Below are 263867 nucleotides of genomic sequence, written 5' to 3' on the forward strand. Positions count from 1 at the left end.
AAGAGATGAGAGGATTCCCAGAGAGGCTGTCCCTGCAATGCCCCCACCCTTCAGCAACAGCTGTCATTACTCTATGCCTCCGCATTCTGAGTTTTCTTCCTGTCCCCCCGGTGGTTGTGGGTTCAAGGCGTGGCTGGACCACATGGGCCAGAGCCCTTTGAGCAGCTCAGCAAGATGCTCTCGTCACCAAGCTCCCATGTCAACTCGCTGGAAGGACAACACCCACCGAGCACGGGACTGGAGAGAAAAACACTTAGGCAAAGTAAGCGTGACATTGAACTTGTGCCTTTAATGTTTAAACAATTTAAATATCGTATTACAAAATGACAAGGTTATACAAATCAACATGTAAAGCATGAGAGCTGTGAAGCGAAGTCTTCCTCTGCCCAGTTCTCCTGGGGCTGATCATGGCTGCGATGTTGGCTTCCTCTCCCTGAGGCCCCAGCTCCTCATCCTTGAAGGACTCTGAGAGGGCAAGGGGCTTGTCCAAGGTCATAGAGCTCTCCTGGTCTTGTTTCTGGTGCTGCTGCCACTACACATTGTAGGGCCACTTTCAAAACAATCTTACCTGGGGGAAAAAAATCCAACTATCTCTTGATAGAGGTGCTGCATTTTTAAATTTCCTCCAGTCTAGAAGCCATGGACAGAAGCCTATGGAGATCCAAGTGCCCCAAGTGATGGTGTCATAACAGCAAGCTTGATGTAGGAAGCAACTCTCCGGAGAGCTAGGGGGTGGAGGGGAGCGAGGGCTTTGTGTGCGTGGTTAAAACATGAGAACGGTGAAGGGAAGTTCTTCCTCTGTCCAGTTCTCCCAGGGCTGTGTTGGCTTCCCCTCCCTGAGGCCCTGGCCCCTCATCCCCTCTGAGTGGAGAGAGCACTAGTCCTGAGTCTATTTCTGAGGGGTCTGAGAGGCATTTCAGAGAACGATGCCTTGGAAGAAAACTCAGACCTTCCCTTGAAATAGCTTTGTTCTCATGCTGGGTACATGGACACAGAGCCAGCAGGGGAGAGGAGGAGGCATCCAGGCTGCTCCTGAGAGTCGCAGGGTTTAGGTGGGGCTCTGTTTAAGGACCCACTCGCCATGTGGGTTGGCACGGTACAGATCTAAGAGGTAGGCATCTGGGTCCAGGCGATGCTCATCTGTGGGAAGAAGGGGTGAAGGAGGTTGAGTGGGAGGCTATGGGAGACGCTGTTCCCCTGCGCAGAGCCCTTCACCAGGCAGAGCACTGTCCCCTGGCTGTATGCATTTTAACTGCTACAGCTCACAGTTACCTCTTCTGCTGGAGGACTGAGCTCCGCTGAGGGAAGATGCCTTGCCAGAAAAGTGACATCCCCTCCCCCTGGGAAAGCCCACAGTCGAAGACCGATGGACACAGACTACCAAAGACTAGTCTCCTTGCCTCAAAATGCAACCACTCTGATGTGATTTGTGCTCTAGAGCCCCCTAGTGGATCAGGCCAAGCTCCAGGATGCAGACACTCCTGGTCCCTGCCCTTTCCCTATCCTCCTTCACTCCTTCCCTTGGAACCCTTTTCTTGAGGGGCACCCGCTCAGTGCATCATGTACTACTGATGCCATGTCTTAGCCTCTGCTTCTTGGCCAGTGGCCCTCAAAGTGTGGCCCCTCGACCAGCAGCATCCGCAACTTCTGGGAACTCATCAGAAACACACATTCTCAGGCCCCACCATCTGTGTCTTAGCCCTCCAGGGGATCCTGAGGTTCCGGTAAAGTCTGAGGATCATTGTTCTAGAGAATGCAAAGGGAAACAGCTGCCGATCCTTGGTTCCCACAGAGCCAGGGACCTCCCAGAGCCGGACATTTATTTGCAGAATTCCTTAAGGACTCCTTGGCCCCTGGGCCAGGGATGAGGTCCATCCCAGCTAGGGTGTCCCAGAGGAGTCAGTTTCACTGGTGGAACTGCCAACCTTGACACTAAACAAACCTTCTGCCTCTCTCTGCCAGCCTGAGGCCAGCTCCAGGCAAAATCCAAACTCTAGGATAGGCTCCTAAGACTTGCACTTTAACCCTACGGCAGGACTCTGCCTGATTTCATTGGAGATAGAGGCCTGAGGGGAAGGCTTATCTCCAGGCAGACTCTGGCCTCCCCCAGAAGGGCTCAGTGAAACTCTGAGGTCGAAGAACTCCCAGGGACCCGGGCTCTGTTCCCGTTTCCCACAGTGGAACTTACTGATATTCCCTCCAACTTCATAGAGGAGGATGTTGGCTGACTCCATGGGCCTGTGGCTGTAAAACAGAGAAAGAAAAAAAAAAAACTCCTGTCTTTTCCTTCTAGAAACAGCAAGACCAACAACTGTGATGGCCCCCAGGTCTGGAAAGGGCAGTCCTCACTGATTTTCGGTCCCACTGGGGAGAAGACGTATAAGGACCCTCCTGAGAGAGCTGGAGCCAGTGACAGAGTCCCGCAACCAGGGGCTGGGGAGAGGTAGCTGGAGGGCACGTGGTGAGGCTCAACCAGAGGTGCACCCCGCTGCGAGGCTCCTTCCTTCCGGGCATCAGAATGGAGACTGCGAGGGCAGGGGAATGAGTGGTGACAGATGGGGACAGGAGCCTGCGGTGAGGGGAAGATTTTGTGTCAAGATGGATTATGGACATTGTATGATTACATATGATAATTATGCTTATCATGTAAGAATCACAATTATTATATGATAATTATGGGTATCCTGAGTTCAATTCCATGGCCTCTTATCTGCCATGTGGCCTCAAGCAAGCCCCTTCTCTTTTCTGAGTCTTAGCGCTCCCATCTGTTCAAGAAGGAGCTGAACCAGACAGTTGCTGAAGATGACAGTCTGAGGATTCCTCGTGCCAATGCCAAGAAGGAAACTCTTGAGGGCTCAGGCTGTTTCCTGTACCCTGGGAATGATGGCTGCACATCAGCCCCCGACCTTCTTCCAGATCCTTGGCCAGGCTCTGCTCCTTGCTGCAGAACCTTTGCCGTGCAGTTTTCTGTGCCAGGAAGCTTCACCTCGCTCCCAGACGACACCAGCTTCCTTGTCTTCTAGATACATTATTCCCTGTATTTCTTGTGAAACCTAATACAGTTTGTAACTTGATCTTTGGTTCGTGACTATTTGCTTTATGTCCAGCTCTTCCTCAGGGCTGTGGGTTCTTAAGAGCAGGGCCTCTGTCTGTTCTTTTCATGCCTAGTCTATAATTCTCTTAATACATGGTGGGCCAGGTGCGGTGGCTCACGCCTGTAATCCCAGCACTTTGGGAGGCTGAGCTGGGCAGATCACTTGAGATCAGGAGTTTGACACCAGCCTGGCTAACACGGTAAAACCCTATCTCTACTAAAAATACAAAAAAATTAGCCAGGCATGGTGGCAGACGCCTGTAATCCCAGCTACTTGGGAGGCCGAGGCAGGAAAATCGCTTCAACCTGGGAGGAGGAAGTTGCAGTGAGCCAAGATCACGCCACTGCACTCCAGCTTAGGTGACAGAGTAAGACTCCGTCTCAAGACAAAACAAACAAACAGAAAAACATGGTGCCTGGTGGTGGGCATTCATTAAATACTATTAAAATGAATGAGTGAGTGGTAGTCATAATGATTATTACTTGGAGCCAAGAAGCTCTCTAAGGTTGGAGAACCCATCTGACCACCCCAGAAAGGGAAGGCCAGGCCAGGCCAACAGCATGTGTAACTCCCTGGTGGCCTTCAGCTCCGGGGTGCAGAGCCCTCCCTGCAGGGGAGAGGCTCCTGCCTCCAGGAGGTGCCCCTTACTGTAGAAGGAGACTGTTCATGTCCTCACTGCCTTCTTGACCCTTGGAACCAGTGCTGAGGTGCTCTGTGAACTGCCTCAGGACGTGGGCCACTTTGGTGCTGGGGGTGAGAGGCACCTTCAAGGGATCCTTGATAGGCCAGACCACCTGGATCTTTGCCACCTTGGGAGTCTGCAGAGAGAGAGAGGAAGATCCATATACACAGGAGCCAGTATGCCTGGAGTCCAAACATGGATGCATAAACATGCATACATGGCACTTACACAAATGCTCACGCTGAAAATCACAAGATGCCACACACACACACACACGCACACCAGCCACTTGGGCACAGATCACAGACATACACATTCTGGATGTGTGTACACACAGACACAGACAAACACGCCTGTGTTTCTACGCCTGTGTTTGTGTTTCTATGCCTGTGTTTCGCACTCGTACACATAGCAGGGGTACATGCAACGCACCCACAAACACAGACATGTAGGTTTGTATAAAGACCCATCACCCACACATCGTGCACGATGCAGCCTCGACGCTCATCAGTTTCTCTGATCGGGACTTTAATAAGGAACCGTGTTCAGGAACCCTGCCAGGAATACTCAGTATTTTTGGAAGGCTCTTTCCTTGTACTATCCCCCTCCCAGCCCCAATCACCTCACACCCCGTAGAGCGACCCCCATTTTCCCAACCCTCGGCCGGGGGCTGCCTAAAAATGGGGCTGAGGAGATGGCTTCTAGGGGAAGTCTCCGGGTCACTCCATTTCCCCTCCCCAACTCGCTTCTAAGCCCTCGTTTCGCAGCCACGCCTCCTCGCTCCCCGTGACGGCGCCGCAGCGCCCCCTGGTGGCCTCACTGGGCCGTTGCTGGTAGCACGGTAGCCGGGACCCGGAGGAAGGTAAGCACCACGCTCCAGGTGCCCTCCTGTCGCCTAGGGCCCTTCTCCACCTGTCTGGGGTCGGAGGCACTCACCGCCTCGAGGCTGTCCCCCGCCTTGTCCCTATCTGCGTGCATCCTCCGCAGCCAAGTCTTGAGGCCCGCGTCGCAGAGCTGAGGGCGCCTGCTGCTGCTGTCGTTCAGTTTTCGCACCTGGGCGACCAGGAAAGAGGCGACCTGGCCAGAAAGGATCGAGTCTCGGCAGGGTGATAGGACTGCTGAGGCCGAGAGGCAGAGCCCCCTCCAGGGTCATCGTGGCCTCTTCCCTGGCCCAGCGTCCCACAGGGCTTGGAAATACGCATGTGCTGGACTTGGGACGGAAGCACTGGTTTGGTGGAATGAGGAGGGGGCGTTCAGCCCCTAAAGTGGGCCTTGGAGTAGGGGACCCTGAGAGTGGAGCCCACCCTGAGGCTTAGTGGACAGTGGTTCCCCTCGACAGAGGCTGGAGGGTCCTGCACCTGCTGAGGGATAGCTGCTTACTGGCACACTCAGGCAGGGGTGTCCCCAAAACACACCTGGGGCAGGCTCTGCTCTGAGAACCTCCAGACAGCCCACACTGGGGGATTCCTATAGAGGCCTCCAGCTCAACCCATGCCTCTCTGTGGGATCCGAACCCAGTAAAGTCAGAGAACCCAGACTCCATGGACCCTGATAACAACACGTTTCTGTCTCCCAGGGTCTGATGGAACTGGGGTCGATTCTGAACTCCCCTCTCTGCTATGTGTGTGCTGACTAAAGGTGACACACACGGGGAAGGGCAATGGTGATGGGGGTTCTCCCCTTTCACTTTTTCTACATCTATGTTGTCTGAAGCTTTTCTAACAAGAAAACATTCAGGAATTTCTTGAATTTTAAAAGCTCTCTCCAATAAAAAGAAGTATAACAATCCAATGTCTTTTAGTAGCAACATTATCTCAAAGGGCTGAGTGCAGAGAAGAAAGGAACTATGGGGGTGTAAGGAGTGTATGAGGGAGGAGTAGGGGACTTTTGACAGAGGAGTTGACTCTTGAATTGAGAGGTCTTGAAGAATGAGCAGAGGACAGCAGGCTTCTGCCATTTTAAAAAAAAAGGTGGGGGGAAGAGAATTACAGGCAGAGTAAACTGCATAAGCAAAAATTCAGAAGTGTGAAGTACTAGATGAGTTTGGAGTGCCAGCTGGCACTTGCTGTGTTTAGAACATAGAAGAGTGCCCAGCAGGGTCAGAGAGAAACTGAGAACAGTCAAAGAGGGCTTCACTTGCTGGTTTCTGGAATAGGAAATCTAACCTAATGACTTCACGGAAGGAGGGAGGGATAGGAGGAAGGACTGTGGTTGGATGGATGAGTGGACAGTTGGATAGATGCATGGTTGGTAGATGAGTGGGTGGATGGATGGGTAGATAGTTGGATAGATGCATGGTTTAGTTGGATAGATGCATGGTTGGGTAGATGGGTGGATGGATGGATGGGTGAATGAGTGGATGGATGGATTGGTAGATGAGTGGATAGATGCATGATTGGTGGATGGGTGAGTGGATGATAGATTGGCGGATGGGTGGATGGGGGAGTTGGAGGAATTAATGGGTGGATGGGTGGTAGGTAGATGGGTGGGGGGATAGGTGGGTAGGTGAGTGGGTGGGTGATGGGCAGATGCATAAATGGATGGGTGGGTGAGTGAGTGGATGGATGGATGGATGGGTAGGTGGGTGAGTGGGTGGGTGGATGGGAGACTAAATGGAAGTATGAATGAACAGATGGAGGGAAGAGGATACACATTTCTGGGTGAGAAAGCAGCCTGGTCAGCAGTGGTAGATGGTGCTACCTTGTGTTCACAGAGTCTCAGGAGCTGGAGGGGTCTCAGTGCTGCGGGCACCATGCTGACCCTGCAGAGGAGCCTCTCTCCTCCTCTGGCTCCTCGCCTTGCTGTCACTTGTTACTCAGGGCAAAGCTCATAGTGGGGGCAGGGGGGCAGGGGTATCCCTGTTATCTGGTTCCGGGCTCTGTTTTAGGCAGGCCCTGTGATCCTGGGCCTCAGGGATGGGGCTTTCTCAGCAGTATAAAAGCTTTGATGTGAAGGAATTATTTGTGGGAGTTGGGGGAACTCCTGCAATCTGGGGTAGACCAGATGGCAGCAGACTGACAGAGAGGCGTGGCAGCGGAGACAGAAAGGGAAGACGCTTCTTGGTCACTAAGGCAGGGGGAAGAAGAAAACACAGCCCTGTGCAGAGGCCAACAAAGGGCCTGGAAGGGACACACTAGGAAACTGAAAGGACAATGCCCAGGCTCCTGGAGAGCAGGGGCGGCAGGGCAGCGGCACCCAGAGGAGGGATACCCAGCACCCAGCAGCACTCACCGTCCACAGCAGATCCTGGTAGTGCACCATTATCCGCACCACCTCGGCTGCCCCCTCTGCCAGCTGCTTCTCCTTGCCTTTGGGGAGTTTGGGGGGCCGCCCATGGTGCAGAAAGAGGTTAGGGGCCATCACGGTGGAAACATTCCACAGAGTCATCTTGTTGTGCTGTTCCCGGGCCACCACCTTCCTGAGGAATTCCAGCAGCACCTGGGGAAGGGGGCAGAATCTCCCTCAAACCTCAGCCCATCCCTGGCGCCTCCCCACCATCCCCAGGGCATCCTGATGCATGACAAGGGGGCGCTAGGAAGGAGCCAGGAGCTGGGAGAGCAGCAAGAGGGGCTCCTGTTCCAGCTGTGCCACGAGCCCACTTCGTGGCCTCTCTGTGTCTCCACTTCCTGCTCTGCGGTGCGTCCAAAACACTTTCCCCCCTGCTCCCTCAGAGACTAATGAGACAACTGGGTCAGACTTCGGCTTCCAGGTAGAAAAGGGCCACAGGTCTGGAACATGGGTCATTTCCTGGTGAGGCCTGGGACAGCTGCTTCTTTCTGGAGTCTGGATCTACCCAAAATGCAAAGGAAAGAATAGGGAAGCAGAGACGCTGGGAAGAGCAGGGGAAGGTGATAAGACCTACTATTTACGATGTATTCTTTGTATTCCTGGGCCTTTAGTTGGTACATCTTATTTAATCCTCACAGCAACTTTATAAGGTAGTTTTTTTGTTGTTGTTTTTTGTTTTTGTTTTTGAGTCAGAATGTCACTGTGTCACCCAGGCTGGAATGCAGTGGTGTGATCTTGGCTCAGCTCCCTGCAACCTCTGCCTCCCAGGTTCAAGTGACCCACCCACCTCAGCCTCCCAAGTCGCTGGGATTACAAGTGTGCACCACCACACCAGCTAATTTTTGTATTTTTTGTAGAGACGGCGTTCACCGTGCTGGCCAGGCTGGTCTCAAACTCCTGACCTCAAATGATCCTCCCGCCTTGGCCTCCCAAAGTGCTGGGATTACACACATGAGCCACTGCGCCTGGTCAAGGTAGCTCTTATTATTGCATGCATTTTATAGAGAAGGAAACAAGCTTGGAGAATGCACCAAGAGTCACACAGCCAGTAAGGACAAAGGGACAGAGTGAAGAAGGGAGGGACTGAAGAAGGGAGGGAGGGATTGATGGATGAATGGATGGATGGGTGGATGGATAAAGAAAAGAAGATGAATAGATGGATGAATGAGGATAAATGAGTGGAGGAAGGAAGAAAAAATGGAAAGGAGGTGGGAGGGAAGGAGGGAGGGAGGGAGGAAGAGAGGAAGGGAGGGAAGGAGGGAGAGGGGATAGGAACAGAGGACACATATTGAATACACTGCAAAGCATCATCTTCTACCCTATGATTCCTTATGAGTTAACTTTTATGATTTACAAAACAATTAGACAAGATGCTATTAATGCTATTATCATCCTCATTTTACTGAAAAGGAAGCAGAAACTCAAACAGGAAGATCTGGGGCCTCTTCACAGGCTGACCCTGGAGGCACATCTGGAGTCTGACCAAATGACAGCCAAGAGGGTATAGGGAGCTGGGCAAAGGCTGAGCATCCACTCCTATATGACAAGGGGAATTTGCTAAGGGTCTTTTCCCAAACTGATTCAGCACGGAACACCAGTGCTGTGCAATGCTTTCCACAACAAAAGAGGTCCCTGATCAACTGAGGTTTTAGAGTGCTGCATACTCTAATCCCACTTGGAGATTCCTCTCAATGCCTCAATATACCAAAGGCTTTGAGAAGTCCTTGGGAGAAAAATATTCTTAATCTTGTTTCATGAACTCTGTGTTTACTTATCCAGGCTTGGCCACAAGGTGCTAACACTTGTTAGCACCACGTGGAACTGACGCTCTGCAGTGCCCACTCTGGGACTATCCCCTTTCAGGACTCATCCACTTTCTTTAGGAAAAAGTCTCAAGAGAGGTCTGTGTGGGTCGTCACTGAACCCTAGCACCTGGCAGAAGTTGCTGAATGAATGAATAAATGAGCACATTTGGAGCCATGGCTGCGGGTGTGGGCTGACATGGCAAAGTGGTGGTGGTGCATGGTAACTCTTACCTTTAAGGCATTTCTGTTGGGTTCTGGGAGGATGAGGATGAGCAGGTGAAGAACCTGCAGGCGCTGCTTCAGGTCGGGGATGTCTGCGGGAAGGGAGGGACCTCAGTCTCCATGGGAGGCTCAGGGACTCCCTCCCTCAGTCTGGTCTCTTCTTGGGGAAATTCCAGAGCTGGAAAGCCAGGGAACAGCCAGGAATCCCTTTTTTCATAAGGTGCGGGACTATTTCCTTGTCTAGTGTTGGCTCAGACAGAGCCCTGACCAGTGCTGGTGGAGAGGTTCACTTGCTGTACTTTGTGTAGCAAAATAAACACACACATGCGTGTGCATGCACGCACATGCCGCACACACCCAGATATGCAGTCCAGGCTACAGCCCAGGGTCAGAAATGCAATGAACCAGCAAATCACCCTTAGGAAGGGAGACAGAGAGCTCAATGAGCCCAGACAGAAGGTTTCATGAAACCCTCTGTACTGTGAAGGTTGAAAAGGAAAAGCCGTCTCACACCTGGTGTCAGGATCTCCGGGGAGAGGAGGCGGGTAGGAGGAGGTAGTAGTTATAGATTCAGAGAAGGAGTTCATCAGAGCCAGACAAGACCCAGCAGCTGAGAGCTGCCTGGAACCTGGAGAAGAGCCGCATAGGAGACACAGAGGCTGAGCACCCGGGGCCCCAGGCCTACAACCCCGTATGACTGACCTACCTACCTACCTACCTTCCTTCTTTCCTTCCTTCCTTCCTTCCTTCCTTCCTTCCTTCCTTCCTTCCTTCCTTCCTTCCTTTCCTTCCTTCCTTCCTTCCTTCCTTCCTTCCTTCCTTCCTTCCTTCCTTCCTTCCTTCCCTTCCTTCCCTTCCTTCCTTCCTTCCTTCCTTCCTTCCTTCCTTCCTTCCTTCCTTCCTTCCTTCCTTCCTTCCTCTCTCCCTCCCTTCCTTCCTTCTCTCACTTATCAACAAATACCTATCAAGTACCTGTCAGGTGCTATGCTCAGTCTAGGCACCTGCGACACAATAGTGAAGGAGGAAAATAAAGTCGCAGGCTTGTGGAGCTTACATTTCAGAGGGGAGACACAATACACAAGCAAAGAATAAATCAGAGTATGATGGGCATCACTGCATCATTATAGAGGCTAGCAGGCAGCACGGAGTGTGGGGTCACGGAAGGCCCCTCACAGGCTCTGACAGCCAGCTGAAACTTAAAAGGCAGGAAGCAGCCAAATGAGGGCGGAGGGAGGTTCCATTCAGAGACAGCAGCAAGTGCAGATGCTCCAGGGAAGGAAAGAGGAGGGGAAACAGCAAAGTGGGAGGGCCTGACCAGACAGTGGGGAAGGAGGAGGCCAGGAGGAAAGGGGGCCAGAAATAGGCAGGACCTGAGCCGAAGCAGGTGGGCCCAGTAAGGAGTGGAATCTTATTACAAGGGTGCTGTGGAGGATGGTAACAGCATAGGGAAGGGATCTGATTTATGTTTTGCAATGAGGTCGAGGCCAGGCCTGATGATTCATGCCTGTAATCTCATCACTTTGGGAGGCTGAAGTGGGAGCATCACTTGAGGCCACAAGTTTGACACTAGCCTGGGCAACATAGCGAGACTCCCATCACTACAAAAACATTTTAAACAAGTATGCCAGGCATGGTCTCATGTGCCTATATTCTTAGCTACTTGGGAGGCTGAGGCAGGAGACTCACTTGAACCCGAGAGTTCAAGGTTGCAGTGAGCTAGGATCATACCACTGCACTCCAGCCTGGGTGACAGAGCAAGACCCCATCTCTTAAAAAAAAAAAAAGAAAGAAAGAAAAGAAGAAGGAAAAAGAAAACAAAACACTGAGGTGAGAATCAAAGGTCAGAGAAGACTTCTCAGGATCCCTGTCCCCTCCCCTAGCTTGGGGGTGGAAATCAGACTGCCTGAGCCTTGAAGATTTTTGGAGAATTCAGACAGACAGGGAGAACCTCATGGTCATGAATGAGATCTCAGGAGAGCTGCTCTATTTTTCTGAGAAAAATAGAAGAGACTATGTTTGTACATTGTGGATTGTGAAGAAGTCCAGACAGGAATATATATATGCAGACTATACATAGAGCAAGGTCTGTGCAATACATGCTGATCTGCAGATGCACGCACAGATGGACACAGATGGACATGATCTGCAGACGCGCACACAGATGGACGCAATCTACAGATGCGCACACAGATGGACATGATCTGCAGACGCGCACACATAGATGGACACGGATGGACGCAATCTGCAGACGCACACACACAGATGGACGGGATCTGCAGACGCCCACACAGATCGACGCAATCTGTAGATGCACACACACAGATGGACGCGATCTGCAGACGTGCACACAGGTGGATGCGATCTGCAGATGCGCACACAGGTGGACGCGATCTGTAGATGCGCACACAGATGGACGTGCACACACGTGTGTCCACAGATACACAGGTAGACGATGCTGATAAGCTCAACCCCATGGATATCAAGATGTGAAGGAAACCAGTCCACGCGTCCACGTGAGAACTAATAGGGACTGCAGTGTGCAAAACCTTAGCCTTCTCTCCTCACACACCTGCACATGCACACATGCCATACAACACACACAGGACAGGCATGCACATGCATATGCACACATATTGGGCTCACATGCTCATACTTGCTTCTTCCCCCATTGGTTGGACATTTCTGGAACAGACATTTCCAGGAACAGGCAGTCCTGCCTTTGCATGGCTTCCCTCTCCAACCAAGGCCAGTGACATCCAAATCTCCATCCTTGCACAGGCTAAGGGCTTGGGCACACTCACTGGGCACCACAGCGAAGGCCGGGAGGTACTCAGCCGTGAGCAAAGGCGTCGGCAGCTTCCGGATGAACCTTTTGAGCAAATCGGAGGCGTCATTGTGATGAACCTCGTCCCAGCTAAAAAGGCCAGCATAGAAGTCTCTCTCCAGCTTCTGTTCCAGCCCCTACAGGAAGGAGGGGCACGAAAACACAGTTGGCCCAGGGCTCCGGTAGAAGCTGCTCTACCACTTCCTTGGGGCTCGGTTGCCTCATCTGCAAAGTGCGGACAACAAGAGCACCTCCCTCGTGGGGTTGAAGTGAGGACGAAATGGCCTAAAGTGCGTGTCACTGAGCACAGGGCTCTGCTCATTAAGCGTTGGTGGTCTGACTCCAGGGCCCACGCTCTCCGCCATCATGCTCATCGTACCACCTTCAGCCTCTCAAACCCTCAACCCACACAGAGACCAAGGACAGATCACCGGCGAGCCAGGGACTGGATTCTCTCCTGGCTTAACACACATGTGAGGATGCGGGAGATGCAGCCTTAGTGAAGCGGCGGAAGCCAAACCATTACCTTGACCCTGGCCTGGGATCCGGGCACCCTGAGAATGCCTTCCGTGTCCAGTCCTCTCTTTTCCAAACAGGACAGCAGCTGTCAGAGAGAGAAACCAGCACTTAAACTAGGAAAAGCTGAAAAGCAGGATTCAAAATGGTGTGTTTGTCTCCCATGAAAATCAGAAAGAGGGGAGTACCCGGAGAAGGGTTTCCTTCAAAATAATAATAGTTTTTGTGACCACCTCCATGAGCCAGGCATTGTGAGAGCTTCATACAGATTTTTCTCATTTAATCATTAATAAGAGGAGGACACTGTTATCATCATCCCAATTTACAGACGTTGAAAGGGAGGCTAATGAAAGTTCAAAAATCCACCCTTGACTTGAAGATTCAGAAGTTAAAAAGAAAAGAAAAAAAAAATCCACCCCAAGGATCACTTGAGGCCAGGAGTTCGAGACCAGCGTGGGCAACACAGTGAGACCCTGTCTCTACAAAAAAGTTAAGACAAAAATTTATAAAATAAAAACAACAACAACAACAACAAAAATCCACCCGGGTCTCTGAGCTAGCGAGTGCCAGAGCCAGAATTTGAACCCAGGTCTGCCTGATTCTAAAGCCCATCCTTTCACCCCTTTGCTAGATGTCTCCTGACAATGGTCCCCAGAGCCAGCCTCTGAAGGATTACATAAACCCAAGCTGGGGACGACTTACAGCCTGAAGGACCAGTGGGACCTGTGTGCTGGGGAGGACTTTGTGGTCAGCTTCTAGCAGGCTGTCAAGGGGCACACCGAAGAGGCGAGTTTCTGCAGGAAATCAAAGAGCAGAAGGCACGTTTCACTTCCTGGAACGACCACTGGGCTTGGACCTGCAAGATCTCCTGGGCAACTAGAATCAGACCCCTTTCCCTGTGGAAGGACTGAGCTCTCGAGAGAATGGCCGGACCCAAACCTCTCCTCTTGAGCAGATTATTTGGCCTCAGCAGTAATGAAAACATCACTGCTGAGGAGATATGTCTCAGAGCAGAAAATCTCAGCTGAATAAAGAAGTATTGAAAGGGCCGGGTGCGGGGGCTCAAGCCTGTAATCCCAGCACTTTGGGAGGCCAAGGTGAGCGGATCACCTGAGGTCAGGAGTTCGAGACTAGCCTGGCCAACGTGGTGAAACCCCGTCTCTACTAAAAACACAAAAAAATTTTAGCCGAGCGTGGTGATGGGTGTCTGTAATCCCAGCTACTTGGGAGGCTGAGGCAGGAGAATTGCTTGAACCCGGGAGGCAGAGGTTGCAGTGAGCCAAGATCACACCACAGCACTCCAGCCTGGGCAATAAGAGCGAAACTGTCTCACAGAAAAAAAAAAAAAAAAAAAGTCTTGAAAGGGAAGTACGCTGCTGCTTCAGGGAGCACCAGGTATAAAAATGTAACAGCAGCCCTGGGTCGAGCTCTGGCTCTGCAGGATGGGCCAGGTTCTAGAGAATGTATTCCCCAGGTCCATCTTAACCACCCTGGCTTGAAGTCTTCTCAGGCAAACTCCTCCTTCCACATTTTCTCCACACCTTCCTTCTTTCTCCCTTCTCCGGCCTGCCCCAGCTCTGCTAGATTCCTCCCCCTGGTCTTTTTTATTCCCCATCCTCTTGTCTTTAAAGAAACAAACCAAAAAACCAAACCAAAACAAACCAAAAAAATCACAGTGCATAATGCTGACAATGACACAGCAAGATGAACACTTTCGCACACTGCTGAAGGGCAATATTATCTCAAGAACTGAACTCATAAATGTAATCTAAAGTAATCTAAGATGCATTCAAAAGCATATACACAGCAGTAGTGATTGTGTCTTATAGTAGGAAAGATACGGGCATCAAAAATGTCCGCTAATAGCGAAATGGTTAAATATATTAGAATACATCCACAAGGAGGAAAATAGTGCAGTGATTAAAAATCGTGTTTTCACTGAGGCAAGGTGGCTCATGCCTGTAACCCCAGTACTTTGGGAGGCTGAGGTGTGAAGGTCATTTGAGCCCAGGAGTTCGAGCCAGGTCTGGGCAACATGGAAATACTGCCTCTCTACAAAAAAATACAAAAATTAGCAGGGTGTGGTGGCACACACCTGCAGTGCCAGCTACTCAGGAGGCTGAAGTGGGAGGGTCACCTGAGCCTGGGGAATTTGAGGCTGCAGTGAGCTGTGATCATGCCACTGCACTCCAGCCTGGGCAAGAGAGAGAGACTCTGTCTCAAAAATAAATAAATAAATAAATAAATAAATAAATAAAAAATCATGTTTTCAAGGAATATTTAATAGTTGTGGTAGATGTCACTATTGTTCTAAATTCATTACCCCTCTTTGTATCCACACCGTTGGCCATGTGAATTTGCAAATCTTCCCATTAGGGAAGCACAGCCTACCTCCTCACCCCTTGCTAGGCCATGTGACTAGTTTGGACCAATGGCATGGGAACTACATGATGCAAGCAGAGGCTTAAAATGCATTGTGTGGTAGAGTTTGCCCTCTGAGCTTCTGCTGTCACCATGAAACTATCCTCCAGACGGCCAGCTGGTCCCAGGAGGACAAAAGACCTGAGAGCAGACCTACACTCAGCCAACAACTTGGAGCCAAGCCCAGCCTAGATCAGCCAAGCTACACCCAGTTTACCCATAAACACGTGAGCAAGAGTAAAGAGTTTTTAAGTCATGAGTTTGGGGGTTGTTTGTTATGTAGCATTATCATGACAACCACTAAATGATACAATAACTGGAAAATGTCCAAAATTCTATATATATAATACTCTATAATATAGATCGATAACTATGATATATTCTATTATATATAATGGAATTATGAAACAGGGTCTTAATATAGTTCTATATAGAGTTGAGACAGAGACTCTCTCTGTCACCAAGGCTGGAGTGCAGTGGCATGATCAAGGCTCACTGCAGCCTTCACCTCCCAGGCTAAAAGTGATCCTCCTACCTCAGTCTCCCGGGTAGCTGGGACTACAGGTGTGCACCACCACACCTGGCTACTTTTTTATTTTTTGTAGAGACAGGGTCTCACTATGTCACCCATGCTGGTCTCAAACTCCTGGGCTCAAGTGACCTTGCCACCTCGGCCTCCCAAAGTGTTGGCATTACAGGAGTGAGTCACTGCTCCCAGACCATAATTATATAATATGAGGTGAAAAAAGGATACACACACATACACACAAAGGAAGATAATGCACGAAAAATGCTTTTCTGAATTATATTTTTTCCTTTTTGTATTTTACTCTATTTCACAAATTTCCCACAACGAGCAGGAATTGTTTTCATATGCAGAAAAAAATGTAAACAGAAGGAATATAGAAGCTGAGCATACTGGCCGGGCGCGGTGGCTCACACCTGTAATCCCAGCACTTTGGGAGGCCGAGGCAGGCAGATCACGAGGTCAAGAGATCAAGACTATCCTGGCCAACATGGTGAAACCCCGTCTCTACTAAAAATACAAAACTTAGCTGGGCATGGTAGTGCACACCTGTAGTCTCAGCTACTCGGGTGGCGGAGGCAGGAGAATCGCTTGAACCCGGGAGGCGGAGGTTGCAGTGAGCCGAGATCGCACCACTGCACTCCAGCCTGGTGACAGAGCAAGACTCCATCTCAAAAAAAAAAAAAAAAAAAAAAAAAAAAAAAGCCGAGCATCTCTCTCTTGGTGGGAGAGTTCGTGTACAGCTCCCTGGGAGAAAGCCAGGACTGTGGCCACAGGGCTTTCCCTGGGCCGGGGCTGCTCACCTGCCGCTTTCCACTTCCCCGCCTTGCTCCTCTTCAGGTCCAAGCCAAGGACGTCACAGAGCGCGGTCAGCTCTATGAGGGCCAGAGAAGGTACCTTCCTCATATCCTGCAGGGACAAGTCTCCTATCCTCGTCACGCCAAGTCTGCCTTTGGGGATGGTAAACTTCTATTAATAGAGAGGGAAGTAAAGACAATTTGTCAGGCTATGTGTCTGATGGGTATTTGGGGGCTCCCCCTTCTCCCCTGGGCATTTAGGCGGAAGGAAGAGCAGCGTGGATAAGAGCTGGTGCTCAGGAGTCCATCCTCAAGTCAAGTCCAAGCTCTAAATCTTGCAAACAGAGTGACATTCTGAGCCTCTGTTTCCCCATCCATAATCATAAAATAGAGCCTACCTCAGAAGGTTTTTGCATGTTTGTTTGTTTGTTTCTTTGGAGACACTGTCTTGCTCTGTTGCCCAAGCTGGCGTACAGTGGCATGAACATTGCTCACTGCAGCCCCGACCTCCTGGGCTCAATTGATCCTCCTGCCTCAGCCTCCTGAGTAGCTAGGACTACAGGTATGTACCCCGACACCTGGCTAATCTTTATATTTTTTGTAGAGACAGAGTTTCTCTATGTTGCCCGGGCTGGTCTCAAACACCTGGGCTCGAGCGATTCTCCCACCTCAGCCTCCCAAAGTGTTGGAATTACAAGCATGAGCCACCGCAACGGCCTCATACAATTTTAGTGGGAGCAAATGACCTAATGGATATAAAGTGCTTGGCACAGTCCCAAGCATATAGCGAAGCCTCGAGAAACAGAAACTGTTTTCACTGCCTGCCCTCCCACAAGAGGACCTGGAGAAGAGGGATCCCCCCTTGGGCTTCTTATTCTTGCTTCTACTCTTGCCCTTTGTTCCTCTCCCTCACCAGGTCTCTCCCCAGCCTTGGCCATGCCACCCGCAGAAATAAAGAATGCTCAACCCTGCCATCTAGAGGCCACATTGGGAATCTGCAGGCAGCTCCAGGCTTTCCTGCCGCCCAAGGTCAGAGAAGGCAAGCAGGAGGGCCAGGCTTGCTCAGCACTGCCTGGAGGGCATGGCCAGACCACTTCCCAGTGCCCCTTTCGAGTGAGTGCTCAAAGGGAAAGAAATGGTAATTGATGCTTATAATACAGCCTAGTGCTTGAGGCATGAGCTATGGAGTCACACCCCCGGGGTTCAAATCCTTACTTTACCTGTGAGTGCAAGCAAATAATTTTACCTGTGTGTTCATCTGCAAAATGGAAGTGATAACAGTATCTACTTCACAAGACTGTTGGTAAGATTAAATTCAATAAAGTGTATGAAACATGGTGCCTGACACATAGTGAGTACTCAGTACTTATTACTACTTTTTAGTTTATTAACACAATTATCACCAGCTTAATAGAATGAAATTAAATCAAATATGTGAAGTAGTTGGCATAATGCTTAGTGTGTGGTAAAAGATCAATATGTGATGCTTTTAGCATTATTATTATTATTCACAGGAGAGTCTTGCTCTGTCGCCCAGGCCGCAGTGCAGGGGCGCAATCACAGCTCACTGTAACCTTGAACTCCTGGGCTCAAGTGATCCTCCTGCCCTAGCCTCCTGAGTAGCTAAGATTACAGGCACACACCACCACACCCAACTTTTTTTTTTTTTTTTTTTTTTGAGACGGAGTCTCAATCTGCCACACAGGCTGGAGCGCAGTGGCATGATCTCTGCTCACTACAATCTCTGTCTCCCAGGTTCAAGCAATTCTCCTGCCTCAGCCTCCCAAGTAGCTGGGATTATAGTTGTGCACCCCCACACCCAGTTAACTTTTGTATTTTTAGTAGGTCTGGGGTTTCACCATGTTAGCCCAGCTGGTCTCAAACTCCTGACCTCAAGTAATCCACTTGCCTCGGCCTCCCAAAGTGCTGGGATTACAGGCATGAGCCACCATGCCTGGCCCACAACCAATTATTTAAAAAAATTTTTTTAGAGATGGGGTCTTGCTATGTTGCCCAGGCTGGTCTCAAATTTCTGGCCTCAAGTGATCCTCCCACCTCGGCCTTCCAAAGTGCTGGCATTACAGGTGTGCGTCACCATGCTTGGCCCTTTAGCATGATTAATTATTATCATCATTCATAATTTAATGGAGAAACACTGTCAAAGAAAAAGACAAGATAATGTTGAATATTAATTATCTCTGATGTTTTAGAAATAGAAACCCATTATTAAAAAATTTTAGGCCAGGCACAGTGGCTCACGCCTGTAATCCCAGCACTTTGGGAGGGTGAGGTGGGTGGATCACAAGGTCAGGAGATCAGGACCATCCTGGCTAATATGGTGAAACCCTGTCTCTACTAAATATACAAAAAATTAGCCAGGCATGGTGGTGGGTGCCTGTAGTCCCAGTTACTTGGGGGCTGAGGCAGGAGAATGGCATGAACCCAGGAGGCAGAGCTTGCAGTGAGCCGAGATTGTACCACTGCACTCCAGCCTAGGCAATAGAGCGAGACTCTGTCTCAAAAAAAAAAAAAAAAAAAAAATTTAGGCCAGGTGCAGTGGCTCACGCCTGTAATCCTAACACTTTGGGAGGCTGAGGTAGGCAGATGACCTGAGGTCAGGAGTTCGAGACCAGCCTGGCCAACATGGTGAAATCCTGTCTCTACTAAAACTACAAACATTAGCTGGATGTGGTAGCACATGTCTGTAGTCACAGCTACTCGGGAGGCAGAGGCATGAGAATGACTTGAATGTCGGGGGTAGAGGTTGTAGTGAGCTGAGGTTTTGCCACTGCACTCCAGCCTGGGCAACAGAGTGAGACTCTGTTTCAAAAAAAAAAATTAAAATAAATAAATACATATAAACGTTATTTGATGTACTATCACTAATGGAAAATATTATTACTAAGAGAAACTAGGTGTAGAGTACGTGGGAGTTCTGTTTTTGCAACTTGCTGCGGACCTAAGAAAATTCCATCTGAACGAGTGGAAGTACTCTCACATTGGAATAGAGGCTACTGCAGGGGTGGGGCTGGTGTCCTAAGCAGTAGAGTGTGGTAGTCAGCTGGGAAGGCTCCGGGGTCAGGCTGCCAGGAGTTCCTGTCCTGGCCTTTGTGGGAGCCAATTCTGTCACTTCTCCTCTCTGAGCACCACGATATGGTCTGGCTATGTCCCCCACCAAATCTCATCTTGAATTCCCATGTGTTGTGGGAGGGGCCCTGTGGAGGTAACTGAATCATGGGGGCAGGTCTTTCCCGGGCTGTTCTCGTGATAGTGAGTAAGTCTCACGAGATCTGATGGTTTTAAAAAGGGGAGATTCCCTGCACAAGCTCTCTTCTCTTGTCTGCCACCATGTAAGACATGCCTTTCCACCATGATTGTGAGGCCTCCACAGCCATGTGGAACTTAAGTCCATTAAACCTCTTTCATGTCTTTATCAGCAGTGTGAAAACAGACTAACATATGCCACTTCTCTCTTTTTTTTTTTTTTTTTTTTTTTTTTTTGAGACAGGGTCTTACTCTGTGGCCTAGGCTGGAGAGCAGTGGTACAGTCATAGCTCACTGTAGCTTCAACCTCCAGGTGCAAGTGATCCTCCTGCCTCAGCCTCCCAAGTGGCTAAGACTACAGGCCTGTACCATCATGCCTGGCTATTTCAAAAATTTTTTGTAGAGATGCGGTATTGTCATGTTGCCCAAGCTGGTCTCAAACTCCTAGACTCAAGCAATCCTCTCGCCTTGGTCTCCCAAATTGCTGGGATTACAGGCGTGAGCCACTGTGCCCGACCCTATTTCTCTTTTTTTATATCATACAGTCAGGGAGCAATGAGGGCACTAGAAGCCTTGGGAACAATGTCCTGGGCCAGGGCAGCCCTCAGTAAAATGTTACCTAAGATTGCATCAACTGCATCATCACGTGGTCAAAGAAGAAATACTTCCTTTAGTAATAGCAGGACTGTGAAAGACTGTATTTACTCCATGAGAGAAGTAAGAATAGTGGTTATTCTGCAGGGAAAGGAATTACCAGGGAAGGACATGGGGGAGCTCAGGTGGGGTAGGAAGCTTCTCTCTTTCTTTTTTTTTTCCCCTGTATTATAAGTCATCAAGCAAGGGAGGAAGCTTCTGTACTGATTTGTGGTGTTTACACAGGCATACACACCAAGCTGTACATGGTAAATATCTGTGCACTTTACAGCGAGTTATAGTTCAATCTTTAAAAACCTAACCATCAATGATTACATCCTATTTGGAAGGAACTATGCTGAGATAACTGATTATTTTGGAAAAAAGAACGGCCAGGTGCAGTGGCTCACACCTGTAATCCCAGCACTTTGGGAGGCTAAGGCTGGAGGATTGCTTGAGCCCAGGAGTTTGAGACCAGCCTGGGCAATGTATAAAGAACCTAACTCTAAAAAGTGTTTAAAACTTAGCTGGGCATGGTGGCATGCAACTGTAGTCCTAGCTACTTGAGAGGCTGAGGTGTAAGGATAGCTTGAGCCTGAGAGGTTGAGGCTGCAGTGAGCTGAGATGGCACCACTGCACTCCCGCCTGGGTGACAGAGTGAGACCTTGTCTCAAAGAAAAAAAAGAAGGAAAGAAGGAAAGAAAGGAAGAAGAAAAGGAAGGAGGGAGGGAGGGAAGGAAGGAAGAAAAGGAAGGAAGGAAGGAAGGAAGGAAGGAAGGAAGGAAGGAAGGAAGGAAGGAAGGAAGGAAGGAAGGAAGGAAGGAAGGAAGGAAGGAGAAAGAAGAAAGAAAAAGAAAGAAAGAAAGAAAGAAGAAAGAGAGAGAGAAGAAAGAAAGAAAGAAAGAAAGAAAGAAAGAAAGAAAGAAAGAAAGAAAGAAAGAAAGAAAGAAAGAAAGAGAAAGAAAGAAAGAGGAGGAGGGAAGGGGGGGGAGGAAAGAACAGAACTAAAATGTTGGGTCTCTCTCTGTCACTCCAGGCACTAACATTAATTTTAAAAGTAACTAGAAAAACATGTTGATGGACAGTTATGAGCTTGCTGGAGGAGGAAGGGCTTTCTAAGGATAAAAACAAAGATAAAAACTGACAGGACTGTTAGACTGTAAGCACCCTGCTCCCCAGTCTTGACACCCAGCGGTTACTCTGTAAATATTTGTGGTATGAATTAAATGAATGAATGATTGGACAACTTTTGTGCTGGGTGCCTGTCAGTGTGCAAGGTGTGAAGAGACAGGTGCTGGTGCCTGAGCACGGGGGACCTAGCCACCAGCCCCGTGGACAGCATCCTCACCGGCAGGGAACACTTGCCCCAGGCAGAGGTGCCTCCCTGGGATGGCCTGCTCTTCTGCAGGAGCACCGCAGCTTGTTCTGAGTAGGCAGAGTCCATGTTGAAGGCTTCTTCCCTCCCAGCCTGCTCCTGCGGCCCCCCAGGCTCTGCTGCTGCAGGGGAAACAAAGCAGAAAGGCAGTGAGAAGTGGCTGCCAGGAAGCAAGTGCTTGGGTTCAGAACTTAGGCCCTTAGTCCTAAGAAGTGATCTCGCAACTCAAGTTCAAAGCCCCAGGATCAAATAATTAGGTTTAGGGCTCAGGCTCACTGCCCAGGAAGTGATTTCCTAGCTATGGCCCCTTACCCCCAGGAAATGATAGCTAAGACCCTCACTGCCCCAGGAAGTGATTTCCTAGATAAGGCCAATTGCCCAGGAAGAGATTTTTCCCATCTTGAGGCCCATGGGCCTGATGGCAACAACTCACTTAAGGGCCCAACCTGTCCCCTCAGGGTTCCCCTCCCTACTGCCCTTGAGCAGGGAAGGCAGGGAGTCAGCAGGAAGTGGGAAATGCTGGGAGAGCAGCCCTTTATGTAGCCTGGACGATTCTCAGGGCCCTGGAGAATGACGATCACTTACCTGGAGGAGACTTAGAGGCCCCGGAACTGAGCTGGGTCCCCTTCATACCGGAGTCCCCATTCTCTGATGACATTTTCTATGCAAATTACAGACAGTGCCCAATTACTCACGTGGGAAGCCGACAAGGCTTACACAACCCCGGGAGACAGGAGCCACCCACAGCCCCTTTTCACAGACGAGCCGCTGAAGCCCAGAGAGGCTGAGTTACTTGCCCAAGGTCCCACAGCTGCTAATTTGGGAATGGGCACTGGGGCCCAAGTCTGGCTGGCTCCAATGCCTGTGGTTTTAATCACTGTTATGCCACTTCAGAGGTGCTCCAAGAGAGATGATGCCCACAACCTATCAGGCTTCAAGTGTCAGCAGGATACACAGTGACAATAAAAAATATTTTGTGCCGGCCGGGTACCTTGGCTCACGCCTGTAATCCCAGCGCTTTGGGAGGCCGAGGCGGGCGGATCACGAGGTCAGGAGATAGAGACCATCCTGGCTAACATGATGAAACCCGGTCTCTACTAAAATACAAAAAATTAGCCGGGCGAGGTGGCGGGCGCCTGTAGTCCCAGCTACTCGGGAGGCTGAGGCAGGAGAATGGCGTGAACCTGGGAGGTGGAGCTTGCAGTGAGCCGAGATCGCGCCACTGCACTCCAGCCTGGGCGACAGAGCAAGACTCAGTCGCAAAAAAAAAAAAAAAAGGATTTTGTACTGCTAATGAGGTAGGAGGTGGGACTTTGGCTGAAACAGGGAATAGGCAAAAACACCTCTCCATAAGACATGCCCACAGTACCATGACAGTTTACCATTGCCATGGCAACACCTGGAAATTACTGCCCCTTTTCTAGAAATTTCTGAATAACTCACTCCTTAATTTGCATTTAATTAAAAGGCAGAACTGCTCCTGAACTGCTGCTCTGCACATACTGCCTATGAGCTGGCCCTGCCCCTGAGCTGCTGCTCTGCACACACTGCCTATAGGGTGGTCCTGCCCCTGAGCTGCTGCTCTGCACACACTGCCTATAGGTGGCCCTGCTCTGCAGCAGCAGTCACACTACTGTATCACTGCCGCCTCCATAAAATTGTTTTCTTCTACCACCAGCTCACTCTTGAATTCTTTCCTGAGTGAAACCAAAAGCTTCCACAGCTAATCCCCAGTTTTGGGGCTTGCCTGCCCTGCATCGATAACAATTATATAGGAAGAACCTAGGCTTTCAGGCTCACCCAAGGACACACAGTGGCAACAGGCATATACGCAGTGGCATGCATGGGAGGTAAAGACCTACATGCAATGTAGGGACATAGTGGAAGGCAGGGAGACATATGTGTGCAAGCCAATGCACTCTAAATACACACACACCAACACACACACCAACACACACCCCCACACACCCCAATACACACAAACACCAACACACACACACACACCAACACACACACCCCAAAACACACACACCAACACACACATCAACACACACACCCCAACACACACACCCCCAACACACACCCCAACACACACATCCCAACACACACACCCCCAACACACATACCCCAACACACATGCACACATACCCCAACATACACACCAACACTCAGACACCAACACACACCAACACACACATCAACACACATAGCAACACACACATCAACACACACACATCAATACGCACACCCCAACACACATCAACACACACCAATACACACACACTAATACACATATATTCCAACACACATACCAAAGCACATACACCAACACACATCAACACACCCCAACACACACATCAACACGCACACACTAACACACACATATTCCAACACACACACCAACACACATCAACACACACACCAACACACAACACACACACCAACACACATACCAGCACCCACACACCAACACACACACACACACACATACCAACACAGCCCTTCAGCAGGATCACTGCATCTCTCAGGCTGTGGTGGCAGCACAGAGATCCCAGTCAGACAGGGCCTGCGATGACCCATATGCCACTTACCGCTGAATTGAAGACCCCGAAGACGTCCCTGACATCCCTGGCAGGTGTCTTGTGTTGTCTTCGCACTGAGCGAGCATAGATGTCCAGCCGGCGGCACACAGCGGCCACCTGGGTCTGTGTCAGGGTGGACAGGAGCTCCTTGTGATCGCTGTCCAAGCCCAGGCCACCAAGGAGGCCCAACAGGCCTGTGTCCTGCAGCCACTGGGATTCGGCTTCCCCTTCTGCCAATGGAAGTAGAACCCAGATGAACACACACAGCTCTGCACTCAGCCACACATGGTAACCAAAGTTCTGCATAGAAGCACACACTTACCTGGACACAGGAGTTTCTGCATATCTGATCATGAGACCTATTAACACCAACCAGACTCTTTGGGGGAGAAGATCTAATGAGCCTTCTGAGAATTGGGGGCGGGGTAGGGGGTACTGATGGCATTAGTCAGTGTATGGATGTCAACCCATAACATAGCGATCCCTGGAAAACAGAGCTGGCTGAAGGGCCCTGCGTGTTCTGATTTTGGACCCACTTCTCTCCAAAGTAATGAACCCACTTCTCCAAAATCTGGCAGAGACCACTACAGGGTCACACGGTGTCCCGTTGGGAAGTTGGTGCTGGGTGTTGATGTCCCTTTGGGAAGTCCTCCATATTCAAGACCTTATTTGTGTTGGAATTGTCCCCTCAGCTATGCTTCCTAAGGAAACTGTCATAGTCCCATAGCAAAACCATCAGTTGGAATGGGACGGTGTGTTAAGACTTCAGGATCTCGGGTCCTACCTCCAGGGATTCTGCTCCAGGAGTTCAGGCCTCACGCCTGATAATCTGCACTTGGAATGTCTTCCTCAGATTATTCTAATGCAATAGGTTCTCCAGATCACACTTGAGAAACACTGGCCTTATGGGGGAAATGCTTAAGAGCTCGTACTGGAAGTTGAACACATGTGCGAGAGGATTGGTAGGGTGTACAGTTGTACCCAGTGTTGACCAAGTTAGTCAACAAAGTAATAATTGTTTTTAAAACTCAAACCAAACTGCTTTTATGGCAGCCTGGGTTTTGCAAATAATCCAAGTCTTCCCCCAACATTTTCCCTGCACTTTGGAACCAGAACAGATGCCTCCAGGGCAGCTGCAACGTTGTGGGTCCATTCCTGACTTGTGCTGGCTGGTGGAGGTACTGATTCTATCACAATACCAGACGTTTTTTTGTTTGTACAGAATCCTTTCAATGAGCCACTGTGTCTTGAAATGTAAGCATTCACCTACCACCTTTATAATTTTCATCTCTATCTAATTATCCCTGTAAAATTCCTTACCAAATATATCCCCTTAATCTTGGGCTACATTTTTTACTTAAACAAATCTATTTTAAAAGGAAACAAGATCCCTACCATAAATGGAGCATCCAACATCACCTGCCGTGAATAGACATTGATGGGAAAAATAAGTTATTAACAATCCCTCTGGTTCAAGTTGGTGTCTGAACAAAAAGAAAAGATGGCCGGGCACGGTGGCTCATGCCTGTAATCCCAGCACTTTGGAAGGCCAAGGTGGGCAGATCACCTGAGATCAGGAGTTCAAGACCAGCCTGGCCAACATGGCGAAACCCCATCTCTACTAAAAATACAAAAATTAGACGGGTGTGCTGGTAAATGCCAGTAGTCCCAATTACTTGGGAGGCTGAGGCAGGAGAATCGCTTAAACCCAGGAGGGAGGTGGAGGTTGCAGTGGGCCGAGATTGTACCACTGCACCCTAGCCTGGGTGACAGAGTGAAACTCTGTCTCAAAAATTAAATAAATAAAAAGAAAAGAAAGGAAACAAAACAAAACAAAAACAATCTTGGCTCAATGCCACTCAGGATCCCTCAGCCCTGTGAGTCTAAAACAGCTCCTGTGTTTGTTTAGTTGCTCAAAGTGGCTTCTCTCTGACCCTATCTGACTCCACTCCCTGTGCATTGTTGGAAATTAGATGCCAGAGAGGCCACATGGAGGACCTCCTATGCAGGGCATCTCCTGAAACCACTTCTAGTATAACCAGGGATTTTTTTACATTCACAGTTGGAGGCACTGCATGTGACTATTAGGCCCTTAAGAGGTCTGCATCACCGCATCGTCTGTTTTGCCAATCGGGGCAAGCCCAGCTGAATTACATGCCAAACCAGGAAGGGTTCCATGTGGAGCCCTTTCATTCCCTCATCTGCTGAACAGGTAAGGATGGAGGACGGGAATGTGCTTGGCTCTTTTCCAGGCACTGTGGACACAGCAGTGAAAAGGGCCGATGATGTCCCTGGCCTCATGGAAGTTACATTCTAGTGGGGGTCACAGGCACATACACAGTGAAGTGCACTAGGTAAAGTCAGGCAGTGATCATCGCTGTAGCAACGAATAGAGCAGGGCAGGAGCTGGAGAGTGATGGGGCAGAGGTGCTATTTTATGTAGGGAAGCTGATGAAGAACTCTCTGAGGAGGTAACGTTTGAGCCCAGTCCTGACTGGAGAGAACAAGCCGTGCAGATGCCTGGGGCAAGAGCATTTTAGGCCAAGGGAGCAGTGAGGACAAAGGATGGGAGGCAGGAAAGTGCTTTTAGGGTCAAGGACCAGCAAGGAGGCCCGAGGACAGAAGTAGAGTGACAGCAAGTCAGGGTGGGAGGAGAAGAGCCAGGGAGGAGGCCCGAAGTCAATTATGTAAAGCCTGGTAAGTTATGATCTGGTGGCTTTATTACGTGTCTCCAAATTCTTTGACTCTCACCCCACCAAGGGGTGGAGTCTAATTCCCCTCCTCTTGAACATAGCTGCATGCAGGATAACAGAATGCAGCAGAAGCAATGCTGTCTTTCTTCTAAAGCTGGGTCATAAGCAGCAAAACAGCTTCTACCCAGCTCTCTCTCTTGGTCTTGTGCTTGGAACCTAGCTGCCATGCTGTGAGGAAGCCCAGGCCACATGTGGAGCCCTCATGCAGATATTCCAGATGATAATCCCAGATGATACTCCCAGATGAGGCCCCCTGAAGGTCACATCCACCACCAGGCACATAGGTGAGAAATCTTTTGAGATGACTCCAGCCCCAGCCACCATTTGATTGTAACTGCATAAGAGGCTCTGAGCAAGAACAGCCTAGCTGAGCCCACTCAACCCCTCCAACAGTGAAGTATAATAATAGTCATAATAATTGATTATTGTTGCATTATGCTGCTGAGCTTGAGGTGGTTTGTTACATAGTAGTAGATAATAGGGACACATAATTGTCTATTACTCTGAGATAGATGGAGAGATATTTGAGGATTTTGAGCAGAGGGCTTAGAATTTCCCTAGAACATTAGCTCTGTAGATAGGAGACTGTTTTATATTCACTGTTGTATCCCCAGTGCCTAAACAATGTCTGGCACATAATACGGACTCAAAAAATATTTCCTGAAGGACTCACTCTAAGGAGGGACATAATCTAATTAACTTTACTGAAAGATCGTCTTGACTATGGCATGGAGAACAGACAGTAAGGAGCACGGGTGAAGCAGGGAGAGCAGTGAAGAGGATACTGCACCAGTCCAGGCAACAGAGAAAATGCTGTCATGTTCTGGTTCATATCTGGATCCTCTCACATTTCTCTGCCTGGAATCAAGCCCTCCCACCACCCCTACAGGCCCCCGCCGGGATCCCTCACCCTCTGGAAGCTGGCCTTCATTCCCGCCACTGTCCTCTTCCCTCAGCTCATCTCTTTGTTGGATCCGTTCCACCTCCATCCAAAAGCCATCCATGCTGGAGCTCTCCGCCGAGGACAGCCGGGAGTGGGAACAGCCGGCAGGGCGTGGTTGCAGGGGATTCTTCTGGGGAAGCTGATTCATTCGGCCTGAGGAGGGGCCAGAGCTGTAGCAAGTGGGGAAGGTGCAGGGAGGTCAGCAAGTCTCTGCTCATGATGGGGGTTGTGCTGGGGCTTGTGGCTCTCCAGAAATCAGCCTGGGGCCCCTGGGGGCTAAGCAAGCTTCCCAGGCACGTTTCTCAGGGTGATCTCAGCAAATCGACTGGTGACCCATCACCCCTGTGGGATCCTTGCAAACCAGCAGTGCTGCAGGGGACAGAGCAGGGCCAGACTGCTTTGCTTGCTTCCACCTTCTTGGTGAAGGCGAACAGTCTTGGACATACGTACGGTAAATGCAGCATTCCTGAGAGGGGATTAAACACCAAGACAGGCGAGGAAATGACAGGGCAGTGTCTCACGGATCTCACCGAATTTTTACCCAGAGAGTCTCCTATCTCCTTCCCTCACACCTCCTCCTTTGTGAGTCTGGCTGCCAAGCCCTGGTTTTCCTGTTTGTATCACAGGGCACCTCATCTCCTCCCCTCTCCCAGCCAGCTTTGAACAGAGCAAGTACCCGATCACAGAGGCACTATACATCACGGAGTTAGTCTCATTCTCTCAAGGTGTTCAACCAAGGGCAGAGGGGTCAGTATCAGGCATGTGAACTGGAAGCCGTGTGGGGCTGGAGGGACTGGAGTGGCCAGTCTTCCAAGAGAAGCTGAGAGGAGACCCTCTGCAGCCATGGAGGGATGTGGGGTAACCTAAGCTTGATTTTCCAGGTCCCACTTGCAGCTTCTCATGATCCAGGCTGTGTGGTTTACCCTAGAGCCCCCATTCCCACATCCTTCCCTTTAATGCCCCTCTTCTTCCCAAGCTACGATCAATGAATTTCTGCTTCATGCAATCAACGAATCTCAGAGTAAGACAGTGCAAGTCTCCTGGTCCATATAAATGAAGTCCAGGACTTCAGATGAGCTTAGGGACAAAATGCCTCTGTTGCTGGCCCAAATCCTTGAGAAACGGTGGGGCTGGTCATAATGGCAAAAATACTACACTGGAGTCATCTAGACCCTGACACGGGCCAGCAAATAGACCATAAACTACCCCTGCCAGAAGAGAGGGAAGAAATCCATTTCCCCAGTTTCCTTAAGTAGGAAAAGTGTATATTCTGCAAGTTCTATAGATATTTAAGCTCCCATGTGGAAACAAACAAAAGGCAAAGAAAACCAATAAACATAGGTGGTTTGAACAGTCCTTTTAAAAAAACAAGACTCATTTGGATTAAAAAGGAAAAGTCATCCACATGCTGCTTTTTTAAAAAATACATACATATATGCTTTTCTGTGTTTTTTTTGTTTGTTTGTTTGTTTGTTTTTGTTTTTTGAGACAAGGTCTGGTTCTATGGCCCAGGCTGGAGTGCAGTGGCGCGATATGACTCATGGCAACCTCCGCCTCCCAGGCTCAAGCCATCCTCCTACCTCAAGACTCTTGAGTAGCTGGGACTACAGACACACACAACCATGCCTGGCTAATTTTTGCATTTTTTGTAGAGACAGGGTTTTTGCCATGTTACCCAGGCTGTTCTCGAACTCCTGGGCTCAAGCAATCCGCCTCCCTTGGCCTCCTAAAGTACTGGGATTACAGGAATGAGCCAGTGAGCCCGGCCTTAAAACAGATTTTTGTTAGCTATATTTTCTGTTATAAAATCAATATGCAGTTATTGTAAAAATTCCCAGCAATGCAGAAATGAGCAAAGTAGAAAATCAATCATTCTCCTGCGACTGCGACCACATTTTCCGTGCTAACACCTTGGTGTGCAGACATCTCATATCTCTCCCCTGGCGTATTTAACCTAAAGGCAGGCACTCTCTTCTTCACTCAGGAGATACTGTTTTGGGCTCATGTCAGCCAAGACCCAGAACTCAAGTCCTCCACCAGCCCCACAAGAGTCCCATGCGCACTAAGCATTTGATAGCTCTTTACTGAGGAGCTGGATGCTCACAGGCGGGTCCCCCACACAGTGCGTTTACTTGAAATACCCCGATCTCCTTTTGATGGAGGTTTGGGTTTTATCTATTCATCAATATCACAAACAATACCATCTGTTACCTTTGCTCCTTTGTACAGAGAATCCTAGAAGCAGAATTGCTGAATCAGAGGGTTTGTGAACTCTTGCCGCATGACCTCTAAAAAAGGACTATTTTATTGGATGTTTGTTTGTTTTGACTTTACCTCTGCTGCCTGCTTAGCCCCCCTCTTGTGGGATCCCATCCCCTGGAGTCCCTGAAGGCGTATTTTGCCCTCAGCCTATAACTTCACTCACTGTTGTCCCGTCCGTTTCTGGAGGTGTAATCTAGGACCTAGGGCTGGCTCCATGGATGTGCGACCTGTGCAGTCACACAGGGCCCAGGTTCGGAAGCAGCCCACACTTGGTTCAGAGCTCTGCTGTCACCATCTCAAAATTCTTAACAATGTTTGAATGAGGGACCCATGTTCTTTCTGCCCATGGCCTGTCCTGCCAGGATTTTACCATAGACCCCGGCTTGTGGCTTCCTCCCAGGCAGCCTGCCCACACAGAGCTCAACTCCGAGTCCTAAACAGTTCCAACCTGAAACAGACTCAAAATGTGGTAAAGCAAAGAAACCTCCAGTCGGCCACAGCCTGAAGGAAGGGACATGGCGCAACCTCCTGGCAACAGCTCCGGCATTTGCACAGAGCAGAAGCTTCACTGGAGACCAAGTCCCAGTTAATTATAAAATTGGCTGTTCCGCTCTATTTATGCTTTTTGAGAAAACTACTAGTCAGTGCCTCCTGCGAATCTGTTTGGCACCCCATGCTGGGGGCACAGCTCCGTTTCCTTGGTTGCTTTGCGATTCACTTTGAAATTACCGACATCTGTGTGTTTTCGTGACAATTTGAAAACTGCAGCGACTAAACCCAAGCAAAATTGTCAACACTGTCACCATTTGATAGCTAAGCAGTGAGGGGGCAGCAATTATTTCTTTGGAAGAACATTCTGAGGAGGTCAGAGAGGGGCACAGGAAAGAACAGAAACAAAATGAAACACCCACAGTGCTGAAGGTGTCATTGTTCCAACATTGCATTTTGCAGCATGGCGGTGAGTACCCCTCTTCTAGGAAGAGAACGATAGGAAGAGAACACATCCACAAAAGGTGTTCAGAGCCTCACAAATACAGCTGATGCTTTGTTTTGTTTCCAGCGCTTCGTTGAGGTATAGCGCATGCAGAAAAGTACGCAGGTCCTAAATATACAGCGCGGCCTCCAGTTGTAATTTGGTTTTTTAAACCTTTACCGAGTACTTACTACACACCCAGAGGCAAACATGTTCAAGCATCAGTTTATTTCTTTTTTTTTGAAAAAGGTCTTGCTCTGTCTCAAGTGCAATGGCATGATCATAGCTCACTGCTGCCTCAAAGTCTTGGGCTCAAGCAATGCTCCCACCTCAGCCCCCCAAGTAGCTAGAATTATAGGCACATGCCACCATGCCTAGTTAATTTTTGATTTTCGGTAGAGACGAGGTCTTGCTATGCTGCTCAGGCTGCCCTCAAATGCCTTGACTCCAGTGATCCTCCCAAAGTGCTGGGAGTCCACATGTAAGCCATCAATCCTGGCCAAGCCTCAGTTTAATACATCAGTCCCATGTGGGGGTGCTATTGTCTCCAAATTACCAACAAGGAAACAGACACAACAGGATTGGGGGACTCACCCAGACTTATCCCATTGGCAAGTGGCAAAACTCGGATTTGAACCCAGGTTGCAAGGCCCAGTGCCAGGGCACTTCACTGCCATACTAGATGATTTAGGGAGGCCCCAGGTGTAAATGAAGTAATCTGAATGCATTTTTTCTTCCCCACTCTAGACACTGTGCCCCTCTCAGAGTTCCCTGTCTCATCAAATGGTTCCATCAAGCACTCTGAGAGCCACTCCTCACACCCTTTTTGGTGTCTCCACATTCCATGAACCCCTAATGAATTTTACCTTTCATACAACTCTTCTATCCACTAACTTCTGAACCACCACTCTGGCCCAAGCCACCATCACTTCTCGCCTGAACCACAGCCTCATCGCAGTCTTCCTATGTTTCTTCTATATATCCTTCTCTGGTTCAGAAAGATCTTCCAAGCTCCCAGAACTGGCCTTTCACTGCATCTAGGAATCCTCATGGTATCCCAGGACACTGAGGATAAAATCCAAATGCCTTACAAAGGCATTGGGCTGACCTGCCTATGCTTCTAGCCTCGTCTCACATACCTCCTTCTTCCCTCTGCCTGGAATGTCCCTCCCTTGTCTGCTAACCACCCTTCAGATCTCAGACTCAAAGTCACTTCCTCAAACACAACTTTTCTCATCCCTAACCTGGATTAAGTCTCTGCTCTTTGCTTTTCTATAACACATTCATTTCTATTGGAACTATTTCTTTCTTGGCTTCTCTATTCCCTGCTGTCTTCCCAGTGCCTAGAACACTGCCTGGAATATCGTAGTTGTAGCGGATACCATGTATGGCCCAACATTCTTTCACAGTTCTCCCATGGGGAGGTGGGGCCTGTGTCTCCTCCCCTTGAATCTGTCAGGCTGTGACAGCTTCAGCTAAGAGAACACAGCAGAGGTCAAGTGATGAGACTTCTCCGTCTGGTCATAGTGACCAAGCTGATCCCACCTGCCTCTCTCACTCTCTGCTTGCTCCTTGGAATGGGTTGCTACATTGAGAAGCTCAGGCCAAGTGCCAGGTCACATGCAGGTGCCCCAGTCGACAGCCTGAGCCGAACCTCACCCTTGAATTGTTTTAGTGTAGGTGTCAGGCACATGAGTAGAGAAACTTCCAGACAGATGACTCCAGTCCCCAGCAAGAAGTCACCCCCAGCCGTTCAGTCTTCCCAGGTGACACCCCAGACATCACGGAGCAGAGGGCAGGTACCCTTGCCCGCTCTGTCCCAATTCCTTACCCATCGAATCCCTGAGCAGAATAAAATGATGGTCGTTAGATGCCACAAAGCAATAGATAAACTGATTTGTAAATTTAGAAGTCAAGAACTTTGGGCTGGGCGCGGTGGTTCACGCCTGTAATCCCAGCACTTTGGGAGGCTGAGACGGGTGAATCACGAGGTCAGGAGTTCAAGACCAGCCTGGTCAACATGGTGAAACCCCATCTCTACTAAAAAATACAAAAAATTAGTGGGCGTGGTAGCGGGTGCCTGGAATCCCAGCTACTCAGGAGGCTGAGGCAGGAGAATTGCTTGAACCTGGGAGGCAGAGATTGCAGTGAACCGAGATCGCACCACTGCACTCCAGCTCAGGTGACAGTGTGAGACTCCGTCTCAGAAAAAAAAAAAAAAAAAACTCAAGAAATTTGGCTCTAGTGTCAAATGGGTCTGAATTTGAATCCTAGATTTGTTGTTTATTAGCAATGTCACCTTGGGGAGTCCCCAAACCTGGCTGGGCCTTAGCTTCCTCATTTTAATATGAAGCTAACAGACTACCTTGGGCAGTGTAGTGTAAGAGCCGATTCACTCATTCAGCTAATGTTTATTGATCCCTTACTGCGGCCAGTTACTAGGAAGCGAATATATATAAGGTGCTTAGAACAGGAAGTCCTCAGTCAATGTAGTTTGATCAATATACGTTGCTTCTGGGCTCTTCCTATCTGAGATTCAGACAGGGCAAGTGATTCACCCAAGACTGCCCAGCCAGTGAGTGGCCTCTAGTTCCTGTCCTGCAGAGTGGTCAAGGGCTTACAAGCGCAGACCATGGAAGAAATATATTCCCGCAGAGAGTCAGAGGGCCGGAGCCCTCACAGTGGCTTGGAGCCTTCCTGAATGAAAAGCCCTTCTCTCCACACACACGAACTTCCCCCCCAGGTGGCCTGGAAGATGAGGCAGGGCCTAGAAGTCCTCGGCTCCCATCCAAGCTCCCCTGCTCATGCTCTATGCAGCTGTGGGCATGTCCCTTTTCCTCTATGGACCTCAGCTTCCAAGTCTGTAAAATGGGAAGGCAGGGGTAGAGCAGGGGGCTTTGCAAGGTGATCTTAGCGAGATCCTTGCCCCTGAGGTCACAGCAGGCAGTGAGAATAATATGACAGTGGAGCAAAGGCCTTTCCCAAAGGGCAGGGCTGCAGAAACCCATGCAAGGCTGAGAGCCACAGAAGCGAGAGCTTGCTCAGCGAAGCCGAGAGCCGGCATGACCGAGGGAGCAAGAATGCGGGCCATCGGGATGAGCCGGTGGAGGTGTGGCCGAGCCTCCCCTCCAGCAGCCAAACCAGGTCAGCTCAGCCTGGACCTGCTGGGGCAGGGAGCATGGCCTGGCTTCAGCAACCCAGCCGAGGGCTTCCCCTGAAAGTGGTGAATAGGGCTTTGGGGGCAGCCTTCAATTCCACTGAGAGAGCCTGCCCTTGACCTCGCCACCCTGACTCTGATGAAATGCTGACAGCAGAGGGTGTGGCATTCCAGAGTTCAACAGGCTGAGTTCTGTCCCGACCTGACACCGAGGAATCTTGGGCAAGATGTTTCACCTGTCTTAGCCTCAGTTTCCTCTGCAAAGTGGGGGCCAGTCAGAGCTATCCTCACTGCGAGCATCACAGGAAATGTAAATGAGACGTCTGACAAAATATCTGGCCTATACTAGGTGCACAAGAAATGGGAATTGTTGTAATAATAATAGGTACTATTATCATTATTGGCAGCATCACCATTATCCTCATCATAAGTATTACAGGTTACAGTGAGTGAAGGAAAAGGCTTTAGTCACAAGCTCAGGTTCTGTGGCCATAGGGACAAGTGACTCCAACACATGCCCTGGAGTGAGCTGGCATTGACTATTCTAATCAACAGGCATTAACAGTGACCTGCTGCAAGGTACTACTCTGAACACTGCATTAAAGTTCCTCAGGCCAGGCGTGGTAGCTCACACCTGTAATCCCAGTGCTTTGGGAGGCCAAAGCGGGTGGATCATGAGGTCAGGAGTTCGAGACCAGCCTGGCCAACATGGTGAAACATGTTGTATAATATACAAATAATTAGCTGGGCGTGGTGGCAGGCACCTGTAATTCTGGCTACTCAGAAGGCTGAGGCAGGAGAATCGCTTGAACCCAGGAGGTGAAGGTTGCAGTGAGCCAAGACTGTACCACTGCACTCCAGCCTGGGTAACAGCATGAGACTCCACCTCAAAATAAATACATACATACATACATACATACATACATACAAACTTCCTCAAGCTCAGTACTAACAGCATGTCAGCAGGATGATTATTTGCTGTGAAGGAGGGCTGTCCTGTGTATTGTAGTAAGTTTAGCAGCATCCCTGACCTCTACCCACTAGATGCCAAAGCATCTCTCTCAGTTTTAACAATGACATATGTCTCCAGACCTTGCCAAATGTTCCCTGGGGAACACCATCATTCTGGCTGAGAAACACTGCTTAGCATGGATTAACTCATTTACTCTTCACAACTTATTATTATCCCATTTTACAGATGGGAAAACAGAGGCACAGTGATTAAGTGCCTTCTGTAAGGTTACCTGACTAGTAAACGGCAGAACTGGATTTGACCCCAGGAAGTCTGGCTCTGTAGTCCACGTTCTCAACCACTGTTTAATAAGCTGCTTGTACAACAGTCTTTCCTCAATTGTGAATGTTTTCTTTTCTTTCATTGGCCGGATGCAGCCTGTGGTTGGTGAGGGAATACCACTAGCCCAGATGTAGCCCCAGTTCTGCCTCTGATCAGCTGGGTTCTTATCTATCACCTGAGCCACAAAGTTGCTGGACTCTTTTGAACACGTCCTTTGTGCCATAATTATTTTTGGGTAATGATATGTTGTGTAGCGATGAATTTAGATTGTCCCCAGTGGGGCGGGCTGGAGGAGCAACAGATAGCCACTGTTGGGCAGTGCCAAGCTTTACTTTGCTGAGCAGGGAATCTGAGGGAAGGTGACAAGTTGGGGGTGAAGGGAAAGGAGGGAGAGAGGTGGGTGAGAGAGCTAGCTGCCATCAGGGAGTGGCTGTGTGGGATGCCTTGTGCCTTTGGCTCTGGGCAAACCCAGGCATGCAATGTGCCTAGGTGGTGGGGTGGCCCTCTCACACCATGAGAAGAGCCGTCCCTGGACAACTGCTGCCTGGGTCCCAGAATGAACACATGTGGCGCAGACCACAGCCCAGTAAGCAGGGAGGAGTAAGTTCAACTGGACCCATGGCTAGAAATGGAGCTGCCCAGCAGAGCCTAGGGTAGAGCAGCTAATCCCCAGCCACCTTCAGACACAGCGGTGGGAGTATATGATCATCGCCTCGGGAAATGATCCCCGCTGGGTTTGGGGATCATTTGTCACACAGTGATAGCTGACAGGGACAGCACACTATTGCACAACCCCAGCAGCTCTGCGGTGAGCCCACTCTGCCACTCAAACACATTCCCGGGTACCAGGTGCACATGCCACTGGCTGTGTGCACGCTCCATGTTCCACCCTATCTCCAACCCCCAGATAAAGTGACTCACCCGGTTCTGAGTCAGGAATCAATGAAGGATAGGAATTGGGCCTCTTAGAGCAGAAATTGAAAGGCAATCTTGGGGAAAACGGTGGCCACACGCCTCCTCCGGGTTGCTGAGGGGCCGGAGGAGACTGTGAGGCCCGAGCCGGCTGCTCACACTGCCATGGACATGGCCGAGGTCGAGTTCCTGGCCGAGAAGGACCTGGTTACCATTATCCCCAACTTCAATCTGGACAAGATCTACCTCACTGGGGTGGGTACCTGGGGCCTTTTAACCGTGGTTTACCAGTGGAAGTGCCCCCGTGGCTGGCAATTAACCTGAAGCAAAGACACAAATGTTGACTGCTCCCTCCGGAGTGGATGGACGTAGGAAAGTTGGAGAAGATGAGGAATCATGAACGAAAGGAAGAAACTTTCACCCCAATGCCTGGCCCTTACTACATGGAACTTACCAAGCTCCTGTTAAATCATGCTTCAGACAACATCCCAAAGGCAGATGAAATCTGGACCCTGGTCAAGGACATGTGGGACACTCGTATAGCCAAACTCCGAGTGTCTGCTGACAGCTTTGTGAGACAACAGGAGGCACATGCCAAGCTGGATCACTTGACCTTGATGGAGATCAACACCAGCAGGACTGTCCTCACACAAGCGCTCAGCCACATGTACAAACTCCGCACAAACCTCCAGCCTTCAGAGAGTACTCAGTCTCAGGACTTCTAGAGAAAGGCCTGGTACAGGCCGCTTGCTGGGGGATGTGAGTGCTCAGGACAGGGTGAGGTACTCATGGTTCTGGAGCTCTAGAAGCACTTTCTAATGCATGAAAAACGTGTGATGGTGCAAGGAATGGATTCGTGACGTTGGAGAAGCAACAAGTTTGTGATTAGTCCTTAAAACTTAGCTCCCTGGGATGTTCTTCAATTCCACATCTGTTTCTAGAAATCAGCCTTCTCCGCCCCACCTCCGCACTTTTGAGAAAGAAAAAAGCTTTAGGCAAATAAGTTATCGCCCCTAGCAGAGCCACTTGGGTCTCCTGCATGGAAACCGTCACACTTGGGTAAGTGTTCAGTGACTGGTAGGTGTAGATAGAGCAGGAGTGGCCATGTGGCCAATGGCTTTTTTCCCCCACTTCTTGATCCTGATTTCTTGGGCTAAATTTAGACTCTCCCACAGAGGTGGGTCACAGAGAAGGATGGTAGATGGTGCAGCTAATGATGCTGACCAGTGCTTATCCTCTAAACCCCAATCCACAATAAAAATAATGGACCCAACTTGAAAGAAAGAAAGAAAGAAAGAAAGAAAGAAAGAAAGAAAGAAAGAAAGAAAGAAAGAAAGAAAGAAAGAAAGAAAGAAAGAAAGAAAGAAGAGAAGAAAGAAAGAAAGAAAGAAAGGCAGGCAGGCAATCTCAGGGCACAGCCATGGGCATATGGGTGTGCCAGGGAATTGTGGGTGCACAGTCACTCATGAATGTGTACATAGCCATGTGTGCCTATGAAGAGGGTCTCTCCTCTGTTGCCTCAGGACTTGCCAGGAGGTTTCGAATCTTCATGCTCACCTATACAGCTCACATAACTTAGTACATGATGACGACTTAAATGGTGACCCTCTGAATGTAACACTCTTATGCAGTGCACAACCTGAACATCAGGACACAGCAACACTCACATCTACGAAGCAATCCCTGTGGGGACAGGGTTAGGATGGGTGGGAATGAGATGTTATAAAAGGCAAATCTTATCTTTACATTTTTAAGTATCATCTTAACTGAGCTCCTAAAATCCCTCTGTGACTACAACTTTCCCATTAAGACGCAGAAGACTGGCTCATTCTGGACAGTGTGACCTTTCTTTGAATTATTAAATAATGCTTGCCACATCTCTTTCACATAACAATTCGGCTAGATCTGATCTGTGGGTTATGAAAGTCACAAGCTTGGCTATTTTGTGTTATAGACAACAAGAATAAAACATTCTGAAATGTAATTAATGTAATTTAGCTTCCTGAATCACACAGGAGGCTGGGCTGGGAGACAGGGAAGGCACAGCTATGGGTGCCCCCTTCAGCTGTTCAAGTTGGGCACAAATCAGAAGAACAGAGGACCCATGCTGGGCCCAAGAAGCTGCATCCTAGGTGTGGAGACCAGGCCCAGAAACCTTCTCCAGGGCAGGATGCTTCTCCACCCTGCCCATGGGCTGGAATCTCCCAGGGAGCTTGCCCCAGCCAGACCAATGACACCCAAACTGCTGGGAATGGGACCTGGGCACCAGTATTGTTGATTCCATTGCACAACCAGGGTTGGGAAGTCAGGAGTGTCATTATGTTGCTGGGGTTCAGAGAATTGCATAGGTTTCAAGAGTTGGGTGGGAACTGACGGATTGCATCAAAATTCTCACATAGCACTTCTGGGAGGGGCAGCCTGCATTTTTGAGATGGCTGGGGGAGATTAAGATACTGCCCATGACCTCTGAGATGACAAATATTTGCAACTGAAGATCATGATCTACCAATCTCCATCTGAGATAGCAAACCACATCCCCTCACCACGTCCCCAACACGCACCCTGGATTTTCACACCTTTTAAATAGCTTGCCATCATTTGAAAATGAGGAGGTCTCACATTTTTAAGTCCTCTAGTTCCAATTTCTCCTGGGAAAAAATAATCAGTGGAGATGATAATCCTGGGTCTCTGTCTCTAAGTGACAATTGGCTGAAGCCAAGTGGTGGCTGCCTCTTAAAACGGGCTTCCAGCCAGCAGCATAGCCCTGTGGTGCTTGCCAGAGAAGCTTTGAAAGTCGTTAAGTTGTGTAGGCTTGCCCTGATCCTTCCTTCGAACAAGGTTATAGACACTTGTGTGTCCCTTCCTGAGTCACTTAGATTGTCATCTTGATTTGTCCAATATTGTAGCCACTTGCCACCTGAGCGCTTGAAATATGGTATTTAGTATGAATGAGGAGCTGAATTTTTAACTCCTTCCTTCCTTCCTTTCTTCCTTCCTTCCTCCTTTCCTTTCCTTTCCTTTCCTTTCCTTTCCTTTCCCTTTCTTTTCTTGCATTTTGAGACAGAATCTCACTCTTTTTCCCAGGTTGGAGTGCAGTGGTGCAATCTCAGCTCACTGAAACCTCTGCCTCTTGGGTTTAAGTGATTCTCCTGCCTCAGGCTCCTGGCTGGGATTACAGGCACCTTCCACCACGCCCAGCTAATTTTTGTATTTTTAGTACAGACAGGGTTTCTCCATGTTGGCCAGGCTGGTATCAAACTCCCAACCTCAGGTGATCTGCCCTCCTCGGCCTCCCAAAGTGCTGGGATTACAGGTGTGAGCCACTGTGCCCAGCCAACTTTATTTAATTTTAACTAATTTAAATTTAAAACTAGATACTTGTTTCATTTACTGGAAAAGGCCTAAATATGTTTAGAACAACTTGGGTACACAAATCTACTTTTCCAACTGTATATTTTATGAACTCTAAATATACATTAAGGAGTTCTGATGAAAATTTAGCATCCTATCGGAGATTGCTGGAAATGAAAAATACACACTGGATTTTGAAGACTTCATATTTGAAAATGTAAAATATCTCATTGTTTTCTATTGATTACATGTGAACATATTCTGGACGTATTGGGTTAAATAAAATGTTGTTTTTATTAAAATAACATTAAGTATTAATGTCATTAATTTGATCATATTAAAAGTTTTAGACCAGGCACAGTGGCTCATGCCTGTAATCCCAGCATTTTGGGAGGCCGAGGCAGGAGGATCATCTGAGCCCGGGAGTTGGAAATCAGCCTGGGCGACACAGCAAGACCCTATCCCTAGAAAAAAATTACAAAAATTAGCTGGGTGTGGTGGTGCATAACTGGAGTCCCAGTCGTTCAGGAGCATAGGCAGGAGGATTGATTGAGCCTGGGAGTTTGAGTTTGCAATGAGCTATGATTATGTGACTGCACTCCAGTTTAGGTAAAAGGGTGAGACCCTGTCTCTAAAAACAAACAAACAAACAAACAAACAAAAGTTTTAAATAGGCTTAACGCCCTCTGTAAACCAAAAATAAAATCCTAAGCCGCCCAGCCAATTGAACAGACCCACTCTCTTGGCCAAGGGAATCCCAGGGAAACCTGCAAAACTGAATTCGTGGCCATGATGGGCCATGATGGGAGACTGGACACTCCTCATCATATGCTCCTCCCTTTTGTAGTTTAGGCACAGCATCTGACCAGCATTAATGTTAAAATAGATATCACAATTGCCAGGCATGGTGGCTCACACTTGTAGTCCCAGCACTTTGGGAGGCTGAGGCAGGTGGATCACTTGAGACCAGGAGTTCAAGACTAGCCTGGCCAACATGGTGAAACCCCATCGCTACTAAAAATACAAAAATTAGCCAGGCATAGTGGTGGGTGCCTGTAATCCCAGCTCCTTGGGAGGCTGAGGCAGGACAATCGCTTGAACCCCGGAAGTGGAGGTTGCAGTGAGCTGAGATTTCGCCACTGCACTCCAGCCTGGGTGACAGAGCGAGACTCTGTTAAAAAAAGAAAAAAGAAAAAAAAAAAGACATCACAAGACTGACAAAATGGACTTTTTGTGACCATAACATAACCAATTATAAACAGGATCTATGGCCGTGCCAGACGAAGGTGAACTTACACACCCCTATGAGCAACTCTGACCCGGTATAGTGGTTAACAGACTTCCTTCTCTTAAACATTCCTTTCTGCTGACTCCAAATTTTTAGACAAAGCTTTATGCCTCTAACCAATTGCAAATTAAAGAATCTCTGAATCCACGTATAACCTGTAAGTCCCGGCTTCAAGATATGCCGCCTTTTCCGGCCAAACCACTTATACAGCTTCCATGCTTTGAGTTGTGCCTTTGCCTATAACTCCCGTCTCCCCTAAAATGCGTAAAACCAAACTGTAATCTGACTACCATGGAGACACCTTCTCAGGACCTCTTGAGACTATGTTCCCCAGGCCATGGTCTCTTACACTGGCTCAGAATAAACCTTAAAATATATTACAGAGCTTGGTTTTCCTATTCACAGCTCGGTTCCACAATCCTCACCATGCCCTGAGATGTTACACTCTGCCACGTGACTCCCTGAGGGTCCCACTTAATCCTTGAAGGCATCAGAGTTTACAACTCCTGGTCTATAACATCTTCCTAGCTGGTTTGGGGTAGGGGGGTGGCGCAGTGGGGGGAGTTTTTAAAAATCTTATGAAAGTTGTGGATCCTCTCTCCGGAAAATTGCACACATACAGAGATGTGTAACATTTAGAAAATAATTTTAGTGGTTCTCAGATCTTTGAAGGTCCATCCTTGAGCCCCAGATTAAGAACATCTGGTCTTTAAAGCCTTCAGAAAAGACCAGCAGGAAGAACATCAGGCAGGTTGCCGTGGTTTCACCTCCTCTTAGGCTGGCCTAGGGCTGAGGCATGGCCTTATTATCCCTGTCTTTGCTGCAGGCACCTTCACAGGGAGGGCCTCATCGCTCACTCTTCCATTGTGCGCTCAAGGGCTTAAGAGCCAGATTGTCATCCCACCTTCAGGTCTCCTGGCCCTGGGGTTGCAGCCGGGCTCAGGGCTTGAAAGCAAACTCCAATCCCATCTCTCCTCTGCCCCGCTCTCTGCTCCAGCCAGTGTGAGCTACGTATACCCCTCAGAGGCACCAGGCTTCCTCTTCTCCTGACGTTTTGCCCAGCTACTGCCAGGAACACTCTTCTCCTTCCCATCCTTGGCCTGCTCAGTGCCTACTTTGGGACTGAGCTGAGGCATCACCTCCTCCAGGAAGACTTCCTGCAGCCCTCCTACAGGTGTTGGGCTCACTGATGTCCTGGCACTTACCACCCTCCATAGTCATTGCCTGTTTGTTTTCTCCTTTATACTGGGACCTCTGATACCAGAGACATTCTATTTACTATTATATAAGCCCAGCTCCCAAAACAGAGCAGATATTGATAAATATTTGAAGGATTAATACATTTAACTCAGTGGTTCTCAAAGTGGGGGCTCCAGACCTTCAGTATCAGCATCACTTGGGAGCCTGTTAGGAATGCACATTTTCAGCCCTCACCCCAGAACTACAGAATTAGAAACTCTGGGGGTGGGGTGCAGCAATCTGGGTTTGCACAAGCCCTCCAGGTGACTCCAAGGCACTGATCTAAGCCCCAGGTTGGAGGGAGGCAGGATGACTCCTGAGGGTGGAGGCAGGTGACTAAAGTTTGGAAAAGCAATGTGGAAGAGTGGCTGCGGGTAGGCAGAATAACCCCCCGCTCCCCACTACTCCCTGGAATCTGTAAATGAGTGTGTTACATGGCCGAGGTGGGATGAAGTTGCAGATGGAATTATAGTTGCTAATCAGCTGATTTTGGGGAGATTATTCTGGGTTGCCTAAGTGGGCCCAGTGAAACCACTAAGGCCCTTAAATGGGGAAGAGGGAGGCAGAAGAGTGAAAACCAGAGAGATGGTAGCATGAGAAGGACTCAGCCCGCCACTCTTGGCTTTGCCGATGCAGGTGGACCACAACTTAAGGAAGGCAGGTGGCTTCTTGAAGCTAGAAAATTGATTGTCCCCGAGAGCCTCCAGAAAGGATCACAGTCCTGCTGACACCTTGATTTTTAGACCAGTAAGACCCATTTTGGACTTCTGACCTCCAGAACTCTTAGACAATACATTTGTATTGTTTCAGTCACTAAATTTGTGGCCCTTTGTTACCGCCCCAACAGAAAACATTGACTGCAGTGGCTAAGGACCAAGGCCCTGGAGTCACACTGTCTGGGCCTAGGTCTGTCCTCTCGATGTGTGGCCTATAAAATCAGGGTAATGGTGGGATAGTATACAGAAGGCAGTGAGGATGAAATAAAGTAACGCCTGTAAAACATTCAGCCCATAGTAAGTACTCCGAAAACATGAAAACACAAGGCTGCATTCGGACCAATGAGCAGCCGACAGTCCTCTTCAGATGGGGCGAACAGCCCCAGGGAACAGAGCAGTAACTAGAGAACTAAAGGGGGAGTGGGCTGAGAAGAGGCTTCCTGGAGGAGGTGGTGTTGAAACTCCGTTTTAAAGGAACAGTCAGTGAATGTCAGGGAGGAAATGAGATATGCAAATCTCCCAGGAATGGGGGCAGGTCTTTTATGCTGGGAAGTGCAAAGGAATTTCCCTGGGTGGATAGAAGTCTGTATTAGGGTTTAATGAGAACAAAATCGGTAAGAAATAAATGGTAGTGGGGAACAACTCTCCAAGCAAATTAAAATCCAGAAGCCGTAACAGAAGAAAGCTGAGCTGATTACATCAAGACTTAAAACTTTTGTATGACAAAAGACACTATAAAAAATGTCATAAGACCTTTTTCCTCAACTGAGAGGAAATATCTGCAAGAAATGATAAAGTGTTACTATCCAGTTTATATAAAGAGTTCCTGGAAAGCAACAGGAAAAAAAAAATACCCAAAAAATCTACTGGGAAAGTCGGCAGCAGATAGAAATCAACAAGTCACAGGAGATAAAATGCAAACGCCCTGTGCAGAAAAGATGTGGAGCCTCGCAAGTAATCAGGGAAATGCAAATTAAAACAAGGATGAACTCTATCTATCAGATTGGCAAACACAGAAAAGATTGCCAACACCCGGGGCTGGCAAGTGTCGAGAAAAGACATTCTCACACTTGGATGAGCATCTGCTGGTCAATTTGGGTAGAGTCGGTGATCCCTGACAGGAGGGAAGGTGAAGAAGTGGCCTCCACATTGCAGGCAGGGTGAGGACCCCAGGCTTGTGAAGGGCTGCAGCCTAACCGCTTGGTGTAATTAACACCTTCACCTTTGCTTCATTGTGAGTAAAGAGGGAAAATAGGAAGCTCCATCCGAAGGGACCTGCCCTTAGCTGGTTTGTAAGCAGGATCCAGGGAGGCGCCTCCTGCTGGAGAGCCCTGGAGGAGAGCGGTTTACAAGGACTTTTTCCTGCAAAGCTGGTCAGAAGCCCCCAGCGGCAGCGTGGTCCCTGGAGTTGCGGTTCTGGGGTGGTTGTTCCAGATTTCGAACCAGGAGGATGTGTGAGTGTGAACAGCAGCCACTATCTGAATGGCACTGATTCTACAAATGAAGGATCAGGCCCAGAGAAATGAGGGAACTTTCCCAAGGATGAGTGGAGGATTTAGGACTCAAATGCAAATCTTTCTGCCACGCCAAGGAGTCAGTAGTCCTGAATGTACTTGTCCCATGAAAACAAGCCTGTGCTATTTGGAGTCACCTCCAAGAACTTGCCCTTTGACCACTGATATCTGACACAAAGTGTTCAATTTCTACATGGTGTGTGCTGTACTAAGCCTTCACACGCATTAATGTCATTTTATCCCCACAACAAGTCTATGAAGCAGGTACTGCTGTTCACAACCATTTTACAGAAAAGGAACCGAGGCTCAGAAAGGTTAAGTAACTTACCCAGAGGTCCACAGCTGATAAGTGGTGAAGCTGGGCTTTGAGATTCAGGCTGTCCTTCTACCCCTGACACATTTAAGCCACGTGTAGGTGATTTATTCAGTGATTGGGCTCACATACAAGGGGGTGTGTCTGGAGAGATCAGTTGACATTGAGCCCAGTGGCAGAGACTTGAGCTACACATGCGGAAAATATGAGTGAAGGGGAACCTTGTAAAGGTGATTGCTTCTACAAGCCATCTGTGTGCAATCAGCCAAGTCCTTTAACCCATTATTGATTAAGGAAATCTGGCTGGTGCACCTGACTCAAAATGGGTCTTTCTGCCTCTCTGATCTGCCTTTGAACTCTGCCTTGAACTCTGGCAGAGCATGTGAAAAGATGCTCAACCTCACTAATAATAATAAAAAGGGCAAATTAAAACAAGAGACAGGTTTCTCCCAATCCAATCAGCCAAGACTACAAAGAACAATAATGTCTGGCCAAGAATGTCATGTGCGTTAGGAAACAAGCTCACACCCACTTGGTGAGTCTACTTGGGTACAACCTTCCTGGAAAACCACCCAGAATATGTTTCAGCATTTTAAATGTATACACCTTTGGAATCAATCATTCCTATTCTGAAAATGTATCATAAGGATAAGTACACAAAGACATATGTCCAAGAACATTGCAGTATAGTTTATAACAGCAACCAAAAGAGAAAAAGAAGCAAACTAAAATTCCATCAACAGGAGGCTAGTTAACAAAAGTACTGTCCAGTCATAAAATGAAACATCGCACAGTCTTTAAAGAGGATAATGTAAGGGCAGGTATGGTGGCACAGGCCTGTAGTCCCACCTACTTGGGAGGCAGAGGCAGGAGGATTGCTTGAGTCCAGGAGTTTGAGACCAGCCTGAGCAACATAGGGAGACCCTGTCTCTACAAAAATTTAAAAAATAGCTAGGCGTGGTGGGGCATGCCTGTGGTCCCAGGATTACTTGAGCCTGGGAGGTTGAGGCTGCAGTGATTCTACCACTGCATTCCAGCCTCAGCCTGGTCAGCAGAGCGAGACTCTCTCCAAAAGAAAAAAAAAAAAAGAATAATGTTGATTTCTATGTCTTTCCAGGAAAAGATATTATAAAGATAGAAATGTCATTTATAAAATAGTATACATAATATAAACCAATTCACGTAAGTACAATTATGTAAATGGATTGGATCATAGATACATTTTGCATATACATGTACGTAAATATTTATGAAGCACAAAATTCTATAGGATGTACACAACTTCTCACAATTGCTGTTCTTGTGGGTTGGAGGTGGGAGGGGCAGGTGGATTTCACTTGCTACTTTTTTTGCATTTTTATACCAATCATGAATTAACAGAAAATATATTTCTAGACGGAGCAAGGATAAGAGGAATCCCAAGAGAGTCACCTCACTCCAACTTGGTCTTTGAGGCACCTCCCAAGGTCAATATTGCATGGTTTTAAGATTAAGCCCACATAGACAGTGAATTCTGTGTCGCCCTCACATTAGGGAACGTTCTGTTTGATGGCAACACGGACTCTATTCATCCCTGCTCAGGCCTTTCCGGTCAGCATTTAGTGTATTATGTGGTAGTGACCAATGTTATGTCTTCCTCCTGGACCGGGCTGTGAACATCTTAAGGGCAGAGAGAGCATCTTATTCATGCCCACACCCTCATGTCCATCACGGGACTTCATGTAGAGGCAGTGAGCATTTCATTCATCAGGCAAATATTTCATGAGCACCTACACCTGTGCCAGTGCTGGGGAGCCATGGGTAAACAGATCAGACAGGGGCTTACATCCTGAAGGTTGCAGTGCTGCTGGAATTTGTTGAATAACTAAATGACTCACAAGCAAGTGACCGGCGAGATGAACAGACTCAAAGGATTGGGGGAGCTGACCTAGTGACCCTGTGAGCCAATACACAAGAACATTGGCCTGAAGCAAACAGACCAACCCCGTTCCAGGGTAGTGGTTTTCGCTTTTTTTTTTTTTTTTTTTCCCTTGGCAGTGGAATCTTTTCTCAATAAACAAAATAGGTAACAGTATATTATTATAAGCTGATTTTATAAGTTTAATTCAAAGCATTTACTGATCATACAATCAAGATAATTTTGGTTGACAAAAAACATTTGGGACACCTGAGTGGAGGTAGTATTTTTACTAGATGTTTAATACTTGGAAGATATAATAAAGATTAAATTCAAATAAAATGTTTGCAGAACCCTGGTTTAAAAACCACTGTTCTGGGCCAGGCGTGGTGGCTCACGCTTGTAATCCCAGCACTTTGGGAGGCCACGGCGGGCAGATCACGAGGTCAGGAGTTCAAGACCAGTCTGACAAACATGGTGAAACCCCGTCTCTACTGAAAATGCAAAAATTAGCCGGGCGTGGTGGTGCACACCTGTAATCCCAGCTACTCAAGAGGCTGAGGCAGAAGAATCACTTGAACCCGGGAGGCAGAGGTTGCAGTGAGCCGAGATCGTGCCACTACACTCCAACCTGGGCAACAGAGTGAGACTGCGTCCAAAAAAAACAACAACCAAAAAAAAACAACAAAAAGAACCCACCACTGTTCTGGAAATAAACATGTTGCTTTTTTTGTTTTGTTTTCAATAATAAAGAGAACAAATGGTTCAAATTTTAAACTCTCTTAAGTATTATTCATTTGTTCATTCAACCTGTAGCTATTAAGCACATTCAGTGGGTCAGGAGTTCTTATAGTGAATTCAATATTAATAGCCTCAAAGATCACAAGGAACCAGGAGATTAAGGGAAGGTGCTGTTGGAGTCAGGGGAACAGCCATAATAGATAGGTAGGTAGATAGGTAAATGGATGGATGGATGGATGGATGACGGATAGTTGGATAGATGATGTGATCAGCTGAATAACAGCTCCCCAAGATGTCCACATCCTAATCCTCAGAATTTGTGAATATATGTTATCAGGCAAAGGGACTCTGCAGATGTGATTAAGCTAAGGATCTTGAGATGGGGGGATGATCCTGGATTAGCCAGTGGGCCCAATGTCATCACAAGGATCCTTATCAATGAAAGAGGGAGGCAGGAGCGTCAGAGAAGGAGACATGGTGATGACGGTGGAGGTCAGAGTCAGAGAGAGACGTGAACGTGTTACAGAGCTGCCTTTGAAGACGGAACAGGACCATCAGCCAAGGAATGTGGGCAGCGGCAGAAGCTGGAAAAGGCAAGGAAACAGATTCCTAGCGCCTCCAGACAGAATGCACCCCTACAGACCACTGATTTGGGGATTTCCAGCACTCAGAACTGTCTGATAACACATTTGTGTCTTTTTAAGCTACTACGTTTATGTGATATGTTATAGCAGCAATAGAAAACCAATATAAATGAGAGAGAGAGAGACAGAGAGAGATGATACATAAGCTTATGTGATTTGTTATAGCAGCAATAGGAAACATATAGATAGATGAATGGATAGATAGATTAGATATAGGATAGATAGATAGATAGATAGATAGATAGATAGATAGATAGATAAACAAATTGGTCTTTGGCTTCTTAAAAATTGATTCTCATTAAAATCCTATCCTGACTCATTTTTGCCTGGGGTGGGGCAGGCACCACGCACATAGGAGTTCAGCGAACACGCCATATGGATGAAATGGTCTCACTGAGCTCCCCCTCCCTTTCCTGAGCCTAGAAGTTGTTCCCTTAAGAGAATTCTAGGACTCAGTTGTCCTATAATCAGGATTACCTACCCCTGAATCTGCTCTCTGAGTACAGACCAAGTCTCGTCTTCAGGTCCTTGGGCGGCAAATGAATGGGACAGTGGGGGTCTCCTGCTGCAGGTATGTTCCAAGCTAGAACACTTTTGGAGGGCAATTTGGCAGGGTCTACTAAGATTCGACCATTCCTTTTAAACTTGCAACTACAAGTCTAGGACGTGAATTTTACCCATGCAAGTCCCCAGAGATGCTCATTGCTGTATTGCTTAGAATTGTTAAAAATTGGAACCAACCTAAATGTCCATTAGCCAGGAACTGATTCAAATTAACCAAAGATATCCATAAAGTTGGATCCTGGCAGGCCATTAAAGTGAATGAACTAGATCTTTATGTTACTGACATGTAGAGATGTCCATAACATTAATTGAGGGGTTGCGGGGGGAAAACCTTACAAGCACGTGTATCACGAGAGCCTATATGTGTTAAACTATACAAGTTTAGGTTTATATATGTCAAAAAGTTCTTCCAAGGTATATGTCAAAACTTTAACAGTAGTAAGTTTTCGAGAATAAACATACGTATTCTTGTACTGTTTGACTTTCTATAATAATCAAATTGTAATATGATGTAATCAGAGTGGGGGAAATGACTATTTGAAAATTCTAGTCTGGCTGTCAGCGGCAGGCTGAGCAGGAGTAAGGGGTGACCAGTTCTCAGTCGAGGTGACCACACGGCCACAATGACCCAGAATCTTGACCCAGAGACTCCTGAATCTTGAGCCCCTGGGCCCCCAATACTCTCTATATCCAGAGGAAAAGAAAATGGCACACATTGGCGTCACTCATGGCCTCTAAGAATCTGAAAATCAGTGACCCCTGTAGGAGGCCAGCAGCATGAACCCAGGGCAATGCTGTGTCCCAGGAAGGGTCTGGGTTTGGAGTCCCAGGGACCAGGGCTAGAAACCATCTCCACCACCTGACAGCCAGGTGACCGTGGGCAGGTCGCTGGGCTCTCCAAGCCTCTGTTTCCTCATCTGTACGATGGAAGAAGATTCCTGCCTCACAGGGATGTTGTGAAGACAGATGTTGTCAAGACAGACAGCACATGCCCCTGGCACATAGTAGGGCCAGCTTCCCTCCCGCTCCTATGACCCCTGTACCTGCAGCCCCGGTCGGCCCAGCGCTGGGCGCAGCGCCTAGCAACGCGGGCCCGCGGGATCCGAGGACATGGTGAGGCGAGGGGCGCTGGGGCCAGCCTCTCCATCTGGGCGGCAGGGAGGAGGGCAGGCTCGGCCATGGGCTGGCACCTCGAGGATCCCGGTCCGACGTGGTGCTGCCGCAGTGAGGATGACTCCGTCAGCAATGTGAGAGGGAGGAGTGAGACAGGCCCCGTGGCACACCCAGTTCCCACACACCCTCACGCAGGATGAAAGTCCAGCCTCCTCCTGGGGCGGGGCTGGCTTGGCCGGGGCCACCTACAGGCAGGCACGCGGGGGCACACACATGCCCCTAAGTCCCGCCCACCTGCACTGGAACAGCAAAGTGGAAACGGTGCCTTTCAAAAACTGTCATGAAATAAGACTTGCATGGCCGCTATAATTACCTACAGCCATCCTGATTTCAGAGTAAAACCACATGAATAAAGCACCTGGCTAATATGGGTGGAAGAAAGTGCCCACGACCCAGGGGTTTTTATTTGGCTGGGCTACTCCCTCTGAGACTTCTCTGAGCCACGGTTTCCTCCTCTGTGAAACGGGGATGGTGACATTTGGAAGGAGACAGGAAACAAGCAAACAGGAAGGTGTCAGGGTGTAAAGAGAGCAGGACCTGGGCATGAGGGCGGGAGGATAGGAAGGGAGCAGGAAATGGGAATGGCAAAGTGAGGGGGCATCCAGAGAGCCTCCCGGGATTGGCCTTTTGGTCGGGATGTAAAGGAGAAGGAACTAGCTGGGAAAAGGCTGGGGAAGGGGGAATTTAACCCCCTCATCTTTAAAATGAGAACTTGAATTCATTCATTCAGCAAATCTTTATGGAGCTCTGTAGGAGCCCTGGGGGCAGCGACCAGAATGTCTGAAATCTAAGAGCAGGAGTGTGTGGACTCGGCTGAGAGGAGAGCAGAGGCTGAGTGTCAGGGTGGGGAGGGGGAAGGGGTTTCCAGGTGCCAACAAGGACACAAGCCAAGGTGTAGCAGTAGGGCATTTGGGGGATGTATGAGAAGCGCTCCTGCCAGCTTCCCTGGCGGTGTCCTATTCCCGGCATCCATTTTGGACCATGAGCCCCTTCTCTTGCCCCTCTGGCCAAGACGGAATGCCATGGACTTCCCCAGATTGCCCGGGCTCGCCCTGCCCTCCTCTAAGTCTCCGGGTGTCAATGAATCTCTCCAAGCAGCATATTTGCCTGTACTCCAAGAAGAGAGGCCCCAGAGTCCTCCTCAAGGAGGGCCCCCAAGTCTATAGGTCCCCACAGTCTGAAGCTCTGCTCTGGCCTGAGGGAGGCAAGAAATGGGCCCCAAGAAACTGAAAACAGGACCCCACTGGAGCCACAGAGCCCAGGAGCATGCATGGTTCTGGTGTCAAAGAGAGGAAAGGCCTCACAGCACAAAGGGCCCTGAAAAACCCCACGTCTCAGGCAGCTGTCACTGGCTGGAACCTGCGGACTAGGGCTGTGCAGAAGACCATCTATCCACTTCTCCTGAGCCTCCTCCTGAGGAGGAGACAAGGGAACCACGCCACCAGGAGGCCAAGGAGCTGGGGCCCAATATGTACGTGAATTATCAGTGGAAGTGGGTGCAGAACTACTTTGGCAGCCATAGGGAGTTTTGTGTGGGAAACATGGTAGGTGCTTAATAAAGGTTGGGTGGATGGATGGATAGATGGATGGATGGATAGATGGAAGAAAGAATGAGAAGTTGGTTGGGAAAATGGGGGATGAAAGAAGGGATGAATGAGAGGATGGTGGTTGGCTGGCTGGGTGGGTGGGTGGATGGTTGGATGGATGCATGGTTGGATGGACAGATGGATGGATGGATTGATGGATGCTTGGATGGATGGATGAATGGGTGGATGGGCAGGTGGAAGAGTGAATGGCTACGGGCATAAATATGTGAGAGCACGAGTGAACGAATGAATCACTGAGCCATTAGGTGAATGGGTGGAAGAGTAAATGAATGAATAAATGCTTGAGTAAGCAAGTTAGTCCTGGGTAAATGAACTTCTAGTCCAGAACTGAAAATCTAGCTCATTGTCACCTTCCTTAGGTGCAAGGAACCCTTCAGAAGAAAGCAGGAAGGAAGAGAGAGTGGCCTGAATCTTGTATGGCCGCACTTTCAAGCCTCCGTAAGGAAGTGCGCTCTTTGCTTCCTGGAGAGCCGCCGCGTGTACTCAGAATGAACCCTGGAGAAGTGAGTATACCCGCGCTCAGGGCAACATTCCTCATCTCCGGCTGAGCCCTGTCCCAGTCCCCCACCGGAGTATCGGCCAGGCCGGTTAGATCACAGTGGAGTGGCTCAGACCTGTTGGCCCTGCACCCTGGCAGCTCGCCAGCACCTCCCCAGGCAGCCTGCCATCAGCTAGGCCTCTCACTATTGCAGAGACTCGTCCTAGGCCCCTCAGACCCAGAAAGTCCCCCAGGGCCTGCATGTTGTGAGCTCAGCATTTCCTCCCTGCCTTTCTGCCCCTCCAAGCAGCCCCCACTCCCCACTACAGCGTGGTCCTGTATAGTGTGATGAAGTGGAGCCTCATAGGCTTGGGGCTGATCCTCAGCTGTGCTACTTAGGCTGTGTGACTTCAGGCAAATGCCTTAACCTCTCTGAGTGACAGCTTCTGCATCATTTAAATGAAAAACTTGCCTGATTTGAGGGGTGGTTGTGAGGATTCCGAGGGATAATACATGTCAAGCACTTAAATGGGGCCTGGCACACAGTGTACACGGAGCATCTAATTTCCAGGTGCTCAACTTTTTTCTTTTTTTTCTTTTCTTTTCTGAGACTGGGTCTTACTCTGTCACCCAGGCTGGTGTGCAGTGGTGTGATCATAGCTCACTGCAGCCTTGACCTCCTAGGCTCAAGCGATCCTCCAGCCTCAGCCTCTGGATGGAGCTAGGAATCACAGGTGTGCGCCACCACACCCAGGCTTTTCTTTTTCTTTTTTTTGTAGAGACAGGGGTCTCACTATGTTACCCAGGCTGGTCTCAAACTGCTGGCTTCGAATGATGCTTCCACCTCCGCTTCCTAATGTGCTGGGATTACAGGCGTGAGCTACCATGCCCAGGCACCCTTTTTCTTTCAAAAGCAATTTATGGAATGAAGTGCCAGCCAAGCACCACGCTCAGAGCTTTACACGTGTTACCACATTCAATCCTCATGATAACCTCGAAAGAGAGTGTTATGGGTCGAACTCTCCTGCTAAAAACATATGAAAAACGTGTGAATGCCTAAGCCTCAATACCTCTGAATGGGGCTTTATTTGGAAACAGAGTCTTGACAGAGAGAATCAAGTTAAACTGTGGTTGGTAGGGTGGGCCCTAACCCAATAAGACTGTGTCCCTCTGAAAGGGGAAAATCGGGGCCAGACACTGGCGTGCATATCAGGAAGATGACGGGAAGGCACACAGGGGGGACACCATGGGAGGGCAGAGGCCGCGGCTGGGTGATGCTGCCACAAGCTGAGGCACATTGGAGCCACCAGAAGCTGCCAGAGGCAAGGAAGGCTCCTTCCTCTGCAGGGTTTGGAGGGAGCCTGGCACTGCCAGCACCTTGACTGTGGAATTCTAGCCCCCAGAAGTATGAGCCCACACGCTTCTGTTGTTCTAAACCACCCAGCTTGTAACACTTTGTCATGGGAGCTCCTGGAAACAAATGCAGAGGGGATTGGCCCTGTTTTGCAGATGATGACACAGGCTGAATGGGATGGTGATGGGGGGCTGAGGGGCTTGCACTCAGGAGTGGTCCCAGGGTTAGGGGTAGAAAATAAGCCTGTGCCTAGAAGGTATGCTGTGACAAGGGGTGTGTCGTTCAACGAGATGCACTGACAGTCAGATGCACCCTGCTTTGCTGACGCCCCTGCAGTGCTCCCATGTCATGCTGGTGACTGTCCTCGCAGGCTCCCTGCGATCTTCAGCCTGGGGAGACAGGTTAGCTGCCCCGAGTGCACCTGAGTTTCCTACAAACATCAACCGCGCAGCCTTAAGCTCCATCATTCAGCTCTAGGAGGAGCCAAGGGCATCCCTGTGGATCTGGAGACACACATCCCAGTTAAGAGTCAGAAAAATGGGGCACTTCATGGCTGTGTGACTTTGGGCAAGTTACTTAACCTGTCTGAATCTCAGTTTCCTCATCTGAAAATGGAACCATGATCCGACTGAGAGGGCTGTTGTGAGAATCCAGTGGGATAATGCGTGGGCACTCAGTGAGCCGCGGCTGCTACGTGGGGATGATGTCTCTCGGCAGCCTGTGACTAGAGTGTCACGGGATGTGTTTACCAGTCACACGCCCAACTCCTCTGTATGAGTGTGCGTGTGTGTGTGTGCCAGAATGGGGACCTCGTCCACATCCACAGAGGCCCGGGGTCTCAGCCCTCACCCAAAGCAGGGAAGGCGTCTCCCCACACTCCCCACAAGTGTTCTCCAGAGCTGTCACCTGCCCAGGGCCCTGAGGAGCGGCCTCATCTGCCTTCTGCCTCAAAGGCTCCAGGGACATGGCAGATGCTCTCCCCAGACCCCAGTGCAGGGCCCACTGCACTCACTCTCCTCGGGGTCGGCTCCTCAGCAGGTGGGGCAGGAGGGCTGGGGGGCTCCACTGGCTTTTCTAGGCCAGAAGGCAAGCTGAACAATGGCCCAGCAGCCCCTCACAGTACAGCGGGGCAGGGCCGAGTAAGCAGTGCCGAGAGACTCCACAAAATGGGGCACTTGGCGACAATGCAGACAACACCAGGCAGAGCTTCAGCCACAGGGAGGAGCTGCCAACAGGCCTCATTCAACGCCACCCCTGCAGCTCCCAGGAGAACCCCGTGGTGACAAAAGCTCGTCAGCTGGAGCAAAGCTCGTGTGGAGAAGGGAGGGTTGTGAGTGTGTGTGTGTGTGTGTGACTGTGCGTGTTTATGGATGCGTGTCATCTAGCCCAGGTTTCTTCCTCATTCTCATTTAAATGCCACAGCCTGATTGAAAACAAAATATTTAAATGTGTGAGAGTGCATGTGTGCATGTGTGTGTCTGTGAGAGTGTGTGATAGTGTGTATGCATGAGGTGGTGTATGTGTGTATGTGTGTCTGTATATGTAAGGGTGTGTGAGTGTATGTGTCTGTGTGTATGAGAGTATGTCTGTGACTGTGTGTATATGTGCCTGTGTGAGTGTATGAGAGTGTCTGTGTGTCTGTGTGTGATAGTGTGCCTGTATGTGTGAGGGTATGCGTGTCAGCAGACATGTGTCTGTGAGCATGTGTGTGAGTGTATGAGTGTGTGTGTGATAGTGTGTGTGTGAGGGGTGTGTGACAGCATATGTGTGTGTATGCATGTGAATGTGAGTGTGGCGAGTATATATGTGAGGGGGTGTGTATATGTGTGTGAGTGTATGGGTATGTGTGTCTGTATGTGTGAGGGTGTGTGTGAGTGTATATGTATGTGAGCGTATGAGTGTGTGAATGTGCATGCGTGAGGGTTTGTCTGTGTGAGTGTGTGAGTGTATGTGTCTGTATGAGGGTGTGTGTGTATGTGAGGGTGTGTCTGAGTGTGTGTCTTTGAGGGTGTGTCTGTGTGAGAGTGTGCGTGTCTGAGGGTGTGTCTGTGTATGTGTGTGTCTATGAGGGTGTGAGTGTATGAGGGTATGTGTCTGTGTGTGTGTCTATGAGGGTGTGTGTATGAGGGTGTGTCTGTATGAGGGGGTGTGTGTGTGTGTCTATGGGGGTGTGTGTGAGTGTATGAGGGTATGTGTGTGACATAGTGTGTCTATGGGGGTGTGTGTGAGCATATGAGGGTGTGTGTGTGTGAGATAATGTGTGTGTCTATAAGGGTGTGTGTGTGAGTGTATGAGGGTGTGTGTGAGAGATAGTGTGTGTGTGTCTATGAGGTTGTGTGTGTGAGCGTATGAGGGTGTGTGATAGTGTGTGTGTGTGTATGTAAGAGAGCATGTTGGGATTGCACAGCGGGGCAAAGGGCTGGGGAAACAGGTACTTCTTTTTTTTTTTTTTTTTTTTGAGACGGAGTCTCGCTCTGTCGCCTGGGCTGGAGTGCAGTGGCCAGGTACTTCTTTTTTTTTTTTTTTTTTTTGAGACGGAGTCTCGCTCTGTCGCCTGGGCTGGAGTGCAGTGGCCGGATCTCAGCTCACTGCAAGCTCCGCCTCCCGGGTTCACGCCATTCTCCTGCCTCAGCCTTCAGAGTAGCTGGGAATACAGGCGCCCGCCACCTCGCCCGGCTAGTTTTTTTGTATTTTTTAGTAGAGACGGGGTTTCACCGTGTTCGCCAGGATGGTCTCGATCTCCTGACCTCGTGATCCGCCTGTCTCGGCCTCCCAAAGTGCTGGGATTACAGGCTTGAGCCACCGCGCCCGGCCAGGTACTTCTAATATACCCTTGGGGCCACTTTTTGGTCGGGCAACTTAGCAGTGGCTGCAAAATGTAAACACATATCTTATATTCAACAGTTTCTCCTTTCAGAATGTGTTCTCTGGATAGAAGCACACTTGTGTGCAAGGATTTAGATTCAAGAGTGTTCGTTGCAGCCTCTGCATAAGAATAGAAACCTCATCCAGCAAATTCAGTGGGGCTCAAATCCCAAAGGGTGGCTTTCTGCACCTGATGAGGAGCTCAGACTTTACAGCCCAGGGACAACGGAAAGCATGGAAGGTGTGAAGCTGGGAAGGGACATGTCCCAATTTGTGTTTTGGGTGGATCATTCCAACAGGGCAGAAAGAGCAGAGACCAAGGCCAGGAGACCAAAGGACAGGAGACAAGCTAAGATTTCAGGCTCAATTCTCTCTCCTTTGGACATTTAGAAGTTGTGGTGGCTGGTGGGGTGTGGAGTGAGGGAGAAAGAAGGAATAAAGATGATGCCCAGTTGGTACCTTGGAAGGCCTGTCCCTTTATCCCCTGACCCCCATCATCCTGCAGCCTCTGGAACCTTACGCCTCCCACCATACCTCCCCCAGAACCCCACCTGGGGAATAACTGGCATGGCGGAGAGGGACCTGGTACTGGAGTCATGGGGCCTGGGTTCAAATGCTAACTCTCCCAGTGTGACTCTGAGCAACTTAGTAACTGCCCTGTGCCTGTTTCCCCATGTGTAAAACAGAGGTAACCAACCTACCTTGCAGAATTCTTACAAGGGCTAAAAGCAATCATATGTATTTGTTTTTTTGTTTGTTTGTTTTTTGAGACCGAGTCTTACTCTGTTGCCCAGCCTGCAGTGCAGTGACGCGATCTCAGCTCACTGCAACCTCCGCCTCCCAGGTTCAAGCGATTCTTGTGCCTCAGCCTCCCGAGTAGCTGGGGCTACAGGCATGAACCATCACACCCGGCTAATTTATGTATTTTTAGTAGAGATGGAGTTTTTTGCCATGTTGGCCAGGCTGGCCTCGAATTCCTGACCTCAAGTGATCCATCCGCCTTGGCGTCCCAAAGTGCTGGGATTACAGGTGTGAGCCACCGTGCCCGGCCAGCAATCGTATGTATAAAGCACATAGAAAAGTGTCTGACGTGTAGTAAGCACTCACTAAATGTGAGCTACTTTTATAGCTATTCCTACTCCTACCAAACTAGGCACTTGGTAGACACTCTGCAGCTATTTATCAAATATTTGTTATTAAGATCAGCCTGAAGTCCGATCAAGGAGTGAGTTGGAAATCAGAGAATGGAAGTTCAGAGCAAGCCCCCCATCCCCATTGAACAGATGGAGAAAAGGGTTGGGCTTTCCCAAGAGGGTTCTAGATGACTTGAATCGGGGCCAGGGCTGAGTCTCGGACCTACGCTGGTTGAATGAATGACTTGGTCAGGCCTGGTAGGTTTGTTAGGGTTCCCCCGGGCATGGGAAGCCCCTCGCTTCTTTAATATGGACCCACACCCTCCGGCCCAGCCCTGCTTTAAGACCCCTCTGAATTAAATTGGCCAATTTCTCCCAGTGGGCCGGTTTACTGCTCCCATGCCCTCCCAGACTTGGGCGGCTCCCTGGAGGGCTGGAGGTCATCTGCAATGCTGGAGAAGGGCTGGGTCCTCTGGAGGCTTTCGCATGTCGGTCTGAAGAGGAGATGAGTTGTGGGTTCCAGGGAGGCACCACAGTTGCCAAAGTCCTCTTGCCTCCCTGGCAAGCCTCTCCCATCCACTTCCGCCATTACCACTGCCCTGCTGACTCCAGGAAAACCAAACTAGAAACAAAAGGAAGGTTGGGACTAGGGATGCCATTGGGATAAAAGAGTAAGAAAGAGACGGGTAAGGCCAGACGCAGTGGCTCACGCCTGTAATCCCAGCACTTTGGGAGGCTGAGGCAGGTGGATCACCTAAGGTCAGGAGTTCGAGACCAGCCTGACCAATATGGTGAAACCCTGTCTCTATTAAAAATACAAAAATTAGCCAGGCATGATGGCGTGTGCCTGTAGTCCCAGCCACTCGGGAGGATGAGACAGGAGAATTGCTTGAACCGGAGAGGAAGAAGTTGCAGTGAGCCAAGATTGTGCTACTGCATTCCAGCCTGGACAACAGAGAAAGACTCTGTCTCAAAAAAAAAAAAAAAAAAAAAAAGGGAAAAAAGAAAGAAAGAGGCGGGTAAGTGATGGGGGTGGGAAGGGCTCTGGATAGATGGGATAGGGTTCTTGTGCAGGGTCTGAAAATCTTTTCTCATGCCACAAATGATATAAAAACAGGTCAGGCTGCATAATTCGCAGGGTTCAATGGCAAATTAACTCGGGGGGTCCTTGTTCAAAAATTAAGTATTTCAACACAGCAACAGCCAAGCATGCAACCAAGCCTGGGACCCTTCTGAGCCTGGGACCTTGTGGCACTGCAGGTTACACATCTGTGGAGCTGGCCCTGTCCACAAATCTCTGAGGGCATATATAGGGGTGAGTTTTCCTGGGAAAAGGGCCCTCAGTGGTCAAGGTAGGACCCAAAAGGCTAAAAATCACTACAACTGAGGTAGGTGAGGGGCCCTTCTTCTCACCACCTCCTCCCTCCACTCGGGCAGGGTGGGGGCTAGTGAACACGCTGCATGAACCAGCTTCAGAGTAGGGCAGGCTATGGTGGCCAAGGGGACAGAGAAAGGTGGACACATGAGAGATGGAGATTAGGGTTGCGAGAGAGAGGCGAGAAGGCTGGCTCCCAGGTTTCTGACTTGAGCAACAGAATCAGTCCACAGTGGTGCTATTCACGGAGATGAAGAAAAGCTAGCAGAAGATCAGGGTGCTGTTTTGCTTGGCTGGGTGGCAGTGAGAATCAAGATTCCTATTCTAGGCATGAGAGGGTGTCAAGCAGACAGATAATAAAGCTTGGGAGGAGATGAGATGAGACACACACATTTGGGGGCCATTGGTATAGAGATGGCATCTAACCCTACTGGAATGGCTGAGGTCTCCTAGGAATTCAATGGGTGCAAAGGCTCTTGGGTACAACATCTGATTGCCCTGACACCTCACATGAGAGTATGTGTGTGTGTGCCTCATTTGTAAATGTTCTCATTTGTAAATGGAGGTGAGAATCATATCCCCATCATAGGATTTCATAAGTAAGCTTGTGGAAGGGGAACGCTTAAGACAGGCCTTGGTACCTGTTGAGGCCCCAAGGATACCAGCCATTGTAACAATAATAATCACACCATGTCATCCTTCCACAAATATGTACTGAGCCTCCAGCGTGTGTCTGGCAGTGTCTTGGGGCTTTGGATGCAGCCATGATCAAACGTGTTAGAAGGCGGTAAGTACTACGGTGAAAGGAAAGCAGAGCAGGGTAAGAAGCACGATGAGGAGGATGGGGCGGGGACTTCAATATCGAATAGGGTGGCCAGGGGAGCCCTGCTTAAAAAGTGACATTAGAGCAAGCCCTTGGAGGTGAGGGAGTGCCTCACGCAGATGTCTGAGGGAACAGCTGGCCAAAGACCATCAGCAGAGCGGTGGAGGGTGAGGCCCTAGGGTAAAGGGTAGGGGACCTTTGTAAAGGCTCCTTGTGGCACAGGGGGGCTGGTCCTCCAACAGGGCAACACCAGGTCTGTCCCACAATGAAGCAGAAGGCTCTCACATGCTGGAGAGAGCCCGTTGTCCAGCATGGCCAGGGAGCATATACCTCTAATACGGTAGGGGCAGCCTCTTGCCCACATAGCAGCTGCCCAAGCCTTTGGGTGGGCCTTGAGGCTCCCCCTGGCCCATGGAAGGGCCTCACCTGGCACAGCAGGCTCACCAGCAGGGCCTCTCCTTCTCTTGGCCGTGGAGTGTCCCCTTCCAGCAAAACTCGGCCGGGCCTTTGCTCCAGGGCTCCCAATCGAAGCATACATCGGAGTCATTTTCCTCTGAATCTGTGGAGACACGAGGCAAGGCCTCTTGGCTGATCACATGCTGTCTCCCACCCCTGACCCAGGAAGGAGTCCCCTGGCAGGCCTGGGTGTCCCTGCAGCCTTGTCTGAGGGTAAGGCCAAGGCAGAATCCTATGAGCCAGCCTTGAAGCCTCAGGAAGTCTTCAGGGCCTTAAAGGGTGACTAGGGACCAAGAAAGAAGGCTGTTCCTGTAACTCAGAAAATGGCCATATCCATCTACTAGAGGGGAGGACACATAGGTGAGCAAATGACATACCGTACTGGGCATGGGCCAGGAGGAGGCAGTGAAGCAACACAGTTATTGACCCATCCAGGCATTTGTCCACTAGTTCATTCATTAACAAGTATCTGAGTACACAGCACAAGGATCTCCACTGTAGCACTGTTTTGTGGTGAAACACACACATGAACAATAAAACACCTGGGAACTGTGTCCACGTCCACAGATCACAAGAGGTCTGGGTGACTAAGCTGTGGCACAGTCACACCACATGGAGACCCAGACCTTCCGTCTGATGGCTTGTCGTGAAGCTGTTAAAATGTTTGCATCATATCTGTATCTTCTGATTTGCAGGATATCTATGGTATATTATAAGCAAATTGAAGAGAAATGTAGTATCTTTTTGTTTAGAAAGGCAAATGCTGCCCCCTTCTCCAATTCTTTTTGAAAACCTGCACACGTTAGTAAGCATGTGCACGAGTTTGCTGACAGACTCATCTTGGGGAGGTAAGGTGAGAAAAAGGAGGGGATGGGGAAGATTATTTTTCTTACTAAACTCTTGCATTGTTTCACTAGTTGCAGGGAAGTAACAAAGGTTGTTTGTACAATGGGCATAATATCAGCATCTTCTAGGATGAGGGTTAACTGAAGACAGACATGTAAAATTCAGCACAGGACTTGGCACAGGCCTTCAACGGTGTTGGCAGTTAGTATGTCTTACAAGTCAGTAGGGGCTGGGCATGGTGGCTCACGCCTGTAATCCCAGCACTTTTGAAGGCCAAGGCGGGTGAACCATGAGGTCAAGAGATCGAGACCATCCTGGCCAACATGGCGAAACCCCATCTCTACTAAAAGTACAAAAATTAGCCGGGCATGGTGTGGACCTGTAGTCTCAGCTACTCGGGAGGCTGAGGCAGGAGAATTGCTTGAAACCAGGAGGCGGAGGTTGCAGTGAGCTGAGATCGCACTACTGCATTCTAGCCTGGGTGACAGAGTGAGGCTCTATCTCAAAAAAAAAAAAAATGTAGGATGGCGTGAAGTGACTGTTCTTCACTAGAGAGAGTATTTTTTGAACATAGAGTATGTGCGAACTGTTGTTACATTCATTTTCTCATCTAATCCTCTTAACTTCCTGAAGTCAATTACTAGTATTTTTTGTACTTTACAGATGAGGATGGTGAAATCACTTGTCCAGGCTCAAAGCCAGGGAGTGGTGCTACTGGATGCGAATTCAGCCTCCCCACTCCACAGTTCCCACTGGGTGCGTTTGGACTCAGGGGATTTAAAGGCAGCTTTGAATTGAACACCTTGCTCCAAAGGCCACCATGAGGGGCTGTTGCACCACTCTTCTGTTTCAGCCCCAAACCCATCTCTTGGAGATTTCCCTTCATCCTTCTGCAAACTCCTGTCAAATCGCAAAAGTAAAATACTGGCAGCAGGGCATCTTCCCCTTGAAGGGTGTGTGTGGCTTCCTCCACCTTATGGCCATGTCATGGTCAGACAGTAGCACTGTCCTCCACTGACCAGCTTCTGCAGGAGTTGAGCTGCCCATTATCATTTTTGCCTCAGTGCCAGTTTCATCAGGCAGCTCCCCTTTCCTCCCCACTTGCTCCTCCTTCGACTTGGGAAAGTGCATCCTATCGGGTACTCCACACTTAACCCTCTGTCTTCTGAGGCCTGAAACTGCCCTGAGGAGCCAGCAGGAGTGTTGTGGGGGTGGGTATGGGGAGGAGGCAGCAGAGCTACTCCTGTCTGCTTTTCAAACTGGATTTCAGGCAAACTGATTCCAATAAAAGAATCCACAGCAGAATAGAAAACCACAGGTCTGGGTGGCCTGACCCCTCTTAGCCCTCCAAACCCTGACATTGGGTCAGTTCCCAGCACAAGCGCAAAACACACACAATAATATCGGGGATTTTAGAAGATGAAGAACCTGAGGGAGGAATGCCCACCTCACTTTAAGGATGGTTTCTCTTCATTGCAAAATTAACAAAGGACTTATTTCAAAACGCCACATGACACCAGGGAGTAAACAGCCTCTCAGGAGAAAGTCTGCGGAGGACTTGGGGTGGGGTAGGTTGTGGATGGTTTTGGAGTTGGGCCTCCAAGCAGAGTGAATGCCGGAGGAGATTCACACCGCAGGCCTTGACCTGGGTGGTAGGAGAAATGTCTCCACTCCAAAGAAGGCATCCAAAGCCACGCTACCTACATTTCCTCCCACATTGACAAAACCAGCATTGGTTGGATTATTTTCTCAGCCTACAGGAACCTACCACGTGCCAGGTGTGTATGTGTACTGTGTGCCCTGCCCTGTAAGCACCTGATATGTATCGACCACTGGAGCCTGTCACAACCCCAGGGGGCAGGTACTAGTGTTGTCTCCATTTTGTAGATGAGAAAAGCAAGGCTCACAGAGGTGCCCACCGTCACGCAGCTGGTAGGTGGCAGAGTCAGGATTTGAAGGCAGACAATTGGCTCTCTTAAGTTCACAGATGTATGACCTTGGACAGGTTGCTTCTCGTCTCCAAGCCTCAGTTTCCCCAATTGTGATATAAGTATTATTATGCAGGGTTATTCTGAGGATTAAATAAGATTATGCATGTCCAGTGTTGAGCACAGGCCTGGTACATAGTCAGTGTTGCAAATAGGTTCACTATTATTAGGAAGTATTAAGCAAGGATGACTTTGGGAGGCCGAGGCAGGTGGATCACGAGGTCAGGAGATCTAGACCATCCTGGCTAACATGGTGAAACCCCGTTTCTACTAAAAGTGCAAAAAATTGGCCGGGCGTGGTGGCAGGCGCCTGTAGTCCTGGCTACTCGTGGTCCCAGCTGCTCAGGAGGCTGAGACAGGAGAATGGCGTGAGCCCGGGAGGCGGAGCTTGCAGTGAGCCGAGGTTGCACCACTGCACTCCAGCCTGGGCGACAGAGCAACACTCCATCTCGAAAAAAAAATAATAATAAAAGAAGCAAGGATGAGGCCAGGTGCGGTGGCTCACGCCTGTAATCCCAGCACTTTGGGAGGCCGAGGTGGGCAGATCACCTGAGGTCAGGAGTTCGAGACCAGCCTGGCCAACATGGTGAAACCCCATCTCTACTAAAAATACAAGTATTAGTCAGGTGTGATGGCACGCACCTGTAATCCCAGCTACCCAGGAGGCTGAGGCAGGAGAATCACTTGAAGCCAATAGGTGGAGGCTGCAGTGAGCCGAGATCATGCCACTGCACTCCAGCCTGGGTGACAAGAGTGAGACTGTCTCAAAAAAAAAAAAAAAAAAAAAAGGATGAAATCTGAACCTGTGTCTTCCAGAGTCCAGAGAGACAGCTTTTATCACCAGTAGCAAACAAGTCTGACTCCCCACCAGCTGTGGGGCCCAGTGCCTGAACTGTACCCCTCAGGGAGAGCTGTGGTCTACCCTGGGACTATGAGGAGAATATACGTTAAATAAACATTTTCTAGAGACAAGAGGGCATCCCAGGTTCTTGCTAGGAACTCCTAATAATTACACAATTACAAGTCCCTGCATTTGAGATCATGGGGCTAGGGGGGTGTGGGGAGGGACTTCTCACCCCGCCTCAACAACATCTGACCATTGCTGGCAACATGTGCTGCGCCCTCCCTGCCTAGCTGGCCAAAGGTCATGGCGCTCAGCAGCAGGAGGTGGAAGATCAAGTGGTCCCCACAAAGAGGCCTTTTTTTTGGGACACAGGATCTCATTCTGTCTGCTGGAGTACAGTGGTACGATTTCGGCTCACTGCTGCCTCGACCTCCCAGGCTCAAGCAATTCTCCCACCTCAGCCTCCTGAGCAGCTGGGACCACAGATGCATGCCACCACACCTGTCTAATTTTTGTATTCCTTGTAGAGACGTTGCCCAGCCTGGTCTCAAACTCCCGGGCTCAAGCAACCTGGCCACCTTGGCTTCCCAAAGTGCTGGGATTACAGGCGGAGCCACTGTGCCCAGCAGCAAGAGACCTCTTGCTGAAGGGGATGCTCAGGGAGACACATGCCAGAGGACCATAAGTCCCACTCCTGCCACACAGCCAGGCCATATCCTGGCCCAGCCACCCCTAGCTTCCTCCACAGCCAGCTTGGTCCCACCTCTTGCTCCTCTTGCTCCCATGCTGAGGTCAGGGTGAATGTCAGTTGGCTTCCATGAGCCTGCCTCCCAAAGAAGCCAGATCCTTTCTGATACATGACCTAGGCAGAAAACAGTGAGTGGTCTGCAGGTACCTGAAAAATGCCTAAGGCTGCTGTATCCCATTGTACAAGCTGTTTACTGCACAAAAGCACCCAATAGAGAGGGTGAGCAGTGAGCTGAAATCCAGCCCACGCTCTGCTCACAGAGCCTTGTGCCCCAGCTGAAAGGGGCACCTAGAAGTTCATCTCCTGGATTATCCCTCCTGGAGGGATAACCTCTGTCTAATTTGTTCAAAAGATCACTCTCGAACTCTAGGTTCAAACTCTAGGACTCACTCTCGAACTCTAGGTTAAGAAACCCTAAACAACCAAACCACCTTTCCACTGAAGAGTTGACTGCTTGTATCTAAGCCAGCACTTAAAATGACTGAACAAAGCCCCTTCTGCAGTTGTTTCAGGGCACACTGGCCTATTCGGCCACCTGCCCAGCTCCAGGATTAAGGTCCTGCCTGGGCAGGGTAAGAAGCTCACCTTGGCTAAGTAAGAAGCGTAGCCAGACGATCAATAAGAACAGCAAACCCACAGGGAGGCAGAACCAGAAAACCAGGAAAGAAAATGTGAGGTCGTTCACCAGCGGCATGAAAGGGTACCTCATGGTGCATGTGTGGCTAAGCTGGGCCAGCCTGGGCTGGCCTGGCAGGGCTGCCCCAAGGGACCTGGCAGGCTGGGCCATGCTCTGCTCTCAGCCCAATTGTGACTGAGCTGTGAGGTAACAAGGAAGTTACAGTGTCCTTCAGGCAAAGTACGCAGGGGACACTCTGAGGGAGAGGTGTTCTGGACGAAAGGGTGGGAAGCGAGGCAGTGAGACAGAGTCTGGCTGAGAATTAAAAAGCCCAGGTTTCCAGGCAGGCCTGGGTTTGAATCTCAGCCCAGTAGCTATTGGGTTCATGATACCCCTCTGACCCTCTTTCTTGTAAGATGGAGATAATTTTATTAAATTAGAAAAACAGATGGGACAAAAATTACCCTCGAGATTGGTGTTCATATACCTGAAGTCACAGAGCCCCTCCAGGAGCCAGCCGGGTCCCCAAGTCCTGTAATACCAGCTGTGTGTGCCCACATCCACACTGTGGGAGTGCTGGGGACTGCGGCAAACTGGGTGGAGCTTACCGCATCCTAAGCATGCAGTGATGGCAGCTCCCACCAATAACTGCTATGAATGAAATGCAGGTCCATTATTGCAGGACTCCTAACTTTCCCAAGCCAGGCAAAAAGTCTACATTTCTATGTGACATCTCCCAAGTTTAAAATGTTGGGTCAGACTTTGTTAAAGCACTGTTGGCTAAACCAAACGTCTGCCAGGCTGGATTGGTCACTGGGCTGCCACTTAAAACTTTTAAAATCTAACACATAGATTATTCTAATGATTACTAGATTAAATGACTATAAATGATTATTACTTAATCTGGAAGCTTCTGTGCCTTTCCTTATTAGGGTTTTCTGTGAGGGGCTTCTAACGACTTGAATCTTGTTCCTTGATCTCCTGAGTGGCCAGAACACTTCCACATGCCATCCTCATCTTCTCATATCTGTCATCCGTTCACTCATGAAGTATTCAGTAAACCTCCATGCGCCAGACCACGGCAGAAAGGCTGCTTCGGACTTCCCACTGGAGTGGCTGCTGCACGGTATTCTCCAAAAGGACCCTTGGACCACCTGCCTAAAGCTGCCAGCAGATGGGTGGGTGCTGGAGTGTATTTATTAAACATGCCAATTCCCAGGCTCACCTTCGTCTCCTCAGACCTCTTGGGGGTGGGGGTGTGGCTTGGGATTCAACACACTGATAAGCAACCAGAATGATTCCGACACAGGCTTGATTTTGAGACCACGGCGTCTCATGACTTAAAAGCACCTGTTGAAAAGGCAAACCCAGGTCCAGGCTGGGGGAGCAGCTGCAGGAAGTGGGCGGTAAACCTAGGGAGAAACATGGAGTAGAAAACCCGCTTATAGGAAAAGACACCAATTCAAGGAGAAGGGCGCATGGGGCCAGCAACAGGAAAAAATAAGAGCATGGGAGGGGCTGGGAGAGCTGGGACATGGTTTCGAGAGTCCTAGCCCAGCTGTGGGATGGCCAAAATTCCTACAAGAGGAAGTCTGGGAAAATGGACTAGAATGCATGACCAAGAGGGGCAGTGCCCTGGCAGGGGGCACCTGATGCAGGGCCCAGAGGCCAAGAGGAGGAGGAGCAGGTGGTATGGGTTGGGAGTGGTTCCCTGGCACTGGGTCCTGAAGGGGTTGGGGTCGCAGAGAGCTGAGCAGCATAGCTGGGAAAGGCTTGAGCACACATTTTTTTCTGGTTACAAAACCTTTCCAGACACCAAAACAGGGATATTGTGGTCAGCTTCCCTGGCCACTAGGCCCAGCTGGAGGTCCTGTTGTGAGTGGGCAGAACAGACACTGCAAGGTAGGCAGGTCCCAGGCACAGTTCAGAGGGTGGCACACGTCAGCAGCTCTTGGCACAGGCATGACCACAGTGGTTCTCATGGTTGTTTCAAGTGGTCCATTCACTCCTCTATGTGTGATCCAGGCCTGAAGGCACTCATCTGGCTCCAAGATGCTCTACACAAAGGGGGCAGTGGGCAGCAGGGGATGATCTCTGCATCTCCCCACTTTGCTGACTGTCTAGCCCTGGTAGGGCTCAAATTTTCTGCAAGCAGAGGGCACAGCCAGCACTTTCACTCCCATAACGTAAGTATCTATCTCCTCAGCAATTCCCAGCCTCTGAAAGGTGAGCCTCTATTGGCAGTGTTTTAATTATACAAGCTCCTTCCAGCAGAGAAGGCCAAATATTTTTCTTAAAATTAATCAAACTTTGAGTATTTCATGAAATACTCATTTAATGTTCAATTAAACTACAGATCTAAATTATAAAGGGCAGCCAAAGCCGAGCAGACATCCCCTGGAAGGGTAAAATTCACAGCACCAGTGTAGGAGTAAACCCCCAGCCTGTATCCAAAAGCACACACAAAGTTATTAGATAAGAATCTCCTTAAAATTTAATTGACTAAATGTATTACATTCAATATTCCATGGGCTTCTGGACAAAGGATCGGCATAAATACAAACAAACCTCTGGACCTTCTTCCCTAACCGACGAAGATGAAACACAGGAGGCAAGGGGCACAGGTACACCTTCATATTTACACTTTGCCTTTACTTTACAGTTCAGTGCCAGAAATATTTACAGAAAATACAATAAGAAAAAGAGCATGTCTTGGCAACATACTGAAATTCATACAAACTGTATATATGATTTCAAGCAAATAATGACACTGCTTATTTTTTAGCCACAACTGCCAACCCCTTCAGAGGAGAAAGATATCTTGGTCACTGTAAGAGATGAGGACTTGGGAAACTTGGTTTGCTTCAACAAGTATTTATTGGGCGCCTACCATATGCAAGGCACTGTGGAATCCCAAATTACACCTTTTCCCTCATCATTAAAAAAAGAAAAGCATCTGAAGAACATGAGTTGATATTCTGAGAAAAACACTGTAAGTACATGGCTTCTTTAGCTACTAAGAAACCCACCGTTTGATTCCACTTCGTACGGATGGACCACCTCCAATCTCTCCAACTCAGGAAAAGAGGCTGTCATGGAAATCTTTAAAACAGACCATCTGACTCCAATCAATCGTCATTTCGTGTAAACACAGCAATCAGTTCTTTTCAGGAAGACAGAACCTGAATGGGCTTTAAAATGGTGAATAGAGAACTACTGCCAGCAGGAGTGTCAAATTACCTCCAATACGTGTTTCTTTCTTTCTTTTTTACCAACTACCACAAAACACATCTTTGAGCAAGGCTAACTTTCACTTTGGGTAAAGCTCCACCTTCCAGAAGAAATGACTCTGCCTCTCTAGAACCCAGTCTGAAGACTCTGACAAATGCTTCCCTAGTGTATGGAGAAAGGAACCATTCATGAAGGCCTCATACACAGAACCTGCAGGTAACCAACAATACTGGTCAAAGGTGTGGGTATTTGTATTTATCAATGAATCCAGAGGAAAATGGGCTGCCCTGAAATAAAGGATATGGAAATGAAGGAAAATGTGCATGAGTATGTGTATGTATGTGTGTGTGTGTGTGTCTCATTAGTTCTTTCAAAGGCCCAATGGATGGAAGAGGGTCTCAGGAGGAAGTCCTAGACAAAAAGGAAAGCTAGCTAAATAAGGAAATGATTAACAAGGTAAAAGCCCTCCTCACTGTCCTCAGTGCTCCCAACCAGAGAGGAGCAGAAAAGCTCCCTCCTGCAACTTAAGAAGGCAGAAGGGCAACCTTACTTACCACCTTCCTCTTCACAGAATGCCACACTCATCCACCCCCTGGCACACCCAACAGATACAGCAACTGAACTGTTTAAGCCACAGACAAAAGTGGTCCTGGCTTTCCCCCAGAGGCTAGAACATATGCTGGCAAATTTATCAAATGGACTACAAAATATTAATATTAGGTGCTAAATATGTTCCTCTGGTGCTATTCTACTCAGTGACTTTTAACACAGGCAAGTGGGTGAACACAGTGACCATGAACTCAGATCCATAGAGATGGGACAAAAATTACCCCCGGCATCGGTGTTGATATACCTGAAGTCACAGACCCCCTCCAGGAGCCAGCCGAGTCCCACTGATGAGTTAAGCGTTCTTAGCACTCCCTCTTTGGGCAGATGTTATTTTGAGCAGAAGGAACTAGCGCCTGGTAAGGTACGGTACGGGTATCCCATAGTCCACTGGCTCCGTACACACTGGGAGTTTCATGCCTTCAGGGGCTGTACATCCCTCCTTCCCTGGAAGACCAGGGAGTCTCCCAGATCACAAATGCATTCAACATCATTGTTTACGTATCAAATACATTGGAATTACAAAGAGTTGCCAGAAATTAGACCTAACTGAAGGATCAGCAAGTCCAACCCTCATACACACACACAGCATATTTTTCTGAAATTAACTATGCCAAAGGTAAAAGTCTGATCTGAAGAATCATACTGAAGAAGTACATCTACATCAGTTATTTTTAACCTCTGCAATGTTGTAAGTTACATGTTAATTTATAGCCTTCTCTGCTCACTTCAACTAGAACAAGAGCCCATTTTCCCCTCAAAATGTCAATCTAGAATTACCTTGAAAGTTATTAAACCTCATCTTGTTCCTGTGAACCACTAGAACATTTTTTAGGGTAGAATTGGCTCATCTTTATCCCGAATGCCCTCTCCCACGCTACCATCTGGAAACATCAATTTATTGCCCAGCTTAAAAAGAAAATCAACTATTGAATAATAATACTATAACCTGAATGGAAACTGGAGTCATAGAAAGAGGAGGTTATCTTTACCTGAGCTTAAAACAAACATGAAGAACAGGTTATGGCAAACTTTAAACCAAGAGCTGCTATGCCCATATTTCTTGCTTATAGATGACAAAATGCATACTTCTGGAATAAGAGACTTTTGCACAGGGAATTAGGTCCCACACTATCCCCGCCCCCTAAGTGACCCACCATAACATCAAACCAAACAGATCGTCGCAGCTCTGACCCACAGTCTACTGACATCAGAGTTCAAGGGGGAAAACACCCCTTACACAACTGTGATCATTTCTCTTTGGACTTTAAATATCACTTATTTTCTTAACATAAAATAATCTTACTAAAGAAGAAAGCACATGAGAATAGGATAAATGAGCAGTGTATACTGTAGCACGGTAACAGGAATCCTTGTAAGGATGTTCTGGGTCTGGCCACCTCAAAAGTTTTATCCCTGCAGAAAAGTAGCAGCGAGGTAACAGAAGTATTTCCAAAACCTGGCAGGGATCTGTTGGCTGGCAAAGTCCAGAAAACATGACAACAACAGCCATTTCTAACAGTAGCCACCCAAAGAGATGGTCACTCATGTTTGTCAATTATGAGGAAATCCAGTAGTTCTCTGGGAGATCTGAATTAGTAGCGCTGAGAGGCTATTCCTGAACCCCATTTTAGAATCCTTCATAAACTACTGCAGTTTGCTGCTTGGTCCTGAAATAAGAGACAATGGATGAAACCAAATAATTTTCAACCCTTATTGTGAATTTACATTTCTTTAAATGATATTTAATGAATGAATCACAAATGTTTAACCTGTCATTATGTCACCCCGCTGGACAACAATGGAGAGAGTGGGGGTATCACTGCTATCTTAAAACTTTTAACCCCACAAATTTTATTTGTATCCCCATTAAAGGACAAGGCCATGCTCCATTTCCGATCTGTTCCTGGGTGGCCCAGAAACTGAGGCTTTCAGACAGATCTGTGCAGTGATGAGAAGGACAACTTTTTGAAATATGGAGAAAAAAATATGACATATTTTAATGTCAGGCTTCTTATCTGAGCAAAAAACATGTATCATCTTTTCTTTTTGTCAGTGTGACAGCTGGATGACAAGACCTACAAGTGAGTAGAAGGCTGTGACTTCTTTCCTTCTCCTCCATGCTATCAACATGAGTCTTTAAATGTCCTGGAAGATTCTGAGAAAGATTTTAATTTTGAATACAACCTCCTAAAAAGTGAGGTATAAAACTATCTTCAACTTCTATATTGCAAATTTGTTGATACTACCAATGCACGTGTTTAACTGAGATGCATAAAAGCCTTTCTCCTCAAAAGGCTTATGTTTAACTAAAATTGTCACCTTTAAAAGAAAGTTTATGGCTAAAATGTATATCATCATGATCAGCAGGAATATGATTGTGTCTGGGAGCCCATTTCACTAGACAGCCCGAAGTCTTCTATCAAATGGGTTATAATGTGTTTCTTCTATTCTGGTGATTAAACAGTAAGCTCTTGGGAGTGATTTGTTTTTATTTATACAGTGATCACCTATCAAACTGTTCTGCTGTGTTACAGTTCCCGAACTGGAGTTCAACAGTCTTAGAAATTCAGGGGTCTAAGAACTGCAGTTCTTGAGTCCAACCTCCTGGAAAAGTGAAGTATAAAACTCTGGCTCCAACTGTTTGTTCCGGTACTTGTTGACAATGTCGGTGATTTTCTGTTTCCGGCGGACATGGGGTGGACTGTAGGAGTCACTCTCCAGTCTCTTCCTTCTACAAATGTTAATTACAGTCTGCCTCACCAGAAAGCCTTGAAAATAAAGAGTTTTAAAATAAATGTTAAAAACTAGTCACTTAGGTAGGTGAACTGTAAGTATTCAGGTGAACTACCCTACGCATACTCAAACTATTTCATTCAACTTGCAAACTTCCCATCCCCAGAGAGATAGACATAGTGCCAAGATAAAACTGTCACAAGAAACACACAATGACAGGAAAAGGAGAATAAAAATCTAGTCTAAGAACCTATTTTCCGTCCTGGATGACAAACAGCTGTCTTCAATATTTTAATACTAGAAGTTGGTGAGGTTTTGCTTACACTTACTAGATTAAGGACAGATTAAAAAAGAACAAAACATGCTCCGTTTTTAACAAGAGCCAGACCATTTCCTACATGTGGAAACTATTAAGTAATTATCACCATTTCCTTATATTGACTTCTTTTTGGTTTATAAAAATGATAAAGAGAAAGAAAATGTAACTCTTCAGCCACATATGAAGACCTTACCAAGAGCTCGCCTGCTGACAATCATCCCATCCACAAGAGGGATGACCATGTTAAATTTTCCAGTGGCTCCTTGAATTTTTATCCGGAATAATCCAGTGTTTAAAGGGTGGATGAAGATGACAGGAACTTCTTTTTCAAGAGTCGTAGATCTTAAGAAAAGAAAATTTTTATCTCAGACACCCAAGAGTTGAAGTCCCCCACATACAGCCTAAGATTACTAAAGGGACCTGTTGCTTGGCAGTGGTATGAGAAAAGCCAAGGGGTCAGTCTGCTCAGAATGTGCTTTCTGGGAATCTATGCTGCTGCCCCCTATAACACCTGGTCCTAAAGGTTCATTACTGGCTCAGGCTTTCTAAGCTAACAGAAAGGGGCTGAAAAAATATATATACCTGGAAAACCACTAGGGACACTGGGTGGAAGGAGAGGCCAGAGAACTCTATTGCATGGAGTTAAGAATCTAGCAACCACCTATGGGACTTTCACTTTAGTTCCTCTTCTTGTAGGGAACAAAAATGTGGCCAGCCAGAGTACAGGGAATTCCAGCATAGTCAAGGCTGGTAATCCCAGAGCAGAAGCAGGAACACAGCTTTGGCCCATTACAGGAATCCCTGATATAATTTTTTTTCAGGGTGGGGAAGGAGGTTGGGAGAGCCATTAATCCAAGCCAGCTGCAAGTGTCCTTCTCGGCTATGGTGATAAATGGCCACATTGTGGCAGGGCCAAAGCCCTCACAGCCTCTGGCCAGGCAGCAGATGCTAAAGTCGGCAACTGCCTCTATGGAGGGGTGAGTTACTCATTACACACCAGGGATCGGCCAACCCATCTAGTATGACATGTTATTTGTGATGCTACATGTTGAGGTCTTTTTGCAACCCAATGAGTTTTCTTTCTATATAGGTAAGGTGATTTTGGCCAAAGCAACACTGAATCAGTGTTTCAAGACATTAAAAAAAAAAAAAGAAAAAGAAAAATCAATCCTCGAGTAATTCTGTCCCCAAGATAAATTATAAACTTTGCTAATCTACCAATAAAATATACATTTTACTGTCAAATTGTATTACAACCTTTGACCTAAAAAGATGAAAACTTGAGAGGCCGAGGTAGGAGGATCGCTTGAGCCCAGGAGTTCGAGACCAGCCTGGGTAACATGGTGAGACCTTGTGCCCAATTTTTTTTTTTTTTTAAATTAAAAAAAAAAAGGTGAAAACAACAAAGACAGTATATGATAAGTCTCTTCTAATTAGTTCTAGAAAAGTCTACTCATAACTATTCTATAGTCTCTTCTTTAGCAAGTTAGTGTCATAAAGAAAAAAGGACTGTTCCAGATTAAAAGAGATGGAAGGAATTAAAACCAGGTATACAGTCCTGGAGTGAATTCTTTACCAATTGTGAAGAATATTTTAGTAAAAATGAAGAAATTTGAATGTTGCCTATTAGATAATATTAAGAAAGTATTAGTAACTTTATTATTGTGATGTTATGTTTAGCTATCTGACTTTTCAGATGCATACTAATGTATTTGGAACATAAAGATACCTGTAATTTGTTTTAAAACACCAAAGCATAAAAAGCATGGAAGTTTTAAGAATGACTTGCCCTCTTTTAGAAATTTAAAATGATAATGCTAAAATAAATCATCTTTACTGACTTCATTTCAACAACAATCATCTAACAATATTAGAATAAATTCATCTTATATGCAATTTGAATCAGCTCACATAACTAAAAGGAACTTAAAAATATCAAGTTTGAGGGTATCTCTGTGATGAGAGAGATGCAGGGCCAATGCATTTGGGGTCAAAGGCCTGGATTCAGGAAACTTTCTCCTGCATTTACTGGATGTGTGATACTAAGGAATAACCTCTTTGAACCTATTTTATCCCACAAATAAAACAGGGAAAATAATTGTTAAACTCTTAGTTGTAAACCAAAAACAAGCAAGCAAACCTTGAAAACTACAAAGCCTACACAACTACATTGTTACCATTCTTAGAATCAGATTATTCTCTTTTTATCCTTCTTGTGAATGGGCAGGTAAAACAGAAATTTTAACCCAATTATAAAGTCAGTATTACATTTCGCTTAGAAACATTTTTCCATTAATTAGCTCATATGATTTAGGATATTTTAGCTGCTATTTGGCCACATTGTTTTGGCCAATTTAACTCCATTATTTCAATCTAATATTGCTACCCTATTATTACGGTCTTTATTAATATTAAATTGCCTCTACTTCTCCATTTTTCTTTTTGCTCTAGATAACTGTAAAATAGCAATTAATTTTACTATTAAAACTCTTGCTAAAGCACCCAACATCACTAATCATCAGGGAAATGCAAATCAAAATCATAATGAGATAGCACCTCACTCCAGGTAGGATGGTCATTTTCAAAAAAACCAAAAGAAAACAAGTGTTGGCGAGAATGTGGAGAAAAGGAAATCCCCTTGTATGCTGTTGGTGGAAACGTAAACTGGTGCAGCCACCATGGAAAACAGTATGGTTCCTCAACAAATTAAAAACAGAATGTTCATATGATCCAGCAATCCCACTTCAGGGTATATATCCAGAGGAACTGAAACCAGGATCTCAAAGAGATAGCAGCACTCCCATTTTCACTGCAGCATTATTCACAATAGCTAAGACATGGAGGCAACTTAAATATCCATCAATGGACGAATATATAAGGAAAATGTGGTGTACACATACAATGAAATATTATTCAGTCTTAAAATGGAAATCCTGCCATTTGTGACAGCATGGGTGAATCTAGAGTACATTATGCTAAGTATAAGGCAGGCACAAAAAGACAAATTCCACATGATATCACTTATATGACAAATCTAAAATAGTTAAACTCAGAGAAGCAGAGAGTAGAATGCTAGTTGTCAGGAACTGGAAGGAGGGAAAAAATGGGCAGGTATTGGCCAAAAGGTGGTACACAGTTTCAATTATGAAGGATAAGTCCTAAAGATCAACAGTACAGTGGCTACAGCTAATAATACAGTATTGTATACTTAAAAATTTGCTAAGAGGGCAGATCTTATGTTAAGTGGTTTTTATCACAAAATAATAATAATAATGAATTAAGTGGGCAGGAGAAAACTTCTGGATATGGTAGAAGTGCTCAGGAATAGATTGTTGTGATGGTTTCATGGAGATATACTTATCTCCAAACTCATCAAGTTGTATACATGAAGTATGTATAGCTTTTAACATGTTAGTCATACCTCAATAAAGTGGCTTTTAAAAAGTCCATGCTATAATAATTTGATAACCTTGTATGTTGTATACAAACTTCTTTGATCTTTTTTCTCTATTTTTATTTCTAATTGTCCACAACTCTTTTGTTTCATAATTCTTTATTTATTAAGCTGCAATCAATATATTAAAAAAAGACATGCTGTTGAAATTCAAGCAAATAGAGTGTACCTCAGTGAAGTGCTACTATTTGCAGTAGTTTCCACACCAGTACTGATCTCTGTCATCAGCTCTGAGAGGGGAAAGTTTTCTGGAAGAAAATAATAGCATTATAATTAATATCTCCCTCATTTTCCCAAACAGATAACAGGAAATCTTATTTTCTAATCTCTTCACATAAATGAGTGGTAAATATATGGATTGTGCTGTCCTGAAATATCATCTTAATTATTCTCTACAAATTAAAAAAATCATCTCTCTTTTTTTTAGCTAATTTCATCTAAAGCAAAGAGTTTTTAGAAAATACATTCTGTGATCTTTGAGGGCTTTGTTGAAAAGTAACTATCACATTTTCCCAAAAACTCTGGGCTGGATGGGATTTTAGGCAAAGTATATAATTCTAATGCTCAATGTTGCTTACGTAAAAATCATGAGAAACTTACCCAGAGGGCAACTCTTAAGGACAAACTAAGCTTTATACTAAAACGAGACAGTAGAGCATGTGGGTGGAGAGAGGGTAAGCAAAGCGCTTCCCCTTCCCCTTTCCAAAGGTCCTGGGATGACTGAGACCCAACTGGCAACAAACCACTGACTGTGATGCCAACAGGAATAACTAAAAGCTTTGTATCTACTAGTCTCATCAAATCTTCACAACTATGAAAAAAGTAACAGGATTTAACAGAGGAGTAATCTAAGGCTTAAAGAAACTGAGTAGTGGAGCTGGGGTGCAAACCCAGGCTTGCTGAACTCCAGGACTAGCTCCTGGCCACACCGTGCTTATATGCCCATTCCCTGTAGACATTTAGCAAGTCATTGTCATATATTGTCATTTTATTTATGGACAAAGTCCTCATACAGTACCTATATCATCATAGCGTTCCACCCAGACTACAGAAACTCTTGTCTCAGGTCCAAGGGGAGGAACAGGGCGACCCTGAGGCAGCTTCCTCATTCTGGAACTGGGACTGAGCTATATGAAGAAGAAGACAGAGAGCGGGAAAAACAACAGCAACAAAAAACTGGCTTAATAAAACTACCCAGTCATTCATTTGTCAAGATGCTCAGTGATATAAGTATCAGGTCATGGAAAATCACTTTAGGAAAACATGTATACATTTACAACAAAGCACTTCTTTGGCTCCTGTTCATCAGTCTTAACCTAGGACAAGAAAATGAAGGCTTAAAATTGTCAAAGAAAAAACAAGGAAGGAATATTGAATAATAATAATTTGCATTAATAAAAACAAAATTTACACGCAGTATCTTAATGAGGACTTAAAGGATTTGAGTCTATCTCTATTAGGGCCAGAAAGCAGTATGCTTCCCCATCACAGCAACATCACTACTTGTCTGGGGATCCTCATCTCTAAAATGTCCCATCAGCAAGTTATTCCCAGATCCCAGAACAAATGTCTCCTACTGCAATTTATGCTTAATTCCTTTTTCTCATCAGTAGAAAGAAAAACAAGTTGTCTGGGCCTTCATTATCATGCAGTGTGCTTCTGGCTTCCCGCCACCCTAATCAACTCTAAGTTTCACTGCAAGGTTAACAGGACTGTGTGGCTCCCCTTTAGCAAACTGGTACCCTGAGTTGCACTTCTTTTGAGGCATGCAGCAGAGCTAAGTTGTGCTAAAGCCCTAAACAAAGCTCATGTGTACAGAGCGGAGAATCTCATACTTGAGGTGAATTTTAAAATTAAAACTGCTTTATTAGCACAGAAATATACATGTCTTTACCAGATGACCAGAGTCCATGGCAAGTCCCCCGGAGGCTTGTATCCACTCTGACATTCACAGAAAATGGCCAGACCAAGAGATTTCTCCCAAACTAGTGACAGATATCTGGCCATATTCACAGACTACTTTCTTAGCATCAAGGCCCCTAATTAGCTTTGACTCTGACTTCTTCCATGTCTGACGTCTAGCCCTAGATTTAAAGAGCTCCTGTGATTAGGTCAGGTCTACTTGGAAAATCTCCCTTTTGATTAACTCAAAGTAACGCAATTAAACCCACAAGATCCCTTTGCCAAATAATGTAACATAATCACGGTTATCCTATCATATTCACAGGTTCTACCCACATGCAAGGAGAGGACATTGTACGCAGGCAAATGTTGCTGGGGGTTATCTTAAAATTTTGCCCAACACCCTGACGTTTTCCCTGCAGTCTTGCTAAACTCACCTCAATAGTTCTAGTGAATTTAAAAAAAGATTCCTCAGGGTTTCCTACTTACATGACCATGTCATCTGCAAATACATACAGTTTTACTTCTTTGTTTCTAATCTCTATGTACTGTGTTTCCTTTTGTCTTATTTCTCTATGTAGGTCCCTCCTCTACCATGTTGAATGTAAGTGGTGAGAACAGGCATCCTTGCCTTGTCCTCCATCTCAGAGGAAAAGCATTCAAGAATAATGTATAATGCGTAAGTATAATGTTAGCTGTAGGTTTTTAGTAGATGCTCTGTATCAAGTTGAGAAAGTTCTATTCATAGTTTGCTGAGAACTTTTCTCATAATGAGTACGGAATTTTTGTCAACTGTGTTTTCTCCATGTATTGAGATAACCATATGGTTTTGCTTTTTTGTTTGTTTGTTTTTTTAGCTTGTTAGTGTCTGCAAAGTATACTATAAGTGAGAAACAAAAACATGGTGCTTTATCTGGGTTCTAAGGAATAACTATGCTGGCATTCAGAAAATATGGGCAGCTCACCACTGAATTCTAGTTCTGTTCACAAATCTCAAACACAAAAATTTTTTAAAGTATTAGATTTGGCTAAAATCTTGCATTGCCATGCAATACTGACTGCTCATCTCTAAATTGTATTCTGTAAAACCTTTAAAAAACTCCTGATTTTCAAATCAGTCTACTCCAGGGACTATTAGACCACCTGGCCTTTTTTTCCTAAATCAATTTTAAAGGTAAAAACCTCCCCATATTCTCTTTTAAGTATATACTTACATTAAAAGTAATTTTCACTGTGGAAGGAAGCCAACCTAAACTCTTGTACAATGGAGGAACACCTTTAAGTCAAGCTGACACTTCTGTCTTTGTTATGATTTGTTCTAAGTCAATCTTCCTACACTTCTGACCTGATCACAGATAAAGAAGTAATATTCGCTGATAAGGTAAAAAAAAAAAAAAAAAAAAAAAAAGATAAAAGCAAAAAGCTCCTCTTGTAGTAAGTGCTGTGTTCCTCACTCAGAATATTTATCCATACACTGAGTTATTCTCCACAATGTTCCTATATTTATATGGTCAGACTTGTTTAAGATGAACATTGCAAGATTAAAGGTAAAAAACATGTAGTTACTGCAGTAACTTTAGTGGATATTTCAGAGACAAAATTAAAACCTTGGTTTAAAAAGGAACAGATGAGAGAATCAAGTATGGGATCAGAATAGTGAAATCAAGAGAATCCACAAAGGCTGTCTCAGAATAAACTATCTGTTGCAGGCTGAAAAAGAGAAAATCATGAGAATTTTATTTTAAAAAATTAAGTTACTAAGGAATCAGTACTCTGATATAATTACTCTGGGTTAAAAGCTTTTCAGGCAGGATTCTATAATTACCCTGATTTCACTACAAAATTTTGGAGACCTATCAACAAAGTAACTTACCCTCTGTGAGGAATTAAGATTGTCTGTATGATTGGGGAAAAGCTCAAGTGTCAGGGATGGCTGTTTCAGAATTCCTGGCATAAGATCCATATTTGAATCACTATCTTGGTCCGAGATGTTACTTTCCAATGAATCAGCTATGGGGTAAAGGAAAAAAAGCAACTATAATACATACCACTTATTTGGAGCAAGACTGTTAAAACTAATTACGCTCACCAGTCTAACTGAAATCACTTAAAGCCTTGCTTCTAGAGCAAGGGCTGACGAACTTTTTCTGTAAAGGAACAAGTACTAAGTATTTTAGGCTTTGCTGGCTATACAGATCTCTCACATATTCCTCTTTGTATTTTATTTATAACCCTTTAAGAATGTAAAAACCATTCTTGGCGGCATTTGGCTTGTGCCACTGTGGTTTGCCAGCTCCTGCTCTAAAGGATAACCAAAATAAGACTAGAAAATATTTGACATTTCAGATGTAGAATATAATACATGCCATTATTACTCTCTGAATCATTTTGATTATATATTCGATCATGTAGCATTGTGCCAAATAGGCACTGGGACATCCAGAAGCTACAGAAGATCTAGTCTCTATGATTAAGAGTAATGTGGTTAGAGATAAGTTCACAAAAAGTTATCCTCCACCCTATCTAAAAAAATCCCCAAATATCAGAAATAGGAGGAAGCTGAGTAGGAGTGGGCACAGTTGGCATAGGAGATGTTTCACAACAGAAGACAAAGACCCAACTGTAGGAGCTTTAGTGTAAGGACAAGGCTCTAGCGCTGGGAGGACTTGTCTGGTACTAACAGGCTGGGCCAGAGAAATTAGGCAGGTATGTCCCCAAAGAGAATGGACAGGTTCTGGCTTCTGGAATTAAAGTAGTAAACCAGAACCTTGACAGGAAGCCCAACAGCCGCTATAATTCAAACCTAAACCATAGAAGGTCCAACATTCCAGCGACACAGCTGGCCCCAGAGAGTAAGACAGGGAGGGGCCTAGAGTGGGAAATCAAGGGTCCAAGGACAAAAGTTAGGCAGCTACCAAGGAAGGGCACAACAAAAGTCGTTAGTCTGGAAATGAGACTGTGAAATCGTGATGTACAGTATCCCATCCTAAAAATGATCTCAAAGAAGAAGGTGAAGTTTTCTATCTACTGCCTGACCACCTACTCAGTCAGGCTTGAACAAACAGGCTTAACTTGCAAAAAGCAAAGGTTCTGGGCAAAATAAAACTGTGAGTTCAGACTAAGAAGTAATAATTACTCCCAATTCTTAAAAAGAAAAGTCTTGGACCACCATCTTTTCTAGGCTGCTTAAGTTTCTCTTGCTCAGAAGAATGGCCAGATGCTATCATGAGATCCTTCCCGTTGTAGGATTCTATGTGGTTCCATGCAAAGGCTCTCAAAAAGTAAGTGAGGGATCACTCGTAATTATAGAAAGAAATGAACTGGAAAATAAGCCTATGTACTGATTAATTAAATTAAAGAAAGCATATCAGTTGAAATGGGATTCCTTCACTATTTAAAGATTATCAGAGGGTCAGTCTGCTTGTCTTTAACTACTTTCCTTAAAAAGTTAAGAGAAGATACCTTGTGCTTCTGCATATTCTGTTATAATGCCTTAGAAGCTAAAGAATGCCTTAGATCACTTCAAAATCTCTTCCAAAGCAGTAATATCACACAACCCAGGAATATAAATATAGATCCTAAAACAGGACCATGCAAAATGGTCTTACTTAAGGACTCCACAGGAGAAGGAACCACAAAAGCAATTTCCGTAAGGGCATCAGCATAATACAGCACCTTCTTCTGTCCATTGAAAATGCTAGCTCCAATATCTTCAGAGGAAATCACTTCTTCTGGGAAAAAGAAACACCACATTACAGCTTCAAAAAGTAGAAAAAAACCAGTATCATCTTGCTACATGAAATGTTAACTGGTTAATAAAGTGATAAATAGAATATATGTTTCCAGCAAGAACCAATTAGTATGAAAGAATAAAATATAATGCTTATTAGATGTCTTTATTTTTAAATCATAAAATCTTAATTTCATAATTTCTCAAATGACTATATATCAGACCACTTCTGATTAGCAGGGCTTTTAATTCATGTGTATGAAGCAGATTAAGGGAGCAGTCCTTTGGATCCGGTGAATAAATCATCAAAAGGAAGACCATCCCAGTACCTCAGAAGGGAGTTGGGCCAGAGAGACAGGCAGGCAGGTAGAGAGAGAGAGAGAGAGAGAGAGAGACAGAAAGAGAGAGAGAAAGAAGAAGGAGGAGGGAAAGAAGAGGAGGAGGAGGAGGAGGAGGGAGGAAGAGACAGAGAGAGAGAAGAGAGAGAGTACACATGTGCGTTATCTCTGGACTCTGGCTTTTAAGGCATTTCTATCCCTGGTCTCTCTCTATGGCTCCTCAAGTTGGCCTATGTTCCACCTTCCTCAATGGTCAGTGACATTGTATAAAAATGTACAGCCAGTTTTAGTAATAGCATCTGCTCTAAGCCAGGAAGACTGAATTAACAAAAGAAACACTCATGAGAGCTATATAGTTCTCAATTAAAATGAACTCAGTGTCCTACCAGCAGTACATAAAAGACCAACAATCTGACCAAAAATTGGACAGGGGAAATGAACAAGTACTTCTCAGGAAAGAAATAAAAATATGGTAAGATATGCTCAAGCATTATTAAAAATGAAAAATTTCTCACTTAAAAAACTGGAAGATACCTAATGCTGGTGAAGATTTGGCAAATAGGGAGCTTAGACAAGAGGTTAGCAAACTTTTTCTGTAAAGGACCAGACAGATAACATTTTCAGCTTTGTAGGCCATAGGATCTTTGCCACAACTACTCGATTCTGTCATTGTAGCATGAAAGCTGTCATAGACAATGTGTAATCTAGAGTGTGACCGAGTTCCAATAAAACTTTATTTTCAAAAACTGGGCTTTCGTTTTCTGACTCCTGGTGTGGGCTCCGGGCAGGGACTTTGTATCTGCTGTAGTAGATGCTGTGGTTACTATCCCAACAGCCACTCTATCCACCCCTATTCTGCAGCAGGCAAAATGTGCATGTGGGACTGACCTCTGATACTAGTTCTATCTTGTCTGTATCTCTCTACCAGAGTCATTCTTTCTTGCCACAAGGACAGGCTTGGGATAGTCTAATCACCATATAGTTCCGGATTCGGGGAGTAGGGGGTTCTGAGATCTGGCTAATCTCTCCTCTTCAGGCTGCTGTGGTATGTGAATGTAAAGCCTGGAATTGCCTTTCTGCACTATTAGAGAAGCCAGGCTGGTGACAAAGCCAAAATATGGAGAGCAACGCTAAAGGAAAATTGTAAAGAAATAAAACAGGAATGCTGATCAAATGACACCAAAGCTTAACCAACCTCTAGAATTTTCAGTTACATGGGCAATAAATTACCTTCAAAATCTAAGGCAGTTTGGGTCACGTTTTCTGATACTTGCAACCATAAGTATCCAACTGATATATTTATCAAAATGAAAAATGTGCACTGGGCATAGGCATTATCCACTTTAGAGAGGTAATACTAACTTTCCAGTGACCTCAGGAGCCCAGGAACACAAAGCATTAGCCAGGTGGGGCAAAGGTCTTAAGTTTAAATTTATACTTGCTCTGGTACTTGTTATCCTGATTACAGTTCCTCAGAGGATCTGAGGGGATGGGCAAGAATCCTCAGAGATGGTCAGCTGTTTACTACAAAGCTTTTGGTATAATATCCCAAGAATCTAACCTTTAAGTATGACTCTTCTGATAGCCACAGTTGATAAAACACACTGGTTAACAGAAAACTACTTATCAGACAAAACATGCTTGTTAGGAAGCTGTATTGTTTGTATGGATGACCTATATTTATTATACCATTTGTACAGAAAATTGAATCTTATGCATATTATAAAAAAGGAACTTATCAGCATTGTAATAAGCCAGTCATTTTGTATTAATTAACTCTATCATTATGTGTATATATTTCATATACACTGAAAATGTCTAGAAGAATATATAAACTAGTATTAAGTTACCCTGTCAGGACTGGGATTAGGGGAAGGATACTTTTCCTCTATATACCTCTGTTTGTTTTTTAGAGTCAGGGAGTTGCTCTGTCACTCAGGCTGGAATGCAGTGGCATGATCACAGCTCCAAATCCTGGCCTCAAGTGATCCTCCCACCTCAGCCTCCTGAGCAGGCAGGACTACAAATACGTGGCCCTCAAGCCTAGAAAATTTTTTCATCTTTTGTAGAGACGGTGTCTTGCTATGTTGCCCAGGTTGGTCTTGAACTCCTAGCCTCAGTCGATCCTCCCACCTGGCTTCTCAAAGGCAGGCATGCACCACTGCACCCAGCCTGGTTTTGCATTTTTAATAAGACTATAAATCATAGTAAAGGGGGAAAAAAAACAAGACTAACAAAACAAGCAACAACTGACATTTGAAGCACTGTGAGTTTTACCTTGTTGAGATCCTTCACCATCATCACAACAATTAATAGACCAACTGGTAGAAACATGCCCAGTCCAACCAGGGTGTCTGCCCACATCTACTGACCAGCCAAGGGAAAGCAAAAATTCTAGGAAATGTGGCTGAACAGTTCTGGAAGACTCCACATTCTTCAAAATCTGAAATACATACCAATCATCAGCTATAATGAAGGAAGAAAAATAATGTATCAAAATAAATCTTCATAAAAATTGGTTAGCTTTGAAGCTTCTGACAAATCATGTCCAAGCTCAGAATACATTTGAGGATATATCACTATAGAGAAAATGCATTCTCCAGAGTTAGACAGATTTGGATTGGCTGAGCCTTGGGCAAGTTTCTTAACCCCACTGCCTCAGTTTCTTAATCCATAGAGTAGAGATAATAACAATGGTTATGAAATAATGCAAGAAAAGCTATGAGCTCTCTTCCTAGCAAAACAATTACTGAACCAGGCATGTTTACTAAAAGATACTATGTCCTTACCTTCATGAAGTTTACTGTCTGGTTAATGAGAAACATTACATAGGGATGCAACTATTTAACTATAAATCTTGACAAAGGCTATAAAACCTACTAAAATTCAATAAACATTAGGTGTAATTAATAAATGAGTATGAAAATATCCTTTTCTTAGGTCAAAGAAGAGAATTTCAGGAAAAATGAAGTGGCCACAAAGTTCTCTCCTCTTCACTAAGCACTAAATGTAAGGCGTGCGCTTTCTACTGGCCTCACAAAGCGTCCCTCACTCTAAAACAGTGCTTCTCATCTAGGGATGATTTTGCTTTTCAGCGGACATCCAACATTTGGAGACATTTTTGGTTGTCATAACTGGTGACGCACACTACAAACATCTAGTAGTAGAGGCCAAAGATGCTGCTAAATGTTCTAAAATACATAGGACAGCCCTCATAACAAAGAACTTATCTGGCCCAAGATGGTAATAGTGCTACTCTTGAAAAACTCATTTCTAAAGGAAGGAAAACAAGAAATTCCTTTGCAAATGAAAAACGAAAGGGGGAGGGTGGAGAGCAGAGTGTAACAAAATCACCTGGGAAATCGCGTAAAAATAAGGTTCTCTTCGCCTGCCCTAGACCTTCTACATTAAAATCAGCGAATGCAGAATCCTGGAATCACTATTTCTAAAAATTCCTCCAAATAACTATGATGCAGCCAGTCCACAGATCACTGATGTCATTCATACAATGCTAATCTATACCAAGATCATATAGAGGCCTGTGAAAGTCAAAATGTAAGAAGTTATATCCATTACATCTGACCCATTGCAAATCATCTCAAAGTCATTACCTCTTAAGCACAAAACCAGTCTATTTTTTTTTTTTTCTTTTGAGACGTAGTCTTGCTCTGTCACCCAGGCTGGAGTGCAGTGGCGCAATCTCTGCTCACTGCAAGCTCCACCTCCCGGGTTCATGCCATTCTTCTGCCTCAGCTTCCCGAGTAGTTGGGACTACAGGTGCCTGCCACCACACCTGGCTAATTTTTTGTATTTTTAGTAAAAACGGGTTTTACTGTGTTAGCCAGGATGGTCTCGATCTCCTAACCTCATGATCCGCCCACCTCAGCCTCCCAAAGTGCTGGGATTACAGGTGTGAGTCACCGTGCCCGGCCTAAAACCAGTCTCTTTAGAAGTGAACCTATTTAGTTTACCCATATCCCTTCACATTCTTATGGGTGCCAAGAAACTGACTTAACAACCATTTCTAGTTTTTGCAATTCAAATTTTTATCTAGAAGTAAAACTTTTAAATAAAAAATTTTTGAAAATTTAGTCAAGAAGCAATAAGTGAATCCAATTCAACTTGCATGGATTCTGGCAGACAGAAATTAATCTTAATCTACCTTGTGGCTAGGGAAGACAGGTCTCAGACATTCCAAAGGAGGTCTCAGGAAATCTTCATTAATTCCTAGTTACCCTCAGCTTCTAAACAGCTAGGAAAACTGGACTGGGTTAGGAGGTGCCTCAAGGGTTTGTGTCTTCTTGTACAGGCAGGAGAAAGTGGCTTCATTATTCTCAAAGAATGCGCTGACTTCCTTCAAAACAGATCCCCACCTCCAGAATTAATCCAATTTTACTGAGGTTCTTCTAAAACACTTGAGTCCATCGGTCTCATCTCTGGCTACCACCAGCCCACTTTCTCTTAAGCTCCAAGTATATTAGACCCCATAATGAATTTTATGAAGATAAAATACTCTCTTTACCCTGAAGAATTTATACATTATTATTACTTTGTCAGTGACAATCTGCTTCTGCCTCCTTACCTACAGTTAATGCACACCTTAAATACCAGCTAGAGTATCTTTCCCTCCAGGCCACCTTAAAACCAGATTAGGTTTTCCCGCTACTGCTCCTAGAACGTGCTTTAATGACCCTATTAGCACCCTTTACAACAGTTGGTTGCTTATTTAATCATCTGTCTTCGCCTCTATGCAGTTTTAGGGGGCCAGAAATCTTACAGATTTTGTACACCTAACAACAGACACTTATTAACTTTATTGACTCAGTAACAAAAAAATAACTTTCTCATAAATCAGCATTCTTTTCTAGGAGCTCACAAATCATTTGAAACAGTGCTTCTAAACATTTGGAAACTTGGTAAATTTCTTTAGGCATGCTAATTTGATTAGCTGATGGTCTTAAAATGACTACTACAGTAAAACTCCAGGATCATGCAGTCACAGTGCCCTACACATCTGAATACTACATTTTACAAGTCTTCCTTCAGTTTTTTCCTAGTTATAGTCAGTAACTTCCTGCCTATTCTATATTTCAATTATTCCTTTTCAAAAAACACTTCAAGTTTCCTGCCATTTTGCTCTCAGTTTTCTATTCTCACCTATCTTACATTTTTCTTCATCCTTCTCCTAGTCTCTTTGTTACACGTATCCAGCTATGTTTTACTTAGTCCCTCTGTTTTGTTTTGTTTTTGAGACGGAGTCTCGCTCTGTCGCCCAGGCTGGAGTGCAATGGTGCAATCTCGGCTCACTGCAACCTCCGCTTTCCGGGTTCAAGCAGTTCTCCTGCCTCAGCCTCCCAAGTAGCTGGGACTACAGGTGCCTGCCACCACACCAGCTAATTTTTGTATTTTTAGTAGAGACAGGGTTCTACCATGTTGGCCAGGCTTGTCTTGAACTCCTGACCTCAGGTGATCCACCCACCTCGGCCTCCCAAAGTGCTGGGATTACAGGCGTGAGCCACCACACCCGGCCAGTCCTTCTGTTTTTCTCCTTTATTTCAGCTGTTATTTCCCCCACTGCACACCACGCATTCCTCAACTGAAATGATTTGTTTCTGAAATTACTAGGAAGGTGAGCTGCTTCTCAAAAGGGAAACTGTTACTCGTTTCTATATCCTGGCATGCTGAGCCACAGGGAAGATGTTCAATAAATATTTGTTGCTGTTGTTTTATTCTTCTTGAGCCTTACTTTAACTTTTTATGACTACCCTTCTTTATTTCAGTTTATTTTGTCTTATGAATCTGAATTCCTGAGGGGGAAGAAAGATACCCTACAGCTCCTATTTAAATCACATTTCTTAAGGGTCAAAAGACTCAGGACTCCAAGTATCATAGTTTTGGTTAATTCTGTTTTCAAACTGGTTCATAGCAAGTCTTTAGGCATCGAGTATAAAACACTTCTTGCCATAGACAAGTACATACCATGTAAAATTTTGTATATGAAAATGAAACTTTTTAAGGAATGCGAGTCTCCCTCAAATTATCATGCCCAGAAAGGCACTGAAATGTGATAGCAGTCGCATCTCACTCCTGCTTGAGCTAACTAATAATTTTGAAGCTGCGTGCTATATGGACTCTAGACTGCATGTCACCACCAATAGTTCATAAACTAATCTAACAGTGCTGGACACCACAGCTCATATCCTACAGTTCAATAATTTGTATCTACTCACTAATCAATGTTATTTCTGTAAACCAGTGAGCATTCCTGAAAAACAACTTTTGTAATCATCTGTTCTCCTGGCTCATCCTTTTCATCTTTAAAAACTTGAGACTCTCCTTTGTTCTTGGGAGAACTTTCCAGCATTTCCCATTTCCTCAACTCTGGCCGAAACAAACTCTCCATATTAATTTTGCCTCAATTTTTTTTCTAGATGTGTATTTATAGCACAAAAATATACCAAAAAAAAAAAAAAATTCATAACTCTTACCTCTTGGTTCGTTTTCTGACCTGGCTTCATATAGAAAATAAAAACTGTGTCAAAAGGACGACATGGCAAGAGATCCAGATACCCTATGTCATCAAAAAATCCAGGTATCGTGGAATCAAGTGCAATAAGGTGAGGAGGTAGACGACTATTTGCAGGTTCCTGCCACCAAAAGAAGAAAGGAGCAATTATTACCTATTCTCTTGCACTGTTATAATTATAAAAACAATACTTGCTCATGGTTTAATAAAAATTAAATTTAAAAATGTAGAATGGTAAGAATAAACACAACCATAATCCTAAAGAAATTATTTAACATACTTCCTTTTAGTTCTTTTATTTGCCTCTTTTTAAATTAAAGACAACTGAGATTATATTGTGTATATAATTTTGGATCCTGTTTTCTCTATAATATTGTGCTTTCTAGAACTTACCTTTAATGTACTTTTTTCCTCATTCATTAATGGTGAAATGTGAAATGGTACAGCTACTTTGGAAGACAGTTTGGCAGTTTCTTACAAAGCCAAACATACTCTTACCATGCAATGCAGCAACTGCACACCTTGGTATTTTCCCACACACATCCACACAAAAGCCTGCACACAAATGTTTATAGCAGCTTTATTCATAATAACCAAAATGTGGAAGCAACCAAGATGTCTTTCAACAGATGAAGGGATAAATCAACTGTGGTACATCCATACAATGGAGTATTATTCGGCAATAAAAAGAAATAAACCATCAAGTCAAAAAGACACATTAAATGCATACTGAATGAAGAAACATTAAATGCATATTGATAAAAGTGAAAAAAGCCAGTGTGACAGGACTACGTACTGTATGATTCCAACTATATGACATTCTGAAAAAGGTAAAACTATAGAGAAACAGTACAAAGACCAGTGGCTGCTAGGTTTTGAGTGAGGAGTGAAGAGGGAGGAATGAATAAGTGGAGTACAGTGGATTTTTAGGGCAGTAAAACTATTTGTACAATTGTAATGGTGGACACATGTCATTATACACTTGTCAAACCCCAGAGACCTGTAGAGCACAAAGTGAACTCTATTGTAAATCACCAGCTTCGGTTAGTAATGCACCAATATAAGTTCATCAATCATAACAAATGCACCACATGAATGCAAGATGTTGATAACAGGGGAAACTGGGCTGTGGGGAAGGTATATGACAGCTCTCTACCCTTTCTGCTCAATTGTTCTGAAAACCTAAATCTTCTATAAAAAAATTAAGTCTACAAATTTTTCAGAAATGCATGTTTGTTTTGTTTTCCTCTTAATCCCCTATCTTCTTTGAGATTTTGATCTTGCCAAACAAGGTTCTGCTAACCACAGCATATCTTTCAGGAAAGCTCCCTCCAGAGAAAGCAAGAATGACTGTCTTTCACACTGGCAAGGATTGAGTCTAGCCTTCTAGTCATTTATATAACATTCCTAGCAAGGTCTAGGGCAATATTCTATAATCAAAGACATTAATATTTCTGTAGTCAAACAGAAGTGTATTCACACTAAGTGACATAAAATTACAAACAGCCTCATGTCAATTCAGGTCCAATTTTGTCACTAAATGAATTTACTACAAATATATAAAAAATTTTCCAGTTTTCAGTTTTTACTTTGAAATCATGGATAAGGAATTGTGGACCTGAAGCATGTTGTAATACACCTTGTAGACCAGAATGTCCTCATTCTTCTTTTTTTTTTTAAAAGTAAGGTATTTCCTCAGCTTGTTCTTCTGTATGATCTTCTAATCTAGGAACATAACATTTACATATTTTATATCTCTTAATAATTTTTAAAAGTTTCTTCCTCTAGGTCTTGTAAATACTTTGTTAGGGTAACTTTTGTCAATATCACGGCTGTAAATGGGGCATTTTTGCATTGTATTTTTAACTGAATATCACAGGCATAATTACTAATTTTTGTACTTTTGTGTACGGCAATCTTAATTCTCATTTATTTTAAACATTTTATTGATTGTCTTATGGTTGTCAAACTAGAAGTCATATTACCTACAAACTGTCTTCTCATTTCCAATGATTTTTACCTCTTAGTTTAACATTTCATTGACTTTCCTCATTTTTATACTGTACTGTAGTTACATAAGAATTTATCATCGCAGGAAGGTTCTCATATCTTTATTTTGCAATTTCCTGCTAATCTATAATTATTTAAAACTAGGAAGTTTAAAAAACGTCATTGACTAAAAAATTCTCGTTGTTAAATAGTAGTCAAGGTAGATAATTTTTACCTCTGATTTTAACAAAAGATTCCTCTAGTTTGCTCCTGGGTTGTCATTTAGATAAATCTTTTAAAATAAGAACCTACACTAGTAGTGCTGGCTTAGTTTGTTATTTTTTTAAAAATCAGAATATGATTCTAGTAAATACTGACTTACTGTTTCACTGACTGAACTGCTAATGGGACCAAATTATTTTCTTAATAGCTTTATTAATATTTCCTGATAATTAATTGCCAAGTTCCTGGGATAAACCTTACTTGATCATGAAAGACCATTTACTTAACATGCTATTAATTCAGAACTAAGTCTGCTTAGCATTCCCTTTAATACTTTTGTAAATATATTCATAAGTAAAACTGGTTTGTAGTTTTATATGTATGAGTTGTCAAGTTTTAGTTATTAGAAATATTCTAAGGTTCATAAAATAAACCAGGTAACTTTATTTTTCCTATGTTCTCATACAGATGAGAAAGCATGAGAATTATTTTCTTAAAAGCTTAAAAGTTTCAGCTAGAATAGGTAACAGAAGTGGAAAACTATAATCTCAGAGACAAGGCTATTATGGCCTTTCTTGTGTCCCTGAAGTCTATAGGAAGCATTAATTTTCTTCTAGTATATTTTTATTTACTGCTTCTACTCTGTTCAATTTTCTCCACTAGGAATATCACTAATGATTTGTAAGTTGCATCTTTTTTCCTTCCCTTCCATATTTACCACTATATTTCTTATAATTTTCCTCTCTCTGCTCTTCTATTCTGCATTTTAAGTTTTTATGTTCATATTGCTGCATCAAACTCAATTTTCTACAAAAAAAAAAATGCAAAAAACATTTTCCCTCTATATGCTGAAATACAAAACCAAATAGCAATGTCCCTATTACTTTCCTACAAAGCTAAATGGCCTATAACCAGGTAGTTCCTAGGGAGTAAGGGCAGGGGACAACTTATGCAATAAGCAACTTCTTGCTTGGCAATCTTCAGTTGTACTTTTCAAAACAAACAGGACTTAGAATAAATTCCAAGACCACCTCCAGACAAGTTATTTCACATTTTTGAGCCTCTATGTCCACATCTATAAAACAGGAATAGCATCACTTGTCAATTTTTTTTTTCCAAGAGACAGGGTCTCACTCTATCAACGAGGTTGGAGTATAGTGGAGTGACCATAATTCACTGTAACCTTGAACTCTCAGGCTCAAGCAATCCTCTTGCCTCAGACTCCTGAGAAGCTAGTATTACAGGCGTGCCATCACACCCAGCTAATCTTTAAAAACAATTTTTTGGAGAGATGGGGGTCTCACTATGTTGTCCAGGCTGGTCTTGAACTCCTGGCCTCATATGATCCTCCTGCCTTGGGCTCCCAAAGTGCTGGGACTACAGGCATGAGCCACCGCACCTGGCTGTAAAATTGTTTTAAGGCTAATGGAATTAAGAAGAATGGCAATATTTACCTTATAGGCTGGCTTACTTTGTGCTAAGTACTATATATACCAAGTATCTTCCACGAGTGAACACATTTAATCTTCACATGATCAATGAGATGGATACTTTTATCACCCTCACTTTATAGATGATGAGGAACTAAGACAAGATAAGAAACTCACCAAAGACCACATAGCTGGCAAGCAGTGATTCCAGGACATAAAGCCAGACAGTTTGATCTTACAAACTGGACAATATAAGAAGTGCTTGACTTACAAATACTACAGTATTAACTTCATTCTTTTCTAAAAGTGGCATGAAAGAGCAAAGTTAATTGTAGCTTATATTTTTAGTAATAATGCTTAGTAGGGGAAGATTTTTAACATTCTTTTTCTAATTATCTATAGATTTCATTAACATGGGTACTGCGTTATCTAGGAAAATTCAGAGTTAGGTGTATTATCAAACCAGTCCCCTCAGACTCAGAACTCTGAATGCATTCATGGGGTGACCTGTCCTGGAGCACAAACTACAACCTACAGCAGCACAGAATTTCATTTAGTTGTATGCAAGGTAAAATTTTAACCTGGTTTTTTTTTTTTTTTAATTTGCTTATATCCTCATAAAAATATTTTAGCTATTGTCAGCTGATTGTTAACTTGTGAATATATTTATTCATAAAAGTTCATGAAAATTACCTTCAATGCTTCTAAGGACAAAAATCCAAAGTGTGAGAGGAAAAGGCGGGCTGTTTGGAATTCCTGGGCAGGAGGCGGGGGCTTGCAATCCGTAACTGGGTCAGGAAAGCTTCTCTTTTGCAATTCCTCCTCACTCTGTTGCTCAAGGTGTATTTCATAAGCAATCTGCTGGGCCATGCCACTCCTTAATTTTTCATGTCTCTCTTCTAACTGAAATAAACCAAATATTTCATTTTTTGAAAATGTTTTGAAACTAATAAGGCCAATCTTTTTTTTTTTTTTTTTTTTTTTTTGAGACTGAGGTCTCTCTATGTTGACCTAGCTGGTCTTGAACTCCTGGGCTCAAGTGATCCTCCTGCCTTAGGTTCCCAAAGTGCTGGGATTACAGGCATGAGTCCCACTATACCTGGCTAAGTCAATCTTAATTTTAAAATGAAAATAAAGCTACAAGCAACAAAGAAAATGAAGATACTTTTCAACGATCAACACTGATTCAGTTCAATACAGAGTATGCCATTAAACAAACAAGGGTCAAGGTTAAAACAAACACCAAAAAAACTTCCCTATACCTTCAACAATTGCTTCTTCATGTTCTCACTGTAAATGAAAACATTCAGTCTCTGGTTCCCTTCAAATAGGCAAGAAAGAGGATAGAGTTGTCACTCTCACCCCTCACTTCCAGATCACTGTCCATCTTTACCCTGACATGCTCCCTGTGTTTGGAATTCCTCATCCATATGGATGACATGACTGTACTCTTAGAAACTCCTCCCACCTTTTCTTCTGATCAATCCTTGTTTAAAATTCCATCCCCTGGTGAGTGACAATCCTTCTAACAACCTGGCTCAGGATTCTACAAGCTCCTCAACCTTCACAACTTTGGCCATCCATGAAAACAAACTTGAACCTGAGATGTGCCCTGCTTTCCAGGGCTGTAAGTCTGAAATTCCCTCTCCAATCATAAGCCCCTTGTGCAGCTCCTATCCCTTCACTTCCCTGAGCTCGTGCTCTACTTTTGCTGTGGGGCACTCAACCCCTCCCCCTGCTTTCCCACTCCATTAGCATCCTTCTGGCTTTATCTGCTTCCCAACTAAGCTGAAGCCCCCACATCTAACAGCTAAATACCTTCTCCTTAAGCACATTAAACGGCTGTGTTGAACCTTCTCCTTCCAAATTTCCACACCTGTCAATTTCCACACCAGTCAAATTCTTATGCTTCCAGATCCTAAGGACTTTTGAAGAAAGTCAGCAGAGTGAGTTAAATAACTTCACTGTAGATAATGCTACTTAACCTCAGCTGGACTGCCTGGCAATTTTTAAGAACTGTCTTGGATCCCCTATTACATTGCCAAGAACCAGGATTAAAATTTTCATAAACTTCTTCAATTTCCCTCCTTTCCTCTCTAAATGTCTCTGAACCTTCACCTATTCTCTCCTTCTGTCTTAGAAGTATCTCTTTTCTAGACTACACTCTTGACCCTACTGCATCTATTACTTGTAAGTCCCAATGCCCATCTTACAATGTTAGCCAGACCCCTCTCTCCTGGTTTCTTCCTTCAATCTATAAGCATGTTCATAATCCTCACATCCTTGAAAAAAATATTTAAAAATTAGCCTTTTCTGGCCGGGTGCAATGGCTCACGCCTATAATTCCCAGCATTTTGGGAGGCAAAGGCAGGTGGATCACCTGAGGTCAGGAGCTCGAGACCGGCTTGGCCAAATGGTGAAACCCCGTCTCTACTAAAAATACAAAAATTGGCTGGATGTGGTGGCGTGCACCTGTAATCACAGCTACTCAGGAGGCTGAGGCAAGACAATCACTTGAACCCGGGAGGCAGAGATTGCAGTGAGCTGAGAATGCACAACTGCACTCCAGTCTGGGCAACAAGAGCAAAACTCCATCTCAAAAAAAAAAAAAACAAAAAACAACAAAAAAAACTAGTCTTTTCTTTCCTTAACGAGGCCATTTCCTTATATAATATTACCCATTCTGTACCCTTCCCTTTACTGTTAACAGTGTGGTTTCTATTCACTGCCTCTTCCTCAATACATTCACTCCCCAGCCCTTTGAACTCTCCCTCCTACTGTACACACCTGTTCTCAAAGGTCACCTAAATTTCATGCCAAAATCCAGGGAACTTTTTCTATTCTTTCTTCTCCCTGGTCTCTCCAGCACTGGCTAGTGTAGCTCTTCCTCCATTCCTGCTCTTCTGTTCTCTCATGTCCTGATATACTTCTGTCCCCGACTTCTTAAAATTCTTCTCCCTTGACCTAAGAGCCAGTTATCTTAATTAACTCTCTAAATTAATCTAAAGCCAAATACATTTTCCCCATCTTCTCAAACCTATCCTCTTCCTAATGTCTATATTTCTGTAAATGGCACTGATATTTGTCACTCAAGCTCAAAATCTAAAATTCTTTGGTTCTTTTCCTTCCCTCATCAATTCAAGACTGCTTGGATCTGCCTCCACAATACATTTTATATATTAAACTTCCCTATCAGTGAAATAGTCCTTCCTTTCTTATAAGGACTTGGATTGTCATAATAGTCTCTGAACTGGTCTTCCTTCTCCAAATAACTCTACTAACAGAGTCTGATCATGTCACTACACTACTGAAACCTACCATGAACAGCCAGGCAGCCCAGTGACAGCTCTAAGAGATGTGCAGTTCCTTTCGATCAGCCACAATCTATATTCGTCTTAAACATGGCAACCTCCTGGATGATGGAGACCCATGTCATCTTATAAATCATCTCCAACAACACTAAAAGCATTGGCTTGACCATGGAAGTTGTAAGAATGTTTCTATTCGTCCCCTTGATGACAGCTAAAAATAATGTACTTACTTCTTCAGTGACTATTTCATGCAAATCTGGAATGCTGAGATCTGCTTTCACAAAAGGAATCTTGTCCACCTCTTCAGGAAATGGCCGATGTTTCACAGAATATTTAAATCCAACATCATTTTTAGGAACTGGGCGAGGTTCAGGCACAAAAAGCTGTTAAAACAAGTAACATTTTGTTTATTATATAGGGTCCAACACCCATCTGTAATGACATGGATTTCCCTGGTCTCTTAGATGGCTGTGTTTCCCTAGGATTACATGTCACAAAAACTCACCCAGAACCTGCAAATACTACAGATAACAGTAAAGGGAAGTAACTTGTGCCCCTATGTACTCTATTTTTCTAAAAATATTCACCGACTTCTTATAGATCTCATGACTGACAAATGGGCTGTGGACCTCTACTGCTGCAGGCCCGAATCTCCCACATTCAGCGGTAATCCAGTGGGTAAAGCATTTTGGAGCTTTAAGACTCAAACTTTCTTCCCCAGGGGCTCTCACATCATTCCACATAATTAAAGACAAGTTTGGCTTCACTGGGCATCTCTAGAAAGTGATTTTAACAAGAACCTTAATATGGCTTGAGAGTATGGGTACCAAATCTAGGTCTTCATAGCTCCAAATCCATGCTTTAATATATACATGGTGAACCCTAAACAAATTTTAGCTCCTTTCCTGGTCCCCTTCCTCTTCAGTCTTCAATGCTAACTTATTAAATTACAGAGTTGTTGACAGAATGTGATCTGTACCCCCAAGAAAAAATAGACAAGTGTTCCTTACTGGGTGAAAAACACATCTCATCTAACAGAGACATCTAAGATATTAAATGATTTTAGGCACATGCTCCAATTTTGTGGTGTCTCTTAAATGCTGGTGAAATATTAAGTCATATTTAAAATTTTTAGTAGCAGAAGTAAAAGCTTACAATGTTATAAGTGAAAAGAGCAGTACACAAAATTACTCAAATTCTATTCAAGTGTTATTGTTTATGAAAAGAAAAAAATGGGAAGGAAATCCAGTAAAATATTAGCAGTGGTTATATTCCTCTGGGTAGTGAGTAAAGGTGATTTAAAATTTCTTCGTTATCTGAATTTTCCAACTTTTCAAGTATTATTCACATAATTACAAATGTAATAAAATAAACTGCACCCCAAAAGATTTCATTAAATTATACACAGCATATATGTGTGTGTCTGTGTGTGTGTGTGTGTGTGTGTGTGTATATATATATATATTTTTTTAAATTAGGCTGGGTGTGACAGCTCACATCTGTAATCCTAACACTTTGGGAAGCTGAGGTGGAAAGATCACTTGAAGACAGGAGTTTGGGATCAGCCTGGGCAACAAAGCAAGACCTTGTCTCTACAAAAAATTTTAAAAATGCGCTGGGTGCAATGGCATGTGCCTATAGTCTCAGCTACTCAGGAGGTTGAGGCAAGAGGATCACTGGAGCCCAGGAGTTTAGGCTGCAGTGAGCCATGATTACACCACTGCACTCCAGCCTGGGCAACAAACAAGACGCTGACTCTTTAAAAAAAAAAAAAAAAAAGTATACACTATATTACCAATTACTATATAAGAACAAATCATATAAAACAATGTGAAACTAAGTCCTGTTGCTGGACACATCAGAAGTCCCGCCAAATTTTTTTCACATATGGTATATACCTGACTTTTATTATATGTAAAATTACATGGAAAAAAACTGGGGCCATTGTCCACAACAGTAATTACTCCTAAGTAGATGCCAGAATGACCTGCAAAGCTTTTTGAAAAGACATCTGCCTTGAAGATGTCTTTAAAGAGTAATTGAGTAGATCTGGAATTCTAGGTTCCTAGATGATTCTGATATGAACCCACTGACTGAGAATCTGGTTAGGGATCAAAAATATTATTTGATCTGTGTTTTCTGTTGGAATGTTATCTAACCTTGAAATTACAAAACACACACACACTTCCCTGTAACTTCTGATGAATACCTTCTGATTTGCTTTTGCTCCTCTGGGTAAAAGACAAAGCTGTTGTGCCCAAGCAAGTCTTCCAGACATCCCCCGGACCAGCACAGTGACAGAGGGGAAAAAATCATCTAGAATAAAATATGTATATAAAAGTTTTAATTTCAGACAACAACCATTTAAAATAAACTTATCAACTGCAGAGCTTCTCACAATCAAAGGCCCAACAGTGTTTCCTAAGCTTTGATCTTTTGTGTACCACCTCTGTGGTTTCTGCCATACCCATGTACTCTAAGTACTATTACTTTACATCCACCAGTACTGTGCGTCTCTAAATGGAAAATCATGAATTTTGGCATGCTAATTATATAATTTTAAAGCATATGCTTAAAAAAACATAAAATTATGTTCACTAATATATCAACTAAGATCATCTCACATACCTCCAGTGATACATGTACACATTTGTGGGAAACACTGTCCCAGTAAATACTCTTAACCTCCCAATGTTGGGAACACTTTAAGTGCAGAAAGATAGACTGGATGTTTGCAGTGTTAGTGTTGTATTTGCCCATGCCTTTGTGTACCACTGCCCACCGTAGGCAGACACTGTTCCATCTCAGCAGAAGTTCAGGGGCATGGTGGGGGTTAAAAAACACTCAGAATGCACTTCCTGAGTGACCCAGAACCTTCTTTTTATTATTCCGTCTCAGGTGTGGGAGTCAAACGTCTTCAAATTTCTCTATAATTTCTTATTATTACCATAAACTACTAAAATGTCCTTGTAAATCTATACAATTCCAACTGCTTATATTTTTTGTAAACTTCCTATGCAATGAAATTATTTGGAATGAAAGTAGGAGAGTCTTTAAAAAGCTGGAAAAAGGCCAGGAAGCCTGAAGGGGACACTGGGATTTTGCAGACTCCTCAGCAGATGGCTTGGGAGTAGGAGGCTGGAGGAATCATGAATAGGCACAGGCTAGGAAAGAAACTCAAGCAAGCTCCAGGTCTAGGGTAGAAAAGGATGAAATGCCTGTAGAAAAGACTTGGGAGTAGCACTTCTGAAGTTAGGCAGTAATAAAACGCACCATTCTATTTGATATTAATGTCACGGCATCTCACCACAACACAACAGAAGGTTATGATGGTATTCTTTTCATCTCAAACTACAGGGAAATGTCTCACTTTCACTTTATGGATTTATGAGCTCCTACTCATATAATCAACAAAATTAGCACAGGACTCTTCACCTTTACAAAGGCAAGAAGGCAAATCTTTAATCACTGAGCAAGTCCTATCACTGCACAACAACAATAACAGAAAGGGACAATACAGGGTTTAGAAAATCTGGGCTCTAGTCCCAAGTAACCCTGGGCAAGTCATACACCCTCTGTGAGCCTGAGTTTTTCACTCATAACTAAGGGAATTGTGTACCAAGTGATTCCATGGGTCACTTTATACCCACATATTCTGTAACCTTCACTCTCCTTCCCCTTCCCAGCAACAAGGGTCTGAGAACATGCTTCTTTTACATACTGGCTGATGCCAATTATCATCAGAAAAAAAAAAATGTACTTGTGGATAGTTTGGGTCGCAGTTTTTATCACATATTGTGAGATGGCTTATAACTGAGGGGGAGGGAAAGGAGGAAAACAGTGCATGTTGTGTTGATGGAAAATCACTGCAGGGTTTTCAGTAGGGCACTGCATGGTCATTTGTAGTTGAGGATGAATACCATGGTGGCAGCAAGTACGATGGAAGTAGGGAAAACACATGTTAGAACTGGCAAGGGGTTTGGGGGTTGGAGGAATCACAGTAGGTAGGAAACAACTGTAATAATCTAGGTGAGAAATATTAAGGACCTGCACTTGGATGTATCGGGAAAATACAGAGGAAAGGAAAGATCCAAGGGTCCCTGGGAAGATGGAAACTTAGAAACTAATTATATAAGTGAGTAACAGGAAGGAGCAGGTAAAGATAACTCCTCAAATTTCTAGCCTATGTAGGTGGCACCAACAATTGATATAGAACATGAGGAGTGAGAGGAAGGGGAGCAGAGGGGCAGGATCCAAAGTTTAAAGGGGAAGAAAAAGTGACAAAGATAAACAACACAATGGATCCCACTAAAACATCACCTTCTATAAAACTACAGAGCTAGTTCAGATGCACATCAAGAGCCTTTAAAAGACTCTATCTAATATGTATATTCTATTTTTTGGCCTCCTATTTTTCAGGTGCTATCGTCCCACAGCTAGAAGTCTTTCTGACCTACTTTGAATCTGTAGGCTGTCCTTCCCAGATCCTGGAAACAGCTTCATGGTACTGGTAACACTGATTAAGCAGTAGAGAAGGCTCAAAGTACTAAAACTTACTCTGCTCATTTCCAAGAGGTTGTTCCAGCATTGCCAGGATGACACTGTTATCCAAGACAAAGTACCGGAAACTATGCTTGTTTATGGTTGGCAGCCTGGAGTATTTAATCAAAGTGGTCTCATTCACAAGACTACAAGGAGAGGCAGGACCACTAGGTGAAGGAAATGCGCCGAGCAACTGCATAATGCTACGGAGAATGGAAAAGATAACAGTTAATTCCCAAAGCAAAATCTTCAGTTTACCTTGTGCATCAATGTGTCCCCTTTCACTCTTCTGAATTTTAATGGACCACAGCCATGCTTCTCGACAGGTCAGATTTACTCCTTGTAGTGAATGCCATGGCATACTGTCCAGACTCTCCCCTCCAAGATTAAAAAGCCCTTTACCCCAGATGCATATTTGTATGTCTATTTCAGAGACATTTAATCTCACTTTCCAGTCTGGTCCATATCCAGAAGAGAAAATACGGTTAAGCTGGTATAATTTGATCTCAGTGACCTACTCCCTTACAGGCAACCTATTTGATTTGACATCTTAGAATCTTGCATGGAATACAGCAAGCTCATATTCCACATGCTTTTTTTTTTTTTTTTTGAGGCAGTCTCGCTCTGTCACCCAGGCTGGAGTGCAGTGGTGCGATCTTGGCTCACTGCAAGCTCCGCCCTGGGTTCATGCTATTCTCTTGCCTCAGCCTCCCGAGTGGCTGGGACTACAGGCGCCCGCCACCACGCCCGGCTAATTTTTTGTATTTTTAGTAGAGACGGGGTTTCACCGTGTTAGCTAAGATGGTCTCGATCTCCTGACCTCGTGATCCGTCCGCCTCAGTCTCCCAAAGTGCAGGGATTACAGGCGTGAGCTACCGTGCCTGGCTCCATATGTTTTGTGACAACCATCTCTATCCCATTTTAGAAAACCAAAGCCATATTTTCTCATTATTGATCTCCTGGTGTTTAAAAGCCATATTTTTCTCATTATTGATCTCTTGGTGTTTCTCCTATTTTCTGCAAACCATTAGAGGCCTGAACTAATGCCAAGTTCTCCTGGTCCCTGAAGTTCTGAGGCAGTCTTCCTTTTAGGAGGAGAGGAAATGGAAGAAAAATAATCTGTTGAGCAATGTTCCTTTCCATTGTTAGAGATCTTTGGGTTCACACCTTAGAGTGAAAGAGGAGAGGCCATTCAAGCTGAGATTTGAGATGACAAATGCGTTGTGGAATACTGGTTTTCCAAATGAGATGCATATGAAGGGGTGGATGATATTAGAATCACAAGATAAAATCTTTGTTTCAAGATACTTTCTTTCTGTGCTACAGTTCCTTCATTACAAAATGGGAATAATAATGGTACCTATCTGATGGAATTGTTATAATATTATGTGATACAATATCATATCACAACAATTCACATAATATCCTAACAATCCTATTCTCATAGGTACCACTATTATTCCCATATACCATTATTACTCCCATTTCATATTATATGAAATGCTGTTTCATATAATATCATGAACTTGTAGATAGATTTAAAAATCCCTGTGGACTTGAAGGAAATGTTCTGACAATGTGCTTTGGGAGTCTATCTGTTCAATATTTTTATCAATGTATTTAGAACACACAGGGTATGCTCATTAAATGTGCAGTTGACCAAAAGCTGAGCTGCAGAGATAACATACCATAGAAACAGTTGAGATCCAAAAGAATCTTAAAGACTAAAAATAATGAGGTAAATCTTAGGTGAAGAAATTTCAGGTTTAAATGTAAAGTTCTGTGCATTACTTTCAAACACTCCCAAACAAGTACAGGATGAGAAAAACAGATGAAAGGTAAACGTGTGAAAAAAAAACTCAAGGATTTTAGTTGACTTAATGCAAATCACCAAGTTCTCAAAAATGCAATGCAGTCTGAGTACATTTTAATGAAAACGTAATATTATACAGAGTTTAAAGATCATTAAAACATATCTAGAATATTGTACTCTGCTGGGTGCAAGTGGCTCACACCTATAATCCCAGCACTTTGGGACGCCGAGGCGGGTGGATCACCTGAGGTCAGAAGTTCGAGACCAGCTTGGCCAACATGGTGAAATCCCGTCTCTACTAAAAACACAAAAATCAGCAGGGTGTGGTGGCACGCCCCTGTAGTCCCAGGTACTCGGGAAGCTGAGGCAGGAGAATTGCTTGACTCTGGGAGGCAGCAGTTGCAGTGAGCCAATATCATGACATTGCACTCCAGCCTGCATGACAGGGCGAGACTCTGTCTCAAGAAAAAAATAATAATAATAGAGTATTATACTCTGTAAACCACCTGTAAGAGGCGCATAGTCAAACCTATGCCAGTTGAGAATAACCAGGATGATAAAGGTACTTGAATCTTTGTAATATTTAAAAAAAACAAACAAAACAAAACAAAAAAACTGAAGGTAATGGCGGAAGTGAACCAGAGAGAACATGAGGACTGCTTTTGGATACTGCTACTGCCTGGACAAAAAGGATTTAATGATCAAAAGTATGAATCAGAACCAATGCATAGAAGTGGGAGAGATTTTAGCTTGATGTAAAGTATCAAGTCTTTAACAAAATGAAATAGGCAAGCTTGGGGGTTAGAAAATCTCCAAATTAGAGGCTAAATAACTTGGTACACATGTCTTAAAGGTGACAGGAAAAGGGACTGTTGAAATGACTTCCAAGAGCCCTAATCCTGAATTTGTATTAGTGTACACAGAGGGGAAAAAAAACCTAACCAGCTAATCTGTACTCCATAATTTTCTACTATGTGTTCAGCATTGTGTTGGCAAAGAGGCCAACGTGCTCTCTACCAAGACTGGGGAGACAACACTAGCACGCATCACACATAACCAGGTACAATCATGACAGTGTAAAATTCCACGCTGTGCATTAGGGTCAGAAAGAATGAGCACAGAAGTGCAGAAAAGAGTCATCTTTAGAAGCGGAATAACCAAAGGCCCCATGGAGGTAGCCTGATTTGCTATAAGCACCGAACAGTGGAAGATGTAGCCAAAGGAAGAAAAAAGAGGTCCTGAAACCCAGGGGAAGAGCATAAACAGGTGTAAGCACAGCCAGTTCATAGCCACAGTGCTCTGTCAGGCCTGACAACGGCAGAAGAGACAAGCTGCAAAGCAGTGGTGGAAAAGATCAGATGGTGCCCTTGAAAACCAAATCGAGGAGTTTAGACAAGGAAGGAAACAGATCTACTCAAGGTTTTCAATCATTCAAGCAGTAGAATCAAAATTGTGCTTAAGGATGATGAGTTTTGCAATAGAATAAAAGATGAAGAAGGGCTAAGAGATCAAAAATAGGGCAACTGGGCAAGAAGTGAGGAGGGCCTGGACTAGGATGCTATCCAGGTTGGAGAGAATGGAGGAAATACTTTACAAAAATAAAATCTGTTTAACTCAGTCACTGGCTTTACATGGGGAATGACAGAAAGACAAATCAGACAAACAGCCAAAGTTCTGTGTTTGCATAACTGGCAAACAGCAATGATACTAACACAAAGCAGCAATTGTGAGAGAACACAGAAATCTGGTTAGGGACACGTTTCATGATGACAGTTAAGACTGAAAACTGGAGATACCGTTTGTCGAGTTGCTAGCAGAGACAAGACAGCTGAAGAGAAACAGATAAGCCATCTAGCTTACTGGTGAGGTTAAGAAGCATCCCAAGACTCTACTCACCCTGAGCACATATGCAATCCTCACTGCCAGTCATGCACTCATAGAACACCCCGTCCAGGCTAGGATGGAGCAAGCTTATTTTTGCATAATGAGAAATGTCCCCTCCTTTCTCTCCATATCCTTCTTACTCTTCAAGACATACATCAAGTTTTAGTTCCATGACAACTTTTTTTTTTTTTTTTTTTTTTCCTGAGATGGAAGCTCACTCTGTCATCAGGATGAAGCACAGCGGTGTGATCTTGGCTCACTGCAACCTCCGTGTCCTGGGTTCAAGTGATTCTCCTGCCTCAGCCTCCTGAATAGCTGGGACTACTACCACGCCCAGCTAATTTTTGTATTTTTAGTAGAGGCGGGGTTTCACCATGTTGGCCAGGATGGTCTCGATCTCTTGACCTTGTGATCCGCCCTCCTCGGCCTCCCAAAGTGCAGGGATTACAGGCATGAGCCACTGTGCCCGGGCCTATGACACTTTTAAGGCTCCCCTGGCCCACATATGGTCTTCTTTCTGAACTTGTATTACTTCTAGTATTCATCATCAGCATAAGCGCATGTTTCAGTAGCTGTATTCACATTTTTTTTAATATTATTTTCTAGCTATTTGCCAAACCTCCATAAAGTCACCGAAAGTCCAGTATTTGCATAGTGAGCAGGACTAAATGACAGGAAGCACTCTTCTAAAACTTCACTGAATGACTTAAGCCCACAGGAACAGAAACAAATCCAACTTCACTGTGCATGTCCCAAGTAAGCAACAGGCCACTAAACTCATAGAAGATGCTGGGATCTTGGTAAGGGCTGACTTACACACAAATTTTCAAGCGGTTTTGCCTGCTTTACTAAGACCAAGACGCCCCAGCCCAGACTGACTTGCCACTTCTCCTTTCTGCTTTTACATTTTCTGAGCCTTCATCTGCACATGTCCTTTCATGAGCCTCATCTTTCCATGTGTACTATGGTTCCACCTAATCTTCACTAACTGTTCCATTTAGTCCACAAATGTGACTAAGCTGCCTTCCTTCCCTCTTTCCACTATGCTCACTTACAAGCCAAACATAAACTCTCTCAACTTTCTCTGCTACTCTTTTTCAAGATACCAAACTCCCTGTTTTTACTCCTTTACTACACCAAAATGCTCAAAACAGCAGTCTTGGTGCCTTCTTACCCACCCTGTACTCTGGCTTGCGGCTCAAACTTGACCCATCCTCTCAGAGTCAGGTCCAATGTCATTTTCCCTAAGAATGTTACTCTGACTTCCCCTTATCTGGAAGTATTCATTTCTTCCTTCCAACTCCCTAGCATTTTATTTATACCTCTTCTCTTGGAGCACTTATTTTCCACCTAATATTATAGCTATTTGTGTTCATATTTTATCTTCCCTACCAGACAAGATGGTAGACATAATGGTGACTAAATCAGATTTATCTTTATGATCCTATTCTCAGTTCTTAGGAGAGTTCATAAATCTTGGTTGAATGAACCTATACTATGTAATATAAATGGTATAGCAGAGAATACAGACCACTGAGCTGTAAAGCAGATCTAATAATGTAACCACAGAGAGACAGACACCATCTCTGGACTTAGCATCAAAGTGAGGGGGTACAGTAAGTCTAGCTCTAACACGGTATGACTTGAATTAACATCAAATGGTATAGAAAAAGAAGAACTCAAACTCTCAATCCCAAGTTCCTAGTTTCTTTTGGTCTAAAAAACAGGTAAAAATATATATATAGATTTTCTTTCCATTTTGTTTCTGGAGAAAAAGTATCCTAAAGGGGCTGCATAATGCAATGCTGAACAATCGGGAAGGAAAGGAAACAACATGGATCACTGCTAACCCCATCTAGTTCCTAGGCACAATCCCTGTGCGGTCACTTCCATACCATGTTAGGGTGGCTTCAGCAGCATCCTTTACCCTCATAGATGCAGGGTTTGGCTCCTTATCTCCTTTGTACTTGACCTCTTGCTCGCTGTTCCTGGACTTACTTCCTGAGATACCCAGTTCCACAATCTCCAGTACTTCCTTAAGGCAGTCCTAAAAGCAGGAAAGGCAGATCAATTTTTGTAACACATCTTTCTCATGAGAAGACAAGGAAATCCATCCACATGCTAGCAGTGGTTGTGTTTTGGTGGAAGGGCTCCAGATTCTTGCTAATTTCTTTAATGAGTATATATTAACTTCATAGTAATACAATAAACTTTACACCCCCACCCCCCAATTTCTCTTTAAAGAACTAAATTTTGGTGTTTAGAGTGTTAGATAAATAAATTCAATTCAACTTTCTTGTTAAATTACCAAAGACTGTAAATCACAAAAGCACAAACCAAAGAGATTAATAATTCAGTTAAGCCTGGGATAGTGTAACCACAGAGAGACAGACAGCATCTCTGGACTTAGCTATCAAAGTGAGGGGGATGGTTTAAGACATATTATTAATATCCAAAGGAAATCTTGTCATTGACATTTTTAGGTAATTTCTGGTATTATAACTTCAGAAGCCATAATGAAAATGACTAAGATTTAATCAACAATATTATTCCTTAAACTACATAAAGGTCTCCATAAATATCGAATGATCTCTCCTTTTATTTGCACTGTAAATTCCTTATAACACTTGCTTCCCTATAAGGAAGACATTACATGGAACAATGGTAGGGAACGTGGACTAGTTATCTGCGTCCACTTGAGAGTGAAGAAATGAGTATGGAGTAACATATTTCCATAGAAGCAACCTTTAGGACGAGCTGTGCTCTAGGTTTGCAGCCTGGCAATCATCTGCCCTTCTTTGTTTGGTGAAGGGTGACCGAAGTGCCTACTAGCTATCTCCAGGCTACCATCCTTTCAAGAAACAACAGTCTTGATAGTTCAGATAAATTAGTCAAGGTCCCATCTTTCTAAAGAATTTCTCTATGACTTAATTTGCAACCAAATGTAAGCAAAATGAACAGTTTTCAAGTTGTACCCAAAAGGACAAGGGTTTCACTGTAATCTAACAAGTATTTTCAGTTTATAAAGTGTACAATACTGTATTTAAATTTAGATATTCTCTTTCAAAAGGCATTTTGCTAGCACACATTTTTGTTTTTACTTAATGGTTTAAAATAAAATAAACTCACCTTTTCATCAAGCATATCAGGGTGCTCTGTCAGCCAGACACAGAGACACTGAAAAGCTGCCACTATCATGGAGTGCAGATCCCTAGAGTGAAAAGGAGCTGGCCGACTACACTGATACACAATGTAGCTGCACACAGAACTGATGGCTCGCTTCCGGTCTCCTGAGTCAACCATCACCTTTACCTAAGCATATTCATTTGGAGAACAAAAACAATCAGCCAGGAATTACTGTACCAATTTCAAAGCATTTGCACTGAAGCTTGACCTATTTGACAATGTGATACACTACAGGAAGCCTTGCTTTTTTATATTATGTATATATAGGAACAGATTATTTCAGATGTATTGTAATACTCCCCCAAAAATAGTGGCATTTTTCAAGTGCTGAAACAGTATTTCATTTTAGCATAGTTTTTCATGCCCTAAAACCCAAACCCATTGGGTACACCTGTCCATCATTGCCAGAGACTGAAAGAACATCGGCACATTTTTAAACCCCTAACCCAACCTCACAGTGATGCTCTAGGTTCTGCAGAAAGTTCTGTGCAGCTGCTCAGAGGCATAACTGTCATACAGTAAACTGCCCAATATTTCAGGTATACAACTGGTCAATTCTGACGTAAGTATGCACCTGTGAAGTATCACCACGATCGACAGTGGATATATCTATCACCTCCAAATCTCTTCATGCACCTTTGTAATCCTTCCTCCTACTCCTCTTTGCCCCTCTCCCTAAGCAACTGCTGATCTGCTGTCACTATAGATTAGCTTGCATTTTCTAGAGTTTAAAGAAATAAAATCATTTAAAAGTCATACAATATGTACCTTTTTTTGGTCTGGTTTCTTTCACTCAGCATAATTATTTTCAGATTTAGCTACACTTTTGGGTGTATCAATTGTTCATTCATTTATATTGCTGAACAGTAGTCCATTACATGGATATACCACAATTTATCTAGTTACCTATGAACGGACATTGGGTTATTTCCAGCTTCTGGATATTATAATTACAGCTGCTATAAACATTCATGTACAAGGTATTTGTATCGACATATGTTCTCTTATCTCCTAGGAGTGGAATTATTGGGTCATATGTAGGTGTATGCTTACCTTTTTAAGGAACAGCCAAGCTGTTTTCCAAAATGGTGGTTCCATTTAACATTCCCATCAACAGTTCCTCCACATCCTCACCAACATTTGGTATGGCCAGTCTTTTATACTTCAGCCATTCTAAGAGATTTGCAGTGGTATCTCATCATGGTTTTAACTGCATTTCCCTAATAATTAATGATATTGAGTATTTTTTCATATGCTTATTTGTCATCTGTATATCGTCTCTGATAAAACATCTATTCAAATCTTTTGCCCAATTTTTAATTGGGTTGTTTGTTGTATTATTAAGGGCTTTTGTTGTTGTGTTTTGTCTTCTTAAAAGATTTTATTAAAAGTCTTTACAAGGCAACATCCAGATTTCAGATCCAGCTGCCAAGGAGACCCTATTACGCAGCTGGGGCTGGGTAGAGCATGGCTTCCTAATCTGTCCTGAGATGGGCATGGCGAATAGTATCTCATTTTTAGGGTCCACAGTGCTCACGTGGTCAGGCAGGGGATTCTTAAGGCCAATCTTACCACTTGGGCACAGAACGTATGAGCTTCACTCTGACGCGCAGCAAACCCTGTCTTATCAGCACATGGTAGATGGTGGTATCAATGTAGCAGTTAACAGGGTCCCTGCTATGGATCATCAGATGACACACAAAGTTCATGGATTCAGTTCTCTGTCCTTAGAGTTTCCCTGACACCATGAACTCGCAGCCCTTGCCCCACTCTCCATAATGAACCATAGCACGCTACAGAAGGCTCTCCTCCACAGCAAACCCTAATAGTGGTTTACAGTACAGACTCTGTCTGGGCAATGGCACAGAGAATTCTTTTAGGCCACCTTTTCAGCATAAAGCTTTACCTGCCCTCAAGGAAGCCAAACCTCTTCTGAACTACCTCGGCCAATTCACAGATTCGGTGGTTCTTTTCACGAAGAACATTCTGCATCCTGGAAGCTAAGGTAGTGATTTCTATCCTGGTTGTTACAACTTGGACCTTAACCCCAGAGTAGTCACCTTCTGCAAGCTTCTGAGTGAAGAACTCGCTCAGTTTATTTCTTAAGATGCTATCAAACTTCCTCTTCTTAGAAATTTTCACCGCCATATTGCTGCTGTGCACCACCAAAAGGAAAGGCTATTATTGAGTTCTGAGAGTTCTTTATGTAATCTGAATACAAATCTTTCATCAAATACATGCTTTGTAAACATTTCCTCCCAGCCTGTGATCTGTCATCTCATTCTTTTAACAGTGTTTACTAAAGAACAGCAGTTTTAAATTTTGAAGTCCAACATATCAGTTTGTTCTTCCACAGCGTAACATCTAAGAAATCTATCCCAAGGTCACAAAGATTTTCTCCTGTTTTCTTCTGGAAGTTGTATAGTTTAGTTTATACATATATATTTATGTAATAGAGACAAAGTCTCACTACGTTGCCCAGACTGATCTCATCTTGCCTCAGCCTCCCAAAGTGCTGGGATTATAGGCATGAACCACCGTGCCCAGCCAGTCTGAGTTAATTCTTGTTCATAGTGCAAGGTATGAATCAAAATTTTTTGTTTTTTGTATATGAATATCCAATTGTTTTATAGTACCTCTGGTTGAAAAGACTATCCTTTCTCCTTTGAATTACCTTTGCACCAAAAATCAGATGACCACTTATGTATGGATATACTATTTTCTTCCACCAATCCATTTGTCCCCCCCTATGCCAATACCAGGCTGTTTTGATTTACTGTAGCCTTACAGGAAATCATGAAATCAGGAAGTGTTAGCCCTTTATGAATTGTTAGGCAGGTCCAGAGCAGTGCTCCGTCTAGGACTAATTATTCCTTACTACTGAGTGTACTAAAGGTCACAGGAAATAGTACCTTGCTCTCAAAGACAGCAGTGCGGTCCTGTGTGTCTCACAAATGGCTGTTTTTTATTTTCTGTACCAGTAAGTGCTTCTCGCAAAATTATGATGTCCATTCTGGAGGATCTTTGAGGTAAACTCTAAGTGGTGGTAAGAACACCTTAGGTTTTATCACTTATTTTGTTTCTTATGGCTTAGATAAGTCACAGCCTCTGACACCTATTCCCACAACTGAAAAACGAGGATTTGAACCGTATCATCCCAGACAGTAGCACCTGTTCATCAACTTTTTGTTCACAAAATATTTTCTATATTTCCTCAATTATATATTACATGTAAGATAATCCTGCTCATCTTACTGATAAGAAAACACTTAGACGTTAGAGAAAATGCAAAGAAAGTGAAACTCTCATACATTGGGAATGTAAAATGATTCAGTCACTATGAAAAACAGTTTGGCAGTTCCTCAAAAAGTTAAACATAGGGTTACCATATGACCCAGTAATTCTGCTCCTAGGTGTACATTCAAAAGAATTGAAAACTGGTATTCAAACAAATACATGTACATACATGTTCACAGCAGCACTACCTGACAACAGCCTAAAGATTAAAACAACCCAAATGTCCGTCAACTGATAAACGGAAAAACTGGGGTATATACACACAATGAAATATTATCCAATCATAAAAGGGAATACAGTTGTGACACATTCTACAACATAAATGAAACTTGAAAACATTACGCTTAGTGAAAGAAACCAGACACAAAAGGTCACACATTGTATGATTCCATTTATATGAAATGTCCAGAATAGGTGGATCCATTGAGACGAAATGCAGACTGGTGGTTGTCAGAGGAGTGGGGTGGGTAGACTGAAGCAAAACTGCTTCATGGGTATGGGGCTTCCTTTAGGGATGATAAAAACATCTTAGACCTATAAGTAGAAGTTGCTTAACACTGTGAATGTGTCAAGTCACTGAATTGTTTGTTTTTAAATGGCTAATTTTATATTATACAAATTTCATCTCAAAAGAAAGAATACACTTAGAGAAGCACAAATGACCACCAAGTTCTAAGTTTCCACAAAACTGAAATAATGGCTGTGAAAGAAATCTGAAAAGTGTAGCTAAGGCTGGGTGCAGTGGCTCACACCTGTAATCCTATTACTTTGGGAGGCCAAGGCGGGTGGATCACTTGAGGTCAGAAGTTCGAGATCAGTCTGACCAACATGGTGAAACTCCATCTCTACTAAAAGTACAAAAATTAGCTAGCTGTGATGGCGTATGCCTGTAATCCCAGCTAGTCAGGAGGCTGAGGCAGGGGAATTGCTTGGAAGCAGAGGCTGCAGTGAGCTGAGTTTGTACCATTGCACTACAGCCTGGGCGACAGAGTAAGACTCTGTCTCAAAAAAAAAAAAAAAAAAAGTGTAGCCAATTTTCACTTATCTCTGATAATGGAGGATGGCAGAGCCACAGGTAATCCCAAATGGTATACATTAGGATAACCATTTTTTACAAAATCAATATGTATTTTATTATCATATGCAAATAAATAAATGACAAGTATTGAAATGTTTCCTATAATTTAACAGTAAAAATCTCATTCATACTCTTTGAATCTATTTTAAAAAGTAAAGTTCAGTTCATAGAATATCACTTGGAGGCTTAACTTTGCACACTTTGGATATAAACTATGTTTGAGTATGATCAACATTAAAATACCCACACAAGGGGTCAAGAGATACAGAAAAAAGAACCACGGCCCAAGGCTGTTGGGTTAAAATAAAAGGACTGTCTTCCTCACCTTTGCAAGGCCAGAGAGGAGCTCTAAAGCTGCCAGTGATATGCTCATGTCTTGGCGCCACTGGGAGTTGAGTCTTTGGGTGACGAGATGAATGCTGCGAATCAGGAGCCCAGCAGCTGAATCTGTATTAAGAGCTAGGATATAACCCCAATGCCACATCCCACAGGGAGGGAAAACAACTAAGCATTAGTAACGAGAAGCACAGCATCCACTAGGCACAGACCACAGCAGCCACAGTGAGAACGACGGGCACCCACACAGTGCTACGTTCCCCACCCCACTGGATTGAGTGCCAAGCCCAACTACACAGTGCACAGGCATATGTGCTAGACCAGAGCAGCTTCTAGCTCCTGGTTCATGCACTTTCACACAACTGTGGGATTTGGCAGTTTCAGTGTCATTTTTATAATAACGTAAATCTTAAAGTTTCTAAATTATCAACTCATAGAGAGGTACATTTTCAAAAAGAGTGATGAAAAGGCTATCAATCATTTCCTTCAAACTTTATAGAGGAAAAAATTCTAATTTTACAGCCTCCTCAGATGCTGGGAAGTACTCTAAAGCAAGCATCTGTTGAAATTACTTACAGGGTTTAAGCCATCAAAACTCACATGCAATGCCTTTTCAAACACACTTTAACATTTAATTCTCCAGGATTACTTTAATACTTCTAAAAAAATTAAATAACCAAGCCACACGTATTTTTATTTGGGCTCCAATCTATATTTAAAAGCAATCACTAGTTAGCTAGTAGGAAATTAGGAAAAATTAAATAAGGACAAATTAAACTGAATTTATAAAGGAAGCTTTAGGGACATTATACCTGTCGATCCTATCAGAAAGAGGGCAGTGACAACAGAAAAAGGAATGATCATTAAAGAGAGACACTCATGCGACACTAACACAAATCAGGATTTCTTAGTAAAAAATAGTTTACGACATTACAAGCAGAGCTCACTAACACCAGTTCAAAATGCTAAAACAAACAATAATCACTTAAAACATTTATATTAGAACACATGCAGTAATGAAAAATTTCTTTTTTTCTTTGTTTTTGTTTTGTTTTGTTTTGAGATGGAGTCTTGCTCTGTTGCCCAGGCTGGAATAGAGTGGTGCAATCTCGGCTCACGGCAACCTCTGCCTCCCGGGTTCAAGCGAGCCTCCTGCCCTGACCTCCCGAGTAACTGGGATTACAGTTGCCTGCCACCATCCCCAGCTAATTTTTGTATTTTTAGTAGAGATAGGGTTTCACAGGCTGGTCTCGAATCCCTGACCTCAGGTGATCCGCCCACCTTGGCCTCCCAAAGTGCTGGGATCACAGGCGTGAGCCACTGCGCCCAGCTAGTATTGAAAAATTTATTTAGCTTAAACATGTTTTAGAAAGCACGAAAAATAATTTTCAACCTATAGAACGCCTAAATCTACATACACAGTGAATAAGATAATTTAAATAACTTCTTCACAAATATAATATTTAAATGTGTCAAATATCCACATAATGGCTTTATATATCTGACATGCTCAAGGATACTTGTTGCAAACTTAAACCATAGAAACATGCCTCATGAATTCATCAACTCACGAACATGGCTCATGACATGCCTCATGAACCTCATGAACATGGCTCATGAACTCTCCAGATGATTAAAAAATTAAACTCACATCTAAGAATCTAGATATCACTCCAATCTAGTTGGATAAGTGCTCACAGATTCAATACACCGTTAGTACTTGTACAGAAAAACATAAAGGTACCCACAAACTCACAGAACCCATAAAACAACTGCCCAAGGTAGGGGACAACCTTGTATAGGATGCTTGGCTGGCAAATGTTTTAGTTGGCAGAACAAAAAATAAAAATGTTTCAGGGCTAATGAATCTAGTGAGCTATAGTAGGGGGTACACAGGTTTTAACATGAAGACACGCTTTCCTCTGGGCTGCTATCTAATACATCCCCCATCACCCTCCTTGCCACACTGCAATAACTGCCTTATTGGACATCTCTGCCACTACACTGTGAGCTCTGAGGCAGAGCCCACATCTTATTTGGTTCTCTACCACCACACATAGTAGAGAATTCAGAAATGTTTCCTGATCACCCATTACCATCAATTATAAAATCTAATATACTACCCCAAATCTAATATACTACCCAAAAGCTATACAGCTAAATTAAAAAGATTTGTTTTCTTTTTCTTAGCTTAAGACTGACATCCTCTCTACTACACTAAGGTACATAAAAAACATGAACATTAAAATTTTTAATGTTTTTGTTTTATAAATGTAAGCATTAAAGTCATTCTATTAAACTTTGAATTTCAAAAGAAACACGACTAACCATAATCTCTTAAGAGAGCTTGAGCAGGTCTCTCACTATCGGGAGTCGTGGGCTCCGTGCTTCCACCACTTGTTGAACTAATACCACTATTGGTGCGACTATGACTCTTCAGGTTATTTTCTCCACCACCCTAGTCAAATGAAAATGAATCAAGTGTTTGAGGGTTACATCACAGTTTACGAGTATAAATAAAGGTCAATCATTAAAAACCATGTTGATAAAGCAGAATGTGCCAACTGAATAGTACAAACTGATAGTAATAGATAGAAATTGACAAGGGATTAAAACCACTGTGGTATTTTTTTACATAGATACATCTACTGGAGGGTATGAAGGGTTTGACTACTACAGGTGCCCATACTGGGGTCTTCTTTGCCACTATTTACAAAGGGCTGGCCCAGCTTTTTCATCTTTACTAGACTTCACTAGATTCCGGGTCCTTAAAAAAAATACCCTAGTGCCTCCCAAGCAAAACTTCAGAACAGAAATATAAGCTTAAAAAGCATGAATAAACAAACAGCAACTTTCAAATATAGTTATATCAGAAAACACAAACAATAAAATACCAGGGTTAGTATTAACTCCCATATGTATAGGGGCTAATAAACCTATCTGTTAGACTTCCCTCGTTTTTCCCCCATATGAACACAGTTCATTATACTCAGATCAGTAAATTATTATTAACCATCTACTGAGACACGAATGTAATTTCCTCAATAATAATTTGATCACCCATCCTACATCTACTCAACTTACTACATATACCCAACTTACCCCAGTATACCCTATTAACCCCCCCCATTCTCTTGCCTCTACTCCAAGTATAGGGATGATATATCTTGAAGACAAAGCAGAGAGCACTGGAAGTCTCTGAGAAGCATTTTTGATTTAGAAGCACTGGTGCTTTGAGGGACCTGTAAACTTAGGTCTAGAGGGGTTACAAAGAATTGATGGGAAAGAAAAAGTTAAAGTAGTTGCTTGCTGGCTAGGACTTTTCCTAGGTTATTCCACCAAGTTTGCCACCACAGCGAAACAAGTAAGAGTTTAAGTAGATACTGTTCAGAAATAAAGACTGGATTTAGCTGTAGTTTCTCTCATACAGAATCTCTTGGGAACCTGATGTACAGCTGATGAGGCACTGAAAAGTAAACCTCAAAATACATGTTATTTTTAAAAAGAATCCTTCTGAGCCAATGAGCAGGATTTACAAACTAAGGGCCTTTAATATTCACAAAGATGGACATTTTGGAATATAATTTACATAAAATCCAAAAGTGATATTCTCTGACAGATTACATGTATGCTTCTTACCATCTCCATCTGGCAACCAATGGCTTCCAAAAGTGCTGAATCTTGAACAATATTTAACATTGCCCCTGCAACAACAACAAAACAGTATTTTATATAAAATACACAAGAACACTAAAACGGCTAAAACATTTTAAATGATTAATAGTAGACATAAGAATATAATTTTGGTTGAGCATTCCTGAAATACCCATGAAAGTACAGTTGGCTCTTAAACAACATGAGCTTGAACTGTACATATGCAGGTGGTTTTTTTTTTTTTTTTTTTTTTTAATAGAGACATGGTTTCACTGTGTTAGCCAGGATGGTCTTCATCTCCTGACCTCGTGATTCGCCCACCTTGGCCTCCCAAAGTGCTAGAATTACAGGCGTGAGTCACTGCGCCTGGCCCATATGCAGATTTCTTCAGTAAACATGTTAGAAAGCTTTCTGGAGATCTGTGACAATTTGAAAAAACTCCCAAACTGCATAGCCTAGAAATATTAAAAAAAAAAAAAAAATGGCCAGGCACAGTGGCTCATGCCTATAATCCCAGCACTTTGGGAGGCCAAGGTGGGGCTGGAGGTCAAGAGTTGGAGACTAGCCTGGTCAACATGGTGGAACCCCATCTCTACTAAAAATTACAAAAATTAGCCAGGCGTGGTGGTGTGCACCTGTACTCTCAGCTACACAGGAGGCTGAGGCAGAAGAATTGCTTGAACCTGGGAGGCGGAGGCTGCAGTGAGCCGAGACTGCATCACTGCACTCCAGCTTGGACAACAGAGTCAGACTTCATCCCAAAAAGAAAAAAAAAAAGGAGAGAGAAAGAAAAGAAATATTTAAAAAATTAGAAAAAGTTAAAATTGGCTGGACATACTAGCTCACGCCTGTAATCCTAGCACTTTGGGAGGCCGAGTCAGGAGGATCGCCTGAAGTCCTAGGAGTTTGAAACCAGAGTGGGCAACAAAGCAAGACCCTGTCTCTAAAAATAAATAAAAAATAAAAAGCTAAAATTTATCAAAAAACTTACGTACACAAACACTTACAGACCATACATGATGCCATTTGCAGTCCAGAGAAATGTAAACTAAGTTGCAGTATTAAATAACTGCATAAAATTAACTGTAGTACATACTGTACTACTGCAATCATTTTGTAGCCTCCTCCTGTTGTTACTGGGGTGAGCTCAAGTGTTAATGAGTATCCTGCTTAAAATTAATGCGATGTTAACCATCTCCATGTGAGTAGTTCATCTCTCTCATAGACTGAATACTGCAGTATCCATGGTTCTCACATATTTTCATCATGTTTACTGCAACACCATGAACCTTGACTAACACCATGGGACCCATAGGAAGTGCCACTAGTGATGCTGGAAGTGCTCCCAAGAAGCAGAGAAAAGTCATGACATTACAAGAAAAAGCTGAGTTGCTTGATATGTACTGTATATTGGGGTCTACAGCTGCAACTGTCCAACAGTTGAGACGATTTATCTTATAAACAATTTATGGTATCAATAAATACAGTACTAAAAATATATTTTCTCTTCCTTATGATTTTCTTTTTTTTGAGACGGAGTCTCACTCTGTCACCCAGGCTGGAGTCCAGTGGCATGATCTCAGCGTACTGCAACCTCCACCTCCCGGGTTCAAGCAAATCTCTGCCTCAGCCTCTGAGTAGCTGGGATTACATACAGGCGCCTGACACCATGCCTGGCCCTTTTTTTTTTTTTTTTTTTTTTGGTATTTTTAGTAGAGATGGGGTTTCACCATCTTAGCCAGGCTGGTCTTGAACTCCTGACCTCATGATCCACCCACCTCCCACCGGCCTCCCACAGTGCTGGGATTATAGGCATGAGCCACCACGCCCAGCCTTTTTTTTTTTTTGGAGACGAAGTTTTGTTCTTATTGCCCAGGCTGGAGTGCAATGGCATGATCTCAGCTCACTGTAACCTCCGCCTCCCGGGTTCAAGCATTTTCCTACCTCAGTCTCCCAAGTAGCTGAGATTACAGGCATGTGCTACCACACCCTGTTAATTTTTGTATTTTTAGTAGAGACGGGGTTTTACCATGTTGGCCAGGGTGGTCTCGTGAGCCACCCGCCTCGGCTTCCCAAAGTGCTGGGATTACACCATGTATTTCTTAATAAAATATTCTTTTCTCCAGCATACTTTATTGTAAAAATTCAGTATATATTAATAATATTCATAAAATACAAAATATATGTTAATCAACTGTTATTAGTAAGGTTTCTGGTCAATAGTAGGCTATTTTTAGGGAATCAAAAAGTTATATGTGGATCTCAACAGCTCAGGGAGTTGGCAAAAAACTCCCATTTGTGAGTCTAGAAAATTGTGTCCACAATTAATGGCTTTTGACACTTATGAAACCCTAAAAAACTTTTTGCCCAGATACAGACAATTCTAGTCACCTATTAATTAGGTGTCTCTGGATAAATATGGTTCTTGGCCACTGTGACCCATCTCTTCAGGATCTCTCTCTCTGTTTTAGAGGCCTTTTAGAAACCATTTCATGGATTGTGTTCCTGTTGGAAGGACATACACCCCACCTCCTCAGGGACATGAGGGCTTAAACAGAATGTCTGATCCCACTTTTGAACAGATAAAAATCTAAGATGCTAGGAAGAAGCCTAATTCTTGTCTTGCTAATGAAGGGAAGAAAGCAAGCCTCTAACCACTGCCAAGGTCAAAGCATTCTCAGAGATCAATTGCTCCATAAGTAGGGCGTTCTAACTGCCACCCAGGTTTGTGGGCTGGGATGGTATTTGCATTCACATGGTTCAGTGGGTACTCCTGTTATGTGGTTGAGGAAAGCCCTACTTTCCTAAGAGCTTCCACTGTCAAGCGTGGTGATCTCAATACCCAGGGTTGCACTTCAGTGGCACTGAGACACAGAAGCAACAATTGAAAACCCTTTGCTTGCAAATGTAATACATTGCTGTTTACCCAATTTGAACATCATATTAGAGGAAGAAAAGAAGAATTCCTCTGTTCATCGGGTCTCTCTGAAGATTTTCAGGGAGATAAGACTGTCTGTCCCTTAGTGCTAACAATAGATCTGTCAATCAACAAATACCTTATGATATATTTTGAAAAACATGTAAAAAGGGGAGAGTTCAAGCATTTAAACAAACAAAATAATTTCAGGTTCTGTGCTGTGAAAAAAATTATGAAATAAGATCATCTTTAGCAAAGTCTGTTAGGGAAGCTCTCTCTAAAAAGATGATGAAGAAAAGCTAAACAAAAATCTAGGGAAAGAACATCCCAGCAGGAGGGATACAAAGTAAGGTTCTGAAGAAATCATGAGCTACTATGTTCTAGAGAAAAAGGACTAGGAGGAAAGTACAGACTGACGAGACCTGTAAGTAACGGGCAGGAGGAAGAGGAAGAGGCAGGAAGAAGAGGAAGAGGCAGGAGGAAGAGAAAGAGGCAGGAGAAAGGAGGGTAGGAAGAAAGGAGGAAAGAAGAGAGGGATGGGAAGGAGAGGCAAAGAGTGGAGAAAGGAGAGAAGGGAGAAGAGAAAGAAAAGCAAAAGCACAAATAAAATGGCCAACCAAGACAACTGTAACACTTTACTTCCCTCATCTCACCGCTTTAAATTTTCTTACATTAAAAAACTACCTGTGCCTCTGATTCAGAATAAGTAGAGCTACATTAGGTTTAGGCTCCGGTCACTGACTGCCGACTCTTCATCAGGCCAGCAGTCAACAGTACTGGGTTTCACTTACAACATAATGTGTGAATACAAACCTAATATCATTTGGGTATTGTTGGGGTCCGTTTCTGTTTGCAAGGCACCTATTAATATATTCACAAGTCTCAACTTCAGGGACAGAAAAGTTATTGGTTTATCATAAGTCGAGCTGTCATCATTACTAAACTTTCCTTCCAGGACCACCTATGGAAAAAGCAAATAATATTTAACATCAGCTGTTGCAGCTCATGATGCCCATGTGGGAATAGCCAGAGTGGAGGAACAGATCAGTCTAAAGAGAAAGGCTTTCAGTCTAACATTAGCCACTGTGCTAACTCTGTCACTAACACTCAATATGTTAATAGATGTCCTCAGCCTGTAACTGCTTGAAAACTGGTAGAAAAACTGACAGAGAAAAAAAAAAAAAACAAATCACAAGTCAACTTTGTTAATTCACTTGAAATAACTTGAATGAAATAACTTGAGTTGAAAAATAAAACATCCCCTGTTCCATTTTTAACATTCGATTTGACTTAAATTAGTACACAAAACAGAATATAGAATATAAAAAAACTTTAACAAAACATTACCTCAGATTTGACTGTGCCAAAATGATGAGGGAGGGGCAACAAAGAAAGTAGGATATTAATGGAGGATCTTCGCAATTCTGTTGGATTTACATAGCTTTTGAATTTTGAGAGCTCTCTGCCAAAAAATAAAAAGATATTAGTATTTTTGAACTAAAGTACATTAGCTACTGCCAAATACATATAATGCCAATTTTTCCAAATCCTAGCATTGTGTATATGTGTATTGTGTATTTCTAAGTTAAACTGTTACTGAATTAAACTAGAAGTTGATCGATTTCTTTATCTAAAATGTAAGGCCTACTCTACAAAGGTAAGACCTCTGTGTTGGAGTTGTTCTCACCCTTCTAGACCAGGCCAAAAACAATTCAACAAGCCCACAGACAAATCAGAACTGAAGGAGTTCAGGGATGAGGTGCGTTTGGACACACTACACTCATTAAGTGTGGCCTGGGTTCTCTTGGACTATGAAGACGACTACACAGGATACATTAGGAAACTGGGGAGGAAGCACCAACAGACCAGGCCAAATCAGACAGTTGATATAACAGCAGAGAATGATAGCTTACCTGTCAGGCAAAATGGTTTCAAGAGCTGAAATAAAGTAAGGAACCACAACATCAATCCCTTTCAAGTCACAGCAGAACAAAGGAGGAGAGTTTAGAATAACGCTGGCCAAGACAGGATGGCACACATAATCATTTATCTGCAAACCTTGAATTAAAAGCATGTAAAATCTAGGAAAGCAAGAAAAAAATTTTAAACAAACTGCTAATCAAAAGTTTTCATAATTATTATTTGCTACATAGTTATCTGAAAGTCTATTTCCACTCTTCACTATTTTTACCCTTTAAAGAAAGGGCATTATTGGAATTACTGGAATTTACTAGAATTTTACCCTTTAAAAGGTATTACTGGAATTACTGGAATTTTACCCTTTAAAGGGTATTACTGGAATTAAAACAATTCTGAATTATATACACTAAGACCCAAATCATCTTTCTTAATGAAGAAAAAAAACCATTCATGTCTATTGCACCTTCTCAAAGTTTAAGTCTTGCAACTCAAAGTTCTAGGGGCCTGCAAATAAGGCAACCAGAACAAAACAAAACAATAGGCTGCAGTACTTTTCAATAAACTGGGGGAATTGCTGAGTTAAATTCCATAACAGAAAAATGTTGCAACATTTAGTAATTCCTAGGGAAAAAAAGTATGTTTTCATTTTTGTCCCTTCCCCATTATTTTTGGGGGGACAACGAAAGAAAGAAACCTGCATTTGATCTTCTGTATTCATCATGAAGGTCACCTGAATAAGATTCCTTTTAGGAATATGCCTGAATATACCTTAGTTTTTAACTCCACCCCCAAACTCTAATCAACTTACTAAGCATTCAATCTCCCATTACTCAAGAGCAACTACACTGTTATACTCTTCTACTGTGAGGCGAATTTCTCTTCTCTGCAAAACTCTTCAGAAACAACTTCATCACTTACTGGTTATTGCTTAACCCATTTCAATCTCTCTCCCTAGAACTCAACTAAAACCATACTAGCAAATAACCAATGGGCTCTCGATTGCCAAATCCAAGAGACATGATTAATTCTTAACTCACTCTGCCTTTTGAAAGCATTCAACCCTTTGACTACTCCCTTGTCTCCTTGTGCTTCCCTGATTTCTATGACCATTTTCTTTCACAGGTCCTCTTACTCTACCTGCCTCTTAATGATGGTGTTCCTCAGTCTGACAACCTTAGTTCTGGAAGCTCTCTCTTTTACTAACCTGATTTTAAACACTTCTTAAGTCACTAAATATAATCAAATCATTCTAACCCACACCTCTCAACTGAACTCCAGATCTGTTAGCCAAAAGCTTACTGGATATCTGGATGTCTACTGATTACTATGGTACTTCTGTGCACAATATCTGGCACAAAGTAGGACTTAATAAATATTTGTTGACAAATATCCCATAGGCACTTCAAATTCAATCGATTCAAAACTAAACCGATCACTTGCCCTCTCATGAATCTATTGTTTTAGTTTGTCCTACTACCATCCATTCAGTCTTATGGCTCAGTCAGAAAGTTCATTGTGATAGCGTTCTCCCCTACTACTAGAGTACCATTTAGGATATCTCCCCCAGCCCAGAGTTCCTGAGAAACGTGCCCCACAACAAGGGGGTGAGCTCCAATACCCTTATGTGACCTACTTACACAACTGTAGCTGACTAGACCAGAGACAGGCAAATTAATCAGATCCTCCTTCCCAGGAGTCTATAATTAAAATTCAGAGATACTAATTGGCCCTGATGGTCACCTAGACCAAGGTCATGAAAGCTGGGTACTTTTTATTTATTTATTTATTTTTGAGACAGAGTCTCAGTCTGTCGCCCAGGATGGAGCGCAGTGGCACAATCTTGGCTCACTGCAACCTCTGCCTCCTGGGTTCAAGCGATTCTTCTGCCTCAGTTTCCTGAGTAGCTGGGACTACAGGGGAGTGCCACCATGCCTGGCTAATGAAAACTGGGAACTCAGAAGCACACTACAATATGAGAAAATGATCTGCAGAGATGAGAAGAATGAAGCAGTTCTGGGAGACCAGGAAGACAGAGAGAGAGGAATAAAGTTGTTTTGGTCCTTGAGTATCTGCTCTTCATGAGGTCATACTGCATTTTCTGACCTTAGAATTTAATAAATATAACTAGCTTCTCACAACTTACTCTCCTTTTACTTAAGTCAGATTGAGAAGGTTTCTGTTGCTTAAAGCCAAGTGCCTACAGTTAAGATAACCCTGCCTAGTTGCCTGTATATACCATTCTTTTTCATATTCATAAAATTCTGTACTTAGTTCCCTCTGATAGGGTCAGTTTAATTCTATCTCCTGAGAACCTAACAAGTATGCAGATATCTAAATACTCTGTTGATATTAACCTCATTTCTGCACCTGTGTGAATGATCAGTAAAGGAAGGCAAAACAGCGTCAAGATGAACGGGAGGCCATTATGAGTTAGTTTAGGAGAAAAGTGACAAAGTCTAAAGTATAATGGTGGATAGAGTGAAAAGAGCAATCAGAAAGAGGGTTAAGGAGCAGAAAGGCAGGAGTTGGCTGATCAACTAAAGATACAGAAGAAGAGGATTCTAAAATGATTCTTCGTTTCTGCCCTAAGCAACTGAATGGATGGCAGAGGCATTAACAAAGATGGCTGAAGCCATAGATTTGGAGAAGATGACCCTAACCAACTTCCTAACACAGTCTAAACACTAACCATCCTTTAAAAGTCCAGCATAATCATTCAATCCTTCATAACTCTTTCCTGAATCCCCTGGAGTAAATAAATGTGCACTGCTTCTTCCCCTGAATGCCCATACCACATTATCTGTACCTCTCCCATCAACATCCTATTCCTGTTGATCACTGTCACGTGTACACATGGCTTTGTTTGTAGCTCTGCCCAGAAAATAAGCTCCTTGGAAGCAGGATTTACAGCTGACTTATTTCTGGACTGCCTACATGCGAATACTGCGCTAAAAATTTGTTAACAAATTATTGTGGTCCTTCGAAATCTCTCCATATTAAAAAGATTCAAATAAGATGACATAAATAGCACTTCTAAAACAAAAAGGGTCTTAAGGGTCTTTACCAAATCAGACGAGACAGGTAAAATGAAAGATTTCAGGCAAATGTCGATCACTTACAGACATCTGTAGGTATTTCTGACCAACATTCACTCATCGGTTCAGTCGGCCAAGCAACGCTACAATGGCTTCACTATCAAAACTATATAAATGAAAAAACAAACAAAAATTCCAAGACCTGGATAAATAAGCTGGCAGAATCTCTTCTCCAGTCTTCTTGCTACAAAAAATCCTACACAGTGTCCCACAAGCCTCAGCTCTTCCTGCTTCATAGTTATCAGGAAATTCACTTGCATCAAACATAGGATTGGAAACCATGGTGTCTGTGGACATTTGTGACCCTTTCCGTCGAAACTCCATGCTAGCTTGTGTTGTAATGGCTGGGGAGAGAAAAGGAGGGTTTTATTATATTTGCAATATGCCAAGTAGGCTCATGGGACCCTGGACACAAAGATCAAATGTTGGTGTCATTAAATAGCTACTTGAATCCAATAAGTGCTTTTGTTTAGCAACTATGTCTTAATGTTTTTAAAAAGGGCTCTCTGAAATCTTCTTTGAAAATAGGTTACAATTAATTTACAGTGGCATTGTCAGTTTAACAGATTGTACAAGAAGCATTTTTCAACTGATTTTTGATCAGCAGAGTACATTTGTATATATCTGTATCCACATACAGATATATAATACAGAATTTGGCTTTTCTATTATTTCTTTTCTGTTTTTTCTTCCCCCTACACAATGATGCTTAAACGTTAAGAAAAATAGCTACTGCAATTTACACATTACCCTAGATGGACATCCTAATTAAATGGGCAACCCTATACCAGTCTGTATACTTTAGGGAGAGGGCAAAGTAACGATGAGAAGTGGGCAGGGAGAAAAAGAGAGCATTCCCACAACCCACCCAACTCCAAAACACACACCAAAGAATCGCTCAACCAAGCAAAATGAGAATGAATTTTAACAACCACAGACAGCAGCTAACTTGAGGCTGATAAATCAGAAAATTGGATTGATAAAAAGATTATCATGGTCATTCGTTATCACTGAAACAGAAGCCCTTTGAAAGTTGCTTTTATTTTTAACAAAAGATTTCACAGTGTATTGAAAATCACTCTGAAATCTTTTATTACTCTACATGAAATGCTTAAATTATTTTATAATAGATTTAATAGAATGCAGAGTCAAGCATAAATCTTTATGCAACTTCCCATGAGCCATTTTTAGTCCTGAATAAGCTATCCAGCAATAATACATTTGAAAAACACTACATGCAGAATGCATACAAATCAAACACTAAATCTGTATAAAAATAAGCTTAAAGCTTTCAAAAAAAAAAAAAAAAAAAGCCAAAACACAGTTAGTGCAAAGTCCTGGAATTCATGACATGACCAGACTAGTATACAGAAATAATGGGACTGATTCAGGCAGATTAATTTGCTTTTGCCAACAATCTTCCCCATTCAAAACACAGAAAAGTATTTTTCTTCCCAAGTGCAAGAACTACAAGAGACAATGACAATCAAATTTTTAATGGAATTATGAAAAAAATAAAAACATGACTGCAATTAAGGAGAAGCTTCTGGTTCCTACTTACAAGATTTATAAGAAAGAAGAATTTGGATAAAAGATGCTGCAAGATAATAGAAATAAATGGAAACAAATCAAAGGACAGTAGTAATTATAAAATACTTTAAAGATGGTGAAATTTTACAATAAATTAAGAAGCTTTTTAGCTTTTTAAAAGTTAAATTAAAAGTTTTACGATACCACAAGCTAGTTCAAAAACACAGGAAATTGTGCATTCAGGTCCAAAATTATGATTTTTGTATCATGCAAAACAATGAACGAAGAAAATTACACAACTACAAAGAATTGAGGTTTTGAAGTGCCCATAACGTGCATTAAAATTTTAGTTCATTAACCCTTCCCAGCTCAATGTTACTTTTACAAAGCACAGTGTACTGTCATGTAAATCTAAAGCTAACCAGTTCAAAGAAGCAAACACTTTAAGTTAGAGGTGAACTGCATGGCAGAATTCCTTGATGGCAGCCAGTACTTAAAAACAGTTAATATACCCAAGCCTCCCACCAGACTTGAGACCTCAAGATTGGCACCTAGCATTCTAACCCCTTTAACTATTTGGATACCTCATATCTCCTGGGTAATGTAACAGCCTTTATCATCTCTGAACACAATGAGGAGAAAAGGAGCTTCTATCCTCTCCTCAGCAAGGAAAAATTTTAAAGTAAGATATTGTTCATATATGATTTGAAGTCTGGTTTTTATCTTCTGGTGCAAGAGGGTGAGCAAAGCTGTTACAAACTCCCTGGAGAGCAAAAAAATCTATAAGTTTCCTTTAAGCAAGCCCACCAACCAAGTAGCAGGTTGAGCCATTCTAGATTCATGGATTTCAGTGTCAACAGCTCTATACCCAAAAGTTACATTGTAAGAATTACATCTTAACAAAAATAAAAAAGAAAAACAGGACTGATTCATTCTAGAAAATGCAAATTAATAAATATAAACATGATACAGAAAACTCAAAATATAAGGTACACAAACATAAAGACAAGCATAACCCAAAAGTCATCTTTTAAAAGTTTTCACTTATTGTAAGTAAGCACATTTACCTATCCCAGAAGCACTACTTTCAAACTGTGAATAAAATTATAATATGAAAATGGCAGAATATAAAGTGTCTGAATTTGAACAAAATAAAGCAAGCAAAGATATCCCTAAACTCAAACATGGCATTCTCAAATTATATTCCTAGAAATCTTTATATTCACAATCTTTCTAAATTAAAGATTTGTAATAACATTCTAAATAATTACATGTGTATAATGTTCACAGACATAGACCCTGGTTCTGAGATGATAATAATAATAGCTAAGAATTATAATAACAGCTAAGAAACCATTTCTAAGAGAAAGCAGAGACCCTTCTGGCCATTGTATTAGTTTTATCCTTGGAGTTAACAGTCTCCCTAGAGATACATCAACTAATGTAAGTAGACGTCTTTTTTTTGTCTTATTTCCAACCCCAGCAGAAGAGTGCTTTCTTACCAAACAACCAATACACTCATTAATGCATATATCACAGTACCTTGCCCATAGTAATAGCAGCTCAATAAATGTCAGCCATTGTCATTTTTTAGCTAAGGCATATTATAAATATTCAAAACACTGCACTACCCCACCCATCCATCCTGCACCCTATGCCAAATATAATGGTTAAGATGACAAAAAAAAAAAAACACCAGCTCTTATTTAGACAGTTTCCTTTTTATAATAAAATCTAAATGAAGATATCAGGGTTGAGTTATTAATTCTCCACCAATCAATCTTATTAAGTTAAAGAGCAAGTAGTATTTTTGAAAGTGTGCCCTTGAAATAAAGTTCTCTAGACTACAAATCTGAGAGGTTACAGTATAGTGTGAAGCAAAAATTTTCTGATGTTTACATGTACTAATGAGTGAATGGCTGTCAAAATTGAAGAAAACACTTCCTGTAATGTAAATTTCCAGTTCGAATTTTTAACTCTTTATATAAATTGTATTATCCTGGCTGACATGAAGGGAACTTCCAGGTCACCTACTGAAAGAAATCTGATTCAACAAAATGTGGCTAACCTTAAGTATGTCTAAGAAAACCAGACAAAAGGCCAAACCTCATAGAACATACATAAAAAGAACAGGGAGGAAATCTTCTAAAGTTCTGTTACTTCAGCTGGAAGGGGTTAAGCACAAGACATTGCTTGATCAGAAACAGAGAGCTTTTTAAGATACATATTAATCTTGCAGGTAGGAAAGACTAAAAAGAAAAAGAAAAAGGAAAAGGAAAAAAGTGGTAACATATTTCTTGAGTAATATTTACCAGTCATGCTGCTGTCTCTGTTTATCCCATTATGAAGTTTACAGTGAACAAATGCTGCATCAAATAACCACGATCCAAAGAGATTCAAGATGCTGTTAACCTTTGGTCTCCGAGGGGCAGGCAGTGGCCTGGGTTCTGAACTAGTCTGATTTGGACTTGACAGAGGAGAGGTGGAAGACGTCTGGTGCTGAACTTTAGAGGCATGAGCAGTAGTAACCTATTAGACGAACACAGGAACACACCCATACCAATGAAAAGTTTGAGAAAACAGTAAGACTTTATAAGCCAACCTTATATAGCTTAACAATGGTGATATAAACTCTTACTGTGCTTGTCTTCATGGTGGCCTTATTCACAGTAACAGCCCGGTGCCTCCGGTTATGTGGTGGGGTGGTATTGACAGCAGCACTTTGAGGCATACTTAATCTATTCACGGGTGTTGGGGGAGCACTGTCTGATCGGGGTCTAGAAATACCTTAAAAAAAAAAAAAGGCAAATGAAATTATTCTTCATAGGTCAAAATATGTGATCAGAAAATTTTTCCCAGCAACCTAGTGAAGGCTTGGGACACATAGACTATAGCAGAGATTGCTAGTTGCCTCTCAGTATCTATTCACTGTTTCTTCCTGAGTAACAGAACACAAACTTTAGCTGGACATGGCTACCCAGAAAAAAAATGACACAATTTTCAAGCTCCCTTTGCACCTAGATGTGGCCATATTTTGACCATAAAGAAGTTGGTGACTGTTGGGTAGGTCTTCTAAGAGATCTTCTTAAAGGACCAATTATATGCAGACTCTCCTTCCTAATTCCTGGACAGGATGTTTGGAACTCACTCAACCATCACGGCCCATGAGGCACTGTGCAAAGAACGGAGAGGGCCTTGGATCCCTGCTGGTGATGGAACCATTATACTGGCCCTGTACAGCCTAGCCCTAGATTTAACATATGTGAAAATAAGCTATCTTGTTTGTATTAGGATTTTTGGTTGGTTGTTTTTTTTTTTTTTTTTTTTTTTTTTTGAGACAGAGTCTTGCTCTGTCACCCAGGCTGGGGTGCAGTGGCCGGATCTCAGCTCACTGCAAGCTCCGCCTCCCGGGTTTAGACCATTCTCCTGCCTCAGCCTCCCGAGTAGCTGGGACTACAGGCGCCCGCCACCTCGCCCGGCTAGTTTTTTGTATTTTTTAGTAGAGACGGGGTTTCACCGTGTTAGCCAGGATGGTCTCGATCTCCTGACCTCGTGATCCGCCCGTCTCGGCCTCCCAAAGTGCTGGGATTACAGGCTTGAGCCACCGCGCCCGGCCGGATTTTTGGTTGTTAAGTGGCAGCCAAACTTAATCGGAGCTAACATATTAACTGTACATTAATAAGCACACATAAATATTTTAGAAAATGACAGATATTATAAATCACTGCCTTTCAACAGGTTAAAAATTTGACTTTTCATATATCTAAAATAAATGTGAAAAACAGCTTAAAAGAATGGCTCACTAAAGGTATAATTTTGCTTTTTAGAGATATACACGAGAATGGTCCCAAATGCATTTTCATCTGCATTTTCTTGGATAGCTAGTATGCACGAACACTCTTTTCTTTTGCAATCATTTACTCTTATCTTTTGTCCATTTATCTACTAGCCTAATTCTTGTTCTTAGCACCTTGTTTGATGTATCAGGTGGGTGCAAAAGTAATTGCAGTTTTGGCTACATTAAATGGTAAAAACTGCAATTACTTTTGCACCAACCTAAATATTTACATAAAAACGATAACCCTCTGGCTATTTTATTTGTTGCAAATAATTTTTCTTCGCTTGTTATTTGTCATCAAATCTGTTCATCTTTTCCTTTGGATGTTTTCTAATAACTCATAGGGTTAGCCTCTAGAGTTATCTAAATGAAGCTCTTCATACATCTAGCAACATACACAAAATTCACCTAAAAATGCATCCACCAGACAGCTGATTCCACGCATGGCACGAAAAAATATTTGAGGCAGATGTTTAAGGCAGGGATACTGATTCAATTCTTGCGGCATTCCGCTCACATTCAAGAACTGTTCCTGAAATTTGGGAGTAGAGCTTATAATAGCTGGGTTACTCAAATCCACAGGATTACTATTAAAAGAGAGAAAAGAATTAATCACAAATTTAGAAATTTCTATAGCAATAAAATACATGTAATCTAATTTAAGAACAGGACTGTTTGTGCCTATTTCTTTGATTCAGAGAAGAGACTGATTTGTATTTAATGGGTTAGTGATTCAAATATCATCACTTCTTTACAGAAGATCTGCAGAGTGGTTACATGAACATTGCCTATTCAGAGCATGAGAATCAAAGTAAGACTAGAAAAAGTTTTAATTTTTTAAGAGTATACATAGACACTTTTCCTAATATGTTTAGAATTAAGCAATAGAAGAAGGACATGGTGGCACGTGCCTATGGTCCCAGCTACTCGGAAGGCTGAGGCAGATCACTTGAGCCCAGGATTTCAAGGCCGAGGCTGCAGTGAGCTATGATCATGCCAATGCACTCCAGCCTGAGCAACACAGCAACACGCCATCTCAGGAAAAAAAAAAAAAAAAAAGAAAGAAAGAAAGAAAGAAAAAAAAAAAAATTAAGCAATGGAATGGTAAAGCTATGTCAACAAGAACTCCAAGGAGAAAATTTTACTTTAATATTAACATTTCCAATTAAAAAAAAAACCTATTATTTGAAAATCAGGATTAGTGTTATAGTTTTATGCTGTGTTCATGTGTATGTACTAAAGCCATACATTTCAAAACAATGTATTTGTGTTTAATTACATTTTATGTACAGTTTGAAATATTTCCATTAAAAACAGATTACAATTTTTCACTCAAATGGTTTGCTTAGCATTCCATTAAGAAGCCTCTCCAATTCAAAGTAATACTGATAATCTAAAGCAGGTGAACAGAATTTCCACTACCTACAAGGCAAAAGAACTAGCTGAGAAATAGGAATCAGTGATCTATACATGCTCTGCCTTTGAAAACCTCTTTTTCCACCCACCAAAAGAATTTCAAGTAACTGTAATTGGGGAAAGGGGAATGTGTATGCATGTAAGAAAAATGGGCTTCCAAGCATACTGTTTCCACAGAACTGTACTAGTCCATCAAGTAAGACAGAGGAGGGGAGATTCGTCTCTACCAGCAGTGCCTGCTGGGGGCTGTAGTTCAACTATTCAGAAATTAGAAGAACAAGGAGTAAAGCTGAAATGGAACTACACCTAAGTCCAGCAGAGCTTGGTTAAATTCGTGTCTACGATACATCAAAAACTGGAGAGAGAAAGGTTCATACCAGTTTCTCCAAAGGTAAACCAGGAATGATTTTATTGGCACCCAAATATTTAGAGAACAGATTCAAGAAAGTAAGTAAAACTTGAAATGAGAATAGGTAACAAAGGATACGAAAAACTAAAAGAAACTGCATTCCAGCAGTTCCAAATGCCCTGTGTACCTGATGCATTTGGGGAACCTGTTAAAAATCCAGATTTCACCTAAATGTACTGAAACAATCTCCAGATGGGGCCTAAAGGGCAGGTGGGCATACACAAGTCCAAAGACAAGCATTTGAGAACACTATGGGAAACAAAAATGAAAAATATTTTTTTGTTTTCCTGGAAAAAGATAAACCACTAACATACAACACAAAATATTGATGCCTATCTCCCCATCATATACAACCTTCTTCCTAGGAAATTTGCCAACAATCACAAATAATCACAATCATAAATAATCCTCACGACCTGCCACTCATAGCTTATTTAAGAAAGGAGGTAAAATTGTCCCAAAGGAGGTATCCAGATGTCTGCCATAGACCTAATTAATGAAGATAATTTGATCCAATTTTCCCTTTGGAGAAACTAAGCAAAGGGAAAGCCCCCATGAACTGAAAGGACAAGCACTGAAGTCAAGCAGTATCACAGCTATTTACACGACTGGGCAGTTATCAAGAGACTGCATGTCCCCCTCTCAAAGGCAGGAGGGAACAGGGACTCAGGAGGAAGCCTGCTGGAGAAAGCGAACAATGCGCATGCACAAGAGAATCAAAAGAGCAAAGAGAAGCAAATGACAGTGATTTGTCCCGAGGCTGCCTTGATTCCTCCCCAACATGAGAAAGGGTTGCTCGCTGCTTCATAGAGCCTGGTAAGACTGCTCTGTTTTCACATAATCTCTTTTTCTCACCTGCATTTGCTTAAGTAGGCTCCTATTTTTGCCACTGAAAATAACTCTAACTAAAATACCACAGTCAGCTCAAGAAGAATATCTAAGAACTACCTCTAAAAAAGACTCTAGAACTAGAGTTTTGCTGTTCATTTATTTCAAACTTTTAAGGAACATAAAACTTTGACACAACAGACCATAAAAAAGGATAGGAAGTTTTCCTATCCAATTCATCAAAAGATAGAACTAGAGACAATTCAGAAAAACACTAAAAGCAAAGCATTCCATAACCAAGCAAAACTTTTCTTTCAGGAATGATAGATGGTTCAACACTGGGAAATTAATTAATATTTCACATCAACAGATGAAAGAAGAAAAACCACTTAATTGTTTAAATGGATCCAAAAATATTATTTGAAACAATTCAGTACTACTCCTGACTTTATTTATATTTTAATTTTATTTATTTATTTTTTGAGACAGTTTTGCTCTGTTGCCCAGGCTACAGTGCAGTGTGTATGATCTTGGCTCACTGCAAATCTGCCTCCCAGGTTCAAGCAATTCTTGTTCCTCAGCCTCCTGAGTAGCTAGGATTACAGGTGCACCACTATACTTGACTAATTTGTTTTTTGCTGTTTTTTTTTTTTTTGGAGATGGAGTCTCGCTCTGTCGCCCGGGCTGAAGTGCAACCTCTGCTTCCCAGTTCAAGTGATTCTCCTGCCTCAGCCTCCCAAGTAGCAGGGATTACAGGCATGCGCCACCACACCCAGCTAATTTTTGTATTTTTAGTAGAGATAGGGTTTCACCAAGTTGGCCAGGCTGGTCTCGAACTCCTGACCTCAAGGGATCCGCCCACCTCGGCCTCCCAAAGTGCTGGGATTACAGGCGTGAGCAACCATGCCCAGCCCGTTTTTTGTATTTTTAGTAGAGATGGGTTTCACCATGTTGCCCAGGCTGGTCTCGAACTCCTAAGCTTGCCACCCGCATTGGCCTCCCAAAGGGCTATTATTTACCGGCGTGAGTCACCGTGCCCAGCCTTTATTTTCAAAAATTTTTAATTGCCTCCCAGCACTTTGGGAGGCCGAGGTAGGCGGATCACGAGGTCAGGAGATTGAGACCATTCTGGCTAACACAGTGAAACCCCGTCTCTACTAAAAAATACAAAAAATTAGCTGAGCATGGTGGCGGGCGCCTGTAGTCCCAGCTACTCAGGAGGCTGAGGCAGGAGAATGGCGTGTATCCGGGAGGCGCAGCTTGCAGTGAGCAGAGATAGCACCACTGCACTCCAGTCTGGGCAACAAAGCGAGACTCTATCTCAAAAAAAAAAAATTTAAAAATAAATAAATAAAATTTTTGATTGTTTAGGAAAGCAGGAGCATAAAAAAGAACATCTAGCATCGACAACCAACATCCTACTCAAAATTCTATATATTAGAGGCATTCTGAAGAAAATCAGAACCAAAAAAGGTGCCAAAACAGTATCACTTTAATTCAACAGTGTTCTAGAAGTTCTGATGGATGCAGTAAAATAATATGCAGAAATAACTGTAATAATAGCAACTTTCAAGGACCTACCATGCACTAGGCATCATACCATTTTACATGCTTTTTCTTCTTCAATTCTTATAACGAGATGGTACAATCATTATTTCCATTATGTAGATTAAAAAGAAACTGAGGCACAGGGAGAATAAATTGTTCAAGTTCACAAAGAAAAAACTAGCAGAATTTGAACTCAAGTCCAAGTCTTACTGCATCCAAAGTATTTTTAATTAGTCACCAAAACAAGTATGAATTATCAGAAAAGAGACACTTCTTATTTGCAGGTATGTGTCCATATCTCAGAAGAATCAGTGAAATACTCAGAGCTCTTTTAAATGCCATATATAATATACAAAATAACATGAAGTAAAAAATGTTCTTTACAGCAGTAATAACCATCTAGAAGACAGAATAGCAGAAAAGAGTTAGCTTTTCACAGCATCAGCAACAAATACCTAGAAATAATGGTAAAGAAAATATTAAAAATATTTGTGAAGAAAACTGTAAAACATTTCAATAAGATATGCAAAATTCTGAAAAAGAAAAAGACATGCTTTTAGAAAGGCGGACTCAATATCAGATATCAGCGTTTCCTAAATATAAATACAGGCTTAATACCAGTCTCATCTTTGGCAGAGTCTGGATAGCTGTTCACAACTTTCTTTTATTCTCTGTTCTCTTGCAATTAAGTGTGATGTGTGTCTGAGTTCTGGCTAATGGAATATGAGTAACAGTGATTTATATTACTTCAAGGCCTGACACATAAAACCCTCCCACAAAATTTTCCTTGCTCTCTGTTCCCCATCTGCTAGCCAGATACGAAACTCCTGCTTATAACACTGAGATCCTAATGGAGTCATCTGTTGAAGATCAAAGAGCCTCTGCCAGCTGGGTCCCTGAACGACTATGTGAACAGAGCCAGTCCTGATTCCAGACTTTATAAAAGATTTTCAGGTTCATTTGCTAAAGCAGAACATATTCCTTACCCTAATTAATACACAATCCAAACCCCAGAAGATTTCATTGAGGTTTTTCCTTCTGTTTGCTTATGTTTTGTAACTTGAAAAATTGGTCTAAAATTGATCTGAAATGTTAAACAGGCAAGAAGAGATAAATACTCTAAGAGAAGGAAAAAGAGAAAAAGACATTAGACCTACTAAATATCAATAATATTATAAAGTTAAAATAATTAAGAGTGTGACTCTGACATAAAAATAAATGAAGAAATTAATGAAGTAATATGTGAACTAAAGATGAATTCCAGGCTGGGCACGGTGGCTCGATGCCTGCAATCCTAGCACTGTGGAAGGCTGAAGCGGGTGGACTGCTTAAGTCTAGGAGTTTGAGACCAGCCTGGGCAATGTAGGAAGACCCTATCTCTGCAAATTACGTGCGTGCATGCGTGTGTGTGTGTGTGTATATATATATAAAGACAGATCCTGAGGTATATAAAAGAACTTACTATTACAAAGGAAACAACATTGGAAGAAATCATAGGTGACTATCTGATCAAAGAACACAAAAGAAATAGAAAATGATCACAGAAAGACATTTAAAAACTAAGATCAGTGACAGCTGAAAAACACAAACTAGAACTACAAAATGGGAAGAAATGATACAAAATGATTAACATACCTCACTTATAAAAAGGTCATAAAGAGTAATTCAGAATCACTGATACACAAATAGAAAAATTAGGCTAGTCAAACCACAAAGAGAAGAGATGCAAGGAAAAACTTTAAGAATCAGTTTACAACAGAATAAATGTCCCACAGAGCACACAGATGCGGCTGGAAGAGGGACAAGTAAAAAGTAATGAAGCTGAACTGAAAAGAATTACTATATAAAAGACAGGGACAGCAGGATGTAGCAGTATACCCCTCTGCAAAATTTTAGGGTGTATCTCCCACTGAAACTTTAAACAGGTGCTTGGAGGAGGGCTCTGAGAGGCAGACTGACCAGTCAGTGCTGGACACAGAGAGGAGCAAAGCAACTTCCAGTCCCCAAAGAATGTGACAAAATCCCAAGAGAAAGATCATCAGCCAGGCTGCAGCAACAGGCAAGAGAACAAGTGCGGCATCTACCACAGGGAACACGTTCCTAGAGAGTGTAAACCAAGAGCGGCTGAGGACAGCCTAACCCTGCTGGGACAGGGAGAGCAGGAGGCACAGGATAGAAACGTGCTTGTTGTCCAACAGGGTTCCATTTGATGAATGGTGCTTAGCGTCCACATTCTGAATTCAAACAAGAGACTTACAGCATGGTTCCTGCCCTAAGACACTTTGATGAATGGTGCTTAGCGTCCACATTCTGAATTCAGACAAGAGACTTACAGCATGGTTCCTGCCCTAAGACACTTACTGGGTAAATAGCACATGAAATAATAAAATAACAATACCTTAGCATGTGTAAAAAGCGAAACCATGTCTGTGCAACACACTCATTATCCATTTCTGGAGGGATCAGACTGGCATCTTCATCGGGAACTTTAAATGGAGGAAATGAAGGCCCATATGTAAAGCGTAGCAATCTAGAAAATAAATGCACACCACTGAGTCCATTTCTTTCTTAACAGATTGAAAAATACACTCAAGCACAGAAACATGAAAGAAAATAGATGAAACGTGTGTACCTCACATAAGTGAACAAGACATATGGAAACTCTCATTCATAAAACAGACAAACTGAAAGAGGATTTCTAGTTTTTTATGTTTGGGATGAGGAATATGCTAATTACTCTGATCAATCACTATACATTTTTAATACATACATCAAAACATCACTATGTAATCCAAAAATATGTACAACTATTATGTGTTCATTTAAAAAAAAATTTCACATTGAAAACAAACTGGAGACTTCCAAGATGATTTCTAATGGAAAGAAGCTGGGAAGAAGAGAGTATATGCTGGTGTATATATTTTATATGTAATACACATGTGTTATTATTAGCGTCTTCTTTACAAGATACACGAGTTTTTGGGTAAAATAAACAAGTATACCAAAAAAAGAATGTTTTAAATTATTTAAGATACTTAAAGTATTTATAGATAATAATAAATTTAATAATTTAAGATACTAATTTATAGAAAATTATTTAAGATACTTAAATTATAAAATAATAATTATTAAAATACTGCTACTTCCTGCTGTCCTTGTCTTTTATATAGTAATTCTTTTCAGTTCAGCTTCATCACTTTTTACTTGTCCCTCTTCCAGCCCCATTCGTGTGCTCTGTGGGACATTTATTCTGTTGTAAACTGATTCTTAAAGTTTTTCCTTGCATCTCTTCTCTTTCTGGTTTGACTAGCCTAATTCTTCTATTTGTGTATCAGTGATTCTGAATTATTATTTATGACCTTTTTATAAGTTAGGTATGTTAATCATTTTGTATCATTTCTTCCCATTTTGTAGTTCTAGTTTGTGTTTTTCAGCTGTCAGTGATCTTAGTTTTTAACTGTCTTTCTGTGACATACATTTATATATATGTTTCACATGTATACATTACATGTTACTTATAAATCATAGCTATTTATATACAATTATACTTATATAATTATATAATCATACAATATTTAAATTTTTTAAAAGATTCATCTCACTGCAAATTTCTGCAATATAACTAAGTTATAATAGTTTTACATGAAGTTTAGAATTTCTGATATACCATAAAAATAACTCAACCACTCAATTACTTAATAGTAATATTCTAAATGTATTAAAACTATTCAAAGCCCTTTAACTCAATTATTCTCTATCTAAAGATAATATAATCAGAATACATATAAAGACTATGTATAAAGCATTCATATCACCAATATTTTTTAAATAAAATAATGGGAACAACATAAATATCAAAACAGCAGGGGAAGATGGCAGGATTGCTTGAGGTCAGGAGTTTGAGTCTGCAAAGAGCCATGACTGCATCACTGCACTCCACCCTGGGCAACAGAGCAAGACCATATTTCAAAAAAAAAGAAAAGAAAAAAAAAAACAACGCTGGCACAGTGGCTCATGCCTGCAATCCCAGCACTCTGGGAGGCCAAGTCTAGTGGATCACTTGAGTCCAGGGGCTTGAGGCCTGCTTGACCAATATGCAAAACCTCATCTTTACAAAAATTATCTGGGCATGGTGGCATGCACCTGTAGCTCCCAGCTGCCCCGGGAGGCTGAGGTAAGAGGATAGCTTGAGCCTGGGGAGGTTGAGGCTGCTATGAGTCCTGATCACACCACTGCACTCCAGCCTGGGCAACAGAGCAAGACCTTGCCTCAAAAAAACAAAAATAACAACAACAATAACAAGGCAATTATTAAATGAATTATATTCCAATTACATAATGGAAAACTACAAAACCATTAAAAACATGATCTCAACAGCTATTTAATGAGAAAAAGTATGTGTAACTAAAAGTGACAAGAATCAGACATCAAATGAAACAAGCAGACAATATTATATAGAATAATTTCAAACTGGTATTTTTAAAAAGGGAACTAAATGGAAAAAATACATTAAAACGTTAACATGGGTTGGCTCTAAATGATAGGTATTTGTCCCTACATTTTCCAAATTTTCTATTATAAGCATGTAATGTTATCACAATTAAGATAAAAGCATTACTTAAAAACAGATTCATAATTTTTTTAAAGCAATTGTCCTGCCTCAGCCTCCCAAAGTGCTGGGATTACAGATGTGAGCCACCACTCATGGCTATATTCATAATATTGATGTTGTCTGTGATATATGAGAATCAACAAAATATTCCAAAGTTTCATTTTTTAGTTTAAATAATAATAAAGATCTAAACATTTTATTAACTCAGAAAAAGAGAAGTCTACCTTCTGATACATAATACTACCTACAAAGTTTTTGTTCCTGTCACCCCTTCTCTTTGCCCCCAGTCAAACTGGAATGAGATCAAGACTCTAGATCTAACTACCAGTTTACAGGAAATACAGCGGGGCAGAGGAATATGTTAAATTAACAATGTGGACGTAATTGGAAAAATCCAGAATGTGAAACACTCTGTAAGACAACCCAGTTTCTTCAACAAAAAAATTGCAAAGAAAAATAAAGCAGAAACCTAGGCCTGGTGTGGTGGCTCAGGCCTGTAATACCAGCACTTTGGGAGGCCAAGGCAAGAGGACTACTTGAGCCCATGAGTTCAAGGCCAGCCTGGACAACATGGAGGAGCCCCATTGTGATCAGAAATATAAAAATTAGCCAAGCATGGTGGTGCACGCCTGCAGTCCCAGCTACTCAGGTGGCTGAAGCAGGAGGATCACTTGAGCCTAGGAGATTAAGGCTGCAGTAAGCTGTGATTGCACCATTGCATTCCAGCCTGGGTGACAGAGTAAGAAACTGTCAAAAAAAGAGAAAGAAAGACAGCAGAAACCTATACAGTTGTCCTTCAGTATTATGGGGGATTGATGCAGGACACCCCTCAGATGCCAAAATCCATGGATGCTCAAGTCCCCTTACATAAAATAATTTAGTATTTGCATATAACCTACACACATCTTCTTATATACTTTAAATCATCTCAAGATTACTTATAATACCTAATACAATGCATACACATCCCTTCATTCGCACAGATTCAATGCAGTACTCAGTAGAAGGCAAATTCAATTTTTACTCTTTGGAATTTTGTGAAATTTTTTGCCAAATATTTTTGATTTCTGAATGGCTGTGTCCATGGATACAGAACCCACAGAGGACCAACTGCACCTGAAAATTTGAACACCGATTGGCTAACTGATATTAAAGAATTGTCAACTTTTTTAGGTGTGATAAAGGTATTATATTTTTTAAAGAACCCTTATCTATATCTAGAGTTATACCGGTATACCTTGGAGATCTTGCAGGTTGTTTCATACTACCCTAATAAAACAAATATTGCAAAAAGCAAGTCATGCACGTTTTTTTGGTTTCTCAATGCATATAAAAGCTATGTTTGGACTATACTGCAGTCGATTAAGTATGCAATAGGATTATATCTTTAAAAATCAATGTACATCCTTAATTTAAAAATATTAATATTTTACTGCTGAAAGATGCTAATAATCATCTGTGCCTTCAGCAAGTCATAATCTTTTCCCTTTTTAAAACTTTCCAACTTTTATTTTAGATTCAGGAGGTACATGTGCAGATTATCTGGGTATACTGCATGATGCTGAGGCTTGGGGTACAAATAATCCCATCATCTGGGCTTTTCAACACTGCTCCTCTTCCCCCATCAGTAGTCCTCAGTTTCTAATGTTGTCATCTTTATGTCCGTGAGTTTTACGTCCAATGTTTAGCTCCCACTTATAAGTGAGAACATGTGATACTTGGTTTTCTGTTCCTGTGTTAATTCACTTAGGATAATGGCTTCAAGCTGCATCCATGTTGCTGCAAAGGACATAATTAATTCTTTTTCATGGCTGCATAGTATGCCATGGTGCATATGTGCCACATTTTCTTTACCCAGTCTACCACCGACGGGCATCTACGTTGATTCCATGTCCTTGCTATTGTGAATCGTGCTGCAATATATAAGACTGCATGTGTCTTTTTGGTAGAATCATTTGTTTTCTTTTGGATATATACCCAGCAATGGGGTGGCTGGGTTGAATGGTAGTCGTATTTTAAGTTCTTTGAGAAATCTTCCAATTGCTTTCCACAGCAGCTGGAACTAATTTACATTCCCACCAGCAGAGTTTATAACCATTCCCCTTTCTCTGCAGTCTTGCCAGCATCTACTGCTTTTCTGACATTTTAATAATACCCATTCTGCCTAGTGTGAGATAGTATCTCACTGTGATTTTGATTTGCATTTGTTTGATGATTAGTAATATGGAGCATTTTTTCATATGTTTGTTGGCCACTTGTATGTCTTCTTTTGATAAGTGTCTGTTCATGTCTTTTGCCTGTTTTTTAATGGGGTTGTTTTTTGCTTGTTCAATTGTTTTAAGTTCCTTGTAGATTCTGGATATTGGATCTCTGTCAGATGTATAATTTGTGAATATTTTCTCTCATTCTGTAGGTTTTCCGTTTACTCTGTTGATAGTTTCTTTTACGTGCAGAAACTCTTTTGTTTAATTAGGTACCACTTGTCAACTGTTTTTGTTGCAATTACTTTTGAGGACTGAGTCATAAATTCCTTCCCAAGGCAAATGTCCAGAATAGTGTTTCCTAGGTTTTCTTCTCGTATTCTTATAGTTTGAGGCATTACATTTAAATCTTTAATCCATCTTGAGTTAATTTTTATATATGGTGAAAGGCAGGAGTCCAGTTTCATTCTTCTGCATATGGTTAGCCAGCTAACCCTGCACTATTTTTATTGAACAGAGAGTCCTTTTCCCATTGCTTGTTTTTATTGACTCTGTCAAAGATCAGATGGCTGTAGTTATGAAGCTTTACTTCTGGGTTCTCTATTCTGTTCCATTAGTTTATGTATCTGTTTTTGTACTAGTACCATGCTGTTTTGGGGATTGTAGCCCTGTAGTATAGTTTGAAGTTGGGTAATGTGATGCCTCTAGCTTTATTCTTTTTGCTTTAGGATTGCTTTGGCTATTAAAGCTCTTTTTTGGTTCCAATATGAATTTTAGAATAGGTTTTTTCCTAGTTATGTGAAAAAATGGCACTGGTAGTTTGATAGGAATAGTGTTGAATCTATAGATTGCTATGGGCAGTATGGTCATTTTAATGATATTGATTCTTCTAAACCATGAACATGGAATGTTTTTCCATTTGTTTGTGTCATCTAGAGTCATCTTTTCACTGGTAGAGGGTATGGCTGCAGACTGATCAGGATGTTGATTGTTGATGGCTGGGGTGGCTGTGGCAGTTTTAAAAACTAAAACAATGAAGTGTGCTACATGGACTGACTCTTCTTTTCACAAGAAAATTTATCTGTGGCATGCAATGCCATTTCATAGCATTTTACCCACAGTAGAACTTATTTCAAAATCGGAGTGAATCCTCTCAAACTCTGCCATTACTTTACCAATTAAGCTTATATAATACTCTATATACTTTGCTGTCATTTCAACAATGTTCATGGCATCTATACCAGGAGTAGATTCCACCTCAGGAAACTACTTTCTTTGTTCATCCATAAGACTTCTCATCATTAGTTTTATCATGACATTGCAGCAATTAGTCATCTCTTTGGGCTATACTTCTAATTGTAGTTCTCTTGCTACTTCTCCACCTCATCTGCAGTGACTTCTTCCACTAAAGCTTTGAACCCCTCATAATCATTCATTAGGGTTGGAATCAACTTCTTCCAAAGTCCTTTTAATGCTGATATGGCAGCTATAGCCTTACAAAACGTACAGTTGACCCTTGAACAACAAAGGAACTAGAGGTACTGGCCCCTCATACAGTTGAAAACTCTATGTATAATGTTTGAGTCCCCAAAAACTTAACACTAATCTAATCAGAAGCCTTACCAATAGCAAACAATTAACACATATTTTGTATGTGTATTATATATGGTATTCTTACAATAAAGAAAGCTAAATAAAATGTTACAAAGAAAATCATAAGGAAAATCAGACGCAGTGGCACATTCATAGTCCCAGCTACTTGGAAGGCTTGAGGCAGAAGATACTGTGTCGGTACAAAAGTAATTAAAATATGGCAAAAGCTGCAATTACTTTTGAACCAACCTAAATAGCTTGAGCCCAGGACCTTAAGAGTGTAGTGCACTATGATCACACCTATGAACAGCCATTACACTCTAGCCTGGGCAACCCAGCAAGACCCCGTCTTTAAAAAATTATTAAAAAGGGCCATGCACAGTGGCTCATGCCTGTAATCCCAGCACTTTGGAAGGCAGAGGCGGGGAGGCTCACATGAGGCCTGGAGTTAGAGACCAGCCTGGCCAACATGGAGAAATCCTGACTCTACTAAAAATACCAAAAAATTAGCTGGGCATGGTGGCTCACGCCTGTAATCCCAGCTACTCAGGAGGCTGAGGCACGAGAATCACTTGAGCCTGGGAGGCAGAGGCTGCAGTGAGGCGGAGGTTGCAGTGAGCTGAGATCATACCACTGCACTGCAGACTAGGTGACAAAGTGAGACTCTGTTTCAAAAAAAAAAAAAAAGTCGTATAAAAGAGAAAATACATTTACAACACTGTACTGTGTTTACTGACACTATAAGTTTACGTCATCTTTTCACAAAATCAATTGTCTGCCTGAAATGGCAGGTGACCACAGCTGCAGACCTCAAACGACAGAACACATCAAGCAATTCAACTTTTTTTTGTAATGTCATGAGTTTTCTCTGCTTCTTGGGAGCACTTCCAGCACCACTGTTGGCACTTCGTATGGGTCCCATGGTATTATTTATTCCAGGTTTACAGTATTGTATTAAATATGATGAAAAATGAAAACTGAGACATCACTTTTTACTGAGATACACTATTTACTGGAGAGATTAACTGCTCAAGCAGAGATGATTAGTGTCACATGGGGTTTTAGGTGAATATTCACAACACTTGAGCTCATTGCAATAGCAACAGGAAGTGGCTACAAAATTATTACAGTAGTATAGTATGTACCACAGTTAATTTTATGCAATTACGATTTATACTGTAGCTTTTATGTTTACATTTCTTTACCTGTTGTTTACATCACTGCAAATGGTATCATGTATAGTCTATAAGCATTTGTATGCATAAGTTTTAATAAATTTTAATTTAGTATAACACATTTGTGTATATTTTATGGTAGTAAACAATATAAGACTAGCATGTACATATATTTAATGCACATGACATACCTTTATTTTCTTTTTTCAATATATCTAGGCTACATGGTGCACATTTTTTCAAACTGTCTCAAATCTCAAAAAAAAGTTTCCACTACATATAAGTGGACCCACACAGTTCAAAAACATGTTGCTCAAGGGTCAACTCTATTTCTTAAACAAGATTTGAAAGTCAGGCTGGGCGCAGTGGATCATGCCTGTAATCCAAGCACTTTGGGAGGCTGAGATGGGTGGACTGTTTTGAGGCCAGGAATTTGAGACCAACATGGTGAAACCCCATCTCTACTAAAAATACAATAACTAGCAGGGTGTGGTGGCATACCTCTGTAATCCCAGCTACTCGGGGGGCTAAGGCACAAGAATCACTTGAACCTTGGAGGCGGGTTCTACAGGCACAAGCCACCATACCTGGATATTTTTTTTATTTTTTATAGAGACGGGGTTTGTCAAGTTGCCCAGGGTGGTCTCAAACTCCTGAGCTCAAGTAATCTGCCCATGTCTTACCCCCAAAGTGCTGGGATTACAGGCATGAGCCATTTGCACACAGCCAGAATAAATGTAACATCATTCTTAGTATACGGGCTGCCAAGGCGAGCACAAATTTAACATCATTCTTAAGGGCCCTAGGATTTTCCAAATGGTGAATGAGCACTGGCTTCAGCTTGCCAGGCACTGACTTCTCTCTAGCTATAGAAGTCCTAGATGGTGTCTTCTTCCAATACAAGACTGTTCAATGCACACTGAAAATCTGTTGTTTGGTGATGCCACCTTCATCTATGATCTTAGCTAGATCATCGGGATCAATTGCTGCAGCTTCTCCATCACACTCGCTGCTTCAGCTTGCACTTTCATGTTATAGACATGGTTTCTTTCCTTAAACCTCATGAACCAACCTCAGCCTGTTCCTAAGCTTTCTTCTGCAGCTTCCTCACCTCTCACAGCCTTCACAGAACTGAAGACAGTTAGGCCTTGCTCTGAATTAGGTTTTGGGTTAAGAAAATGTTGTGACTGGTTTGATCTCCCATCTAGACCACTCAAACTTTCTCCATATCATAAATAAGCCTGTTTTGCTTTCTTATCATTCCTGTGTTCAGTGGTATAGCATGTTTAATTTCCTTCAAGAACTTTTCCTTTGCATTCACAACTTGGCTAAACATTTGGTGCAAGAGTCCTAGCTTTCAGCCTATTTTGGCTTTCAACACACCTTCCTAACTAAATCATTTCTAGCTTTTGATTTAAAGTGAGAGACATGCAACTATTCCTTTCACTCGAACACTTTGAGGCCATTTTAGTTACTAATTGGCCTAATTTTAGTATTATTGTGTCTCAAGACTGGGAAAGAGACGGGGAACAGCTGGTCAGTGGAGCTGTGAGAACACAAACAACATTGATAGATAAAGTTCACCATTTTATATAGGTGTAGTACGTGGCACTCTGTAACAACGACAATGGTAATATCAAAGATCACTGATCACAGGTCACCATAACAGATAATTGTAATTTAAAAGTCTGAAATACGCAAGAATTACCAACATACGACAGAGGCACAAAGTGAGCACATGCTGTTGGAAAAATGGCACCAAAAGACTTACTTGATGCAGGGTTGCCACAACCCTTCAATTTGAAAAAAAAAAAACAAAACACATGGTACCTGTGAAGCTCAACACAGTGAAGTACAATAAAACAAGGTATGCCTGCATATTAAAATCGGATTTAAATGAAAAAATAAGTGTGAAAAAAATGAACCTAAGAGTGTACTTACAAAACAGTGATGGTATTATACATAAATGGCAAAAAAGTAAAATTATTATTATAAAAAAACTACCTACTTTGGTTACAAAGTAGTATTTATAGTATGGTCCCATTTCTGTAAAATTATATATAAATATACATGGTAGGATTTCAGGAAAACTTTTCTATTATACCTTTCTATGGTTTGTTTCTTTAAAATAATGATTATGCATATTTTAGTAATCAAAATAAGAGTGGAATTTTTTTTTGTGGGGGAAGTAGGGTATAACATTTATCTGTTTCTCAAGAATACTTGATTATTCTGAAAGGTTTTAAATGGGCACTAGCCAAACTGTTATATCTATGTTTAAAAAGTGGCTCAATTCTGTATCTAAAGTACAGTAACAAAAGACCTAGCCTTTGTCACAATGTATTCCATGAATGCCAGAAAGCTGCCTAAGGTCAGACAGGGATTGAAGGAAGGTAGGGCAGTGACAATAACCTACCTGGAAGTGAGCGCACAAATGACCTTGCTCCACTGCTCCACCACTGCTGGGTGATGCCTCCAGTTAGCCACCATCTCCTTGGCTGTTTTCCAATAAGGAGGTGTTGGGAAGCACCGAGTACAAGCTAGTAACCACACCTCAAAGAGAACACCAATCAACTTCTCTGCTAGATTCTCAGCAATGCCACCTTACCAATGAAAAGAAAACACATCTTTGGCAAACTTATTTTTAAAGCAGAATCTTTTAAGTCACTGATGTGGGAGAACTGGTCAAAAAATTAAAGTAAGTGCAATGTTAAGTTTTGACTTTCAAATAATCATTTAATAGTAAAAATGAGAAGTAATGCTTAGGAGTTCCTGTGCCCAAAATCATAGATACATCAAAAAATGTCTACTTTGAAAGATTTCAAGTTGTCCTGTTCAATTCTTATTGAAGGCCTTAATCCTCTAGCAAGGGGGACAGGCGGACACAAGGGTGAAGGTAAAGGATGACTGACTATGATGACTGACTACTATGAGTCAGTTTCTATGCCAAATAGCTCATACAAATGACCTCATATAATCCTCACATTAATTCTGCAGGACAGGTATCTGTAATACCCAATACCAACTACTAATTATACCCATTTTGAAGATGAGAAAACTTAGATTCGGAGAGTTTAAGCAACTTCTTCAACTTCATGCAGCCAGTAAGTGAAGGAATCACAACAAAAACCCATGTCTTTTTACCTCCAAACTTTGCCATACAATGCTCCAAGTATCTGAAAGCCACCCTTCAAGGTGGGGGGAGAGAGAGAGACACAAATAATGGAGCAAAAGGACTGGTGTTGGGAAGGACAGAGCCTTAACCATGAAAATGGGCTGTTCCCCTGTTCTAAGTCCTGGAACCAGGTGGAAAAATAGCAGTGGTCTTTACACTGCACAGCTCCAGAAGGCAAAGTTGGGACTCACAGGAAAAGTTTTAAGAATGTGTGTTTCAAATGAGCAAAACCAAAGTTTCAACAACAAAGAGCCCAAGAAGGGGATGAATTATCTGCCTCATGCTGTTGAGATCCCTGGCATGAGGAGTAAGCAATAGAGAGCTGATGAATCAATGACTGGCCAGCTATTGTCAATACCAGACAGAGTATTCCTATCATCGCATCCCTTCCCACACTGAAATTCCATGCTTCCTTTTAGCTATTTCCCTGAACACTGCATCTGTGTGAGAACACAAGCACAGTCACATGTGTTAGTAAACAGAGTATACCGATGAATAAGCAACAAGAGAACTTGGAACTAGATGATCAACTTATAGTTTATATACATTGTGCTATATACAAAGCAGGGATTCTGAAATACACTGTAAAGTCATAAAACTGGAGGCATTTTAATGGTTAGCTAATGAATGGCAAACTGGCACACTTTCAAATAGAACAGTTAGAAGACTTTGGAAGTTTCATTTGCTGAGTAAAATATCTTCTGTCACTATCAAGTTTTCAGACTCTACTTTGATAACTACTTTGTAATACATTATCTATAGGCTCTAATTTAATTGGTTAGTTGTTTCTTTTTTTTTTCCTTTTTTTTTTTTTTTAGACGGTGTCTTACTCGTCGCCCAGGCTGGAGTGCAGTGACACGATCTTGGCTCACTACAACCTCCGCTTCCCAGGTTCAAGCAATTCTCCTGCCTCCGCCTCCTGAATAACTGGGATTACAGGCGCCCACCACCACACCTGGCTAATTTTTGTACTTTTAGAAGGGATGGGGTTTCACCATGTTGGCCAGGCTGGTCTCGAACTCATGACCTCAGGTGATCCGCCTGCCTCGGCCTCTCAAAGTTCTGGGATTACAGGTGTGAGTCACCACGCCTGGCCAGTTGTTTCTTATATAGGCTCTATCCTAACTTTTTTTTTTTTTTTTTTTTGAGACAGAGTTTTGCTCTGGTTGCCCAGGCTGGAGTACAACAGCATGATCTTGGCTCACTGCAACCTCTGCCTCCTGGGTTCAAGTGATTCTCCTGTCTCAGCCTCCCAAGTAGCTGGGATTACAGGCGTCCACCACCACGCCTGGCTACTTTTGGTATTTTTAGTAGAGATGAGGTTTCACTATGTTGGCCAGGCTGGTCTCAAACTCCTGACCTCAGGTGATCCACCCACCTTGGCCTCCCAAAGTGCTGGAATTATAGGCGTGAGCCACTGCGCCCGGCCTATCCTATTAAATGAGCTACTGTTCCCACCATTATCAAACATGCATAATTCACTGAGTCCCTCCCTGTATTAGCAAAATTATTACTGAAGGTAAAATAACTTCATTAGCGCTAAAGTTATATTGTGCCTGAGGGTTTCCATTCTAAGAACTGTTCATCTTCGTTTGTAAACCGTTATGCCAAAATTTAAATCCCCAATGAGTCTACCACTCACTGAGTTTAAAGATGAACTGTATTTGGAGCTCAGAAATAAATCAGAAAAATAAATAAATAAATAAACAAACCTTGAACAGTTGGTGGGGCCAGAAGTATGTCATTAATCTGCAGAAGAAACAACAGTAAGACTTCCCAGGTTTCTCGGGCCATGAGAGATGACTCACGGGCCAGTTTCTGAATGGCTCTCAGGACCTGTAAGCATAGTCGAATCTGACTGGAACCCTGTTCCTGTCTGAAGAAGATAGACAGATATCACTGGCAAGCCTGAAGAAGAGACAGCAACAGCTTCAGGACAGGTGACTTATGGATGTGGCAAGCAGTGGTCCAGTGAAGCTCCCTAATATTATCAGCAGAGAGGGCTAGGCATACCATCTTCAGTTTAAAGCTACTTCTTACTCATCGTCAAGTTCAGCACTCTGGGTTCTAAACCTACCACTCCTATGAGAACTGGAAAGCTTCTGGGAGGAAGGCGGGAATACTAGAATATAAACTTCACTTCTGGATTTTCTATGTCTAACACATGCCTAACATATAATAGCAGGCACTCAATAGGTTTTTGTTGAATTAACAAGTAAATACCCACAGCCACCCTTGCTGCTTACATTTAAGCAGAACGACCTTGGTATTCTTAATTTTTAAAAACACATATTTGCAAGAATTCTACATGTGATTTTACAGTGCTCATAGTCCCTCTGAAGCTAAGGTATATTAGAGAAGGGCCTAAGGGCCAGAAGGAATAGCCTAATAGGTCCCCAAAATTGATGAGGTATGTAGGCATTGCTTCAGAAATAAATACCTGCTACTGCTGCTCTAATTTTAGAAAAAGACACATAGCCAGAGATAGAGGCTCCAAGGTTCCCAGGATACCCTGGAACAACAGTTTTAAAACTCACTGCAGGACTGTTTTTTCCAAGGGAAATCTCATAAAGAAGAATTATCTATATAACAGATCAAAGTATTTTGGCTAGGACTGAGGATGAAGATAGAGGTCCAGGCCCGAGCCCTTACCCTCACTTTCCAAAGTAGAACAGTGAGAATTTTGAGAATAGCAGGAAATCCACTGTATTAGCAAGTGGTAAGCTGGCCTCCAGATCTCTTATGGGAAACCCAAAAAAAGTATCTAAATATTACTGAAATAAGTCTTGAGGCCAAGTTTCTACATATTGTCATTTGTCACAAAGAACTGATAGAAACATATCTGAATCAGATTGGGGAGTTTCCTCAAGAAATTCCAGAAAATGAAGTGAGTTTCCTTAGAACTGTCAACCCAACCTTAGAATAGAGATTCTCAGATTCTGGGCCATGATGCGGAAAACCGGTCACTTACCCTAGAGTTGAAAGCAAATGACACCACTAAGTTTTCCCTAAAGAAGTCAGACCTAAAGCAAAATGATGAGAAAATTGCGTAGGAAGAGCCAAGCACCCTCAGGAGTGGGGAGATGTTCCACATTCAGCTAAAGGTGGATCTAGTCCAGGTAAAGCCCTAAGGTTCAAGCTTGTGTCTACTGCTCTGGCTTACTTGAAGAAGAATAAAAAACTATGGCCAGGCGTGGTGGCTCAAGCCTGTAATCCCAGCACTTTGGGAGGCCGAGACGGGCAGATCACGAGGTCAGGAGATCGAGACTATCCTGGCTAACATGGTGAAATCCCATCTCTACTAAAAAATACAAAAAACTAGCTGGGCAAGGTGGCAGGCGCCTGTAGTCCCAGCTACTGGGGAGGCTGAGGCAGGAGAATGGCATAAACCCGGGAGGTGGAGCTTGCAGTAAGCTGAGATCTGGCCACTGCACTCCAGCCTGGGCGACAGAGCGAGACTCCATCTCAAAAAAAAAAAAAAACTATATCATAGCCCCAAACCTAATCAAGTAATGTAAGAGGAAGTCCAGAATAAGAAATAAAAATGCCACTAATGGCCCTGGAACTGACACTCTTCCAAGAGTGCATGCCTCCTACATGGTAATTTAGGCCTACCTACCATTTCCTGTCCAATGACAGGAAAGGAAATACCTGTTCCTCAGGTACTGAGGCTCCTCCTCACTCAGAAGGCCTAAATTCAGATGCAGGGTCCAAAGTTCTAAAGCTAACAAGGTAACCTTTACATAAAAACAAACAGAAGAGCTAAACACCAGAGATCTCCTTTTCAAAAATATCAAGTTACTTTTTAAAAAGTAACTTGTGATCTTCAGAAAAACTGCTTTAGAACAGTGGTGGTGAATGATGGCCAATGGGTCAAATCTGGCCTGCTATCTTTTATTGTAAATAGAGTTTACAAATCTGGCCTACTATCTATATTGTAAGTGAAGCTGTATTGGAACACAGTAATGATCATTCATTCACATACTGCCTATGGCTGCTTTCATGCCATACCAGCAGAACTGAGTAATTACAACACTATATGACCCACAAAACCTAAAATGCTATCTGGCTCTTTGTTAACCCTGCTTTAGAACAATAATATGTTTTTTTAAAGTACAGTATAGTATATGTGAGCAATTAAAACCTTAATCACCTTTAAAAGGTGATTTACTCTTCGCTCAATCATAAAAAAAAAAAATCAAACTGATGGGCAAAAGAGAACGGTTACATTCATTCTGACATAATCTCTAGCAAAATGGTACAGGCAGTTCCCTCTATTTTGAGTGTCAGTTTTTATAAAAACAACTAATTAAGTAAACTTAGATGACAGTTTTGTGAACTATCAGAATCAAATAAACAACTAAAACTTCAAATAATGGGAGATGAGATCGTAACACCAATACTTAGCATTGAAAATATTCAGCTAAGTTTCCTAAAACATTAGCCAGGAAGAGAACTCTAATTCTCAGTTGAGTAGCCTCTCAGAATTTACTAACACTTATGCATGCACACTTTTGAGAAAACAAGGTAATTACCAAATAGCAAAACCATTTATAAGGTAGTCATGTATCTCAAAAGAGAAAAAGCAAAGGCACAAGCCTAATTAACTCAAATGCCATTAATTTTTTTTCATCAATACAAATTAGCTGAGCACTGAGAGGTAGCAGGCTTACAAAGAGGAAAGAGACACAGTGACAATACTACTCATGAGACTATCGCAGGCATGAAGAAAAAGCCCAGTAGTCTCCTAAAAAGATAACAAGAAAGTATTAAAACTATTATATCATTTTAGAAGAACCTGCTTATAAACAATATTCTAAGTACTCCCAACTGTTTCCTGTTTTTTTTTGTTGTTGTTGTTGTTTGTTTGTTTTGTTTGAGACAGAGTCTCGCTCTGTTACCCAGGCTGGAGTGCAGTGGTGCGATCTTGGCTCACTGCAACCTCCGCCTCCCAGATTCAAGTGGTTCTCCTGCCTCAGCCTCCCATGTAGCTGGGATTATAGGCACATGCCACCACGCCCGGCTACGTTTTGTATTTTTAGTAGAGACAGGGTTTTGCCATGTTGGCTAGGCTGGTCTCGAACTCCTGACCTCAGGTGATCCACCTGCCTCAGCCTCCAAACGTGCTGGGATTACAGGCATGAGCCACTGTGCCCAGCCTATTTCCTGTTTTTAATTCCATTTGAAATCAATAAATACAAGCAACACGCATTTAATTCACACCTAAGGTAAGTATTAAGTACTAAAATACCAGTACTGCACCAGATACTGTGGAAGCCTAAAATAGAGACAACACAGTTCCTGCCTTCAAGTTGGTTAGACGGGGAAAGGAGACACACATTTTAAAAGATAAGCAACAAAACAGCAAGAGATACAAGAGTGATACAGAAAGTATCACATAGGTTCAGAGAAGGTGTGAGCGCTGTGGGCCTGAGTGGTTAGGTAGGACTTCTCCTCACAAGGCGGAACTAAAGAACCGACAAGAATGAGATGTGGTGATGGAGAGAAGGAGGAGGAAGAAGACAAAAAGACATCATGATGGGAAAGATCTTTAAGAGGTCTTAGAGGAATGTCTGACTTATGAGTCTGACTAAACAGCAGCATTCATGCAGAATTAAGAACAGCTAGTTTGGTTAGGGGCCAGACTACACCAGGCATTTCATGCATGGTATGCTGTTTACACCTGAGCCAACAGACCAGAGTTCCGGAGAGTTCTCTTTTTTAATTCAGATTTTCCAAAGTAATCTTCCTTCTATATTTAGAAAGTTAAAAACTTACAGAGCTGGTTTTCAAAGTCCCTCACTGTATGACAGAGCAAAAGCTCTAACCAGAACTTTACCAAAGGGAGATTGCCCTACTGCTCCTTGAAGGTATCCTACATTATGATATTAAGGCCTTTGCCTAAGAAGATGGAAAAAAAGTTAGAAACAAACTATCAAGAGTAATCTTTTGGCTTACTATAAAGTTGCCCATAATTGTTTCAAGTGTCTTCATTCTCTCATAGGAAAGATGCCTCTTAAGGTAGATACATCTCCCTTAGTTGTGTTTAGCCTAAATGGAAACAAGAATTGTGACAGGCAAAAGTATATATTTTTTTGAGTAGAAGGGAAAGATGTTACAGTATTTTAATATCTAAGAGGTATGAGATTTTAGAAGCAAAGCCAAAAACTTGTAAAGAGCACATACCTGTTAAAAATGCCTAGTAAACATTACATAAGCCCATCTTTCCTAACATTCACATTAATACAATCTTTAATTGAACACACGAAGTCACTGTTCAGAGGACTAACAATGAAATCAGCTCTTATACTACAGTAACATTTATGAATATTTTACTATGCCCCTGATAATGGGCCAGATAGACAGGTACAGCTTACCTTGGTACAAAAAGATTTTGTAGGTGTTTTAGTATACTTTGAACATATTGATTAGGCTCTTTAATAACTGGCAATGGAATAGAATCTTTCGGCAACACTAAAGCCATAATCCAGTCTGTATATACATCAACGCAATATTTTACAGTCTCTCCATCCAATGGAAGGGTCAGTCCATAGCAAATTACTTCCATGGTCCATTTTACCTAGACAAAAGAAAATATCCATACAGAATTATTATATATGCCTATCTCAGTAGACTGATTTAAAATGTCAATCTCTTTTATTGCCAAAAGCCTCTAAATTGATATTCATCTCAATGTAAGTATCAGATTTATTTTAGATAATGCATTTTTCACATATCAAACATACAATTTCCCAAGCAAAAGATTTAAGAAGAAAATAAATTACTTATTTTTGACTATCAATCCTAGGCTGGTTTTTGCCCTTTAGATATTATTATTATTTGCTCTGTGAATTAAAAAGTAAATACAGGTCACTTCAATTTTCCAGAGATTAGAGACACAAAAATAGAACATTTTAGAGTTTTTTCTCCACTTAATTTATGTGTAGCATTTAGAAAATCATATAAAGTCAGTCACATTCCATCTCCAGATTATGCAAATGAACAAACAAGAAGAAAGATGAACTGTTTGACTCTTATTTTACAACTGTTTCCTCTGCCCAAAAAAAAAAAAAATACTTAAAATGAAGAACAAACACAGCTGAGAAAGGACTAAAGCTGGGTAAGATCTTAGCAAGGCATTTAGCCGCACTGAATGAGTCCCCGCCTCCTGACCTAGCTGAAACACATCCTAAGGACTGAGAGAACTTGCCTAAGAGACTGCTGAACCACTAGGCTGCCTGCAGTCGTAACTGTAGAGATTAAATAATCTGGCCCAAGTCACTGGTTTATAAAAGGTAGAGCTGAAAACTTGAATCCTGGTCTTCCAACTAGAAGGTACCACTGGGCAACTTTTTCCAAAATGACTTTGGCACATTAGTCTACTATTATTCTGTCATGTGGTATCTGGACCAGTTATAAATCCAGCCATTCTACCATCATCTGAGCTATATGTCACCATCTATGAGAAACCCCAATTTGCAAAAAAAAAAAAAAAAGGAGGAAACTGTATTCCAGACATTGCAAACTGGAAAGTTTAAGTGAATTCCAGACAAAACTTTGAGACAAATTACTAAGCAATCAGTGAACACTTACAAAAGAGAAGCATGATTACCAAGACCCAGCCTGCTCAAAAAAATCAAGTCATGCCAAATGAGCTTCATTCCTTTATTAACAGGGTTACTATTTAGAGGGCTGACAATGGTGTAGTCCTTGCAGTTTACAAAGCACTTTCATAAATATCATCTAGCCATCACAATAACCCTGTGTAGACAGGGTAAACTATCCTTACTTTATACATAAGAAAACAGAAGCTTAGCAAGATTATGCAATTTGGCACAAGTCACTGGTTTATAAAAGGTGGAGCTGAAAACTTGAACCCTGGTCTTCCAACTAGAAATTTGAAGCTATTCTCACCATGCCATTAACAGAGTTCTCCGGCAAATGGGTATCTGGGTGTTAGCAAGAAATCTGGGCAGACCCAGGATCTCCTTGTGGACAAGATGGAGACATATGGCCCAGAGGATGGTAGAATGGCTAGATTTACAACTGGTCAAGATACCACATTACAGAGTAACAACAGATTAATGTGCCAAGATCATTTTGGTAAAAGGTGCTCAGTGGCATGCCAAAGGCTCTGCCAAGATTTTAACTTAGGGGGAAAAAAAAGAAAAACAGTGTATGCTGATCATCTGTAGATATCACAAAGCTAAAAAGGATGGCCAACTTGCTGGACAGAAATTCAGGATTCAAAAAGACTTCAACAGCTTAAAACCAAAGTTAAATCTAACAAGATAAATATATATATTACATTTTTTAAGCTCAAAAGCAACTACAAAGGTTAAGGGTAGGAAATATATGGTTTAACTGCAATAAGTGTTAAAGAAGCCTATAACAGCACAGTGAAGCTGTGACAAATTTGGAGCAGGGTGTAGCAAGATTTAGCCACATAATAGAAGAGATTCTAAAAGACATTGCAGGTCCCTGATTATCAGATGAAAAACCAAGAAGATATCTTTGGTGGCATCTTCACACAATCGTTTAATTTTATAATTCTAGGCCGGACATAGTGGCTCACACCTGTAATCCCAGCACTTTGGGAGGCCGAGGCGGGTGGATCACCTGAGGTCAGGAGTTCAACACCAGCCTGGCCAACATGTCAAAACCCTGTCCCTACCAAAAATACAAAAATTGGCCAGGTACAGTGGCTCACACCTGTAATCTCAGCACTTTGGGAGGCCAAGGTGGGCGGATCACCTGAGGTCGGGAGTTCAAGACCAGTCTGGTCAACACAGAGAAACCCCCGTCTCTACTAAAAAAAAAATACAAAATTAGCCGGGCATGGTGGCGCATGCCTGCAATCCCAACTACTCGGGTGGCTGAGGCAGGAGAACTGCTTGAACCTGGGAGGCAGAGGTTGCGGTAAGCCAAGATCACACCTTTGCACTCCAGCCTGGGCAACAAGAGCGAGACTCTGTCTCAAAAAATAAATAAATAGGCCGGGCTCGGTGGCTCACGCCTGTAATCCCAGCACTTTGGGAGGCTGAGGTGGGCAGATAACAAGGTCAGGAGATCAAAACCATCCTGGATAACACGGTGAAACCCTGTCTCTACTAAAAATACAAAAAATTGCCAGGCATGGTAGCAGGGCGCCTGTAGTCTCAGCTACTTGGGAGACTGAGGCAGGAGAATGGTGTGAACCCGGGAGGTGGAGCTTGCAGTGAGCCGAGGTCATGCCACTGCACTCCCGCCTGGGTGACAGAGCAAGACTCTGTGTCAAAAAAACAAAACAAAAAAAGGTGTAATTCTAGAGGACACAGGAATTCTCATCTCTTTTCAAGGGTGAGAAAGGAGAAAAATAAGGGCTACACCAGAGCACCTCCATCTACTCATGTACCATCTCATCCCAGGAGAAGGCAACAAGTGATCACAAACACACCAGGAGGAGAAGCACTAGGGTCTGTGCTAGTCCTCAGGGATAAATCTAGGGTCCTTTGAAGAGAGAAAAATGTTCCTCAGACTGAAGACCTTCACTCTTCAGAGACCCATGGCTGAGGGAGGATAACTGCCCCTAGAGCTACAAGTTTTAGTCTTATATCTAAGTCTAATCTCTCCTTCACAGGAAACCAAAAACCAAACAGAAAAAAAGGGTCTGAGACATAGGGTACAGGTTTTGCTAAACGTGAAGCCTGAAGGTTACATGAGCTTCTTCAAGACAAGGGACAAAGTTTTAATCCTGCGTCTTAGCCAGAATTTATACTAGCAAGCTCCTCTACCACTCCATTCTCAGGGCCCCTTCACGACTTCCCAATAGCAACTTTTTAACTTCAGCCTACGCCGCTGAACCCAAGAACAAAGGGCCAGCTTCAGGGCAAGCCATTCCAAGAGCCCCTATCTTTAGAAACAGTAAACACCCAGCCTGGGCAAAATAGTAAGAACATCCCTATAAAAAAATTTTTTTTAATTAGCCTGGCGTGGTGGCATGTGTCTGTAATTCCAGCTACTTGGGACTCACTGGGATGGAAAAATCATTTGAGCCCAGAGAGACCGAGGCTGTAGCGAGCTGTGGTCATGCCACTGCACACTAGCCTGAGTAACAAAGCAAGACTCTGTGTCAAAAAAAAAAAACACCAAACACAACCCCAATTCCAACCACCTAGGCTTAGGCCAGAAGGGCTTGGCTTCTCTGCAGCACTCTTAAACCTGGAAGTCAGAAAGGGGTAGGTAGGTATGGGGACAAGGGAGAGCTTAAGCACAGCATACGCATAGCCTGAAAACTCGACATGAGTCTTCAGTCAGGGGCCATCTAGAGGTAGGCATGAGGTCTTCCAACCACACTCTAAATGGAAATCAGAAGACTAAGCCTAGAGCTTTGGGGAAAGGGTTTGACATTCAAGTCTCTGTCTTGGCTTTAGCTTAAGTGAAGAATTCACCATAACTAGTAAAAAGTCCCAACAGCAAAACAGTACAACTCATTCCTTACAACCTCCACAAACTCCGAGTCCCAGCCCTCAACTCAAACAAGATCAAAATTGAGAAGTCATACTACGTTGGGCAGAAATCCATTAAAAAGCTGACGTTATTCTACTACAGCTCTTTTCAAAGAAAAAAGAACAAAAAAGTTAACATTAAACAAATTCTTCAAGAACAAATGTACATTTTCTTTTTTTTTTTTTTTTTTTTGAGACAGAGTCTTGCTCTGTAGCCCAGGCTGGAGTACAGTGGCCGGATCTCAGCTCACTGCAAGCTCCGCCTCCCGGGTTCACGCCATTCTCCTGCCTCAGCCTCCCGAGTAGCTGGGACTACAGGCGCCTGCCCCCTCGCCCGGCTAAGTTTTTGTATTTTTAGTAGAGACGGGGTTTCACCGTGTTAGCCAGGATGGTCTCGATCTCCTGACCTCGTGATCCGCCCGTCTCGGCCTCCCAAAGTGCTGGGATTACAGGCTTGAGCCACCGCGCCCGGCCAAATGTACATTTTCATATAAGAGAATGAAATTTAGAAACACTTACTTCTTTGTCAGTTTTTAACAAACTCTCACTACCAGCCACTGAAGGGGTACCTAACACCTGCCCAAGAGGACGGACTACAGCATTTGCCACCTCTCGTCCAACACTCTCTGGATAGCTGTGCAGCACACTGGTATGGCCTTGATCATTCTGAATCACCAAATGCAGTGACCTCCACTCAGAGTACATCGTGCCACTAAAGTACAATCCAAATGGCACCTGAAAAGACAAAACAGAAATGCATGTCAAATTATACTACTGGAAATTAACAGAAATAAATAGAACAGATGTATAGACTTTCGGCATGATAAAGAATGCTGCAAACATCTTGCCTCTGAAGACAGAAAAAATATATCTAAATGTTTTGAGAATATCCCAGAACCTCAGGGTAAGATTAGGTAGGAAGGCAGAACCTGCAGCTCTCTGAGCACCTCCCCAAAAGAGCCCTCGGAAGCCCTGGGGCAGAGCTGGAGAAGATGGCCATTGGGCAGGGGAATAACATGATCAGATATGGGACATTCACAGCATGAGGGAACCCTCCACATGGTTCCAGGACAGAAAAACATGGGAGAATGGAATGTCCTAAGTAGGAAGGGGAGACAACGGAGAACTTACTAAGACCCAGGTTTTCAGTCAACAGTTTCAGAGTACCTACTATCTGCTGAATACATATCCCTACAATTTCTCAGCACTGTCCTCAAATTACACTTAAAAATTCTTTGAGACTGTTTCATTCTCTGAAACAGTGGTGCTGAAACTACCAGTACTGGAACACTGGGAAGTCACAGTGTTCTTTAGGAAACATATTAAGAGCTGCCACTTATTAAGCATTTAATACATACTACTCATATAATCACTAAAACAACCCTATGAATATTCAATAACACTATCCCTATTTCACAGATGAAAAACTGGAGCATAGAGAGGTTTGCTTCTTACCTGAAGCTTTAAAGTTATAACATGGTAGAGCTGGGTTTTTTTGTTTTTGTTTTTTTTTGAGACGGAGTCTTGCTCTGTTGCCCAGGCACACTGGAATGCAGTGGCGGCCATCTCAGCTCATTGCAACCTCTGCCTTCCAGGTTCAAGCAATTCTCCTGCCTCAGCCTCCCAAGTAGCTGGGATTACAGGTGCATGCCACCACGCCCGGCTAATTTTTGTATTTTTAGTAGAGAAGGGGTTTCACCATGTTGGCCAGGCTGGTCTCGAACTCCTGGCCTAAGGTGATCCACTGGCCTTGGCCTCCCAAAGTGCTGGGAATACAGGCGTGGGCCACCACACCCAGCCAGAGCTAGGTTTTGAACCCACATCTGTTGGGCTCCAGGGCATATGCTCTTAGCCATGATATGTGCTGTCTCTCCCTATTCTAAACACTCTCCAACGCAGGTACTTCTGCCTATTCTGTACACGCTCCATAAAACGATATCTAAGTCTACTGCACATAGGAGGGACATCAGCTGCAGAAAACTTATTTGTATGAATGCAATGTAAATATTACAACCATAAATCCCATACTCATAAAGAGGATAAATGATGGTTAGCCCTCTCCAATTCATTTCTGTTAACTTCCACTTTCTACTTGTTCTGAAATCTGCCCAGCAAGCAGTTTAAGCAAACTCAAGGTTATAATTAATCTTTAAAAAGTTCTATCCCTAAAAGTTACCTTTTCCTCAAACTGGGAAGAGATTAGCATTGTTTAATTTTATCCTGAGAAACCTTATCCCAGCTCACCAAACATCAAGAGCTTATGACATTTTTCTAAGACTAACTCTATTTAAGTATAAAGAAAAACTTTTAAAGAATTTTTTAAAAAAGAAGAGCATATCGCAGGGCACGCTGGCTCATGCCCGTAATCCAAGCACTTTGGGAGGCCAAGGCAGGCAGATCACAAGGTCAGGAGTTTGAGACCAGCCTGACCAATATGGTGAAACCCTGTCTCTACCAAAAATACAAAAATTAGCCGGGTGTGGTGGCGGGCGCCTGTAGTCCCAACTACTTGGGAGTCTGAGGTAGGAGAATGGCGTGAACCCGGGAGGCGGAGATTGCATTGAGCCAAGATTGCGCCACTGCTCTCCAGCCTGGGTGACAGAGCGAGACTCCGTCTCAAACAACAACAAAAAAAGCATATGACATTTGAGAATCACAGAGCTACAGAATGAAAATCAAACTCTTTAGTATGAGAGTCAAAGTCATTCACAGTGTGGTCCCAAACTACCTTTCTTTCTCCTTTCCATACACAGGAATCCATATACTTTCCCTCTCATCCGATTCAATCTACTCAGCTTCCTCTGGAGTCTGAGGGACTCTGGGCCCGGATACCCTTCAGTGACCCTATAAGGATCCTGTAATCTCCTCCCTCCTTTTCCTCCTCCTCTGGATCTTTCTCTGAAAACGGGAAGGCAGGAGGAATGGGCCATCATCTAATAAGGCACCCACAATTCAAAGGAAGAACAGATGCATCTGACTACTAAAATTGCCTCAGTTGCCTCATGATGTATAAGGAATTCCCCCAAGGATATCCTGGTGTCCCCCTGAAATAAGCACTCTCAACAATATAAGGGGGGAAAGGGAAAGTTCTGATAGAGAGCCATCACCATCAAAAGACAACTGATTCCCACACGTTTTTTCCTTGCTTTTTAAATTTAACATATATACACATAAATACTTATGTGTATACTACATATACATATAGTATAAATATATACACACTGTATAGTCTCTTACACAAATGCATAAGAATATTATACTACAGGGGTTTTAGTTTTAGTGTGGTTTTGCACCCTTTTCATTTTTTGTTAGGTGTCATTCCCTGTCCAAATAATTTACTTCATGAACAGACAATCCTGTTAACATCTTAACATTCCCTCCTGTATTTTGTGCCACTCAAAACTTTAATTTGTTTTTGTTTTTTTTTTTTCTTTTTGAGACAGAGTCTCGCTGTCACCCAGACTAGAGTGCAGTGGCACGATCTTGGCTTACTGCAACCTCTGCCTCCCGGGTGCAAGGGATTCTCCTGCCTCTGCCTTCCAAGTAGCTGAGATTACAGGAGCATGTCACCACGCACAGCCAATTTTTGTATTTTAGTAGAGATGGGGTTTCACCATGTTGGCCAAGCTAGTTTCAGGCTCCTGACCTCAAGTGATCCACCCATCTTGGCCTCCCAAACTGCTGGGATTTCAGGCGTGGGCCACTGCACCCGGCCCCAATCATATTAAAATAACTTACATACATGCATAGCTAGAGATTGTACAGGTACCTCATGAACATCCTTCTAACTAATAACAGATTCATTTTAATGGCTAGATAATATTCCATGGCATTTGTGTGGCCTAATTTACTCAACCAGTCTCCTAATGATATGCATTCACTTCATTCCCCATTTTTTTGTCACCAGGAAATAATGATGCAATAAACATACTTGTTAACATACCCTTAAGAAGCAGCGGCCTTTTTACTTCTGTGGAATAAGTTCTCGAGTTAAACTGCTAGATAAAAGGGTACATGTATTTTTAATATTATTAGGTCTTACCAGATTGCTTCCCAAAAAAACCCGTAACAATTCCCGTTTACATTAGGAACAGATAAGAGCCATTCTCTCATTTCACCCCCTCCCTGCTAGAAATCAGCATTATTTATTTATTTGCCAACTTGATAGGTATAAAATAAAATTTCATTGTTCCAGCCAAAGATTTATTTTACAGCTTCCGGTCTTGAGTCTGGCTTAGAAGGTTTTACCCTCCCCTGGGAGGCCGAGACGGGCAGATCACGAGGTCAGGAGATCGAGACCATCCTGGCTAACACGGTGAAACCCCGTCTCTACTAAAAAATACAAAAAACTAGCCGGGCGAAGTGGTGGGCGCCCGTAGTCCCAGCTACTTGGGAGGCTGAGGCAGGAGAATGGCGTAAACCTGGGAGGCGGAGCTTGCAGTGAGCTGAGATCTGGCCACTGCACTCCAGCCTGGGCGACAGAGCGAGACTCCGTCTCAAAAAAAAAAAAAAAAAAAAAGAAGGTTTTACCCTCCCATCCCCTCTATCAATGTTTTTCAAACATGAAATAAATGTTTGATAATAAATAAATGTTTTTCAAACATGAAATAAATGTGAGTCATGAAATAAATGTTATGGATAACATTTATTTTAATTAGATGGTATACGATATATGATAAAGGCATCACACAGAATAAAGGTAAGCAATGTTTCTGTGAAACTTGATTCCTTTGTAATATATGCATATGTTCTGGATCACAATGGAAAATGCATTTTTTGTTCTTTTTTTCTTTTTGTTTTTTGAGACGAAGTTTAGCTCTTGTTACCCAGGCTGGAGTGCAACGGTGCGATCTTGGCTCACCACAACCTTTGCCTCCCGGGTTCAAGCGATTCTCCTGCCTCAGCGTCCTGAGTAGCTGGGATTACAGGCATGCACCACCACACCCGGCTAATTTTGTATTTTTAGTAGAGGCGGGGTTTCTCTATGTTGGTCAGGCTGGTCTCGAACTCCTGACCTCAGGTGATCCGCCCGCCTCAGCCTCCCAAAGTGTTGGGATCACAGGCGTAGCCACCACACCGAGCAGAAAATACATTTCTTACAGGTCTTAGTCCAAAAATTTGAAAACATAACCCTAACGTGAATATGTAGTCTCCTAGATTTTCCTGCAAGATAACTGCATAATTTTTCACACTTAACTTGTATATTCATCTGGAATTTACTTCTGTAAGTGGTGTACAAAAGGTCCGATTTTACTTTCTTCTAAATGCACGGTCAGTTGTGTCAGCATCACCTCTTAAAAATACATCCTTTATGCACTAAACTGAAATACTAATTCTGTCATATATTAAATTTTCATTTATTCTAGAATCTATGAGACTTCTGTTCTATTCAACTATTTGTCTATTCCCATGCCAACCCATAATGATTTAAGTTCAGTGGTTTTATAGAATGTTTTTTCCAAAACTTTACTGTCTTCTCTAGACATTTATTCTTCAGTATACAATTTATTATTTTATCCAAATCAAAAAATCAACAATAAAGCCTTGCTAGAATTCTAATGGGAACTGCACATACCACCTTGCCAGCCTTGTTTTCTACTGCCACTTTCCCACAAACATCCCAAACAATGGCCACAAAGAACTACTGATTGCACAAGCCCAGCAAATTCTTTCTTACCCTAGGTCACTGGTTATGCTGCTCCCACTGACTGAACTGCCATTCCCTGCCTTGATCCACCTTATGAAGTACTCAGCCTTCAAAGCCCAACTCAAATGTCCTCTCTTTGGTAAAACCTTTCTTGACTCCTTAGACCAACTCCTCTCAGCTGAGTGCCTATTACCGAATGTTCATATAAAGCTGCCCATTAGCTCATTTGTTAGTGGTGTAGAGATACATTCACCACAAAAGTGTCAGCCTTTTTTGAGTGGGGACCTCACCTCCTGAACCTCTGAGTGCCTGGCACACAGTGCACATTGAACATGTGTTTGAAAGTGTCAAGGTTCACCAATGGGAAAAAGGAAGATATCAGAAGGTATTCCCTCTATTCCACTAAAGTGTGTCCAAAATTTTGTATGTTATATTCAAATAAAAATTGAAAAATGTTCATTTGTTTGAAGCTAATTACTAGTAAAAATAAAAGTTGGATGGTTTTCAAATATTAAATAAATATTTAATATTCAGGGTCCATCACAGCACATTATTGGAAGAAAACAGGTTTTAAGAAGGAAAAAAAAGGCCGGGCGCGGTGGCTCAAGCCTGTAATCCCAGCACTTTGGGAGGCCGAGACGGGCGGATCACGAGGTCAGGAGATCGAGACCATCCTGGCTAACACAGTGAAACCCCGTCTCTACTAAAAATACAAAAACTTAGCCGGGCGAGGTGGCAGGCGCCTGTAGTCCCAGCTACTTGGGAGGCTGAGGCAGGAGAATGGCGTGAACCCGGGAGGCGGAGCTTGCAGTGAGCTGAGATCCGGCCACTGCACTCCAGCCTGGGTGACAGAGCGAGACTCTGTCTCAAAAAAAAAAAAAAAAAAAAAAAAAAAAAAAAAAAAAAAAAAGAAGGAAAAAAAAAAAGGACAAACTAGCTCTCAAACTCTACTGTACACTTAAGACTCATCGGGGGAGGAAAGGGTCTAGCTGAAAATGCAGATTCCTAGGTCCCATTCAGAGAAATCTCAATTCTGCAGGTCTGAGCTGGGGCCTCACAATCTGCATTTTTAAGAAATTGCCACTACCCTCCCAATTCTGAAGAGAGGAGTATACATTATGAAAGACCAATTGAAATAGGTTTAATAGCTCTTAAATCCTTCTGACAAACTTTTTTAAGTTTTTAAATTAAGAAATTTTCATTCTCTAAATGTATTAATGTTTAGATGATTAAATGAAAACAAAAAATGCTTTCAAGAAACATGTAAAATAGAAAGATATAGGCCAGGCGTGGTGGCTCACACTTGTAATCCCAGCACTCTGGGAGGCTCAGGTGGGCGGATCACCTAAGGTCAGGAGTTTTAGAACAGCCTGGACAACATCATGGTAAAACCCCATCTCTACTAAAAATACAAAAATTAGCTGGGCATGGTGTCACACACCTGTAACCCCAGCTACTTGGGAGGCTGAGGCAGGAGAATCACATGAAACCGGGAGGTGTAGGTTGCAGTGAGCAGAGATGGCGCCATAGCACTCCAGCCTGGGCCACAAAAGCAAAACTCCATCTCAAAAAAAAAAACCAAAGATATAGAAAGGATACAATGAAAAAGCTGAACTAAAACATCAAAATGTATGTAACAGAAAAAAAGATGCTAAACTTTAACAAAATGCAGACAGACAAAAAACATTAAGACAAAAAAATGCATTATAATTACAGATATATTAAGTAAAACAATGAAGAGAACATAAACATTAGAAACAAACATGGAAGAAACACAAAGGCAACTAAAGTATTATTTTGTACCTATTAAACTAACAAAACAAGTGATAAAACTCAACTCTGGCTCACACCTGTAATCCCAGCACTTTGGGAGACCGAGGCGGGCAGATCACCTGGGGTCAGGAGTTCAAGACCGGCCCGGCCAATATGGCGAAACCTGTCTCTACTAAAAGTACAAAAATTAGCCGGGCATGGTGGTGGGCGCCTGTAATTCCTGGCTACTCAGGAGGCTGAGGCAGGAGAGGCTTAAACCTGGGCGGCAGAGGTTGCAGTAAGCTGAGGTCGCGCGCTGCACTCCAGCCTTGATGATGAGAGAGACTCCATCTCAAAAAAAGAAAAAACAAAAAACTCAACTCTGATGAAGAGGTAAGGACCCAATTGAGAACTTAGGGCAATGATTTTTAATAGAAAAACCTGTTACCTAGAGGCACTGTGGAAATATTAAGTGTACTTTTGGTTAGCACAACGATTGGGGCAGGCTCCTGGTATTACAGGCAGAGTCAGGAAATCTAGACATCCTGTACTGCATGAGACAGTCCTGCACAATGAACAATTATGCTACATCTCACATGACTTTTGAACATCTGCTAGAAAATCATTGTCTAAGACTAAAAATTAACTTCATTTACATATAAATACAAAATATATTGTGATATTTTAATAGACTGAATTTTCCAATAATGCAATTAATCACGTAAATTGAGGAAGACTAAGCTTCCTTATCTTTAGAACCAAGAACTGTTCACAACCCTATAAAAATCACATCACCAGGCCGGGTACAGTGGCTCACGCCTGTAATCCCAGCACTTTGGGAGGTCAAGGCGGGCAGATCACCTAAGGTAGGGAGTTCAAGACTAGCCTGACCAACATGGAAAAACCTCATCTCTACTCAAAATACAAAATTAGCCAGGCGTGGTGGTGCACGCCTGTAATCCCAGCTACTCAGGAGGCTGAGGCAGGAGGATCACTTGAACGCGGGAGGTGGAGGTTGCTGTGAGCCGAGATCACGCCATTGCACTCCAGCCTGGGCAACAAGAGCGAAACTCAGTCTCAAAAAAAAAAAAAAAGGAAAAGAAAAGAAAAATCATATCACCAATGGCCAAGCCACTTGTAGTATTTGAACTGCTAATATCCACATTTGTGTCAGAAACACAATAGCAGGGACTACATATATACTTATTTAGCCCTTATTTCAAGATGGCAAACATAAAGAAAAAGTGTCATATTACCGTCTTACTTCTCAACTTATAAGTAGACACAAGTACCTGCCTACTTCATTGTGCCCTCTAGGCATAGTTGTACATATTTTTATTGAAATCTTAATTATGACAGTAATTTATGTTTTTCCTTTATTAGAGTTAGAAAGTTTCATTGATTTTTTATAAAAATCTGTGTGTTGGTAAGCTTTATATATATATAAATTTTTTTTTTTTTTGAGACAGGGTTTCACCCTGTCACCCAGGCTAGAATCCACTGGCACAATCATGGCTCACTGTAGCCTCGACATTCCAGGCTCAAGTGATCCTCCCTCCTCATACCCAGCTAATTTTTTGTATTTTGGGGAGTTTCACCATGTTGCCCAGGCTAGTCTCAAACTCCTGGACTCAAGCAATCTGCCCATTTTGGCCTCTCAAAATCCTGAGATTACAGGTGTGAGCCACCATGCTTGGCTAGTAGGTTATATATTATCTGTTAATTTCAGGATACAAAGGTAGTTAATTACCACATAAAATCTGAAAAGATTGAAAACGACCAATGTAGGAAAGTAACATATTAAGTAGTGAAGTGGGTAGAGTGAGTGCTATGGCAAAGGAGAATATACAAGCTCTGTTTACAGCTATTACTCAGTTCTAGCTGTCACCTGGAAGGAATGCAGAGCCAGACTTGCCAGATAATCCAATTTTTGAAGAGACACAGAAAATATGGACATTTCTACAAAGTCTCCTACTCTTTTTTATTTTTTATTTTTTGAGACGGAGTCTCGCTCTGTCGCCCAGGCTGGAGTGCAGTGGCGTGATCTTGGCTCACTGCAAGCTCCGCCTCCCAGGTTCACACCATTCTCCTGCCTCAGCCTCCTGAGTAGCTGGAACTACAGGCACCCATCACCACACCCGGCTAATTTTTTGTATTCTTGGTAGAGACGGGGTTTCACCGTGTTAGCCAGGATGGTCTCGATCTCCTGACCTCATGATCCGCCTGCCTCGGCCTCCCAAAGTGCTGGGATTACAGGCGTGAGCCACCACGCCCGGCCAAAGTCTCCTACTCTTTAAATGTTATCAACTAAACTCAAGATAAAAGATAAATTTAAAAAAAAAAAAGTGGGCTAAAAAAGAACTTATCTATGGTCCAATTTATGCCTCTGATCACAGATAAAGGCATACACTAGTTTTGGTAACTGAATTAGCAAAATCATTGTGGAAAGAGGATAGTGAAGTGTATACTCTGTGTATAAGCTGTTGCTACCCCAGAAGTCACCCCAACCCACTTTTGCTGCAGGGGCTGGGCTTATAACCCAACTATGGAGGTCCTACAACTTCACTTTATTTCATGGTGGTTGCTGTTAGAGAAAAAAAGGATGAAGGCAAAGTGCAGTGATAGATTTGGTAGAGGGAGTTCCATTAGGCCCAGTATCGTCAGTGGCCAGCCTACCCTTTTTTTTAACCTTTTCTTTTTTTTTTAGACGGAGTCTCGCTCTGTAACCCAGGCTGGAGTGCAGTAGCGCCATCTTGGCACACTGCAACCTCCGCCTCCTGGATTCAAGCAATTCTCCTGCCTCAGACTCCCAAGTAGCTGGGACTACAGGCACCTACCACCACACCTGGCTAATTTCTTTTTTTTTTTTTTTTTTTTTTTTTTTGAGGCGGAGTCTTCACTCTGTCGCCCAGGCTGGAGTGCAGTGGCACCATCTCGGCTCACTGCAAGCTCCGCCTCCCAGGTTCGCGCCATTCTCCTGCCTCAGCCTCCCGAGTAGCTGGGACTACAGGCGCCCGCCACCGCGCCCGGCTAATTTTTTGTATTTTAGTAGAGACGGGGTTTCACCGTGTTAGCCAGGATGGTCTCGATCTCCTGACCTCATGATCCGCCCGCCTCGGCCTCCCAAAGTGCAGGGATTACAGGCGTGAGCCACCGCGCCCGGCCGCCTGGCTAATTTCAATATTTTTAGTAGAGACGGGGTTTCACCATATTGGCCAGGCTGTTCTCAAATTCCTGACCTTGTGATCCACCCGCCTCGGCCTCCCAAAGTGCTGGGATTACAGGCATGAGCCACTGTGCCCACCCAGCCTACCTTAAACGCACACAAATAAAAACCTCCTCCTGCTGTTGTGGCTCAGGTTATCCAAAGCAACAAACCTCAGAGATCTTGGAGAACATTACTTTCAGGAGCCAGAACTGCCACACCACCTAGGCCCTCCTAGGCAAGAATGTTCATAACTGCATCAACCTCTCAGGATAGCACCAAGGCAGAACCGTCATGAGTCTTGATCACACTTGCCATGTCTTAGTCCACTTGCCATGGGGCTGTTTGTAGTTCCATCCTGTAAATAAGTTGGCACGCTTGTAAGGCAGCTCAGGCTGATATGTCATTTTCCTAAACATTCACCCAAGGATAGCATGAATGTTTTGCCAGTATAAAGCGGAAGACACAGAATGCCTTGACACGGTAATCTGACTTAAGTTTATCCTTACGAAACAGCTCAATTTTAAAAAACGTACAAGATGCTCACTGTAGTATTACATATAAGATGGGGAAGAGGGTGTAATTTAACTTCCATCAATAATGGGAAAATTTCATAATTAGGGCATATTAATTCTATATACTATTATGTAGCCATTAAACACTGAGATTACATAGAAGCATAAAAACATACATGAGAGTGGTTAGGAGCCAGTGCTCTGGAACTAAGCTTCATAGATTCAAATCCCAGCTCTACCTGCAAGCTGGGTAATGTTGCAAAAGTTACTCTACTTCTGTGTTGGAACATCCTCGTCTGGAAAATGGGGATAATAGTAGAATAAGGTATGGTGGCTCATGTCTATAATTCTAGCACCATGGGAGGCGGAGGTGGGCAGATTGCTTGAGTCTAAGAGTTTGAGACTCAACTCAACTAGGCTGCTAGGCAACATGGAGAAAACCCATCTCCACAAAAAACACAAAAAAGTTAGCCAGGCATGGTGGTACACACCTGTTGTGTACATATCTGTTGTCCCAGCTACCCTGAAGGCTGAGTTAGAAGGATCACTTGGGTACTGGTGTTGGGGCTGCAGTGAGTCATGACTGTGCCACTTCACTCCAGCCTGGGCTATACAGCGAGACTCTGTCTCAAAAAAAAAAAAAAAAAAAAAAAGCAAATAGATTAGGAGCCTACACATTTTGTTGTGTGGTGATTAAAGAATCACATACGTAATCTGTTTGAAACATGCCCTTGTCCATGTAAACAATCAACAAATATCAAATAGAGGAAGAAAAACATATATATTGTAATTACAACTAGATAAACACAAAGGCCAGATGTGGTGGCTCACGCTTGTAATCCCAGGACTTTGGGAGGCCAAGGTGGATGGATCACCTGAGGTCAGGAGTTCGAGACCGGCCTGACCAACATGGTGAAACCCTGTCTCTACTAAAAATACAAAAATTAGCTAGGCGTGGTGGTGCGTGCCTGTAATCCCAGCTACTTGAGAAGCTGAGGCAGTAGAATGTCTTGAACCTGGGAGGCTGAGGTTGCAGTGAGCCGAAATGGTGCCACTGCACTCCAGCCTAGGCGACAGAGCAAGACTCCGTCTCAAAAAATAATAATAATGATAATAATAAAAGTAAACATACAGCTGTGACTAAAGATTAGAAGGATGGTAGAGAAATGCAAGTACAGCTGACCCTTGAACAACATGGATTTCAACTGCTCAGGTCCACTTACATATGGATTTTCTTCCATTTCTGCCATCCCTGAGACAGCAAAACTAATTCCTCTGCTTCCTCCTCAGCCTATTCAACATGCAGATGATGAAGATGAAGACCTTTATGATCCACTATGTAATGAATAGTAAATATATTTTCTCTTCCTTATAATTCTTAGTAACATTTTATTTTCTCTTACTTTAAAAATCTGGCATATATATACAAAATATGTATTATTTGACGGTTTATGTTATTGCCCAGACTCCTGGTCAACAGAAGACGATTAGTAGTTTTGGGAGAATCAAAAGTTACATGAAAATTTTTGACTGCACAGAGTCAGTGCTCCTAACCCCTATGATGTTCAAAAGTCAACTGTAGTTTTAACTTAGTGGTAGAAATGTTGGTACAATTTAATGTAATATGTTTTTATTACATCTTCATGTCATAGAATTGGTAAGTATATGTCAGCATCCTGACTATACATGTGAACATTCAGAGACACTGGCAGGGACCACCACGTAGACTTATTCAATAAACAGCTATTAACCATCTATTTTGTCCAATGCAGTGTTAAAACCATGAAGAAGAAAGATTAATAGGACTTGGTTCCCGTTTTCAATGAGTTTATGGCTTAAGTAAGGAGATTAACATTTATACATTGATATGGTTTAGCTCTGTGTCCCCACTCAAATCTCATCTTGAATTGTAACTCCCACAATTTCCATCTGTCATGGGAGGAACCCTGTGGGAGGTGACTGAATTATGGGGGCAGGTCTTTACTGTGCTGTTCTCATGACAGTGAATGAATCTCACGAGATCTGATGGCTTTTTAAAAACCAGAGTTTGCCTGCACAAGTTCTCTCTTTGCCTGCTGTCATCCACATAAGATGTAACTCACTCTTCCTTGCCTTCCGCCATGATTGTGAGGCTTCCCCAGCCACATGGAACTAGGATTTCTCCATTAAACCTCTTTCCTTTGTAAATTGTTCAGTCTCGGGTATGTCTTTACCAGCAGTGTAAAAACAGACTAATACATACCATAAATAACTACGTTTAAGTTAGAACATGAAAATGTTGAATGTGATATTTTTAAAAACTATAGGCAAGATATCATGGAAGTTCAAAGGAAAAAGACTACTTTTGATTGAAAGATAGGCTGAGCTGGAAAACAACAGGGTAAGATCAGGGAAGACTACAGATACAGAGCATATGAACTGTGCATTGAAGGAAGGGTATAATTGAGGTGATAAGACTGAGGGTAAAAAGGGGTAGATAACGCTGGGCTCAGTGGCTCACTCCAGTAATCCCAGCACTTTGGGAGGCCAAAGAGGGTGGATCACAAGGTCAGGAGATTGAGACCATCATGGCTAACACGGTGAAACCCTGTCTCTACTGAGAACACACAAAATAAATTAGCCGGGCGTGGTGGCACGTGCCTGTAGTCCCATCTATTAGGGAGGCTGAGGCAGGAGAACGGTGTGAACCTGGGAGGCAGAGCTTGCAGTGAGCCGAGATTGCGCCACCGCACTCCAGCCTGGGCGATAGAGCAAGACTCCGTCTCAAAAAGAAAAAAAAAAAAAAGGAGGGGGGCAGATAAAAGAGAAAATAAAATACATAAAAGAGCCAGGCACATTGGCTCACGCCGGTAATCCCAACACTTTGGGAGGCCGAGGCGGGTCAGGAGTTCAAGACCAAGCTGACCAACATGGTGAAACCCTATCTCTACTAAAAATACAAAAACTAGCAAGGTGTGGTGGTGTGCGCCTGTAATCCCAGCTACTCAGGAGGCTGAGGCAGGAGAATCACTTGGATCCGAGAGGCGGGGGTTACAGTGAGCCGAGACTGTGCCACTGCACTACAGCCTGGGTAACAGAGCCAGACTCCGTCTCAAAAAAAAAAAAAAAAAAGAAAAGAAAATACGTAAAAGAAAGGACACTTGCTTCAGGTGGCAAAAAAAAAAAAAGGCACCAGAAACTGAAAACCCAGAGTGAAAGGAAAGAAAGCTAAATGTAGAAGGTGGTAAGGTTTCAAAGGTAAGCAGTGACCAATTTTGAAGGACTCTGAATGCTAGGATTGAATATTCATAATTAATTCAGTAAACTGGAAGCAGAAAATGAGCAAAAGTTTAACCTTATCTTAGCCGGGCATGGTGGCACACGCCTGTAATCCCAGCTACTCAGGAGACTGAGGCATAAGAATTGTCTGAACCCAGGAGGTAGAGGTTGCAGTGAGCTGAGATCGCACTACTGCACTCCAGCCTGAGCAAGAGAGCAAGACCCTGTCTTAAAAAAAAAAAAAGAAGGGCCGGGCGCGGTGGCTCAAGCCTGTAATCCCAGCACTTTGGGAGGCCGAGATGGGCGGATCACGAGGTCAGGAGATCGAGGTCAGGAGATCGAGACCATCCTGGCTAACACGGTGAAACCCCGTCTCTACTAAGAAATACAAAAAATAGCCGGGCGAGGTGGCAGCGCCTGTAGTCCCAGCTACTCGGGAGGCTGAGGCCGGAGAATGGCGTAGACCCGGGAGGCGGAGCTTGCAGTGAGCTGAGATCCGGCCACTGCACTCCAGCCCGGGCTACAGAGCGAGACTCCGTCTCAAAAAAAAAAAAAAAAAAAAAAAGAAGAAGAAAGTTTAACATTATCACAGGCATGACACATCAGAAACTAAATTTCCATTAAAGCAATTTGATGGATGTGTACGAGATACAGTGAAGGGATAGTAGAAGGGCAAACTCCAATGTGGCTACCATATAGGCTAAGGTTGAGGGCGGTCAGGGGGATAACGGGGAAGTGTCAGGCACTGTAGTGAGATATAATATAACTGAAGTCAGATGATTAAGAACTTTAACTGCTATATTAGGGATCCTGAGTCTCCTCCCCAGTTGGCTGTCTGCTATCAACCTGAGCTGCTAGCAGAGAAATCTCTACCTTCAATGCTCCAGAAGTAAATATGATGAGAAGAAGGGAAAGAAGTCAACAGTGCTCGCCTGCAGATCCCTTAATTTCCTTCCCAACTCTATATGTACTCATTTTCTAGGTATTCTCTCTGAAGGTTGTGTGTGCTGGGTAACAACTTATGGCTTGTAAGCACCACCGCAAAATAACACGCAAGTTTGGTCTAAATGACAAATTACTAAAATAATCAATACAATGGTGGACACTCTAAGACCACAGCCTGACATTAATTACATCAGTTGATTCAACCAATATTTATTACATGCCTTCTATGCAACCAGCACAGAAAATAAACAAGATCCCTGTTCTCAAGGAGCTTCAAGTCTCATTACAAAGAACAATTCTTTAAAACTTTGTAAAGTACATCCAGACATCAGTTATTTCATTAAACAAACATTAAACACCAGCTACATGTCAAATTTGTCCTAGGATTTAGGGATGCAACTATAAACAAGACACGACGGCTGCCCAAAAGAAAGTTTCATAGTGATGAAGACAAGAGAAATCAAAGATGACACCATGGTACAGTAGTATTCAATATGGTAACTGATGAGTTATGACAGCAGCATAATACAACAAAACAAACTACTCGAGGCTGGGGGTAGTGGCTCACGCCTGTAACCCCAGCACTTTGGGAGGCCGAGGCAGGTGGATCACTTGAGGTCAGGAGTTTGAGACCACCCCGGCCAACATGCGAAGCCTCATCTCTACTAAAAATACAAAAATTGGCCGGGTGTGGTGGCTTATGCCTGTAATCCAGGACTTTTGGAGGCCGAGGCAGGCGGATCACCTGAGGTCAGGAGTTCAAGACTAGCCTGACCAACATGGAGAAACCCCGTCTCTACTAAAAATACAAAATTAGCCGGGCATGGTGGCATGTGTCTGTAATCCCAGCTACTCAGGAGGCTGAGGGAGGAGAATCACTTGAATCCGGGAGGCAGAGGTTGCGGTGAGCCGAGGTGGCATCATTGCACTTCAGCCTGGGCAACAAGAGTGAAACTCTGTCTCAAAAAATAAAATAAAATAATGATAATAATACAAAAATTAGCCGGGTACAGTGGCGGCTGCCTGTAATCCCAGCTACTCAGGAGGCTAAAGCGGGAGAATTGCTTGAACCCGGGAGGCGAAGGTTGCAGTGAGCTGAGATCACGCCATTGCACTCTAGCCTGGGTGACAGAACTAGACTCCATCTCAAAAAAAAAAAGAAAAACTACTTTAGATCCTGCTTGAGCACAATGTACCTTTGCATAATTGATCATTTTCAAAGAGCTTTCACATGTTACTTCATTTTATTCCAATAACAACCCTAGAAGGTTAGCTAAGACTTATGTCACTAACCACTAGGTAAGGAAACAAAGCAAAGCTATGACTTGCTCAGGATCACATCGAGCAACAGCAGATCTGGGACAAGAAACTCCACCTCTTGCCTCAAAGTCCAATGCTGCTTCCCTTTATTCTGACTCCATACCTCACCACATGACCTTGGACAAGTCAACTGGCATTTCTCTTTTTGAGACAAGGTCTCACTCTGTTGCCCAGACTGGAGTGCAGTGGCACGATCTCGGCTCACAGCAGCCTCTGCCTCCCAGGCTTAAGTAATCCTCCCACTCAGCCTCCCAAGTAACTGAGACCACAGGATTGTGTCACCACGCTCCACTAATTTTTTAAAAAATTTTTATAGAGACAAAGTCTCATTATGCTGCCCAGGCTGGTCTCAAACTCCTGAGCTCAAGCAATCCTCCCACCTCGGCCTCCCAAAGTGTTGGGATTACAGGTCAGCCACCGCACCCGGCCACCTGGCATTTCTTTGTCATAGTTTCCTCATCTGTAAAACAGGGAGAATACCTGCAGTGCCTATCTAGAGTGACCTGGGAGAAGGATCAAATAAAGCAACCTAAGTTGACATACTTCGAAATGTACCATTGGAAGGTATACATTATAAGACATGCCCATTTCGCTTGAGAAAAAGAGGATACAGGGTGCTAAAACACTGAGCAAATAAATAAACTGTGCTGGATTTTAAGGTGCACCAAATTCATCCATATTAACCTCATGACTAATAAAGGCAAAGGGACTATACTTCATATTTCTGTTGTAGTCCGATTGACCCCGTAAGGCAAACATCAATAAAGCTGGCAAAAAAAAGGAATGTATTCGCCTATGTACCAGATGCTATTAGAGATCCTATTAAACACCTGAATTACAGGAAAGAAAGACAGGTTCTGCCTGCATCTCTCCTAAAACATGGAAAATGGTAGTTTTTGGTAATCTACCCAAAGAATATTTTAATACCCTGTCTGCCCCCTACCAGCACCACCACAGTTCTCATTGTTTATGTCTCAGATCTTCTCTGTCCAATACAGCAGCTATCTCATGTAACTATTTAAATTTTAAAAACGTTTAATTTTAATAGTTTCAAGTTTAAACTATTTGAATCAAACACCACTTCCTTAGTTTTTTAAGTGCTTACGAGTCACATGTGGCCAGTGGCTACCATATTAGAGCAGATAAGATTTAGTTCCATGATTGCAGAAAATTCTATTTGACAGAGCTGCTTCAGATACTACACTATTATTTTTATTATAACTTTGATTAGACTTCTAGAGGACAGAGGCCATGTCTTATTTATCTTTGTATTCCCAGTGTATATAGCTAAGTGCATTTCACACACTAAGTACTCACTATACAGACAATCCTCAACTTATGATTTTCAACTGACCAGGGTGTGAAAGCAATATGCATTCAGTAAAAACTGTACTTTGAATTATCCACATAACCATTTTGTTTTTCACTTTCAGTACAGTATTCAATTACATGAAATGTTCAACACTTTATTATAAAATAGGCTTTGTGCTAGATAATTTTGCCCAACTGTAGGCTAATGTAAATGTTCTGAGCATGTTTAAGGTAGATGAGGCTAAGCTATTCTGTTCAGTAGGTATATTAAATGCATTTTTGGCTTACGATCTTCTCAACTTTGATAGATTTATTGGGAAGTAATCCCACAGTAAGTCGAGGGGCCTCTAGATATCTGAGTTTCTCCAACACAACAGATCACTCTCTCCCCTTCCCTATCCCATGCACACACACAGACATGCAAACACAACACAACAATACACAAGACAACCTTTCTCATGGGGCAGGGGTCTGGGGTGAAAGGGGACACTGTCCAGAGGAAGGAGGCCTGCTTTCTAGCCCTGGAGGGCTAGAAGCTAACCATGTAGCCTTGGCCAAGTTACTTTCCCCATCTATAATAAAATGAAACTCCATGTGCCTTAATTTTAAAACTTAAATCATCTCGCACCAAAGAAAATCAAGTATTCTGCCCAAAAAGTCTTTGCACACGTCAGGAAACACATCTGCTAACACTGATGAGTACCTTGTATTAAACAGAATCCATTTCTAGGTCCCAAACTATCATGATTAGAGTCACTTTTGTTCTCTAAGCACGTGGAATTTTTTACCTTTACTTTGGGGCACAACTACAGACTTAAACCTTCAGCCTTAAAGATTGAGTTTCTTCCATGTGCTAAAGCAAGAACTGGATACTGTGTCCATATCTGATCAGAGACACTAGGACAAGTTTCTTGAGTATCTGAATTTAACATAAATTGTCCCATCAGTTTCTATTAGTGCTAAGCCTAAAAACTGAGCACATAATACAAAACGGAACCAAGAAAATTTCTCTATAACAATTCTTATAAAGAATATTTTATGGGCCGGAGACAGTGGCTCATGCCTGTAATCCCAACACTTTGGGAGGCCTAGGCAGGCGGATCACTTAAGGTCAGGAGTTCGACACGAACCTGGCCAACATGGCTAAACCCTCTCTCAACTAAAAATACAAAAAAATTAGCCAGGTGTGGTGGTGGGCCCCTATAGTCCCAGCTACTCAGGAGGCTGAGGCAGGAGAATCACTTGAACCCAGGAGGCGGAGGTTGTAGTGAGCCGAGATTGTGCCACTGCACTCCAGCCTGGGGGGACAGAGCGAGACTGCATCTCAAAAAAAAAAAAAAAAGAAAAAAGAATATTTTATGAAATGTGTTTTTAATTCAGTCTACATACTTTGTCATGTTTAACTGCTATTAAAAAAAAAAATCTTTATTGTCCAAAAACCTCTTCATAATGACCTTCACACACATATTCACTAACTTTTGCAAACCCTTACACGGTTTTAAGACCAACCAAGAACAAATCCAATCTGAATTATCAGCCTGCCTTCCTTTAAAACTTGTAAATATAGCAAATGGGCAATGGCAGTTCAGTCATTCTGCAATAAATATGTGCTAAATTTGTCAATTCCTGTGACATCATTATTTTACTCTTCACTAAGTACTTATGTCATCTCTCCTGGTGAACAGGACCAACCAATACCAATGGCAATCTCATCTACTTGTATTTACCAAATACCAACAAGGCAGTGGCATTTAGTGGATGACAATTAAACACTTTTTTGGACAATGAAGTAGGGAACACATGCAAAGGTCTAATAGTAATAAAAAGACTTTCCCTACAGACTTGATTGCATCTGATTGTGATAGAATCAGACATTAAAAATCAAGTAATGTTGATTGCACATGGTTAGTTACAGAGTGCCTTGCAATTGGTAAGAACTCAATGTGTGTGTTCAACTGCTGGACAAATTACTGAATATTCATTCCTAAGCAAAAAGAACAAAACTCTATAAGCTAGGAACTATCAAACATCTTTTACAAAAATGGAAATAGAGAAGAATCTGTTTGCAACATGATCTATGACATAAAAGGACCCAAACATTCCACTGAGTAAAAGCTTTGTGAGTCTGTACGTCAAAGCACTGGAAGGAATACAGAGATGAAGAAAACATGGTCCCTGCCCTAAAGCTTCTCATAATATAGAAGTAGGGACAGAACTACAACTCAGAAAAATAACTGGTAAGTTTCACTACGATGTTCCTAAAGAGCAAATTGGAAGGACTCAAGGTGGGTGGGGGTCAGGGACAGAGGTATCTTGAAGGGAATGCTTAAAGCTAATGTAGCCAGAGACAGGAAGAAAAGGGTATGTAGGCCTGGCACGGTGGCTCACATCTGTAACTCCACCACTGTCAGGCCGTAGTGGGTGGACTGCTTCAGTCCAGGAGTTTGACACCAGCCTGGGCAACATGGAGAAACCCCATCTCTACAAAAAAAAATTTAAAAATTAGCCTGGCGTGGTAGTTCCAGCTACTTGGGAGGCTGAGGTGGGAGGATTGCTTGAGCTCAGGAGGCGGAGGCTGCAGTGAGCCAAGATCATGCCACTGCATTCTAGCCTGGGCAACACAGAAAGACTGTCTAAAAAAAAAAAGAAAGAAAGAAAGAAAGGGGTGTGTATATGTATATAGGAGAGAGCAGAAGTGTGTGCGTTTGGGTGGGGTGGCCAGAAAGTTCAGAGGACAGTCTAGGCAGACGAATAGCATATGTAAAAACGACCCAGAGGTTAGAGACGCTACACCTGTAAATATTGTATATTTAGTAAAATTCCAAAGAGTAGTTTGCATAAGATGCATACATTTTAAATGTTTCAGATGACTCAGAATCCCTGCAGAGAAAGTTACGTCCCCCCCCAACAGTCTTTCACAAGGTGTAGTGGTCAGTGAACCTAAAGATCTCTGCGGGTGGAACTTGCATGTTTAACAAGCTCCCAGACAATTCTCCTGCACACTTAAGCTGGAGAAACAGAGATGCTTTTTGAGATGCAGAATTATCAAATTACATGCGGTTCCCAAACTTTGCTGCACGCTGGAATCATTTGGGCATCTTTAAAAAACATATTGAAGTCTGGCTTTCACCTCCAGATATTCTGACTGTTTTGGTCTGGGATGCCACATGGGCATCAGAAACCTTTACAAGAGTCCCCAGGTGATTTTACCGTGTAGCAAAGTTGGAGAGCCACTGCCCTAATTGTTAAGCACTTGGGTCTCTGGAGTTGGATGCTTCGGTTCAAATTACTAGCTATGCGACCTTGGGTAATTAAGTCACCCAACCACCCAGGGACTCAGCTGCCTCGTCAGTAAAATGGGGACAATAATCCTACCTCATAGGGTTGCTATGAAGTTAGACGTGGTGAACGTAATGGCCTGGCATGATGCCTGACGGATAAGAAGCGCTTAATGGGGGTTAGCTGTTTACTCTCATCATCAACTCTTCTTCATCAAAGTGTCACTGTGCAATGGGCAGCATCGTCCCCACTGGGCGGCAGCAACTCGCCTAACCTTTCTGCTGGACCAAATTCTTTGCGGGAGTTGTCTCGCTCCGCTCCAGACCCGCCCCCTCCCCCAGGTTGCCAGGAGAGCTTTGCCCGGCCGGGGAAGCGCCCAAGGATTAGACCGGGTTTACAGACTCGACAGCAACCGCCCACTCCAGGGCCAAGCTTTCCCCGCCCCCGTGGGTCTCCCAAACATTTGGAGATGCGCTTCCAAAGGCCGGGCCCCTGGAGCACCCAGAGCCAAGAAACAAGCCTCAGCCGTCCCTGGACCGCCGGGAGGGGAAGAGAGGGGAAGGAAAGGTGAGGGTCCGGCCGCGGCGGGGCCGACTGCCCGGTTACCTGAGGCGACGGGCGGGGCCCGCATCGCTGGGGCGGGCGCCGCCGCCGGCCGTACTCGGCCTTCCGCCTCACGCGACCCGTGCCATAGGGCCGGCGCTTTCACCGCCCTGGCCGGCCGTCCTCAGACGGTCCGTCAGTCCACCCGTCAGCGACTCTCCCAGGGCGCCAAGGGACGACGAAGGCCAGTCGGGCCAGCCGGCTGGGCTCTGCTCAGGCAACTTCCGACTGCCAGGGGCGGCGGCGTCAAATAACTCCCCTGCCAAGTGGGCCACTGCGCGTGCGCGATGTGCCTAATGAGCGCTTTCTGCGGGGCTGAACCGGTGGCGTCAAATAATTCCCGAGACACAGAGCCGGAAGCTGCGCCTGCGCAGCTATCCCAGCTCGCCGCGCGGGACGCATTCCGTCCTTCCTTTCCGGATCAAGTGGAGAGGGAGGAGTGAAGTGACGAATGCGCCTACCTCATCGCAGCACAGAGGAGGCGCTCCACCTGCGTCCTTAGGAATCTTACGACATCCTCTCTACCTGCTTTCGGTACAGACGGAGTAAGGGGCTTCTCTGCAAGATTCTGGCTCCCACCCAGGTTCTAGGAATTTCTCCCATTCCACCATTACAGCACCCTTCCTCTGACATGATGTTCTTTACTCGCCGCACTCTTATTACACGGGCACAGCATTAACTATGAGCAGTACTCTATTCCAGGCTTGGTGTGGGTTACAAAGGTGAATCGAACATAAGATTTAGAGCCTCTCATTAAAGAACTGAATCTCATAAGACATAATAATAGGAAGAGATACTACTTCGAGCACCTGCAATGCGCCAGACATTTTGTAAACAGTACCCCTTTCAATAATTTGCTTTCACTTCAACGAAGAAACTAATACCATTGGAGAGGTACAGCTTAAGTGCTTTGAGAGTGTAAAGGAGGAAACTTGGACTGAGAGAGGAGGGAGGGATGGTGGAATTCTTCACGGAGGACCTGGCCTTGAGGCTGACCTTGGGTATTCAGAGAGGGAGGGGTCAGGGTATTGAGTAGAGGTGAAGGCACGGTTGTCTGAAAAGCAGAAAGGAGCAAAGAAGATTCTGACTCCTCACCTCAGTTAGAAGAGACTATGGAGGAATGAGTGATAAGGGAACTAGTATCCTCACAGAAAGGGTAAAACTGAAGAGTGTTTCCTCAGGACCACACCTCACTCCCCAGGAAAATAGCTACAGGAAGGAAGAGGGAAAAGGAGGGTAAGAATGTGCTAGGGCAGGAACGAGGCTATGTCCAGGACACTGGGGACCCAAGCAATACATTTCAATTAAACACAGTGTGACAAATTATGTAGTAGGCTAACTCAAGATCTATTTCAACCACTCCCTTGCCTTTCTATACTACAGGGGCTGAAAAGCAAAGCACACAGCTCTCAACCTCCCTTGCTGCTAAGGGTGGCAGTGAGACAAAGTCCTGACCAATAAGATGTAGGCAGAAGTATCAAAGGAGACCTTCCCTTCTTTCTTCCCTTGGAGAAGTTTGTGTCCTTCACTTTTCCCCTGCTTCATACTTGGAACTGGGTAACACCTGGGGGCACAGCAGCCTAGAGGCCATGAGGAGGACTGTGCTAAGGAAGGTGGAGCAGAAAGACAGGAGCCTGCTTGTTTAGGTCATACTCAAGCAGTTATACAAACCCTGTACTACCTTCCTGTCTTATGGGGGTGAGGGATCTTATGTATACCAGAGTTTGTTGAGTTTTCTGTTACTTGCAACCAGATGCATTCTAACACAATACTGAACACCTGTAACAGACAAGGGAGGGGTGACTAATTGGAAGAACAACAGGTGATGGGAATTGGAAAAGTGACAGGCACAGAGGATGGGAAAGCTGTCCTTTTTTGGAACCTTTTACTTTTTTGTGATGACAACATAAGAGTAAGCAGGAATGGCACATTTTACATTAAAAAAAAAAAAAAAAAAAAAAGATGAAGAGATGGTTCCTGGACTAGAACAGAAAGAGGCAGGGGCCATGCAAAAATCTTGGTCCTGGGCCTTGCACACTCCAGGACTGCCTTGGCTGGTGTCCTGCACTTGCCCCTATAGCCTCCTCAAGCTCCTTTGAGCCCACTTCCTCCACTCTTTTTTTTTTTTTTTTTTTTTTTTTTTTTTTTTTGAGACGGAGTCTCGCTGTGTCTCCCAGGCTGGAGTGCAGTGGCGTGATCTCGGCTCACTGCAAGCTCCGCCTCCCGGGTTCACGCCATTCTCCCGCCTCAGCCTCCCAAGTAGCTGAGACTATAGGCGCCCGCCACCACGCCCGGCTAGTTTTTTGTATTTTTAGTAGAGACGGGGTTTCACCATGTTAGCCAGGATAGTCTCGATCTCCTGACCTCGTGATCCACCCGCCTCGGCCTCCCAAAGTGCTGGGATTACAGGCTTGAGCCACCGCGCCCGGCCTCCTCCACTCTTGAGAACACCATTTTCCAGGTAGATCCTGATTGTCAGCCTGAGCCCTCACTGGGCCCTCACTCGTACCCCAGAACACTGCTTCCAGTAGAAAAGGACCAATTTACACACACACTTCTCCTTCTTGGAAGGAGCATGCCTGCTGTTTTATTTTTAATGCCAGGAAATACATTTAGGGACCAAAAAATAAGGGCAAGCCACTGATAATGGATTGTTTTCTGAATACTGTGTGCAAAGGCTGCCATACATGTTTATTTTGAGAGCTCAGCATGCCACCCTGTTTGCTGGAATCCCTCATTAGGCAGGCCCGTGTCACAGATGGGAAAGTCAACCTGGATAAGAAAATACCCTCAGTGCCTCATCCAACAGCCAACCCCCCAGTAGAATTCCATAGTAACTGGCCATTTGGGGCAAGTTAAGGAAGAGACTCAGGCTTTTAGCCAGAATGTGTTCATGACAAAAACCTAACTTATGCTAAAAATAAATAAATAAAGAGTGATACTGATTGGAAAGCTCACATAATCAAATGAGGGGGAGGGCAGAGATCAAGGCCGACTTGCAAGACAACACCAGGGACTGGAATTCCATTGGGACTCCCCGTCCTGTGTCTCTGCCTCTCTCCATATACGAACTTCTAATTTTACACTCACTCAGCTTTCTTGCATATGTGAGGAATGCATCCCAGGTTTACCTTAGAACAAATCCCCATCCATCTTCCACTGAGGGTAGACAGAACTGCCACCCTGCACAACTGCCACATATGGCTGTGCAGGTTGTGTACTGCACAACTCATGGGAGCACCACTCATCTATGGTTGAAAAGTAGAAATGCTAGGGATGCTTGGCTGAGCCAATGACACTGAAAATGCTTAGTTTAAAGGAAATAAAATGATAGGTTTTCCTGGAACCAAAGGTAGTCCTTGGTGAGCCCATTCCAAGAGAGTTCAAGGAATCCCACCGTAGCCCATAATGATTGGCCTCCCTAATCAAGCTTTCAGGGAATAATTCAAAGGCATTGGCTCTGCAAAGCTTTATATCCCCAGGCTGAACTCACATCAAGCAGAAGACAGTTAAAACTGAGACAGCAGAGCCCATACAGGGCCTATTAGAGATGGAGAGAGGTTTACAAGGAAAGTGGGGCCTTCTGAAAAAGGTAGCACACATGGCAATGCCTATGACACAGGAGCCGACTAACCTTAAAGTTACTTAGATATTTGCCAGGGAAAATGGTCACAATTATATTCCTGTGTGACTCATTTCACTATAGAAAAGCTGTCTGGCCTGGGCACGATGGCTCACGCCTGTAATCCCAGCACTTTGGGAGGCCAAGGCAGGTAGATCACTGGAGGCCAGGAGTTTAAGACCAGCCTGGTCAACATGGTGAAACCACATCTCTACTAAAAATACAAAAATTAGTTGGGCATGGTGGCAGTTGGCTGTAATCCCAGCTACTCAGGAGGTTGAGGCACGAGAATCACTTGAACCAGGGAGGTAGAGGTTGCAGCAAGCTGAGATCATGCCACTGCACTCCAGCCTGGGCGACAGAGCTAGACTCTGTCTCAAAAAAAAAAAAAAAAGGGAAAAGAAGAAGGAAAAGAAAAGTTGTCTGTCTTAGATTTGGCAGGGACGGTATTTTTTCTTTTTTGAGACAGGGTTTCACTCTGTCACCCAGACTGGAGTGCAATGGTGCAATCTTGGCTCACTGCAACCTCAACCTCCCGGGCTCAAGCAATCCTCCCACCTCAGCCTCCCAAGTAGCTGCAGATACAGGTACATGCACCACAATGCCCGGCTTTTTTTTTTTTTTTTTTTTTTGAGACAGAGTTTCACTCTGTTGCCCAGGCTGAAGTGCAGTGGCGTGATTTTGGCTCACTGCAACCTTTACCTCCTGGGTTCAAGCTATTCTCCTGCCTCAGCTTCCTGAGTAGCTGGAATTATAGGTGCACGCCATCATGCCTGGGCTAATGTGTTGTATTTTTAGTAGAGATGGAGTTTCACCATGCTGGCCAGGCTGGTCTCGAACTGCTGACCTTGTGATCTGCCTGTCTCAGCCTCCCAAAGTGCTGGGCGATTACAGCCGGGAGCCACTGTTCCCGGCCTTTTTGTATTTTTTTTTAGAGATGGGATCTCACTATGTTGCCTAGGCTGGTCTTGAACTTCTGAGCTCAAGCCATCAGCCTGGCCTCCCAAAGTGCTGGGATTAGAGTTGTGCACCACCACATACAGCCAGTATGTATGTGTATGTGTGTGTGTGCGTGTGTGTGTGTATTTTACATATATATATATTAAAAATGTTAAAACCCTTGCCCCAAACAAAACGGGCCGGGCACAGTGGCTCATGCCTGTAATCCCAACACTTTGGGAGGCCGAGGTGGGTCTAACACTTGAGCCCAGGCATTCGAGATCAGCCTGGGCAACATGGTGAAACCCTTAGCTGGGCATGGTGGCAGGTGCCTGTGATCCCAGCTACTTGGAAAACTGAAGCAGGAGGATTGCCTGAGTGGAGGTTGAGGCTGCAGTGAGTTGTGATTGCACCACTGCACTCCAGCCTGGGTGACAGAGGAGACCCTGTCTCAAAAACAACCAACCAAAAAAAAAAAAAGAAAAACAAAACACAGTATCTCTAGCAGATCTAAATAAAACATAATATAAAACCTGATTTCCTTCAGCATCTCCAATGGAAGTGGAAATTATTTCACAAAGCTAAAGTGGGAAAAGACCTCATTCCTTTTCTTTGTGGAATCAAATATAATCTGTTCTGTGTCTGCATTTTACTGCACTAGTGGCTCATTCAATCTCAGTCATTACTGGGGCTCTGATTCCTCGGAGTGCTGCAAAAGTCCTGGAGAAATGCCAAACACACTGGGGAGAACTCTCTGAACTTCCATCTAACCTGTGTAATGAGTCACACCCTCCCTTACTGGTGGGAAATTCTTTCCCAATGAAAGCATTTGAGGCTATAAATTTCTCCTTCCTACTGTTTCAGCTATACATAGTAGAAGTTTTGATAATACAGTATTTTCATTATCCTTCAGGTCTGAGTATTTTTAATGTTTGTTTTGTTTTTATTTAGACTTTATATTGTAGTGACATATTGCGGACATTTATTCTTTTTTTTTTTTTTTTTTTTTTGAGATGGAGTCTTGCTCTGTTGACCAGGCTGGAGTGCAGTGGCAAAGTGGCAAGATCTCAGCTTACTGCAACCTCCACCTCCGGGGTTCAAGTGATTCTCCTGCCTCAGCCTCCTGAGGAGCTGGGACTACAGGCACATGCCACCATGCCTGGCAAATTTTTATAGTTTTAGTAGAGACAGGGTTTTACTGTGTTGGCCAGGCTGGTCTCAAACTCCTGACCTCAGGTGATCTGCCCAACTCAGCCTCCCAAAGTGCTGGGATTAAAGGCGTGAGCCACCACGCCCAGCCCATTTATTCCTGATACTGATGTGCTGGTATTAATATTTGAGACTTGCTTTGCAGCATAAAAGTTACCACATTCTATGCTGTAGACGATATTTGTAAATATTTTAAATATGCAAACAATATTAATAAATACCCCAAAGGTGCTTGAGAAAAATATATACTCTTTCAGTGTGGGTATAGATTTCTAAATATATATTTTTAGAATATCTATTAAAATCAAATCTATGTTCCAAATATTATGGTATGGAAAGGGAAAAATAAGAATTTCACAGCAGAGAAGTCTGGCAGTCACCACCTTCACCAAGTGATCAAGGTTAATGTCACTGATGATGAGTCACCTTGATACCATGTACCCCCGATATGATGTAATGAGAAGGGCACTTCACCTCTGGGGTGTTCTTCCCAGAAACCCATAGCCTCCAGTCTAATCATGAGAAAATGTTAAAAACACCTAAATTGAGGGCCGGGTGCGGTGGCTCACGCCTGTAATCCCAGAACTTTGGAAGGCCAAGGTAGGCAGATCCCCTGAGGCCAGGAGTATGAGACCAGCCTGGCCAACATGGTGAAAACCCATCTTTACTAAAAATACAAAAATTAGGCCGGGTGTGTTGGCTCACACCTGCAATCTTAGCACTTTGGAAGACTGAGCGGGGGATGGATCACCTGAGGTCAGGAGTTTGAGACCAGCCTGGCCAACATGGTGAAGCCCCATCTTTACTAAAAACACAAAAATTAGCCAGATATGGTGGCGCATGCCTGTAATCCCAGCTACCCAGGAGGTTGAGACAGGAGAATCACTGGAAATCAGGAGGCAGAGGCTGCAGGGAGCCGAGATCACACCACTGCACTCCAGTCTGCATGACAGAGGGAGACTCCATCTCAAAACAAAACAAAACAAAACAAAACAGAACAAAATACAAAAATTAGCTGGGCATGGTGGCACACACCTGTAGTCCCAACTACTGGAGAGGCTAAAGCATGATAATCGTTTGAACTTGAGAAGTGGAGGCTGCAGTGAGCTGAAATTGTGCCACTGTACACCAGCCTGGGCAACAGAGCAAGACTCCATCTCAAAAAAAGGAAAAGAAAAAGAAAAATCCAAATTGAGAAACATTCTACAAAATATCTTACCAACACTTTAAAACTGTCAAGGTCATGAAAAACAAAGGAAGACTGAGAAACCATTCCAGATGGAGGTGATAAGGACACATAACTAAATGTAATGTGCTATTCTGTATGGCAGAGAAAATGGACATCAATGGGAAAACTGGCGAAATCCAGATAGGGTCTGTGGTTCAGATAATGGTAATGTACCAGTGTTAATTCCTTAGTTTTGACAAATGTGTCACGGTTATATAAGATGCTAATATTAGGGGAAGCTGGGTGAAGGGCATATGGGAACTTTTTGTACTAGGTTTTAAATTTTTCTGTAAATCTAAAATTATTCCAAAATCAAAGGTTTATTTAAAAAAAAAAAAAAAAAAAAAAGCTGCTCATGGCAGGGCATGGTGGCTCATGCCTGTAATCCCAGCACTTTGGGAGGCCAAGGCGAGTGGATCACTTGAGGTCAGGAGTTTGAGACCATCTTGGTGAAACATAGTGAAACCCCATCTCTACTAAAAATACAAAAATTAGCCAGGTGTGGTGGCGCATGCCTGTAATCTCAGCTACTGGGGAGGCTGAGGCAGGAGAATCGCTTGAACCCGGGAAGCGGAGGTTGCAGTGAGTGGAGATTGCACCACTGCACTCCAGCCTGGGTGACAGAGCAAGACTCCGTCTTAAAAAAACAAACATCAATCTGTTTAATCTTCACCACATCCCTCTAAAGGAGATCACTGAGGTGCACAGAGTTTAAAACTTGTCATCAAAGTCACCTAGTTAAGTTGGACCAGATCTGTGACTCCAAAGCCAGTGCTCACACCACTCTGGGCTGCATGCCAGCCACACCAACCACCATTGAGCTCCTCCCTGCATCCTCCACGCTGCTTTTGCATGTGGACCACTCTCCTCCTTTGCTCAGTTAAGTCTACTTCCCTGAGTCCCAAGAGGTCAGGTGCCCTATTTACTCCTGCAGCACCTTTCCCTCTTCCTCCATAGAATTTCTCATAGTTTTTCAACAATTTATTCATTGTATCTTGTTTATCTTGATGAGATTATGAGCTAACAAATGTCTGTGTTCACTGGCGTGCATTCACAGTGCTTAGCACAGAGGCCAGCACTTTGTAAATAGGTAGTGACTGACTGGGCACACTAAAGTTAACTCCAGTAGGATCTGTGCTAGAGAAGCACACCCAGGACTCGGTGTCCTGCCTCCAGAAGGCTCTGGAACATGAGGTAGGATTCCATCAAGCATGTCTGATATATACCTGGCCCTGCTCTGCCAAGATGGGGGAGAGGGGATACCAGAGAATGGGGGATCCAAGCTGGAACAGCTTCATTAAGCCCCCACAAGATGCAGCAGCCTTCCTGTGAAGGAGGCATCCTTGAACCCTTTATTGTCTAAAGCTATGATGTCCAGTAAGATAGCTACTTGCCATATGTGGCTACTGAGCACTCTAAATGTGGCTAGTCTAAACTGAGATGTGCTGTATGTATAAAATATATACCAGATTTCAAAGATTTCATTTGGGGAAAAATCTTATTAATAATTTTTAATATTGGCCAGGCAAGGTAGCTCACGCCTATAATCTGAGCACTTTGGGAGGCCAAGGCGGGTAGATCATTTAAGGCCAGGAGTTCGAGACCAGCCTGGCCAACATGGCAAAACCCCATCTCTACTAAAAATACAGAAATTAGGTATGGTGGCACATGCCTGTAGTCCCAGCTGCTTGGGAAACTGAGGTGGAAGGATCACTTGAACCCGGGAGGCAGAGGTTGCAGTGAGCCAAGATCACACCACTGCACTCCAGCCTGGGTGACAGAGAGAGACTCTTATCTCAAAATAATAATAATGGTAATTTTTAATATTAATTACATGTTGAAATAACAATATTCTTTGCTGTAATGGGCTAAATGAAATATATAAATATTACCAAAATTTATTTCACCTGCTTCTTTTTATTTAATGAGGTTACCAGGAAAAGTTTATATATGTGCTCACATTATATTTCTAACTGGACAGCATTGTCCTACACTATAAGCTCCTTCATCTGCTTTGTTCAGACCCAAATGCCCATCTGAGAGCAAGGCCCAGCACATAGTGATTGTTCATATGTATCTGGAATGTGAATTCATATAACTTATTATCTATCTCTATACATTTATGCGATCCTCTTGAGGGCAACAACTTTCTTGTTCATCCTGGTATCTCTATTCCCAGCACAGTGCCTAAAAAATATTTTTCGGATGGACAAATGAACCTTCATTCTGTCCAGCTCTTCATTCTCCCAGTTCAATTCAGCCATGGAATCTCCCAGCCACTGTGTCACAGGTGCTCCGGTGCCAGGCAACAATTGCCTGGTAGGATTATGGCTCTTCTTGATGCTAATCCTGGTTATTGGGCCACATTGGTTATACCCTTCTCAAGTTTCCTCAAGTTCTGGGGGTCTGGGATGACTCTTGCTTCAGACACAACAGCAGTGGGAAGGACACTTGATATTTTGGTGTTGGTTAAAACATGGCTATTGTCCCTGTACATGTCAGGTTCATAAGTTCGATCTGCAAAACCATTGATTTAGATGGGGACTATTTCAACAAGTCTAAATAATAGGCAATAATTTGAAGCAGATGGAACAAATAGTAAAATATCCTAATTTCCAGTTTTCCAGTATAAACAAGGATCTGACAAGCTTGGTATGCTTTTTTTTTTTTTTTTTTTTTTTTTTTTTTTTTTTTTTTGAGACGGAGTCTCGCTCTGCCGCCCAGGCTGGAGTGCAGTGGCCGGATCTCAGCTCACTGCAGGCTCCGCCTCCCGGGTTCACGCAATTCTCCTGCCTCAGCCTCCCCAGTAGCTGGGACTACAGGCGCCCGCCACCTCGCCCGGCTAGTTTTTTGTATTTTTTTAGTAGAGACGGGGTTTCACCGTGTCAGCCAGGATGGTCTCGATCTCCTGACCTCGTGATCCGCCCGCCTCGGCCTCCCAAAGTGCTGGGATTACAGGCTTGAGCCACCGCGCCCGGCAGCTTGGTATGCTTATGCTATTTATGAAATCAGCCTGAAACACTTTTCACTATTTAATACAGCAGGAAATGGAAAACTAGCTGAGCCACTCATTAGGTGTGAGACAGGTCTCTTCCGTTTCTTTGAGCCTTGGTTTCCTTATTTGTAAAATGGAAGATAAGTAAATCTACCTCGCTGGGTGGTTGTGAAGATTAAGTGAGGTAATTATATATACAGGCTTAATACAGTGCATGGGATTTAATAGAATTTCAATCAATGGTAGCAGTGATTAACACCAACCCTGCTGGGATGTGTGCAAATTAGCAAACAAGAAAGAAGAAAGTATTCGTGGTGCCTTAACAGATGAGCCTGTCATAATGACATTTTATATTTGTTCTTCATTTTAACTATCAACAAGCTATATGTGCTCATCAGATAAAAACAGCAGACATTTATCGAGCACTCCATGCAAGGCAGTTACTATGTTATGCATTTAACATGCATCATCTTTTTTTTTTTTTTTTTTTTTTTTTTGAGACGGAGTCTCGCTCTGTCGCCCAGGCTGGAGTGCAGTGGCGCGATCTCGGCTCACTGCAAGCTCCGCCTCCCGGGTTCACGCCATTCTCCTGCCTCAGCCTCCCGAGTAGCTGGGACTACAGGCGCCCACAACCGCACCCGGCTAATTTTTTTTTTTGTATTTTTAGTAGAGACGGGGTTTCACCGTGGTCTCGATCTCCTGACCTTGTGATCCGCCCGCCTCGGCCTCCCAAAGTGCTGGGATTACAGGCGTGAGCCACCGCGCCCGGCCGCATCATCTTAATCTTTGCTATTTGGGGGTAAATGCTGTGTTGATGGTCAAATCAGAGAGCCAGAAGCTGAGGGTCAGGGAGGGAAATAATGTGCTCCAGGCCCCATAGCAATTAAGTGACCACATCAGGTTTTTTTGCTCGTTTGTTTGTTTTGAGACAGGGTCTCACTCATGCTGGTAGCTGGGACTCCAGGCACGTGCCATCACACCCAGCTAATTTTTGTATTTTTTTTGTAGAGATGGGGTTTCACCATGTTGCCTAGGCTGGTCTCAAACTCCTGGGCTCAAGTAATCCCCCTACCTCAGCCTCCCAGTGTCGGGATTACAGGCATGGGCCACCTGCCTGGGTCTTTTTTTTTTTCCTTAAGAGACAGGGTCTTGCTCTGTTGCCCAGACTGGAGTGCAGTGGCGTGATCATAACTCACTGGAGCCTCGAACTGGGCTCAAGGAATCCTTCCTCCTCAGTCTCCCAAGTAGCTGGGACTACATGCATGTGCCAATGTGCCCAGCTAATTAAAAAAAATTCTTTTTTTAGAGACAGGGTCTCGCTGTATTGCCCAGGTTGGTTTCAAACTCCTGGACTCAGGTGATCCTTCCACCTCAGCCTCCTGGGTAGCTGGGATTCCAAGTACAAGCCACCTTGCCCAGCCACATCAGATTCTTAATGACTTCACCAGGCCCACCTGTCATCAGTTGTACCCACAGAGGCAGAGGGGCCTGCATGAGTCATTCCTGGTGCACACTATCAGGGCATCTGCTGGCCTCATTCCTTATCCCAAAATGTTGACTGAGCACCTGCCACTTGTCAGGCATTATGTTGGTAAGTTTTTTTACTATAATGAGAAAAGACTCATTTTGCTGCCTTTAGTAATGGACACAGTAGTAGTGAATGTAAGGACTCTCAAAAAAAAAAAAAGGGCTATGTGTGGTGGCTCACGCCTATACCACCACCACTTTGGGAAGCCAATTTGGGAGGATCACTTGAGACTGGGATTTCGAGAGCAGCCTGGGAAACATTGCAAAATCCTATCTCTACAAAAAAAAAAAAAACAAAAACAAAAACAAAAACTAGCCTGGCCTGATGGCACACACCTATAGCTACTCAGGAGGGTGAGGCAGGAGGATTGCTTGAGCCCAAGAAGTTGAAGCTGTAGTGAGCCCAGATTGCGCCACTGCACTCCAGACTGGGCGACAGAGTAAAACCCTGTCTTAAAATAAAAAAATAATTAAAAACAGGCTGGGCATGGTGGCTTATGCCTGTAATCCCAACACTGTGGGAGGCTGAGGCGGGAGGATCACTTGAAGTCAGAAGTTTGAGACCAGCCTGGCCAATATGGTGAAACCCCATCTCTACTAAAATTACAAAAAATTAGCTGGGTGTGGGGGTGCACGCCTATAATCCCAGCCACTTGGGAGGCTGAGGCAGAAGAATCATTTGAACCCAGGAGGCGGAGGTTGCAGTGAGCCGAGATCGCGCCACTGCACTCCAGCCTAGGTGACAGAGCAAGACTCTGTCTCAAAAAATAAACAAAAAATTTTTTTAGAAAAGGAAGAGGAATCTTGGTCACATGGCCACACCTTATAAAAATTCAGAAAAAACTGACCCCCAGGCCTGATGGCAAGTCAGAATACTGCTGACAGTCATGCCTGGAGGAGCACGAACGTGGTTTGGCAACTGAAATTTCATTCTCCACCTGTGAGTTCTAGAAACTTGCAACAGGAGCTCACTTGCAACAGGAGCTCGATGTTCTGTGCTCCTAGGCTGCTGTTAAGACTTAATTACTCTGTCTCTTCCTGTTTCTGCAACCAATTACTCAGTCTCTTGACATGCAGAACTCTCCCAGCAGAAACACTGCAGGGCTCGGTGATCACTGCTATGGGTCCTGGACCAAGGTGATGGGTTAGGCCTATCAAGGCTGTCCTTGGGTGACTGGGCTTCCCTAGACCGCTGAGCTGCGGTTGGAGGTGTGGGGGATGGGGAGCTGACAGGTGCAGAGCCTGGACTCTAGACACACCCTTCCAGGTGCTGACCAGTTAATCCTGGCTTGATTCAGCTGCCACCCTCACAACATGGTGAAACGTCCATAATCAGAAGCAGCATTGCAGTGGCCTCAGATGCCTGTTGTCTCCCCACTTCACCGAGCCTGGTATCCAAAGGAAAAGTTTCCTATTGTCCATGGTCCATGTGGTGATGGCGGCTTGCACAGGCTGCAGTGAACACCCAGCCGCGAGAGCTCCTCACTTTAGTCAAATCGCACCTCCCTGGGGAGGCCTTCCCGTCTAGTCAATTTAAAATGCCACTCCCTCTGCTGGTCTCCAAACTTCCTATCTTGTTTCCCTGCTTTGTAACTTTTTTCCTTAACATTTCTCAAACATTCTACCCATTTTAGTACTTTATGATATGCCCTTGTCCTCCAAAATGTAAGTACAAAGCAGGGATTTGCTCTTTTGCCTGTTTTGTCTACCAGTTCCTAGAATTGTGCCTGCACAGAACTGATATTTCACATGAATGGAAGGAGGGGCGGGGAATCCAGTCTGGGTGGAGGTTCCGCCGGCAAAGACTTCCTGAAGAAAGTGACACAAGCTGAATCAGCTAAGCTTGAAGTGAATGATGCATTCCAAGGCACATAGGCCGGGAAAAGAACATGTGCAGGGACCTTAAGCAGAAGGGTGGCTGAGGCCTAGGGTGCTTGTGTGAGAAAAGGGTGGACAGGCCGGCCACAGGCAGAGTGAGGAGGGCCTCGCTGTCTCCTCTGGAGAATGGGAAGTCTAGGCTAGAGGCCAAGGGTAGGGTCGGGCGAGGGTGGCAGAGGGCAGGAGAAGAAAGACCTCAGAGGCTGGGCCAGCAATGAGGACCACATACAATTGGAAAGGAAGTTCCAGTGATTGAGAGGAGCTGTCCTTTACTGAGCACTTCCTGTGTGCCAAGTGCTATGCTAAGAGCTTCTAACATATTAGTTCACTGACCTTCACATCCAGCCTGCAACCACTAGGATGCATGAGAATAGGGTGATAAATGAGGGAACCCTCCACAAATCAACCAGTCTGGGTTAGTAAGGAAATTTTTATGCTGGGGGCCAGGTCATGGTAAGTGATCTATCTCTATAGCTGACACTCTTCCCCCACTGCGTGGCAGTCTCGCCTCTTCCCGTGTTTTTCACTACTCCATCACTGTTGCCTCCTATAGAACAAACTAAACAGGGTGTAAGGGACCCCCGGGTTGCAGGATTGAGATAGTGGGTCAAGAAGACCATAAAAGAGAGAAAGACAATGAGAGATTAAAGGAGAAGGGAGTGGGGTGTAGACACGGGTCCTATTAGCGGACGGGAACCTGCTTAGCAATGAGAGGGGTCAGTTTGCTAACGAAAGACAGGTCTACCAATTCAAGACACCAACCAGTGTAAAACTTCACTAAAAATAGTGGACTCAGAAAAGGGGAGAACTTTGACCCCCTTTCTTTGGTGGGGGAAATGTGGTCATTTCTCACTAAAGGACAAGGGACACAGTTGGATAAAACTGACCAGAGAGGGGTTGCAGCAGGTGGGGGGATCTTCAAGAGAGCAAATCAGAGGTGTCAGGTGGTTCTCGGGTAGGAATAAGGAGGGGGACAATGCAGAAATAAGGCCCTCGCCAGAAATGGCTGGCAGAGCGGACTCTTCAGTCCCAAGAATGTCTCCTGCTGGCAGAGGTCATCAGAGATGCCTGAAAGCCTGGTTTCCCTCAATCCTAGTCACAGTGATTTCTTTTTTTTTTTTCTTTTTTTCTTTTTTTTTTTTTTGAGACAGAGTCTCACTCTGTTGCCTAGGCTGGAGTGCAGTGGCATAATCTCAGCTCCCTGCAACCTCCACCTCCCAGGTTCAAGTGATTCTCCTGCATCAGCCTTCTGAGTAGCTAGGAATATAGGTGCCTGCCACCATGCCTAATTTTTGTATTTTTAGTAGAGATGGGGTTTCACCATATCGGTCAGGCTGGTCTTGAACTCCTGACCTCAAGTGATTTGCCCGCCTTACCCTCCCAAAGTGCTGGTATTACAGGCGTGTGCCACCACGCCCGGCTTAGTCACAGTGATTTCTATTTCAACTAAAGGAATGGGACCAACTGACCCCCCACTTTCTCCCATGGCCTTTGGGAGTATTCTTGTGTGTGAAATTTACCTAAAAAACGAGGACAGGGTAATATGTGTGGTGGTGACACACATACACACTGAGCACATCACTGCGATCGCTGCTACCAAAGAGAACTCCCAAAGACCAAATCTATCTCATGGTAACAGAAGCCCCAGTGGCTGGCACTGCCTACCACACCCATAGAGCTCTCCAAGGGCAGCTGTTCCTCATACACTCCACTCTCTCCTCTGCTCAAAACCAACTCCTACATTCACCTGCAATCCACCACCTGAGCTCAGGGCACTCTTACATTCCTCAAGGACTCCCGCCCCTGCCTCCATCCCTAAGTCATCCCGTCTTCTCTCCCAAAGCTCTGGCTCAAATGTTTCCCCCGCCAACTTAATCCTAACAGTTCCCCGTCTCTCCTAAGCCTGAACCCCTGCAACCCCTAGATGCACTTGGGATTACTGTTCAACCCCAGTCCAAATCCCACGTTCCATCTCACATTCCCTAGGTCAAGCCTTGGGTGTGTGTCAAGGGGAAAGTCTTAACGAATGAGAACCAGAAAACCTGCCCTTGTGGCGCAGTCTCTATACCCAGAGTCTTGCTGGCACACGGAGATACTGATAAAAAAAACAAATACACAAAAATGAAAGAACTAGCAGCAGGGCATGTTTCAAGATTTATTGAGTGCATGAGAGGACAATGGTCCACAGCACAGAAAAAGTCAACAGGAACAAATTCTTGGTTTTCAGAAGTCACACCAGGAACAGGCAGGAGGACACGGAGGATGGCCACTGGATGGCCTGGCCTAGATGGAAGAAAACCAGTCTTCCTGGGCCATGGCACTCTGTGGCACTGGCAGGGCAGAGCCAGCTGAAAGGTCTTCACCTCTGGATCCCAAGTCCCCAGAGCCACAGGGCTTTTCCTCTGCCCACCCTCCACCCACGCTGAGGGAAAAGTCGATTAGTGTTGTGCTGAGACAATAGGGGCAAGAAGGTCCAGCCGTGCGTCATGGAGTGACATCACTCATCACTTTTGGTCTGTGATCAACCCTCAAACAATCTAAAAGAGAAGACAAATGAAGCCAGCGGCTTGGAATTTCTGCCTGGGAAACACAGGCCGACTTAACCTCTTGGCATTCACTTACCATGAGGAGACCCCTCCAGGGAAGCTGGGACCCCAGGTCATTGTCTCGAGAGGCTCAGTGCCTGCACCTCCTGGGGTTTCCTCCAACAGTCTCCAGACCCAGGGCGGCATCCCTGGAGTGAGGAGGGGCCACAGAGCAGGAGGCTGCAAGTGCTTGGTCGCCAGTGCTCTGCCATCTTTCTTCAAGCTGATGTCAATGGGAATGCCCCCAGTTAATCAAGGTATGAGTTGCCAGTTTCTTTCATACCAAACTCATCTCAAAAAGGAATCTCAATGCTCCCAAAGATTACTCAAAATAAAACTTAGGAGTCTAGCAAAACTGTCCTAGGAGTCTTGACATGCAACCGAGCAGATGTGCAACTGGCAGAGAGACAGCTGGAGAGACCTCTCAGGGCCCCTCCCATAGATGTCCCACCTCGCCGTGCTGGGAGCAAAGGACCACCCCAGCAGCCATCCCTGCACGCTCTCATTACTTGCCTGCACATCTGTCTCACTCTTGCTCACCCCAGACTCAAAGACCTTCTCATGTTGCTACCCCTCCCTGGAATACCTTTCTATTGCCCATCGCATCCCACTCTTTGAAAGACCTGCCCAGGTCCACCACCTCCAAAAGGCTGCTTCTCTTTGAAAATCTTAAGGCAGTGACTGTATGCCACCCAACATCACACTTATTTGTTAAAAAAAAATAATTCACACAGGCTTTTCTCACCATCTAGTACCCAAACCTTGACACTGAGAGAGACTGTTCTCTGATAACAGGAGGCTAAGCTGAAAAAAGCCACACTAAAGTGTCTCCCATCACTCACTCACACAGCATCCTGCAATGCTCCTGAGACCAGAAGGTGCTGGCAGGAGAGAAGGAGTGTGTGAAGGCGCCAGCATTTGAAAGGGACAGGTGTGAACCCTCCAAACACGGGAAACGGCTTTCAGCAATTCCTCTCCCTGCGTTATCGATGACCAGAGCACAGGCAGCCCGTGATCATTTTTGAATGCAGGTGTATACAAGGGCAGAGAGAGATGCAGGAGGAGAAACAGATGCCAGCAGCCTGTGGACTAAGTCCAGTCCAGGAAAACAATCCAGCCCAGGACCCCAAAAGTGGCTCTGCTTTCCTGTAAAAGCCCCATAGAACTTCCCTGCCAGGAGGAATCAAAGAGAAGTCACATGGGGCAAAAACAGTGGGAAAATACTGGTTGGTAATGATAGGAATCATGTGGTCTCAAGTACCACAAAAGTCACCTCTATCAGAACATTATTTTCCAAGTGAAGAAAATTAGGTTCTGAATCAGTCCTTGACTGGGATAGTGGCAGAAGGGGATTTAAAGCCAGAGGACCAGAGTCTCTGAAGCCTAGGTCCACCCATTTTCCATTACAACATCCTGCTGCCCGGGGAGAAAGGGCAGAGACCTCTTATTACCAAAGTGGGACTCTGGAGGTTTCCCCCCAGCAGGAAATCCTAAAGGCACATGAAGGGCCAGAGGTGATGTGGGTTGGCTGGGTGGACAGCGGATCTGGGGACCCACAGTGCCATGCTCATCTGACCTCTCAACTCCCCTACACCAACCCCAAAGCCCCTGGGAACATGTACAGGACTGTACTAGATACAAAGAACCAACATTCCAAAGAATGAACCAGAGATCTTACCTCAAGGACACGGAGGTCTAGCATGTTCCCGACATGACAACTCCCGTGCCTCTGCACACAGTGGACTATCTGCAACAGATAAGATGCCATGAGTGAGCACCTAGCTTGTCCCTGCTCACAGCAGGGATGGCAAGCAACAGGAAAGGGCTTAGCACAGTAGTTACCAGACAGCAAACATTCCTAAGCAAACACACTATTTCCTCATAAAAGAGAAAACAGTTAACTCTACAGAGGAAGAGAGTGGATGGTCTACGGCAGGGTGAGGGTGGCCAGCACTGATCAATGTGTAGTTAATCAGCAGAAGATTGAAAGATCAAAACCAGGTTTACAGGAGTGTGCCGCGGCTGAGGCAGTGACTCTGCTGGTCGTCAAGGGAATTTAAGCAACACACATAGCCTGGTTCCCAACAGCAGGGAGCAGGAAGTGAAAGCTCTAATCATGACGTGACACCCACGGCAGCCCCCAATCCCCTGGATGCCCCAGGTGTGTGCAGCTTTGAGAAGCAGGAGTGTAGGAAAGTTCCCGGGACAGGAAGGTGAAGATGTGGACCCTCCAAACACGGCAACCTTTCCCACATTTCCTCTGCCTGCACTACCAATGACCAGGACATGGGCGGCCCGTGATCACTTACGAATGCAGGCGCAGGAAAGAGCAGAGGGCAATCCAGGAACAGAGGCCAAAATGAGCTGCCTGGAGACTGCCAAAGCGCCAAGCCCAAAGGATCTGAGCGCTATCCACCTAATGCAGTACAAAGATCTCATGTGCCCCCACCAAGAAAGTCACAGAAGACTAATTTTTGGTTAAAAAAAAAAAAAGGCTAAATTGTTCATTCATCCCACAAATATTAAGTATCTACGGGTTGCCAGACATCATGGGTTCAAAAGCAAGAAAAACGTGCAAGATCTCCCCTTTACAGAGTTTTCGGAGTTTCATTACATTACAGAAAGTCAAGCTCAAGAGAATGAAAGAACTTAGCCAGGCTCTCCTCTGCACCCGGCTTTGCCAGACAGTTCTCGGAATTCATGGCCATGCCCTCCGCTGGGGTCCCCCATGGTGCTCATGACCAACACCACTTACCCAGGGACATTCTCACCGCGCGGACAGTGGGAGCCCCTCAGGGAGTGCAGATCAGGGTGCTGCGGGAAAAACGGGGGCTCTGGCTGGTGCGGAACCAGCAAAGTCATCCAAGGGAGAGCTGTCATCTGTCTCCAGGAGAGCCGCACAGCCCACGAGGCCTAGGCAGGGAAAAGCATAGGGAAGGGGCTTAGTACAAGGTTCTGGCAAAGGAGTCTGGGATTCGCCCCTCTGGGGCCCTGGGCGTCCTCTATTAAAACCTCAGCCAATTGGTCTGTAAAATGGAGGTTTTACAGGTTATTGAGGAGAAAATGAGTTAACGGTTCCAAGGACGTGGCACAATGACTGACACTCTGTAGGCAACCGACAAGCAGCTTTGGGGGCTTCCAAAGTCAGGAGTCGGAGATCGGGGTCGGGGGAGTGAAAGTCGCGAGGTCTCTAGAGCCCCTCAGCCCGCGTGCAAGGCCCCGGGCTGCACGTTTCTCAAGGGTCACTAAGCCTCCCCGCATAGAGACTGTGCGGACCGGGGGTCTGACGTCTGCATGGGGTCGGCTCAGCCCAGCGAAGGCCGAGGGCGCGGCTCACCCGCCAGTCTCTTTCCCGAGGACACGCGAATCCTGAGGGGCCCACCCCGGCGGAGGGGACGCAGCACTGCACCAGGGGCTGGGCCTGACGTCCGGCCGGCTCTTCCCACTCCCCTCGGGGCCTCAGTTTCCCCTTTTGTCGGGAAGGAGGTACACAGCACCGGCCTTGGGAGGCCACTGGGGGTTCTTGGGAAGACCACGCCTCGGGCGCTGCCTCTCAGTGACTCATCCCGGGCGTCAGGATGGATGGCGGCGAGTACAGGGGTAACCTCGCGCAGGGGGGCGAAGAGCAGTCTGCAAACCGCAGCCACAAGACTCTCTCTCTGGTGCTCTGCGCCAGCGGAAATACGGCTGGGGGCGCGGCTGCAGCCTAGAGCGGCGCTTCCGCCGGGCCCCTACCTGCGCAGACGTGCCTGCAGCGCCCCCTGGCCGGACGGAGCTGCAATTCTGTCCCTCTACTAACGCCCTTTATCCAAGCGTTCATCTAAAGGAGCATCCCTTCCATGAGTTCACCCACCCATCCATTTACCCAGAAAATATTTGTGAAACGTCAGCTTCCATTTGAGGACACAGTGAGAAGACAGCCATCAGTCTATAAACCAGGAAGTGGGCCCTCACCACTTCCTGGTTTACCAAATCTACTGGTACCTTTGATCTTGGACTTTTAGCCTCCAGAACTGTGAGAAATAAATTTCTGTTGTTTATAAGCCACCCAGTTGATGATGGCACTTTGTTACGGCAGCCCAGTCGGGGGTCGGCTGGCAAATAGGTCAGCTTGGACCATGGCCAGCCTAGTGTCCACACACCCTCCTCTCCAAGCAAAAAAATAGAAAAAAATCCACTTCAAACATGCATCCCTTCTATCATTGGCAAGAGTGTGTCTGCAGTCTTGTTTTGTTTTTGACGTCAGCAGACAAAGGGTCAGTCATTGAGAACAGACTGTTCTTTAAATGCTGTAACAAAGGCTGTCACAACACACTTATTCAAGAACTCAACATGCTGCCCTGTTTGCTGGAATCCCTCACCACGTAGGCCAGTGTCACAGATGGGAAAGTCAACCTGGATAAGCAAAATGCCCACAAGGCTGTATGCAACAGCCAAACCCTCAGTGGAATTTCTTAATAACTGACCATTTAGGACAAGTTAAGGAAAAGACTTGGGCTTTTAGATAGAATGTGTTGGCGATACAAACCTAACTTATGCTTCAAAAATAAAATACATTATTGGAAACTTATGTAATCAAGCGAGGGGAAGGGCAGAGGTCAAGCTGGGCCTCCAAAACAACGAACACCAGAACTGGAATTCCATCCCTGTCCTGCAACTCTGCCTCTCTCTCTGGGTGGACTTCTGACTTCACACTCGCTCTGGTTTTTTGCTTATAGTGAGGGACATATGCCACATTTACCCAGGGGAACATCTCCATCCTGCTTCCACTGAGGGTAGGCAGGACTGCCACATACAGTTGTGCAGGTCGTGTACTGCACTACTCCTGGGAGCACCATTCACATCATAGCCTATGGTTGAGAAGCAGAGATGCCAGGGATGCTTGGGCAAGCCGATGACACAGAAAACACTTGACTTAAAGGAGAGAAAGTGTTTTCCGTAGCGTGTTCTTCTCTGGTGCAGCAGAGTCACCCTGTGTCATACCATGTAATCCTTAAATAATGGTCCTTCTAATAAAGGCCGTTGAAAATATCTCTGAAGGGCAACACTTTGAGGGATTTTTTTCTCCACGCTACTTGAGATCAAGCAGAAGACTTTAATTAAACCTGTGACAGTGAAACCTGTGCAGGGTCATTAAAAAAAAGGAAAGATTTGCAAGCAGTAGCGGGGCTTTCTGAGAAATGCTATTCTGAACTCCACAAACTTTTTTTTTGAGACAGAGTCTTGCTCTGTCACCCAGGCTGGAGTGCAGTGGCGCGATCTCAGCTCACTGCAACCTCTGCCTCCCAGGTTCAAGGGATTGCCTGCCTTAGCCTCCTGAGTAGCTGGAATTACACCTGGTGACTAATTTTTGTATTTTTAGTAGATTGCACCATATTGGCCAGGCTGGTCTTGAACTCCCAACCTCAGGTGATCCGCCTGTCTCAGCCTCCCAAGTGCTGGGATTACAGGTGTGAGCCACCATGCCCGGCCTGATTTTTACAACCTTTGACACTCAAGCTCTCAATTCTCAAAATTACCTTCTGGGCCAAGGATAGGCACTTCCACCCTTTCTGGAGCTCTTGGAGGAGTCACCCATCTCTAAGATCCCTCGTCTAATTTGTCTTGAGTGTGGGTTAGGACTTGTTGAGGCTGCACACCCCTCAGGGTGTCTGTGCTTTGCTCGTTCACGGGATGCTTGGCCGAGTCCCCACTCCTTCCTGAGGAAGCTCACCCGGCAGGCCCTATCCAGCATGGCAGGGTGTGTGGTAGGGGTGGGAAGGTGGGCTGCAACAGAGGTAAAGGAAGGAGGAGTAGGTGTCAGGGAGCCTGCAGGTGGTCACATCCAGCTGTCACCATTTATAGAGGCAACTGATTTCCACTCTCGTGTCCACCTCTCCCGAGTGGTGGGGTCAGAAGGCATTCACAGGGCAGAAGCACCACTCCTGCCCTTCAAGGGCACTGGGACCAAGACTTTCCAACTGAAGTCTGCCAACTTTTTTTTTTTTTTTTTTTGAAACAGGGTCTTGCTCTGCCATCCAGCTTGCAGTGCAGTGATGAAATTATGGCTCACTGGCCGGGCGCGGTGGCTCAAGCCTGTAATCCCAGCACTTTGGGAGGCCGAGGCGGGCGGATCACGAGGTCAGGAGATCAAGACCATCCTGGCTAACACGGTGAAACCCCGTCTCTACTAAAAATACAAAAAGAAATTAGCCGGGCGTGGTGGCGGGCGCCTGTAGTCCCAGCTACTCCGGAGGCTGAGGCAGGAGAATGGCGTGAACCCGGGAGGCGGAGCTTGCAGTGAGCCGAGATCGCGCCACTGCACTCCAGTCTGGGCGACAGAGCGAGACTCCGTCTCAAAAAAAAAAAAAAAAAAAAAAAAGAAATTATGGCTCACTGCAGCCTCCACCTCCCAGGCTCAAGCGATCCTCCAGTCTCAGCCTCCTGAGTAGCTGGGACTATAGGAGCATGCCACCAGGCCCTGCTAATTTAAAAAAAAAATTGTAGAGATAGGGTCATACTATGTTTTCCAGGTTGGTCTCTAACTCCTGGTCTCAAATGATCCTCCTGCCTTGGTCTCATATTCAGTCCATAACATCCTCCAAGGGTTTTTGAGATGTTGCTCCACGACACCAACATACATTTCCTATTGATGTACTTTCATGCTGGGATTACAGACATGGGCCACCAGGCCTGGCCCTATGCTCATTTTCTGCTTTTGTTATTTCATTAATTTATTTGTTTTGTTTTTTGAGTCAAAGTCTTGCTCTGTCACCCAGGCTGGAGTGCAGTGGTGTGATCTCAGCTCACTGCAACCTCCGTCTCCTGGGTTCGAGTGATTTTTCCTGCTTCAGCCTCCCGATTAGCTGGGATTACAGGTGCCCGCCACCACACCCGGCTAATTTTTGTATTTTTAGTAGAGACAGGGTTTCACCATCTTGGCCAGGCTGGTCTCGAACTCCTAACCTCAAATGATTCACCTGCCTCAGCCTCCCAAAGTGCTGAGATTGTAGGCGTGAGCCACCATGCCTCGCCCTAATTTTATTTTATTTGAATCAGTTAAGTTGTCCTGTTTTCTTTCTTTCTTTCTTCCTTCTTTCCTTCCTTCCTTCCTTCCTTCCTTCCTTCCTTCCTTTTTTTTTTTTTTTTTTTTAACAGAGTCTTGCTCTGTTGCCCAGGCTAGAGTTCAGTGTGGCACACTAACTGCAATCTCCACCTGCTGGGTTCAAGCGATTCTCCTGCCTCAGTCTCCCAAGTAGCTGGGATTACAGGCGCCCGCCACCATGCCCAGCTAATTTTTGTATTTTTAGTAGAGACGGGGTTCACCATCTTGGCCAGGCTGGTCTTGAACTCCTGACCTCAAGTGATCCACCTGCCTCGGCCTCCCAAAGTGCTGGGATTACAGGTGTGAGCCACCATGCCCAGCCTTTTTCATTTTTTTTTTAAGCCCTCAGAGCCAAAAGCAGACTGAGACACAAGGAATTTTTCTTACATGTCAGAATTAAGTGAGCCCTCTCCTGTTGCCACAATGAACATTTCCCTTTCTTCTTTTGCATCAACATTTAAAGGTCATCTATTACAGGCCACACAATGAGATGGGGAGATACTGCCCCCTCTGGTTCCTAACTTATCCACATACCAGCACAGGTGTCCACTCCCCATCCCTTCCTCCTCTTCAGCTTCAGAGTCTTCCTCTTTCTCCCCCCCAACCCTTAAGAGCCTTCCCATTGCAACTTTAAAGGACTCCTATTTGAGTACTTCAAAAATCCACCAAGAGCCAGACACGCTGGTGTGCACCTATAGTCCCAGCTACTGGGGAGGCTGAGGCAGAAGGATCCCTTGAGGCCAAAGAAGCATAGCAAGACCTCGTCTCCAGAAAAAGAAAAACCCACCAAGGTCCAAGCACGATGACTCACACTTGCAATCTTAGCACTTTGGGAGGTTGAGGTGGGAGAATCGTTTGATCCCAGGAGTTGGAGACCAGCGTGGACAACATAGTGAGACCTCATCTCTACAAAAAAAAAAAAATTGTTTTAATTAGCCAGGTATGGTGACATGTGCTTGTAGTCCCAGCTACTTCGGAGGCTGAGGCAGGAGGATCGCTTGAGCCCAGCAGGTTGAGGCTGCAGTGAGCTCTAATCATGCCATTGCATTCCAGCCTGGGCAACAGAGCAAGACCATGTCTCAAAACACAAACAGAAAACCACCAAAGCACACCACCTCCAAGAAGCCATGTTTCTTTGGAAATCCTATCATAATCAGGATCTATACCCAATTTTTATACAATTCACCTGGCTGGTGAATGTTACCTCTTCTGTGCAGGGCTCATGCTCTGTGAGCCTCAGCCATCCCTTGAGTAGTTAACCTCGTCCTGGGGAACAAATAGTCCCGGATATACACAGCCTAATGTTTGCCAAGAAGTCAAGCTGAGAAAGGCCAAACAAAATGACAGCGCACAATGCCCCAGAGGCTTGAGAGTGTTCACAGAAGAGAAGTCGAATGCGAGAAAAGCACCAGCGTTTCCAAACACGGAGAATGCTTTGTGCAGTTCAACTGCCTGTACTATCGATGACCAAGGCATCAATAGGCAGCTGATGATCGCTTTCAAATGCAGACACAGAAAGAGAGCACAGCATGACACAGGGCGGGAGGCAGATGCCAATGGCCAGCATGGGAAAGAGCAGCCCGGTGAGCACGGAGCCCAGCAACAGCCACCCTGTTCTCCAAACCCGGGCAAATTTCCCTGCCAGGGAATGAAAGGGAACACGCTGCTGGTAAAAGAGAGGAAAAAAATCCTGGCTTTGGAAAAGATCAGGATTGTATTTATAAGAACAATGACAACAACAATAGTGGAAATTCCTTTCTGTCACAGCTTTGTTTTTGGGATGAGTAAACTGAGGTGAAAAGCAGGGCCCAGAGCTAGATCATGGCAGAGGGGATTGGGACCCGAGTATCTCTGATGCTCCTTCATTTTTATTTTATTATTATTTTATATTTTATTTTTAAATGTAATTTACTTTTATTATTTTATTTTATTTATTTTACTTTTTGATACAAGGTCTCGCTGTATTACCCGGGCTGGAGTGAAGTGGCACAGTCTCGGCCTGCTGTAACCTCCGCTTCCCAGGTTCAAACGATTCTTGTGCCTTAGCTTCCTGAGTAGCTGGGATTACAGGCGCCCACCGCTATGCCTGGCTAATTTTTCTATTTTTAGTAGAGATGGGATTTTACCATGTTTGTCAGGCTGGTCACAAACTCCTGACCTCAAGTCTCAAGTGATCTGCCTGCCTTGGCCTCCCTGGTGCTGGGACTACAGGTGTGAGTCACCTGGCCCAGCCCATCTACCTGTTTTCTATTGCAGCACTCTGCTGCCACGCTCCATGGATGCCCCCATAGTGCCCCCAGAGAGTGCTCATCACCCAAACGGACTCCTGAAAGACACAGTAACAGAGGAGCAGTAAGAAGCCGAGGAGGAGAATGGACAGATAACAACGAAATCTGCAGCACGGTGGTCACTCTTGGCGCAGAGATGGGTCTGGAGCTCCCGCAGGTCTTGCATGGTCAGTTGCTGACTTCCCACATAGACTCCGGGCACCAACTCTTTGGAAGACGCTGTCCAGCTGGCCATGATTCCATCTCTTCTGGCGAAGGGGCTGCAGGCCCCGGGGATTTCTCAGCTACTATGAGGTCACAGACTTCCCGTGGTAGAACCTTGTCTTCTCAGCTACAATCCAATCCTTTGCAACCAGTAGGTTGAAAGCAGGACTCCTGATATGTCTGCTTAGACTTGCTAAGTGGAAGTGTCTCTCCCCTATCCCTAGAAAAATATCAGGCAAAGCCTTATAATTTTTCTGATCATTCTTAGGTAATAAAAAGTCTTGCAATCACTAAATATGGAAAACACAGTTTCCATTCAACAATTTTATTTTATTATTTTTTAATAATACACCAGTAGGGTCAGGTGTGGTGGCTCACGCCTGTAATCCCAGCACTTTGGGAGGCTGAGGCGGGTGGATTACAAGGCCAGGAGTTTGAGACCAGCCTGGCCGATATGGTGAAATCCCATCTCTACTAGAAACACAAAAAAATTAGCCAGGTGTGGTGGTGCACATCTGTAATCCCAGCTACTCAGGAGGCTGAGGCAGGAGAAGTGCTTGAACCCGGGAGGCAGAGGTTGCAGTGAGCCGAGATCGCACCGTTGCACTCCAGCCTGGGTGACAGAGCGAGACTCAGTCTCAAAAAACAAACAAACAAACAAACAAAAAGTCTGGGCATGGTGGCTCAAGCCTGTAATCCCAGCACTTTGGGAGGCGGAGGTGGGTGGATCACGAGGTCAGGAGTTTGAGACCAGCCTGACCAACATGGTAAAACCCCATCTCTACTACAAATACAAAAATTAGCTAGGCACGGTGGCATGTGCCTGTAATCCCAGCTACTCGGGAGGCTGAGGCAGGAGAATCGCTTGAACCCAGGAAACGGAAGTTGCAGTGAGCTGAGATCACACCACTGCACTCAAGCCTAGGTGACAGAGCAAGACTCTGTCTCAAACAAACAAACAAAAAAACCAGGATTAGTTACAGATCTGCTGAATCCATTCAACAAGTTTAAATGTTCAGTCTAATGCACTATTATGTTTTCAATGATCTTTCATAGGTAAGACATTTCTCCACCAGCTGGGGCGACGTACAGGATGGGCTGCTGTCTGCTGGGGTGGGGACATGGGCCTTCTCTCTTCATGTATCCAGATATGTTTCTCTTCAATAGGAATTTTCTGTCCATTTACTCACTCTCAATACTTTCAGGATCAAACCAGGTGGAGTAAAGGGTAAGGAGAGGGGAGACGTCTCATCTGGTGCTTTTGCAAGAAGCCCGCACCATCTCCAAGCTAGGGAGATGTTTAATCCTGATTATTTCTCTCTTTTTCTTTTAAGTTATCTCCTTCCTCAGTTCTGCATCTGTCCAGCATCTTCTTTGGAAGGCAGCCGCTATTTTATCACGGAACCTTCAAAAACTGCCAATACTCAAATCAATTTTTGCCTATCACAACAGCAATTTCATTGCATTTTTAATTTTCTTTCTTTCTTTCTCTCTTTCTTTCTCTCTTTCTCTCTTTCTTTCTCTCTTTCTCTCTTTCTTTCTCTCTTTCTTTCTTTTTTTGGATGGTTTCACTCTTGTCACCTAGGCTAGAGTGCAATGGTGTGATCTTGGCTCACTGCAACCTCTGCCTCCTGGGATCAAGTGATTCTCGTGCCTCAGCCTCCTGAGTAGCTGGGATTACAGGCACCCACCACCACGCCTGGCTAATTTTTGTGTTTTTAGTAGAGATGGGGTTTCACCATGTTGGCTAGGCTGGTCTCAAACTCCTGACTTTGTCATCCGCCTGCCCTGGCCTCCCAAAGTGCTTGGATTACAGGCATGAGCCACCACACCCGGCCTCATTTGTTTCTTGAGATGCAATTGTATATGGTTATTCCTTCTATCTTGGTGCCTCCTTTCTCCTTTCCTTGATGTGTCAGCTGAAACTTCCTTTTTTTTGTTTTTTTGAGATGGAGTCTCCCTCTGTCGCCCAGGCTGGAGTGCAGTGGCTCCATCTTGGCTCACTGCCAGCTCCGCCTCCCAGGTTCACACTGTTCTCCAGCCTCAGCCGCCTGAGTAACTGGGACTACAGGCGCCCACCACCACATCCGGCTAATTTAACATCCTGTTCCACTACTGTGGAACAAGCATCAACCACTCGTCTTAGGTGCCGATCCTGCTATAGGCACTGGGGCTGCAGGAATGAACCTGCCAAGGTGCCTTCCTTAGTGTTATGGGAATAAGGAGTGCAAAAGAAAATCTGGAACTACAGAAAATCTGCAGTTCTGCCTGTTTCCAGCTTTCTGAGGGCACCTTGGCCTTAATTGCTAGCTCCTAAGATTCAGCTCGGTGAGGCCTCAATCTGAATATGCAGGAGGCCAAGCCCTTTCAGGCTCATAGGTGGGGCGGCAGAGGCGGGCGTGGGTTGTGGTTGCACTCAGCCTCCTGTTTGCTGTGTCTCTTCCAGCTCCAAAGGGGTGATGAGAGCCAGATTGCCTTAGATCTGTGGTGGGGAGTAGAGCACTGGAAATGTGGCTACAGAGCACTGGAAATGTGGCCAGTCGGAATTGTAATGTGCCATAAATGTAAATCACACACCAGATTCCAAAGACCTCATACAAGAAAAAGAATAGTAAATAGCTCATAAGTAATTATAAAATATTGATTACATGCTGACATGATAATATTTTGGTTATATTCAGTTAAATAAATTATTACAATTAATTTTACTTTTACATTTTATCTTTTTTTTTTTTTTGAGATGGAGTTTTGCTCTTGTTGCCCAGGCTAGAGTGCAATGGGGAGATCTTGGCTTACCGTAACCTCCGCCTCCTGGGTTCAAGTGTTTCTCCTGCCTCAGCCTCCAGAGTAGCTGGGATTACAGGCACGCACCACCATGCCTGGTAATTTTGTATTTTTAATAGAGATGGGGTTTCTCCATGTTGGTTAGGCTGGTCTCGAACTCCTGACCTCAGGTGATCCACCTGCCTCAGCCGCCCGAGTATCTGGGACTACAGGCGCATGCCACCAGGCCCGGCCAAGTTTTGTATTTTTAGTAGAGACAGGGTTTCACCATGTTGGTTAGGCTGGTCTCAAACTCCCGACCTCAGGTGATCCGCCTGCCTCAGCCTCCCAAAGTGCTGCGATTACAGGCGTGACCCACCGCACCCGGCCTTGCATTATATTTCTATTGGACAATGCTATCTTTCTCTTTCTTTTTCTTTTTTGAGACAGGGTCTCAGTCTGTCAACCTGTCTGGAGTGCAGTGGTGTGATCTCGGCTTACTGCAGCCTCAACTTCCCAGACTGAAGTGATTCTCCCACCTCAACCTCCTGAGTAGCTGGGACTACAGGACTGCTCCACCATGCCTGGCTGACAATGCTATCTTAGACTTTTCAAACACAGCACATTTCCTCTGCTTCATAAATAATCCCAGGGTCCTTACAGTGACAGAAGCCCTCAGCTTTCTCAGAATACTACAATACAGCAACGACTAGGCCTGGGATATTTGTTCTGTGCTACGGTCTTGATATAAATCATTTCATTTAATTCTCACAGTAACGCTATGAGCAGGGAACTATGACTGCCTATTTTCCGTAACTGGAAACTAAGGCTGGGCGGAGAAGTTAGGTTACTTAGCCAAAGTCACATGGAGAGTAACAGCAAGAGTAGGAGGCAGAAGAGGACACCAGGGTTGTGTGGCCACAAGTGTGCACACCTGACCCCCCTGCCCAGTGTCCTCTCAGTCACAGCATCTGTATTAGTCCATCCTCACGCTGCTATAAAGAACTGCCTGAGACTGGGTAATTTATAAAGGAAAGAGGTTTAATTGACTCACAGTTCAGCATGGCTGTGGAGGTCTCAGGAAACTTACAATCATGGCAGAAGGGGAAGCAAACACGTCTTTCTTCACATGGTGGCAGCAAGGAGAAGTATAGAGCAAAAGCGGGGAAAGCCCCTTATAAAACCATCAGATCTCATGAGAACTCACTATCATAAGAACAGCAGCATGGGGGTAACCGCCCCCATGATTCAATTACCTCCCACGACAGGTGGAAATTATGGGAAGTACAGTTCTAGATGAGATTTAGGTGGGGTCACAGCCAAACCATAGCAGCATCCCACAGCCCCTCCCCATCACAGAGACTCACAATGTTCTTACAGTCTTGGAATCCCATAGGCCTCTCCCAGGTACAAAATATGGAGCAGATCTCACCTTAAGGACCCCCATTTCCCTCATGGTCGCGTAGGTCAGGCCTGGATTTTCTTGTCCTTCTGACCTATTGAGTACCAAGAATCTGACTGGAGCGGAGTGTGTGGGCTCCTCATCAGGCCCAAGGGTGGGCTGCTTGCACTCCAGAACATGGGCAGAGTCAGTAGCAGGGCTGTCTCAGGCCCAAGAGGCACACCCTGCCCAGGATGCAGACAGTGCCAGTGCTTATGAGAATTTGTGGGCCATTAAGTCCCCTCCCAAGATTGTCTCCAGTATGCTGCAGAGAACATGGAACATCTGTCTATAGTCTCCGTCACTGTGCAAATCTGATCAAGTTCCTCATATGCAAATCTTGAAGTTCAGAGACTCTTTCCACCCTCCATCCCGTGTACTTCGAGGCTGGAGTTTAGCAAAGCAGTTACCCGCTGTGCTCCCCTCTTGGCTCATCTTCTCACCCTCACATTCCAGTCTCTGGCCATGACTCAGTCATCTCGGCCTGACATTGTTCAGAAAAAAATGGATGGGGTGGGGGTAGAATGCATTCATTCAACGGTGCTAGCCACTGAACTGGGTACCGAGTACAGTGGTGAATCAAAGAGACGCCTTTGAACTCTTGCAGAAAGAAGTTCAAACTAAGCACAGTCCCCTCATAGTAGTAACAGCTCCTATCATGGAAAATTGGCCATTCCTACAGAATAATAAGAGTCAGTGACCAAGGAACATCTTCAGAACAAACAGAAAAGCAAAGCAAGTGGGAGAAGATTACTTCTAAACTTCCAGGCTGTTTTCGAAATTTATCCCAAGTCCTCCAGAGTCTGGAGTTGAGCTCCGCTCCGCCAGAGGACGCTGCGGGGCTGCTCGCGTCGGTTCCTTCCGCTCTAGGCCGCAGTTCGCGCTCTCATCTGTATTTCCGCCGGCGCGAAACCAGTGTAGCTTGCTAGTCGTGTGGCCTCGGTCTTTCGCCGTCCCTCGCTATCGCACGCCATCACACACCATCACACACCATCGCAAGCCACCGCACCCCATCGCTCGAAATCTGCAGACATCTTGATTTTTCCCGCGCTGTCTGTCAGGTCTCCGCCGCCACTCGACGCCAGGGCGCCGGGTGAGTCCACAGCAGGGCGCGTGGTCTGCGACACTCTCACCATCGGGGAAAACTGAGGCCCCAGGGAAGGCGGCCAGAGAGGTCAGGCCCGGTCCCTGGTGCAGTGCCTCGTCCCCTTTGCTGGAGTGAGCCCCCTGGGATTCGCGTGTCCTCGGGAAAGATACTGGCGGATGAGCCGCGCCCTCGGCCGCCGGTGTGCTGAGCCGGCCACGTGCAGACGTCAGACCCCCTGTCCGCGCAGCTACTCTGCGGGGAGGCTTAGTGCCCCTGGATGACGGGAAACAGGACTCGGCGACTTTCGGTGCCCGCCCCCGACTCCTGGCATTGGAAGTCCCCAAAGCCACTTGTCTTTTGCCTACAAAGTGTCAGTCATTGTGCCATGTCCTTGGGACCGTTAACTTGTTTTCCCCTCAGTACCTTTTCAAAGGTGTTAGAACCTTCATTTTACAGACCAGTTAGCTGTGGTTTAAATGGAAGACGCTCCCAGCACCCCAGTGGGGCAGAGTGTGGACTTCTGTCCCCGGGCCTTGTCCTAAAGCCCCCTCCCCGTGCTCTTTCTCTGCCTAGGCTTTGTGGGCTGTGCTGCTCCTCGGAGGGCTTGGCACCAGCCAGCGCCCCCTCCTGCAGCACTCTGATCTGCACCCCTAGAGGGGCGTCCACTGTCCGCGGGGTGAGAATGCCCACTGCTTATGCGCACCGTGGGGAAGGACCCTTCTGTGGGACCCAGTAGAGGGGACGGTCAATGAGCTCAGCCAGTTCTGAGTTCTGAGAACTGTCTGGCAAAGCGAGTGCAGAGCAAAGCGTGATTTAGGAGACAGGGGCTGGCCTTGGGGGTCACATCCTGGCTAAGACCCTTCATTCTCCTGAGGGTGACTTTCTGTAAAGTAGGGAAACTGCAAAAGCTCTCCGAGGGCAGAGGCCTTGGCTGTTTTTCTTGATTTTAAACCCATAGTGCCTGTCCACGTGTAGATACTCAGAATTGGTGGGCTGAGTGTACAGCCGAGGCATTTTTACCAGAAGTCAGTTTTCCTGTGGACTCTGGGTGGGGACAGATGGAATCTGCCTGTGAAGTGATGATGGCTGTCAGGGTCCTGGGTACCTTTCTCTTCCCTGGGGAGTGAGCACCCCTTTGGAGATGTGGCAGCTAACACGCGAACGTGGGCTCACCTGCCCTTTTTTGCACCTGTATTCGAAAGTGATCGTGGGCTGCCTGTGCCCTGGTCATTGATAGTACAGGGAGAGAAATCGCTGAAAGCGCTTCCCCGTGTTTGGAGGGTCCACTCCTGTCCCTTCCAAACTCTGGAGCTTTCTCACACCTCCTCACCATCTGTCAAATGCCTCCTGGCGCTTGGTGTCTGATGATTATTGAGTGCTCCCTGTGCAAGGCTCAGTGCCGGTGTCTGTAAGGCGTTCCCCAAGGTGTATGAGGGTGTGTCCCTGCCTTAGGATTGGTGGTGGAACCACAGCTACAGCTCTGCTAGTCACACCCTGTGGCAATTACTGGCTTGATTGTCTTTGCCTCTCTATTTTGACCTTGAGGGCAGTGTCTTGAGCTTTTGTTTAATATTTTATTGTATTTGTTTAGTGACAGGGTCTCACTCTGTTGTCCAGGCTGGGGTGCAGTGTGCAGTGGCGTGATCATAGCTTGAACTCCTGTACGCAAGTGATCCTCCCACCTCAGCCTCCCAAATAGCTGGGACAGACAGGGTCTCGCTGTTTCCCAGGCTGGTCCTGAACTGGCTATAAGTGATTTTCCCTCTGTCTTCCAAAGTGCTGGAATTACAGGTGCGAACCACTTCGCCTGTCTCAGTATCTGAGTCCTGTCTCTTGACTTACCTGGTGCTTGGCAGATGGTTGATTTTCAGCAGTTAAGGAACAAATGAAGAACAGGAGATGGGCTGAGCACGGTGGCTCACACCTATAATCCCAACACTCTGGGAGGCCAAGGTGGATGGATCCCTTGAGGCCAGGAGTTCAAGACCAGCTTGGCCAACATAGTGAAACCCCATCTCTACTAAAAAATACAAAAACTAGTAGGTTGTGGTGGCACATGCCTATAATTCCAGCTACTCAGGAGGCTGAGGCACACCAGAATCGTTTGAACACAGGAGGTGGAGGTTGCAGTGAGCCAAGATCACGCCCCTGCACTCCAGTCTAGGCTATAGGGTGAGACTATGTCCCTAACAAAAAACAAAACACAGGAGCTGGAAAAAGACAATTGTGGCTGGCCGTGGTGGCTCACACCTGTAATCCTAGCATTTTGTGAGACTGAGGTGGGTGGATCGCTTGAGCCCTGGAGTTGAAGACCAGCCTGGGCAACATGGCAAAAACCTGTCTCTATAACACACACACACACACACACGCGTGCGCGCGCGCGCGCCAGGTGGCATGCGCCAGGAGGTGGAGGTTGCAGTGAGCCGAGATTGTGCTACTGCATTCCAGCCTGTGCTGCAGCCTGGACTGCATTCCAGCCTAAAGACTTAGAATTGTAAGGTGACAGGGCTTTGCATGTCACCTTGTTGCATGTCAGTGGAATACTTTTGAGCGAGGCAGCCTGTGTGGGGGTGGTCAGAGCTATTTCCCACTGGCCCAGTGGTCATCCCATGGTGTTCCCCTTGACTGTCTTGTCCGTGGGCCACCAGGATGAATTTCCCCACAGGACTGTCATTGTGATGTCAAGGACCAAAGCCAGAGGTGTAGGTAGGCATGGCTGATAGTGAGATGTGTAATCAGCCCTGACCCACAGATGACAGATGGGCCATCCTGCCCAAAACAGCCCTCACTGTGTATGCCAGACTCCGCCACGCTGGTGTGCCACACCAGAACCTGTCGTAGGTTCAGAGTCCCCTTCAGTGTGCTGCTTCAGGATCACAAATTCAACAATATGTGCATAAGGTGAGACTTAAGCTGTCCCTGATGTGTGGCTCTTCTCTAGACGAACTCTTTTCGTGTTGCTGAGACCGTGAACCACTGTTAACACCAGCCAACTTTTAGGAAACGTTTACCACCTGGTTCTGTGCCAGTCTTCTCCTTGTCCTTTCCAGAACAGGTTTGACCAGGTGACGTCTAGATAGCTCATCCAGGGCTTCTTGATTCTGGCAGAGGAGGTTGATTGGTGCAGAGGGGCCCATGAGAGGTGTCTCCATCCTGCCGGGAAGCAGGTGGACCATGGTGTTCCACGAGGTCTGTCCTCTGGAGATCTGGGGCTTTGTGTCCCACAAGAGTGGGTGCATGCAGGTTCCCTGGGCGTGACGTCTGGGAAGTAGACAGAAGTGAGGTGAGGGTGTCTTTGTGCTGGCCCCAGTTTTACTCTCTTTGGGGCCATGATGAACGCAGTGGGTTTCTCTTGTGCCTGCTTAGGTTTAGTGTCTTCAGGGATCCCTTATCATTGTTGTGTCTTGGAATATCTGACTCAAAAGCTGGAGGGCTTTGGCATCAAACCTACTTGTATCCTGGTCCTGAACGCCTTACCACCACTCCCTAGCTTTGGTTCTTTTTATGATCTTCAGTTTCCTCATCTGGAGAACAGGAGTACACCGAGGTGATTTTTCTTAGGATCACACAGTCCCTGTCTTCCACGTCCGAAGAACTCTGTCAGCTTCTCATCTGGAGGGTCTTTCCTTTACCTCTCCTGGTTGGGGCAGGTTCCATTTATGTGGGAGAAGATGGAAGCTGCCTCATCCTGTGCTCTGCTGTGCCACTGTCCCGGCTCAGGCCATTTTCCAGGCTTCTGACACTGGTCTCCGATTTCAACAAGCCCTGGATCTTTTTCTGCCCCTGTGTGCAAAGTGATTACAGGCTGCTTGTGTCTTGGTTATTGGTAATAAAGGAAAAGTTACAAGGTTTTCCTCTTGTGGAGAGGAACCATTGTCCATTTCAGACGGGATGACCTCAGGGGACTGTGTCAGTGACCCAAGATGGGCTAGACAAGCTGTCAGTACATTCGCCTCCTGAGACCCTGATTCCCCAGGTGTGTTTTCTGTGGGTGAATGTTGTGGTTTCCTGGACTTGCCATCAGCAGTGTCAAGTGCATCAGTCACATCTTGGCTTCTTGTGCCCCGCAGGAGTGTCACACGACTGCTGCCCCATGTGTGTGAGAGGTGTCCTCTGGGAGAGCATGGATTCTGAGGTCCCAGGTAAGTGGGGTTCTGCTCGGTTCTCTAGAGCTCAAGTTCTCTGCAGGCTGTGAGGCCAGAGGTGGTTGGGTGCTGAGGGGTGGGGAGCGAGGGCACAGGTGAAGGCTGCTTCGCTTTGCTCCCGTCGTTGCTTCCTCAGCAGGCAGGGACAGGTTTGGACCCTCTTCTGCCTTCAGGGCTGCTGCTGAGAAGGTGCTCCCTGAGCTTGATTTGGGCTCTGAGAGTCCCTGAGAAAGTCCCTGTAATGTTGAGAGGAAAACCGTGTGTTGGAATGGACAGAGGGGCTGCGTTTCCGATTCAAGCCTGGATTCATACCCAGTGGCCGGCTGAGTGGTCTTCCGTGAGCCTCAGTGGAACAGATAGCCAGTGTTGCTACCCTCCAGCCCAGTCTGTCTGTTTTATTTATTTATTTATTTATTTATTGAGACAGACTCTCGCTCAGTCGCCCAGGCTGGAGTGCAGTGGCGTGATCTCGGCTCACTGCAACCTCCGCCTCCCGGGTTCAAGTGATTCTCCTCCCTCAGCCTCCTGAGCATTTGGGATTACAGGTGCCTGCCATGACGCCTGGCTAGTTTTTTGTATTTTTAATAGAGATGGGGTTTCACTGTGTTGATCAGGCTGGTCTCGAACTCCTGACCTCTGGTGATCCACCCGCCTCAGCCTCCCAAAGTGCTGGGATTACAGGCGTGAGCCACTGCGCCTGACCAATTTTTATTTTTATTTTTATTTTTATTTTCTTTTGAGACAGAGTCTCTCTGTGTCGCCCAGGCTGGAGTGCAATGGCGCAATCTTGGCTCACTGCAACCTCCGCTTTCTGGGTTCAAGTGGTTCTCCTGCCTCAGCCTCCCGAGTAGCTGGGATTACAGGTGCCCGCCACCATTCCTGGCTAATTTTTTTTTTGTATTTTTAGTAGAGTTGGGGTTTCACCATATTGGACAGGCTGGTCTGGAACTCCTGACCTCAGATGATCCACCTGCCTCGGCCTCCCAAAGTGCTGGGATTACAGGCGTGAGCCACCGCGCCCGGCCAGCCCAGTCTTTGAGAAGAGCCCCAGGATTCTAAATATTTCTGCTGGTGTTTACCTTCCTTTCAGCTTCTGGCAGGGAGTGGTAAGTGATCTCGGGGAATCAGAAGTCGCACCTGTAATCTTAGGCTGTAAGTCTGCTCGTTGCAATGGCAGCTGTTCTGTTCTAGGTAAGACCATTGCCCAGAATGCTGGCATTGGCCTCCTTTCTGGGCTTGCCCTCTGCCCTTTCTGACCCTGCATTAGAAAGTGATTATGGGCTGCCCGTGCCCTGGTCATTGGTGGTGCAGGGAGAGGAACTGCCGGGAGCACTTCCCCGTGTTTGGAGGGTGCGCTCCTGTCTCTCCCAACCCCTGGAGCTTTCCCACACCTCCTCCCTCCCACCACCTCTTCGATGCCTCCTGGTGCCTGGCATCGTCTACTGAGTTGTGTTGCTCTTCTCCCTGGCCCAGGGCAGGTTAGTGTGAGACGTGAGTGAAGGGTGTGAGGTGAAGGGTTTGGCCTCAAGGAGCAGAAGGGCTGGGTGTGGAGCTGAGACAGGGCAGCCCTGCTCCTTCCTCCCGGAAGCTTTCTCTGCCTCCACACCTCTCCTTCCACGTCCTTATCCAACCCCCTCTGCACCAAGCTGACCCCACAGAAATTATTGCCTGACTTGTCTCCTGGCCCTCTTTGCTGTGGTCTTAAGGGTAGTGTCTGAATTTTGTTCCCTACTTTGTTCTGTCTGCCAGATGGTCAGTATTCCGACAGCGTGGGACAAAGGATAAACTGCAGCCTGAGTAACCCCGCCTCTATAAGAACTAAAAATTGGCCATGCGTGGCGGTGCCTGCCCCTGTAGTCCCAAGTACTTAGGAGGTTGAGGCAGGAGGCTCTCTTGAGCCCAGGAGGTCAAGGCGGCAGTGAGCCATAGGTGTGCCACTGCACTCAGCCTGGGCAACAGGGTGAGACCCTGTCTCAAGAAAGAACAACAAGAAAGGGAGAGTCCCTCCATTGTTAGGAGATGGGTTCATTGCATTTTGTGGTGGTAGAGAAAAATACTGAGTCAGCACCTACGTGGGATTGGTGGGAGCAGATTTGGTGTTTTCCACCCCTTCAGAGGATTCTGAGGTGACTCAGTTCTGTTGGCCTTGACCTTACATGGCCACTGGGGAGGATTTTCGCCCCAGCTTGTGGGTAAAGGAATCAAGGACCAGAGACAGGCAGGGGAGAATATCACCGAGGGATCTATGGCAGCAGCCTCCACACGGCTTCCCCACTGCCTCCTCGGTGCTCGCCAGACGCTGCTGGAGAAACAGCACAGTCAGTCCCAAGAACATCACGGTCCCAGCATCCTCTTGAACTTAGTAACAGTTGGCCTGACAGATGAAGCGGTTGTCATCCCTGCCTTAGAAGTTCTCCAGGCCCTTAGAGATGAGCTGCTGTTTCGTTCCGGCTATTCAGGTGAAAACAGTTTAGTCAGCATTTTCGCAACACTGTGTAGAGAGGCTTGGTGAGAGGTGTTGGGACGCAGGAGAGTGGCAGACCGCAGGGCCCGAGGTAAGGTTTCGGGTCCATCTCTGGATCTTTGGCTTTTTGCACCCTGTAAAGTCACGTTCCCTTTTTTCTGGTGCTTTAGTGGTGATGTAGGGAGAGGTGAGGATGAGAAGAGGGGCCGCATCCCATGGATTCCCAGATCCAGACACCTCTTCCCTGGGAAACCTGGATTGGAGCTGGCCCTCCTGTGCCTTCAGGGGCTGTGGAGGAGGAGGCCCCTGCAGGGACCTGCCCGGGGCGAGCGCTGGGGCTTTTCCTGCAGTGCATCAGCAGCAAGTCATAATGGAAAATGGCTGGAGTAAGGGCCGTCCGTATCTGGCCCTTAGTTCTTCCTCTGCCACCACCTGGCTCTGACCATTTTCTTTCCAGTTGTAATCAATGGTTTAGATTTATCCTAGCGACATTGTAGGGGTCCACAGCCAAATGACTCAGGAAAAATGATGCAGATTGAGTCTGGAGGAATCCCTGTGCCGGCTTCCTCATGCTCTCTCCCTCCCTCAGAAATACGTGGAACCCACTCTCCCCTCAGCAGTGAAAATGCTTTCAGCCTGTGTGCAGTGTTTCTGCCCAGGGAAGCCCAGTAGGGACTCCATGCCCGGGGTTTTTACTGGGAGCTGGTTATGTAGACACCATCGGCCTAGCATGCACCAGAATTCCAGACTTCCAGGAGGAAAACAGGCGCCTGTACCACATTATCTGCATAGAGAGACTGTGTCCAGTGAACAGCTCTGATCAGTAAACTGTTGACTGGGAACATCTCTAGAGCCAAGTTCCCAGATACCAGCAAAGGGCCATCTGACCTGTTTTGAATCTCAATTTCCTGATACAGAAAACAAAGGTAGGGCAGAATTGATTTTTACGGATGTGACCTCATGATCCTGCTCTCTAGTCCCCAGATTTTTCCAGGGCTTTTGTCAGAGGTGTCTCCCCTTTGATTCCCCTTGGTGGTTAGGTTTTATGGGATTTTGCAGGACAGATGGCAGCTGCAGGAGTCTTGTACTGTCCCTAACTTGGGTCATCCCACAGGCCCTGGTGCCATCCTCCTGCTCTTCCTGACTCTCCTTGTGTCCTTTTCTGCTCCTGCATCCGAGAGTGATCATGGGCTGCCTGTGCCTAGGTCGTTGATAGTGCAGGGAGAGGAACACCGGAAGAAGTTGTCCCCGTGTTTGGAGGGTCCACCCTATCCCATCCGAACCCTAAAGCTTTCACACACTCCTGTTTTTCTCCTGCCAGCCCTTGAGGAGTCTGGTGCTTTCTTGGCTGCCACATGAGAGTCAGTGCCGGGGGACATCATGCTTAGGTCTTTCTCAGCTTGACCTCTCTTTGCAGAAACCAGGCTGTGTGTATTGAGGGGTGGATCTGGGTTGTAGAGCATCAGTCCGGCTCATGGGAAGGGAATGTGATGTATAATGAGTCATGGTGCATCGCGGGGGATAGCACGGTTTTGAATGAGTGCAATATTGGCATGTACAGTGATATCCACAGAATTTCCATGAAGTAACTTCCTGAAGGTGGTTTCTATAGCACTTGAATAGGAGGGGAGGTGAGGAGCACATGTACCAGGGAAGAGGGGACAACATGAGGGAGACTTTGAGGTTGGGGTGAGCAGGGCTGACCGTGTGTGTGTGTTTGTGTGTAACTTGGGGACAGGATAGGGTAGCATCTTTACATCTTTACATGTCATTGGCCTGGAATAGGGGGTCCTGAAGGGTTTGTCATAAGAAAGAGAAAGTGTTCATTGCTGCAAGGGCAGCATAGCTGTGTTCTGAGAGGCAAAACACTTCCCTCACTTCCCACCCAAGAGTTTCGCCTGCTTTCTTGCCCCTCTGAGGTGTGCATTGGTGTCACTCACTGGCCACCGTTCCAGCTCTTAATTCCTCTGCCTTTTGTGCTGGCCTTCAGGGCTCCCCTGAGGGTGACTGGTTCTCAGGTTGGCTGGAGGAATGGGTGGAGTTGTAAGATCAGGAATAAAGCTAGAGAGGGAGGACCAAGTGGAAGTCACTGATGCAGCCGCCTTCTAGCCTACCCCACCCTAATTGAGAGGTCGCTTTTTCCTGTTGAACATGTTGGATAGTGGGATGTGTTATAAGAAGTGATGTGTGTGGCTTCTTGTCATTGCAGGATTGTCAGCTGACCTCTGTCCTGTGGGCCCAGAGGCCCCAGGTGACATTTCTTCAAGAAGAGGCTGAACTGTGGTGCTTGTAAGGTATGAATCTTGGGTGCTTCTCTAGAGAATGCACTGGTGTTCAGGCTGCAAGGACGAAGGCTTTGAGGTCACTAGAGGGGAGGCAGAGGCTGCTTCCCATTGCTTGCTCCTCCACTGAGGCCCACAGGGACATGTGACACCCTCTTTTTCTCCTCTGCCACTCCACTGTGTGAAGCACGGTGGGGTTACAGAGCTCCCCTTGGGCTCTGAGTCATCCTAGTGTGGATTGGCCTAGTTTGTTGAAGTGGGAGGAGTACTGCATTTTGGAGGCAGGCAATTAACTAGTGGTTTTCTCTGGACTTGGTGGCAATCTTTGTTATCAAGTGATTTATGGATTTTTTTTTTTTTTTTTTTTTTGAGACAGGGTCTCACTGTCACCCAGCCTGGAGTGCAGTGGTGCAGTGATGGCTCACTGCAGCCTCGACCTGGGCTCAAGTGATCCTCCACCTCAGCTTCCCGAGTCGCTGGGACCACAGGTACATGCTGCTGTACCCAGCTAATTTTTAAAATTTTTCTGTAGAGGCGGAGTCTCACCATGTTGCTCGGGCTTGTTTTGAATTCCTGGGCTCAAGCAATCCTTCCACCTTTTCTTCCCAAAGTGCTGGGATTATGGATAGTAAGCCCATGCCTGGCCGATGTATGGATAGTAGTATCACACAATTCTAACTTCCTAAGCCAGTGAATTCTCAACGTTTCACCCAGAGTTGATCTTCCCTCTCATTATCTTATGAGGGAAGCATTGGAGTAGTGGTTCTCAAACTGTGGTCCCAGAACCAGGCACCATCCCTATTACTTGGGAACTTGTAAGAAATGCAAGTGCTTAGCCCTGTCCCGACCTACTACATCAGAAGTTTTGGGGCTGGAGCCAGCAATCTGGCTTAACATGCTCTCCAGGTGATTCTTACTCGTGCTCAAGTTTGAGAAATCAAAGCATGTTAGAAATCTTTGAGAATCAGAAGCAGCTGCTGCAATTCTAGGCTGCGAATCTGGTCACTGACTTGTTTCCAGGTCTCTTAGTTTGGGTTCTTCCTAAGCTGCTGGCAGTGCCTCCCCTCTCAGCTCACTCACTGCCCTGTTTTGCCCCCTGTATTCGAAAGTGATCGTGGGCTGCCTGTGCCCTGGTCATTGATAGTGCAGGGAGAGGAATCAATGAAAGCACTTCCCCGTGTTTGCAGGGTCCACTCCTGTCCCTTCCAAACTCTGGAGCTTTCATACATGTCTTTATTCTCATCAGTGATGTTACCTCCTGGTTCCTGGTTGTCGTGCCAGACCCCTGTTTCCTCATTAGGGATGGTGCCAGGTTCAACAGGCCGGAGAAGAGACCTGGAGCCAGTGAAGGAAACAGGGTTTATTTGGGGGAACTTAGAGGGCAGTCAGCAGTCTAGTGGTGGTGGGCTGGATGGGAGCACCTCATCCGCTTGTAAAAAGCATGCAGATTATATAGCACCTTCTCCCAGTAACCTCCACATGGCAACCTTCGTTTCCTAAGAAGCCATTGTTATGTCCATCTACCATACACTGGTGCTGTATGGTTCATTGAGTGCCCCTTGTGCCCAGCATGGTGGAGGGTACTCAGAGGCTAAAGGAAAGGACGGTGAAGCAGAGACCTGCCTCACTGAGTTTATGTCTCTGAGCTGGTTTTGGAGCCACAATAGTGGTTACCCCTTCCTAGAGCTACACGCAGAAGCTCTCTCTGCCTCCCCGTCACACTCCTTCCCACCTGTCAGCACTGGTCACACTGTCTGGGGATTCTTGGTTTGCTTCTCATGCCCCCTCTGCTGTGAGCTTCCTCAGGGCAGTGCCTCTGTCTTGTTTCACGTCATGCCTGGTAACTGACATGTTGCACCTGGACACAAAGTAAATGAGAAGACACATTGTTGTAAGGTGACAAGGCTTATCCCATTGAGCAGTGCTGGGGTTAAAAATGTCCTAGAGCAAGCCAGCTGTTACAGTCCACCTTCAGTCCTGGCCGTGAGCAGCATCCGTGGTCCACCAGGGGTGGATTTTCCCTCTGGCCTTAGATTACAGTGGCAAGGGCTGGAGTAGTAATTGAGGGAGACAATGTGCGGTATAGTCAGATGTATGAACACAGCTCTTACACACTAGATGGTGGGCGTGGGGCTCTCCCACCCCACCTGTTCGTTACCCATTCCAGGTCTGTGCTGATCACTGCCAGACATAGCCTGCTCCAAAAGCCTTCTGGCCTCGGCATCCTTTTGTTTTTAATTTTTATTTTTAAGACAGAGTCTCGCTCTGTTACCCAGGCTGGAGTGCAGTGGTGCAAACACAGCTCACTGCAACCTCTGCCTCCCGGGTTCAGTGATTCTTGCGCTTCAGTCTCCCGAGTAGCTGGGATTAAAGATGTACACCACCATGCCCAGCTAATTTTTGTATTTTTAGTAGAGATAGGGTTTCACTATGTTGGCCAGGCTGGTCTCATGTGATCCACTTGCCTCAGCCTCCCAAAGTGTTGGGATTACAGGCGGGAGCCACCACACCCAACCTGTTGTTAAAATTTTTATTGTCTATATTTGAAGTTTACAACATGATGTTATAGAATAATGGGACGGATATAGATAGCACGGTGGTTACTGTGGTGAAGCCGATGAACGTATCTGTCATCTCACATAGTCACCGTTTTTAGTGTATGTGAGGAGCAGCTGAAATCTACTTAACAGAAATCTCTTACGTTGTGCATGAGCCATCTAAACTTACTCATCCTGTGTGTCTGCTACTTGGTGTCCTTTGACCTACATCTCCTTATTTCCTCCAGCTCCTGCCCATGGTAATCGCCATTTTATTCTCTATCTGTGTATGCTTGACCTTTTTTAAATTTTTTTTTTAACATTGCACACATAAGTGAGATATGCACTGTTTGTCTGTGTCTAGTTTATTTCGTTTAACATAGTATCCTCCAGGTCCATCCATGTTGTGGCAAATGATAGGATCTTTCTCTCTCTCTCTCTCTCTCTCTCTTTTTTTTTTTTTTTTTTTTTTGAGACCGGGTCTCCCTCTGTTACCTGGGCTTAAGTGATCCTCCTACCTCATCCCCCTGGGTAGATGGGACTGCAGGTACATGCCACCATGCCTGGTTAATTTTTGTATTTTTTTTACAGATGGGGTTTCACGATGTTGCCCAGGCTGGTCTCCAACTCCTGGGCTCAAACCATCCTTCTGCCTTGGCCTCCAAAAGTGCCGGGATTATAGGCATGGGCCACCATGCCTAGCCCAGGGTTGTCGTCGTCGCCTTCTTTTTTTTTTTTTTTTTTCTGAACTGGAGTTTTGCTCTTGTAGCCCAGGCTGGAGTGCAGTGGCACAATCTCAGCTCACTGCAACCTCCGCCTCCCAGGTTCAAGTGATTCTCCTGCCTCAGCCTCCCGAGTAGCTGGGATTACAGGTATGTGCCACCACGCCCGGCTAATTTTTTGTATTTTTAGTAGAGATAGGGTTTCACCATGTTGGTCAGTCTGGTCTTGAACTCCTGACCTCAGGTGATCCACCCACTTCGGCCTCCCAAAGTACTGGGATTACAGGTGTGAGCCACCGCGCCCGGCCAAGGGTCTTCTTTTTATGGGTGAATGTTTTGTTGTGTGTGTGTGTGTGTGTGTGTATGCCACATTTTCTTTTTCCTTTCATCTGTTGATGGTGACTTAGATTGTTTCTGTATCTTGGTGATTGGTAGCAATGCCGCAGTAAATATTGGAGTGCAGATGTCTTTGTGAGGTGTGATTTGATCTCTGTTGAGTATGTGTCCAGAAAAGGGATAGCTGGGTCTATTTAATGTATACTGATAAGCAGCACACAGCGGGCACATCGGTTAGCATAGATGCCATTTCTCTCACAGTCTGCCGACCCCTTCCTAGAGTGACGTTTTTCTTGTTCCTGAGACAATAATGTGGCTGTAAGTACTAATAGAGACAGTGGCATTTGTGGGATGCTTATGATCTGCCAGCCCCTGTGTTAAGTGTTCTCTGTGTCTGTTTCAGGTGGGTCCGCTGTGTGCCGAGGCTCCATGGGATGTGTCGTCTTCATAGCAGCAGGGCGCTGGACCATGGGTCCCTAAGGTGAGATTTTTAGACTGTTGTCTGGAATATGTTTTTTTGCATCCTACAGAGTCATATGCTATTCCTGGGGCTTGGATGATGTAGGGGAAACAAGGTAAAAGTGGTATCCCGTGGTTCCCCGTTCTGTCCTGCTGTGAGGCTGTCTCTCACATGCCTTCAGTGGCTGTTGCAGAGGAAGGGCCTCCAGAAATCTGGATGGGTAGAGTGAGTTCCCTGGGGGAACCTTCCTCCCTGCTTGAGCGCTGGTGTGTCCGCAGTATGCTGTGATCTGGATTAGCAGTGAGTTTTTCATTCGGGGTGTGCGTGCATGATGTTAGGACCACATGCTCCTGACCTTTTCCAACCCAAAAGCATTTCCATTTTTTAAATGCTGAAAGTGTCTTGACTCCTTTTGGGGTCTTAGAGGTACACACAGTGGCCGTGGCTAGGCCTCTGCTCAGCTCAGCTGCTCTCCCTGTCTCAGGCCACTCCTCAGGCCCTTGACACCAGCCTCCCTCCCTTGCTGGCTCTCTTCTGTCCTTCCCTGTTTCTTGTATCCAAAAATGACCATGGGTTGCCTGTGCCCCGATCATTCATAGTGCAGGGGTAGGAGTGCTAAGAGACATTTTCCCTGCGTTGGCCCAGCCTTCCCTTTCAAACCCTGGAGCTTTCCCATGCTGCAACCTTTTCCCTGCCAGCCCTTCAGAGAGCTTGGGCCTTTGTAGGCCCGTGTGATATGATGACTAGACCCACCCGCTGACTTCTGAGGGTTCATTTTGTCTTTTCATGTTAGGGATCCTCCTGCCAGAAACCAGTCTGCATTTCTCTTTGGGCCCCACGCTGGCATGAATTCAGATAGCAGTGAAGGGCACACGTGAGAATTGTGAATCACGGGCTTTGCTTCATGAAATGTGAAATCCGTATTGTTTCTCCAGGCGCTATCAGTAATGTCGAATAAATGGAGAAAGTTGTAGGTGGGACTAGGAAAGCTGTATTCCTGTGGATCACTCTAGCTGGTCATTTGCCCCGATTGTGAACTGTTTGAAAGAAAAACAGAACTAAGATGTTTGTCCTTTTGTGTCCTTTCTGTTGGGATTTTTAATTTGGTGTGCCTGAATGAGGAGCTTTGCCCTGCTTAAATGGGACCCCTCTCCGTGGTGTCAGCTTGGGGAGGAGGAGATGGCCCTGGAGACTAAATACTTGTATGCTTTCTTACCCTCTTAGGTCTCAGCCTTAGATTCAAGGACAGTCCAAGGAAGTCCTAAGACCATGGAGTTGGTGACCTGGGATCTGGGTTTGCTGATATTTCTTACCATGGTGAGTTGATGCCAAGAGCTGGAACCCACAGCCAGAGGCCCGACTGGTCTGTGCTTATGCAGATGGGAACTTTGAATCACTGGTCTCACTTGTTCTCTGTTGCAGGATCTCTTGGTGGTGTTTATGGACACCAGAGGGGCAGAGAATAGAGAGTGAGGCCACCACATGAAGCGTCACCAGAGCTGCTCCCTGCTGCCTGCTCAGAGCACCCCGGATCCACTGTTCAATCTGCACAAGATTCGGGGTCCAGACATGGGAGACTTCAGCTGCCTCGGAGGACCGTGGACAGGGAAGGCCAGCCCTGCATCCCTCTGGCCATGCCTGGAATGACTTTAATAACTAAGAGTTTTATTCTTGAATTTGTAGCTGTCGTTCACTTTTTACCCACCCATTCAATAAACCTTACAGAATTGCTCCATCTGCCTCTTAAATCAGTGACAACCCGTGAGCCTGTAAGACTGGCTTTGGAGAAGGTAGGCCATAGGCCAGATCTGATTTTCACTCTTTGAGCCTTTCCTATTCTTAATGCATATATTCTGGAGACTTGACTCAGAGGTTATTGTTCGAGGTATACATTTGGAACTAGGAGGTGAACAAGTGCTGGTAGTTGGTTCACATTTAGGCATTTAGGACCCATGAGAATTGAGGGCATTGCAGAATAGTCAGGGTAGATTATGGAGTGAGACAGGTCCGATGTCATTCAGGAAGGCTGGAGTGTCCTGGATGACCTGGCTCATAAGTAAATGCCTACTTATGAGATCAACTATCCCAGTTTGCCTGAGATTGAGGGGTTTCCCAGAAAGTGGGTTTTTCATTGCTAAACCCAGGGAGATCCTGAGCAAACTGGGGCAAGTTGGTCAGCATGTGTGGGATGTAAAATCCATGGTGTCAACTTGAGAGCCAGGTTATGGGGTAACAGTGGGAGTAGGGTGAACATGGAGCAGCTGCCGTTGATGGAACTGAGGGGTTCCCTTACAGTCAGGCTTTGGAGATTAGGGTACAGTCAGTTATTGCAAGGGCTAGGCATGGTGCCTTGTGCCTGTATTACTAGCACTTTGGCAGGCCAAGGTGGGATGATTTCTTGAGGCCAGGAGATCAAAACCAGCCTAGGCAACAGATCCCGTCTCCACAAAAATTAGCCAGGCACGGTAGTGCACTCCTGTAGTCCCAGCTACTCAGGAGGCTGAGGCAGGAGGAGTGCTTGAGCCCAGGAGTTTGAGGATTCAATGAGTTAATGATGGCACCACTGCAGCCCAGCCTGGGTGGCAGAGTGAGACCTGTTTTTAAGAGAAAGAAAAATTGCAGCCATGACATTATCTAAGGATGTGCGTGTGTGAACTCTCATCTCTTGATTTACAGAGGGAGGAATCTACACGTGTCCCAAGGGCCATGGTGAAAAGGTGCAGTTCATCTCCCCATTTGAAGTGAAAACCACCTTGGCTGGAGCTGGGGCAAAAATCAGGCTGGTAAGCCTGTCTTGATGAATTTCGCACATTAATGGTCTGCCAGGCATTCTTTTTTTTTTTTTTCTTCTTGTTGTTTTTTGTTTTTGAGACAGTCTCACTGTTGCCCAGGCTGGAGTGTAGTGGTGTGATCTTGGCTCACTGCAACCTCTGCCTCCCAGGTTCAAGCGCTTCCTGTGCCTCAGCCTCCTAAGTAACTGGGACTATGCACATGTGCTGCAACGCCCAGCTAATTTGTGTATTTTTAGTAGAGATGGGGGTTTTGCCTTGTTGGTCAGCTGGTCTTGAACTCCTGACCTCAAGTAAACCGCCCGCCTTGGCCTTCCAAAGTGTTGAGATTACAGATGTGAACCACCATGCCTGGCCTAAGGGGCAGGCATTCTTGATGTTTAAAGGCACCACACCACCAGTCGGTTCCCTGCAGAAGGATCCAGAAATCACAGGTCCTTTTTCTGCGTTGGCTTTTGAGGACCATCCTCTGACTTCTGTTTGCCACCTTTAGCCAACTGGCTGTGGCTGCTTGAACAGATGCCAGGGGAAGGAATCTGGGTCCACTTGAGGAAGCTGTAACTGATGACTGATGTCTGCCACAGTGGAGGGGATAGCAGTAGAATACAGGCCAGTACCTAAGTCTGCATATTTCATCTGGCATTAGATCATCATGTGTGCCTCTTGCCACTGTTGCATGTGAGGCAGGAGCCATCCCAGGTCTTCAGGGCCTGAAGAACTCTGAGAAGGGCAGTCCATTGACCAAGGTGGCCCAAGAGCCAGGATTAGGTCAAGGAGGCGTGGCCCTTGCTGGGCTGTGTGCTGAGTATGAGGGCCTGGGAAGCAGCTGGTGGGAGACTCCACAGCAGAACTGAGAGGAGAATGGAAAGCTGGGAGAGTGAGGCTCATTCGCTCAAAAAGCATTGTGCATTTACTTGGGAGCCAGACGCTAAGCTAGAGGAAAGGATACTAGGTGAGTAAGGCAGTTTGTGCCCTCAAGGAGATCCCAGCCCAGATAAGTATATGTAGCTGTATTTTAGAGGCTTCGTTCCAGACCACTGCAATAAAGTGAATTGCACACATTTTCTGGTTTCCCACTGCATTAAAGTTATTTTAGCCAGGTGTGGTGGCACATGCACCTGTAGTCCCAGCTACTCTAGAGGCTAAGGCAGAGGATTGCTCGAGCCCAGGAGTTCAAAGCCAGCCTGGACAACATAGTGAAGACCCTTGTGTAAAAAAATTAAGTTTATACTATAGTGTAGTTTATTAACTGTGCAATAGCATTATGTCCAAAACTATAAATACCGTAATTTAAAAATATGAAAGAATGCTAATGGTTATCTTTAATCTCAGCTGCTTGGGAAGCTGAGCTTTGCACCAACATGCCCAGCTAATTTTTTTTCTTTTTTTTGAGATGGAGTCTTGCTCTGTTACCCAGGCTGGAGTGCAGTGGTGAGATCTCGGCTCACTGCAACTTCCATCTCTCGGGTTCAAGCAATTATCTGCCTCAGCCTCCCAAGTAGCTGGAATTACAGGCACTCGTCACCATGCCTGGCTATTGTATTTTTAGTAGAGATGGGGTTTCATTGTCTGGCCGGGCTGGTCTTGAACTCCTGACCTCGTGATACACCCACCTTGGCCTCCAAAAGTGCTGGGATTACAGGTGTGAGCCACTGTGCCCAGCTGCTTATTAATTTTTGTAAGAGACAGGGTCTTGCTATGTTGAGACCCTGTCTGGTCTCAAACTCCTCCTAGGCTCAAGCTGTCCTTTCACCTTGACCTCCAAAGTACTGGGATTACAGGTATCAGCTACCACGCCTCGTCCCCTTTCTGGAATTTTAATGTCTCTAGTCCTTTGCCTCCAGAGCTCTCTGATGCCTTTAAAACGATGGTTTTCTATTTTATCCACCCTTTCCAGTTCTTAGCAGGAACATTGGCCTGTCAACTACTCCCTTCTATTTAGAGGCAGAAGTCTTGACATTAGCAAATTTTATTTAAATTTTTTTTTCTTTTTTTTCCTGTTTGGAGAATGGATTATACCAGGGCAAGAGTGGAAGCAGGGTGACCAGTTGGAAGATTATGGCAGTTGTGTAGGTGAGAGATATTGGTGACTTGGACTAGGGAGATAGAGGTAGACAGCAAGATAGATATCTATGTTCCCAGAGAGAAAGGTGAAGATACAATTTTAGGTGAATGAAGCTCAGAGCAGGGAAGTATGTAAAATGTGATATACCATTTTTTTTTGGTTAAAAGATTTATTTGAAACCAGCCTGGCCAACATGGTGAAACCTCATATCTACTGGAAATACAAAAATTAGCCAGGTGTGGTGGCGGGCGCCTGTAATCTCAGCTATTCGGGAGGCTGAAGCAGGAGAATCGCTTGAACCTGGGAGGTGGAGGTTCCAGTGAGCTGAGATCGCACTATAGCACTCCAGCCTGGGCAACAGGAGTGAAACTCCATCTCAAAAAAAAAAAAAGATTTGTATGTATATATGCAAATTGGGGTGATACATTTTTTATTTTAACATGCCTTTCTCTTTTTTCTTTCCCAGAACATCATAGTTTCTCTAATATACTGAGGGCATCCTTTTGGCTAGGGGGAGATTTGAATGCCAAGGAAGACCACAGTGTCAGTCAGCCTTTACCGTTCAAAAATAGGATTATGCAATAGGACAACAGCCTTGCAAGGCAGAGTTCTTCAATTTTTTTTTTTTTTTTAATTTAAATTATTGCTCCTTTATAACCAGTAAGCAAACTTGGAGAATCTATTCCCATAAAATTTTTCAGGGATGTGAAGTAGACACTTTTGTCTACCATGAAGGCTTAGCTGGAGTCAGAAAGAATAAAGATATAATTAGGGATCACAAAAGGTTTTTACCTGATGCTTTTTTTTTTTTTTTTTTAAGGGATTAAGGAAGAAGAAGGGGAACAGAGAAGCAGATGACAAGAGGCTCACATGGGTGTCCCAATTTCCCTTCTCTGGACTTTGACTTGGAGAGGGTGCAAGTATATTAGAGAGAACACTGAGAACAAGAGAGGAGACCTTGACTTTGCTTCCCATTTAGCAAGAGGCCACCTCTTGAATTGCCCCCTGCCCTAAACTGTGGTATAGCCATGGCAACGGGACAGCTTGGTGTGGGTGGGCAGAGGGAGGTATCTTCGCCAGCTTCGGCTGCCATAACAAAATTCCATAGATTGGGTGATTTAAACAACAGAAGTTAATTTTCTCAATGTTCTGGGGGCCAGGAAGTCCAAAATCAAGGTGCTGGCTGATTCAGTTTCTGATGAGAGCTCTCTTCCTGGCTTGCAGATGGCCGCCTTGCTGTGTCCTCCTATGGTGGAGAGAGAGAATGGCCTCCCTGGTGTCTCTTCTTATAAGGGCACTAATTCTGTCAGATTATGGCTCCACCCTTATGACCTCATTTAACCTTAATTACCTCCTTAAAGGCCCTATCTATAGATACAATTACATTGAGGGTTAGGCTTTGTATTAGTCTGTTCTCAGGCTGCTAATAAAGACATACCCGAGACTGGGTAATTTATAAAGGAAGGAGGTTATTTGATTCACAGTTCCCACATGGCTGGGGAGGCCTCACAATCATGGCGAAAGGTGAATAAGGAGCAAAGTCACGTCTTACTAATGGTGGCAGGCAAGAGAGCTTGTTCAGGGGAACTCAACGTTTATAAAACCATCCGATCTCCTGAGACTACCACGAGAACAGTATGGAGGAAACCACCCCCTTGATTCAGTTGTCTCTACCTGGCCCTGCCTTTGACATGTGCGGATTATTATCATGCAGGGTGAGATTTGGGTGTTGACACAGCCGAACCATATCAGGCTTCAATATGTGACTTTTGGGAGTACAAAGTTCAGTCCATAGCAATTCAGTCCTTTGGACTTTAGCATCCCGGAGCTGCCCTGGGATCCTGAATGGTCTATGTCAACCCAGAGGTGGCTGAGGATGTGGCTGAAGAGTTTCCTAGCAGGTGCCACAGTACCGGAGTGAGGTACCAGATCTGCACCCTGCTTAAAAATCCAGCATGTGCCCTGGCGAATTGCTGGCACTTGGCAAATATTTATTGAAACGAGTCGTTGGGCTGTATCTTCTTTTTCCATGTGTTATAGGAGTATCCCTTGTTCTCCAACCTTCAGAAGTCACCCTTTCCTTGAACATCCTCCGAATATCAGCCCCAGATGTGTAGGAAGTCCGTTTGAGTCTTCAGTAAATGCTGATATGTTCTCTTTTTCTTTGAGATGTAGTCTCGCTGTTGACACCCAGGCTAGAGTACTCTGGCGTGATCTTTGCCCACTACAACCTCCGCCGCCTGGGTTCAAGCGATTCTCCTGCCTCAGCCTCCTGAGTAGCTGGGACTACAGGCACGCACCCCCACACCCGGCTAATTTTTGTATTTTTAGTAGAGATGAGGTTTCACCGTGTTGGCCAGGCTGGTCTCGAACTCCTGACCTCAGATGATCCGCCCGCATTGGCCTCCCAAGGTGCTGGGATTACAGGCGAGAGCCGCTGCACCCGACCAATGCTGATGTGTTCTAACAAATCCACCCTGGTGGCTGTTTGTTGTATTTTTCTCTGAATAGCTCCATTGCTCCAGGCCTCTCTGTGGTAACCTATGGCTTTCGCCTTTTCTCCCACTGCTGTTCTTATCCTATGCCATTTTGCCCCAAACATTCTTATGATCAATTAAAGCTGGCCCCAGGACAGCACAGGCTCCACACTCTGGCCTGGATTTGTTTCTGCCTCAGAAATACGTGCTGTCATGGTCGTCAAGATGTCTCCTAGCTCATCCAGGCAGGTCTGCTTTCAGAGGTTCCACTGGGAGAACTTAACAGTGTTCTGGAGTTTGATCATCTCCCACCCTGGTCATCTCTCAAAAGATGTTGCAACCCACCTGAGCGCTTAGATCAAACCCCAGTGGCTTCTGAGAAGGTGTTGCTGGTTTGTGAGGGAGAAGGGATGGGAGAGGATGGTGAGAAAGAGAAGATGCTAGGAAGTGAAATAAGAAGAAAAGAGGAAAAGATATTACCATTTAGTTCAACTCAGGGCCGGGTGCAGCGGCTCATGCCTGTAATCCTAGCACTTTGGGAGGCCGTGGTGGTGGTTTGCCTGAGAAGACTAGCCTGGCCAACATGGTGAAACCCTGTCTACTAAAAGTACAAAAAAATTAGCTGGTGTGATGGTGTGTGTCTGTAATCTCAGCTACTCGGGAGGCTGAGGCCCGAGAATCACTTGAACCCAGGAGGCAGAGGTTGCAGTGAACCACAATCATACCACTTCACTCCAGCCTGGGTGACAGAGTGAGATTCTGTCTCAAAAAAAAAAAAAAAAATTCAGTTCAACTCAAACTTGAGTATGCATCCAAATCACCTACAATGCTTGTTAAAGCACAGATTGTTGGGCTCCTCCCCTGAGTTTCTGATTCAGTAGATTTGGGATGGGGACTAAGCATTCTGACTTCTTTTTTTTTTTTTTTTTTTTTTGAGACAGAGTCTCACTCTGTCACCCAGGCTAGAGTGCAGTGGCGTGGTCTCGGCTCACTGCAACCTCTGCCTCCCGGGTTCAAGCAATTCCTTTTTTTTTTTTTTTTTTTTTGAGATGGAGTCTTGCTGTCGCCCAGGCTGGAGTGCAGTGGCCAGATCTCAGCTCACTGCAAGCTCCGCCTCTCGGGTTCACGCCATTCTGCCTCAGCCTCCGGAGTAGCTGGGACTACAGGCGCCCGCCACCTCGCCCGGCTAGTTTTTTGTATTTTTTTAGTAGAGACGGGGTTTCACCATGTTAGCTAGGATGGTCTTGATCTTGTGACCTCGTGATCCGCCCGTCTCGGCCTCCCAAAGTGCTGGGATTACAGGCTTAAGCCACCGCGCCCGGCCGGGTTCAATCAATTCTGCCTCAGCCTCTGGAGTATCTGGGACTACAGGCGTGTGCCACCACGCCCTGCTAATTTTTGTACTTTTAGTACATACAGGGTTTCGCCATGTTGGCCAGGCTGGTCTTGAACTCCTGACCTTGGCCTGCCTCGGCCTCCCAAAATGCTGGGATTACAGGTGTGAGCCACCGCACCCGGGCTCATTCTCCTTTCAAACAAATTTCCAGGGTATGCCGATGCTGCTGTTCAGAGGACCGCACTTTGAGAACCACTGACCTCACCCCCAAACCAGCTTGGAGATGATGCACCCTATCCCAGTATAATATTTTAGTCTTCATAATGGGTAGGCAGACCTGCTTTTTCCAAAATATCCTTGCAGCCAGCAGCCAGGTCCATCTGTTTGTTCATACAGTGGCAAGATGTCCAACAACTCCCTAAGGAACTTAATGAGCAACTTGGATCCAATTCTTCATTGTCCGTCAGAGGAAAGGAATCCATGCTTGATAATGAGCCTTTGGATGCTCTACCAGGCTCTGTGGCCAGAACAAAGTGCCTTGTTATCTCCCTGACAAGGAACCTACTTTATGGTGTTGGACAAAGCACCTAGCATGTCACATTCTCCCAAATAGCACAAACTCATACCCAGTGAAACTGGGAGAGCAGTGGGTGGTCTTTCTACTCTCAGAAACCTGTTTATTTCCATCTTGGTGGTATGGAGAGGGTGTTGTGTGTTCCACATTGTGCAAAGGCCTGGGACATGATGGCCACTGCTCCCACTCACCCATCTCATCAGCATGTTGTAGACACCTGCAGAGTCGTACACTGAACTGAGCATGCTGGGGAGTGGAGGGCATCAATGATGCAATGCATCCAGAACCTGCTTCAAAGCCAGGCCTCTGACACAGCTGCAGACTAGATGCATAGTGAAGGCTCAGGAAATGTCGGCCATGATTCTTTTGTTTTGTTTTGAGACGGAGTCTCGCTCTGTCACCCAGGCTGGAGTGCAGTGGTGTGATCTCAGCACACTGCAACTTCTGCCTCCCGGGTTCAAGTGATTCTCATGCCTCAACCTCCCCAGTAGCTGGGATTACAGGTACATGCCACCTTGCCCAGCTGATTTTTGTATTTCTTTTTTAGTAGAGATGGGGTGTCACCATGTTGGCCAGGCTGGTCTTGAACTTCTGGCCTCAAGTGATCTGCCTGCCTCGGCCTCGCAAAGTGCTGGTATTACAGGAGTGAGACATGGTGCTCTGCCAATTCTTAAGGGTATGATTAAGAAAAGTGTCCCAGGCCGGGCGCGGTGGCTCAAGCCTGTAATCCCAGCACTTTGGGAGGCCGAGACGGGCGGATCACGAGGTCAGGAGATCGAGACCATCCTGGCTAACACGGTGAAACCCCGTCTCTGCTAAAAAATACAAAAAACTAGCCGGGCGCGGTGGCGGGCGCCTGTAGTCCCAACTACTCGGGAGGCTGAGGCAGGAGAATGGCGTGAACCCAGGAGGCGGAGCTTGCAGTGAGCTGAGATCCGGCCACTGCACTCCAGCCTGGGCGGCAGAGCCAGACTCTGTCTCAAAAAAAAAAAAAAAAAAAGAAAAGTGTCCCAATCACAGCCTGGGATAGAACACTTTCGTGATACAATTCACAACCTCCTTCTGGGAGGACATGAGCATTCCTGATAAATGCTTAAGCAATTTTCTGATAAACTTTAACAAGATTAAAACCTCTTTGGGGAAATTAGCTACCCAAACACTTGGATGATTATCACACATTCTTTGTCTTGTATTCAGTTTAATAATGATTATCCAACCATTCTATTTTCCTTTGAAATATCCATAACAAAAGGGAACTACTGACTTGGCTTTGTGACAAGCTTAAAACAAAACTTCAACACATGCTTATAACTAATTTTTGTGAAAAAAATGTAAAACAGTCATGGAGATTGGACATAAAAATAGTAGCTAAGACTTATTAAGTACTTGTTGCTTGTCAGATGTTATTAAATGCCCAATAACTCTTTATAATGAATTGGGTTATAATACCTGTTTGACTTAAAAGATGCTGATACGGTTTGAATATTTGTCCCCTCCATATCTCATGGTGAAATGTGATCCCTAATGTTGGACATGGACCCTGTTGGGAGGTGTCTGAGTCATTGGTGGTGGATCCCTCTTAAGTGGCTTGGTGCCCTCCCCATGGTAATAAGTGAGTCCTTGCTGTTAGTTCACGAGAGAGCCAGTTGTTTAAAGGAGCCTGTACCTCCTCCTCTCTCTCTTCACTCCCTCTCTTGCTATGTGATGCACCTGCTCTTCCTTTGCCTTCTGCCACGATTGGAAGCTTCTAAGGCCTCACCTGAGCAGGCCTCTGCTGAGCAGATGCTGGTGCCATGCTTGTACAGCCTGAAGAACTGGGAGCCAAATAAACCTCTTTTTTTTTTTTTTTTTTTTGAGACAGAGTCTCACTCTGTCACCTAGGCTGGAGCGTAGTGGCGCGATCTCAGCTCATTGCAAGCTCCGCCTCCCGGGTTCATGCCATTCTCCTGCCTCAGCCTGCCAAGTAGCTGGGACTACAGATGCCCACCACCACGTCCGGCTAATTTTGTGTATTTTTAGTAGAGATGGGGTTTCACCGTGTTAGCCAGGACGGTCTCGATCTCCTGACCTTGTGATCTGCCTGCCTCGGCCTCCTAAAGTGCTGGAATTACAGGCGTGAGCCACTGTGCCCGGCAATAAACCTCTTTTCTTTACAGATTGCCCAGTCTCAGGTATTGAATGCAGAACAGACTAACATAGATGCTAAGAAAGGCCGAGTGACTTGCCCAAGATCAGATAGCCAGTGATAGATAAAGCCAGGTTTTGGATCCAGGCCTGGCTGAGTCCCCAGCTGGAGCTAGCTACAGCTACACTCTTCTGCTTTGCCAGGAGAATTGCAGCAGGAGATAAAGAGTGGGATAGTCTACTGGATGCAGCGGCTCACACCTGTAATCCCAGCACTTTGGGAGGCCAAGGCAGGCGGATCATCTGAAGTCAGGAGTTTGAGTCCAGCCTGGCCAATATGGTGAAACCCGTCTCTACTAAAAATACAAAAATTAGCTGGGCGTGGTGGCATGTGCCTGTAATCCCAGCTACTCGGGAGGCTGAGGCAGGAGAATTGCTTGAACCTGGGAGGCAGAGGTGGTGGTGAGCTGAGATTGCACCACTACACTCCAGCCTGGGCAATACAGTGAGATTCTGTCTCAAAAACAAAACAAAACAAAAAACACACAAAAACAAAAAAACAAAACAAAAACACTGGGATGGTCCCTGAGAAAGGGACAGGTATAGGGCTGTGGAACCACAGAGCAGGGAGAGTGTTCTCCCAGGTAGGGAGCTTGGGAAGGGGACATGGGGGAACAGATAGTCTATTCCAGAACAGGAAGTAGGAGAGGGACTGGTGGAGACAGTGAGCAGGACATGCCAGGAGCAGCAGAAGGGTGGGCAGAGGCATAGCAAAGGGCCAGGCACATTTGAAGGTGGTTGTAGAGTTCAATCTGCAGCCATGGGAGCGGTCCCCAGTCCTCTGAACAGTGCGACCCTGCCATCCAGTGTTGTGGACCCTACGTGCTGCTACTTGTACTTTTTAAATTACTCTGGATTCGGAGAGCACAGCCACCCAGTTTCATTACTTACTGGCTGTGTTACCCTGGGCAAGTCACTTCACCTCTCTGAGCTGAAGGTTTCGTCATCTGAAAATTGGGGGTCATGATAACATCTCCTCGCAGGATTGCTGTGAGGATTCAATGAGATAAACCTCAAATTAGCACATGCCTGGCACCTACCAAGGGCTCCATAGAAAGGTGGGGTATTACTGTCTTACCGTGTAATTGAATGGTGGCATTATAACGCTATTTTTCAGGAGGCTTGGAAAAAATTAACTCCTCATTAAAAAAATAAATTTAGACTTTAGAAAAGTTGCAAAAGTAGCACGAAGAATTCCTGAATACCTTTCACCAAGATTACAAATATATACATAAAGACGTAAAGAAAAAAACAGGACTAGGCGCAGTGGCTCATGCCTGTAATTCCAGCACTTTGGGAGGTCAAGGCGGGTGGATCACGAGGTCAGGAGATCGAGACTATCCTGGCTAACACGGTGAAACCCCGCCTCTACTAAAAATACAAAAATAAAATAAAATAAAATAAAATAATAAATAAAATAAAATAAAATAAAATAAATTAGTGAAGTAAAATAAAAGCCAGGCATGGTGGCGGGCGCCTGTAGTCGTAGCTACTCAGGAGGCTGCCTGAACCTGGGAGAACTGCCTGAACCTGGGAGGCGGAGGTTGCAGTGAACCGAGATTGTGCCACTGCACTCCAGCCTGGGTGACAGAGTGAGACTCCGTCTCAAAAAACAAAAAACAAAACAAAAAAAAAACCAGAAAAAAACACAAATATATACATTGACATATACGTACACACATAGAAACATATAAACATGTATATACATATTTCCCCCTGAACTGTTTGTGAGTCAAATGCAGACTTGTTGGCCTTTTACCCCTTAATACTTCAGTGTGCATTTTTTAAAAGCAAGGACGTTCTCCTATATACAATTATACTATAATTGTACAAATATAGTACAATTGGTACAAATTAGTACAAATATACAAATATAGTAAAAGTATCAAAATCATGAAATTAACATTGGTACAGTACTATTATCTAATGATCAGACCGTATTCAGATTTTGTCAATTTTCCTACAGTGTCCTATATGACAAAACAAAATCTCCGATCATCTCTTGCATTCATTTGCCCCGTCTCAGAGTCTCCTTGAGTCGGTAATATTTCCCCAGCCTTTCTTTGTATCTCATGACCTCGACATTTTTTAAAAGTGAAGACTAGTCATGTCGTAGAAAGTTCCTTTTTGGGTTTGACTCATGTTTCCTCATGGTTAGATTTGGGTTAGGTGTTTTGGGGCACCACGGTGACCTATTCAGTGCATCACAGCCTTGTGCACATTTTTGTTGACAACTTTATTTATTTATTTATTTATGTTTTTTTGAGATGGAGTATCACTCGGTCGCCCAGGCTGCAGTACAATGGCACGATCTCAGCTCCCTGCAACCTCCACCTCCTGGGTTCAAGCGATTCTCCTGCCACAGCCTCCCGAGTAGCTGGGATTACAGGCATGTGCCACCACGCCCGGCTAATTTTTGTGTTTTCAGTAGAGACGGGGTTTCACCATGTTGGCCAGGCTGATCTTGAACTCCTGACCACCTTGGCCTCCCAAATGTTAGGATTACAGGCGTGAGCCACTGCGCCTGGCCTGTTGACAACTTTAAAATAGGGCTTCCAGATGCGGGGAGGTAGGGGATTACTGAACGACTTACACGAGAATACCCGGAGGGATATGATAAACATGTGAATCCTCCAAACCTGCTGAGTCGGTACCTCTGAGAGTGTGCCTAAGAACTTGCAGGGTTCGCCAGCATCCTAGGTGACCAGTTGCCTACAGTGTTCCTTCCAGTTGTGACATTCCCAGACATGGCCAAAAGATGGCGCTGCAGGCTGCACTTTCAACGGAGTTTCCTTTCTGAAGAAACTCACAGCTGGGCTTTGGTGAATTCAAGCTCACATCTACCACGAGCACTTGGTACCTCCTCTTTCCTCCTTGGAATTGGGCCTTTCACCACCGCTATCTTCCTATCACTTCATAGTGACTTTTCTGGATGCCCCAAGACCTCACAGGAGTTAGAATTCACTTTGGGGTTCCTAAACCAGAGATGATTCACTCTTCAAGGTGAAGAGAAAATCCCGCCCCAGTTTTCTGAAGAGCAAACCAAGAACTATTAAAATAGTAATAGGCCAGGCACAGTGGCTCATGCCTGTAATCCCTGCACTTTAGGAGCTGAAGCAGGAGGATCACTTGAGCCCAGGAGTTCCAGACCAGCCTGGGCAACATAGCAAGACCCCATTTCTACAAAAAATAAAATTAGCTGCGCATGGTGTGTGCCTGTAGTCCCAGCTAGCTGGGAGACTGAAGTGGGAGGATCGCTTGAGCCCAGCAGGCGGAGGTTGCAGTGACTGCAGCCAAGACTGTGCCACTGCATTCCAGCCTGGGTGACAGAGAGAGCACCTGTCTGAAAAATAAAATAAAAAAATAAAGAGCAGCCACCATTCTCAGGACTAAGAAAAAGTTCCCTCCAACTCTCTACCCCCATTCTCGCAAGGCTGAGATCCAGACTTTGTTGCAGAGGGCACAGCTGTGGTTCCCTGGATGGCAGAGAAGCCGCTGCGGTGTTTGCTGGTAGAATCTGCTAGAAATCTGTCCTCTGGAACTTTCCAGGAAACTGTCTTCTATGGAGTGAGAGAAAGCTATTCACAGAATGGTGTCTCACTAGAGGCACTCTGCTACAAAATCGCCAAAAAAAAAAAGACACTGCAGGAAGCTGCTGGCCTTGTGGTGCTGCTGGCTGCCATGCACTGCAGGAACTGGGTCCTGGAGTAGCTGCCTGCATGGTAGGAGGTTGCTGAGCGACCACGCCTGAATCAGGAAGAGGTGGGCTCCTGAAAAAACCCTTTAAAAGGGATTAGACTTGTCTAACTTGTCCATTTTTCTCTTAGATCTTCTCTTTCTTTCCTCCTGGAACGTGCATGATGACTGGAGCACAGCGTCCCCCTTGTGAGCATGAGGAAGAAGGTCACATTCTCAGGATGGCGGAGAGAAAAGCCAGAAGGAGACTGGGTACCTGATGTCCCACTGGTGCTGCCCTGTTAGCTCTGGACTACCTTTCTTCATATTCCTCATTAAGAAAAACAAACTCTGTCTTGACTGAGACACTTTTATTTGTTTGTTTGTTTGTTTGTTTGTTTTTGGTTCCCTGCAGTTGAATTTAATTCCCAACTGATATAACTATTTAGTGCAAAGGCTCGGCTGGATATGATTGTCATAAGATCACTTCAGCCAATAAACAGAAATTGTTATATGTATATATAGCGATGGTCTCACTGCGTTGCCTAGGCTGGAGTGCAGTGGCACAATCATAGCTCACTGCAGCCTCAAACTCCTGGGCTCAAGCCATCCTCCCACCTCACCACACAAAGCAGTGGCATTACAGATGTGAGCCACCACACCCAGCCAGAAATCACTTTTCATAGTTTACACACATTGACTTTCTTAGATGACAGGTAAGTGATGATTATAAAAACAGCATTTCTGAGCACTTTTTACCCAATATATTTTTTAAAAGTTTGATATCTAACACATATACAAAAATGCACAAATCATATGTTGTACAGCTCAAAGAATTTTCACAAGATGGACACAAACATGTAACCACCCAGATCAAGAAATATCGTTACTTGCACCGTGGAAGCACCCCCTCAATCTCTCATTCGGTCAGCACTCCTACAAAGGAAACTGCTCACTGACTTTTAATGACATAGATTAGTTTTGCCTATTTTTGAATGTTATATAAATGGCATCATATAGCATGTGGTCTTTTGTGTCTGGCCTCTTGTCAACATTATGTTTGTGAATTCCTTTATGTCATTGCCCTGGGAAGACACAGGCCAAGCTCAAATCCAGAGGAGCAGCTGGAGGGAAACGGTGCATGTGAGATGAACAGGCATTGCTTTTCACTGGTGCATGCTGGGAGGAAGTGATCCATGGCCAGGTTGAGTAGCTGCCAGCCCATCTCATTCCTCAGGAAGCTCATCTGCAACTCCGATACACAGAGCCAAGGCCCTGGGGACAGAAGGACAGCTGAGATTCTCTAGACAATAACTATCATTTGGACTCACAAACCTCTTGAATCATTGTAATGATCCTCTGGCACTTTGCAGAAAATAAGTTCTACCCTCTGTACATAAAAAGATGTGTTCGGTCAGGCACGGTGGCTCATGCTGATAATCCCAGCACTTTGGGAGGCCGTGGCGGGCACATCACTTGAGGTCAAGAGTTTGAGACAAGCCAGGCCAACGTGGCAAAACCCCTTCTTTACTAAAAATACGAAAATTAGCTGGGTGTGGTGGTGTGTGCCTGTAATCCCAGCTACTCGGGTGGCTGAAGCAGGAGAATCGCCTGAACCCGGGAGGCAGAGGTTGCAGTGAGCCGAGATCGTACCAGTGCACTCCAGCCTGGGTGACAGAGTGAGACTCCGTCTCAAAAAAAAAAAAAAAAAAAAAAGCAAAAAGAAGAAGAAAAAAAGATGTGTTCAACTCAGTATGGACCAGCCCTTTCAGTCATATTCATTATAGTATATAGTGATGTTTTATGCACTTTTCTGTATGTCTGTAATATTTCATAATAAAAACACACATGCAAGGGACAATGAAATAAGTGCAAGGTTAATGCAGAGATAGTAGATTGCTTATTTGTTCTTCTGGTAGATTGCATTATTTGTTTAAAACATTTGCAGCCACTCCATATCAGTCCTTCCTACTGGACTTTCCCTACAAATCATCCTTGCTGGAGGATTCTATTTCCCATGACGTTGACATTAGGCGCAGCCATGGGATTTACTTTAGCCAATGAAAGATGAGTGGAAGTGGCCTGGTGCTCCTGAACAGAAACTTTAAGAGCGAGAGGATGGTTCTGCCGTTTCTCTTTTCCCTCTGCCAGGATAATGTCAATGTTCCAGGTAACAGCTGTTCCTGTGTAGCTACCATCCTTCATCAGAAAACTTCAGCACAAGTGTATTACATTGTATCCCTCTCCTCAAAGGAGGGAATAAGGAAGGAGACCACTTCCTTATCCCTCTCCTCAAAGTGGGGGATAAGGAAGTAGAAGGAGACTACTACTCCTGCTGCCTCCCTCCCCCCGCCTTGCCTAGTTCACAAGACAGGAGGAAAGAGAGAAAGAAACAAAAGTAAGATAAACAGTCAGACAACCTTGGCACCACCACCCGGCCCTAGGAGTTAAAAAAAAGTAATAATAATAACATCAACCCCTGACCTAAACGACTTGTGTTATCTGTAAATTCCAGACACTGTATGAAAAAAGCATTGTAAAACTTTTTGTTCTGTTTGCTGATGCATGTAGCCCCCAGTCACGTTTCCCACGCTTGCTTGATTTATCACCACCCTTTCACGTGGACCCCTTAAAGTTGTAAGCCTTTAAAAAGGCCAAGTATTTCTTTTTCAGGGAGCTCAGCTCTTAAGACACGAGTCTGCCATCACTACCCGCTGAATAAAAAAACCTCTTCCTTCTTTAATCTGGTGTCTGAGGAGTTTTGTCTGTGGTTCGTCCTGCTACACCTGCAGCCTGGATCCCAGAATGAAGAGGGCATGGGGCAGAGCGACAGCTGATGTATAATGTGAGTGAAAAATAGGCCATGGTGGTGGGAAGGTGCTAAGATCTTGGGGCTGTTTGTCCTGCAGCATAACTGGGTGAAACCTGACTGATACATATATCACATCATAATTACCAGTTTTCACATCATAATTACCAGTTAAAATAAATAAAAGAGTCCTCTGGGCTAATACCAACTTCTATATATAAGGAGGTGAAGAAAAGACAATGAACAAACACCTACCTTCAAGTTTCTCCTTTGTAAAGGGACTTTGGAATTAACTAGAAAAATTGGGGTAGGGTGCCCTCTGACTTGTAGCCATATCAAAAATCAACTTTCTGCATGGTCAACTATCAGATAAATTTAAGCTCTCTAGCCTGTTTTATAATAACACATAATTTAAAAAAATAGATGTTTTTGTAAAAGACAGACTGAGGAGGAAGTAAGAATTATAATGAAAGGCTGGGCTCAGGGGCTCATGCCTGTAATACCAGCACTTTGGGAGGCTGAGGCGGGCAGATCATGAGGTCAGGAGATCGACAGCATCCTGGCTAACATGGTGAAACCCCGTCTCTACTAAAAATACAAAAAATTAGCTGGGTGTGGTGGTGGGCACCTGTAGTCCCAGCTACTCTGGAGGCTGAGGCAGGAGAATGGTGCAGTGAGTCGAGATTGCGCCACTGCACTCCAGCCTGAGTGACAGAGCAAGACTCCATCTCAAAAATAAATAAATAAATAAATAAAAAGAATTATAACGAAAGAGCTAATAAGGTCTTGTTCGAGGGAAAGTGGAGTCATAAAAGCACCTCCTGGACATTAGAAGTACTGGTGCTTACAAATTTGTTACAGGATCAGGAGACAGAATAAAAAGAACAAAATGGAAAGGAGAAAGTGAAACGTAAAACATTAAAGGAAAAGCAGGGACATTTTAAAAATACTATGTTTAATTTTTAATTTTTTTTAAGTTAAAAAATTTTTAAATTATTTTGTAGAGATGGGGTCTCACTATGTTGCCCAGACTGTTCCTGGACTTCTGGGCTCAAGTGATCCACCACCTCAGCCTCCCAAAGTGCTGGGACTACAGGCATAAGCTGCCATACCCAGTGAGAACACTGTATTTATATACAACTCAATAAACTCCCTGATGTTGCACAGGAAGCAAAAAAGAACGTCATTAAACCGGTAAAGCCTGGCTGCTGCTCATCTGGAGGCCACGCAGAGTCGCCCATGTGAGACACAACGGGGAGCATCTCTCTCTTCTTGTGACTTATGATGTGAAGCCACTATGTTCTTTCTCCACCACATCTTAACACGCTTGCCTAGTGTGTCGTCACCAGCAGGCACACAGGCCTCCTGCTGAACTCCAGTTTCAGAGTGACCTGTGAGGTGTTCCAGCTATACACAGAACGAATGGCATTTATTTTGAATCAGACGATTCAACACACAGTCTCTCAATTTGGTGAGAATCCAGCTGTCAACTTTCATAGAATGTGACAACAGTCAGAAGCAATTGGCAGAGATAAATATGAGGACAAAAAGATGGCAGAGTGAGACCCCACCCCACCCTGTTTTGTTGCAAGCAGCAGCAACAACAACAACAAAATAGCAGAGCAAATTATGGAAGAGTATCCCATCTATAATGAATGTGGCAGATTTGAGCAAATTGGCAAGCGTATCTTTGCAGACTCAGAGATATTTGCAAAAAACTTGAGGAAGATCTCAACTGCCCCTCCTTACTCCCCAGATCTCAAGTGGACGCAAGATTCTTAAAAGTAAGTGGCAGGGTCCTGAAGGGTCTGGCCTACATCTTTACCTGGACATATGATAACTCAGGACAGAGGTGGGCTTGGAGAATCAGAGAAGGTCACTCCCTGAGCCTGTCTCCAAGCCCCAGCATGGCAGGAACCTGGGCTGTCAAGAGGCTCCAGTGATCTTGTGCCCTGACGTTGTCTGAGCTAGGCTGCTAACCCAAACCAACAGCCTGAGGGGAAGGTAGAAAGAGGAGAGATGGGACCACACTCTGACATCACCTTTGCACAAGGCCGGCTGAGCAGAGGTAAATGAACTGAACCACATTGGATAAAGGGTGGCCCAAGGTTTTAGCATAAGCCACAGGTCACACAGTAATATGAAGGATCTGAATCAAATAACTCATCAGATTGATGTAAGAGATAATATTGCATTGTGTATCCTTCAATCAGAAAATACACCTCTGGGTTGGGTGTAGTGGCTCATGTCTGTAATCCCAGCACTTTGGGAGGCCTAGGTGGGTGGATCACTTGAGGTCAGGAGTTTGAGACCAGCTTGGCCAACATGGTGAAACTCCATCTCTACTAAAAATACAAAAATTAACTGGATGTGGTGGCACACGCCCGTAATCCCAGCTACTTGGGAGACTGAGGCAGGAGAATTGCTTGAACCCAGGAGGTGGAGATTGCAGTGAGCCAAGATCACACCACTGCACTTCAACCTGGGTGACAGTGAGACTCCATCTCCAAAAAAAAAAAAAAAAAAAAAAAAAAAAAAGAAGAGAAAATATACCTCTTATTGAAACACCCATGAAAGCATTGATAAAAGTTGACTACGAAACTGTGGTTAGGTTTTGTGTTCCCACCCAAATCTCGTCTTGAATTGTAATCCCCATAACCCCCACCTGTCTGGGGAGAGAGCTGGTGGGAGGTGATTGGATCATGGGGGCGGTTTTCCCCATGCTGTTCTTATGATAGTGAGTTCTCACAAGATCTGATGGTTTTATAAGGAGTTCTTCCCCCTTCACTCCTCACTCTTCTCTCTCCTGCCACCATGTGAGAAGGTCCAAGCTTGCTTCCCCTTCGCCTTCTGCCATGATTGTAAGTTTCCTAAGGCCTCCCCAGCCTCGCAGAACTGTGAGTCAATGAAACCTCTTTCCTTTATAAATTACCCAGTCTCAGGTATTTCTTTATAGCAGTGTGAAAATGGACTAATACACTATGGCTATAAAGAAAATATTAGTAGCTTTCCCCATAATAGAAATAGTAGAGGCCTCTGACCACCAAGCAATAAAACCAGAAATTAAAAGAAAAGTAGAAATGAGACAAAAACTCAACCACATGAAAAATTTAAAACCTCCTCTTCAATTCCATTTAAGAACAAGAGTAAGTCAAAATTGCCAGTTCAAGCCAGATTGAGGAAAAAAAGGAAAACACTATTTGTCAAGTGATGAGATAGAGCTAAAATCATATTGAAAGGAAAATTCAGTATTAAACAATTATATATTTTTTCTTTTTCAAATTGAATATTTCTTTAACATGGTAATTGTCTTAGTAACATGTGCACACACGCTCATACACTAAGAATGATCGGCCTGGGGGGAAAATATTAAATACGCCTAAAGGGAAAATGAAAAATAAAAAATTAAATAAAAATCTTGTTTTTAATTATTGAAGACGATTATTTCTATTGACTGATTGAAACAGGGTCTCACTCGATCACCCACGCTGAGTGCAGTGGCACAATTATGGCTCACTGTAACCTCTGTCTCTTGGGCTTAAGACATCCTTCCACTCAGCCTCCCAAGTAGCTGGGACTACAGGTGCATGCCACTATACTCGGGAAATAATTTTTGTATTTTTTGTAAAGACAGGATTTTGCTATATTGTCCAGGCTGGTATCGAACCCCTGAGCTCAAGCAATCTACCTGCATTGGCCTCCCAAAGTGCTGGGATTACAGGCATGAGCCACTATACCCAGCCAACTATTTCTAATATCACTTACAAAGCTGTTGCCAAATCTGTCCAAAGAACCAGGGGTTGAAGGGGGAGGAAAAAGTCCTGGGAAAAATTCAACAGTTAAACATGTATTTCTGAAAAGTAAAAGAAAAAGATAAATGAATCAAGCATTCAACCGAGAAAGATACAAAATGAGCAATAAAATAGATCTAAGAAAAGAAGAACAGAATGAAGGCATGCAGAAATTAATGAATCAGAAAACAAAATAAAAGTAGAATTGATCAATTGAAGGGCTGACCCATAGTGGAAAAAAAACTACATAGTGGAACAGATTAGGCCACTATCTAGCCTAATCAAGGGGGAAACACACACACACACACACACACACACACACACACACACACAGGCGGAGAAGGCACGATTAGAAATGAGAATAGAAAAATAAGCATGAGAAGAGAACATCTTAACATGTATTTCTTTGTTTTCATACCTACTCTCACAAATGTTATTTCTTAATTACATTAATAATGCATGGATATATGTGCATAAGAAACAAAAGTCAAGTAAGAAATAATAGAGCAAAAAGCCAAAGTCCTCTGTATTAGTTTGCTAGGACTGCCCTAACAAAATACTTAACAAGAGAAGTGGCTTAAACAAGAGAAATTTATATTCTCAGAGTTCTAGAGACTTGAAGTCTGTGATAGAGATTGGGTTTTTTTCCGGGGCCTCTCCTTGGCTTGTGGATGGCCCCTGTTTTGCTGCCTCTTCACAGGGTTGTACCTCTGTACACAAGTCCCCTGACATCTCTGTGTGTGCCCAGATTTCCTGTTCTTATAAGGACATCATGTCCAGGCACGGTGGCTCATGCCAGTAATCCCAGCACGTTGGGAGGCTGAGGCAGGTGGATCGTTTGAGGTCAGGAGTTCGAGACCAGCCTAGTCAACGTGGGGAAATCTCGTCTTTACTAAAAATACAAAAAATAGCTAGATGTGGTGGTGTGTGCTTGTAATACCAGCTGCTCAGGAGGCTGAGGCACAAGAATCACTTGAACCCCGGAGGCAGAGGTTGCAGGGAACTGAGATTGCATTAGGACCCACCCTAGTGGCCTCATTTTAACTTAATCACCCCTTTAAAGGCCATAACTCCAAATACAATCACATTCGGAGGTACTGGGATTTAGGGATTTGAGATATGAATTTATAATTCAACCCACAACACCCCTTTTCTCCTGTTTCCCCTCAAGTCCCAACCTCTCCCCAGAAGTAACATGATTAACAAGACATGCTTGTGACATTGGTGGGGCAATCAAGCTGAGGCTGGGTAGGTTTAATGTAATTGCTACACATGTCTAGATAGTTTCTGTAAACCCAGCTAAGGAACAGTTGAATAAAAATGTTCTATCCTCCTGTCTGGACAAATATACCTTCATAATGAGCTGGAAAGCCAGATTTGGATTTAAACTGTCTGGACTCTCCCCCAGTTCCTTGCCAGGATATGGCAGGAAGGCCTCCTTTTCCTTCCCACACCCAGCTCTGTCTGCATCACGATGGCCTCCTTAGGCACCGGTGTATGGAGACTCCAACCTGCACATTCAAATTCCTCTACACCCTCCTTAAACAGCCACCCATTAGTTACCAGTTGGGCCTAGCAGTGGTCACGACAGTGGTGCGCTCCATTCCCACGAGGACATACCTGAGGTGAGCCCCTCACAGGCCCTGGGAAGGAATTCTAGGGTTCCAGATACATGAAGCCTGGTCTGGGAGGAGGGTGGTGGCTGCAGACAGGCATGTCCCTCTGGCATACCCCTGTGGGATACGGTGCATCTGGAGGGAACTGGAGCAGGTTCCTCCAAAATCAAAGCCCAAGGCAGGGATCCTTCTGGCTTCAGTCTAAAGATGATACTGCTATCAAGTATTCGTGGGTATCTTTTCAGACCCCTTTACATCAATTTTGTATATGGAAATCAGAGTTCTAATTTCAAAATAAGATTTTCTGTTGAAAAATTGATTCTCTGTTTTTCTGAAACGTGCTTTTAAAAATTATGTCTTGTGGATCTTTCTGTGTTAGCACATACAGATTCACTTTTTCTTTTTAACTGTTGCATGACATTATACAGCATAAAGATAAAGGGGAGAAAAAAATTATAAAAAACATCATATTTAACACAATTCACGTTAGTCCCCTTGAAAAGTAACTTGATTTAAAACCATAGTAAGCTTAAAAAATACAAATTACCAAAACTGACTCAAGAAGAAATAGAAAACCTGAACAGATCGATAACTATGGAATTAGTTGAGGAAGTCATCCAAGAGGACTTCATAGTTTCTTTCAATAAGGTAATTCCAAAGCTCATCAAAATTCCAGAGCATAGAGAGAAATAAGATAAACTGCCTAGTTATTTTTATGAAGCTACAAATATCCAGACCTGACAAGATAGCAGAAAGAAATTCACAGGCTAATTTCATCTATGAATATTGAAACAAAACTTTTCTATAAAAGATTAATAAACGGAATCCAGTAGTATAGTAAGAGAATAACAAATTATAGTAAGACAGTGAGAGGTTGACATGCAAAAATCAGTCATATTTCTGTAAATTAGCAATGAACAATTGCAAACTGAAATTAATAATGCAGTGCCATTTATAATAGCTCCAAAAGATGCAGCACTTAGGTATAAATTTAACAAAACATGTACAGCATCTGTGTGCTGAAAACTATGAAGTGCTATGAAATCAAAGACCCGGATCAAAGGAGAGACAATCTGCATTCACAGATTGGATGACTCAACGCAGCAAAGATGACAGTCCTCTTCAAAGTTATTTATATGTTTAATATAATTCCTATCAAAGTTCCAGCAGGAGTTTTTGTTAATATAGACGAGCTGATTCCAAAGTGTACTCTTAAAGAGAAAAGAGCTAGAAACATTACAAGAATTTTGGAAATGAAGAATAAAGTTGGAGAAATCACACTACTTGATTTTAAGACTTACCGTATAATAACAACAGCAATGAAGACAGTGGTATTGGAGGAACAGACTCACAAATCCAGGGAAAAGAGTAGAGAGTCCAGAAATAGATCCATGCAAGTATGGGCAACTGATTCTTGAAAAAGGTTCAAAAGCGACTCCATGGAGAAAGAATAGTGCCCCCCAAAAATATTGGTGGCACAATTGGACATCCATAGGCCAAAAAGTAAACCTTCACCCAAACCGAACGCTGTATGCAAAAATTAACTCCAAAGGAATCATAGATCTAAATATAAAATGCAAAACTATAAAACTTTTAGAAGAAAACACAAAAGAAAACCTAGGTCTTGGTAAAGATTTCTTAGATATTACACCAAAAGCACAAGCCATGAAAGGAAAATAATAAGTTGGACTTCATCAAAATTAAAAACTTGTAATCCATGAGCAACCTTGTTAAGAGAATGAAATGGCAGGCCACAAACCGGGAGAAAACATTTGCCAATTCATGTATCTGACAAAAGACTTGTATCTAGAATAAATATATATATATATGTACATACATATACATACATATGTATGTACATACATATACACACACACACACAAACACATAACCTCTCTAGACTCAACATTAAGATAATAAATAATCCAACGAGAAAATCTGTAAAAGACCTGATTAGATAATTCACCAAAGATGTTCAACATCATTAGCTCTTAGGATAATGTAGATTAAAGCCACAATGAGATACCATTATTCTCCTATTAGGATAGCTAAAATTAAAAAAATATATAATACCAAATGCTGGCAAGCACACCTTTTTGTATAGCCTTGACTGTCAGAACCATAGTAATGTTTCACATGCCCAGTAAACAAATAAATCATCAAAACCAACCAGGATATGTGGGAGAGACCCCAAATGGCGTATAAGCTGTAGCAAATGAACCTGTGTTACAAATGAATGAGATAATCCCACTGAAGTGTGTGGGGAATAAAACAACTAAGCAACTTTGGAAGACAGCATTTTGACTGTATATTGTAAGGCTAAAGATAAAAAGACTTGCATACAAATATTGTGCTCTGTTTAGTCAATATGTATCTGTTTGGACTGAACAAAAAGGAAAGCAGATTGTGGATAATTAGAGCCAGGGTTCTCACTGTTGGAAAAAAAAGTTAGAAATAAGGAAAGAGCTAGAATGAACCCTGTGTGGTGCTGGATGAGAATCAGAAATATCAGTATGAACCCATGGTTTTGAACATTTATACAGATGCATAAATATAGAAATAAATATGACTGTATGTATATACTTGTTAGTAATCGTCCTATGTAAAGGTTCTAGTTCTGTCCTCTCAGAAGGCCTAAAGGCAATGGCATCCCAGTAGCAGTGAGCACATCTAGACATCTAGCACCCAGATCTTGGTTTCCAAATACCATTTTCCAATAAAAGGAACTAGAGCTCCTTGGAGATTGCAAGTCTTGAGCAGGGGAAGTAAAAGATGAACCTGGCACATGTACTATGGTGCTAGAGTGCAGAAGTGCTCAGAAAATGATGGGGCCTGATATGGTTAGGCTTTGTGTTCCCATTCAAATCTCATCTTGAATTGTAGTCCCCGTAATCCCCATGTGTTAAGGAAAAGATCAGGTGGAGGTAATTGAATCATGGGCGCAGTTTCCCCCATGCTGTTATCATGATAGTGAGTGAGTTCTCACAAGATCTGATGGTTTTATAAGGGGCTCTTCCCCTTTCGCTCACACTTCTCCTTCCTGCTGCCTTGTGAAGAGGTGCCTTGCTTCCTCTTTGCCTTCTGCCATAATTGTAAGTTTCCTGAGGCTTCCCAAGCCATGCCAAACTGTGAGTCAATTAAACCTCTTTGCTTTATAAATTACCCAGTCTTGGGCAGTTCTTTATAGCAGTATGAAAACAGGCGAATACAGGGACATAGTCAAAGGATGTAGGGGCCATCCTGAAGTCATTTCTAACGACTAAAGCTGGGAGTATTTGAGCAACAAAATGGATAAAGATTGGATTATAACTGTGTTCTATTTTCTCCCATAACCATTATCATCTCTTAACCTACTATCTAATTAACTTTTGTTCTCATTTATTGCCTGTCTCTTCCCACACTAGGATGTAAGGTTTAAAAAGGTGGGAATTTTTTGGGTCTGTTTTGTTTACTGGTAAATCCCAAGCACAATGACAGCACTTGGCATACAGTGCTGCCTCAATAAATATTTATGGAATGAGTGTATTTTCTCTCCCCACCTCCCAAGAGCACATAGATTGGGGAAACCGAATGTTCTAATGGAAACAAAAAGAATTTATCCAGACCATTGGGCACCAAACATCAGCAGCCACTACCATCTGATTTTCGGTTTCAGCACATCTGAGACTCGTACAGGCAGCAGGGAAAGTCCCAAGGGAGCTGAGTCTGGAACATTCCCTCCAGAAAAGGGTTTGGCAACCTGGGAGCCCATCTCCTAGAGAACACTTCTAAAGGTTTTCCTCTCAAAAGAATACTTGGAACAGCTGCAGTTATTTTGGAAACTCAGTGAGAAGCTGACTTTTGCATGGCTAACTTAAATCTTTATTTCAGCTAAAATCCTCCCACTCTTGAGAGGTTGACATTAGGTGCCCCTTTATGGATATGGGAAAGGAAGCATGGATAAGGGAAAGTAAGTGTATTTGTTTTCTTGGGCTGCCATAAAAAATACCACAAACTAGACCAGGCACAGTAGCTGATGCCTGTAATCCCAGCACTTTGGGAGGCTGAGGTAGGAGGGTAGCTTGAGCTCAGGAGTTCGAGACTAGCCTGGGCAACATAGGAAGATGCTATCTCTACAAAACACCAAAAGCTTAGCTGGGTGTGGTGGCACATGCCTGTAGTCCCAGCTACTCAGGAGGCTGAGATTGGAGGATTACTTCAATCCAGGAGGTTGAGGCTGCAGTGAGCCATGATTGCACCACTGCGCTCCAGTCTGCTAGATGACAGAGTGAGACCCTTTCTTAACCACCCCCCATCCCCACAAACTGGGTTACTTAAAACAACAAAAATGGATTGTCTCCCAGTCCTGAAGGCTAGAAATCAGAAATCAAGGTGCCCACAGGCCATTCTCCCTTTGAGGCTCTGGGTGGAATCCTTCCTTGCATCTTCCTAGCTTCCGGCAGCCTCACACATCCCTGGAATGGCAGCTGCATCAGTCCAATCTCAGCCTCCAGTATCACATGGCTGTCTTCACATCACCTCCCCTCTGTGTGTAGCTGCGTCTGTGTCCAAATTTTCCCTTTTTAAAAGGACACAAGTCATATTGGATTAGAGCCCACCCTAATGATTTCATTTTAATTTGATTACCTCTATCAAGAGCCTATTCCAAATAAGATCACATTTTGAGGTCCTGGAAGTTAAAGCTTCAGCATATCTTTTTTGTTATTTATTTATTTATTTATTTATTTATTTATTTATTGAGACGGAGTCTTGCTCTGTCGCCCAGGCTGGAGTGCAGTGGTGCCATCTCGGCTCACTGTAACCTCCACCTCCCAGGTTTAAGCAATTCTCCTGCCTCAGCCTCCTGAGTAGCTGGGACTACAGGTGCCCACCACCACGCCTGGCTAATTTTTATATTTTTAGAAGAGACAGGGTTTCACCATGTTGACTAGGCTGGTCTCAAACTCCTGACCTCAAGTGATCCACTTGCCTTGGCCTCCCAAAGTGCTGGGATTACAGGTATGAGCCACCCCGCCTGGCCAGCATATCTTTCTTGGGGGTACCACAACTGAATCCAAAGCGAGATGTAACTACAAATATTGGACTGTTAGATTGACAGGGACTATTTCATTTGAAACCACCCCACTCTCTACTTGCTCTCTGCAAGACCTCAACCATGTCCAGGCTCTTCGGAAATGGGAAGTTGTTAAGGAAACTCACCAAAGTGTTAACTACAGTAAAGGTCACCTCAACCTGCCAGGGCCTCCCTTCCCTTTGACCCTTGAGCACCCTGCAAAATGGAGGCCCTCAAGGTCCTCTCTTACTTCCTGCTGCCCTGGGTTTCCACCCTCCTGGATTAACATTTCATGGCTCATTTACCTCCCAAGTACCTTTCAAAGCCCCAGTGGACAGCTTAGAACCATCATCAGTGAGAACAGGGCAAGATATCCTTTGCGGGCGACTCTGGGATCTGAACAGGAGGAATTAAAGTGAAAGGTGGGGACAGCTGAGCATGCACAGGAGCGCAGCGGCAAGGATCTGGAGATAATTAACAGCTGGCTATAAATTGAAGGAGCTATATGATAAAAGCCTAGGGCAGCCCATAACTTGGGAAAAGATTGGAGCACTAGGTTAAGTGACAAGAGACTTCAAATCAAATCACCAGATACATATTAAGTGCCCGACTCAGTACTGCATTGAGCCGTGGGTGATACAAAGACATGTAATATCTGTTTCCTGCCTTCAAGGCAATTATAAACTACTTAGGGATGTTAGACATAAAACCAGGAGAAATTAGATAGCAAAATATTTAAATAGCAGTCGAAAATACCACATGATCAGTTGCCAATTGAACTGTGGAGCTGAGTTCTGAACAAGGAGAGATTATTTGGTTATTTATGGTGTTTGATAGGCACATATTTTCTTGCTTAGGGAAAGGAAGAGTTAACTGAACAGGGCAAACTAGAAAGGCTCTGGGAGGGGAAGCAGGGGAGAACCCTGATGTCCAAGGAGTGTGTTACTAATAATAATAGTTTCCATTTGTTGAGCATTTACTGTAGATTAAGCAATTTACAAACCTTAATATACTTACATACATTTAAGTAATTCAACAGTCTCATGGGTTGCTATACTTTCTGTACCAATTAAAACTAACACTAGCTCCTCTTTAATGTTTAAATCCCCAAATCTCAGTGACTGTGATGGGTTTATTGCTGCTTTTGTAAAGCCCAAATGCCAGAGTTGGGGATGGGAGAAGCTCTGCTCCATACAATCATTCAGGGACCTAGACTGCTGCTGGAGGCTCTGCCATCTTCAACACATTTATCGCAAGTCACCTTGGGTGTCAACATATCAACATCCAGCTGGCTGATGGGGAGAGGGAGGGAGGGGGAGAGAGAGAGAGAGAGAGAGAGAGAGAGAGAGAGAGCGCGCGAGCGAGCGGGGGATCATACAGGTGGTGTTTATGGATTTGTCAGAACTCAGTCACATGGGCCACAATTAATTGCAAGAGGTGCTGGGAAATGTAGTTCAACCATGTGTCCAGGTGGAAAGAGAAATGGTTCGGTGGACAGCCAGCTAGTAAGACTACTGCACATTTATGACTTTTTTAGATGTGGAAACTTGGGCTCAGAGAGACCCACCAAGGTCGCACAGTGAGTAAAGGGAAGTCACATAGGTACAGTTGATAGAGCACAAAATATGTGTGAATGTATTATCTAAAATTACAAACATACCAATAGAGAAACAAAAAACATTATGTTACATAGTATTTTGAGAGAGGAAAGGAAAATGGGGTGACAAGCTAAGTCCTCATGTACTCAGCAAAGTTTTAGAAAATTGGTAAATTAAAAAAATAATGTAGGAACATTATTTGAGATCTTGAGCTATCCATCAAAGGAACTAAAACCAGAAACATTTAAGGAATTAAAAGTGGTACCTCCGAGACCACTGCTTCTTATGTTAAGCCCTTTTGCACATTTGATTTTTTAAAATGTGTACCTAAATTGCTTTGATATACATTTGTGGTAGGTTGAACAATGGGCTCACCAAAGATGTCCATGTCCTAATTCCCCGAACCTATGAGTACGTTATCTCGAATGGTGAGCAGACTTTGCAGGTGTGATTAAGTTAAGGATTTTGAGATGGGGAGATTATTGTGCATTATTTGGTTGGGCTCAGTGCAATCACAAGGGTCCTTATGAGAGAAAAGCAGAAGAATCAGAGTTAAAGAATATATAAGGCCAGAAGTAGAGGTCAGAGAGGAGAGAAGATGCTCTGCTGCCGGTTTTGAAGTTGAGGGAAGTGGCCGCAGGCCAACGAATGTAAGCAGCCTCTAGCAGCTGAACAAAGAAGGGAACAGATTCTCCCCCAGAGCTTCCTGAAGGAATGCAGCCCTCTTGACCTCCAAAACTAAAAGATAATAAGTTCATGTTGTTTAAATTTATTCAGTTTGTGGCTAATTTGTTACAGCAGCAATAGGAAATGAATACATTTAAAAATTCATTTTTAAATTCTATTTAATTTTATTTTTATTTTTATTTTTTGTAGACAGAGTCCCCCTATGCCACCCAGGATGGTCTCAAACTCCTGGCCTCAAGCAATCCTCCCATCTTGGCCTCCCAAAATGCTGAGTGTGAGCCACTGAATTTGGCCAGAGAATTTACTTTTAAGGAGTAGTATTTGCTTGCTTAAAAATATCCAAATAATGTACAATGGTACAAGAAAGAAAATAAAAATTTCCCAGCCTTACCAATGCTTCTTTTCCATTCTCCAGAGGTAACTTCTGTTTCAGTATCTTAGGTAACCTCTTAGTAGTTTCCTGTACACACATAAGCATGCATGCATGTGTCTATATCTTTTTAAAGAACATAATACTGTACCTACTGTTCTGAAGCCTACTATTTCCACCTAATAAGTCTTCACATTCTTCTATGTCCGCACACAGAGATGGGCCTCATTCATTCATTCTTTTTAATGGCTGCATAGTATTCCTTTGCATGGCTGTATACCATGATATAACTACCAGTATCCTATTAAGGACCATAGAGGTTTCTTTTATTTTTACTTTGTTATTATTTTGCCATTACAAACAATGCCATAATAAGCAGTTGTACACAATGTAAATCTTGATATATTTGGATGACAAAAATCTGAAAAATGGTGCTTTGTTTATTGTGAGCCTAAGTAGTCAAAGACACTATAAGGAGTCTCATAAATACAGACATACTCTTCAGATAGATACTTTTATTTTGAAGTGTAACATATACACAGACAAGTATATGGAGAGACAGATGTTCTCAAGGTGAGCTCACCAATGTAGCTAGCACATGGATCAAGAAGTAGAACATTACCAAAACCCCAGGAGCTTCCTCACATCCTTTTCTAGTTACTATCCCCCTCCCCACCTTGAAGTCTGACCACTTGTCGAACTTTTGCTTCCATAAATTAGATTTGCCTTCTTTTGAATTTTGTGTCAATGAAATTATGCCAGGCATCTTTCACTCAGCATCCTGTTTGCAAGATTCACCCATGTGGTGGCCTGTGGTTGTAGTTCATTCATGCTCATTGCTGTTTAGTATTCCATTGTGTGAATGTGCCACCATTTATCCATCTACTGTTGCTGAATGTTTGGGTTATTTCCACTTGGGGCTATTATGAAAACTGCTTTATGAACATACCTGTATGCATCTTTTGTTAAATAGATGTAGGCATTTCTGTTGAGTATATACTGAAAAGTAGAGTTCCTGGGTCATGGGGCTCATCATGCACGTTCAACTTTAGCAGATACATCTTGCCAAACAGTCCTCCAATGGTTGTACCACTTTGCACTCTACTATGCAAATTATAAATATGCTGTGGACTAAGTGTTTATGTTTCAACTCATATGTTTGTAGTGGTGAAGAACTGGATGTCTATCAATGGGGGATAGTTGAACAAACTGAGAAATAGTCATCCAATGGAATATTATGCAGTGCTTTTTTTTTTTTTTAAGAGACAAGGTCTCACTATGTTGCCAAGGTTGGACTTGAACACTTGGGCTCAAATGATCCTCCTGCCTTAGCCTCCTGAGTATCTGAGACTATAGCCAAAATTCACATGTGGAAACCCTCACCCCCTATGTGATGGTATTTGGAGATGTGTCCTTTGGAAGGTAATGAAGTCATGAGGGTGGGGCCCTCATGATGGGATTAGTGCCCTTATAAGAAGAGACACAAGAGAACTTGCTTCCTTTCTCTCTGCTCTCTGACATGTAAAGGTACCAGGAGAAGATGGTCACCAGAAAATCAGGAAGATGGCCTTTACCACACACCAGATCTGCCAGCACCTTGATTTTGAACTTCCCAGCCTCTAGAACTATCAGAAATAAATGTTGGTTGTTTAAGTCACCCAGTCTATGGTAATTTGTTATAGCAGCCAAAACTGATGAAGAAACACTCCCACCAACAGGGCACACACTTTCCATTTATTCCATGTTCTTGCCAACATACTTTGATTTTATCTGTGTTTTTCATTTCAGCCATTTGATATTGACTCTTAACATGGCAGTGTGCAGGGGCAGTTCTTAGATAATTACTTTTTTTTTTTTTTTTTTGAGATGGAGTCTTGCTCTGTCACTCAGGCTGGAATGCAGTGGTGCGATCTCGGTGCACTGCAACCTCCACCTCCAGGTTGAGAGCTACTTTTGATTGAACTGCAGGTCCTAGAAAACTAGCTGTGGGATGGATGGGTGGGACTGAAATCTGGGCTTGATGGGATCTGGAGGATGCAGGTGGTAGCTCTGGGCCGAACCTTCCATTCCAAGGTGAGATAGTGAGAACATTCTTTTAAAACCAGCCCACCCGGCCCTGGGATTTCTCTGCTCTGTCTGTACTAATGGCCCCATGAGATCACTTGAGATGGGAGGAAAGCCTTTTCTAAGGGAAAGTAGAGAATTGAGCCCTAGATTCTTTAGTGGCCTCAGGTGGGAAATCGTTTTCTTCTGGCCCATAAAGCAGCCGTCTGTTCTGCTGTGTTTTACTACCAGCGTTCCTCTGCGGGCTGGGAGATGCAGGCCCAGCTGGATGCGCTGTGGGGGAATTTATGCGCCAGACTCCAGGAGAAGTCCCCAGGATGCCTCTATCTTTTCCCTGGCACACCAGCTGGGTGCAGCTCCCTGAATCCAGTTAGTCTGAAGGGGACATCAAGCCTGCCATTAGGGGACAGGCCAGCATCTCAGAAGAGACGGCTGGACCGGAAACAGGACAATTGGGGATAGTCTTCAAAGTTTTGGAGGCGGACATCCCCTAGGAATGTGAGAATATGTTTTTAAAAATAGCCAGAGGGCAGAAAAAGAGAAGAGGGCCCAGGTTTGAGCCCGAGGGAAGTTCACAGAGCCCTGGGTTCAGGAGCAGAGCGAAGTCGATTAGAAGACAGGAAGCAGCCTTTGGGAGCAAAGTTGGAGGAGTGTGGGGATCAGTCCTGGTGTTATTTTTATTGTGTGAGGAGTCTGAGCTGGGCATGCGTTTTCCTGATGGGGCTTTTTTTTTTTTTTTTTTTTTTTTTAAAGAGTCAGTGTTTTGCTGTATTGCTCAGACTGGTCTTGAACTCCTGGGCTCAAGCAATCCTTCTGCCTTGGCCTCCCAAAGTGCTGGGAGTTATAGGTGTGAGCCACTGCTCCCGGCCCTGATGGGGAATTTAAATTCTTCAATCACAGCAATCTGATGCCTCTCATTAAATACCAGTCACCCACTAATGTGTCAATGAGGATTTCATTCCTAAAGAAGACACACTAAAGAGGAAAACCTAAGCTCTCTTCCTGCATCTGTGATACAAGATCGGTTCTGAAAGGCGTTTGAAACCCTATTATGTAGATTCTGTTGGCTTCCAAGTTCAAAGTAGCCACCAACAAATTAACTGCTATCACCATCTATTGGGGAGGACTGAGCTGATGACCTTTCTTTCTGGCCCACGATTTCCTCTGTAGATAATTGGTGACTTCTGATCATCTACATTCTACCAATGGATGAAAAACGTTTTCTAAGTTTAAAAGAAACTTTTTTTTTTTTTTTTGAGATGGAATCTCTCTCTGTCGCCCAGGCTGGAGTGCAGTGGTGTGACCCTGGCTCACTTCAACCTCCTCCTCCCAGGTTCAAGCAATTCTCCTGCCTCAGCCTCCCACATAGCTGGGATTACAGGTGCCTACCACAATACCTGGCACGTTTTTGAATTTTTTTTTTTTTTTTTTTTTGAGACGGAGTCTCACTCTGTCACCCAGGCTGGAGTGCAGTAGCCGGATCTCAGCTCGCTGCAAGCTCCGCCTCCTGGCTTTACACCATTCTCCTGCCTCAGCCTCCCGAGTAGCTGGGGCTACAGGCGCCCGCCACCTCGCCCGGCTAGTTTTTTTTTTTTTTTTTGGTATTTTTTAGTAGACATGGGGTTTCACCATGTTAGCCAGGATGGTCTCGATCTCCTGACCTCGTGATCCGCCTGTCTCAGCCTCCCAAAGTGCTGGGATTACAGGCTTGAGCCACTGCGCCTGGCCACATTTTTGAATTTTTAAGTAGAGACAAGGTTTCACCATGTTGGCCAGGCTGGTCTCTAACTCCTGACCTCAGGTGATCCACCCACCTTGGCCTCTCAAAGTGCTGGGATTACAGGTGTGAGCCACCATGCCCAGCCTCAATAAGATTTAAATGAACTTTTCATTTTGGAATAGTTTTAGATTTGCAGAAAAAGATTTAATAGTTTTAGATTTAAAAAACTAAAGCAGACCAGGTGCAGTGGCTCCCAGCACTTTGGGAAGCTAAGGCGTGTGGATTGCTTAAACCTAGGAGTTTGAGACCAGCATGAGCAACATGGTGAAACCCAGTCTCTACAAAGAACGCAAAAACTAGCTAGACATGTGGCAAGCACCTGTGGTCCTAGCTACTTGGGAGGCTGAGGTGGGAGGATTGCTTGAGCCTGGGAGGTGGAAGCTGCAGTGAGCTGTGATCACACTATTGCACTCCAGCCTGGGCGACAGAGCAAGACCTTGTCTCAGTAAATAAACAAAAAATAATTTTCAATTTCTTTACAAAAATTTTTGAAACTAATTTTAGATTTGTAAAGATCAAAAAGAGAATTCCCATATATCCTGTCCTCGGTTCTTCTATTGTTAGCATCTTATATTAGTATTACATTTATTACAGCTAATGATTGACATATTCTTATTAACTCCACAACTTTATCCACATTTTATTATTTTTCTCCCTAATGTTCTTTTCATTTTCCAGGGTCCCACCCAGGATGCCACACTGAATTTAGTCCTCAAGTCTCCTGAGGCTCCCCTGGGCTGTGCCAGTTTCTCACACTGTCCTTTTTTTGATGACCTCGACAGTTTTGAGGAGAACTTGCCAAGAGTTTTTGTAGAATGCCATTGAATTTGGATTTTTCTGATGTTTTTCACTATGGGTTTTGGGGAGGAAGACCACTGAGTGCCATTCTCATCTCAGCATGTCAAACACACCTACTGTTATGGACTGAATATATGTCTCCTGCTCAAATTCATATGTTGATATCTAAATCCTCAATAGGATAACATCTGGAGGTAGGGCCTGTGGGAGGTAATTAGATCATGAAGGTGGAGCCCTCATGAATAGAATTAGCACTGTTAAAATAAAAACTTTATTTTATTTATTTATTTATTTTTAATTTATTATTATTATTTTTTGAGATGGAGTCTCGCTCTGTCGCCCAGGCTGGAGTACAATGGCACGATCTCTTCTCATTCTCACTGCAACCTCCGCCTCCTGGGTTCAAGTGATTCTCCTGCCTCAGCCTCCTGAGTAGCTGGGATTACAAATGCACGCCACCATGCCTGACTAACTTTTGTATTTTTAGTGGAGACCAGGATTTGCCACGCTGGCCAGGCTGGTCTCCAACTCCTGACCTCAAGGGATCTGCCCGCCTTGGCCTTCCAAAGTGCTGGGATTACAGGTGTGAGCCACCGCATCCAGCCAAAAGAAAAACTTAAGCTAAATTAAATTTAAAAGAGTTTACTGGAATGAGAACAATTCGCGAATTGGCAGCCTCCTGAACCAGAGCAGGCTCAAGAGAGCCCACCTAGCGCAGCACATGGTGGTAGAAGATTTATGGACAGAAAAAGGAAGGTGATGTACAGAAAACGGAAGTGAGGTACAGAAACAGCCAGATTGGTTACAGCTCTACGTTTGCCTTATTTGAATGGTTTAAACAGTTGGCTACTTTTGATTGGCCAAAACTCGGTGATTGGCACAAGAGTAGGGTATGGTCTGTTTACAACTCCATTTAGGTTATAGTTCACGATGTACAGAGGAATCTTTAGGCTGAACTTCAAAATATGTAAGGCAGCTTTACGCTAACCTGGATTAAACAGTGCCATCAGAAGACAAGACATGACAGAGCTTGCTTCCCTCTCTTTGCTCCCCACCATGTGAAAAGACAGTGGGAAGTCAGAAACCTGCCACACAGAGGAGGGCCCTCGCCGGTCATGCTGGCATCCCAATCCCAGACTTCCAGCCTCTAGAACTGTGAGAACTAGGGTTTACGGTTGAAGTCCCCCAGTCTATGGTAATTCATTAGAGCAGCCTGAACTAAGACGCCTACTATCAACATGACTTATCACTGAGTATCTTAACCTTGATCACCTGGCTAATGTAGTAGTTGTCAGGTTTCTTGATAAATTTACTCCCCACCGCCCTTCCATACTCTATTCTTTGGAAGCAAGTCACTAAGTGTAGGCCATACTTAAGGGACAGAGAGTCATCCTCCCCACTTCTTGCAGGGCAGTGTTTATATACATTACTTAGAATTTTTCTATATGGGAAATTTGTGCCTTCTCCCTAAAAGGGGGTTTTTCATTGAGACCCTGATCTAGCAATGTTGCAAAAATTGGCCACTTGACCTCAATAAGGTGACTGTATTCGTCTGTTTTCACACGGCTATGCAGACACATCCAAGACTGGGTAAGTAGGTTTAATTGACTCACAGTTCCTCATCGCTGGGAAGACCTCAGGAAACTTACAATCATCACGGAAGGACGAGGAGGAGAAAGTTATCTTCTTCACAGGGCAGCAGTAAGAAGTGCTGAGCAAAAGGGGAAAAGCCCCTTATACAACCATCAGATCTCAGCCGGGTGCGGTGGCTCACACCTGTAATACCAGCACTTTGGGAGGCTGAGCCGGGTGGATCACTTGAGGTCACGAGTTCAAGACCAGCCTGATTAACATGGTGAAACCCTGTCTTTACTAAACATACAAACAGCCGGGCATGGTGGCAGGTGCCTGTAATCCCAGCTAGTTGGGAGGCCAAGGCAGGAGAATCACTTGAGCCTGGGAGGCAGAGGTTGCAGTGAGCCAAGATTGTGCCACTGGACTGCAGCCTGGGCGTCAGAGCAAGACTCCATCTAAAAAAAACAAACAGACAAACAAAAAACCATCAAATCTCATGAGAACTCACTCACTATTGCAAGAACAGCATGGGGGTAACCACCCCCATGATTCAATTACTTTCCACTGGGTCTCTCCCACAATACTTGGGGATTATGGGAACTACAATTCAGAATGAGATTTGTGTGGGGATACAGCCAAACCATATCAGTGACTGAATAATTTCCTGTCACTATTTGGCTTTTGAGAAATTTCCGGTTTTCTCTCCTGGGCTCCAGACCACAGAAAATTCTGTGGCTGCCCATATGGCTGGGCTCAGTCTTCAGCATCTTCAGAGGTTAAGCTGATATGATGTGACCAAAAGCCCTACCATGGCTCCCCTTGTTAGACTATCTGTTATGGACCAATGCCCCCAGGTAAACAAAGACACTGTTACCAGGCAAGCATTCCAACGGCTTAGAGATTACCTTCCAGGGGCCAAGGACAAAAGCCATGTCTCTCTTTGAGCAAGGTTAAATTCTTTACTATGTCCTGCTTCACTCCACTGCCATGATACCATATGGACCCCTTCAACATCCCTGTAAACCCAGGCACTACCTCAAGAGAAGGGGAAAGTCTGGAAAGAGGAGAAAGTGAGCAAATGACAATTTGCTAAATTAACTGAAGAGTCAGAGTTATGGGATTTGATTTCTGGGCATTTATTCTGCAATGTACCTCCACATGTATGAATTGGCATATGAATACAGGTATTCACTGAAACATTATTTACAAAAGCAAAAGTTTTAAAACAACCTGAGGACCCATAAGTAGGAATTGGTTAAATAAATTGTACCTTTCACCAGGAGATCCTATTCATCTTTAAATAAGAATGAAGAAGTTATTTTGTACACACACAAATGTGAAATATTATGAAGCTGTGTTAAGTTTTAAAAATCAAATGCAGAAGATCTCTGTGTACTAATAGGGAAATACATTTTAGACTCTTCCTGTGAAAGAAGCAAAGTACATTCGCTGTGCTAGCTCCTGCCAGACTTTCTAATCCCTGGGGCCCAATGCTGTACTTGGTTTCGGTTTTGTTTGTTTTGTTTTCTTCTCCTGCCCTTTCCACACATGCACACTTATTGATTCTACTGTTTGCCTAACCCTTTGATACTATACCCCACAGCTCTCATCTTTCCACCTATTCAGACCTGTGGCTGCCCCTGACCTTGTTACCTACATTGCCAGGACTTCTCCATGCTGCCTTCACTTACAGCACAATATGGACTATCCTGGCATGCTAGTGTCTTTTCTTCTAAGCTGCATCTCGGGCTCCTTAGAAAGAAGAAATGCAGGCTGGGCACAGTGGCTCATGCCTGTAATCCCAACACTTTGGGAGACCAAGGCAGGTAGATCACCTGAGGTCAGGAGTTCGAGACTAGCCTGGCCAACATGGCAAAACCCAGTCTCTACTAAAAATACAAAAATTATCTGGGCGTGGTGGTGGGCGCCTGTAATTCCAGCTACTCAGGAGGCTGAGGCTGGAGAATCACTTCAACCAGGGATGCTGAGGTTGCAGTGAGCCGAGATCATGCCATTGCACTCCAGCTTGGGTGACAAGAGAGAAACTCCATCTCAAAAATAAATAAATAAAAAGAAAGAAGAAATGCAGCTGGGAATGGTGGCTCATGCCTGTAATCTCAGCACTTTGGGAGGCTGAGGTCAGTGGATCACTTGAGCTCACAAGTTCGGGGCTTGCCTGGGCAACATGGCAGAACCCTGTCTCTACAACAAATACACACACACACACACACAAATAGCTGGGCATGGTGGTGCATGCCTGTAGTCCCACTACTTTGGAGGCTGAGGTGGGAGGATGGCTTGAGTCCGGGTGGTGAAGGTTGTAGTTCACCAAGATTGTGCCACTGCTCTCCAGCCTGGGAGACAGAGCCAGACCTTGTCTCAAAAAAAAAAAAAGAAAAAAAAAAAAAAGCATGTCTTGAGACTGAATGGGTTCTGAGACCTTACCTGAGATTCTCATTAGAAATATCATGTATTCCATTTTCTAGGCTGTTTCTGCTGCTTAGGCCATTCAGACAGAGCTGTGGTTTTGGTGATGGTACCTGAGATTCTCATTAGAAATATCATGTATTCCATTTTCTAGGCTGTTTCTGCTGCTTAGGCCATTCAGACAGAGCTGTGGTTTTGGTGATGGAAGGAGACCTCAACTGGCTATAGCCTGCCTGCCTTTTCCTCCAGTGATTTAATTCTCTTACCTAAGCCTAGGCCCCAGGCTGGGGATGTAGAAAGTAGGAATGTCAGGAGATGAAAGGATTCTGTTAGAGATGATGAATTGTGCTTAGGTATGGAGACAAATTAAATCAGAGTAGTGGCCTGGAAGACACCGGTGGGGCTAGATGTTCTGATCAGGTTGAGGAGAGGAGAGGGGAAATCAGTGAAGGGCAGAAGGGAGGAACAGGTTGTAGTCAAGAGGAGGCGCTCCAAGGTGGCATCTTGGTTTTGTGTGAGAATGAGTTCTACACAGCAATGAGACTGTGGTCTCTTGAAAGTTCTTTGACAGTCCGGTTCTTCTGGTCATTGAGATCAGAACCTCCTGTCCCAAGGCCAGTCCTTCTCTACAGGTTGGAGCTGTCTGGGATACTCATATGTTTATGGTCAGATTTCAGGGTGTCAGAACCTGCAATGGGACTCTAGGGCCAGCTGTGTTTTCCTGTACTACCCCATCAAGATATAACACTGTTGGGGCTCAGAAAACTATATGCCAATACATGGCACATTGATATGCTGAACTAAAAAAGCAGCCTCAAGGTCTTCCTCTGATCTTCCCTCACCTCCTTAGCTCTCTGATCCTCTTTCCTGAAGCACCAGCAGGGACTCTGTCTGGAATTTCCTTCTCTGAATAAGAAAACTTCTTTCCAAAAGAAATGCAATTATTTTAAGACCCCCTTCCTAGGAATCTCATCAAAGAGCCAAGAAAGATTAACTGGAGAAAAGACTGGGAATCATCATCTTGCCCAGACAGGCTTCTTCATCTATCCTTTTAGTGCAGCTCAGAGATTACCCGGGGCCCTTCATCTACATAACAAGGCAACCTTTGTTCATTGTGAAGTTCTGCCCCTCACCTTCCTGCCACCTCCCCCAGTGCACAGAGGAACTTCTTCTTCCAGGCCATTCTTCTTTGGGCTCAATCATTTCCCCTGAAAATCACTTACTCCCACCTTAATCTATGCCCTTCCCTATGAAGAAGGGTAGAGAAGCATCTGTGCCCATTGGCTTCTTGGGTAATTATTCTTTTCTTTTTTTGAGACAGGTACCTGGGCTCTGGTACCCGGGCTGGAGTGCAGTGGCGCAATCTTGGCTCACTGCAACCTCTGCCTCCTGGGCTCAAGCGATCCTCCCGTGAGGCTCAAGCGATCTCAGCCTCACGGATAGCTGAGACTACAGGGGCATGCCCTTATGCCTTGCTATATATATATATATATATTTTTTTTTTGTACTTTTTATAGAGATGGAGTTTCACCATGTTGCTCAGGCTGGTCTCAAACTCCTGAGTTCAAGTGATCCACCCACTTTAGACTCCCAAATTGCTGGGATTATAGGCATGTGCCACTGCACCCAGCCTGGGTAATGATTCTTATGTGATTCCCCCATGCTGTCTATGTTAAATAAATTTTGTATGCCTTTTTCTTCTATTAATGTATCTATTGTCCTTTCATTTTCAGCAAATTATCAGAGGGCAAAGGGGGAGGCTTTCTCTTGGCCCCTATAGCACTTGTTACAAAATGAAAATGTTTAGTTTCATGGAATAAGAATACCCTTTTCCTGCTTTATGAATAACAAACCTTTTGCCTTTGTCACAAATAAGTATTTTTTCCCTCGTCTTATGGCAAACCTTGTTGCTTCATACCCATCAAGGACTTGCCTGAGCTTCCCTGAGCCTTTTCTTGGAGCTATCCCTGGGAATGTCCTAGAATGTTCTGGAATGCAAGCTTGCCTGCAAACTAAACCTGAGTTGTAAAAAAATATGCAGAGAACAAATCACAATTTTTCCAGGCAACGTGGCTAACATTTTAATTGTACAGCTGGGGTTTTGACCAGCTGAGCTGCTACCCTATTGTAAGGTCATGAATAGACCACATCAGTGCCCCACCCAGATTCCCAGACCTTACCACCAATGCACACCAATCTGACTTCTAATCACCAGTGCTTGCATTTCTTTGCCTGAGAGATTTCTATGACTCCTATAGCCCACTCCCCAGAATAGAAGAACCAGAGAACTAATAACCCCTAGGAGTTCCCCTCAACCTATGACTGATGGGAAGTGGCGTATATATACTTCAGCTCCCCTTGCTCTTGGGATACCATGAGATGTGCTGTACATTAAGTCTCAGAGTTTCTCCAGTGGGATTAGCTCCAGTCACCTATGGTAGTAATTGGTTTCATCACTCACCATTTATAGGCTGCCTTCTCCATCTCATTTTCCAGTTCCTGTTGGTACCGCCTGGGATCTTCTTCCAAATAAACTATTAGGTTGGTGCAAAAGTAATCACGGTTTTTGCGATTGAAAGTAATGGCAAAGGCCGGGTGCAGTGGCTCACGCCTGTAATCCCAGCACTTTGGGAGGCTGAGGCAGGCAGATCATGAGGTCAGGAGATCGAGACCATCCTGGCTAACATGGTGAAACCCTGTCTTTACTAAAAATGCAAAAAATTAACTGGGCGTGGTGGCGGTACCTGTAGTCCCAGTTACTCAGGAGGCTGAGGCAGGAGAATGGCGTGAACCCGGGAGGCGGAGCTTGCAGTGAGCCGAGATCGCACCACTGCATTCCAGCCTGGGCGACAGAGCGAGACTCTGTCTCAAAAAAAAAAGAAAAAAAAGTAACAGCAAAAACCGCAATTACTTTTGCACCACCCTAATACTTGTACTCACCACTTTGTTTCAGGGTCTACTTTTGGGGACACCAAAGTATGACAGGTGATCTAATTGTGTCATCCATTGACCACCACCTGGTTATTCCCTGGGCACCTACAGAAGCTTAACATGAATCCATCAAGTTCCAAAGTAATCCTGCTGGGAGCTCTTTCCAGCCTCATTTGACAGGAGAGGACACTGAGGCTTGGAGATATCTTGCCCAGGGACCCAAAACTGGTAGGCTGGAATCAATACTGGCTCTTTTCAGCATACCTAAGTATCACTCTTAAAAGCAGGAACAGGAATGGAGCCTGCGCTGCAGGTATTTCTCCCCATGAGGACCCCAAAGCCTGGCAAATAGAAGGTGCTTAGTAAGCACACCCAGCCAAGAAATATGGAATCCCCATTGTGGCTAAATAAA

At 44.4% G+C, this 263867-nt stretch overlaps 3 protein-coding genes, 7 non-coding genes and 2 pseudogenes across 13 annotated transcripts; 7 read left to right on the forward strand and 5 right to left on the reverse strand.

Annotated features, from left to right (window-relative positions):
* Positions 1–268: 268 nt before the first annotated feature.
* On the reverse strand, positions 269–49879 carry LOC105496334 (Rho GTPase activating protein 40). The gene is made up of 15 exons (XM_011766682.3): positions 49635–49879; positions 27694–27896; positions 24040–24260; positions 22034–22109; positions 21422–21570; positions 16183–16348; positions 13135–13226; positions 12443–12520; positions 11894–12053; positions 9102–9184; positions 7009–7215; positions 4714–4854; positions 3744–3913; positions 2189–2244; positions 269–1140 (listed from the first exon to the last, which is right to left on the reverse strand). Exons 1-15 carry the CDS (start codon positions 49769–49771, stop codon positions 1049–1051), a joined length of 2031 nt encoding a protein of 676 aa, XP_011764984.2. The 5' UTR covers positions 49772–49879; the 3' UTR covers positions 269–1048.
* Positions 36490–37082, forward strand: LOC105496333 (DNA replication complex GINS protein PSF2 pseudogene; annotated as a pseudogene).
* A 7581-nt stretch (positions 49880–57460) lies between the features above and the next one.
* On the reverse strand, positions 57461–65002 carry LOC105496331 (adipogenin). 2 transcript variants are annotated; one of them, XR_011613363.1, is made up of 3 exons: positions 64867–65002; positions 59730–59958; positions 57461–57823 (listed from the first exon to the last, which is right to left on the reverse strand). XR_011613363.1 is itself a non-coding variant. In XM_011766679.3 (3 exons), the coding sequence occupies exons 1-2, from the start codon at positions 64988–64990 to the stop codon at positions 59840–59842; spliced, it is 243 nt and encodes an 80-aa protein (XP_011764981.3). In that variant the 5' UTR covers positions 64991–65002; the 3' UTR covers positions 57461–57823; positions 59826–59839. The 2 variants fall into 2 exon arrangements, 1 of the variants encoding a protein (XP_011764981.3); XM_011766679.3 differs by having other exon boundaries at positions 59826–59958.
* On the reverse strand, positions 57461–195939 carry LOC105496330 (Ral GTPase activating protein non-catalytic subunit beta). Of its 2 annotated transcripts, none has more exons than XM_024797477.2 (33): positions 195799–195939; positions 194722–194790; positions 155745–155960; positions 151116–151318; positions 146451–146614; positions 143980–144166; positions 134381–134512; positions 128190–128368; positions 126582–126730; positions 126256–126472; positions 122556–122757; positions 119312–119479; positions 118746–118860; positions 118212–118359; positions 114467–114531; positions 113156–113285; positions 110817–110938; positions 106060–106242; positions 104826–104977; positions 99249–99436; positions 96901–97007; positions 94922–95074; positions 92074–92283; positions 87702–87860; positions 83491–83656; positions 80754–80876; positions 79019–79155; positions 76262–76370; positions 75413–75491; positions 71983–72131; positions 64867–71505; positions 59844–59958; positions 57461–57823 (listed from the first exon to the last, which is right to left on the reverse strand). In XM_024797477.2, the coding sequence occupies exons 2-31, from the start codon at positions 194743–194745 to the stop codon at positions 71312–71314; spliced, it is 4530 nt and encodes a 1509-aa protein (XP_024653245.2). In that variant the 5' UTR covers positions 194746–194790; positions 195799–195939; the 3' UTR covers positions 57461–57823; positions 59844–59958; positions 64867–71311. The 2 variants fall into 2 exon arrangements, with proteins under 2 accessions (XP_024653245.2, XP_070935438.1); XM_071079337.1 differs by having other exon boundaries at positions 80754–80873; positions 110817–110950.
* LOC112429290 (small nucleolar RNA SNORA71) lies at positions 193943–194076 on the reverse strand. The gene has a single exon (XR_003021481.1). It is a non-coding gene; the product is annotated as a small nucleolar RNA SNORA71 (small nucleolar RNA).
* LOC112429292 (small nucleolar RNA SNORA71) lies at positions 195231–195362 on the reverse strand. The gene has a single exon (XR_003021483.1). It is a non-coding gene; the product is annotated as a small nucleolar RNA SNORA71 (small nucleolar RNA).
* Positions 195940–206607: 10668 nt separating the features above from the next.
* On the forward strand, positions 206608–222589 carry LOC105496328 (uncharacterized; annotated as a pseudogene). Its single transcript, XR_011613120.1, has 8 exons — positions 206608–206613; positions 207745–207916; positions 208484–211886; positions 211981–212052; positions 216729–216813; positions 220800–220877; positions 222081–222173; positions 222279–222589. The product of XR_011613120.1 is annotated as an uncharacterized protein (transcript).
* On the forward strand, positions 209098–209231 carry LOC112429288 (small nucleolar RNA SNORA71). Its single transcript, XR_003021479.1, has one exon. It is a non-coding gene; the product is annotated as a small nucleolar RNA SNORA71 (small nucleolar RNA).
* LOC112429289 (small nucleolar RNA SNORA71) lies at positions 213312–213445 on the forward strand. The gene has a single exon (XR_003021480.1). It is a non-coding gene; the product is annotated as a small nucleolar RNA SNORA71 (small nucleolar RNA).
* Positions 215686–215819, forward strand: LOC112429291 (small nucleolar RNA SNORA71). Its single transcript, XR_003021482.1, has one exon. It is a non-coding gene; the product is annotated as a small nucleolar RNA SNORA71 (small nucleolar RNA).
* Positions 217896–218029, forward strand: LOC112429287 (small nucleolar RNA SNORA71). Its single transcript, XR_003021478.1, has one exon. It is a non-coding gene; the product is annotated as a small nucleolar RNA SNORA71 (small nucleolar RNA).
* Positions 221406–221533, forward strand: LOC112429294 (small nucleolar RNA SNORA71). The gene has a single exon (XR_003021485.2). It is a non-coding gene; the product is annotated as a small nucleolar RNA SNORA71 (small nucleolar RNA).
* Positions 222590–263867: the final 41278 nt, after the last annotated feature.

The sequence above is a fragment of the Macaca nemestrina genome, chromosome 15 (assembly GCF_043159975.1).
Source record: "Macaca nemestrina isolate mMacNem1 chromosome 15, mMacNem.hap1, whole genome shotgun sequence".
NCBI lineage: Eukaryota > Metazoa > Chordata > Mammalia > Primates > Cercopithecidae > Macaca > Macaca nemestrina.

Coding starts and splice junctions, on each gene's coding strand:
- LOC105496334 (XM_011766682.3), bottom strand. CDS start 49,771: ATGGCCGAGCCTGCCCTCCTCCCTGCCGCCCAGATGGAGAGGCTGGCC. Junction 21,571..22,033: donor GGCCTCTAAGTCTCCTCCAG/GTAAGTGATCGT, acceptor TTTCCCCTGCAG/CAGCAGAGCCTGGGGGGCCG. Junction 12,054..12,442: donor GATCCCAGGCCAGGGTCAAG/GTAATGGTTTGG, acceptor TCCTTCCTGTAG/GGGCTGGAACAGAAGCTGGA.
- LOC105496331 (XM_011766679.3), bottom strand. CDS start 64,990: ATGAGGTACCCTTTCATGCCGCTGGTGAACGACCTCACATTTTCTTTC. Junction 59,959..64,866: donor ACGCTTCTTACTTAGCCAAG/GTGAGCTTCTTA, acceptor GTGTCTCCACAG/ATTCAGAGGAAAATGACTCC.
- LOC105496330 (XM_071079337.1), bottom strand. CDS start 194,745: ATGCTAGACCTCCGTGTCCTTGAG. Junction 99,437..104,825: donor GCTGAAGCCACCCTAACATG/GTATGGAAGTGA, acceptor CATTCTCCGTAG/CATTATGCAGTTGCTCGGCG. Junction 83,657..87,701: donor GTCAGAAAACGAACCAAGAG/GTAAGAGTTATG, acceptor TATGTATTTCAG/ATTTTGAAGAATGTGGAGTC.